General features: G+C 41.5%; 3 protein-coding genes across 4 annotated transcripts; 1 reads left to right on the top strand and 2 right to left on the bottom strand.

Annotated features, from left to right (window-relative positions):
• Nucleotides 1-4,304: 4,304 nt before the first annotated feature.
• Nucleotides 4,305-148,127, bottom strand: LOC134350241 (sperm-associated antigen 1-like). Its single transcript, XM_063055258.1, has 19 exons — nucleotides 148,056-148,127; nucleotides 134,352-134,493; nucleotides 132,503-132,662; nucleotides 119,658-119,783; nucleotides 116,057-116,127; nucleotides 113,714-113,826; nucleotides 112,258-112,363; nucleotides 107,648-107,778; nucleotides 93,959-94,065; nucleotides 92,659-92,800; nucleotides 72,439-72,891; nucleotides 68,724-68,823; nucleotides 63,186-63,338; nucleotides 44,159-44,361; nucleotides 36,808-36,949; nucleotides 35,429-35,555; nucleotides 27,250-27,423; nucleotides 23,051-23,464; nucleotides 4,305-9,060 (listed from the first exon to the last, which is right to left on the bottom strand). The coding sequence occupies exons 2-19, from the start codon at nucleotides 134,489-134,491 to the stop codon at nucleotides 8,932-8,934; spliced, it is 2,991 nt and encodes a 996-aa protein (XP_062911328.1). The 5' UTR covers nucleotides 134,492-134,493; nucleotides 148,056-148,127; the 3' UTR covers nucleotides 4,305-8,931.
• A 3,838-nt stretch (nucleotides 148,128-151,965) lies between these two features.
• Nucleotides 151,966-165,105, bottom strand: polr2k (RNA polymerase II, I and III subunit K). Of its 2 annotated transcripts, none has more exons than XM_063036223.1 (4): nucleotides 164,979-165,094; nucleotides 160,691-160,760; nucleotides 157,002-157,094; nucleotides 151,966-152,239 (listed from the first exon to the last, which is right to left on the bottom strand). In XM_063036223.1, exons 2-4 carry the CDS (start codon nucleotides 160,755-160,757, stop codon nucleotides 152,217-152,219), a joined length of 183 nt encoding a protein of 60 aa, XP_062892293.1. In that variant the 5' UTR covers nucleotides 160,758-160,760; nucleotides 164,979-165,094; the 3' UTR covers nucleotides 151,966-152,216. The 2 variants fall into 2 exon arrangements, with proteins under 2 accessions (XP_062892293.1, XP_062892218.1); XM_063036148.1 differs by having other exon boundaries at nucleotides 151,974-152,239; nucleotides 160,691-160,814; nucleotides 164,979-165,105.
• Nucleotides 165,106-165,193: 88 nt separating this feature from the next.
• fbxo43 (F-box protein 43) lies at nucleotides 165,194-185,866 on the top strand. Its single transcript, XM_063036023.1, has 5 exons — nucleotides 165,194-165,310; nucleotides 177,151-178,614; nucleotides 180,836-180,938; nucleotides 182,459-182,644; nucleotides 185,068-185,866. Exons 2-5 carry the CDS (start codon nucleotides 177,188-177,190, stop codon nucleotides 185,314-185,316), a joined length of 1,965 nt encoding a protein of 654 aa, XP_062892093.1. The 5' UTR covers nucleotides 165,194-165,310; nucleotides 177,151-177,187; the 3' UTR covers nucleotides 185,317-185,866.
• Nucleotides 185,867-202,325: the final 16,459 nt, after the last annotated feature.

Raw genomic sequence — 202,325 nt, 5'->3', positions numbered from 1 at the left:
CCATACAGACTGGGAAAATGCCAGGGTTCCTTTGTCTGAACAAAGAAAACTTTCTGGTGTCAATGACTGGGTTAGAAAGGAAAATCTATCAGGGTTACTGCCTTAGTTATTTTAGCACTCCTGGCAGGAATATAACTCTAAAAGTCTGATGAGGATAAGAACTGACTTTTCTCCTCAAATTACTCACTGTAATTTGATGAGCAAATTAGGATGATTGTACAGCTTAAACTATGTAGCGTCAAAGTCAGGAATTGCTCTAGCAGAGTTTATTTTCTATTTCGAGATACAACATGGTAACAGGCCCTTCTGGCCCAATGAACCAGCACTGACCATTCACAGCCATGTGACTAATTAACCTATGAATCCTTATGGTGACTGGGATGTGGGAGGAAGGCAGAGCACCGGAGGAAGCCCTTGTGGTCACAGGGAGAACGTACAAACTCCCTACAGACAGTGGTGTAGCCCCAGCCCTGTACCAGTGGAGGTGGGCAGTGGCAGCAGTTTGTGACGTAAGCTCACCTCTTGTTTACTTGTGATCTAAGGACGGAGGCTATCAATTCCATATCTGGTTATTGTGTTGTAGCTGCAACGTCATCACTGGAATTATGATATTGTAGCCTTTAGTGAAACTTGGTTGCAGGAGGGACAAGAGTGACAGCTCGATGTTTCTGGGTTCTGTTGTTCAAGATGCGATAAGGAGGACATAAATAATCTTCCAGAAATAGTAAGGGACAGAGGGTCCAGTGAGATGGAGGAACTGAGCGAAATACATGTTAGTAGGGAAGTGGTGTTAGGTAAATTGAAGGGATTGAAGGCAGATAAATCCCCAGGGCCAGATGGTCTGCATCCCAGAGTGCTTAAGGAAGTGGCCCAAGAAATAGTGGATGCATTAGTGATAATTTTTCAAAACTCGTTAGATTCTGGACTAGTTCCTGAGGATTGGAGGGTGGCTAATGTAACCCCACTTTTTAAAAAAGGAGGGAGAGAGAAACCGGGGAATTATAGGCCGGTTAGCCTAACGTCGGTGGTGGGGAAACTGCTGGAGTCAGTTATCAAGGATGTGATAACAGCACATTTGGAAAGCGGTGAAATGATCGGACAAAGTCAGCATGGATTTGTGAAAGGAAAATCATGTCTGACGAATCTCATAGAATTTTTTGAGGATGTAACTAGTAGAGTGGATAGGGGAGAACCAGTGGATGTGGTATATTTGGATTTTCAAAAGGCTTTTGACAAGGTCCCACATAGGAGATTAGTGTGCAAACTTAAAGCACACGGTATTGGGGGTAAGGTATTGGTGTGGGTGGAGAATTGGTTAGCAGACAGGAAGCAAAGAGTGGGAATAAACGGGACCTTTTCAGAATGGCAGGCGGTGACTAGTGGGGTACCGCAAGGCTCAGTGCTGGGACCCCAGTTGTTTACAATATATATTAATGACTTGGATGAGGGAATTAAATGCAGCATCTCCAAGTTTGCGGATGACACGAAGCTGGGTGGCAGTGTTAGCAGTGAGGAGGATGCTAAGAGGATGCAGGGTGACTTGGATAGGTTGGGTGAGTGGGCAAACTCATGGCAGATGCAATTTAATGTGGATAAATGTGAAGTTATCCACTTTGGTGGCAAAAATAGGAAAACAGATTATTATCTGAATGGTGGCCGATTAGGAAAAGGGGAGGTGCAACGAGACCTGGGTGTCATTATACACCAGTCATTGAAAGTGGGCATGCAGGTACAGCAGGCGGTGAAAAAGGCGAACGGTATGCTGGCATTTATAGCGAGAGGATTCGAGTACAGGAGCAGGGAGGTACTACTGCAGTTGTACAAGGCCTTGGTGAGACCACACCTGGAGTATTGTGTGCAGTTTTGGTCCCCTAATCTGAGGAAAGACATCTTTGCCATAGAGGGAGTACAAAGAAGGTTCACCAGATTGATTCCTGGGATGGCAGGTCTTTCATATGAAGAAAGACTGGATGAACTGGGCTTGTACTCGTTGGAATTTAGAAGATTGAGGGGGGATCTGATTGAAACGTATAAGATCCTAAAGGGATTGGACAGGCTAGATGCAGGAAGATTGTTCCCGATGTTGGGGAGGTCTAGAACGAGGGGTCACAGTTTGAGGATAGAGGGGAAGCCTTTTAGGACCGAGGTTAGGAAAAACTTCTTCACACAGAGAGTGGTGAATCTGTGGAATTCTCTGCCACAGCAAACTGTTGAGGCCAGTTCATTAGCTATGTTTAAAAGGAAGTTAGATATGGCCCTTGTGGCTACAGGGGTCAGGGGGTATGGAGGGAAGGCTGGGTTCTGAGTTGGATGATCAGCCATGATCATAATAAATGGCGGTGCAGGCTCGAAGGGCCGAATGGCCTACTCCTGCACCTATTTTCTATGTTTCTATGTTTCTATGAAACAGGAGGGACTAAAGGAGGAGGGTTGGGGTTACTAGTTAGGGAAAATATCAAGGTAATGCTCAGTCAGGACAGACTGGAGGAGTTGTCTAGTGAGGCATTATGGGTGGAACTGAGAAATAAGAAGGGTATGACTACGTTAATGGGGCTATATTACAGACCACCCAACAGTCTGAGGGATTTTGAAGAATAAATTTGTAGAGAGTTTACAGACTGTTGAAAGAAACACACAAGGTTCTTATGGTGGGTGATTTTAACTTTCCACATGCTGTAAAAAGACTAGATGGGATAGAGTTTGTTCAGGAAAGTTTCCTTAATCAGTATGTAGAAGTTCCACCAAGGGGGAGAGTGCGATACTTGATCTGATATCGGGGATGAGACAGTGCAGGTGACAGTTTATGTGGGTGAACATTTTGAAACTAATAGCATTGTGATTACTAGATGCAAACAAGGACAGGTCTTGTCAGCACAACACTCACAACACGCTGGAGGAACTCAGCAGGTTGGGCAGCACCCGTGGAAACGGTCGGTCAATGTTTCGGGCTGGAACCCTTCGTCCGGAAACGTTGACTGTTCCCACAGATGCTGCGCGACCTGCTGAGTTCCTCCAGCGTGTCGTGAGCGTTGCTTTGACCCCAGCATCTGCAGAGTATTTTGTGTTTACAGGTCTTGTCAGCGGTTTGAGATTCTAAATCGGAGAAAGGCCAATTTTGATGGTACCAGAAAGGATTTGGCAAGTATGGCTGCTTTCTGGCAAAAGTGTACTTGATAAGTGGAGGACTTCAAAGGTGAAATTCTGAAAATACAAGGAGTCCACACGTGAGGCTTCCTACCAAGTTAAGAGCCCGTGGTATTACAGGAAAGTTACTGGCATAGTTAGATCATTGGCTTATTGGTAGGAGGCAGCCAGTGGGAATAAAAGGATCCTTTTCTAGTTGGCTGCCAGTGACTAGTGGTGTTCCATAGCGGTTGGTGTTGGGGCTGCTTTTTATGCTGTGTATCAGTGTTTTAGATGGTGAATTAGATGGCTTTGTTGTCAAGTTTGCAGATGATAAAATTGTTGGAGGGGCAGGTGGTATTGAGGAAACAGGCTGCAGAAGGACAAGACAGATGAGGAGAATGGGCAAGAAAGTGGCAAATAAAATACTATGTTGGAAAATGCATGGTCATACACTTTGGTAGAATAAATAAATGTGCGCACTATCTTCTAAATGGGGAGAAAATCCAGAAATCTGTTATTCGAAGGGGACCTGGGAGTCCTTGTGCAGAACACCCTAAAGGTTAGCTTGCTGGTAGAGTCGGTTGTGAGGATGGCAAATGCAATGTTAGCATTCATTTCAAGAGGTCTAGAATACAAGAGCTGGGATGTGATGCTGAGGCTTTATAAAGCACTGGTGAGGCCTCACCTCGAGTATTGTGAACAGATCTGGGTTCCATTTAAGAAAAGATGTGCTGGCATTGGAGAGGGTTCAGAGGAGGTTCGCAAGGATGATTCTGGGAAGGAAAGGGTTAGCATATAAGAAATACCTGGGCCTGTACTTGCTGGAATTTAGAAGGGGGGGGGTGATCTTATTGAAACCTGTTAAAAGTTGAAAGGCCTAGATAGAGTGGATGTGAAAAGTATGTTTCCCATGGTGGGGGAGTCTAGGACAGGAGGGCACAGCCTCAGGATAGAGGGGCGTCCATTTAAAACAGAGTTGCAGGAAATTTCTTTAGCCAGAGGGTGGTGAATTTGGGGAATTTATTACCCCAGGCAACTATGGAGACCAGATTGTTGGGTGTATTTTAGGCAGAGTTTGATAGGTTCTTGATTGGACTTGGCATCAAAGGTTACGGGAAGAAGGCTGGGGAGTGAGGCTGAGGAAAGAAAAAAGTATCAGCCATGATTAAATGGTGGAGCAGACCTGATGGGCCAAATGGTCTAAATCTCCTCCTATGTCGTATGGTCTTGAAGCTTGTATGTGCCTGTCAGAATAAAAGGTAAATATAACAGATGTAGGGAACCTTGATTTTCAAGAGATATTGAGGCCCTGGTTGGTGGGGGGGGGGGGGGGGGGAGAAAGAGGTGCATTGCAGGTAGGAACAAATGAGGTGTTTGTGGAGTATAAGAAATGCAAATGAACACTTAAGAAATCAGGAGGGCTAAAAGAAGGCATGATGTTACCCATAAACAAGGTGAAAGAGAATCCTAAGGGATGCTACAGATATGTTAAGAGCAAAAGGATTGCAAGGGACAAAATTGGTCCTCTGGAAGATCAAGATGGTAATTCACGTGTGGAGCCAAAAGAGATGGGGGAAATCTTAAATGCATTTTTTTTTTGCATCTGTATTTACTCAGGAGACAGAGTCTATAGAAGTAAGGCAAAACAGCATCAGCTTCATGAACTCTATAGAGATTACGGAGGAGGTGTTTGCTGTCTTGAGACAAATTAGGGTTGATAAATACCCTGGGTCTGACGAGATGTTCCCTCAAGCCGCGTGGAAGGCAAGAGGATAAATTACCGGAGGCCTAGAGAGACATTTAAATCATTCTTAGCAACTGGTGAGGTGCCAGACGAATGGAGGATAGCCAATGTTGTTCTGCTGTTTAAGAAAAGTTCTAAACATAAACCAAGAAAGTATAGGTCAGTGAGCCTGAGATCAGTAGTGGGGAAGATTGGAAGGTATTCTCAGGGACTGCATATATAAGTACTTGGATAGACATAGATTGATTGGGGATAGTTAGCATGGCTTCCTGGATGGTAGGTCATGTTTAACCAATCTTTATCGACTTTTTCCCAAGGAAGTTATCAGGAAAGTTGATGAAGGCAAGTGGATGTTGTCTGCATGAACTTTAGCAAGGTATTTGACAAGGTCCGCATGGAAGGTCAAATAAGTTTCAGTCGCCCAGCATTCAAGATGAGGTAGTAAATTGGATTAGACACTGGCTTTATAGGTGAAGCCAGAGAGGGGTAGTAGATGGTTGCCTCTCTGACTGGAGGCCCATGATTGGTGCTGGGTTGTTGATTGTCATCTATATCAATGATCTGGATAACATGGTTAACTGGATCAGCTAATTTGTGGATACCACAAAGATTGGAGGTGTAGTAGACAGCGAGGAAGACTATCATGGCTTGCGGCGAGATCTGGACCAGCTGGAAAAATGGACTGAGAAATGGCAGATGGAATTTAATGCAGAGAAGCGTCAGATGTTAGACTTCGGTAGGACCAATCAGGGGTAGGTCTTGCACAGTAAATGATAGGGGATGGAGGGGTGCCGTAGAACAAAGATCTGGGAATACAGGTCCATAATTCACTGAAAGTGGCATCACCGGTAGATAGGGTTGTTAAGAAAGCTTTTGACACATTGGCTTTCGTAAATCAAAGTATTAAGTACAGGAGAATGGATCTTGAAGCTGTAGAGACGTTGGTGTGGCCTAATGTGGAGTATGGTGTGCAGTTTTGGTCACCTACCTAAAGGAAAGATGTAAGTAAGGTTGAAAATTGACAAGGTTGTTGCTGAGTTTGGAGGGCCTGAGTTATGTTGAAGGATTGAATAGGTTAGCACTCTATTCCTTGGAATGTAGGAGATTTGAAAGAGGTATACAACATTGAGTTGCATAGATAGGGTAAATGCAAGCAGGCTTTTTTCAGAGTTTGGGTGGGACTACAACTAGAGATCATGGGTTAAGGGTGAAAGGTGAAAAGTTTAAGAGGAACATGAAACTTATTTACTCAGAGGGTCATGAGAGTGTGGAACTAGTTGCCAGTGCAAGTGGTGCATGCGAGCTTGAATACAACATTTCGGGCAAGTTTGGGTAGGTATGTGGATGGTAGGGGTACAGATCTGGTGCAGGTCAATTGGAATAGACAGTTAAAATAGCTCGACAGTTTAAACAAATGAGATGGGCTGAACAGCCTGTTTCTGTGCTGTACTTTTCTATGGTTCTGTGAGGGAGATCAGTAAAGACACCAAAGAGAAAATATTTTCAAAAGCAGCCACTTGGAAATATTAGTGTGGGATGAAATGAAGACGTTATAATGCATCAGTGAGGGAGAGAATTAACTTGGACATTATTCCAGGCGCAGTTGTAGACTTCATGTTAGGTGGTAAACCGGAAATCCAAAAAGCAGTGATTCTAGTCACTGTTAACAAAGAGTATGAAAGCTTCTGATTATAGCGAAAAGTTAGAGAATTAACTATTGTATGAAGAATCATGTAATTGGATAGCTAAGGCTTCGTTCCCATTTTTGCTCAATATAGAGGGAGAGCCATGGCCATCTATAAAATGGGATAGTTCCCAGTACAGATGATCAGCTGTGTCTCTGCTGTTCACATGACTACAGAAGATTCAGTCTCATTCACTGATGGGAGTGCTGTGTATAAAAGATAATAGTAATTTTATCTTGGCATGGTCTGCTACTGCAAAACGATAACTTTTGTGTCACATAAGGCAGTGATAATAAACTTGATTCTGAAAATACAAGACACGAGAGCGTATCTGCAATTGGCAACATTTGCTCAAATTCTGAAAATTTCACATTAACCTTTTAAAATGGATTTCCAAAATCCAATTCTACACTTTTTGAAATGTATGCACTTTATTTTTCCATCATCAGGGTAGCTTTCCAATTAGTAAGCTGACAAAATATTTTACAATGGGAAATGGATGACTAAACTTTGAAGCCAATTTATTACGTCATTAAAAGACTTGCAGTGTACTCTATCACTTTGACTCTGTTCTGTTCCCATAAGGCAATGTTACTTTTATCTATCTAAAGTTACCCAGAACTATTTAATTGTATAACTAATTTGGCTGCATTCTTTTCTAACTACTCACCTTGGATGGAAGGAAACATGTCTTCACCTTCTGAATGCTTTTGGGCCATGGTTCATGTATATCAGCAGGACGGCTTAACTGTGCTTGTAAATTACGGTTGCTTCCTGATGGTAGTGTTAGCCTTTAAGATGCATGTTGTAATAATTGTACCACTTGTAATACTGGGAAATAACTAAACTTTTGATTAACATTTACTTAGAGTGTTGTGGGCAGCTTTGGGCCCCTATCCAAGCAAGAATGTGCTGAAAATGGAGAGGGTCCGAGGAGGTTCATCAGAATGATTCTGAGAATGGAAGGGTTAACGTATAAGGCGTGTGTGATGGCTCTAGGCCTGTATGTGCTTGAGTTTAGGAGGATTGAGGGAGGGGTAATCTCACTGAAACCTGTCGAATAGTGAAAGGTCTATATAGAGTGAATGTGGAGAGGTTGTTTTCTGTAGTGGAGGAGTCAAGGACCAGAGACAGAGTCTCAGAATAGAGGAACATCTCTTTAGAACAGAGATGAGGAGGGCCGCCTTTAGCCAGAGGGTGGTGAATCTGTGAAGGCCAAGTCATTGGGTATACTTAACGTAGAGATTGATAGGTTCTTGATTAGTAAGGAAGTCGGAGGTTATGGGGAGAGGGCAGAAGAATGTGATTGAGAGGGATAATTAATCAGCCATGATTTAATAGCAGGACAGACTGGATGAGCCCAACGATCTAATTCTGCACATATGTCTTAGGGTCTAACACCCAAACCAAATGTTCTTTCACTTCACATTCATTATGAAGGGTTTTGTACAGCTCTAAGGACTAGTGAAGATGACAGAATACACTCCCACAGATAAATGCTTAGAAGACAGTAATAATGAAACTGAAATCAAATCTAATGTTAAGAAATGAAGAGACTACACAAGTCAGCATCATTGTATAAGATCTTTAGCCAAGGCTCTGCAAATATCTTGCAAAGTTGTTGAGAAAAATTTTTTGGCAAGAAGAGTGATCAATACAAGTATGGTTTATTCCTACAGTGCAATAACATAACAGGCTGAAATATTTTTTACAGGTCTTTGATCTTAACTGAGAGAGTGCATCATAGTGCAGGAGGTTTTATCACAGACTGGCAATATCTTGTACTAAAGTTGTACATAACTACAGATTTACTGCATTCTATATTTAGTATTCAAGGTTTTATCGGTAGCAAATATGCTTAATTCCAATGAGTATGAATAAATTAGTAGCCTTCACCAAGCATTCCACAAGCACAAACCATTTATTCTAATAAAGGACTAAGCAAAGGAAAAATCTCTTTTAATAAAACTATTCTGAAACTTGGGCTTTGTGAAAACCTAAAACCCTGAAAGGTAGAACAGAGTTGATAAAAACAAAGTAATTGTTCTTTGTTCTTGTTTTATCAATGGGGATCTGAAACTGTTCAACAGGAGGAATAGATACATTGTACTAGTTCATTGGAGAAATGAGGCCACAACTTTGAAAATGGCTATGTTCCTCAAGTAAATAATCAGCTCATTCCTGTGGATGAATGAAACCTACTTGAATGGGGTACAGTGAGGTGCTTCACTGAAAGACATTTATGTCATTTCTTTTGGTTCAACAAAGAATTAACACAATAAAAGTGACGAGGCTGCAAGTGATAAGAGTTCCATAGTTTCTAGCCACCTGAGTTGCATTTTAATATATTAATATTGTGACTCCTAAAAAAAAGTACTATATATCATAGTTTCTTGCTAGATTTCGTACATCTTCAGAGGTAAACTCGGTGCTCTTCAACTGTAGCAAACTGCTAAAGAGTTCTTCTACTTGATCTCTTTCTTTACCAGCAATCGCTGATGCAATCTGCACAAAAATCATATAAAATTAAGATCAGCCATAAATTACATGAGCAATTTAAAAACAAGCTGTTAGCACTATCTAGCCATTGCAATCTAATTTTATAAGTGAATTTTATAAAGCATATACTGTAATTTTGCTTTAAAATATTTGAATGTTTTGTAAAATCATATTCAGTTTTGTGTACAAGTTCATCTTGTTATGATGATGTATGATGTTCCTGATCCTCTAATATTAGACTCACTATCTTCAAAACAAATGGACTAATTCAATTGATCATCCAATTTATTAATCTTTCAAGAATGATTTTCTTGGGTCAAATTGGACCATTTGGATCTGCTATTTCATGTGCAAAGAAAACATTGCATTGACTGGGGTGAAGCAGGTGTGATTTTGAAGGCACAGTGGCCTTCATAAATCAAAATACTGAGTACAGGAGTTGGGATAGTATATTGAAGTTGTATAAGATGTTGGTGAGGCCTAATTTAGAGTATTGTGTGCAGTTCTGGTCCCTTTTCGGCAGGAATAATATCAATAAGACTGGAAGAGTACAGAGAAAATTTACAAGGATGTTGAGATCCTGAGTTATAGGGAACAATTGAATATATTAGGACATTATTCCCTGGAGTGTAGGAGAATGAGGAGAGATTTGATAGAAGCATACAAAATTATGAGGGGTATAAATAGGGTAAATGCAAGCAGGCTTTTCTGACGGAGATTGGGTGAGATTAGAATCACGGGTCATGAGTTAAGGGTGAAAGGAGAACTTCTTCACTCAGAGGGTGGTGAGAGCATGGAACGAGCTGCAGCAGAAGTGGGTTTGATTTTAACATTTAAGAGGAGTTTGGTTAACTACATAGATGGAGGAGTATGGAGGGTTGTGGTCCAGGTGCAAGTCAATGGCACTCAGCAGAATAACAGTTTGGCAAGGACTAGATGGGCTGAGGACTTGTTTTTGTACTGTAGTGTTTACTTTATCTTAAGTTACACAGCACAATGTAAGCCCTTCCAGCCCAAGTCACGCCTCGTAACTTCCAACAAACCCAACTAACCTAACCTAATCAAGGGACAATTTACAATGACCAATTAACCTGATCTTTGGACTATGGAAGGAAACCGGAGCACCTGGGGAAAACTGACACATTCCACCGGGAGGACGTACAGACTCCTGACAGAATGGCGCTGGAATTGAACTCTGTACTCTGGAACACTCCCAGCTGTAATAGCATCACACTGACTGCTATGCCACTCTACTTTGTTCTATGATTTTATGTAAAGATTATTGCCCTGGATTCCCCTGCAGAAAGAACACAATAAATATAAATATATAAGATTAGCTTGTATACATAAGCTGATTGTGCATAAAGTGACGCAACGTACTGATTATCAGTACACAAGGTGAGTCTGACAAGGAACGTCAAAGTGGTGGTGCTACTTTGTTAAGTGCAGGGGTTTTGTAATAGTGGCCACAGAATTCTGTAGTGTACTTTGGAATGGATTCTAATAATTTGTCTACTAGCTAAACTAACTGGTTAGTAGTAACCCAGCTTTTGACTGACTTTGTAAACAGCCATACAGTGTTAGTATTTCTCTGACCCTCTGAGAACATTTCTGTAATAGATTTGGGAAACGGGGTATACAGTATTTTATCCAGACCTTCTGATTATCCATCTCCACAGATGCTAATCTTATTATTCCTTCTATTCTATTACAGGTTTTCCTCTGTGGCTCATGCCTTTTGTTTTGATTTATTTTACCCTCTATGTAACTCACGATCCAGGGACTCTAAATTTGCGAGTACCAGCCTTAAAAGTTGTGAATCTGGAATTTATTGTCAGATATGGCTGTGGAGGCCATGTCGTTGGGTATAATTAAAGTGGAGGTTGATAGGTTCTTTATCAGTAAGGAAGTCAAAGGTTTCAGGTAGAAGGCAGGAGAATGGGGTTGAGAGGTGGAATAGCAGAGCAGACTCGATGGACTGAATAGCCTAATTCTGCTCTTACGTTTTATGGTTTTATGACCTTTTCCTTTGTTTACCATGAACTCCATGAATCCTCATTGATAGTTGCTTATTTATCTTCAAGTAGTTACTTATTATACTTACAATCTATCTTTGCTAAAACAGTTATTGGTCTGGTAAAATTTGATTTAACACAGATGACAATCATTCCTCCGAATGTGTCCTTTTCAATAAACTACACTAACTCTACAACTACCCCAAATTTGTTCTGCCATTGATATGTCTTCCACCAGCTCAGCTTCATTCCTATCCACCTGATTGGACTCACTAACACAGCCTAGAAAAGTTCTCCTGAAATCAAGAAGGAACTCAGCAGGTCAGGCAACATCTATGCAGAGGAATAAAGAGTCAATGTTTTGGACCAAGACCCATCATCAGGACTGAAACATCAACTGTTTATTCCTCTCCATAATAGGCTGCCTGACCTGCTGAATTCCTCCAGCATTTTGTGTGTGTTGCTCCGGATTCCCTGCATCTGCAGAATCTACTGTGTTTATGCCCTTTAAACCTTTTTACACTGTACGTCACTAATTTGAAAAATTTGAATCTTCCACATTACTATTGTTTGTTTGCATTTGTTGGTGTTTGCCTTAAAATTTGCTTTCTAAGCTCCTCTAGAGATCCATGATACAATGTGGTTCAAGACACCTGTATCTCTGGATTTCCAGCATTTGCAGAATCTCTTGCTGCTCCTACTGTGAAAGTCTCTGATGTATGGCTACCCTGAAAAAGCTTAAATCTTCTCTTTGACGGGAGTTTAGTGAGACCCTCTCTAACTGGTCCCCCTCTGTGCTATCTGCTGCTCTCTGACTCTTCGACCATGTGCTCACCCAGACTTGATACCACAGCCACATGCCCTTCTTGGACATTTGTCTTTGCCCCATCTTGTTCCATATGATTTCCAGCTCTGTTTTTGGGCCTCCCAGTTTGGACCCACCAAGGATCCCTGGTACAGTACAAGTAATCGATAGACTGCTTCTCCAGCTGCTTCTCACTCTGAATGAATTCCAATCCTCATTCCCAGTCTAACATGTAGGTCCGTAGCCTCCTCTACTGCCACAAGGAGGCCGCTCCCAGTTTTGAAGAGCAACACCTCATATTCCATCTTGGTAGCCTCCAACCTGATGGCATAGACATTGATTTATCTAACTTCCAGTAATTATTCCCCCTTCCCTTCCCTTCCCTCTTCTTTCATCCCCTACTCTGGCTCCCCTCTCACCTCTCTTCTTCTGACCAGCTTATTACCACCGCTTCGTGCCCCTCCTCATCCCTTTCTCCCACGGTTTATTCTTGTCTCCTATCAGATTCTTCTCCAGCACTCTACCTTTTCAACCTATCACCTCCCAGCTTCTTACTTCATCCCCCTCCCCCACCCACCTACCTACCTCCTCATCTGACTTAATCCATCATCTTCGGGCTTGTATCTTTTCCCTCCGCCTACCCCCTCATTCTGGCTTTCTCCCCCTTACCTCGCAGTCCTTGTGAAGGATCTAGGCCTGAAACATCAGCTGCTTATTGATTTCTTGAGGTGACTGCCTACCCTGCTGAGTTTTCCTAGCATGTTCTGGGTGTTGCTCTGGATTTCCAACATCTGCAGAATTTCTTGTGTTTCTGATTTCCTTTATAGTAATCTGCCACAATAGATTCAACCCTTCCCAAGAGCACAAATAAATTGCAAGGTTGATACCCCGGCCCTGCTGAGTATCCATCCCAACTTCTCAACAACAGCTGGTCCCAATGTTGCAGAAACTTAAACCACTGCTTCCTGCACTCTCTTCCCAGTTACTCACCCATCTTCCAGTTACAGCACTTATTGTACTGATTCAAAGATCATCTTACTTTCAAAAAATAGTCCTATTTTAAAATATTAACATAGAATATACTATAGAACAGTAAAGGCCCTTTGGTCCACAATATTGTGCCGACCCTTTTACCTACTCTAAGATCATTCTAATCCTTCCCTCCTACATAGCCCATCATTTTTCTTTCAACCATCTAAGAGTCTCTTAGATGTCCCCAATTTACCTGCTTCTACCACCAGTACTGGCAGGGTGTTCCAGGCACCCACCACCCTCTGTGAAAAATGTTGTTGGATCTTATCAGCTATTCATCTTATGTTGACAGAATTTCTGCAGCTGTGACAGAATACCTATGATGCTGGCACTATCGCATCCTAGGATCACTGAGTAGTTTGCGTGCATATCTATGGAATCCCCTAAAGATATTACTTCCTACACTGGGGAGCTAAGCCAGCCATGGTGCTTTGGACTTGGCTTAAGGCTTTACACAGGGAGCCCTCTTCCCCCACAGACATTCAGACCTGGTTAGAGTAAGATGACCGCAGTGGATCAGTTACAGCAACACTTTACAGCTGCCAACTGCAAGATAGGAATTCAATTCCCACTGCTGTCTGCAAGGTGTTTGCATGTTCTCCCTGTGACCTAGTGTGCTTTCTCCAGATGCTCTGGTTGTCTCCCACAATCCAAAGTTGTATGGTGAGGGTTACTGAGCTGTGGGCATACTATGTTGGCACTGGAAGTGTGGCAACATTTGTGGGTTGCCTCCAACCCAATCCTTGCTGTTTTGATGCATATGACACACTTCACTGTATGTTTCGCTACACAGGTGACAAAAAAAGCTAATCTTTTTCAATCCCGAAATATCTACCTACCTGTATTGTTTTTTGGCTGCCTACTAGTCACCTAGTTTTTCCCTGCCTGCACTCTTCTAAGCTGCAAGGTGACAACCCAGCCAAATGCTTTGTCTTTCAGGTGGACCATAAGTGACCCTTAAAACCTAGGACTTGAGCTCCTGCAGGTGATGACCCTTTCTGCACCAATGCTTGCCCAGGATATGAGAAGTATGGAATTCCCTTATCATACAGTGTGCATGACTTTGAGCTCCTCTCCAGGCCCTCAGTCAGTATCCTGTCATGGGATTGTAGAGATTGACCCTAATACTTATTAGCCCCATCTCTGAGATCCATCTTTCAGACATAAAATGCCAAAAGAGTCATATAGAACACCACAGCACAGAAACAGGCCCTTCAGCCCATCTAGTCTGTGTCAAACTATTATTCTGCCCAGTGCCATCGACCTGCACCTGGACCAAAGCCCCCCATACCCCTCCCATCCATGTAGTTATCCGAACAGTTCTTAAATGCTGAAATCGAACGCGCATCCACCACCACTTCTGCTGGCAGCTCATTCCACACTCTCACCACCCTCAGAGTGAAGCAGTTTCCCCTCATGTTCCCCTTTCACCTTTCAGAAGTCAGGTCATTACAGTCACTGTAAATAGATTATTGTTAGCAATTTGGTTGCAGTGTGATGAGACTTGGAATGGTGTAATCACCAACCTGCAGTTCTGCCATGACAACACACACATAATGCTGGAGGAACTCAGCAGGTCAGGCTGCATCCTTGCAGGAAATAAACAGTTGACTTTTTGGGCCAAGACCCTTCATCAAGAGTAGAAAGAAAGGGGGTAGAAGCCAGAATAAACAAGTAGGGAATGGGACGGAGCAGAAGCTAGCAGGTAATAAGTGAGACCAGGTGAGAGGTGGAAGGTTGGTGGGTGGAGGAAGGGGTTGAAAGAGAATGATGTTAGAAGCTGGGAGATAGTAGGTGGATGAGATAAAGGGTTGAAGAAGAAGGGATCTGATAGGAGAGCAGAATGGATCATGGAACAAAGGGAAAGAGGTGTGTAACCAGGAGGTGATGGGCTTCTATAGGGGTGAAATAGGGGAAGAGGAAGGGGTGAGAGGGCCACCAGAATAAGGAAAAGCAAATGGGCAAGGGGACCAGAAACACAGAGGAGAGTGGCTACCTGAAGTCAGAGAAATCCGTGGTGATGGTGTCAGGTTAGAGATACCAATAAGGAATATCAGGTGTTGCTCCTTCAACTTATCTGGCCTTATCGTGGTAGTAGAGGAGGCCATGGACAGACCTGCTGGAGATGGCAAAAGTTGTGGAGAATGATGTGCTGGATACAGAGGCTCACAGGCTGGTAGGTTAGGACAAAGGGAATCCTATCCCCTATTCTGTCAGAGAGGGATGGAGTGAGGATAGATAAGTGGGAAATGGATGAGATATGGTCGAGGGCAGCATTGATAGCAATGTAGGAAAAACTCCATTTTCTGAACAAAGGAGGAAATGAGAGAAGGGAATTATACACGAGGAAATCTGCAGATGCTGGAATTTCAAGCAACACACATCAAAGTTGTTGGTGAACGCAGCAGGCCAGGCAGCATCTCCAGGAAGAGGTACAGTCGCGCTTCGGGCTGAGACCCTTCATCAGGACTAACTGAAAGAAGAGATAGTAAGAGATTTGAAAGGGGGAGGGGGAGATCCAAAATGACAGGAGAAGACAGGCGGGGGAAGGGATGGAGCTAAGAGCTGGAAAGTTGATTGGCAAAAGGGATATAAAAGGATCATGGGACGGACGGGAGGCCTAGGGAGAAAGAAAGGGGGAGGGGGGAAGCCCAGAGGATGGGCAAGGAGTATAGTAAGAGGGACAGAGGGAGAAAAAGGAGAGAGAGAAAAAATTAATAATGATAAAAGATAAATAAATAACGGACGGGGTACGAAGAGGAGGTGGGGCATTAACGGAAGTTACAGAAGTCAATGTTCATGCCATCAGGTTGGAGGTTACCCAGACGGAATATAAGGTGTTGTTTCTCCAACCTGAGTGTGGCTTCATCTTGATAGTAGAGGAGGCTGTGGATAGACATATCAGAATGGGAATGGGACGTGGAATTAAAATGTGTGGCCACTGGGAGATCCTGCTTTCTCTGGCAGACAGAGCGTAAGGTGTTCAGCGAAACAGTCTTCCAGCCTGCATCGGGTCTCACCAATATATAGAAGGCCGCATCTGGAGGACCGGAGAATAGCATTCTCACAACTGACAGGATTGGAAGTGTTTGCAGAAAGTGACTGTGCAGGTCTGTGGTCTTGTAATGTAAGCCAGCAGATAATCTGTCTCCAGAGACAGGCATCAAGAATGGGGAAAGAGGTATCAGAAATGGACTAAGAAAATTTGAGGACAGAGTGGAAATTGTTGGCAAAGTTGATAAATTTGAAGAGCTTAACATGGGAGCATGAAGCAGCACCAATGCAGTTGCCAACGTAGTGCAGAAAAAAATTGGGAGTGGTGCCAGTATAGATTTGGTACATGAACTGTTCCATAAAGCTGATGAAAAGGCAGGCATAGCTGGGGACCATGCGAATGCCCATGTGGTTTGTTTAGTTTTGTTATAATGCTTACGCTGGGTTTGGATAAAGTGCGAGGACTCAAAAGAGAAGTTGCTGAACATAAGAACCAATTTCACAAGATCAAGGAGGCCCTTTGCCTCTTCTACTTATCACTTCCCAGCTTCCCACAGCATTCCCTAGCATCACCCTTTTTCCAATCCTCACCTGGTTTCCCATACTACCTGCCAGCTTGTGCTCCTCCTCTTCTCCCACCTTTTTTATTCTAGCTTCTGCCCCATTCCTTTTTAGTCTTGATGAAGAGCCTTGGTGGAAAATGTTGCCTGTTCATTTTCCTCCATAGATACTGCCTGACTTGCTGAGTTCCTCCAGTATTTTGTTTCAGATTTCCAGCAACTGCAGAACTGCTTGTGCTGTACTTCTATTAACAAATGGGATGCAGTCCCTATCCATGATAGAACCTCTTACTTCAGAGGATGCTTTATGCATATGCTTCATATAACCACTGTACGTAGTTACTTTGCAAACTAAATGTAAAGCTCTAGTCACAAGCTTTAGTTTCACTTTTTTTAAACAGAAGTAGTTCCTTTATCCAGTAGTTTTCATCTGTTGTGGTTTAGCACAAACTTCAGGGTTTCCTTTTGAAAACCAAGATAAGGTATGTACACTATTTACTTGGTGATGCCCATCTGCCTGGTCGGACTCAACCATGCTAAAAACCTGTGGGAAAAGCAGAAGTAATTTTTTTTTTTATTGAGAAGTTGAATATCAGGTTCCTGAAGACTTGAAAGATGGAGATTTTTCAAATATTTGCTTGGTCCATTGCCTTGATTCCAGTATGAAACAATTTGGCAGTTAAAATTATATCAAAATTTTTTGTATTAAGTGGAACAAACTCACATAATTTGCCCTAAAAAGTACATGTAGTGAACTGACGCAACTACTTTTGACCAATATATATTTGGGGAGGGCGGGAAAAGCTTTTATTTTACATACACTGATTTCACCCTCACGACAAACCATAAGACCAAATGAGATAAGGCCATTCGGTCCATCAAGCCTGCTCTTCCATCATGGCTGATTTATTATCCCTCTCAACTCCATTTGCCTGCCTTCTCCCCCTAACTTATGATACCTTTACTAATCAACAACCTATCCATCTCCGCTTTAAATACACCCAATAACTTTCGGGTACATGGCAAAGTACAGCAACCCAGTAAACAACTGGTTAATTTGTTTTAGACATCATGGAGATCGTGATATTGGGAGAATGTCCAGCTTTTCTGTAAATATCCACATGGGATCTTTTATGGCCAAGAACGGGTTAATATTCATAAAAGTCATCATCCCTTTCATATTAAAGTCTTGGTCAAGATCAGGCAAACTTTGTGGGACTTTGCAGATGAAATGCTTTTACTATGTGAGGCCTAACAAATGCAGATAATTAATTTTTTGCCTACACCAAAAAAGTATAAGGCTGTTATTTCATTTTCAAACTATCATTGAGCCCCTCTCTCACCACCCTCTTGATGTATGCTTTTATCACTGTGGACCTGCGGAGATATTCATCCTCTTTGTCTTTGGGATTACAAATTCCACAAATCAGAAACCACTCGGTCTGCTTCTGCCATCATTTCTATACATTTTACCCTGATTAGGTTTCACTGTGCATCAGACAACTGATGTCAAGCTTCTTCTGTGATTGCCAATTACTGTATCTCCTTCAAACACAGCTTTAGATATAAACACTAAATACTCTGCAGCTGCTGGAAATCCACAGCAACAAGCACAAAATTCTGGAGGAGCTCAGCAGGTCAAGCAGCGTCTATGGAGGGGAATACGGTGGCTGTCCATTGTGTCCTATGATGACAGGAAATTTGTGTGAAAGAGTTTTTAAAGTGGAAAAGCCATTCCATTGGGGCAGTTCCACTGTCTCAACCTCAACGTTACAAACAGGGGTCTTGTTGCAAGCTGCCTTCCTTTTCAGTCCTGATGAAGGGTTTCGGTCTGAAATGGTGACTGTTTATTTCCCTCCATACATGCTTTGGTAACATCTTTAAATATCGCTCTTATTCAGTCAGCTACACTACTGAAGGCCGTTCCTGGGATTCCTAGCCCTGTCCTCTCCAATCAGCTCACAGCACATTTGGCATGCTTGCCCTTTCTCTTCACAAACAGCTCCTTGGGAAATTTGCTTTCATCTCCCCATGACCCCCTCACACTTGTGCTTACCCTATTGCTCAGCACCCATTCAGAATCTTCTGCCCTGTAAAAGTACTGCTGAATAAGGGGTGGCACAGTAGTGTAGCGGTTAGCATAATGCTATCACAGCACTAGCAACATGAGTTCAATTCCTGCCACTGGTTGTAAAGAGTTTATATGTTCTCCCCATAACTCGGCTTCCTCTTGGTGCTCCGGCTTCTCACCACACTCCAAAGATGTAGGAGTTCGTAGAATAATTGGTCACATGGGTGTAATTTGGTGGCACAGTCTTGCTGGGCTGGAAGAGCCTGTTACCATGCTGTATCTTTAAATAAAATGAAATCTCTTTGTAAAACCGATCTATAGAAATGTATCCACTTGATATATATATATATAATCTATAATCAGCACCATATGAATCAATTGCTATACTTAACAACACATGGGAGCAGTTCCCTGACTACGGTCTTGCTCTGTGTTTAGACAGGCAGTGACACCAGTAGGTCCCTTCCAACACTGACCACATCATGTGCAGACACTTTATTTACAAAGGGCAAAAATCACAAATGTCATGCTGGGATTATTTTATACCCATGTGCTCTATTCAGTGAAAACAACAGGATTAACTGTAATTGGGAAGGGGAGGGTCTAAAAGGGGACGGGGACATCCATCTACACTCCTCATTTAAGGGGACAAATCCATGAAAATTATTTTTAAGGGTCCATATAGAGATTGGGGGAGCCAAGTGCCTACTTTTGGTTGTCTCATCTCCCAGTATGTCAACTCCCCATGCAAGAGCAACTCCCGACTTTGGCTCAGCACAGGAACTTTATGGCATCCCCTATCATGGCTGGGCCCGTAGTTCACCATTTACCACCTTGTACAGTATAGAAAGGTGATGGTCAAAATACACAAAATGTGGGTTTAATTTCAACACTTAACAGACATTTGGATAAGTACATGAACGATTTCAACACTTAAGAGATGTCTGGAGTACATGGATGGGAGAGATATGGAGGGCTATGGTCCGGATGCGAGTCATTAAACTTGGCAGAATAATTGTTTGGCACGGACTAGATGGACTGAAGAGTCTCTTTCGGTGCTGCAATGCTCTAAGACTCTATAAACAAGGCAAACACTGCTAAAGACAACACACCTTACAGAGTCATATAATAGTTGTGTGGAAAGAGGCTATTCAGCCATTCCAACTAGCTGCCAGCCTTCTATATTAATCCCATCTCCCAGTATTCAGTGCACAGCCTTCTGTGCTCATCTAGAGCCTTCTAAAATGGTGTCAGCAATCCAGCTTCAACTCTCAGACAGCGCATTCTATGTACTTGCTGCTCACTGGGGGAGGTGCCCCTCATATCCCCTCTAGAACTCTTCCCATTTACCCTAAATCTATGTCCTCAGGTGTTATCTACCACTGTTTATATTTGGGGAAGTCTACCCTATCTATACCCTTGTAATTTTATGTACTCCTGTCATGACCCCCTTAACGTCCTGTGCCCATGAAGAGCAGACCTACATACCTTCTCCTGTCTCTCCCCATAACTGAACTGCTCCATCCCAGGCAATATGCTGGTGAGTCTCCTCTGCACTCCTTCCATCCTTAGTCTATGGTGACCGAAGTCCAAGTCAAAGTAAAGTTATTATCAAAATGTCACCATATACCACCTTCAGATACATTTTCTTGAAGGCATTTACAAGAAAATAAAAAAATACAGTAGTACTTTTGAAAAACTATGTCCAATTTAGAACTATCTTGTTAAAAACCATCTCCAAATTAATCCATCATTGACACTCCCTCCATCCGACCTAGCTACATTCTCCAAGATTTGGAAAAGCTTTTTCCTCATATGTTTGTTTACATACTGAATTCAAAAACTGCCCCCAGATAAACAACAAAAATTCTGCCCCTTTAGGCTTTTCCAAATCCCAGTTAATACTGGGGAAATTAGGGCAGATTAAGGTCAGTGTTTATCCCAGGGTGGAAATGTCTGGCCTAACCTCGAGTTTTCACACAAACAAGCCTTCCTGGCGAAGATGGCACTGATGAGACATTGACGATGCTTTGCAGGCAGCAAACAAAACTACTAACAATTCTTCTAAGTATACTTCCTTTGGACCATGATCACGGCAATCTGCGGCCTGTAATTTCCTGTTGGTAGGTGTACTTTTGAACCTTCTGTACGACCTGTCATTTCTGTGGTACCCTGAAATATTTGGTGCACTGGACTCTTGAGAACACAGGCACAGCCGTGGTGGCACTTGCTAGAGCGGCCTTGGGGCCCAGGCCTGACAGTGGATTATGATCCGAGGTCTGAACAACTTAAGAACTGAACCAGTTTAAAAAGATTAAGGAGACAAGGCTGAGGGCAGAGGACAGAACAGTGTTCAGCTCAGTCCTCTGAGGGGCTTTACTCACTTTAGTGAACTGCCTCTGAGGTGGCCTGCAGCCATTGGTACTTGCTTCAGCGCTGAACCTGGCTCCATGGCTGTGGCCTGTGGCTACCAGATTTCTGACCAGCTGCCATGCTGAACTGGCTACATGGCTATGGACTTACTTTCAGAGACTCTTCTGCTCTTGTTCTGGTTTGTTTGTTTCCTATTTTTTGTTTGCATGATTAGTTCTTTTTTTTGAAAATTGGATGTATGACTCTGTGCTGTTGGGTTTTTCATGAATTCTATTGTGTTTCTTTGTTCTGTAGCTGTCTGGAAGAAGATGAATCTCAAGGTTGTATATGGTCTACATACTTTGATAATAAATGTATTTTGAACTTGCTTTTCAGCTACATTGAAGATATTTTTAATCAGTTTCAAACTTCATTGTTGGAAGCAAGGTTTCTCTGGAACGAAGGAGGATGAGAGGTGGTGTGATACAAATGCACACAATAACAAGAGGCATAGATCTAGTGGACAGCCAGAGACTTTTTCCCAGGGCGGAAATATGAGGGGGCATATTTTTAAAGTAAATAGAGGAAAGTATAGGGGGGATGTCAGAGGTGAGATTTCTTTTTAAACACAGAAAGTGGTGGGTGTGTGAAACACTCTATCAGGGTGGTCATAGAGGCAGATGTACTTATGGGCACATGGATGATAGAAAAAAGGAGGGCCATGTAGGAGGGGAGGGGTAGATAGATCTTAGAGTATATTAAAATGCCAGCACAACATCATGGGTTGAAAGGCCTGTACTGTGCTGTAATGTTTAATATTCTAAGTTTAACTCCCAAAAGAACAGTCAACTTCGTTACCAGCTGTTTTTGCTGACACTTAAATTCAACAGTTCTCTTTTTGTGGTGTGACACACACAAAATTCTGGAGGAATTCAGCAAGTCAGGCAGTAACTAGGAAAGGTAAAAACAGTCGATGTTTTGAGCCATGACCCATCATCAGGACCTCTTTTTGTTTACTTTCTCTCCTTCTTCCTTGACTAGTACTGTCAAAAAATGTTCACTATTCCAGTGGGCACCTACTGATTTTTAAGCTTTACTTAAAGCCTCAGTCATGGTCATGTCAGACTGTTTCCCTGCCAGCAGTTAATATTTAATAATGTTAAAACAGAACAGAACACTGGTGAACTACATACCAGTCATCTTAATTAATGAAGGTGATACATTGCTCATCTCTGACCATGACCTTACACTCAGTGGCTACATTATTAGGTAAGCAGCTGCTGTACGGAGAACTGTGTCAGGGCAAGCGCTCAGTCGGGGGGCAGAAGAAACGTTACAAAGACTGCCTCAAAGCGTCCCTCAAAGGCCTGGGTGTCGACATCAAAACGTGGGAGATGCTTGCCCTCGACCGTCCAGCTTGGTGCAGCAAGATCACCACAGGAGCCTGTGCAGCTGAAGTCAGGTGCATCATCGAGGTGCAACGAAAGCGTGCTGTGTGCAAGGCCCGAGCAGCATCCACTGCCACGACAGCACCCACCCACTTGTGTCCCACATGTGGGCAAACCTTCAGGGCCCGGATTGGCCTCGTCAGTCACCTCCGGACCCACAGCCACCAATCTCCCATTTGACTTTGAAGCCATGGACATCTTCGATTGCGAAGGATGAACAACATTATTAGGTACAGGAGGTATTCCTTTCTAGATGAAAAGAATGCAGCTTAAATTTATACTGATCACTGGCGAGCCCAACTTCTGGATTACTTCATTCTATCCTAGCCTTATAATTACATGAAAATTCCAGAGAAAATATATGAAGGAATTAGGTGGCTGATTCTATAGCTAAGAGGAAATACCTACCATGGAAGATTAAATAGCATTATGATTCTTTTCCTAAAAAGTTGAAAGGTGATCAGTTAAAACATCTTAAACATTGTCAACAGATTTGACAAGGTAGATATGGAGACTATTTACTTGTGGACACACAAATAAATGCAATATTGAATTTAGGAAGAACTTTGGTATGAAAGGGGGTGTTGAAGGCGAAATGAATAGAAGAACATTATTAGGTGAACTGAGGAAACTGGTATGGAGCATTAAAAACCATTAGGTGGAATGGTTCATATATTCTATACAATTTTAAAAGTAGCAGTGTTTTAAGCAACACATACCTTAAATCTTTCTGCTTTACACAGATGAACAAGATGCTGATACACAAGGCCGGGATACTGTACTAAAAGGTGTTCCTTCATAGCCTGAATAATCATAATGAACAAGTCAGCTTCCAGTTTATTGCTCATCATGGATGGTAGATCTTCAGGTTCTACATTCCTCAGCAGTTCTGCACATCCAGCAAGATCTACCTTAGCCTGCAACGCATTCAGGGCTTGGCCAAATTCATATGCATTTGTAGGCTTGAAATGATTATTTTTTTCTGAAGGTGAACGAGAATTTCCACAAGCCACTTGTCCATTTGAAGGACATTCAGTTACCATGGGATCTACTTGTCCAATGTTGAGACTGCGTATACTTTCATGATCAGCAGTAGTTTTGCCTTCATTCTCCTCTTCATCACTGTCAGCAACCTTGAAGAGATAAAGATGGGAATAACTCGGCAGCAACACTACATATTAGCGCCAAACGAAGAGAAAAGCTGTAAACAATAATTTTGTAATTTTTTTTGAAGCTCGGGTATTGGATTTTGGGGGAGGTCAGAATCAGAATAAGGTTTGCTATCATTGTTGTGAAATTTGCAAATTTGTTAATTTGTTAATGATTCTGGTTAATTGGGCCATCGATTAATCCGGGCAGCCATTTATTTGGGACAACTCTTAAAGAACAAAAACTAAGTGAAAAAATTGCTGGGACTGCCTTCGTTTATTTGAGACACTATGCTACTTAATTGGGGCTGGAAACTGTTGCTGACAGGTTCTAACTAGTGTCAGTCACGGCCATGAGACGCCCCACCATGCTTAGAGCGAATGTTTTTTAAATAGCGTCAGTTGCACGTGTTCGTGTTCAAAAAGCAGTGCTTTTGTCACTGATAGTTGGCGAGAAAAAAGCACCAAACCATTCAGACTGTTTTGCTCACTGCGGTTTCAAGATTTCAAGCTTGAGAATGCCATAAACAGCTGAGAGTGAAAATCGAACGATTTCAACAATCAACAATCATCTTGAATGTTACAATGAAAATAAAGATTTGGAGGATGCAGTCATTGAAAGCATTGTCTGAAGCCAGTCCAATGTTGAGTGTGTGTCTTTGGGCTCCTGTACTTCCTTTCTGATGAGGCGTTGAAGAAATACAGAAAACTAAGCTTAATTTTAGCTTAAGCTAAAAATGGGCAGTCCATTAAAAATTTGGGCTCCCTATCACTCTTGACCCATGATACCATGATACCAGCACTGTTTTAAAACACAAGAGAAGCTTCTAATATTTTTGCTGGCACAGGTTTCTCAATGAAAGAACTACGATCCCATACTGATTTGAGATACATGACAACATATGATTGTTTTCTACTGTGTAAGCGCCAAAGGATTTTGGATAGGTGAATGCTTATATTGTAGTGTACAGACAAACAGTGAGATTTTAATACCGTCATAAGTGGACTTCTCCTAGATAGATGCTGGCGGATAACCTGAGCATCTTCAGCACTTTATTTTTATTTCAATTTTCCAGCATCTGAAAATTTTGTTTTGCAGGCTGCAACTTATTCAGAGCTTGTTTATGAAAGAGTTAACATACGAGGAGTGTAAAAGGCTCTGGGCCTTTTACACACTGGAGTTTAGAACAGGAGTGGATCTCATTGAAATCTACTGAATACTGAAAGACCTAGATAGAGTGGATATTCAGAGGTTGTTTCCAATAGTGGGGGAGTCTAGTACCAGGGGGCATAACCTCAAAATAGAAGTGTGTCCATGTAGAACAGAGATGAGGAAGAATTTCTTTATCCAGAGGGTGGTGAATCTGTGGAATTCATTGCCACAGATGGTCGTGGAAGCCAACTCATTGGGTATATCTAAAGTGGAGATTGATAGGTTCTTGATTAGTAAGGGTATCAAAGGTTATGGGGAGAATGCAGGAGAAAGGGATGAGAGATGTAATAAATCAGCTATGATGGAATGTCAGAGCAGACTCGATGGTCCAAATGACTTGCGGTCTAATAGTGCACATTTCTTCAAATTTAAGATGTTAATAAGGAAACAATTCGATGGTGTGTAATACACTGAACCACAAAAATGTATCAGGAAGGTCTGTGTTAAATTGGAATAATTTTAGTCAAGTTATGATAAGTTGAACATTGTTCTAACAGTTGAAATTTAGTACCCTGCCATTTCTCACAAGCCAGACTCACGCTATAAGAATGTTTATTTGGCTGAGATTCCATAGACTTCCAAAAGTAGAAATGCATTCACTTTCAGGAAAGGCAGCAAAAAAAAAAACCAGGAGTGCTCAACTTGGATTACATTAAATGAGAAAATGATTCGTCACTTTGACTGAAGTTAGATGCCTGGCAAAGTATTTTAACTTCAATTGTTTTAAAATAAGTTGAACATCTTGAAAATTGGAGTTCATTTGAGTGGGAAATATTCAGCTAAGCAAAGTGACATGCAGCAAATCGTCCAAAGAAAATTGTGAACTACTTCTTGCTTTAACTTAATTAAAACAAAGTGAAAACACTGATAAAATAGTGCACTTTAAGTTAATTTTATTTGGTAAAAGTTAGGATTTTGTCTCTTGTATAGTTTTGATCTTTAATATCTTCCTTCCTGATTGTTAAACTTCTTTATCCTAAACACTGGGCCTAGCTTTGTTTATCAGACTAACACATCACATTCATTTGCAGTTTTAAAAGACTGGTGGATGAAATTAAATTTAGTACTTCAAGTAAACAACTTTTGAGAGTGAATATTTTAAAAAAAGATTTAAGCACCGTCTTAGTGTTCACTGCTAAATAACATTGTGTTTACTTGCAGAACATTATTCAGTCCAGCTGAGAGCTATTGGAGAGGTTATGAAAAAAACATGGATGGTTAATTTTTAAATTCCCAATTATATCATTATTTTGAATCAGATATGAATAAAGGGACCACATTGGGGGTCTATATTTTAAATCAGCTCAGTCTGGACTTTGAACCTTTGTGCCAGGTACTCAATGATCACAATCAATCAATCCCTTTAATCTCGATCTGTAACAGAAGTTGCCATCCTCTCTCCTGACTCCAATCAGCTTGATTAATACTTCCATTATGCAGAGTGCTGTCAGCCTCTTTGTCTTATTTCAAATTTCTGAACTCCTTAGTACAATGTACAATGGATCTTCTTAGTTAACAACCTGGCAAGCTTATTTTTGAAGCAGTAACGCTCCTCAGCCCTTCTTCGTCCACCCAGTTCAAGGATCCAGGATCAACTTTATTCACCATACACATTTACATGGCATTAGTAATTTGCTAATGTTGAAAACAAAAAACAATGTTTAACAATTATAAGTAGTAAAGAATTATATAAAAATAAAATTAGAGTTTAAAGTATAGATAAGGAATATGGAATAAAATAGTGCTACTTTGTCAGAGGAATTCCAGCAATACAGCTACAACTATTATAAAAGGTGCATAAACTGCCTGGTTCTTCAATACTGAAAAGTACAGATCTTGTTAACTGGGATGAGGCAAATTCACCATAATTGGCAGGCTTTTTATGTTCCTATTTTAACTTTACAATTTTCTTCAATTCATTGAGATTATAAAATTGTAATTACACTACAATTTACAGACCATGCTCAATTTTTATTTACTTACAGGACATCGTTGCTAAATGCTCACCAGAAGATAATGGTCAACTGCACTTCAGAACTGTTACATCCTGCTGCCAATGCACTCATAGTGTTGAATTTGTCAGGAGTTTAATAATCAAGAACCTATCAACCCCTACTTTAAATATACTAGAAGAGGAAACTGCACACACATCTCCTGCCTTTGTCCTTCTTAGTGGTACAAATCACGGGCTTGGGAAGTGGCGTTATCATACCTGAAGTGGGTATGTTAAGGGCATTGGGTGGTAGGTGGTGTACCCCGAAGCCACTGCATGGAGGGAGGGAATAGTTAGAGTGGTAGCTTTACTTCACAGTCTGAGGCAGCCCACAAGTGTCGCCATGCTTCCGGTGCCGACATAACATGCTCACTAACCCCAACCCATACATCTTTGGAACGTGGGATGAAACCGGAGCACCTGAAGGAAACCCACGTGGTCACAGGGAGAATGTACAAACTCCTCACAGAATTGAATCCTGATCACTAGCACTGTAATTGGTGCTAACTGCTACAATACCATGCCAAAGCCAAATTATAAGGTGGTTTAGAATAAAACACATACCTCCTGTATCTGGATATTTTTTCTCTGCTTTTCTTGACTGCTGGTCTTGGAGAAGGATCCACTCCCTAATTTTTCCAGAATTTCAGACACCTCCAGCAATTCTTTCCGTGCTTCAGTAACATTTGAGTCAAGCTCCAGTAATCTATTGAGATCTTTGATACTGGCGGTGTAGTTCTGGAGAAAAGAAAATCTTTTAACAGAACAGAAATTGTAGCAAGCATAGTTGCATATTAAATAGGAACTTTGTTTTGGGCTTGCCACAGGAGTCTCAATCTCGGGCAGAAATAGCTAATACCAGGGGGTATAATTTTAAGGAGGAAAGTATTGGGGGAATGTCAGAGGTTAAGTTTTTTTACATGGAGAATGGTGGGCGCATGATGCACCCTGCCAGGGGTGGTGGTAGAGGCAGATACATTAGGGACATTTAAAATCCCTTAGATAAGACATGGATAATAGAAAATTGGAGGGAAGGGTTAGAGCAGGTTATAAGGTCACCACAACATCATGGGCGAAAGGGCCTGCACTGTACTGTAAGGCTCTGCGTTTTAATTCAGATTCCAGGAAACTGGTGTATGTTAGTTAGCTTTCTGGAAGAATTGAATTTGAAGCACAAAATTTAACTTTGACTGCTGAAAGACGTACAAGTACAAGCGAGGGGAATAACAAGGTGGGAGTTAAATGATGCCAACTGCTTATTGCCTTTAACATTGTTATGTCCCAATATTAAAAAGGAGGTCAATAAATCACCTAGAAAACAGCAGGGTTATGTTTAACTATGCAGATTATAGTTTGATCTGCAAACTTTAGCTGGAGCTGAGACAGCCTCCCTGACAGCCAAAACCATTTTGAACTAGGATGCAGGTTGGAAGATGTCCAGGAAGATAAGGCTTAATTTTTGTTTTAGGTTCCCTTCAGGACTATGAACACAGAAGTACTACTCTGAGCTTTCTAAGAAAGTCTTGTCATAAGTTTTCTTCTGCACAGCCTCTCCCTCCTGCCTCAGAATTACTAACAGCACCCATTTCTATGTATCCCTGGCTACGGTGCCCCATCTAATTTCCACCCCTTCTCAGCAGCCAGATGGTACGTTTGGTTAGATTCAGAGGAGAATGCAGGAAAACAAGCCCAGTAGATAGTTACTGTACGAATCTATAAACAACATGGAATAAGTGGAACAGTGACAACTTCCTAGTTTCAATCATAGAGTCATGATAGCACTACAGAAACAGGTTCTCCAGCCCATCTCGTCCGTGCCGAACTATTATGTACGTTTTACCTGCGACCACCCATGTTTCCCCTGGCTGCCCTGGTTTCTTCCCACATATAAAAAAACATGCAGCTCAGACTTCAATTGGTCACAATAAATCACCCCTAGTGTGTTGGTGAGTTGTAGAATCTGGAAAGGATTTACTGGCAGCATGGGAGAATGAAAAACAGAATTAGTGTAGGATGGTTGATGGCCGGCACGGACTCAATAGACTGCAGGAGCTGTTCTGTACTGTCTGTCTATGACTCTACTTACTGACCCCTGTTTATACTGAGTATCAAATTCAATCAAGGACACCCGAGTAAAGAAAGAGGAATCAATATCAAAGATTGAATGACGTGCCAGCACAGAATGTGTAAAGTTAGGTAATCACAGAGCAGAATGGGGGAAGATTATTGTTGTTTCTCAGGTGCAATATCGATTGCATTAAGTCTGCTTCAATAGTACTATCATTATTTGCAAGATACTTGCGTGCTGTCAGATTGTTAACTCATTCTGCTTTGTGACTTACCATTAAATCTAGTCTGCTTATCTCCTTGTGGTTCTAAGGCATAATGTTTCAGAAATCAATGACAAATGCACCTTAAAAACTTGTGGTTACTATGCTTGATCTATCCTGCTCCCTCATAGTATAAAAAATATCTAAAATCCCTCATTTTAACTACGCTGATTTTGCTTTCTGCCTCACTGAGAGCTCAAATTTGAACATATCCCCCCTGCATCCTGTAAAACCCTACAGAGAGCAACTAAAAGAATCATTTGGAAGGAAAAGATGAAATATGAATGCAAGCTAGCAAATAATATCAACGTGGATGTTAGAAGCTTTTTCAAGTTTGTAAAAAATAAATAAAAGATGAGAATGGATATAAGACTGCTTGAAAATGAGGGCGGAGAAATAATAATGGGGGACAAGGAGATGGCAGATGAACTAAATGAGTATTTTGCATCAGTCTTCACTGTGGAAGACGCTAGCACTGTGCCAGATGTTGAAGGGTGTGAGGGAAGAGAAATGAGTACAGTTACTATTACAAAGGAGAAGGTGCTTAGGAAACACCTTAGGGTACATAAATCACCCAGACCAGATGAACTGCACTCTAGGGTCCTAAAAGAGATAGTGGTAGAGATTGTGGAGGCATTAGTAATGATCTTTCAAAAATCATTGGACTCTGGCATGGTGCCAGAGGACTGGAACATTGCAAATGTCACTCCACTGTTTAAGAAAGGAGGAAGGCAGCAGAAAGGAAGTTATAGACCAGTTAGCCTGACCTCAGTGGTTGGGAAGATGTTGGAGTCAATTATTAAGGATGAGGTTACGAAGCACTTGGTGCCACAGGAAAAGATAGGACAAAGTCAGCATGGTCTCCTTAAGGGAAAATATTGCCTGACAAACCTATTGGAATTCTTTGAGGAGATTACAAGTAGGATAGATAAAGGGGATGGAGTGGATGTTGTGTGCTTGGACTTTCAGAAGGCCACACCTGAGGCTGCTTACCAAGTTAAGAGCCCATAGTGTTACAGGAAAGTTACTAACATGGTTAGAGCATTGGCTGATTGGTAGGAGGCAGCCAATGGTTGGCTACCAGCCTTTTCTGGTTGGCTGCCAGTGACTAGTGGTGTTCTGCAGGGGTTGGTGTTGGGACCGTTTCTTTTGATGCTGTATATCAGTAATTTAGATGATGGAATAGATGGCTTTGTTGCCAAGTTTGCAGATGATACGAAGGTTAGTGGAGGGGCAGGTAGTGTTGAGAAAACAGGTAGACTGCAGAAGGACTTAGACAGATTAGGAGATTGGGCAAGAAAAACAGCAAATGAAATACAATGTTGGAAAATGCATGGTCATGCACTTTGGTAGTAGAAATAAATGTGCAGACTATTTTCTAAATGGGGAGAAAATCCAAAAAATCTGAGAAGCAAAGGAACTTGGGAGTCCTTGTGCAGAACACCCTAAAGGTTCACTTGTAGGTAGAGTCGGTTGTGAGGAAAGCAAAAGCAATGTTAGAATTCAGTTCAAGAGGTCTAGAATACAGGAGAAAGGATGAAATGCTGAAGCTTCATAAGGCACTGGTGAGTCCTCACCTTGAGTATTGTGAACATTTTTGGGCTCCTCATTGAAGAAAAGATGTGCTGGCATTGGAGAGGGTTCAGAGGATGATTCTGGGAATGAAAGGGTTATCATACGAGAAATGTTTGATAGCTCTGGGTCTGTACGCGCTGGAATTTAGAAGGATGGGGGAGAATCTCATTGAAACCTTTTGTATGTTGAAAGGCCCAGACAGAGTACATGTGGGAAGGGTGTTTCCCATGGTGAGGGTGTCTAGGACAAGAGGACATTCCCTCAGGGTAGAGGGGCATACATATTTAAGAGAAATTTCTTTACCTAGAGGGTGGTGAATATGTGGAATTTATTACTACAGGCAGCTGCAGAGGCTAGGCCAGGCAGAGCTTGATAGGTTCTTGAATGGACATGGCATCAAAGATCACCGGGAGAAGCCTGGGGAGTGGCGCTGAGGAGGGGGAAAAAGGATTAGCGATGATTGAATGGCAGAGCAGACTTGGTGGGTCAAATGGCCTAATTCTACTCCTGTGTCTTATGGTCTTATGTCATCATTCCCGTCAGTGTGCCTATACACTACTTCAAATTAGTTGTGTATCCTTAGTTTCCATTACTTAATCACTCCCTACTGTTTTGAAAATGATTGTAATCCACGAAATTGTATGGCATTCGATTAATCTTTATGCCAGTAGCACAAATCCGAGTAACTACTGCCTCTATTGCTGGAACCACACACAAATTCATAAGATAATAAGACAAGGTTAAATCATTGCTTCATTGAGATTTATATGGCTAATCAATTATAATGAAAGAAAATGATGTTTAACAACTACAATTCATGTTTCTATAGACCTTTCCCCTTTAAAAGGTGTGCAATGTGGAGGTAAATGTCTGCAGAATAGGGAGCTGATGAAGTTTAAAAGCCAAAATAGGATGATTTGGGAAAGGGGATGTTAACATTTCTACATTTATTGTAATCTCTGAAGCACAAAATAGACTTTGAAAAATCACACCAGAATGGCAAAGAAATTTCAATAGCAGATTATGATGTAAAATAGAAAAAACAATCTTTACAACAGAATGTGAGCAAAGAAGCCCGAATGTCTCAAGCTCCTATGTGACATTGAAGTTGAGAAGGTAGGAGTGGAACTCAAAATGGACAAAGGAGTAGAAACTGAAAGGTGAGCTCAATTGTGTGTTGTTTTGCACAGAGATCAAATTTTGATAGGATTTGCATGAAAAATGTTTTTAATTTTAATTTTAAATTATTGATCCAGGAAAGCCAACAACCAATTTAAAACATGGATAGAAGCAAGTAGGTCTATTATATGGATATCAGACAGTTCATTGTGTTGATCTTAAAAATGGTGGAAAGGTTTTCTACAACATTGCTAATGAAAAGATATTCTTTTTGATGTTGCTGAAATTCCACAAATGGACATGCAATAAAAACAATAATGTGGAACTATTTTGTCAAATAAGAGGTTAATAATGTGTTGCGTGGCACTTTGTGCTCATCAAGGCAGAGTTTCGTGAGGAGAGAATGGAATCATTAGCATCGTTATATCAAATGTTTGTGGCTCTTTGGGGCAGATCAAAGGGATGGCACAGTAACATAGTGGTTAGTTCAACTGCTGTACAGCGCCAACAATCACCGATTTGGGTTCAATTCCCATCGCTGTCTATTGAGGAGTTTAAATGTTCTCCCTGTGACCATGTGGGTTTCCTCTTGGTGCTCCGGTTTCCTCTCACATTCCATACTGTTAAGGTTAGTGAATTGTTGGCATGTTATGTTGGCACTGGAAGCATAGTGACACTTGCTAGCTGCCCCAGCATAAACTTCGTTGGTTGACGACACAGAACAACACACTTTACTGTATGTTTTGATGCACATATGTCAAATAAAGGTATTAAAGATCATCTTTATATATTCCAAAGCCTGCACATCCTTTAGAGCAGATTTCTTTTCCCAGTGTACTATGGAAAAGATTCTCCATGTGGGAGAGGTTACCCAACTATTTGTTGAGGCCCTGTGCAAAACAGGACATTACTGATCATAAATGGCTGGCCTCGTCCCTGTTTTTGAATGATTCCTTTCCCCAGACTCCAGGTTGTCAAAGTCTACCCAGATACAGTGACATTTTAAAGGTGTTTCCATGCTTGGAATTACAAAAGAAACACCAGAGTTGTCATTCTCCGATCTACAAAATGCATTTGTTCATTGTTACACACACTAAATTCTGGAGGAACTCAACAGGTCAGGCAGCATCTGAGGTGAGGTGAGGCCTCCATTGGTCAGAGTTGACCATGGATATTATATTCTCGCTATCTAGATACGCAAGACTGGGCAGTACATTATGGAGAGCAAGCTGTTGCCCATGTAACAAGCTCCCCCTCTCCACGCATCTGATGAACCAAAAGGAAAGGCAGCAACCAATACAGTTTGGTACCAGCAGCATCGCAGGGGTTGACAGTCACCACTGGACTCAATGTAGGACTGCCTTAGGGACTCCAGCTCCAGGTTTTTCCCTCAGTGTTTACTCCCAAAGTCTTCCCCATGAGTAGGCATAGTTGCAAGGCAGCGGAGATTTGATTAGAGACTTCCTTCTCCTAGATGAGCTGCTAGCCACAGCTGACGAGCCCCATCTGCCAACCCCGGCAGCATCTATGGAGAGGGATAAAGAGTTGACGATTTGAAAAGAAAGGGGGAAGACGCTGGAATATGAAGGTGGGGTGGGAGGGAAAAGATTACAAGTTAGAAGAAGGTGATAGGTGAAGCTAGGTAAGAGGAAGATGGGTAGGGGAGGAAGGTGGGATGAAGTGAGAGCTAGGAGGCAGAATGGGGAATGACATGTGTGTTACTCTAGATTTCCAGCATATACAGAATCTCTTGTGTTTACAATTTGTTAAATGGAAGTATCTTAATGTAATTGATTAATGGGACCTCAACTCTTCCACCTAACTCTACCCATAAAAGTATAGTTGAATTGGTTTTCCAATTTAGTTGCAAGACTAGATACATTTTGACAATAACCTACTTTAGCGACTGTAGCTTGCATTTTCCTATCACTACATGCAGGTGAAATATTTACAGATACTGTACAGTAGCAGGCCTTTCCAGCCCAAAGACCTGCACCGCCCAGTTATACCACGTCACCAATTGACCCACTATCCGAAGGTCTCTGGGATGCAGAAGGAAACCGGAGCATCCAGTAGAAACACAACTCCATACAGACAGCGACGGGAATTGAATCCAGGTCACTAGTGATGTAATAGCATTACTGCTCTGCTACCGTGACACCCTACATCTTAAATTATCAAGTGACTCAGGTGCAAATACATTTATCTGGTATGCTTCCTTTGACCACGTTCCTCCTCCTACAAAAAGACGCCTAGAAACATATTCACAATAGCAGTGCAGAATTAAATAATTCTGGTGAAGTAACCAGAGCCACAAAATTCAGTTTACAAAAGTATCAGTAAATTCCATTGTTGCAAAGCATCTCAATAGTAGTGAGATCACTCAAGTCAGGTATGATATTTTCCTAAGAGGTTGCCTATTGGTGGGTCCTCAGGTGGCTGTAGAGGCCGATCAGGGATCCACATAACTGGGATGTTAGAGTCGATTCCCTTAATGGAGGAAGACTGTGCATGTCTTTGTTAATGTGGGAAGGCTCATTCACAGGCAGCTGATCGGGGTCAAGGTCCAGTGGCATGAAATGCAAGACGATTGTGGACCCTTCACTACTGCAGCCTTCCTCCACCTTCACTGCCATTGTGATGTGTCAACATCTTCCACCAGCTCCACCACTGTATTGCTCTTTGTCTGAAACCTTCCCCTTGACCTTAACACCATGGATGACCCTACCAGGAGTTAAGCATCAGATGGCTACACACCAGATGGCAATGCACTTGGAATCTCAAGAACTCAAGTTTCTCCACCACAAGATGATGATCCTCAGAAAAGAATGTATCTAGATATCTGAAATGGGATAGCATCAAAAGAAGTGGAACAATACTTGTCCACCTAGAACTTAGAGTGCCAAGATGAACAAACAGGTTTTTCCTGTAGAATTCATTGATTATGGGTGTGGAGTAAAACAGGCACTTTGATATCATGAGAAGCAAAAGCTAATCTAGGTGAACTAACAGCCAAGTTAGTCTCCATTTATCTTGCTGCTTTCCCTCAAATTCTGATCACAGGTTGAAGATTCTACTCTGACACTAGGTTCAGTAAAACGGCAGAGGATTTGCTCAGCTAACTGGAGCTGACTAGGAGATAAGTAAACAATAGGCAAGGTCCAAACCCAATTGTCAACCATCTGTCAAGAAAGTGAATGTCAGTGTAAGCACAAGTGTCTGTATGTATAGGAGTAACTGCTCTTGGACCACAGGTAGGCATATCTGATCAGACCCCCTGAACCTACCGGTAACTGGGACTGCTTCTTAATGTAGTTGCAGCATCTGAGTAATGTATATTGCTCAACCTGCCAAAAGGGAGTCTCAATTCAATTATAATCCCTTTGCTATATTCTTTAATTTGAAAGTCTGCTTCTTGCCCTCTCATCCCTCAAACCCATAATTTTTCACTCTTCAGACACTAGCATTACTTGTTCAAGGTTCCTAATGTCTATTTCTGTGAAAATGTCTACTTCAAGCATGATTCATGCTTGCAGAATTTTTTAAAAATCAGATTGACCTTGAATTAAGGAGCAAGACTGCTTAATTGGGCCATAAACGTCAATCGATGAGTAAAAGGGTAGTGATGATCTATTTCTGCCTCCAAGATCTCCAGATAGCAGCAAAACTATTAATGCCAGTAGTGGATAAAATTCCAGTATTTATTTGATGTGCCTTACCTTCAATCCTCTATAAGCCAGAGCCCTTCGATACAATGCTTTTATATTTGTGGGTTCCACCCGCAGAGCTATGTTACAATCGTCTTCAGCCTCCTTGCATTGACTAAGTTTCAGATAACATAATGCTCTAGGAAGAATAAAGAAGAATAGATTAGTCTTTATTTAACTTTATTACTCTTCTGTAGTATGGCTTGAAAGATTTTAAGAAATTCTTAGCTAATATTAATGTTTTAAGCATTGAGTTTGCATTTTCAAGAGGACCTTTAAAACTCATGTTTTAAACAGTGAATTTGTATTTTTACACACACCTTTATAAGAACCCCTTTGTCTTTCTTTTTGATAGACAGGCCTTTGTTATCAAGGTTGGCTTGCTTTCATTCCAGAATACAGGCATGCTACAACAGACCGTCATCCCCATCTTTCATTCTGACACACAATTACATCACATATCATTTAGCTTTGGCATTAACACCATTAAAACCAAACGGTTGCTCAAAGACTTAGTATCAATTAAAGAACAATTTTTCCTTTATAAGCTTGCCTAACTAAAGCATTTAAACATTACTAAGTAGGAGAAGGAATAGAGGCCTTTCCAAAAGCAATGGAATAGATAATCATTGAGAATAATCCTTTCAGATCAAGCTCAATTTATTCATCATTCAAACATACACATACATGTAGCTAAATGAAACATAGTTCCTCTGGGACCAAGGTACAAAATGCAGTACATATAGTTATGATCCAGCACAAGCAATCACACAAAAATATTAGCACAAGTTCCTGAGTGCCGTGGCCTGAAGATTGTGGGTTGATATAAAATATGAGGTAAGAGAGTATAATGTTACCGGCACTATTATGAGGAAGCAAGCAGTCCAATAAATATGTGAAATAGCAGCATAAAAATGAAAAGTGACCAGTGCAGGATGAGAGTGTGTCTGTGAGTTGGGAAGTGGGGGCGGCAGGGCATTTAGACAGAATGTACATGTGTGCTGAACCGCAGCAGGGTGTTAAGAAGTCTTAACAGTTAGTTAGAAGCTGTTACCCAGCCTGACATTGCTACATTCCTGATCTTGTATACACTAAATGTAACTGAATAGGAGACTCAGTACCTCCATTAAGTGCCTCAAAATTGAAATAGTCAAGGGAAAAAATGACTTGTATGAAAAGGAGTAATCACGAGAATCCCAGCTGACTAACCTTAAACTCATTTTCTAATCCACCTAAAAATCCCCCAGGGCTGGACAGATTTCAAACAGTTGGGTGTGTTAAACTAAGTTTTCATGCTATTCTTATGAGTCAGCTCCTACAGGAATGCTCTTTATAAAAAAAGAATACATGCAAGTTGTGTTTAAACAAATCCTTGTAACCGTGCTCCTTACCTGTTTGTGTAAATTGCACATTCATTGGATTTCAGTTTTAGGCATTCACTATACTTTGTGATGGCTTCCTTGTACTGTGTCTTTTTCACAAAACCGTTCCCTTGCTGCTTTAAGGACATAAAACGTTCTTCTACATCTTTACCTATAAGAAGTTTATACAAAAAAATGAACTTGTAAAGTAAGATTTTATTGACAAAGATTTGAGAAGCATGATATATATACTGGTCACTTTATTAGGTACACCTGTTTGTTAATGCAAATATCTCATCAGTCAACCAAGTGCAGCAACTCAATGCAGAAAAGCATGCAGACTTGGTCAAGAGGTTCAGTTGTTGTTCAGACCAAACGTCAGAATGGGGAAGAAATGAGATCTATGTGACTTTGACCATGGAATGATTGTTGGTGCCAGACAGAGTGTTTTCAGTATCTCAGAAATCGCTGATCTCCTCAGATTTTCAAGAACAGTCTCCAGAATTTATAGAGGATGGGGTGAAAAATAAAATACATCCAGTGAGCAGCAGTTCTGTGGGCAAAAATACCTTGTTAATGAGAGAGATCAAAGGATAATGGCCAAATACTAAACTTCAACATTATAGGAAGTGACAGTACCTTAAATAACCATGTGTTCCAAACAGTGGTGGGTAGAAGAGCATCTCTGAATGCACAACACATCAAAACTTGAAGTGATGGGCTACAGCAGCAGAACACCACAAACATATACTCAGTGGTCATTTTATTAGGTACCTCTTGTACCAAATAAACGGCCGCTGAATGTAGAGTGGTGGATTGGGTGCTGATTAAGCAGATTACTTCATCCTGAATGGTACCAAGCTCCATGAATGTTATTGAAGCTGTATTCATGCTGGCAAATCCATCCCATTTGAGTTAAAGGTGGCACGGTTGCGTAGCGTTCAGTGTACACTATTATAGCGGCAGCGATCACCGGTCGGGATTCATTTCCCGCCACCGTCTGTAAGGAATTGTATGTTCTCCCTGTGACCACTTGGGTTTCCTCCCACATTCCAAAGATGTACGGGTTTGAGTTTGTGAGTTGTGGCCCTGCTATGTTGGCGCCAGAAGTGTGGTGGGCTGCCCCCAGCACAATTTATGCTGATTTGATTTGAGGCAAACGACACTTTTCACTGTATGTTTCAATGTACACGTGACAAATATAGCTAATCGAATCTATTCTTGTCTCTTGAAGATAAAAGGCTTTTGAGTGTCATTTGAGGCACTGACCTGGTTGTGTAGCTATAGTTTTTATATGATTGTATCAGTTAAATGTTTTTTTTAAGTGACAGTACTGGTAACGGCACTGAACATGGTGTATAGGTGCTGTTATTCCTGTTGTTGGAGAAGGTCAACGCTTGGCATTTTTGTGGTGCAAATGTTACTCGTCACTTCTCAGTCTGTGCCTTTATGTTGTCTCTATCTTCTGTACAAAGGCATGGACTATTTCATTTTCTGAGATATTGACATAATTGCAATCATAGGTGAACATCCCATTTCAGATCTTATGGTAGAAGGAAGGTGAAGAAGCTAAAGATGGTTGGGCCTAAGAAACCACATTCAGCAAAAACCATGAGCATCTTCCTTTGAGCAAAGTATGTCAGACCATTGGAATACTTCTTAACATTGAACTTTAGCTTTACCAGCATTCAGTGCATGATCTGCACTGAGTTAAATGGAGTCAAATATTACGGGCAGTCCCTTCCACCTGGAAATTAACCTCTATCATTCACTTTTCAACCAGGACAGTGTTGAGGCCTAAAGTTCGATAAACCACTTTTCATAATGCTACTTACATTGTAAATACATGCCGTTATCAATGCATTTATGCACATTTTATTCCATATCTGTACTTTAACCTCTAACTTTATTTTTTAAACTCATTTTTATTCTTTATAATTGTGGATTGTTGTTTTATTGTTGTATGTTGCACCAATACACACAGCAAATTCCTAATACATGTAAATGCATATGGGACATAAAGTTGATCTTTGTTCCTTGAATCCCAAAATGGTTAGCTTGTTTTTGGTGAGTAAATGTTGCTTGATGGCACTGTTGATGACACTTTCCACTGAATGGGAGTAGAAGCAAGTAGCTGAAGAAGTGAGCGGAAGAATTTCGGGTCGAAAAAGTCATTTTTTTTTAAAGAACTGCTCGGGGAGAAGGGTCTGCACTGCGCAGGCGCGTGACGTAGCACGCCAAGGTTTAAAAAGCAGACCACCATATACAGCGGACATCGTCAGAGTGGACTGAGTCAGAGTGGGACGGCTTTGGCTCAAACAGGCTTCGCCGAGAACAGGCACAGGCCAGGGTAGGTTCCAGTAAGTATTTTGCTCAGATTGTCTAGCGTAGAGAGAATGCCAGGCAGGATGTTGGAATGCTCCTCTTGCAGGATGTGGGAAGTCAGGGAGCCCTCCGGTGTCCCTGACAACGACACCTGCAAGAAGTGCATCCAGCTGCAGCTCCTGACAAACCGCGTTAGGGAACTGGAGCAGGAGCTGGATGACCTGCGGATCATTCGGGAGAATGAGGAGATTATAGATCGTAGCTACAGGGAGGTAGTTACGCCAAAGGAGCAGAGGACAGGAAATTGGGTCACTGTCAGGCGAGGGAAGGGGAAAGGGCAGGCAGAGCAGGGTTCCCCTGTGGCCATTCCCCTCAGCAACAAGTATACCGCATTGGATACTGTTGGGGGGGATGACTTACCTGGGATTAGCTGCAGTAGCAGGCCTTTCCAGTCTGAGTCTGGCTCCGCAGTGCAGAAGGGAAGGGGAGAAAGAGGAGAGTGGTAGTGATAGGGGACTCAATAGTTAGAGGTGCAGATAGGAGGTTCTGTGGTCGTGACAGAGAATCCAGGATGGTTTGTTGCCTCCCAGGTGCCAGGGTCAAGGATGTCTCTGATCGATTGCATGACATTCTGAAGTGGGAGGGTGACCAGCCAGATGTTGTGGTGCACATAGGCACCAATGACATAGCAAGGAAGAGTGAAGAGGTCCTGGACAGTGAGTATAGAGAGCTTGGTAGGAAGTTGAAAAGCAGGACCTCCAGGGTGGTAATCTCAGGATTGCTACCTGTGCTAGGTGCCAGTGAGGGTAGGAATAGGATGCTCTGGAGGAGGAACAAGTGGCTGAGGAACTGGTGTAGGGGGCAGGGTTTCAGATTTCAGGATCATTGGGACCTCCTCTGGGGCAGGTGGGACCTGTACAAGAGAGACGGGTTACACTTGAACCACAGGGGGACCAATATCCTTTCAGGGAGGTTTGTTAGTGCTATTGGGGAGGCTTTAAACTAGATTTGCAGGGGGATGGGAACCAGAGTGCCAGAGCTGACAGTGTGGCTGGGGTGAAGATAAATGATATTGAAAGTTTAAGCAAATCCGCTGATAGAAAGGTTGTGAGTGGTGGTAAAAATCTTCTGAGGTGTATATATTTCAATGCTAGGAGTATTGCGGGGAAGGCGGATGAGTTGAGGGCGTGCATTGACACGTGGAATTATGATGTTGTAGCAATTAGTGAAACTTGGCTACAGGAGGGGCAGGACTGGCAGCTTAATATTCCAGGGTTCTGATGTTTCAGATGTGATCGAGCCAGGGGAATGCAAGGTGGGGGAGTAGCATTGCTTGTTAGGGAAAATATTACAGCAGTGCTCAGGCATGACAGATTACAGGGCTTGTCTACTGAGTCCTTATGGGTGGAGCTGAGAAACAGGAAAGGTATGGCCACATTAGTGGGATTGTATTACAGACCACCCAATAGTCAACGAGACTTGGAAGAGCAAATCTGCAGAGAGATAGCAGACAACTGCAGGAAACATAAAGTTGTGGTGGTCGGGGATTTTAATTTTCCATACATTAATTGGGACTCCCATACTGTTAGGGGTCTAGATGGTTTAGAGTTTGTAAAATGTGTTCTGGAAAGTTTTCTAAATCAGTATATAGAGGGACCAACTAGAGGGGATGCATGCAATATTGGATCTCCTGTTAGGAAACGAATTGGGCAAGTGACGGAAGTCTGTGTAGGGGAGCACTTTGGTTCCAGTGATCATAACGCCATTAGTTTCAATTTGATCATGGACAAGGATAGATCTGGTCCTAGGGTTGAGGTTCTGAATTGGAAGAAGGCCAAATTTGAAGAAATGAGAAAGGATCTAAAAAGCGTGGATTGGGACAGGTTGTTCTCTGGCAAAGATGTGATTGGTAGGTGGGATGCCTTCAAAGGGGAAATTTTGAGAGTGCAGAGTTTGTATGTTCCTGTCAGGATTAAAGGCAAATTGAATAGGAATAAGGAACCTTGGTTCTCAAGGGATATTGCAACTCTGATAAAGAAGAAGAGGGAGTTGTATGAAATGTATAGGAAACGGGAGTAAATCAGGTGCTTGAGGAGTATAAGAAGTGCAAGAAAATACTTAAGAAAGAAATCAGGAGGGCAAAAAGAAGACATGAGATTGCCTTGGCAGTCAAAGTGAAGGATAATCCAAAGAGCTTTTACAAGTATATTAAGAGCAAAAGGATTGTAAGGGATAAAATTGGTCCTCTTGAAGATCAGAGTGGTCGGCTTTGTGTGGAACCAAAGGAAATGGGGGAGATCTTAAATAGGTTTTTTGTGTCTGTATTTACTAAGGAAGCTGGCATGAAATCTATGGAATTGAGGGAATCAAGTAGTGAGACCATGGAAACTGTACAGATTGAAAAGGAGGAGGTGCTTGCTGTCTTGAGGAAAATTAAAGTGGATAAATCCCCGGGACCTTGAAGGAGACTAGTGTTGAAATTGCGGGGCCCTGGCAGAAATATTTAAAATGTTGCTGTCTACGGGTGAAGTGCCGGAGGATTGGAGAGTGGCTCATGTTGTTCCGTTGTTTAAAAAAGGATCAAAAAGTAATCCGGGAAATTATAGGCCGGTGAGTTTAACGTCAGTAGTAGGTAAGTTATTGGAGAGAGTACTAAGAGACAGAATCTACAAGCATTTGGATAGACAGGGGCTAATTAGGGAGAGTCAACATGGCTTTGTGCGTGGTAGGTCATATTTGACCAATCTGTTGGAGTTTTTCGAGGAGGTTACCAGGAAAGTGGATGAAGGGAAGGCAGTATATTGTCTACATGGACTTCAGTAAGGCCTTTGACAAGGTCCCACATGGGAGGTTAGCTAGGAAAATTCAGTCGCTAGGTATACATGGAGAGGTGGTAAATTGGATTAGACATTGGCTCAATGGAAGAAGCCAGAGAGTGGTGGTAGAAAATTGCTTCTCTGAGTGGAGGCCTGTGACTAGTGGTGTGCCACAGGGATCAGTGCTGGGTCCATTGTTATTTGTCATCTATATCAATGATCTGGATGATAATGTGGTAAATTGGATCAGCAAGTTTGCTGATGATACAAAGATTGGAGGTGTAGTAGACAGTGAGGAAGGTTTTCAGAGCCTGCAGAGGGACTTGGACCAGCTGGAAAAATGGGCTGAAAAATGGCAGATGGAGTTTAATACTGACAAGTGTGAGGTATTGCACGTTGGAAGGACAAACCAACATAGAACATACAGGGTTAATGGTAAGGCACTGAGGAGTGCAGTGGAATAGAGGGATCTGGGAATACAGATACAAAATTCCCTAAAACTGTCGACACAGGTAGATAGGGTCGTAAAGAGAGCTTTTGGTACATTGGCCTTTATTAATCGTAGTATTGAGTATAAGAGCTGGAATGTTATGATGAGGTTGTATAAGGCATTGGTGAGGCCAAATCTGGAGTATTGTGTTCAGTTTTGGTCACCAAATTACAGGAAGGATATAAATAAGCTTGGAAGAGTGCAGAGAAGGTTTACAAGGATGTTGCCGGAACTTGAGAAACTCAGTTACAGAGAAAGGTTGAATAGGTTAGGACTTTATTCCCTGGAGCGTAGAAGAATGAGGGGAGATTTGATAGAGGTATATAAAATTATGATGGGTATAGATAGAGTGAATGCAAGCAGGCTTTTTCCACTGAGGCAAGGGGAGAAAAAAACAAGAGGACATGGGTTAAGGGTGAGGGGGGAAAAGTTTAAAGGGAACATTAGAGGGGGCTTCTTCACACAGAGAGTGGTGGGAGTATGGAATGAGCTGCCAGACGAGGTGGTAAATGCGGGTTCTTTTTTAACATTTAAGAATAAATTGGACAGATACATGGATGGGAGGTGTATGGAGGGATATGGTCCGTGTGCAGGTCAGTGGGACTAGGCAGAGAGTGGTTCGGCACAGCCAAGAAGGGCCAAAGGGCCTGTTTCTGTGCTGTAGTTTCTATGGTTCTAATGCCTAATTAGAAATAAGCAGGACAGGATTTCTCCTACAGTCTTCTTAGGAAGAAGTTGAAATGAGTCATTCCTTACTCATGTCTTGTTGAACACAGTTACTACAAGAATGTTATCCTTATCTGAATGGACAGTCCAACTGAAATCAAAGTTGCCACTTCTGATACCATATTCCTTCTGCAGTAGCACACTACAGATCAAGCCATCTCTGAGGATTGCCATCTTGTTATGAGGGAGAGGCTTGTGAATGCCTGAGTTCCTGACAGTGACACCATTTGGTGCTCAGCTCCTGATCGGGTCACCAATGGGGTAAGGTCAAGGAGGAGGTTCCAGACAAAGACCAATCCAATCAAGTCCTCAGGGTGGTGCTGGCAGAAGATGATGACACATTATCGGTGTCAGTGAAGGTGGAGGAAGGATGCAGCACTGAAGGGTCCCCAGTCTTCTTGCATTCCTTGCTGCTGGACCCTGCCCTTGATCTGTCATGGACAATGTGGTGTTAGCCCATGCATCCACCTCACCGCGTTAAAGTTACACACAAAGCTTCTACATTAAGGAAATCCACCCAACCATCCTGGATTAGGTCCCGTGGCAATCAGTAGTGACGAAGGGGGACAGGACTATGAGGTCTGAATGAGCTCAGGATCCATGATGTTGGATTTACAAATAGCAACTGAAGGAGAAGGGTGGTTACTTTTGCCGGTGCTGCACTAGTATACGGCGATCCAAGATTGATTCGACGGACATCCGAAAACCCACTAATAGACATCCCCATAGGAAAGCATCACACTCCATTCAAGTGATTGCACTACTGCTACTGCTACTACAGATCAACCTGACCCATATGATTAGCTACACTGACTCAGATTCACCGCTACAAATCCAAGGTCCCTCCGGTTAACAATTTGACTAGTAGTCATTAACTGAAGGTCACCATACACAAATGCAACAGCTTTTGTCCCATCAGTAACGCTTACTGTAGCTCTGTAGGCAAGCTATGATATGGAATGTTTGAAAAATCAAAATTTTCAAAAATCAAATATTTTTGTATATTAAATAGTCATTTTCTTACCCAAGTCTGGATGTGTTGTACCATTGCTGCAGCCTGGATCTTGATCTTCACTTCCACTGGTAATTTGAGACTTGTTTCCAATTACCGTGGTTATGGAATTGTCTTCCCCTCTTTGGATCTGTGCTGAAACAGGGACCACTGGGATTGGTGACAGCTTTTCTCTCCATTTTGATCCATCTTCTTCTATTAATGCTTTAGTTATCCTAAAAGGCAATCCCACAGTCACTGGATATAGTTTTAACTAGTCAAGGGAACTATTTTAGAAAACACACACTTTAATACAAAATTATCTAAATGTGCTAACCAAATTTTCAGCATCAGCCATGAACGTCTTAAGTTAAAGAACGACAGAGATCTAGAAATTGTAAAATGTCTGAAAATGTGCTGTGCAGAGAATCAGGCCAGATTTATGGGGCAGCAATATTCTATCATGCATTCCTGATGAAGGGATCAACTGTTTATTTGTCTCCATAGACGCTGCTTGACCTGCTGAATTCCTCCAGCATTTCACGTATGTTATTCTACCATGTACCTTGCGTGGTCAAAAGGAAAGACAGAAGAAGGAATAGAGGGAGGATCATATGGAGGTCAGTAGCTACAGATGACCATAAACACATGAGCTTCTGCAGCTGCTGGAAATCCACAGCAACACATGGAACGTAGGAATGTAGGAGGAACTCATCAGATCAGGCAGCATCTATGGAGGGGAATAAACAGTTGACATTTCGGGTCAAGACCCTTCAAGGCATATTGTACTATGATATGAAAATACTTTTTGTCAGGTGTGCAGATGAGGATTCCTGCAGAAAAGTACAGATCTGGTCGTGATACTCCAAGGTGTAGAGCTAGAGATAAAATATGGAAGTGAGTTAAGATGGCCCCTTCCCCCTCACCAGGCTTCAGCTATCACCTGCCAACTTATACTCCTTTCCCTACAGCCCACTTTCTTATACTGGCTTCTTCTTCCTTCCCTTCCAGTCCCAGTGAAGGGTCTTGGCCTAAGATGTCAACTGTTTATTCCCTTCCATTGCTGCTGCCTGACCTGTTGAGTTCTTTCAGTATTTTGTGTTTGTTGCTCAAGATTGTCAACAACGGATCAAGGACAAGTGAGAAATTTGATGGGGAGCTGGGAGTTGGTGTTGGTAGAGCACAAGGAGTGTCCAGTTGTATAGAGGAAGCAGAGCTGCCTCATGCAGTATGGAGGGGAGTGGGGTTTGGTTAGGTGAGTTGAGCAGGAGAGAAGTCTCTCTTATTCTCTGACTCAGAAACAGAGCTGTACATTCAACTGCATTCAGGCTTACCTTCACCTGAGCCTTGTGTAACTTGGCCTTTATGCTTTGAAAGGCAAATTATGGTTAAGTTTGGAGCATGCAGTCTAATTAAAATATTTAAATAATGAACCAGATCTAGAGAGTTGATTATTTGTCCACATCCTAAAGTGGAAGATGAAGACTGGTTAACATCAAATTTATAATCCATCTCCCTCTTCTCTCATACATATAAAATTAACCAAAATCTTATGCCTCAAAAGAAATCAAGCTATGTTATTGTGCAATTCTTAATTCTAGTTATTGACCATTAAGTTGTGTTTCGGTGGCTGAAGCCCTGGATCTGCAAGTCTACTGGGAAAGTCTCCGCCCATCGTTTGCAAGTCCCTGAGTCATGAACAAAGAATATTATTTTGTTATCATTGTTCTGTTGTTGTTGCTTGTGTTGTTCAGTGAACATAGCGGGCATGCAATGTTGGCACTGGAATGTGTGGCGGCATTTGTGGGCTGCCCCCAGCACGTCTTTAAGTTGTGTTGGTTGTTAATGGAAATAATACATTTATATTTGACAAATAAATGAATCTGAATCTGAACATTGATATAATTCTTTCAAGAGTAACAAATGGCTCAAAATTATCGGTATTATCTGGAAATGCATTTGTTCAGTCTCTTGCAGAGGACATGCTAATTTTATATTTCTACCATCACACTTGGGCCAGTTGGTGGTGTAGTGGCATCAGCACTGAATTTTAAGGCAGATGGTCCTGAGTTCAAACCCATCCGGGTCCCAACCGGGGCAGCAGCAGTACCTGCATGGAAGAAAGGCCTGGCAATCTACTTCCGTATCTTGCTATGAAAACCCTATGATCCGTGAGGTCACGAAGTATCAGACTTGACTAAATGACTAAACAACAACAAACCATCAGTCTCATTTATTATATTAATTATATGGTTTGTTAACTTCGGGGTTGACACACACACACACACACACACACACACACACACACACACACACACACACACCCTGCATCAACTTATTTCTTTTTTAACAGAAGGTTTAACCATTGAATTTTCATTAATTGCTTGTTCTTTTGCACTTAATAACACCCTTTAAGACTTCTCTAAACCTATTCTAATGCATTGAAACCCCTAGCAACACACACAAAATGCTGGAGCAGGTCAGGTAGCATCCATGGATTAGAATTAACAGTTGACGTTTCAGGTTGAGAACATTCATCAGGACGCACGACAGCCAGAATAGTCCACCACATTAATCATCTGTACAACAAAGTATAATATTCTGAAATATGTAATCCAATGTTGTCCAGGTATAGATCAGTATTTAATTTTCTTTACTGATGATTGCCTTACACTGATTAAATGCTATCGTGGTGTAACCATAAACTTTTCAACCACTACTGGCATTGTTCCGTCAACATTGTATAATATACTTAACTTAAGAAGTTTATCATATACTTTTCAAGCACACAAAAATATAGAAGTAAGCTACTTGACCCTCAAGTCTACCTCACCATTCAATATGATCATGGTTTATCTATGCAGGCTATAACTCCTCTTACTGTGTCAGCTCCCCAAACCCATGATTTTCCTGAGAAGACAGGAGAATGGGATTGAGAGGGATAATAAATCAGTCATGATGGAATGGCAGAGCAGACTTGAAGGGCCAAATGGCCTAATTCTGCTCCTATGTCTCATGCTCCGATAGTATGGAGGGTTATGCTGATGAAGAATGGAAGCAGCCTGAGTAAAACTTAACAGCAGTATGGAGTGGTTAGATCAAATGATCTACTTGTATGTAATTAAATCCACCATCATGTTGACTTTAGAGGTGGCTTCCTGTTACAGAGGCATGCCAGAGAGGAACATAGAAAATGACGTTATTTCTCAGGAAGTCAGTGCTTCCAAACTACGAAATGAATACAGATGATGATGCTATTTCGCAGGATGCCAGCACCCTCATACTGAGCCCCATGTGAGCTTCCTATAAGCTGTTGAAAACTTATAGACTTGCAATGCCCACAAATGGCGACAGATTTATCCAGGTACAGCTGTTCCGACAAAGTGATCTTAATGCTTGCATACCAATCAACTAATTAGTTCACATGCTGCCTGTTGAGTTAAAATCTATATATAGCAGCTGGCTAATTTTAAATCATTATGCATTACAACATCACCAAAGTGGATCATTTAAGAAACAAAACCTAGATACTTGATGTTTGTTTAGTATTAACTAATTTCCACAGAATTTCAAATATGCACAGGGAATGCTCGGGTGTCATAGCATTTCTGAGTTATGTGCAAAATATAAGACATATTTGTGAAGGGCACAGGGAAGATATTAATAGGATGATGTGGCTGCATTTCCTATGAAAGAGATGCTATTTTTTGAATGGTTCGAGAACTTGAGAAGGGGCAGGCTCTTCAGTGTGTTGCTGTTCTGCTTCAGTATTCTTTTACTACAAGCAGGCATTTCTTTCATAAAAGTATAAGACCATAAGACATAGGAACAGAACTGGCCAGTTTTATAGGGAGTGCCATACTTTCTCAAGACTGAAAGTGCAAAGATACAAACATTTCTGGCAGAGTTCACATCCAACCATGCTGATGGAGAGCAACATACTTCCGAACTTTGAAAGTGAGTCTATAGGTTGGTCTACAGTTCAAAGGATGATACATGACTTGAAGGAAATTTGCACCTGGTGCACTTGACCTTTGTGGTGATAAATGTCACAGGCTTGGGAGGTACTGCGGCAGTAGCCCAAGAAAAAAACTGCACTATGTTTTGGAAATGACATATGCTATAGCTACAATGGTGGAGGAAGCTGATGTTTAGGGTGTTGGATAAAATAACAATAAAATGGGGCATCAAAGTTCGGAGTTTAATTCCAGCGTCCTCTGTAACAATTTTGTATGACCTTTCTGTGAGCACGTGGATTTCCTCCAGGTGCTCCGGTTTCCTCCCACAGTCTGTAGACAGAGTGGTTAGTAGGCTAATTGGTCATTGTAAATTGTCCTCATGTAGGCTAGAGCTAATAGGTAGGTTGCTGAACAATGCGGCTCGTTGGGCGGAAGGGCCTGTTCTGTGCTGCATCTCTAAATAAAATGATATTGAGCTGCACTGATGCAAACGGATGGAGAACATTTTATTATACTCCTAGTTTGTATATCGAGGATGCTGGAAAGGCTCTTTGATGGCTCAAATACCGTCTTTGCCAAGATCACGATTCAAGATAGGGATAACAAAATGACTGTTACTCCAGATCTGATGCAGCATAAAAGAACACACACAACAAGCATAAAGAACGGAATATAAAAAAAAGCAATCCTTTAAAACACAATGTACAAGTAACTGTTATATACACGGACTGATTGTAAAGTGATGCTAGGAGATGTACATGTATTGGTGGAGGTGGTGGTGTTGACCGGCTTGACAGCCTGTTGGAAGTAACTGTTCTTCAGTCTGGTGGCCCTGGTACGTATGTTGCGTAGCCTCGTCTCTAATGGGAGTGGGATAAACAGTCCATAAGAAGGGTGGATGGGATCCTACATCAAGTTATTGATCTATCTGTATACATGTCCTTAATGACAGGTAGGCTGGTGCCAGGGATACTTTGGGCAGTTTTAATACTCAAACAATGTACGCGTTTAGCTGCTTCAGTTGAATTTCTAATGAATGGTGATTTCCAGGATGGAGGAGTATTCAGCAATGGCGAGTCATTGAATATCAAGGTTAGGTAGCTAGACTGTCTTGTTGGAAAATATCTTGGCCTGGCACTTGTATGCATTATTTATAGAGTAAAATAACTGGAACATCACATTTACACTATGTAAATCTTCCATTTCTAAAGGTGAGAGATTTAGTACATTGGGCTTTAAGTATTGTATACAATGTATAAACTACTTCTTGTACACTTGAAATATCTGCCATGCTGTAGGACTGGTTTCCTGTTTCTCTTCAGATGTTTTACTTCAAAGCATTTTAAAATCAAATTATTGGTGCTAATTTTCAAATTTTACTGAACATTGTGGGCATGCAATGTTGGAGCTGGAATGTGTGGTGACTCTTACAGACTGCCCCCCAGCACATCATTAGGTTGTGTTGGTTGTTAACACAAACAACACATTTCACTCTTTGTTTGGATGTAAATGAATCTGATTCTGAAAAAAAATATGAATGGTACATCAGTTGCTTTTGTCCAATGGTTATAGCAAGCATCTTTTATGTATTTTCAGAAGGCCGTGAGCTGTTTAGGTATTTTGAGCAACCCGTTAATTACTGAGGGGCAGAAAAAAAATCTAATCGCTCAGGCGTGGAGACCTACCGGTGAAAGTCAGGAGTAAAAAACAGTTGGTGATTTTAGGAAAGTGTGTTGTGGTGGTGATTTTTGAGCAGATAGGAGAATTAATATTTGTTCTAAACTACAATACTAGCCTATTAATACTCAGTGATTTTATCAAATTTTGTACTATTTACACATTCCCTCCCAGTTATACTTGACAAAGTCTCTCTAAAAGATCAACAAATATTTCTTGGAGACTGTATTTTTAAACTCAGACTTAAAATATGCATTAAATTAACCACATTGAATTTTTTACATTCTTTCTCGTCATTCAATAACTCAGAATTTCTTGAAAATGGGATGGTAAGAATATGCCATATTTTTAAATAGGGTAAGATGCTAGGTTTTCTCAACATTAGTTCACTATTTTGTGTGAAAGAGAATACAGTACCAAAGTAACTGTTTATTTGCAGCAGAGTAGCGTAGTGGTAAGCGTAATGCTTTACAGCACCAGTGATGGAACTGGGGTTCAGTTCCACCACTGTTTGTATGCTCCACTTTTATCCCAGATTTCAAAGACATACGTTGTGGGCATGTTATGTTGGTGCCAGAAGCATGGTGACAGTACATCCTCACACCTTTGATTGCTGATGCAAACAACAAATTTCACTGTATGCTTTGATAGATGCGTGTCATATAAAGCTAGCCTAATGTAATCTAATCTGTATTTGGCAAAATTCGTGGAGAAAAATCATGAATAGTATGTGTTCTCATGAGCATGGAAGAGAGAAATAACAGCATATGAAAGGAAGGAATTGCAAACAAGGCAGAAATTAGCTTGCAAACACACAGTGCACATTAAGAATACACCTGAATGAGTGTCAGTGGGATTGCAACAAATCATGTGCAAACCCCAGTGGGATTAAGGTACATACAAAATGAATGTTCGCAACCCTTTTTATGCCATGGGCTAATACTATTAAGCAAGGGCTCCATGGGCCCCAGGTTGGGAACCCCTAATCTAGAGCAATTTTAAACAGAGAGATGATGAATGAATATGAAAACATATGTGGACAAAGAAAAAAAACAAAGAAAAAAAGTATTAACTCAACTATTATCTAGTCCATAATCGCATTTTTATTATGGGATCTTGCTGTACACAGACTAGCTAAGCCAGTTGTCAGCACTGAACTCACTTCATTACAGGAAAACTCTTTGCTATGTAAACATGAAAATTGATAAAAGCTCTAATACTATTATGATTAGTGCACTGGAGTGAGATAGATCAGCTAGTTGAGTGGTGACACAACAACAACCTTGCACTCAACATCTGATTGCGGACTTCACACACCAGTTGTCATCGAGAGGACAGGACTGGATAGATTTCTGAAGATCTAACCTGAGCCCAACATATTGACACAATTATGTGGAGGGCACACCAGCAGCTATGTTTCATTAGGAGTTTGAAGAGATTTAGTATGTTACCAAAGACTAGTACGTTTCTGTATCATGGAGAGCATTCTACTGTCTGGTATGAAGGGGAAGGGGCCACTGCACAGGATCAGAAAAAGCTGCAGAGGAGTGTAGACTCAACCAGTTCCATCATGAGGACTAACCTCTCCACCATCAAGGACATCTTCAAAAGGTGATGCTTCAAAATGGTGGCATCTGTCATTAAGGATCCCCCCGCCCCAACACCTAAGACATGCCCCCTTCTCATTACTACACATCAGAGAAGCGGTACAGGAGCCTGAAGACACACACTCAAAGTTTTGTGAACAGCTTGTTACCATTTTGTCATTGGATTTCTGAACAGATAATGAACTTATGAGCACTACCTCACTATTTTTGCTTTCTTTTTGCGCTATTTACTTTTATACATTTTTAAATTATAATTTATAGTATATTTTATGTACTACTGCCACAAAACAACAAATTTCATGATATATGTCAGTGATAATTAACCTGATTCTGGCATTATATTGGTAGATGTAACAACATTCAGCGTTTCTGCATGGCAGGCCAGGTTCAGCATAATCCAGCTGACAAGTAACATGACTGACTGTCTCACTACTATATGCCACATTGGGCCAGATACTGCTGGACCTTTGGATCCTGGAATAACCAAGTGTAGCAGGGTCTTAGGCCATACACTACAAAGGCTCCTTTTCCAGAATTCAATAAATGGACATAGACAGAGGGCACAGCTAGGGCCAGAGATCTGCCTGTGTCAAAAAGGTAATAGTTTTTGAAACAAACTATCATTTAGACCCAAAAATGCAACAATTTAAATTCATGGAAAAGATTAAAACTGATCTTGTTTTTCTCCAGTTCAGCAGCTGGAGCAACAGAGGGGAGAAGCCAGCAGCTTTTAAAACATTATTTGCTATTGACAGCTTGTTCTCCAATTGCAGTATCCCGTACAGCAGAGGATTTCAGACTGGCTGAGTTGCCATGTGTTTTGCCAATAAATAGATGGTACGGTCATGTGGAGTGGCTATTGTGAAAGTGGGTCAGTGCTGAGGTGGCTAGGCTTTGGCTGGGGAGTCTTGGGTGAGGAGGCACGGGTGATAGCAGGTCAGAATCAGGGTAGAGTTTTTATTTTCCTATTAATCGTGACCTTTGAATGTGTAGATGAAATGGCGGTCAGGGCAGAAGAATGCTCTTCCTGCAAGATGTGGGAAGACAGAGAACCTCATGGTGTCCCAGTTGACTATATCTGTGGGAAGTGCACACTGTAAGATGTCCAGACATTGTAAGGTTAGTAACTAGCAGATGGGGTCCAGGCAGTTATAGGTTGCAATTGATTTGGGAAACTGATTGACTAACCAACTATTTGAGATATAGACGTGGGAGCTGGAAATGACACGAACATATGGCCAGGGGAGAAAAAGGGAAGCTGGAGAAAACTGAGAAAGAAGTGTAAGAATCAGAAGGATTCCCCCAGACAGACGGTAGAGCTCCTAATCGTTAGTTGATACAAAATATGGTAAAGAAGGGTTACAATCTGAATGGAACAACCCTGAACAAATTGCTTGGTAGAAGGGACAAGAGAAGGGCAAATATGAAAAGGCTGTAGTAAAAGTAACAGCATTAATGAGCAATTACCACAGAATAGTGCTTGCAAAACGAGCTCAGATCTCCCCAGTTTCAAGGCAGATGATAGGTAGTGTAAGATGCGCACCCCCAGAACATGTTGTAGATTAGGACGATTGGGCTGATGCAGCTGATGAGTATGGGACTCGTAATAAAGATTCACAATCTCCACCCTGTAACGAGACAGCAGCGGGTACCTCAGAAGGCAGTAGGGAATAGCGCTACAGAGTCCAGGGTGGAAGAACTTTTTACACCAACAGAGAAACAGATGCTGCACATTCCAGACTGACCTCAGAACTCTGGCATGGCTGAGAGAATGAAATGCACCTTAAAAGGGAGCCTAATGAAGGCTTTAATGGAGACAGAGACAAGTTGGTCTAGGGTATTACTAACAGTGTTGATGAAACTATGAGTGATCCCTGCTCATGGGACAAGATTTACTGCTTTTGAATTAATGACAGGATGGGCTATGCAACTACCAGAGGATATGATCACAGGAGGACTGAAGAGCTGCCATAGTAAGGACCAGATTACCCAGCCTGTACAGGGGTTAGCTGTTCATCTGCATGCCAGAGGTCTGTGGGTGTCAGGGAGCAGGAGAGAATGCCATTGCTATTATAAAGGAAAAAGTGCTAGGCAAACTCAAAAGGTCTTAAGGTGGATAAGTCACCTAGACCAGACTACATCTAGAGTCCTGAAAGCGATAATGGAAGCATTAGTCATGATCTTTCAAGAATCACTGGCATGGTCCAGGAGGACTAGGAAGCTGCAAATGTCACTCCACTCTTTAAGAAGGGAGGAAGACAAAAGAGAGGAAATTATAGGCCAGTTAGCCTAACCTCAGTGGTTGAGAAAGTGTTGGAGTCCATTATTAAGGATGAGTTTTTGGGGTATTTGTAGACTAATGATAAAATAAGTCAAAGTCAGTAGGATTTTTGGAAAAAGAAATCTTGCATGACAAATCTGTTAGAATTCTTCGAGGAAGTAACAAGCAGGGTGGGCAAAGGACAGGCAACAAATATCATTTAATTAGATTTTCAGAAGGCATTTGATAAAGTGCCTCACATAAGCCTGCTTAACAAGATAAAATCCTATGATATTACAGGAAATAGACTGGCATGGATAGAGGAATATCTGACAGGCAGGAGGCAGTGAGTGGGAATAAAGGGGGCCTTTTCAGGTTGGCTGCCAGTGACTAGTGGTGTTCCTCAGGGGTCAGTATTGGGACCACTACTTTTCACATTGTTTGTCAGAGATTTAGATAATGGAATTAATGGCTTTGCGGCCAAGTTTGTGGATGATACGAAGATAGGTGGAGGCGTAGGTAGTGCTGAGGAAGCAATGCGATTGCAGCAGGACTTAGACAAATTGGAAGAATGGGAAAAAAAAGAGGCAGATGGAATACATGTTGGGAAATGCACAATAATGCATTTTGGTAAAAGGACCAATAGTGCAGACTATTATCTAAATGGGGAGAAAATTCAAACATCAGAGGTACAAAGGGACTTAGGAGTCCTCGTGCAAAACTCCCAGGAAGTTAATTCACAGGTTGAGTCTGTGGTAAAGAAGGCAGATGCAATATTGGCTCTTATTTCAAGGGGATTAGAATATAAAAACAAGGGGATAATGCTGAAGCTTTATAAGACACTAGTCAGCCTGCACTTGCAGTATTGTCAAACAGTTTTGGGCCCCTTATCTCAGAAAGGATGTATTGTCATTGGAAAGTCCAGAGGAGGTTCATGAGGGTGATTCTGGGAATGAAGGGGTTAACACACGAGGAGCATTTGGCAGCTTTGGGTCTGTATTCACTGGAATTTAGAAGAATACATGGAAACCTCATGGAAACCTACTGAATGTTGAAAGGACTAGATAAGGCGGATGTGGAGAGGATGTTCCCTGTGGTAGGGGTATCCAGAACTAGAGGACATAGCCTCAAAATTGAGGGGTGACCTTTTAGAACACATGTAAGGGGTAATTTTTTTTTGCCAAAGAGTGATGAATCTGTGGAATGCTCTGCCACAGACAGCAGTGGAGGCCAAGTCCATGGCTATATTTAAAGTGGAAGTTGATAGATTCCTGATTTGTTGGAGTATCAAGGGCTACAGTGAGAAGACAGGTGTATGGGGTTGAATGAGATCCGGGATCAGCCATGATGGAGAGCAGACTCAATGATTCTGCTCCTATGTCTTATGGTGTCATGGTCTTATCTAAATGGGTAACTCATTGATAGACAAAGAGTACAGGACTGCGAACGCAAGAATGCCCAAGTGAAGGGCAACCTGCCAGAAATAATGGTTATAGTTGTACTAGCGAAACTTGGAACTACAACCCAGATGGATGGGATTATTTATAGTATTCCTGACTGGAGAAATGTGTGCCCTAGTGAAAACTAAAGAAGGGCCAAATTGGAAACACTGGTTCCACCTGAAAAGATACCTTGGGCAGGAATGATTTAACAATGCAAACATATTTCCACAGGAACAGAAAACATGGAATTTGACAAACTACACTCAGAAGAATTTGGATAATTGAATGTGATAATCTTTTGAGACATCTCTGAAGAGCAAGTAAACTGCAGACTCTAAACTGAGTGAGTAACAAAGAACGACCAGCTGTGGGGCATATAAATGCTATGCAATTCAACAGGGACGACATGATAGCATGCAGTGATGTGAAATGGACATATGAAAACTGCACAGCACTCAGGGGAAATCTGGTGTGCGAGAGAGGGATCCCATGTTTGTATTTGTCATGCCAAGACACGGGACTAATGAACCATTCCCAATGAATCACCAGTACGGCAAAGCGACAGGGCTGCTCCATTTGGGAATCAATCACTGTAGGACCTTCTGTTCCCACAAGAGCACTACAGTGTAGTGAGGGCCAGAGACATACAGGCTATAGGGTTAGTATTGGAAAATACAGGCGAAAGGATTACTCTAGTACCAGGCTACAGCCACATGCAGATAGTCTTTAACCTGACTGCTTTATAATTCCCTAGCTTTTGCGAGGACAGTACGAATTGCCTTTTCCAATGTTTACTCTATGGATAAGATACTCATAGTGAGATTAGGACAGAAAGGTGGAGAAGGAAAAGGGGCTTGATAGAGTGTTAGGAGCAGGATATTCAGCGGGGGTCTCCACAGTCAATACTTTAGATATAGCAGAAATAAATATGCAAAACAGTTCCCTCCAGCGGAAGTTGAAGGGGATTACAAAACAAAATTACTTGGGGCAAGTTAATAGAATAGGGAAGCAAGGGACGGAAGTAGTTGGAAACTCTCCAGTTATTGTAGTCATCAAAGGATATAACTAATGAAGTTGTTGATAGAGTGAACAATGACACCCAACGCTAAAACAAAAAATGTATTCTGTACAACATACGCTGCCTGGCTTTTGTCTATAGTTGGGACAAACAGTCTGCAGTTGGAAGGCCACAGAGTCCCGGATTGGATATCAGACAACCAGCTGGAAGAATGGGTGGGTGAAGCCGCCCCAATGTGCGACATTCAGATCTCACTCTGACTAATGATGTCATGGCAGGCTCGAAAATGAGAGGGATCCACTGTACATTGCAGCAGTCCTCCACATTCCCTGACACAGTGGCAATTACACATACTCTCTTATGAGAGTGCACAATGTTGGAAAACACTATGAAGGAACTTGGATATCTCTAAGATATGTTGGTTTACACAATCGAGTTACACTAGTCTGGGGGAAGGCGGGGGAAGAGCTTGATACAACGTCATCAAATGGGGCATGTCCAGGGCAGACTGTATGAAGAAGCCTGACGGAATATGGTTTTGCTATATATAACTATGCTGGCCAGTGATATGGTATCAGCCCCAGACGCCAAGGTGAATAGTCTGGAGTTTGAATCCGGCTGGGTCCTTGAACGCTTTCCATCCATGCTGGGCTGAGCGTCGAGCTAGCAACTCAGCCTCATTAAAAAAAAAATCAAAAATGCCATCCAATGCGCTACAAGGCGCGAAAAGGAACAACGGCATATAATAACTGTTCCCTGTCCACATTGCCAGTTAATAACAAAACTTGAAGAATGCTTTGGTGAACAACATCTACTACACCGCAATATCAGCAAGACCATATTACAAGGGGCGGCTACAATGCAATCTGACTGGCTATAAAGTGGCAATCAGTGATGTCTCAACTGAATTAATGATTGTGGGACAGAATTTGCCTAAGCCAGTTGCAGAAGGGACACTGGAGCTGCAGCTTACCATTTATGGTAGTAACACAGACGAAGGATTGCACAAGCATGTAGCCACAGAACTACTGCCCATTCTACATTGCTGAATGGGAAAAGATCATCCAACAGGATAAGGAAGTCATTAAGAAATGGGATGCACTGTCGCTAAGGATAATGGATCATGAGAAGGTAGCTGTAGAGAACCCCTCATTTTGGTACAATATTTGGAATTGGGCCTTGAATGCACAAACCCACTACTGGATTCGACTCATCTCTCATATTATCGATGTTATACAGCTGATTGTTTAATGACCATTATTATTTTAGTGTTTGTACTGTGACGGCAGGTAAAGCGTTGGCGTAGGCTAAACTATGGGATCTAACCTTTAGGCCTTATTAGCCATTTTAGGCCATGGGCTAAGAATGGAGACTGTTGTAGGGGGAAGAATAGTGAGGGCTAATAACGAGTAAATGGGGATATGGATTGTGCTAATGTGGTAACAGGGAACCACAGACAAAGCCTTGAAATAGAGACATGGAATGCAGCAGTGATGACATCCAAGGTTCAGGAATTTCATTAAGTATGTTACATTGTTGTAATAGAAAACTGGATTTACTGTTAGACCCATGGATAATCATTTTACCCTGTAATCAGAACCTAGTCCATTATTTAATTAAGTCTTCCTGTAGCCACCATTCTATTATCAAAATATAGTTTTACTGGTAATCTCAACAATTGAGGATGTAAAACCTCTACCAACTTCGTGCTCAGGTAGATCAGCTTTGACTGATCTACTGGTGTGCACCAGTTTTTAATAAACTGCTCATTATTTCAAAAAACAACTCTGTGTAATTTTTCAGTTTGTTCTTACAAAGGTCATGCTCTGTTCTCACTGCTGCCATCGGAGAAGGTACAGGTGCCTCAGGACTCACACCACAGTTACTACCCTTCAACTCTTGAAACAGAGGGAATAACTTTACTCACCCCATCACTGAACTGTTCCCACAATTTATGGATTCATTTTTAAGGACCCTGCACATCATGTTCTCAATAGTTATTACTTATTTTGTTTTGTTCTTTCTTTTTGTATTTGCAGTTTGTTGTCTTTTGCACATTAATTGTTTGTCCATCCTGTTGGGTGCGGGCTTTAATTGATTCTATTGTGTTTCTTGTATTTATTTACTGTAAGTGCCCACAAGAAAATAAACCTCAGTGTTGTAAATGGTGACATACATATACTTTGAACTTTAACATTATTAGACAATAGATTTTTCCCAATACTTGCTGGACCTCCAGGAAAGACTCATGCAAATCATGCACCAGTTTTTCCAAATTCCTCTGCACTACAGAGTTCTGCAATTTATTCCCTTTTAAATAATACTTCTCTTCCCGCCACTGCCTGTAGGGAGTTTGTATATTTTTCCTGTGACCGCATGGGTTTCCTCCCACAGTTCAATGATGTACCAGTTGGTAGGTTAATTGGTCCTGTGATTAGGCTAGGATTGAATTGGGGGATTGCTGGGCAGCATGGCTCGAAGGGCTGGAAGAGCCTACTTTGTGCTGTATATCAATAAAATAAAATAAAATAAATCTCATGGATCTGGGAATCTGAAGCAACATTTGAACCACTAGAGGAAGTCAGCAGGTCAAGCAGCATCTGCGGAGGCAAAGGAATGGTGATATTCTGGGTCAAGACCCTGCATCAGGGATCTACTAGTGGCACACATCTTCCCTCTTATATAAAGTGCTGGAGAACCTCAGCAAGTCAGGCAGCATCTATGGAGAGGAATAAACAGTCTATGTTTTGGGCCAAGACCCTTCATCTCACTTGGTCTGAACCAATCAAGAACCTATCAACCAACGCTTTAAATACACCCAATGATTTGGTCTTCACAGCCATCCGAATTCAACCGATTCGCCACCCTCTGACTGACGAAATTCCTCTTCATTTTTGTTCTAAAGAGACATCCTCGTATTCTGAGGCTGTGTCATCTAGTCCCACACTCCCCCACTATAGGAGACATCCTCTCCACATCCACTATATCTAGGTCTTTCAATATTCGTTAGGCTTCAATGAGATCCCCACCCCCATTCTAAAGTCCAGCAATTACAGGCATGTTGATTTTTTCAGCTTTATTCCACAAGCATTTGTTTAAAATAGCAGTCTAGATCTGACTGTTAACTCCCCTCCTCCCACACCCCCCCCAACCATCTCTAAGTTTCCTGTAAGTGTTCTTATTTACTCCTCAGAAGAGTATATATAGCCAGATTCTTCTGCTGATAATTCATTTGATGTACAAGGAAAATGTGTCAGTAAGTTGACACTAGGCAATCTGCAAAGTTAAGTACTGGCCCCATGCTTAGTCACACAAGCCTGTGCAGAAGCAGTCAAACAATCCCAGAAAGAGCCCCAACCGCAAAACAAATGGAAAAATATCAATGTGCCAAGTCATGCTCTCTGGCTTAGCTGATTGCAAAACCGTCAAAAACTGAAAATGTAACCGAATCTCTTAAAATTGCATTTAAAGAATAATTAAAATGAATAAAAATCAAAAATAAACTCAACTTCCACAACAATTCCTCCCCATTTAAAGAGTTCCTGGGCGAGGTGCACCCGGTGCAGGTTCAGCAAGTTGTTCCTCACCACAAGTCATTCATGACCACCCACCACAATGGGCTGGGTGATTCAAGCCTATGACTATATATGAAAGTCTACAAATTACATTACCAAACTTTAATGGAATGAAAACTGCATTGTGGGCCCCTTAATGCTATTTGTAGAAGTTGCAAAAATGCTGACATCTTTATTTGTTGTAGTCATTGGGTAGTTATCAGCTTACATTGTGTAACACTATACTATGTCTGTTTTAACTTTGTTCTTATTGACTGCCATCATTTAGTCTCATAGATGTGATTTCTGCAGCCAGCTTTTACTGCAATAAAGCATTGTCCTTCTAGCTACAAACAATTTTGCTCTTAATTCACTCTATACTGCAATGACTGGAAAGAATTGTGATAATGCTCTCAGTGGTAAGAACAGGACCTATAGCTGGACCATGGAGTCCCTCAAAGGAAGGAGTGCTTAGAACATAAGGTATAGGAGCAGAAATCGGCCATTCAGCCCACTGGGTCTCCTCCGCCATTCCATCATGGCTGATTTATCATCCCTCTCATTCTATTCTCCATTCTCCTGCCTTTTCCTCATAATCTCTGATGTCCTTACTAATCAAAAACCTTTCAATCTCCACTTTAAGTATACCCTTGGCCTCCACAGTCATCTGTGTAAATGACTTCCACAGATTCACCACTCTCTAGCTAAAGAAATTCCTCCTAATATCTGTTCTGAAGGGGCATGCTTGTATTCTGGGGCAGTGCCCTATTCGAAACATCCTCCGCATGTCCATTCTATCTCTGTCTTTCAATATTCAGTAGGAGATTTCCCCCTTGTTCTTCTAAATTCAAGTGAATAAAGGCCCAGAATCATCAAGCACTCCTCATATGTTCGATCTTTCATTTCTGGGTTCATTCTCGTCAACCTCCTCCAGACCCTCTCCAGTGCCAGCAGATCCTTTCTTAGATAAGGAGCCCAAAACTACTCACAATACTCCAAATGCGGTCTGACCAATGCATTACATCTTTACTCCTATATTCTAGTCCTCTCAAAATAAATACTAACATTGGATTTGCCTTCCTTACCACCGACTCAACCTGCAAGTTAACCCTTAGGGAACTCTGCACTAGGACTCTCAAATCCCTTCGCACCTCCCATTTCTGAATTTGCTCCCCAGCTAGAAAATAGTCTATGCCTTTATTCTTTCTACCAAAGTACATGACCATACACTTCCCTATACTTGGGATGAGGTTACCAGGGAGATCTAAGACTGCAATCTCGCAAAACCTTAATTGTGGGGAATACCTGTGTCATGTGGACTGAAAAAAAGCAAATAAAGTCTGCTCTGCATGAGACTGCAGTCTAGGTGACCTGTCTAATACAGCTGTAATCAGCAAACTATAAGATATTGCATGTATCAGCAGTAGCCTACTGGAATAAAATCCTGAACTAGAAAAGAGTGCGACTGATTTTGACATCTGTGGAAGCAAGCAGTCAGGGCATGCACAAGATTATAAATGAAGTTTTGGGTGGCCAGATATCTAAGTGAGGAAAAGGATCACAAATTGAGTGTTGGCGTGCAAGTGGCGCAGTTTTAGATGAAGTGGGGTTAGTGAGACCTGGCTATTTTGTGAAGAACTTTTTTTTAAAAAAGCCAATGAGGTTAAAAATTGCAATGGAGATGTTCCATATTACATTATTGCTGATGAACATTGAGGAATTTTTACATTGGAAATGACCAGAAGACACAGGAGCAGAATTAGGCCATTTGGCCCATCGAGTCTGTTCCACCATTCTATAATCTCTGATTTATCAACTCTCTCAATTCCATTCTCCTGCCTTCTCCCCATAACCTTTGCCACCCTTACTAATCAAGAAGCTATTAACCTCAACTTTAAATATACCCAATGCATTGGCCTCAACAGACATCTGTGGCAACGAGTTTCACAGATTCACCATTGAAGCTAAAGAAATTCCTCCTCGTTACTGTTCTAAGAGCAAAATGTTTTTTTGGAAGATACAATTCCTGCAAACAAAATGTCAGGTGCTGAACTTTCCAATGTGTGTTCACAAATACAGAGAGCATTGCTATATTGCTGTACTCTAAGTTAACTGGATTTCCAATGGCACAATACTGTTTTGTATTGGAGCAACTAGAGATTTCAGATGCTGGAGTCTGCAGCATACTACTGGAAGAACTTACTAGGTCAAGCAGCATCTGTGGAAGCAAAAGGAATATGTTGATGCTTGGGGTTGAGGCCCGACATAAGGATTGGATGCGGGGAAAGGGGAAAGAGAAAAGATGGCTGGTTTATAGTCAGTGTTTACTTTATTAGGCACACCTGTACAGCTGCTCATTAATCCAAATATCTAATCAGCCAATCATGTGGCTACAACTCAATCCATAAACGGATGCAGTTATGGTCAACAGATTCAGTTGTTGTTCAGACCAAACATCAGAATGGGGAAGAAATGTGATAGAAGTGACTTTGACTGCAGAATGAGTGTTGTTCCGAATGGGTTGGTTTGAGGATCTCATAACTGTTGATCTTCTGAGATATTCATGCACAATAGTCTCTAGAGTTTACAGAGAACGGTGTGAGAAACAAAAAAAAAAAATCCAGTGAGTGGCTGTTCTGTGGTGAAAATGCCACGTTAATGAGAGAGGTCAGAGGAGAATGGCCAGACTGTTTCAAGCTGACAGGAAGGCAATGGTAACTCAATTAATCACACGTTACAGTGGTGTGCAGGAAAACACCTCTAAATGCACAACACGTGAACTTGAACCTTCAAGTGAATGGGTTACAGTAGCTGATGACCATAAACATACACTCAGTGACCACTTTATTAGGTACAAGAGGTACTTAATAAAGTAGCCACTGAGTGTATTACAGTGCAGGAGAAAGGTGGGATTGGAACTGGGAGGTGATAGTTGGAACATGATGAGGAAGGGAATGATGAGCAGATGAAGCCCGTAAAGGGAACGGACTGAACAAAAGGTGAAGAAAAGGAGAGAGAACCTGGGTGGACTGGTGGGAAATAGAAAGAGGATGTGGGTTACTAGAAACTGGAAAATTCAATACTCGTACCTTTGGACTGTAGGCTACACAAGCAGAATACAAGGTGGTGTTTTTTGTGCAAAGGAATTCCTTGGCCAAAAGGTATTACAAAGAATGGTGGGGGTTGGGGGGGGGGGGAAAGAAATCTCACTGAAACCTAACAAATATTGAAAGGCAAAGATAGAGTGGACGTTGAGGGAGGAATTTCTTTAGCCAGATGTGGAGGTTGAGTATTTGGAATATATTTAAGGCAGTGGTTGATAGATTTTTGATTAGTAAAGGTATCAAATGTTATGGGGAGAATGGGGTTGAGAAGGATAATAAATCTGCCATGATGGAATTGCAGAGCAGATTTGACAGGCTAAATGTCCCAATTCTGCTCCTATGTGTTAAGGTTTTAGGGTATTTACTTTATTGTTGTCTATAGGTCCAATAAAAATAATTGCCCAAAATATTTATATTTATTTAATGCAATAGTTCTTACCTGTTGACACTGTCATTTGCAACCTGGATCCTATTATCTATGAGAAGGACCGTTTTATAATCCACATAGGCTTGTCGATATCGCTCTATGGAATCGTAGGCCATAGCTCGTCGCAAAAGTGGCTTTATAGAAAATGGCTGCAGCTCCAATGCCCTACAGAAGTGAAAAAAAGAAAATTACATGATACTCTCAGGATAAAAATAAGGCAAGATATTCATACTGTCATCTCATACCCTTCAGTTAACATTGTAAATGTACCTGTTACTTTCTTCTTCATATATTTGTCTCGCCAAAATATGGTCTTAATTAAGATACGCTTCCCCTCTCATGTTTCTCCTCACCTTACCTTTGGTCAACATGCATTCCCTGTCCCATCACAAGCAGAATTTCCAAATGAATCTCTCTATATTCAATCATTAAGATTCTCTCTGCACATTTATTTATATTTATTACGCAGATATAAAACATAGAACATTACATCTCTTCAATCCACAAAGTTGTACCAATCTTTTAACCTACTTTATGATCAACTGACCCTTCTCTCCTACGTACTTCTCCATTTTCCTATCATCCACGTGCCTATCTAAGAGTTTCTTAAATACTTCTAATGTATCACTCTACCACCACCCTGGCAGAAGATTTCACGTACCCACCACTCTCTGTGTAATAAACTTACCTCTGAGACCCCCCTATACTTTCCTCCAATTACCTTAACATTATGCCCCCTGGTTATTAGCCATTTCTGCCTTAGGAAAAAGTCTCTGGTTGCCCAATCGATCCATGTCACTTATCATCTTGTACACCTCTAGCAAGTCACCCCTCATCCTCCTCCATTCCAGAGAGAAAAGCCTAGCTCGCTCAACTATCTTCATAAGACATGCTCTCTAATCCAGGCAGCATCCTGGTAAATCTCTTCTGTACCTTCTCTAAAGCTTCCACATCCTCCCTATAATGAGGTGACCTTTCGTCATTTTCTGCCTTAGTAAAATGTGAACTGTAACATCTTTTTAAAACCTGCAGCTTAATGGTTATTAAAATATGTCCAAAGCCAACAAAAATAAGATAGTGCCGATAAGAGGTGACTCTATCTGATGGGAATTATCAAATATTCCTGAAATGCACATTCATAGCCATGGGTACTTCGGTAAACAACATCATGTTGACACATATTAAAAATTTTATAAATATGCAAAATCAATGGATCCTGGATCGCAGGCTCAGATTGCAAGTGCAGTTCCCCTTTAAGAATATGGAAGCAGAGACGGCATGCTGGACTACAGGTAAGATCAAAATGCTGAGGCCTTAGACCACCACTCCTGACTATCCAGCTGGCGAATATACAGTTTCTGCAAAATAAAATCGAAGACCTCAGAGTAAGATTGCTTTACCAGAGGGATATCAAGGACTGCTGTGTACTTTGCTGCATGGAAACATGGCTGTCCCCACCATTTCTGATGCAGTGTTGCAGCCCGATGGCTTCACCATTCCCCATAAAGACAGGATATCTCAGTCTTTTAAAGGTAGAGGAGGTGGAGTATGCTTCGTGACTAACTCATTGTGGTGCACACATGTGGCGGTTCTGTCTCAGTCCTGTTCTCCCGACCTGGAACATCCAGTGGTCAAATGCCGTCCATTTTATCTGCTTAGGGAGTTTTGCACCATCTTCCTGGTAGCGATGTACATTCCACCTTAGGTCAGCACTGGAGGAGCTGTGCACTGTAATCAGCAGGCACAAAACAGCGCATCCTGATGCCTTCTCTATCATTTCAAGTGGTTTCAACTAGGCCAAGTTAAAGAAGTCTCTGAACAGTTACCATCAACATATCACCCGAAGAGGTATAGGTGTCAACACACTTGACCACTGTTATACCACTATCAAGACAACTTACCATGCCATCCCACGCATACACTTTGGAAGGTCCGTTCACCTGGCTGTACATCTACTCCCAGCATATAAGCAGAGACGAAAGACCACAGCACCAGTAGTGAGGATCAAGAAGGCATGGTCAAGGGAGCAGAAGAATGCTTAAAAATTTTTTTTAGTTGGTGGACTGGACAATAGCTAGAGATTCATCTTCGAATCTTGAATAAATATGCCACAGTTGTAACTGACTTCATCAAGACCTGTGTGAATGACTGTGTGTCTTTGAGCAAAAAGAAAATTACAGACCTATTAGTCTGACATCAGTAATTGGAAAGTTATTGGAGTCGATCCTCAAGGACGAGGTTATGAAATACCTCGAGGTGCATGACAAGATAGGCCCAAGCCAGCATGGTTTCAGGAAGAGAAGATTCCTCACCAACCTACTGGAATTTTTTGAGATAATCTCAAATAAGATTGACAAGGGAGAGGCTGTGGATGTTGTGTATTTGGATTTTCAAAAGGCCTTCCATAAGGTGCCAATTAAGAGGCTGCTTAATAAGATGAGAGCCCACGGAATTACAGGAAAGATATTGGAATGGGTGGAGCATTGGCTGATAGGCAGAAAGCAAAGGGTGGGAATAAAGGGATCCTATTCTGATTGGTTGCCAGTTACTAGTGGTGTTCCACAGGGGGCCGCTTCTTCTTACAATGTATATCAATGATTTAGATTATGGATTAAATGGTTTTGTGGCTAAGTTTGCGGATGACACCAAGATAGATGGAGGAGCAGAAAGTGTTGAAGAAACGGAAAGGTTGCAGAGAGACTTGGTCAGTTTAGGAGAGTGGGCAAAGAAATGGCAGATGAGATACAATGTTGAGAAATGCACGGTTGTACGTTTTGGAAGAAGAAATAATCGGGCAGATTATTATTTAGATGGGGAGAAAATTCAAAAATCGGAAGTGCAAAGGGACTTGGGGGTCCTCGTGCAGGATACCCTAAAGGTTAACCACCAGGTTGGATCGGCAGTAAGGAAAGCAAATGCTATGTTGGCATTCATTTCAAGAGGAATAGTGTATAAGAGGAAGGAGGTGTTGATGAGGCTCTATGGGGTACTGGTGGGACCTCATTTGGAATACTGTGTGCAGTTTTGGGCCCCCTATCTTAGAAGGGATGTACTGATGTTGGACAGAGTTCAGAGAAGATTTACAAGGATGATTCCTGGAATGCAGGGGCTAACATATGAGGAATGTTTGTCGGCTCTTGGACTGTATTCATTAGAGTATAGAAGAATGAGAGGGGATCTCCTAGAAACATTTCGAAATGTTGAAAGGGTTGGACAGAGTAGATGTGGAAAGGCTGCTTCCCTTGGTGGGTGAGTCCAGGACAAGATGCCACAGTCTTAGAATTAGAGGGTACCCATTTAAAACAGAGATGATAAGAATTTTTTTAGCCAGAGGGTCATGGATTTATGGAACTCGTTGCCACATACAGCTGTGGAGGCCCGATCATTGAGGGTGTTTAAGGAGGAGATTGACAGGTATCTAATTAGTCAGGATATCAAGGAATAGGGGGGAAAAAGCCGGAAATTGGAACTAGATGGGAGAATAGTTTAGCTCGTGGTGGAGTGGCGGAGCAGACTCAATAGGCCAAATGGCCTACTTCTGCTCCTTTGTCTTGTGATCTTGTGAACTATTGGACATACCCAAACCAAAAGTCATGGATGAACCAGGAGATTCATAGTCTGCTGAGAATCTATGCCAACCAGCTGGTGGGAGTGTTCAAGGATATCTTCAATCTCTCATTGCTGCAGTCGGAAGTTCCCACCTGCTTCAAAAGGGTAACAATCATAACAGTGCCCAAGAAGAGCAGATGAGCTGCCTCAATGTATCACCCAGTGGCACTCACATCTACTGTGATGAAGTGCTTCTCAGAGGTTGGACATGACTAGAATCAACTCCTGCCTAAGCAACAACCTGGACATGATGCAGTTTGCCTATTGCCTCAATAGGTCTACAGCAGATGCAATCTCATTGGCTATCCACTTGGCCTTGGATTACCTGGACAATAGTAGTACCAATGCCAGGCTGCTGTTCATTGATTACAACTGAGCATTCAACACCATCGTAACTTCAGTTCTAACTTCTGTACTGATGCTTACCAAATATATTATCGATTCATTCTAAGATTTTAATGCTTATTTGTGAATATTCTTTAACTATTAGATATACTGAATACTAGTTGCTATTGTTGGTTACCTCATAAAATGGTACATAATATTTTTTTTTAAATGTGAGTTTCAACACCATTGAAATACCAGCAACATCATGCATAGAAACCACTATGATTGATGAGATATCTTTGGAATAACCACTCCAAGCTCAACGAGAAAAGCAACTCCATTTTAAGACAACAATGAATGACTTCTGACCATCAGTGTTGTCAACTATTTTCCGCAGAATCTCAGATGGTGATGAGGAGCCGTACACGAGTGAGATAGATCAGCTGCTTGAGTGGTGTCACAACAAAAACTCTGCAATCAACATCAGTAAGACCAAGGAATTGATTGTGGACCTTTGGAAAGGGGAGTTGAGAGAACACACACCAGTCCTCATCGAGGAATCAGCAGAGAAAAGGGTGAGCAGTTTCAAATTCCTGGACGCCAACATCTCTAAAGATCTATCCTGGGCGCAATATATTGATGCAATTATGACGAAGGCACTTATGAAGATTTGATATGTCAGCACAAACTAGCAAAGTTCTACAGATGTACTATGGAGAACATTCTAACTGGTTGCATCACCTGGTACACAGACATCAATACACAGGATCGGAAAAAGCTGCAGAGGGTTGTAAATTCAGCCAGCTCCATCATGGGCACCAGCTTCCCCATCATTGAGGACATCTTCAAAAGGCAACTTCCATCATTGAAGACCCCCACCACCCAAGGACATGCTGTCTTCTCATTACTACCATCAGACAGGAGGCTCAGGAGCTTGAAGGCACACACTAAAATTATGGAAACATCTATTTCTCCTCCCTTATCACATTTCACACACACACACACACACACACACACACACACACACACATTTTGATATTTTGGATCATCACATCTCATTTTGCAGGTGATAGATCTTAGCAGTCATTGAAATCAAATTATAATGTATTGTCTTGCAAATTCAATATAGAATATTAAGCCCTACTGAAGGTGAAGAACTCAAGATTTGCATTTTTGTGAATACATGCTAAGAAAATATATTCAATGCACATTGTCTGTGATACCCACTTTCAAAATGTATGAGTGTGGCTGAAATGAAGTTTGCTGTATTTACGTTTTGTTAACAATTTTCACATGAAAGCATTAACTAATCCGTTGTTTGCCCTACTTTTAATTTAAGAAACAATCGTTATTTTTTTACTTTCCACATTTTTTGCATCATTAGCTAAAAATGTCAGAAACTGAGCTACACCCAGTTTTACACTTTGATTTGAACCAATTTAAGAGATATAGATGGTATTAATTGCCCATCATCCAATGTGATTCAAATCACAATTAATTATTTTTTTAATGTTGACAAAAATAAGTACTCAATGGTCCTAACTTTATAGCCTGTACATGGCTATCTTATAAAAATGATTTAATCTACGACAAAAAATCTGTCATCACACTTACCTTGTACAATCTTTTATGCACTCATTGCAATTTCCATCCTTCAAGTAGCACGCCGCTCGATTTGATAGCAAGATGCTTAATTCTGCTGGGCAATCCACCCCTTACAAAAAGAGCACAAAAAGCAGCATTTTTCCATATGTTTCACTTTTTGTAAAGTGGAAAGTTTACAAACAGGCTTATTAAGTTACACTTTAATATCAATGAGCTTTTTTGACAGTGGAAACAACCATAGGTTCTGATTTCACCCAATTTCTAATAGGAGCATAAGACAAGGAGCTGAAATTACCCATCACATCAGCTCTGCCATCCTATCATAGCTGAATCCTTCTCAATCCCATTTTCCTGCCTTATCCCTGCAACCTTTGATGCTCTCACTAAACAATCTCTGCTTTAAATACACCCAATGTCTTGGCCTCCACAGCCATCTGTGGCAATCAGTTCCACAGATTCACCACCCTCTGGCTAAAGCAATCCCTCCTTATCATTGTTCTAAAAAGACATGCTTGTACTCTGAGGGTGTACCCCCACATCCATTCCATCTAGGCCTTTCAATATTTGATAGGTTTCAATGAAATCACCTCTCATTCTTCTAAATGCCAGTGAGTGTGGGCCCAGCGCCATCAAGTGCTCCTCATACCTTAACCCTTTCATTCCTGGGATCATTCTTGTGAACCTCCTTCTGGACCCTCTCCAATGGCAACAAATCCTTTCTTAGATAGGAAGCTCAAAGCTGCTCACAATATTCTGTGTGGTCTGACCAATTCTTTATAAAGCTTCAGCATTACCTCCTTGTTCTTATATTCTAGCCCTCTCTAACACTGCATGTGCCTTCTTTACCACCAACTTGACCTGCAAGTTATTTTTTAAGGAATTCTGCACAAGGACTCTAAAGTCCCTTTGCATCTCTGGTTTCTGGATTTGCTCTCCACTTAGAAAATAGTCTACACTTTTATTCCTTCTACCAAAGTGCATGATTATACACTTCCCTACACTGTATTTCATTAGTCTCTTCTTTGCCCATTTTCCTAATCCATCTAAGTCCTTCTGCAGACTCCCTGTGTGCTCCTGCCCGCTACCTGCCCCTCCACCTATCTTTGTATCGTCTGCAAACTTGGCCACAAAGCCATCAATTCTGCCATCCATCATTGACATGAAAAGAAGTGGCCCCAAACTGACCCCTAGGGGGCACCACTAGTCAGTGACAGCCAACCAGAACTGGTTCCCTTTATTTCCAGTCTTTTCCTCCTGCCAATTTTCTATCCATGCTAGCATCTTTCCTGTAATATTATGGGCTCTTATCTAATTTAGCAGCCTCATGTGTAGCACCTTGTCAAAGGCCTTCTAAACAACATTCATTGCCTCTCCTGCTTGTTATTTCCCCAAATAATTCCCACAGATATGTCAGGGAAGATTTCCCCTCAAGGTAACCCTGCTGACTTCAACCTATTTTATCATGTGCCTTGAAATACCCCAAAACCTCATCCTTACTAATGGACTCCAACATCATCCAACCAGTGAAATCAGCTAACTGGCCTATAATTTCATCTTTCACCTCCCTCCCTTCTTAAAGTGTGGAATGATATTTGCAATTTTCTAATCCTTCTGAACCCTTTCAGATTCTTGAAAGATCACAATGAACGCCTCTACAATCACCTCATCTGCCTCTTTCAGAATCCTGGGGTGTAGTCCATCTGGTCCAGGTGACTTATTTACCATCAGACCTTTCAGTTTTCCAAGTACCTTTTCCTTAGTAATAGCAACTACACTCACTTCTGACCTTGTCACTCTTGAATTTTTAGCATGCTGCTGGTACCTTCCTCAGCAAAGACTGATGCAACATACTTATTGAATTCACCTGCTATTTCTCTGTACCCCATCATTACTTCTGTATGGCAATTTATACTACTGGGTATTTGGGAACTCAGGGGTAAGGAAATACAACTCATGATGGCCAACTTCAAAAGGAAGAAGAGCAAGATAAAATCATATTTGGCTCTCCTTTAGGGGCACCTTGCATCTATGAGAAAGATGACTGGCAATCCAACAGATGGATGCAAGACACTGTGCATCAAAAGTGACTGCCCTTTTAAACTTCTCTCCATTCTACTCACTTCAGACTTCAGTTGGCTTTTAAAATACATTTAAATACAATGCGTGACAAAGCAAATTAGTACGTCAATGTGCTGTACTAATGAGCCACCCAACCACACAGATATATAACTTTTTAGCACAAACAAGTAAATTGATGGTTTATGGTAATGATAATATCAGAACTTTATTCATCTCTACCCTGATTACAAATGGTAAACCTTTTCAAGTTTCAAGTTCACCATCCACCATTCTTTCTTTTCCTTGAAGCTGCTGACTTGTGGTGAGATTAGATCCCAAAGGTGCCAGCAGACTTCCAACCTATATGGTGCCAATTCATTATAATGAGTAATCATTTGTTGCCCCTCCATGGGGGTCGGTAAAATGAGCACCATCTAAATCTAACCTATCTTCGTTAAGTTTCTAAGCACAGACCAACCAGCAAGGTCACTGGTTAACAATCTGAGCAGCAAATCTTACCTAATCTTTCCACCTTAGGTCTGGAGAAGTCAAGGCCACTTTGTGTTCTACCACTACGTAGATTAGACTCAGAGGTAAACAGAATATAAAAGTAAAGATATAGTGCTGAGGCTTTATAAGGCTTTGGTCAGACCACACTTGGAATATTGCGAGCGGTTTTGGGCCCCTTATCTAAGAAAGGATGTGCTGCCATTGGAGAGGGTCCAGAAGAGGTTCACACGTATGACCCCTGGAATGAAAAGATAAATGTGCGAGGAATAATTGATGGTTTTGACCTTTACTCGTTGGAGTTTAGAAGAATGAAGTGGGATCTCATTGAAAGCTATTGAATATTGAAAGGCCTAGACAGAGTGGAGGCGGAGAAGTTGTTTCCTATATTGGTGGAGTCTAGGACCAGAGGGCACAGCCTCGGAATGGAAGGACGTCCCTTTAAAACAGATGAGGGGGAGTTTCTCTAGAGGGTGGTGAATCTATGAAATTCATTACCACAGATGGTTGTGGAGGCCAAGTCATTTATATTTAAAGCAGAGGTTCATAGGTTCTTGATTTACCAAGGCATCAAAGGTTATTGAGAGAAGGCAGGAAAACAGGGTTGAGAGAGGTAATAAATCAGCCATGATGGAATAGCAGAGCAGACTCAATGGGCTGAATGGACTAATTCTGCTCCTATGTCTTATGGTCTTATAGCATGTTATTGCTTCACTTTTATTTTTAAAATAGACGGTGTATTTCATATGGATTTTTGATAATAGATGGTTTGAGAAACAAATGTTAACAAATGTATATCTGAACACTAAAAACAAATGGCCCGACTATCTTACAGTAACTATATTTTATTATACTTCCTCTTAGCTATACATTGCTTTTACATTAGATACAAAGAACATTATGGCCATTCAGGAGATACAAAATTCTCCATAAGTAAATTAAAAGTAGCCTTATGAAAAGCAATACTGATCACATCTAACCAGTGGAAAACATTTATGTACTTAAACCATCTACGAAAAACAGTATTTCAAATCAAATTCATGTGCTAAAATCAAACATGCAAACATTTTACCTCCAAAATTGTATGCATATGATTAGGAGGAATGCATATGCGTATGCAGTGTACTTTAATCAATATATTAAAAGGCTGCTATCATACCTGATTCAGAAAGCTCAGTAATAGCTTTAGTGTATTTCATCACTGCATCTCCAAATTGCCCAGTTTTGAACAGTTCATTTCCTTCACTCTTAAGCTTTGACACAGGAGAAGGCAGAGCCCCTAGGCTATTCGCTTCTTTCTCTGTCTGTGTACTTGACCCAGGGGGAAGAACCTGGTTGGAGTCAGTTCTCGGAGATTCTTGGCCTTCTCTTAGCACTGAAACTGAAACATCCTTGACATTTTCACTTTTTGTTTCATGTTTGTGTCTACTTTGTTCTGTTTTCTTTAATCTTGTTAAATCACCATCAGTATCTTTATTGTCTTTCTGCGCTGCAGTATTGCCACTTTTCTTCTCTTTAGTCTGACTTTCTCGAGTGGGTGAACATTTTTTCTGTGCGTTCCCCATGACAGCATTTACCTTTGATGTTTCTCTGCCCACCGGTGTATTAGGATCTAGAAGGAAGTTCATATATTACAAGCTAGATTGCATCAGTGGAAAGAACTATTGCAGTCTTTAAGAAGGGGAAGGTAAAGAAACTGTATCACAAGTTTAATAGGGTAACAACATGGCACTCAGATTGAAAACGATGTCCAAGGTAAGAGACCTTCAGCAAAGTTCACAACCAGCTAATTGGAAAAAGAATGTTAAGAATGCACTTGATTTTCATGGAAAGTAAAAGCAGTACTTCCCTCTTCATCAGCATAGGCAGAGAGCTGTTTGCTTTATAACCAGTGAGTCAACTAAACTTATTGTGAAAAAATACCAATCAACCCAACCAAGAAATTAAGTGTTTTGGCAAACACTGTACAATCTTAAGCCAATGTATTATTTATTAAACTGATTTTTTAAAAAAAGCTTTATTTTCTGCAAAAAGTATTTTCAGTTTTGTTTTGAATGCAGGTTATAAAATAGGAATATAGAAACAGCACTGAATAATACTTATAAAAAGCGTGAATACAGTGGATTCCAGTTAATTAGACCATCAGTTAATCAGGGCAGACATTTATTTGGGACAAATCTTAAAGAACAAAAACTAATCCAGAAATTAGCGGGGATTCCCTTTGTTTATTTGGGAATTTGTTTATTTGGCCACTGAATTGGAGCAGGAGACTGTTCCTGTACAGCTTCTAACCAGCTTCAGCTGCGTGCATTTGTGTGGCCATTAGACACTACACTCTGCTTAGAGCGAACGGATTTTAAGTAGCTTCGGGTGCATGTGCTTGTATTCAAAGGGTAGTAATTTTGTCACTGATAGTTGGCGAGATAATTCCGAACTGTTTTGTTCACTGTGGTTTAAAGCAGTCAGGCTTGAAGATGCCAAAAATGGCTGGAAGTAAAAATGAAATGATTTCACTACTTCAGCAAGTTAAGAGCTATGAAGAATTTGGAGGTATCAACAATCATCTTGAATGCTACAATGAAGTTGAAGATTTGGAGGATGCAATCATCAATAACATTGTATGAAGGCAGTGCATTATCTACACCAGGCGTCTGCACTGATTTTGTTCAGGTACAGTCAATCAAACGAACACTGCAGCGGAGAAATTCCTCTATCAAACTAATACCAATAGTTCTTAGGAACTAATAGACAGTTCTATAGTACTCCAATAGTGTTCCAGTTTGTTCTGAATTTTATTTAAATACATAATTTATTATTCAAACAGCTGGGGCAGCTGCTTAATTGGGCCAAAATATACCAGTCCTGATATGTCTCAATTAACTGGATTTACTGTATATCTAAAGTCATATTACACAAAGAATAAGACAAACTATTGTACATTAACATTTTTGATTTTGCTTTATAATCATGTTTGCTTAGAAATGAGATCACAGAACAGTGACTTTTACAGTACAATATGATGCAAGATCAATTAAGCCTGAATTTAAATACCGTAATTGTGACCATCACCAGTTCTTTCCTCATCCCTGGCCACTCACTCCCCCAAAACATGCGAACTCCTCCACCATATCAATGCTGCATGGATAACCCCTTTCCCTACCCTCTCCCTCGTCCTGCTCCCCATTTCCCTGGACTGCAGGCTCCTTCTTCCCCTCTCATTCTCTCAAGTGCCCTTTAACCCTCTTCCCACCTCACAGGACATCTCTCCCTGCTCCTTGGGTACGTTCTCCCCTCTCCCTGGACTCCCTTTCTCTGCTGATAGGACATTCTCTCCTTGAACACCTAATCCTCAGTCACTTTGTTCCACTTATTTCTTTCCTCACTCATTTGTCCCATATTCAGCCACCATTATAGTGCAGGTTGCTGCAGTCTGCTGCAACGAGAACACAGGAAACAGGGAAAAGGAGTATGTCATTTCTGCCCTGGGAAAAGTCTAGCTATCCATTCAATCAATGCTTCTTATCATCTTGTGCAGCAAAGAAGGTTATCTCATATTACAACAAGATGTAGATCAACTCGTAAAGTGGGCCAAGGAATGGCAATTAGAATTTAACTTGGGCAAGTGCAAGTGCTCATTTTGAGAAGTTAATCCAGGGCAGGACTTAAACAGGGTCCTGGAGACTGTTACATAATAGAGACACCTGGGGCTACGAATGTACAGTCCCATGAAATAGGTGACACGAGTGGTGAAGGTGGTGCTTCATTGGTCAGGGCATTGAGGTCAAGAGCTGCGATGTCATGTTACAACTGTACAAGATGCTGGTGAGACCACATTTGGAGTATTGTATGCAGTTCCAGTCACCTAGCTATAGGAAAGTTGTAATTAAGCTGAAAAAAGCAAAGAAAATATTCACAAGGATGTTACTAGGACTTCAGGGCATGAGATACCAGGAAAGGCTGGATAGGCTGGGGCTTTTTTTCCCTCCTGGGAGGCGAGCAGATGTATATATGTAAAATTAAGAGCAGCAGAGACAAGATGAATGGTCACAGATCTTTTCCCACGGGGGAGGTCCAAAACTAGAAGACATAGATTTAATATGAGAGGGGAGAGATTTAAAAAAGACCTGAGAGCAAGACTTTCCACACAAAGTGTGGTGGTTACTTGGAACAAGCTACCAAGGCATGGATACAATTACAAAGTTTAAAAGACATTTGGACAGATACTTGGCTAGGAAAGAGACCCATTTAAGCAAATGAAACTAGCTCAGGTAAGCAACTTGATCAGCATGGACAGATGGGCTGACGAGCCTGTTTTTGAGCTGCATGATTCTATGACTCCAATTAATTCTCTGAAAGTAGCAGCATGGCTAGACAGGGTGGTGAAGGCATATGACATGATTGCCTTCAGTGGCTGAAGCAATGAATATGTCATGCTACACTTGTAAATGAACGTGGTTAGGCCACCTTTGGAGTACTACATGCAGTTCTGATTGCCACCCTGCAGAAAATGTGATTAGGCTAGAGGGTGCAGAACAATTTTACAATGATTTTGTCTGGATTAGAGGGTTTGATTATAAGGAGAAATTGGACAGGTTAGATCTGTTTCCCCCAGAGTGAAGGAGGCCAAGTGGTGACATGATAGAGGTGAACAAAATTATGTGAGATATAGATAGCAGGGGATGGCAGGGTGGAGCTACATCTCTACCAAAGGCAGTGTAATTGCAGTGTGAGGAGCTCCTTCCCTCAGCAAGCATGCAGGTCAACCTTGGGCAAGGTGTAGCACCTGCTTAGCCGCACCCCCCCCGCCCCCGATCAGAGCCACGGTAGCAGGTGGTGGATGGTGGTATGAACAACTGGCACATATCACAAGTCCTGGTTATGTAACCTCTGATGCCAGGCAGACAATCTCTATGATGGCAGGGGTTACCTGTCTTGTAAAGACACTGCCCAGAAGAAAGCAATGGCAAATCACTTCTGTAGAAAAATTTGCTTGAACAATCATGGTCATGGAAAAAAGTCACGATCGCCCATGTTATATGACACGGCACATAATGAACGGACAAAAGATAGTGAAGATGGCCCCAAGTCTGCTCCCATAGCCAGTTGTCTAAAATTAGAGGGCAGAGTTTTAAGGAGAGAAAGACCAATTTTCAAGGGATCCAAGCAGCAAATTTTTCACACAAAAAGTAGTTGGTATCTAGAATAAGTTGCTAAAGAAGATGGGATGGCAGTTGATCAGAAGTCCGGAAGTTGAAGCCTGATGGCTCAAGCCTGGGGACTGAAGGTCCGGAGGCTTATCCTGGATTTGGAGGACTGTCCGTGTGTGTGGGTGGGCGGCAGTGGGTGCTATTGTTGTTTTATTGCTTGCTGTGTCTATTTTGTTGTGTTCTGTGTTATTCTACCGAGCAACTCTGGGCACGCTATGCTGGCACTGGAATGTGTGGCAACATTTGTGGGCTGCTCCCAGCACATCCCTAGGTGTCTTGGGTGTTAATGCAAATGACGCATTTCACTGTATGTTTAGGTGTACATGTGATAAATAAATCTGTATCTGAAACAGTAGAAATACTTAAGAGACATCTGGACAGGTACCTGAATGAGCAAGACATGGACATATATAGTCATATCTAGGGCAAGTAGAATTAATATAGAGAAACACGATGGTTTGCATAGGCATGGTGGGCCAAAAGGCCCATTTCTGAGCTGTATTGCTCTCTGACTGTTGAAAAGGATTACATCTCATTCTCTCTATCAGCATTCCAGGAACCAACCCGGTGAACCTTTGTTACACTCCTATCCTTCCTTGGGTTCAGTATTATTTATTTACATGATTATGTCTTCTTTGCACATTGGTTGTTTGCTCGTCTTTGTTACCTATGGATTTTATAAGTTCCATTGTACTTCTTTAATTTCCTGTAAATGCCTGCAAGAAAATGAATCTTGAAGTACGGATATGGTGGCATACATGTACTTTGACAATACATTTACTTTGAATATTAGATATAGAAAGGGTCAAAGTATTGGAGAGAGAAAGAAGGATCAGTTCTGAGTGAGAATGGGTCAGGCGGGCAGACAGCAGAGAGGAAGGGTTGAAGGGGAGTGAGAAGGGGTTAGAGGGGCGGGAGGGTTGTTTAAGGAAGACTCTTTCCCTTCATTAGTACTCACAAATCGCTGTAGGCTAATTATTGCTGTCACAACACAGTGTTTAGTGAATAAACCAAATGAGGAAATATCCTGATTTTGATTATGCAGCTTTAGGGATGAATTCTGGCTAAATAAGCAAAACTGGCCACTGGGCCTCCATTACTTGTAACTGAAAACTTATTACAGTCTACCCCTGCATTATAGCAGACAATATTGGATTACTCACCCTTACTGAATTCACAAATCACCAGCTAAAATATTTAAGATATGAAATTAAAACTTGCTCTTATGGAATTCAATTAATACATGCATGGAGAGAACTGTATTAGGTTAGCATGGATTACGATTACAGCCTGTCGGCTCACAGCAGGAAGCTAATGGGGAGATTTGCTTTAAAAGCTGACAAGACAATCCCTTCTATTGATACTTGTGGAATGATAGTTTATCAAACAATGTAATATTCATTCACAAACAAGTGAAAATCTGCACATGCTGGAAATCCAAGCAACACACACAAAATGCTAGAGGATCTCAGCTAGCCAGGCATCATTAATGGAAAAGAGTATAGTCATTGGTAGTTAATTAAAACGATAATCATTTCCTCTTCTCCCTATGAAAAAAATCAGAATTAGATTGTCAACAGACAGCAAACCCATGGGAATTTTACTAAAGAAATATTTATCTCAAGGAAGCACCTCCACTTACAGTATTAAAAGCCTAAGGCACATAAATACAGCCAGGGCACCTAAGGCTTTTGCACAGTACCATAGGAATTTTATGAAGTACCGTGCACTGCACTACTGCCACAAATAAAACAACTTTCATGACATATGTAAGTAATATAGAAACATAGAAAATAGGTGCAGGAGTAGGCCATTCGGCCCTTCGAGCCTGCACCGCCATTTATTATGATCATGGCTGATCATCCAACTCAGAACCCTGCCCCAGCCTTCCCTCCATACCCCCTGACCCCCGTAGCCACAAGGGCCATATCTAACTCCCTCTTAAACATAGCCAATGAACTGGCCTCAACAGTGTCCTGTGGCAGAGAATTCCACAGATTCACCACTCTCTGTGTGAAGAAGTTTTTCCTAATCTTGGTCCTAAAAGGCTTCCCCTCTATCCTCAAACTGTGACCCCTCGTTCTGGACTTCCCCAACATCGGGAACAATCTTCCTGCATCTAGCCTGTCCAATCCCTTTAGGATCTTATACGTTTCAATCAGATCCCCCCTCAATCTTCTAAATTCCAACGAGTACAAGCCCAGTTCATCCAGTCTTTCTTCATATGAAAGTCCTGCCATCCCAGGAATCAATCTGGTGAACCTTCTTTGTACTCCCTCTATGGCAAAGATGTCTATGGCAATGATAAACCTGATTCTGATATGGATCTGTATTGTGGAATGAGAGTGGGAAGGGGACAGGGAGAGGGGAGGGAGCAATAAGCACCAGAGAGACATTCTGTAATGATCAAGAAACCAATTGTTTGGAATCAAATTACCTTGCCTGGTGTCTCAGGGATGGGTGTGTCTGCACTCTCACTAATTCCCACCCATGTTCCTTCTCTGTCACTTGTCCCACACCCATCCTGCGGCACTCCACCCTTGCCATTCCCAACATCCTTTGCTCCTGCCAGATTTACAAACTCACTAAGACTTTTGCACAGTACAGTATTACATGGGATTCAACGGGGAAAAGAAATCACAACACTGATGTTTTTCTGGGAATACAACACCGCCCCCCCCCCATAATGCAGGGGTACATGGTACTTCCTATGTTGCTGTTTTGAAATGTCCAGCACAGAAATGGATCCTTTTAGCCCACCACACCTTGACGCTCATCTATGGTAATCTGGTTTGCCTGCATTAGGCCTGTATCCCTCTACATCTTTCCTATCCAGTTACCCGTCCAAAGTCCCTTTAATCATTGTAATTACACTCTTGGCCACAAGGAGGTACCTTGGCTACTGATTGTATGTTCGTTGTCTTCTGCTGCTGTGGCCCATTAACTTCAAGGTTTGATGTGTTGTATGACTAGAGATGCTCTTCTGCATCCACTGATGTAACACATGGTTATTTGACTTGCTGTTGAATCAGTCTGGCCATTCTCCTCTAATCTCTCTCGTTAACAAGGCAGTTTTGCCCACAGAACTATTACTTAGATCATATTTCTTCCTAATTCTGACATCTGGACTGAACAACAACTGAACCTCTTGATCATGTCTGCATGCTTTTGTACAATGAGTTGCTGCCACATGATTGGCTGATTAGATATTTGCATTAAGGAGCAGGTATACAGATGTACAAATGGCCACTGAGTATACGTCCTGCTGGCCCAAGACAATCTTCTTTACTATCTGCATCTCCATTAATTTCTGTTGTTGTCTGTACACTCATCTACATTGTCATCCATGTCATTTATATACATATATTACAAACAACAAAGGTCCTAGCATCAATCCCAGTAGGGCACCACTTGTTACAGATGTCCAATCAGAAAACACCCATCTACCACTACCCTCTTATCACCAAGCCAATTTCAGGTCCAGTTTATCAGCATGCTTCAGATCCTTTGTACCTTAATATTCTGGACAATCCTACCATGTGCGACCTTTTAAATCTACACAAACCATATCTGTCATTCTGCCTTCATCAATTTTCCTAGTATGTACTTCTTTAAAAGAATCAGATTTGTGAGGCATGATTTCTCACATTCAAAATACAGTGGTGCTAGAAAGTTTGTGAACCCTGTAGAATTTTCTGTATTTCTGCATAAATATTACCCAAAATGAGATCAGATCTTCACACAAGTTCTAAAACTCGAAAAAGAGAAACCAATTAAATAATACAAAAGCATTATATTTGTTCATTTAGTTATTGAGAAAAATGATCCAATGTTACAAGTATTTATTGGGAAAAGTACGTGAACCTCTTGGGTAATGCCTTCTACAAATGCTATTTGGAGTCAGGTATTCCAATCAATGAGATGAGATTGGAGGTTGGGTTGTAGAGGTGACTTACCCTATAAAAAGGGACACACAAAGTCAGGTTACTGACAGATCCTGCTCTTCTCAAGGAAGATCTGTTTATCTGCACTATGCTTTGATCAAAACAGCTTTCAGAGTACCTTAGAAAGAGAATTGTAGAGATGCATGAAGCTGGAAAAGGCCAGAAAAGCACTTCTAAAGACCTGAGTGTTCATCAGTCCACAGGAGGAGAAATTGTCTACAAATGGAGAAAACCCAGTACTGTTGCTACTTTCCCTAGGAGTGGGCATCCTGCAAAGATCACACCAAGAGCACAATGTGCAATGCTGAAGGAGATGAAAAAGAAACCAAGGTGTAGTGTTCTCGTGCAGTGTGTTGAAACTCTGACTCAACACCAAGTTAAACCGGAGCCAATGAAGACAGAGTCGTAGTAAGGTTAACCATTTACTGTGCACTCTTCCACATCAACGTCGTATGGTGAAAACGGTTGATAAAAAAATACAAATATATACAGCGTCTGTTTCATTCTGGAGACCACGCATGCTCTCTTCTCTCAGCGAGTGTCTCCAGCTGCCCCGAGTAGCGGGCGAGGGGTTCGCGTCAAACTGCCATCGAGCTTGAGCCCACCCCGCGTTTGAAATTGAAAAGCCGGCACGCGTGCTGCCCCAACCGCCGCTTCCTTAACAGAAATCCCGTTAATATTTTTACTTCAAATACATTCTTATGAACTTACGGCGTTGCTTCTATAATGTTTCTTTGTGGGTAGAAACGGAGCACTTCGCCATCATGCTGCAAGCATGGCATCCACCTTCACACCTTCCCGAACTGGAGGTTACGCATAAGACGCGACAAAACCGAAGGTGACGTCATCGCATGCCGCGATATACCATAGACAATGAATTTACGTTTGTTATACTGTAACATAATTATCAACCTTAAACTTTAACTAGAAAATAGTTAGAAACAAATCATTTAAAATGTAGACCCAACAAAGTCAAATAAATGCCTTAAGGGCAACACACAAGGGTAACAGCAAAAGACCTGCAGAAATCTCTAGAATGTGCTAAAGTCTCAGTTCATGTGTCCACTACAAGAAAAACATTGAACAAGAATGGTGTTCATGGAAGGACACTGTGGATGAAACCACTGCTCTACAAAAAAAACTTGCTGCACGTCTCAAGTATGCAAAAGTCCACCTGGATATTCTACAATCCTTATGGGACAATGTTCTGTGGACAAATGAGACAAAAGTTGAACTTTTTGGCAGAAATGCACATTGCTATGTTGGGAGAAGAAAGGGCACTGCACACCGACACCAAAACCTCATCCCAAGGAGCATCATGATCTGGGGCTGCTTTGCTGCCTCAGGGCCTGGACAGCTTGCAATCATTGAGGGAACAATGAATTCAAAATTGTATTAACACATTTCACAAGAGAATGTCAGGAGCAGTCCATCACCTGAAGCTTAATAGAAGTTGGATAATGCAACGAGACAATGATCCAAAAGATAAGAGTAAATCAACAACAGAATAGTTTAAAAAGAAGAAAATTCATGTTTTGGAATGGCCAAAACAAAGTCCTGACCTTAATCCTATGGAAATATTGTGGAAGGACCTGAAGTAAGCAGTTCATACATGGAAGCCCACCAACATCCCAGAGTTGAAGCAGTTTTGTAAGGAGGAATGGCCTAAAACTCCTGCAAGCCAATGTGCAGGTCTGATCAACAGTTACTGGAAATGTGTGGTTGAAGTGATTGCAGTACAAGGGGGGTCCCACCAATAACTGAAAGCAAAGTTCATGTACTTTTTCAAACAAATACATGTAATATTGGATCACTTTTCATGATAAATAAATGAACAAGTATAAACTTTTTTTTGAGTTACTTAATTTGGTTCTCTTTATCTAGTTTTAGGATTTGCGTGAAAAACTGATCAGGTTTTAGGTCAAATTTATGCAGGAATAGACAAAATACTACAGTGTTCACAAACTTTCTAGCACCACTGTATATTAACTCTTCCTAAACCATTCCAAGTGAACATGAAATCACTCTCTCAGAATCTTCTCCAGCAACTTCTCTACCAATGCAAGGCCTATAATTTCCAGGTTTATCTCTTGAATGCCTTCTTTGAACAAGGGAACAACGTTAGTTTCCATTCAATCTTCTGGTATCTCATCTGTTCCCAATAAAGATGCAAACATTTTCGTCATAGTCCCAGCAGTCTCCTCCATTGTTTTCATTATCTGCTGGGATAGATCCCATAAGACCATACAACTATAAGACACAGGACCAGAATTAGGCTATTCAGCTCATTGAGTCTGCTCCGCCATTCTATCATGGCTGATCCCGGATCCCACTCAATCCCATGCACCTGCCTTCTCGCCATATCTTTTGATGACCTGACCGATCAGGAAACAATCAACTTCTGCCTTAAATAATCAGATGGACTTGGTCTCCACCGCAGTCTGTGGCTGAGCATTCACAGATTTACTACTCTATGGATAAAAAAAATTCCTCCTTACCTCTGTTCTCAAGGGCTGCCCCTCAGTTTTGAGGCTGTGTCCTCTAGTTCTGGATACTCCCACCACAGGAAACATCCTCTCCACATCCACCCTACCTAGTCCTTTCAACATTCAGTAGGTTTCAATGAGATTCCCACACATTCTTCTAAATTTCAGTGAGTACAGGCACAAAACTGCCAAACACACCTCATATGTTAACCCCTTCATTCCCCGAATCATCCTTGTGAACCACCTCTGGACTCTCTCCAATGACAACATAACCTTTCTGAGATATGGGGCCCAAAACTGTTGACAATACTCCAAGTGCACCCTTGAAATAAATGCCAACATTGCATTTGCCTTCTTTACCACAGGCTCAACCTGTAAATTAACCTTCTGGGAGTCTTGCACGAGGACCCTTAATTCCCTCTGCACCTCTGATGTTTGAAACTTCTCCCCATTTAGATAATAGTCCGCACTATTGTTCCTTTTTAACGAAGTGCATTATCATACATTTCCCAACTCTGCATTCCATCGGCCACATTTGTGCCCATTCTTCCAACTTGTCCAAGTCCTTCTGCAAATGCATTGCTTCCTCAGCACTATCTACCCCTCCACCTTTCATCGTATCATCCGCCAACTTTGCCACAAAGCCATCAATTCCATTATCTAAATCACTGACAAACAATGTGAAAAGTAGCAGCATACATCAAAGTTGCTGGTGAACGCAGCAGGCCAAGCAGCATCTGTAGGAAGAGGTGCAGTCGACGTTTCAGGCCGAGACCCTTCGTCAGGACTAGGTAGCAGTCCCAGCACTGACCCCTGAGGAACACCACTAGTTACTGGCATCCAACCAGAAAAGGGCCTCTTTTATTCCCACTCACTGCCTCCTGCCTGTCAGCCATTCCACTATCCATGACAGTATCGTTCCTGTAATACCACAGGATTTTATCTTGTTAAGCAGCCTCATGTGTGGCACCTTATCAAACGCCTTCTGAAAATCTAAGTAAATGACATCCACTGCCTCTCCTTTGTCCACCCTGCTCGTTACTTCCTCCAAGAACTCTAACAGATTTGTCAGGCAAGATTTTCCTTTCTAGAAACCATGCTGACTTTGACTTATTTTATCATTAGTCTCCAAGTACCACGAAACCTCATCCTTAATAATAGACTCCAACACTTTCCCACTAGTCCACTGAGATTGGACTAACTGACCTATAATTTCAAACAAGAGAAAATTTGCAGATGCTGGAAATCCAAATAACACACAAAAAATGTTGGAGGAACTGAGCAGGCCAGGCAGCATCTACGGAAAAAAAGTACAGTTGACATTTTGGGCCCAGACTCTTTGGCAGGACTGGAGAAAAAGAGACGAGGAGTACATTTAAAAGGTGGGGAAGGAGAAAAAGCCTGCAATTTCCTTTATTTTGCCTTCCTCCCTTGTTAACGAGTGGAGTGACATTTGCAATGTTCCAATACGTCGGGACCATGCCAGAATCAAGTGATTCTTGAAAGATCATGACTAATGTATCCGTTATCTCTTTAGCAACCTCCCTCAGGACACTGGGATGTAGTGCATCTGGTCCAGGTGACTTATCCACCTTGGAGTTGGCTTAGCGTTTTTTCCTTTGTAATAGCAATGGCACTCACTCCTGCTCCCTGACAGTCACAGACTTCTGGCACACCACTACTGTTTTCCAGAGTGAAGAAAGGTGCAAAGTATCCATTAAGTTCATCTGCCATTTCTTTGACACCCATTACTACCTCACCAGCATCATTTTCTAGTAGTCCAAAATCAACTCCCACCTCGCTTTTACTCATTATATAACTGAAAAAACTTATAGTATCCTGCTTTATATTATTGCCCAGTCTGCCCTCATATTTCATCTTTTCCCTTCTTATAGCTTTTTTAGTTGCCTTTTGATGGATTTTTAAAACTTCCCAATCATCCAACTTCCCACTCACTTTCCATGTGTGCCCTTTCCATTTCCATGGCTTTTAGGCAGTCCTCAACCTCCTTTGTCAGCCACGGTTGCCAAGTCCTGCCATTTGATAACTTCTTGCTCTGTGGGACATACCTATCCTGTCCCTTGTGAATGATTCCCAGAAACTTCAGCCAACTCTTTTCTGCTGTCCTCCTCACCAATCCACCTGGGCAAGCTCTTCTCTCATGCTTTTATTCCATTGCAATACCGATACACACGAGTTATGCTTCTCCTTCTCAAATTGCAGTATGACTTCAATCATAGTATGATCACTGCCTCCTCAGGGTTCCTTTACATTAAGCTCCCTAATAAGATCTGAGTTATTACACAACACCCAATCTAAGATAGCCTTTCCCAGAGTAGGCTCAAGCACAAGCTGCTCTAAAATGCCATCTCATAGGCATTCAACAAATTCCCTCTCTTGTGATCCGACACCAACCCGATTTTCCCAATCCCCTTGCATGCTGAAGTCCCCCATTACAATTGCCTCATTACCCACATTACATGCCTTTTCCAGCTCTCTTTGCAATCTTAACCCCATATCTTGGCTACCATTTGGAGGCCTGTATATGATTCCCATAATTTGTTTTACCCCTGAAATTTCTTAACTTCACTAAAGATTCAACATTCTCTAACCCTATGTTACCCTCTTTCTAAAGATGTAATCCCTTCTTTTACTGACAGAGCCACACCACAGCCTGTCCTTTCGATACAAGGTATATCCTTTAATATTAAGTTCCTAACTATGGCCTCCTTTCAGCCACGGCTCAGTGATGCCCACAACATCATACCAACCAATCTCTAATTGCACCATGAGTTCATCCACCTTATTCTGAATGCTACGCCCATTTGAATACAGCACCTTCAGTCCTGCATTCCTTGCCCTTTTGAACTTTACCTTTGTGGTACAATTTAACTCTTTGCTCTGTTTGCATTTGTGCTCCATCTTTGGCTTGTCCTTCCTTACATTCATGTTACACCCATCATCTACTTGTAAACCTGCTGGCTCATCCTCTGCTCTATCATACTGATTCCCGTCCCCTGCCATATTAGTTTAAACTCATTCGTATCTCATCAAGCCCTGGAATTTATTCACCCTAATGTACTCCAATATTTCTACCACTTCCTCCTTCCTGATACAGAAAATTAATGTACCCCTCCTTAACCCCCAGCTTCAGTATCCTTTCCCTAATGAATTCCAATGAGAAATATTCACTTAGGATCTTGCTCATATCCCCCAGTTCTAGATATAAATTACAATTCTGGTCTCTCCTTCAGTGCTACACTTAAATGGTATCCCAGATATTGAAACACTAGTGTTATGCTTGCACTCCCAACTTCTAGATGAGTATTAAATGGTTCTGCTGAGCCAAAGCTCACGATTACAGATGAAACATGCTGTAGGGTTTCACTGCTGTGTAGCATGCTGTAAGGTTTCACTGATCATAGTCATAGTCATACTTTATTGATCCCGGGGGAAATTGGTTTTCGTTACAGTTGCACCATAAATAATCAATAGTAATAAAACCATAAATAGTTAAATAGTAATATGTAAATTATGCCAGTAAATTATGAAATAAGTCCAGGACCAGCCTATTGGCTCAGGATGTCTGACCCTCCAAGGAAGGAGTTGTAAAGTTTGATGGCCACAGGCAGGAATGACTTCCTGTGACGCTCTGTGTTGCATCTCGGTGGAATGAGTCTCTAGCTGAATGTACTCCTGTGCCCAACCAGTACATTATGTAGTGGATGGGAGACATTGTCCAAGATGGCATGCAACTTGGACAGCATCCTCTTTTCAGACACAACCGTCAGAGAGACCAGTTCCATCCCCACAACATCACTGGCCTTACGAATGAGTTTGTTGATTCTGTTGGTGTCTGCTACCCTCAGCTTGCTGCCCCAGCACACAACAGCAAACATGATAGCACTGGCCACCACAGACTCGTAGAACATCCTCAGCATCGTCCGGCCAATGTTAAAGGACCTCAGTCTCCTCAGGAAATAGAGGCGGCTCTGACCCTTCTTATAGACAGCCTCAGTATTCTTTGACCAGTCCAGTTTATTGTCAATTTGTAACCCCGGGTACTTGTAATCCTCCACCATGTCCACACTGACCCCCTGGATGGAAACAGGGGTCACTGGTACCTTAGCTCTCCTCAGGTCTACCACCAGCTCCTTAGTCTTTTTCACATTAAGCTGCAGATAATTCTGCTCACACCATGTGACAAAGTTTCCTACCGTAGCCCTGTACTCAGCCTCATCTCCCTTGCTGATGCATCCAACTATGGCAGAGTCATCCGAAAACTTCTGAAGATGACAAGACTCTATGCAGTAGTTGAAGTCCGAGGTATAAATGGTGAAGAGAAAGGGAGACAAGACAGTCCCCTGTGGAGCCCCAGTGCTGCCGATCACTCTGTCGGACACACAGTGTTGCAAGCACACGTACTGTGGTCTCCCAGTCAGGTAATCAAGAATCCTTGGCACCAGGAAAGCATCCACCTGCATCGCTGTCAGCTTCTCCCCCAGCAGAGCAGGGCGAATGGTGTTGAACGCACTGGAGAAATCAAAAAACATGACCCTCACAGTGCTGGCTGGCTTGTCCAGGTGGGTGTAGACATGGTTCAGCAGGTAGATGATGGCATCCTCAACTCCTAGTCGGGGCTGGTAGGCGAACTGCAGGGGACCTAAGTGTGGCCTGACCATAGGCGGAGCAGCTCCAGAACAAGTCTCTCCAATGCCACCGGTCTGTAGTCATTGAGGCCGCTGGGGCTTGGCGTCTTCGGCACAGGGACGAGGCAGGACATCTTCCACAGTACAGGAACCCTCCGGAGCCTCAGGCTCAGGTTGAATATATGGCGAAGTACTCCACATAAATGTAAATGTAATGGTTTCTCTGCAGCAGCAATGTTTGGGTTATGACTGGAGATAACGGGGTTAGGGATGCTGTTGTTCTTTCTTGGGAGCTGAAAGAGAGGTTTTCACAGTCTTTTGGCCAGGGAGAGATGAGGAGAGAAGACGTGAAAGGAAAGAGATGGTAGACCGCTGGATGGGGTGAACTTGGAGCGAGGGTCTGAAGGGCAGCGAGGATCGGAGGAGGTCGATGGTGGACGAATGGCCGTATTTGTGAGCTTCAACATTGTGCAACAGATTGTTTAATAAGATTGGGCCCTTTTTTTTCTTTTATCATTTCTTTACTAACCGTATAGTCAAAGTAAGAACTATAAAGCTTAATCATTTAATCGCATATTGTGTACTGTTCGTTATTTTGGGGCACTGTAACATGGGACACATCACACAGCATCCACCCAAACGAGATTTCATAAGTTTGACCGGGCTGGGGGCTATCACCCCCTATATTAAGCCGCTAGCCAAAGCGAGAGTTACATAGGGAATGGATCTGAGAATGAGCAAGCTGCAATATATGTTCCCGCCATTGCCCATAAAGAGTATGTACATTCTCTCCATGACTGCATAGGTTTTCTCTGGGTGCACCAGTTTCCTCTCACATTCCAAATACTTATGGTTAGGGTCAGTGAACTGTGGGCATGCTATAGTGGCACCAGAAGCCTGGCAACATTTGCGAGCTGCTCCCAGCACATCCCTGGACATTGTTGTTTATTAACACAAACTATCCACTTCACTGTAGGTTCTGATACTTTGATGTAACGTGACAAATAAAGCTGTTTAGGATAGAGATATAATATCAAGATCATCCAAAACAAATATAACAAATTGACTTTAAGATACAATAAACTGTATTTTAAATTTAATTTTTGAAATATTTCATTGCCAATTGTTTAATTTCATTTATTGGATAAAGAAAATGGCTTTCTTGTCTAAGTTTTCCTTGAATAATCAGCTGTAAAAGGTTATGACACCAACAGAGAAACAAATAATGGTTCCTGCAATATGCTTTTAGCAGTAACAGTGCCACCCTGTGGAGACGAATTAAATAGAAGCTGATATTCAGTTGGGTCAGATACCATCTGAGGAGGAGTCAAAATGTATTACGCAAGTACGTATATAACCTTGAAATTCATCTTCTTGCAGGCATTTATAGGAAAATTTAAAAAATTAGAATTTATGAAAAACTATAAATAACTACACTGGCATACAACCAATATGCAAAAGACAAATCATGCAAATAATGAAATAAGTAAATACATATATTTACATGAGTTGTAGAGTCCTTCCAGTTTGGTCGCCGGCCACTCGCCCATGGTTTTTCGTCCAGTGCCAGACGCTCGGAGAGACTCGGCGGGGGGCGGGCACCCGGTGCTCGGCTGGGGGCCATGGTCGAGTGGTCGGCGACTTGGGCTGGTTCCCCCACTGGACTTAGTCTGGTGAGGAGGGTGTGAGGATGTCCAGCAGGACTAAAAAACAACACCTGACGAAGGGCGGATGAGCTCCTTGTGAGCCAACAGCCATCTTCCGTGGAAGAGATTAAAGCCTCACCACGTATCTACGAATCGTATGCTATCCACTTAGTTAGAAGAGACATGATGAACTTGGGCGCTGCACCGTGTGCCTGGTCCTGCCCAAGGCCTCCGCCTAAGGAAAGGCCGAGCTCGAAGAAGCGGTCGCGGCTGGAGGCTGACAAGGCCTCAGGCTCGAGTTTAGTGGGGGCAGCAGTGGGCGGTGCCAAGGCGGCCAGCGAGAACAAACTGGAGGAGAGGCTGTACTCGGTGCTGTCACAAGATCGAAGAAGATGGAGGTGCATAGCCGCCAACCCCGGATTCGGGACCGCACCCACTGACTGACTGAATGTAGAGTCTTTGAAAGAAAGTCTATAAATTGTGAAGTAATTCTTTGTCATCTGGTTACCCTTTAGGCTGGAAATGTTCCCTTTTTGACTATATTGAATTATTAATTACATATCATATATCACATACAGTGGACTCTGGTTAATCAGGGCAGCTGCTTATTTGGGACAATTCTTTAAGAACAAAAACTAATTGAGAAAATTGCCAGGATTCCCTTCACTTATTTGAGACACTATGCCACTATTACAATTAGGACAGGAGACTTTTGCCAAACAGCAGATGTGTGCACTTGATTGTCCATTAGACACTACATCGTGCTCAGAGGGTGCAATTGTCAAAAGCATTGTTTAAGTCTGTCCATTGTCTAAGTGTCTACACAGATTTTGTTCATTTAGTCAATGAAAGGAACATAACAGTCAAGACCTTTTCCCCCCACCTTTTCCCACTTTTTCTTGCTTAGTAGGGGTTTTTTTAAAATCACCAAAATTTTTTCAATCTTTAAAATAATGTTTTTTTTCTTGAGACCTTTTAAGTGTTGCTTACTTCGATGTACAGGTGCCCCCCGCTTTTCGAACATTCGCTTTACGAAACCTCACTGTTACGAAAGGCCTACATTATTTACCTGTTTTCACTAAAAGAAGGTGTTTTCACTGATACGAAAAAAGGCAGCATGTACCCCGAGCAGCCAAGCTCCTCCCCCGGAACTGCATTCTCGCCGGCATTGCTTAAATACGTGCCTGTGAGCAGCCATTAGCAAGATGAGTTCTAAGGTATCGGAAAAGCCTAAAAGAGTTCGTAAGAGTGTTACACTTAGCGTAAAACAAGACATAATTAAGCGTTTTGATCGTGGTGAACGAAGCAAGGACAAAGTGAGTTTGGCTTATGGACGTTGATGAAGATGATGTTGAAGAGGTTTTGACATCCCATGACCAAGAACTGATAGATGAAGAGCTGATGCAATTGGAAGAGGAAAGGATAACAATCGAAACCGAATGCAGTAGTGAACGGACCAAAAGTGAAGTCGTCCAAGAACTGAATGTGAAGCAACTGTGTGAGATTTTCACTGCAATGTTAAAGTATGACTTTAATTTTGAAAGGGTACATCGGTTTAGGGCATATTTGCAAGATAGTTTGAGTGCTTACAAAGAACTGTATAATAGAAAAATGCGTGAGGCTAAGCAGTCAAGCAAGCCTTCCACATCAGCCACAGCAGACGACGAACCTCGAACTTCGACGTCGAGGCAGGCAGACATAGAAGAAGATGACCTGCCTGCCCTGATGGAAACAGACGACAATGAGATGACACCTCCACAAATCGGCAATCGCCGATTGCACCGCCTCTGATCTGGGCCGACAGTTATGTGTCGGGCGGCATCGAATTAATTAGCTTGTTTATTTCTGCTTTCTTCTTAAAGATGTGCTGGGTGCGTCCTGGCTACCAATGTACCCCTGCATGCTTCACGGATCAGTATCGGTTCGTGGCCTGAAGGTTGGGGGCCACTGGACCACCCCAACCTCTGACAAGTCAGCCTAACACACCATCATCAGTGTGCTCGATGTCTTCCCAATTCCGGAAAGTGATACTACACTGTACATACATTATTTCTACTTTATATAGGCTGCATATTTTTATGCATTATTTGGTATGATTTGGCAGCTTCATAGCTTAAAGGTTACTGAGAGAGTGTTTCTGCCGAGAGCGCTTGCGTGAGATTTTCGCTACGGAGAACAGTGCGGCAATGATTGTAGGAAGGTACTTCTACTTTACATAGGCTGCGTATTTATATCATTCCTGCTTTTACTATATGTTACTGTTATTTTAGGTTTTATGTATTATTTGGCATGATTTGGTAGGTTATTTTTGGGTCTGCGAATGCTCACAAATTTTTCCCATATAAATAAATGGCAATTGTTTCTTCACATTACGACATTCTGGCTGACGAACTGTTTCATAGGAACGCTCTGCCTTCGGATGGCGGGGGAAACCTGTACTCGTGTTAATTTTGGATAATAATAATAATAAAAGATTTGAAAAAAACATGACAGTGAAGACTTTTTCACAATACTGTAAGGGAGTGGAGAGCGAGTTTGTAATCTGGCAGGAAGAAAGGATGTTGGGAATGCAAGGGTAGAGTGACATGGGAGAGGTCCGTGACAGGTGGCAGAGAAGGACTGCCAGGGCTGTGGGTGACATGGGTGCAGACACACCCAGCGCTGAGACACAAGGTAAGGTCATCTGAATCCAAACAATTGGTTTATTGATCATTACAGAATGTCTCTTAGGAGCTTCCTGCTCCCTCCCATCTCCCTTCCCCTTTTTCATACCATGATTGCCCTCTCCCTGTTCCCTTCATACTATCAGTCCACAACAGAGACCCAAATCAGAGTCAGGTTAATCAACACTCACATATGTCATGAAATCTGTGGGTTTTTTTGCATGCAAAAGTCAGAGGGATCCTCGCAATGTACATGTGCTTCAGACTTTTGCACAGTACCGTGTATATGTTTTATATGATAAAATATTTGTATAAAGTAATATTGTACATTAACTGCATTGATTGTAGAAAGGCATTTAAGAGAGCCTTCAGGTTGAAAGTGGGTACCCAGAGAGGTGACATCCAGCTATTGCTCCTTCCCTTCTACTCATCTTCTCAAACATATTAATTTTGGAGTCTATAAGGTCTTTTTGTTTTACAGCACTAATATACTACACAATGATAGTAGCAGCTATCGTTGAATTGTTTCTGCTGTGTTTACTTGAAAAAACTTGTATTACTTCAAACAATTTTCCAAGGCTGATTGTGAAGCCATGAAAGAAACAAAGAAACTAATAATTCCAAGTGTTTTTAACCATCTCAGTCTATTCTTCAATAGTTCAGATTTTGGTTAAGAGAAAGACAAAGCCATATTAAATTACCTTGTATTTGTGCAGGGGATATGTCAAGAAAATGATGAAGGAAAACTAAACTGGGTACAGATAAATCTGACAGCCATTCTCACCTTTATTTTTGTCTGCATATTCTCTTTGCTGTTCCTCGTCAGAGTCTTCTATTGTTTTAATAAACATCTTTTTCCCTTTCTTCGATATTTTCATAGGAGGTTGCAAGTCTTTCAGATTCCGCTCAAGTTCCTGAAGCAAATTCTGAAAGTGAACAAGTAGGAGACGAGTGAATCACTCTGAACTACACTGTTTTTAATTTAGTAAATGATAAAGGAATCCCACATGCTGCAAATCATTTATATTTTACTTAAACTATTAAGGATGGCATGGAAGCACAGCAGTTAATGCAATTGCTTTACAGCCCTAGCTATAAAATCGGCATTCAATGCCCACTACTCTCCGTTCAAAGTTCAAAGTAAATTTATTATCAAAATATGTCGATGTCACCATATACTTCTCTGAGATTCATCTTCTTCTGAGCATTCACAGCAGAACAAACTATAAAGGAACCAATTAAAAATTACAAGACTGATAAACAACCAATGTGCAAAAGACAAACTGTGCAAATACAAAATAAATAAACAATGCCAAGAACGTGGGTTGTAGAGTCCTTGAAAGTGAGAGAGAGAGAAAGTCCTCTGTCAGGAGTTTGTACATTTTCCCTATGACTATGTGGGTTTCCTCCCACATTCCAAAGATGTACCAGCTGGGTTAGTGAGCTGTGGGCGTGCCATGTTGGTGCCAGAGTCATGGGGACACTTGCAGGCTTCTCAGCACAATCTTCAATGATATGATGCAAACGATGCATTTCACTGCATGTTTCAATGTACACGTGACAAATAAAGCTAATCTTCCTCTTTATTAAAGAGTTTCCATTGCCCAATCAAACAGAGAAATGTATGTTTCACTAGAACATGATGTAAAAGGGGTCTTTCTCAGATTGAAGTAGCAATACTATATATTCTGTAATCCAATACCTGCTGAAGAGTTAACATTCGGATGTGTTCTCCCTTGATCAATTTTCCCCCAATTAAAATCTTGTCCAGCATTAAAAAGTAGAAAGTCAACAAAATCTGTTGTCAAAAAATGGAATGAAAGACTTCTTGCACCTTCCTAAATTTCAGGATGTCATACGTAAAGAACAAATTTTTAAACAACTGATGGTACCAAGTATAATATAGTAAAGAAAAATTTAGTTTAACAAAATGAAAGGTATTCTTCTACCTAATTTAAACCTCATAATTTCCATCTATTTTATATTAAATTCCTTCAAGTATGCTGGCTCACATATCTCTAATTAGTTAACAAGGATGGTTAAGTTCCGATCTTGTTTCATACTAAAGATTCCCTTGTTCTTACCTTGGCTATGGAATTGTCTGGTTCTGCTTGCAACACTTTCTTTAAATCATCTATTGCTTCTTGATGGTTCCCCAAATGTTTATAAACGGTGGCACGGCGCAGATATGCTGTAAATAATGCAAGAGAAAAGTAAACAGCACAATATCCACTGTTAAAACCCCAATAAAATTATTCAGATTATAATTTAGTCAACATCACGCTTGCATTACATTAAGAAGGATATCTCACCAACAATTAGTCCTTCATTGTCAATGGGTGTAAATACTGGAACACTTTATCCAATAGCATAGTGGAAGAACGTTCATCGACAGGACAGTAGCTGTTAAAGAAGGGAGCTCCCCACCACCTTCTCAAGGGCAATAAATGCTGCTACGTTGATTTTTCCAGCAATTACCAGATCCCAGAAAATTAATATATTTTTTAAAGTAAACATCACTAAATTTATCAACACTTGCTAAATAAATTCATCATGCTTAATCTATTGAACTGTTTCAGATTCAGATTTATTTATCACATGTATACCGAACCATAGAGTGAAATGATTCATTTATGTTAACAACACACCCAAGGACGCGTTGGGGGTAGCCTAGAAATGTCACCATACATTCTAGCGCCAACATAGCATACACACAAAGTTCAGAAGAATAGCTTATACAAATGATAATCACAACACAACAATAGCAAATAACAACAGTACAACAAGCTCCTTTCCCACTCTCTTCTTCTTACATACACATACGCTTCCAACGCTCCTCTCCATACATATGTCTCCAACCCCAGGAGAAGGTGCGAGGTAATAAGTGGAAAAGTAAAGGGTTGATATGACAGGAGAGTGTACAATGGGAGAAAGGGAAGGAGGGATACCAAAGGGAGATGATAGGGAGGTGAGGAGAAGAGAAGGGTGAAGAGGAGAACCAGAATGGGAAATGGAAAAAGAGAGAAGAGGGAGGAAGAAGAAATTATCTGAGCTTAGATCAATCAGTATGTCAGGCCTGTACACGCAGGCCTGTTCCAGCCTCCAGTTAGCTAACAGAAGTCACCTGCTGCTCGTTTTCAACTCATCACCTGCAGCCTATTTAAACACAGCTTTCATCCACAATCCTTGTTCACCAGTTGACGCAGCCAGCCTCATCCAGATGCTCCTAGCCTTCAGTTATCTGTTGCCCTGTTAAGTTCAATGTCTGTTCTCTTATTTGTGGCCCCATGTGGCTTGTTATTTTGCAGTTTATCATTAAAGTTATTGCTCACCGCTAAATCATCTCTGTTGCTCTGCATTTGTATCAAGCCTCCTCTTCACTTCTTAACAGACTGTGTGAATCCATGATTGACTAAGCAGTCTGCTTGCCTAAAGGAAGCTGCCCACCAATGCGTGTACATGATCCAGAAGCAGCAGGAAACCATTGACCATCTGCTCACCATTCTCAACCAGCTCTCTGTCTTGATAAAGCAACCCTACACCAGTCAGCCTCCTCCCTCAGAGCCCTGGAAACTGGTGCTCGACTGCTTTGACAGTCCCCCAACATGATGCTACAACTTCCTATCCCAATATGTCTTGCACTTTGAGCTCCAGCCATCTCTTTTAATATTACGGACTGAGTCAAAATTGCCTTCATTATTTCTCTCTGACCTGGGCTGCCGCTAACTGGGTCAATAAAATCCACATTTGCAATCAATACGAGGAATTCGCTGCTGGGATGCACCGAGCTTTTTACCATCTGGAAGTGAAAGGGTGACAGCAGATTGGATACCTCACCTGTATCAAGGCTCATGCTCAGTGCTGGATTACACTGTGGAATTCCAGACCCTCGCAGTGGAGTGCAACTGGAATGCAGTCTGGCCCTCTGAATTGACAAAGCAATTGACGGATGTCCCTTGGGGTCTGGAATGGTCAGAGTGCACATGCAGCCTGTGCATATGAACATCAGAGAGCACCGAGAGGTCCATCCAATTCCTCCTGGTCAACTCATCCAACACTCCTCTCATCTTGGGTTACCCCTGGCTCTCTACTCTCGATCCTCACATCGCCTGGTCAACCAGTTCATTGCTGAGTTGGGGACCCACCTGCTGGACCACTTGCCTGCACCCTCAGCTGACCTCACCCCATAAATCTGTGGAGACAGAAAAGCCTTAACCTCACCGAACTCCCACAGGAATACCACAATTTAACCACCTCCTTCAGTAAAAAGGGAAGCCAGTACCCTTCTGTCTCACAGACCACATCACTGCGCAATCGACTTCTTCCGGGCGCCACCCCTCCCCGAGGTCACCTGTTCTCCTTCTCCCCTCCTGAGACCCAAGTCATAAATGACTGCATCACCAAAGCGCTACAGCACAGCCTCATTTGACCATTCCCGTCCCCAGCCAATTCAGGATTCTTCTTTGTCAAGAAGAAAGATGGAGCACTTCAACCCTGCATTAACTATATGGACTCAACAAAATCACCATTAAGAACCGCTAGCTGCTTCCCTTCAAAACACACCATGGAGCCCAGATCTACAGCAAACTGGATCTACAGACTGCATACAGTCTGATCTGCATCCAGCAGGAGGATGAGCAGAAGTCTGTATTCGTAGCACTCACTGGTTACTACAAGTACATGGTGACGCCTTTCAGACATTCTAACAGTCCAATCGTATTCTAAGCCTTCATCAACGAGATCCTCTGAGACATGCCACACAGGTCTGTTTTTGTCTACATTGATGACATCCTCATCATCAAGTCCACATCTGACTCTTCGAAAACCAACTGTACTGCAAGTTAGAGAAATAGTAATTCCGTGCCCCAGTCATTTCCTTCCTTGGTTACATTCCTTCACCCCAAGGCGTAACCATAGTCCTACAGAAAGTGGGCGCCATCGTTGAATAGCTCCAACTGTGCTCCCTCAAACAGCTACAGCACCTCTTGGGCTTCTCCAACTTCTTTTGCCATTTCATCAGAAACTACAGCCAATTCACCACTCCTCTCACCCTCCTCACCAAGTCGCCTATCTCACAAATAAGCAGAGACCACAGTTTCGAGGAGCTCAAGATATACTTCACTACCACTCCCATTCTCCACCATCCCTCCAGACTTTTTGTGATAGAGGTGGATGCATCTGTCACTGTGGGAGTAGTCTGAGGCAGAGTAGTAAGGCTTTGGCACAACAAAGCTTCAGCCAGAACAGGCGGACGCAAGTTCATTCCTTATTTCATACTTAAATCTTGAGAGAATAAGGGTATGTCAGTGTCCTGTTCTAGATGTCAGATCAGGGATTTCCAGGAGACTCCCAGCATCCCCAATGGCCACATCTGCCTCAGGTGGATCGAGATGCAGCTCCTTAGAGACTGTGTTAGGGAACTGCAGCTCGCGGCTCAATGCTTGTTGGGGAAAATGAAGCGGTAATAGGCAGGAGCTACAGGGAGGTAAGGCTACAGGAGACAGATAAATGGGTGACTGTCAGGAGAGGGAAGGGAGAACGTCAGATAGTGGAGAGCAGCCCTGTGGCCATCCCCCGCCCCCCGCCAACAATAAGTACTCCATTTTGAGTACTGTTGGGGGGTGGGGGGGACAACCTACTTGGGGGAAGCAATAGCTCTGGCACTGAGTTTGTCCCTGTGGCTTAGAAGAGTAGGAAACTGAAGAGGATGGCAGCAGTAATAGCTGACTTTATAGTCAGGGGGACAGGCAGATGATTCTGTGGATGCAAAAAGGAAACCTGGATGGTAGTTTGCCTCCCAGGTGCCAGGGTCCAAGATGTTTCTGGATGTGTCCATGATATCCTGAAAAGAGAGGGTAAGCAGCCAGAAGTCGCGGTACATATTGGGACCAATGACATAGGAAGAAAAAGGGAGGAGGTCCTGAAAAAAGGATATAGGGAATTAGGAAGGAAGCTGAGAAGCAAGACCTCAAGGGTAGTAATCTCAGGATTACTGCCTTTGCCACACGACAGTGAGGATATGAGTAGAATGAGGTGACAGATAAATGTGCGGCTGAAGAATTGGAGCAGGGGGCAGGAATTCAGATTTCCAGATAATTGGGACATCTTCTGGGGCAGATGGAACCTGTACAAAAGGGACAGATTACACTTGAATCCAAGGAGGACAAATATTCTTGCAGACAGATTTACTAGAGCTGTTGGGAGTGGTGTAAACTAATATGGCAGGGGGATGGAAATCAGTATGATGGAGCTGAGGATGAGCCAGCAGGTTTACAAGTAGATGATGGGTGTAGCATAAATGTAAGGAAAGACAAGCCAATGATTGGGTACAAATGCAGACGGAGCAAAGAGTAAAATTGTACCACAGAGGCAAAATTCAAAAGGGCAAGGAACGCAGGACTGAATATGCTGTATTTAAATACACAAAGCATTCAGAATACGGTGGACGAACTTGTGGTGCAATTAGAGATTGGTTGGTATGAAATTGTGGGCATCACTGAGTCGTGGCTGAAAGAAGGCCATATTTGGGAGCTTAACATCAAAGGATATACTTTGTATTGAAAGGACAGGCAAGAAAGCATAGGCAGTGGTGTGGGTCTGTTGGAGTTAAATCTTTAGAAAGAGTTGACATGGGGTCAGAGAACATTGAATTTTTGTGGGAAGAGTTAAAAAAATTGCAAAGGTTAAAAAAAAAATTATGGGAATCATATATAGACACCTAAATGGTAGCCAAGATGAAGGGTTAAGATTGCAAAGGGAGCTGGAAAAGGCATGTAATAGTGGTAATGACACAATTGTAATGGGGGACTTCAATGCGCAAGGGAACTGGGAAAATCAGGCTGGTGTCAGATTGCAAGGCAGGGAATTTATTGAATGCCTACGAGATAGCTTTTAGAGCAGCTTGTGCCTGAGCCTCCTTGGGGAAAGGCTATCTTAGATTGGGTGTTGTGTAATAACCCAGATCTTATTAGGGATCTTAACTTAAAGGAACCCTGAGGAGGCAGAGATCATGTGTTTGAATTCGTACTGCATGGGTCATGGACTTTCTCACAGACCGACCACAGCAAATCAGAATTGGTAAGCACACCTCCACCACCCTCATCTCAGCAGGGCTGTGTGCTGAGCCCTAGGCTCTACACACTCTTCACACATGACTGCACCCCCATCTACACCTCCAACTCCATCAATAATTTGCGGATGATACCACAGTGGTTGGCCTGATCTCGGACGAGGATGAAACAGCCTACAGGCTTGAGGTGGATCGTCTGACGCAGTGGTGTAAGGACAACGACCTGGTCCTTAACACTTCTAAAACAAAAGAGATGATCACTGACTTCAGGAGATCAAAGGACAGAGTACACACCCCCCTCCATATACATGGAGAGGTAGTGGAAAGTGTGGAAAACATAAGTTCCTTGGAGTTATGTTGTCAAAACAGCTGACATGGACCACCAACACCTCACTGCTTGTAAAAAAGGCACAACAAAGATTCTTCTTCCTCAGAAAGCTGAAACAGGCCAAACTCCCACAAAAGCTGTTGCTTAACTTCTACAGAAGCACAATTGAAACCATCCTGACCAACAGCGCCACAGTGTGGTACGCCAGCTGCACAGCTGCTGAGCGACAAGACCTGCATCGCGTGGTGAAGGCGGCCCAGTGAATTGTCAGGATGGAGCTCCCAGGACTGGACACCATCTACTCCAGCAGACTCAGGAGGAACACTCACAATGCGCTGGAGGAACTCAGCAGGTCAGTCAGCGTCATGCTGACTGACCTGCTGAGTTCCTCCAGCGCATTGTGAGTGTTCCTTTGACAACAGCATCTGCAGATTATTTTGTGTTTAAGACTCAGGAGGAAAGCAATCAGCATAACCAGAGATACCACACACCCTGGCCACTCCCTGTTTGACCCGCTGCCGTCCAGCAAAAGGGTTCAGGACACTAAAAGCCAGAACAAATAGACTGAGGAACAGCTTCTATCCCAGAGCTGTGGCCTCCATCACACCACTCCCACAGAACAATGACTGAAACTGTCAGCACACACAAGCACTCAAATACTTGCACTAACAGCACTTTGTGCATTACTGTGATATTCTGGTGCTGCTGCAACTTATTTTCTGTTACTTATCTATTTAATACTGTTTTTCTATTACTGTCTTGTTTTTATCTACCGCTTTATTTAATTGCCTGAGAGGAAGCCAAACAGAGTTATATTGTACCTATGTATAATGACAATAAAGGTCTTTCAATTCAATTCAATTTGAGAAGGAGAAGCATAACTCGCATGTATCAGTATCATGGAATAAAGGGAGTTAAGAGGCTCGAGAGAGGAGCTTGCCCAGGTGAATTGGAGGAGGATACTGGCGGGGATGACAGCAGAGCAGAGATGGCTGAAGTTTCTGGTAATAGTTCACAAGGGACAGGATAAATATGTCCCACAGAGGAAGAAGTTCTCAAGTGGCAGGGGTAGCCAACTGTGGCTGACAAAGGAAGTTAAGGACTGCATAAAAGCCATGTAAATGGAAAGGGCACACAAGGTAAGTCATGATCTTCCAAGAATCACTTGATTGCAGCATGGTCCCGGAGAACTGGAAGATTCCAAATGTCACTCCACTCTTGAAGAAAGGAGGAAGGCAAAAGAAAGGAAATTATAGGCCAGTTAGCCTAACCTCAGTGGCAGGGAAAATGTTGGAATCTATTATTAAAGATGAGGTTTTGAGGTACTTGGATACTAATGATAAAATGAGTCAGTCAGCATTGTTTCTGGAAAGGGAAATCTTGCCTGACAAATCTGTTAAGGGTTCGTAACAAGCAGGGTGGACAAAGGAGAGGCAGTGGATGTCACTTACTTGGATTTTCAGAAGGAGCTTGATAAGGTGCCACACATGAGACTGCTTAACAAGATAAAATCCTATGACACGGTATGGAAAGAGAAACAGCTGACAGGTAGGAGGCGGAAAGTGGGAATAAAGGGGTCCTTTTCGGGTTGGCTGCCAGTGACAAGCGGTGTTCCTCAGGGGTTCAGTATTGGGACTGCTGCTTTTGACACTGTCAATGATTTAGATACTGGAATTGATGGCTTTGTGGCAAAGTTGGCAGATGATACGATGAAAGGTGGAGGAGTAGGTAGTGCTGAGGAAGCAATGCAATTGCAGAAGGACTTGGACAAGTTGGAAGAATGGGCACAAATGTGGCAGATGGAATGCAGAGTTGGGAAATGTATGATAATACATTTTGGTGAAAGGAACAATAGTGCAGACTATTATCTAAATAGGGAGAGGGCTCAAATATCAGAGGTGCAGAAAAACTTGGAAGTCCTCGTGCAATACTCTTAGAAGGTTAATTCACAGGTTGAGTCTATGGTAAAGAACATAAATGCAATGTTGGCATTTATTTCAGGGGAACGGCTTGATAAGACACTGGTCAGGCCGCACTTGCGGTATTGTCAACAGTTTTGGGCCCCTTATCTCACAAAGGATGTATTGTCATTGGAGAGAGTCCAGAGAAGATTCGTGAGGGTGATTCCAGGAATGAAGGGGTTAGCATATGAGGACGGTTTCGCAGCTTTGGGCCTGTACTCTCTGGAATTTAGAAGAATGCGTGGGGATCTCATTGAAACCTACCGAATGTTGAAAGGACTAGGTAGGGTGGATGTGGAGAGGATGTTTTCTATGGTGGGGGTATCCAGAACCAGAGGGCACAGTCTCAAAATTGAGGGGCAACTCTTTAGAACAGAGGTAAGGAGGAAGCTTTCAGCCAGAGGGAAGTAAATCTGTGAATGCTCTGCCACAGACTGTGATGGAGGCCAAGTCCGTGTGTATATTTAAGGCAGAAATTGATCATTTCCTGATCAATCAGGCCATTAAAGGATATAGCGAGAAGGCAGGTGTATAGGGTTGAGTGGGATCCGGGATCAGCCATGACGGAATGGCAAAGCAGACTCGATGGGCTGAATGGCCTAATTCTGTTCCTATGTCTTATGGACATGGGTCCCAGAGCCATCGTGTTCCCAATGAGGATTACGCAGGAAGAGACACCCTTATGCCAGTTTCTCACTCAAGTCCAACTCTACACAGCACTGCCATGGAGTAGGGGACAGGGAGCTACTCGTCATCAAATAGGCCTTGGAGAAATGGAGACATTGGCTGATGGGAAACACTGAACCCTTCCAGATCTGGACTGACCACCAGAACCGCATATCCATTCAACAGACCTGCCAACTCAGTCCATGCCAGGCTTGCTGGGCCCTTTCGAACAATTCAACTTCACCTTTTCCTTCCGATCAGGCTCCAAAAACACTAAAGGCGGACACCATGTCACAACACTTTGACCCAGCTAAAAGCGAGATGGATCCTCGCCCTGAACATCTCGAGAACCAGATCTACCAGGCCCTATAGCACAAGCCTGATCTGGTTGACATACCAACATGTATGTGCTGGCAGCCATGTGCCCTGAGGCACACCAGTGGGGCCCATTCCTCACCACTCTCCAGCCATCCAGACGCATGAGACTCTGGTTTCTGCAATGCTGGTTCCAGTGGCCCACTATGATCGTAGATGTACATCAGTTCATCGGCTCTTGCCCTCAATGTGCTCAGTTCAATTCCTCCAACCAGAGGTCCACTAATCTTCTGCAGCCCCTGCTAGTTCCTCAATGCTGGTGGTTTCACATCACCATGAACTTCCTCACAGGTTTCTCACCTTCCAATGGGGCTATAGCAATCACAATAGTGGTGGCCCACCTCATTGCTCTCTCAAAACTTCAGTCAGGCACTGAGACAGTGGACCTGGTTCTTCAACGTGTAATTCGCCTCCACGGTTTCCCCTAGGAGAATGTGTCAGACAGGGGCCCATAATTCATCTCCCACTTCTAGCCAGCCTTCTGCTTCCTCCGCTGCACCTTAGTGAGTTTGTCGTTTCTCTATCATATGCAGACCAACGACCAGTCAGCAAAAAAGTTTCTGAAATGCTTCGCAGCCTCTAACCCTTTGAATAGAATAAGTTTCTGCTCTATGCTGAGCTGTGCCACAACCTGCACACCTCCTCTGCCATGGGTATGTCGTGCTTTGGCATGTTTCAAGGCTACCAACCCCAGTCAATCTCAAAGGTGGAGCCAACGGTGGAGGTCCTGTCCACCTTGGCCCTGGTTTGCTGCTGTTGGAATGCTTGGAAGAGGGCACAAAGGGACATCCTAGCTGCCAACTGTGCCTATTGCTGCCAGGCTAACCACCATCGGTATCCAGCCAAACTACACCGGCCTGGGAACTATGTCTGGCTGTCCACCTAAGACCTGCCCTTGTGTACTGACTCCCGGAAGCTCTTGCCCCTGTTCATTGGTCCCTTCAAGATTGCCCACTGAATCAGTCCAGTCACTTATCATCTCCAGCTCCCACCATCCCTCAGGATCAAACCTACCTTCAACATGTACTGCCTCAAGACAACTGTCCATAGAAACATAGAAAATCTATAGCACAATACAGGCCCTTCGGACCACAAAGCTGTGCCGAACATGTCCTTACCTTAAAACTACCTAGACCTACCCATAGCCCAAACAACAGGAATTCTGCAGATGCTGGAAATTCAAGCAACACACATCAAAGTTGCTGGTGAACGCAGCAGGCCAGGCAGCATCCCTAGGAAGAGGTAGTCGACGTTTCAGGCCGAGACCCTTCGTCAGGACTAACTGAAGGAAGAGTTGGTAAGAGATTTGAAAGTGGGAGGTGTAAGAGATTTAAAAGTGGGAAACTTTCAAATCTCTTACTAACCCTTCCTTCAGTCAGTCCTGACGAAGGGTTTCAGCCTGAAACATCGACTGTACCACTTCCTAGAGATGCTGCCTGGCCTGCTGCATTCACCAGCAACTTTGATGTTTGTTGCTTACCCATAGCCCTCTATTTTTCTAAGCTCCATGTATCCATCCAGGAGTCTCTTAAAAGACCCTGTCGTTACCGCCAACATCACCGCCGCCGGCAGCCCATTCCACATACTCACCACTCTCTGCGTAAAAAACTTACCCCTGACATCCCCTCTGTACCTACTTCCAAGCACCTTAAAAATATGCCGTCTCATGCTAGCCATTTCACCCCTGGGGAAAAGCTTCTGACTATCCACCCCATTAAGGCACCATTAGCCGCCTTAACCACAGAGTCAACCTACGTAGCAGCTTTGAGTGTCCTATGGATTTGGACCCCAAGATCCCTCTGATCCTCCGCACTGCCAAGAGCCTTGCCTGCTATAGTCTGCCATCATATTTGACCTACCAAAATCAACCACCTCACACTTATCCAGGTTGAACTCCATCTGCCACTTCTCAGCCCAGTTTTGCATCCTATCAATGTCCCGTTGTAACCTCCGACAGCCCTCCACGCTATCCACAACACCCCTAACCTTTATGTCATCAGCAAATTTACGAACCAATCCCTCCACTTCCTCATCCAGGTCATTTATAAAAATCACGAAGAGTAGGGGTCCCAGAACAGATCCCTGAGGCACACCACCGATCACCAACATCCATACAGAATATGACCCGTATACAACCACTTTTTGCCTTCTGTGGGCAAGCCAGTTCTGGATCCACAAAGCAATGTCCTCCTGAATCCCATGCTTCCTTATTTTCTCAATAAGCCTTGCATGGGGTACCTTATCAAATGCCTATTACTCCCATTACCACACTTTAAACCACCTTTTATAATGCTGCCTACTTTGAAACTGTATGATGATATTTATGCACACTTTATTGCATATCTGTACTGTAACCAGTAATTTAATTTTTATGTCAGAATTGTTGAAAGCTGTTGTTTGTTACCTGTTGCACTCTGACCAACACACCACAGCAAATTCCTAATACAGATTGACAACCACAAATCTGGAATGACTGGGGCCTGTGCAGTGCCAGATTAGTGATTTTGCCAAATCACAGGTGGTTAATTTATGAACTTGATACCTCTAACCCACTTGATGACTACCTCACCTTCAGATAATAAAAAAAACACCAAATGACAAGCAATTCTTTCACAAATTCCTATATTGGTCTGACAGAGACAACTGCCGCTTCATTAACAGGGAGCGATATTTAGCGTTCAAAGTGCATAATATGCAATGGTCCGGGGTTGAATTAATGGTATACAGTTAGGTGGCAGGTTGATACCATAAACATTATTCTTTACAAGAGTTCTGCTTTTGGATGTGCACAGCAGCATAATTGGTGGATACATACATAATTCACAACCACCAACGTTGAGTTGGGGTTCATTTTAAGAGGCAGGTCTGACATGATTACATAATTATGTAAAGGATTTTTAACGCACTTTGTGTTCAGGTTTAGGAGTTCAATAAAATGTATTTCGGTTTGTTTTTAAATGTAAAACGCCTCACTTCATTTTATTTGTGAAAACTTACACAGTTATCTAAAATCAGCATTATTTTACAAGTTTTGTCCAGACCAAGAGTCACAGTGAGCTCTTGCTTCTGGAACAAAGACCATTCCAATGTAATGTCAGTTGTAATCCATCCTTTTCTGTTGGCATAATTAATTGACTGGAAACTGCTTCATACCTTTGAAAGCTCTGGGAAGTAAACTTTTACCGGTGACTAACAACTTACATCCATGAGTTCCTACGGCATTAGAGTAGCCCAACACAGTGACACGATCTTTTGATGCTTTATAACCTGTTGGTAACTCTACATCCTCGAGTCAGTATTTGTCTTGGAGTACAATGCGGTTTAGTCCGCATTGTAGACCTGCTTGGGACTTAAATTTTCATCAGGAACTAACTTGGCAAACTCATCAACAAACTCAGCAGCTGTTTCCTTGTTTGCTGAGCGTTTTGCACAACACACTGCATGAAATTTTATACAATGTCACTGCTTGAAACACTGAAGTCACCCTTCACCATAATCACACTTATAATTCAGTCCTAGTTCTTCAGGAAATAATTTCACTTGTTCCAAAGAACTGGAGCAGCTTTTCTTTTGGTTCTTTATATCAAACTGTGGAAGTGTCAATGTTATACAAGTCGCATATGCTTTTCACAGACACACCACTGTCGACTTTTTTCAGAACTTCCACCTTATCTTGTATAGATAACCCGTGGTGTTCGCACTTTACACCACAAGAAGCACTCCTTTTATTCATGAAGAGATGAATGGAGCTAGACAAGCGCAGGTTATAAAAATAAAGGCAAAATAGCACAGAGGAATGACTTGCTTCTTTTAAAGCGTTATAAACAGCTGATTTTGCTGATGGCACCACCAAAACAATGACGACAGGTTGGTGCAACAACATGGGAAATTTGAAATTAGGCTGGCAAAAGTTACGTCTGAACCAGCAGTGGAACCGGATTACTGACTGCCGGATTCGAGGTGGTTGACTTGTACATGTAAACGTACAATAATAAAGTTGACCCCTGAAAAACTGGTGGAGCAGAAATGTTTTTGGTCACAGAGCACTGGCAATATATTGGGCAAAGCAGGAGTTATACCAGTGGGATGGTTTACAGCTGAACCTCGCTGGGACCAGTGTTCTAGTGAAACAAATGATAGAGATGTAGAGAGGACTATAAAATAATTACAAGGCAAAGAATCAAAATTTTAATGATAGGCTAGAGAAACATTGGAATAATGGCTTTGTTAATTAATGAGCATCTTAGTAGTACAGACAGAGATGATGTAAGTTCAGGAAACTACAATGTAAAAACAGTTTGAGTAAAGAAAAGAAATAATAAAGGCAAAAAATTATTTGAGGGAACAGTGTACAGGCCCTCAAAATTAATCATCTTGGAGGGAGAAGTATCAAGGAAGAAAGGTTAAAGAAACAGTATAGGGTGGGAAAAGACAACCTAGATACATAAACACAAGAGATTCTGTAGATGCTGGAAATCTTGAGTAACACACACAAATTGTTGAAGGAACTCAGCAGATCAGGCAGTATCTATGGAGGGAGATAAACAGTTAACGTTTCGGGTTGAGGCCTTTCATCCTGCAAGCCCTCTTCATGAAGGCACCCACAGAACAGCAACCACAATATGACTATATTTTACATTCAGTTTGAGGAAAAATGAATGAGTCCAAGGTTAATAAGGTAAACTATGATGACATTGAAACAGAGCTAGGTAAAGCAAATTGCCAGTTGGGCTTAAGAATCAGTCAAGATTCAATGACAGACATTTAAGGGGATCTCTCAGAATATATTCTAATGAGAATGAAATCATCCAAGGGAAAGATGAATCACACATCATCAAGTAAGACAAGAGCTTAAAGATTGTATTAAGCTTAAAGAACAAAGCAAGTAATTGGGCAAAGCAGGTAGCAGGTCTGAAAAATGGATAGTGTATAAGAAAAAACAATAAATAATTAAGTGATTCATCAGGAAGCAAAAAATACAGTATAAGATTAAGCTAGCCAGAAATATTTTTAAAAAGTCAAGATTTTTATAAGAAATTGAAAAAGGACACAAATAACATTCTAGAAAGCCAGAAGGCCTTCAAACAGAAACTGGAAGGGATGAAAATGGAAATCACCAGAGAAGATACTGAACAAATTATTGGAACTGAGGGCTGATAAGTTTTTGCGTGGTAATAGGTGTCATTCTGGGTTCTTATGGGTGCCTAATATTGTTCTAATTTTCAAAATTCTATTTGATTGTAAAAGAGCAAATGTAACTCATGTACTAAATAAAAGTAGAAAACCAAAGAACAAGAAACCACCAGTTAGCTAAACATTTGTTAGCAGCTATTATTAAAGACATTGTAGCAGGCATTGGGGTTGTGCTACTCACCTTTTAAATTGCCAGGATCTAATTCTAATACTTTTTCAACATCACTAAGAGCCTTCTTCCATTCCTGAAGCTTAATTTCAGTTTGAGCTCGGTTGTTAAATGCAGTTACATTTGGCATCACTGATATGCTTCTGGTTTGAGGCAAGGGAGAAAGAGAAATAAAATAATGAATGAGTACGGATACTGTTTATAGGGAAGGGAAAATGACTCTCTAATTTAGAATTAGAAATACTACAATGGGTCAGTAACTTGGTGCCAAAATAGTAACAAAGCTAATGACACCCTTATTTACTTACAAATACTACTGTAACTCCTTTCCTCATTACTTAAGCCCTCAAATTCAGGCGACATCCTTGCAAATACCTTCTGTGCTGTCACCAGCATAATTACACCTCCTTAGAGGCTGGTGAATCTCTGCAACTCCATCTCTGAGGGTGGTGGATATGGGATCATCCGATATATTTAAGGTGGAGATAGACAACCATTTGAAAAATCAAGGAATTAAGGGGTATTGGGAACAGGCACATATTTGACAAATGTTTTTAAGCCTTTATTGAAGTGAGTCAATAAAGAGATTGTACTTATAAATGGGATGCAGTAGATTTTTTTTGTATTTGTTCATATCACATCTATCTATGCCAGTGGTGCCAATATGGATCTCGATCATTGACTGGTCACCCTCTCCACTCAATATTTCCTACAGCTCTTCAATTATATCCTTCATCCTACAACACACCATCCATGACCCACATCTACCGTACTTCTGCAAAAAGACCTCTCTGACCTACTAAATCCCATATCATGAAAGGTTTTGTGCTCCTTATCTGTTCAATTGAGCAGGTACAATAGCCTACTGCTGCACTTAAATTCCAAAGCACCATAGTATAATCAACCATAACAAAATGCAAGTATGTCACATTTTTCACATACTGTATGCCTAAGCTATTTCAGGCCATTGTTTAAATAAATTAGATGGTTCTACATCAACTTCCACATTTTAATATTATTTAATAATAATTTCATGGAGATAATTAGACATAGAACGCAAGATAATTTCATTAAAATAATACGGTTATGGTTAAATAATTTAATTTAAACAAATAAAGGAATCAGATGAGATTCTCGAATGTAATCATTTTGTCTACATCTTTTATTATAAAATCTGACGGATTTTTATTTCCAGTTTGATGCATATACAAGGCCATAGCTACAGAAATTTCACTTCTTTTTAAAAAATTTTTAACCATAAGATAGAGATATCAGCATGCAGGCTACATCCCAAAACAGTTTACCTAAATTGCATCAAAGCAAAGAGTTTTCAGTTTTAGCGTGACCAGTTGTTGTCATCTGTCTGAGAATGCACTATATCTGAATGCAGAAGAAAGATGACTGAGCTGCATGGTTCTAAATTAAGTTATCGGTAGCAAGCCTCTATGTGTCTTGAACTGGACTGTGATGGAAGGACAAATGGTGATTCTTGGATCACGGCAAGATAAAAAACAGAAGCCTACTTTGCCATTCAACATGATCACAGATGCTGTTTACTTCAGTGCCATTTCCTAAACTAACCCCATATCTCTCAATTCAATAGTCAGCCTCTCAGAAGTAGCCACAGCTCTTTACTTACATTCATCATGAAACCATAAGACAATAAGACACAGGAGCAAAATAAAGGCCATTTGGCCCACTGAGTCTTCTCCACCATCAATCATGGTTGATTTATTATTTCTCTCAACTCCATTCTCCTGTCTTCTCTCCGTAACCTTTGATGCCCTGACGAATCAAGTACCAATCAACCTCTGTTTTAAATATACCAAATCATACATCACCAAGGAGCCATTATGCCATCCTTGACCCACATCTACATCTGCAAAGTACACAAACTCCCAAGATTTGTGAAGGGTAGGCAATGCTTTACAAACTTGATCGAGTTTTTTCAGGAGGTAACAAAGGAGAACAGTATGCCCACTGAGGTACTGTTCTATGTTCTATGCATCCCTGGTACTGGTGCCTCACAAGACCGTGTCCTCAGCTGCCAACTTTAACCCCTATACACTCATGACCGTGATGCTAGATCTTGCTCTAACTCCATCTACAGGTTTTCAGATGACATCACCATAGTAGGCCTGGTCTCAAATGTCAATGAGTCTGAGTACAGAAAGGAGATAAAGATCCTAGTGATATGGTGTTCTAACAACAACCTATCCTCAATATCAGCAAAAAGAATGTTTGTTGAATCAGGAAAATGGGCAATGCACATGTTCCTGTTTACATCAATGATGCTGAGATCAAAAGCGTTGAGAGTGCCTCAGAGTTAATATCACCAATTGCCTGTCCTGCTTCAACCACGGAAACACCATGTCCAAGAAAGTGCCTCAACACCTCTATTTCCGCAGGAGGCTAAAGAAATTTGGCACGTCCCTGTTGATTCCACCATTTTTTACAGATGCACCACAGAAAGCATCCTATCCAGATAAATCATGGCCTGGTATGGCTACTGCCCTGCCAGTAACAGCATGAAACTCCTGACAGAAGTGTACACAGCTCACTATATCATAAACACCAGTCTACCTTCCATTGCATCTGTCACACTTCTCACTGCCTTAATATTTAACATAATCAAGGACCTCTCCCATTCCAAACATTCTCTCTTCTCCCCCCTCCCACTGGGAAGAAGGGCCAGAAGCCTGAAAGGAGAGCTTCTATCCTGTAAGATTGAATGGGCCTCTTGTATGATAAGATGGACTTTTGACGTCAGAATCTTCCTCATCGTGGCCTTGACTGTCTGCCTGCACTGCACTGCACCTTTTCTGTAACTGGAGCAATTTATTTTGTTATTGCTTTTCCCTTGCATTACCTCAATATACTGATGTAATGAAATGATCTGGATGAATGGCATGCAAAGCAAAGTTTTTCTTAAGAACATAAAAACTTAAGAAATAGGAGCAGGAGTAGGCCATCCGGCCTATCAAGCCTGCCCTGCCATTCAATAAGATCATGGCTGATTTGTCTGTAAACTCAGCTCCATCTACCTGCCTTTTCCCCATAATCCTTAATTCCCCTACTATGTAAAAATCTATCTAACTGTATCTTAAGTATATTTAGTGAAGAAGCCTCAACTGCTTCCCTGGGCAGAGAATTCCACAGATTTCTTGTACCTCAGTAAACTTGACTATAAAAACCTAATATACCAATTCCCTTAATATTCACAAATTTATTAATCTCCATCTTGAATGGACTGAGCCACTGAGCCTTGTACAGTCATCTTCAGTCGTGAAATTCAATGATTCACTAAGCAAGGACATTTCTTACTTCAGTCCAGAGTGGTGTTCCAGACACTCCAGTGTCAGGGGTATATCATTCCTGCATTAGCCTCTCAACCCAAAGGAACTCTGTATGTTGTAATGAGATCATCTCACATTCTTCTAAACGGCAAAGAGTATACTATACACCCAGCATACTTAATCCCTCCTTATAGGCTAAACCCTTCATTTTGGAAATCAATTCTGTGATCTTCTGTTGTACTCTTCTTTACATAGGGAACCAGATGACTACACAATATAGCTGTAGTCTTATTAGAACATATTGTATTAAAATGCCTTTAAAAGTGGACTGCACTTACACATTAACTTTTAATGATTTATGTACAACAGCACCCCGGGCTCTCTGGTTAGCAGCACTTCCCAGACTCTCACAATATTAAAACATAGTCACACAGTAGAGCATGGAAACAGCCCTTCAGCCTAACTTGTCGATGCAGATCAATGTGCTGACCTGAGCTGGTCCCATTTGTGCATTTAATCCCCTTAAACATTTCCAAACACGTACTTATCCAAATATCTTTTAAACATTGCAATTGTAAACAAGTTAAAAGATGACAATTAGCTTTGAAATGTGTCATTTAAATGAGTGAGGATTGTGCTGGGCAGCTCACAGGTGTTGCCATGCTGTTGAATTCTGTTCACTTGGACTATGTAAGTAGTTAGCAGGCACACATACTTGCCCTGTTACGCGTGTGCGCGTCAGGGGAAAAGGGGGAATTGGGGGATGAAAAGGTGACAGTCCTTATGCATTGAACTGAGACGTTGAAAGTAAAGTTGCTTAAACAAAAGAAAAATGTGCTTTTGTTGTTTGGGCATTAACAATGCTTCCGGCACCAAAAAAGCATGCCTACAATTTACTAATCCTAACCCACCTCTTTGGAATGGGGGAGGAAACCAGATTACCTGGAGGAAAACCACACAGTCACAGGGAGAACCTGCAAACTCACTCCAGATAGCAATGGGGATCAGTTGTGCTAACCATTACATTGCCATGCTGCCTGGCAGCTTAGTCCAAGTACACACTATATTCTGTATAGAAAAACTTGCCCCTCATGTTCCCTGTTAAATTAAATATATTTGTTTATCCAGTTGTCAAGGGAGCACTCCAGTTGTGCTTCCGATCCTTCTCTGTACCAAAGTGATTCTGCAATTCCTTGTGCAAAGACACTAAATTCATTTCAAAGTAGGTTATTGTACACAAACTTGTTAGAAACATTCTTGAGAGATTCAGGATATAGATATGAGTTTTATTTTCAATTTTCACAGATCAAGCATATGTGAAGGTACCTAGTGTAGTAAAGCAAAGCTTCTTTGTAGTCCCCAGCTCGGTAAGCTTCATTCCCCTTGTCTTTTTCCCGATCAGCTAATACCATTTTTTCTTGGTCAGTCATGCCTGAGGAAAGAAATCATACCCAAACATGTAAAAGTTCAAAGTTCAAAAGTTCAAAGTAAATTTATTATCAAAGTACATATATATCACCATATACAACCCTGACATGTGGGCACGTGGCCAAGTGGTTAAGGTATTCGACTAGCAACCTGAAGGTCATGAGTTCAAGCCCCAGCTGAGGCAGCCTGTTGTGTCCTTGAACAAGGCACTTAACCACACAGTGCTCTGTGATGACACTGGTACCAAACTGTATCAGCTCTTGCCCTTCCCTTGGACAACATCGGTGTCATGGAGAGGGGAGACTTGCAGCATGGGCAACTGCCAGTCTTCCATACAACCTTGCCCAGGCCTGCGCCCAGGAGAGTGAAGACTTTCCAGGTGTAGATCCATGGTCTCGCAAGACTAACGGATGCCTTAATAATAATACAACCCTGAGATTAATTTTTTGCAAGCACACACAATAAATCTAATAACCAAAATAGAATCAATGAAAGACTACACCAACAGAGTGGACAGCCAATGTGCAAATTACAACAATGTGCAAATACAAAGAAAAGAAAATAATAATAAATAAGCAATAAATATTGAGAACATGAGACGAAGTTGTCTAAGTAGTTATCTAGTTTGAGGGTATCATGTGAACGAAAGCACGCAATAAAGTAATATTAATATTACACTTATTAAGCAGCCCTTTATGCCTTTTGAAAGACCATACATACTACAACCAGTCTTTAATACATGAATTTGAGTCATGCTTTCACAGCACTTATTTTGCAAGATGCTTATGGCCATATTTGTAATAAGGAAACTATGATAACGTAAAGTGGTTCTGATGCTCCTTCAGTCCTAAGGTGTAGATAGAAATCCTTGTAACTGAGCTTGTAATACTGCACTGTTTTTCATACTATCTTCAAGTTCAAAGTAAATTTATCAAAGTACTGTACAGAGATGTCACCATACCCAACCCTGAGATTTGTTTTCTTGCAGGCACACTCAGTAAATTCAAGAACCATAATAGAATCAATGAAAGACAAACCCAACAGGGTGGACAAATAATCAACATGCAAAAGACAACAAACTCTGCAAATACAAAAGAGAAAAAAATAATAAATAAATAAGCGATAAATATCAAGAACATGAGATGAAGAACCCTTGAAAGTGAGTCCATAGGTTGTGGGAACATTTCAATGATGGGGAAATGAAGTGGTCCCCACTGGTTTAAGAGCCCGATGGCTGAGCAGTAGTCACTATTCCTGAACCGCTTGAAGATAAGAGCAAAAAATGAGACGTAAAATGTTTATCTAAGTTGTATGTACATAAGTACACGATTTTCTCTAATTCAACAATAATTACCTGTTGTATCAATACTCTTCCCTATTCCAGAAATTGAATCATTGAAGATAGTTTTAGATTTAATTTCTTCCTTGCCTTCATCAATTTTGGCACATTCTTTCTCCACATCAAATCTGGGATCAAAATTTAGAACAATCATATGAACTTGAGAATAGTCATATTAATCCTCCATAAAGCAAATATATATATACATACATAAGATTAAGTTTGAATCAATAACACTTTTGGTATACTTAAGAATGAAATCAAGTACACAAGAAGGACATCAGTAGGGCAAAAAAAATGACATGAGATAGCTTCGGTAAATAAGGTAAAATAAAGAATACTGAGAGATCCTATTAGTACTTATAATAAAGGATAAGTAGAGAGAGAATGGAGTACCTCAAGGATCAGTGTGGCCATCAAGTGTGGAGCCAGAGGTTATAGACTTAAAAGAATACATCACATCTGTACTTAGAGTCGGAAAGCACTACAGCACAGAAGCAGGCCCTTTGACCCATCTAGTCCAAACTTTGGCACAAATAGTACCAAGCTATTATCCTCCCTAGTCCCATCTACCTGCACCAGGAACAGTGCCCTCTTTGAAGGATGTTTTTTGAAAGAAGTAATATTTGCAATGGATAAAGGAAACCAATATGCAGTAAAGTTTTGATCATCTGTTTTCCTATTGTTCAGAAGTCCCAGTGTATAGGGGTCCACGCTATCCTTCCCATGCTCTTTTAATCACAGCTGGACCCCATTTCAGTGCTCCCTTTAAACTCATTGGGCCTCTATTCCTATGCTGGTTTACTGTTAAATTCATTACAATGTTGTATAACATCTGAAAAAAGGCAAATTTAAAGTATGTTAGTGTATTAATAGGAGTAGTATCAATATATCAATAGTCAGGTCTTGTTAGTCTTAAACCCCAAATTGTTGAGGAAACAGGACCATTAGAGTTTTATTATACTTATATTTCCAGAAAGCACCTAATAAAGTGCCACACCAAATGTTATTGCAGAAAATAAAAGCTCATGGCAGAGGAGATATTAATTACATAGACATAGATAGATAAAAGGAGATAGAAGTCATAGTGACCTTCCTATGCTTTACAAGAAATATCAGGTAGTATGTCACAGAAAGTATAAATTACTTGATTACTTGAATAAATTATTTGATAAATTATATAAATTACTTGAATAATGGCTGCAAAGGTAATGTTGGTTAAATTTGAAAGTAAGTTGTGAAAAGTACATAAGGAAGCTACCAAAGATCTAGACAAAGTCATTGAGTTAGACAAAATGGAAACAGGCCTTTTGAGTTAACTCAATGTCTATGTGAGCTAGTCCCATTGCCTGCGTTTGACCCATAGCCTTCAAAAACTTTCCTATCTATGTACCCATCTAAATGTCTTTTTAATGTTATAATTTTATCTGCTGCTACCACTTTCTCTGTCAGCTTATTCCATACACCCACCATCCTCCTTCCGAAAATGTTGTCCTTCACACCCCTTGATATGGAAAATAAATGTGCTTGATTAACAAAAGGCCATTACGCAAGTCCTGCAATCATTTAGAGTGTTAGTGTTTACTGCTAGGACAGTGAGGTCATATCTCGGTAATACAGGGCACTGGTGAGCCCACGTCTGGTGTACTGTATACAGTGCTGGTCTTCTCATTTAAGGATAGATTTAAATGCTAGGAAGAGTTCTGAGATTTACCAGTCTGATACTTGTAATAGTGGGTCATTTGTGAGGAAATACTGCACAGGCTAAGCTTTTATCCAGTGGAATCTAGAAGAGTAAAAGGCAACCCAATTGAAGCCCATATACAAGATTCTGCAGGATGGATATGCAGGGAATTTTTCATTGTAGAAGAATCTAGAACTATAAATCACCATTTAAAAATAAGGCAACTTCTATTTAAAACAGATTAAGTGAAACTTCTTTCATAGAATAGGCAGTCTTTGGAATTCTTCCTCATAGAACCTCTGAATACGTACTTTTAAAACAATGTTGGCTTTATTCTTGGTAAGGAAGGGAGTGAAAGGTTACGAGAGATAGGTGGGAATAAGGATTTGAGGTTACTATCAGATCAGCCATGATCTTCACACAAAATGCCATAGATGTTGCCTGATCTGCTGAGTTCCTCCAGCATTTTGTGTGTACTGCTCTGGATTTCCAGCCTCTGCAGAATCTCTTGTGTCTATGTTTTCCTGCAACTAGTTTGTGTGTATATAATGACAAGCTGACAATTAATTTTAACTGCTGACTTGTTGAGTATCTTTAAAGTTACTGTTATCCTCCAAATTATTATCCTTTGCTCAACTGTACTAGCTGTCCGATTTATACAATAAGTAACATACTTGTCCCATTCACTGTAATCTCTGGGAGCCATCCTTTTCTTTACAGTTGATTTCTTTCCCCCAAAGCCATTCTGTAAAATAAACAATACAATTATCAAACACATGACCAAAAGTATCAGTTTCACTCATGTCAAACTGCATCACACAGAGACATATTTGGGGAACTATGACCAAAGGAATCAATGCTGGGCTACATGCACTTTCTCATGGCATCAAAAGTCGGAGTTATACAGCATGAATACATGCCCTTCGGCACAAAAAGTACATGTCCACCACATGCCCACCCAGCCAGTGCCAATTTCATGCATTCAACTCAAATCTCTGAGGCCACACCCTCTGCGTGTATCTTTCCAGATGCTTCTTAATTGATAGCATTGAACCTGCTTCAACACTTCCTCTGGCAGCTCACTCCATACACTTACCACCCTCTGTGTGAAAAAGTTGCCCCTCGGGTCTATTTTAAAACTTTCCTCACTCACTCTATATATATGCCCCCTTGTTTTGGATCCTCCTTGCCCACAGAAACCTAATCTATGCCCCTCATTCAGGAAATAAAGACCTAGCCTGACCTTCTAGCCCTTTCTGCACTCTTTCCAGATAAATCATGACATTCCTATTCAAGATGAGCAAAATTAAGCACAGTACTCCAAATGCAACCTCACCAAAGACTTATACAACTGCAACATAATATCTCAATTCCTGCACTCATTGCCCTGACTGATGAAGGCCAGCGTGCTAAATGCCTATTTCACCAGTGTCTTCCTGTAACACCACTTTCAACAACAATACTCTTGTACTCCACTCCATTACACTCCCTAGTGTCCTACCTTTAACAATGAAAATCCTATACTGGTTTGACTTTCCAAAGTACATCACCTCACATTTACCTGTACTGAAATCCATTTATCACTTCATGGACCACTTTCCCAACAGATCAATATCCCCTTGTAATCTACAATAACCTTCTTTGCTATAACACCACATCATAATTTCATGTCATTTGCAAACTTGCTCATCAAGTCCTGAGCATTCATGTCCAAATCATTTATATAAATGGCAGAAAAAAAACAGAAGTCCCTACACCTACCCCTGAGATGCATCCCATCACCCCATTCTGAGGAACCTCTTGCATGGAATATAATGAAGAGATGGGATTCGAAGTCATGAGAGGTGTCTAGGATACTGAAGCTAACTACAGTCTCATGGTTCTAATCAAAATCAACTGAAGATGTTGTCGGGGGACTGAATCTGGAACATTCTCTACACTTCTATAACATCTGCGTACTTGTATGTCTCTGTGCAATTTTGCATGGTGCGTTCACTCAAGTGAACCATCAGAGAAGCTTTGTGTAATTTTCAAGCTTTTCATAAGAACATTTCAAGTTCTAAATTATATTTCTAATTGAGGACATTTTTCTCTATTTGCCACCTATTAATCTTCAAATGTAGAATAATCCTTCTGTTTAAATCTGACCTTTTTTTCATATGCTGAATATAATTCCCCTGTGATACCTCTTCACCTTTCCCACAACCCAAGACTACCCCCAACCCATGATACCAGAACTTTATCTACCCAGCCCTATCAAACCTACATAAAAAAGCTCATAGAACCTTATTATCCTCTCAAGCATACTGATAATATCTTGTCAATTTAAGAATTTCAACTTCTTTTAGTTACATATGCCTGGAATATAGTTTTGCTTTATATTTTTTCCCAAATAGTATAATTAGTATAAAACATGAATTTAGTTTGACCATAAATTTTACAAAATATTTTAATTGATTAAATCAAAACCATACTGCATTTCGATATATGGAGTAGACTCCAGCATTATATCAAACTATCTTACTACCTCTGAAATATCCAATCAAATTCTTACCTTGCCCAAATTTTGGCAGAATACAATTTTATCCTAATATCAAATGTTGCTTAATAATAGTTCCTTTTTAAGTGCTATGGGATGTTTAACTTTATTGAATTAGTGAATTTAATGAATTAATGAAAATAGGTAGTTGGTGTAACAAAAGTGAATTCCAAAAGCTGTCCTACTTCCACTCCTGTTCTGTAGTCGTTAAAGTGACTGACAAGGCCAATGTGGAAACATACTGAGCGGGTGGCACGGTAGTGGTGCATCATTTCACAGCACCAGCAATCACCGATCGGGGGTCAATTCCCACCATTGCCCATAAAGTGTTTGTACATTGTTCCTGTGACCACATGGATTTCCTCTGGTTACTCCAGTTTCTGCCCACATTCCAAAGACATAGGGTTAGGGTTAGGGTTAGTGAGCTAGGGGCATGCTACATTGGCGCCAGAAGTGTGGCAACGCTTGCGGGCTGTCCAGCATAATCCTTCCTCCCTCTCTCCCACGATCAACTCTCCACTCCTATCAGATACCTACTTGTTCAGCCCTTTACCTTTCCCACTCACCTGGCTTAACCTATCACCTTCTAGACAAACAACAGGAATTCTGCAGATGCTGGAAATTCAAGCAATACACATCAAAGTTGCTGGTGAACGCAGCAGGCCAGGCAGCATCAGACCGTCCTGACAAAGGGTCTCGGCCTGAAACGTCGACTGTACCTCTTCCCAGAGATGCTGCCTGGCCTGCTGCGTTCAACAGCAACTTTGATGTCTCTCACTCTCTAGCTTGTCTTTCTTCCCTTCTCTCCACCTTTTTATTCTGATGCCTTCCCCTTTCCTTTCCAGTCTCGATGAAGGGTCTCCACCCGAAACATTGACTGTTTATTTATTTTCATAGATGCTGCCAGCCCTGCTGAGTTCATTCAGCATTTTGTGTGTGTTACTCTGGATTTATAGCATCTGCAGAATCTGTGTTTTCAATGCTCGCTGATTTGATTCGACACAAATGACACACTTCACTGTATGTTTCAACATTTTGATGCACATATGACAACTAAAGCTAACCTACACAATCTAGTACGGGGCCAGATGATGCCTGGTGGGGCAGAGTGTGGCATTGTCTTCCTCTTGTGTTATCCCAAATGCTCCTTCTCCATCTTGAACAGTTGTGGGCCAGGGATTCCCAAGAGTCAATGGAGATGTTATAGTTTCTCAAAGGGGAGACTTTGAGCATATCCTTGAATTGATAATTACTTCCTGAGACAGAACTACTTCAGGAGTCCGATATCAGGCAAACAAATTGCCTACTCATGAGTGTAACCAGGGCCTCAAAGCTGAGGATGCTGGCACAAGAGAGCACACCTACTTTGATTAACATCCTATCACTGAACTTGGAGGATACTGTTTATCACTTTAAGGTTATATTTAAGTATTCTGTGTAACAAGTTATTTACTTATCAATGAGGCAAGATGTACGAGTTGCTTTCAAGGATTCCATCAACATACACCTCACCAAAACGGACAAAACTGTTCTGTTGTCACTTTTGAAGACTCTCATACCCAATACTTCAATTATATTTAAAAAAAAATCAAAGAAATCAAATCTTGACATGGTTGTTCTTTACAATAGCTCTCCATTGACTGGAACAAAAAATCCTAGAGAACAACCTTTCAAGCAGAAAATGTGAATAAAAATCACAATAAGAGAAGTGAATGTATAAAAACTCCCATTTCTACCTGGTGGGAAAGAAGTGAAGCATTGATCCCACGAACAGGAACACAGTTTTCTGAAATAAAACCTCCTGCTGCTGTTTTTTGGTATTTCTCTTCATTTTCATTTTGCTTCATTTTGTCTGTCCAATTCTAGCAAAATATAAGGGATACATAAACAATATTGGTTCTTGATCAGTCTTGGGGGAAGAGGTTAGAATAAAACTTGGCTGGTATAATCTTGCAATGGTAAAATGCCTGAAGACACACTGTGATTAAGTGCTTTGCTGTTATTGTTCCATAGTCCATTCATATTAAATACAAACTTCAAACAAACAGAACTGTAACATAACAAAAAAATGGAAATATTACAATCACAGGAAGGTTATCACGGCAAGGAGATCATTTGGCCTATTGAGTCTGTGACAGTTCAATATAAGAATAATCCAATTAGTTCCACTCTGGCACAGACACAAATGGCCAAATAGCCTTCTTCCCTGTCTATTATTCTCTGATTTCCATCTTAAAATATTCACTCCCAAGATCCTGCAAACCTTTTCAGTTCAAATACTTATCTAGATGCCAGTCAAATGTCACAACTATCTCCTTTTGTTACATATGCTGGTACTCTACCAGCACTACATCTTAGATCCTACACACATTTCATGGTACAGCTGAAGATCTCACCAATGTAAACTGGAACCAAAGATTGTCAAATATACTTGAATAGCAGGTGTTAAGTAAAGGATGGCTCAATTATAGTGTTGGAGCATTTCGACAATGGTGAAAGGCAGCGCCAAAACTCCTTGGATGTCCAAAGGTATAGAGGAAAATATAATGAAAGAAAAGCATACAATGGATGTCAAATGATAGTGAGAATCAGGCTGATTATAGAAGATTCTGGAGGAATGAATTAGAGAAGCAAGTAGTAAGATGAGAAAAGGTAGAAGGAACACATTAAATGAGACCAGAAATGATCTAAATGCATTGAAATAGTAAAAGAATAGGAGGAGCAGAAGGTGGTTGCAAATCATAGATCACAAAGGAGATTATCTGGATGCAGAGGTACTAATTTGTACTTACCATCAGTCTTTAACAAGATAATGTTTTTGGGTTCTCAGCAAAGGAGGACACAATTGAAATAATGGATGTGTTAAAAAAGTGACAAAGAAAGACTAACTCTGCATTAAATGGATGGATCATCCATTTGAAATGGGATGCCTTCCAGGCTGTTGAGCGAAGACATTGCAAAGGAATTGACCATCATCTTTCAAACCTCTGCAGACGAGGGATGGTGCCTCAGAACTAGACTTTTATTTTGTTTGAAGAAAGGGAATAAGCAAAATCCAGCAGCTATACCGCAATCAGTTCGGCCTTAGTAATAAGAAGATTTCGGAATGAAAATCAGGGGCAAATGTAGCATTCATTTAGAAAAATCTGGATTGTTTAGTGAAAGCCAGCGTGAATTTACTAAAGACAAAACATGTTCACTAACTTCATAAACATTTTGTTGAGGTAATCAAAAAAGACTAAAGACAGAAATGTGGTTATTATGTGTACGATCTATCAAATTTGAGGAAGGACATTCTTGCTATTGAGGGAGTGCAGCGTAGGTTCACGAGGTTAATTCCCGGAATGGCAGGACTGTCATATGTTGAAAGATTGGAGTGACTGGGCTTGTATACACTGGAATTTAGAAGGCTGAGAGGGGATCTGATTGAAACACATAAGATTATTAAGGGATTGGACACGCTAGAGGCAGAAGACATGTTCCCGATGATGGGGGAGTCCAGAACCAGAGGTCACAATTTGAGAATAAGGGGTAGGCCATTTAGAACGGAGTTGAGGAAAAACTTTTTCACTCCGAGTCGTGGATCTGTGGAATGCTCTGCCTCAGAAGGCAGTGGAGGCCAATTCTCTGGATGCTTTCAAGAAAGAGCTAGATAGAGCTCTTAATGATAGCGGAGTCAAGGGATATGGGGAGAAGGCAGGAACGGGGTACTGATTGTGGATGATCAGCCATGATCACAGTGAGTGGCAGTGCTGGCTCGAAGGGCCGAATGGCCTACTCCAGCACCTATTGTCTATTATCAAAAGGCATATAAGGCATTTTAATAGGTGTAAGACTGAATCTAAAAGCATAAAAGGGGAGGTAGCAGACTAGATAAAAAAACAGCCAAAAGACAGAATAAAAAGTGTTTTAGTGAACATTTTTTCCTAACCAAAAGGATTTGTTCAGGATCTTTTTTCTTTTTTTAAAAAATATAACTAATTTAGATTTAAAGATGATATGAAATCTGGAAGTGAGGTGAATTATGAGGAGGTCCCAATAAGATTCAAGAGAATATAGGCATGCACTACGTTTAGATAGGAAAAATGAAGAGAGGCTGTATCAATTAATAGAGACACTTCTGAAAACAAGAGTTAAAGAGAGTTATGGAGTCATACAGCATGGAAGCAGGCTGAGAAGTGGGTGCTAGCTGTATTAGTCCATTCCTCCAGCACTTGGCTTATGCTTAGGTGATTAAGTACTTCTTATGAGCTGTCAACATCTCACTTCCATCACTCTACCGTGCAATGCATTCCAGGTAATCACCGTTCTCTGGGTGAAGAAAGTCCCCTTCAGATCCCTTCTAAATCTCCAACCCCTTCCTCTAAATCTATAGCCTTCAGCATTTTATATACCTCAATCATGTGCACTCCTACCCTCTTCTGTTAAAGGCAAAACAGAACTAGGCTCTCCAGTCTGTCCTCATACTAAAATGCTCCATCCCAGGCAGTCTTTTAGTGAATCTCCTCTGCACCTTCACATCTTTCCTAGAGAACGGTGATGAAAACAACAGAGTACTTCAGATGAGATCTGGCCAATATTTCACAAAGTTGAAGCATAACCTCCCTGCTCTTGTATTCAGTGCTCCAGATCTGGGAAGATATATGCAGAGGTTATTGAGAGTGGGAGGATAAATTCAGAGGAGTTTCTACATTCTCCCCGTGACCATGTGGGCTTCCTCCAGGTGCTCCGGTTACCTCCCACAGTCCAAAGACGTACCAGATGGTAGGTTAATTGGTCATTATAAACTGTCCCGTGATTAAGCCGGGGGATTGCTGGGTGGTGTGGCTCAAAGGGCCAGAAAGGCCTATTCCGTGCTGCATCTCAATAAATAAATAAATAAATAGATAGATAGACGTAGAATCCTGTTCTTGCTTTCATTTCAGAAACATGGTACTTGTTTTCTTTTTTGTATAGCAAGACAAGATGAGCTTTTATAACAATCTGGTTCATCTAAGACTGGAACTTGGGTGTAGTTTTGGGCACCACACTTTAAGACAGGATGTTTTAGGAAAGAGATTTACTAGAATGATTCCAGGGTGAGAGATTTTTGTTACATAAGTGGATCAGAGAAGTAACAATTATTCCTGGAACAGAGGATGTAGCATAAGGGTCTGATGGAGGTATTTAAATCATAAACTCTATAGAGTCAATAGACAGAAACCATTCCCATACTAGAATATGTGCCATGAAATTAATCAACAAAAGAACCAAAGGTGACACAAACAATATGTTTACATATTTTTTTTAATCCCAGTTTTCCGTATCTTTTTCCACAACAATTCTAATAATTATAATAATCACTAACCCTAAACGTTTCCCACTGACATTTTCTCAGCCCATTTCACCCTGCAGATAGAACTGAAGCAATATCTCTTTCCTTGACAGGTCAGGGAAGTAATGTTCAAAAAGATTCAAAATTCTTACTGAATTGTGTCCCTTATATTGTTACTATTCTGGTCCTTAAACGGATCGTTAAAACCCCCAGTAATTCCTTTATGACTTTTAATTTCTGTTAATTTCCTCGAAAGTTTGCTGTCCCCCAGACCTACAATAGTTTCAATCAATATTGTCCACGAACTTTTCCTTTCCCTAATCTTTCCCAAACTCTTTATAGCAAGTTATTTCATATCCCGTACTGTCTCTTTTGTTAGCCAAGCCACCATTATTGTCAAAACATCATAATCCTGCAAATGCAGTTCTCCAATGTTCTTTGAAGTGCTTTATGTTGCAACCTAAATTTCCTATTGCATTCTCTCTTGGTCTGGTCTTAAGTAAACTGTATATTGTCCTCTAGTGCTATTTTTTGCAATCATTAATATACCATTTTTCTCCTTTTCATTGCACCTGCCAAAGTGATTTAAATACCTTCATCCATAGCAATAGCAAACACCCTATGAGGATTTTGGTCCCAGCGTCACTGAGGTGCAGCTACTACAGTCGTATTATCAACATCCTGTAAAAGATGTTTCTCAGAGATATAATAAATGTTCTATGAATTCAGTAAGTTTAATAGGAGGGTGGGAACCAGTACCCTGTTATGTTAAAGGGAGAGAGATGTGGAACCATCAGGATTTAACAGATAGCAGATTATCAGAGCTTTACTATATTGTTTTAATTTAGTAATTAAATTTTAGCAATTTCCTCCCAAAGAATTCTATTATTTTTCCATTTTCTAGATTGGTTATCCCTCTAGCAGTCACAGCTGTGCATTGGAACTTTCTTCCAAGCCTTCTGGCAATTCTGCTTTACAGCTAGCCAGGAAATAAAAAGTAGCTTGATATGAAAACTCCGCAATTTCCCTTTCTTCCTTTGGGGGACCTTGCTTGTGAATACATGATGGATAGTATGATATAATCCCATTTTATTTATGTGTGATAATGATTAAATTTTCTGAAATACTAGAGTTTCCACAGTTCAACTTTATATTTTTAGAATGCCAACATGAAATACCTTTGCAACATGTATTTAGAATATCACTAGTAACTGCACAAACAGGTTGCTGTTACTCTCGTGAAGCTTTTATTATAGTTCTACCAATACACTCTCAAATACTTATTGAAGTAAGAGGTAAGTTACATTCAAGACAATTTAGATGTTTTATGTATTATGAAGAGAAGCAGACCTATAAATACAATAATACAACAGAAAATGCTGGAAATACTCAGAAGGTCAGGTAGTATCTGCAGAAAGAGAAACAGAGTTAACCTTTCAGACTCATAAAGTGAGACTACATGAACTATAGATATTTGTGCAACATACATCAAAGTTGCTGGTGAACGCAGCAGGCCAGGCAGCATCTATAGGAAGAGGCGCAGTCGACGTTTCAGGCCGAGACCCTTCGTCCTGACGAAGGGTCTCGGCCTGAAACGTCGACTGCGCCTCTTCCTATAGATGCTGCCTGGCCTGCTGCGTTCACCAGCAACTTTGATGTATGTTGCTTGAATTTCCAGCATCTGCAGAATTCCTGTTGTTTGCGTTTATAGATATTTGTGGTTTACTTATAAGATATAAGAGCAGATATAGGCCTTTTGGCCCATTGAATTTGCTCCAATCTTTCATCATAGCAGATTTATTATCCCTCTCGACCCCATTCTTCTGCCTTCTCCCCTTAATCGTTCAATCCCTGACTAATTAAGAACCTATCAAACTCCGCTTTCAATATACCTAATGACTTGGCCTCTGCAGCTGTCCGTGGCAATGAATTTCACAGATTCATCACCCTCTGGCTAAAGAAATCCTCCCTTATACGAGGAAATCTGCAGATGCTGGAAATTCAAGCAACATACATCAAAGTTGCTGGTGAACGCAGCAGGCCAGGCAGCATCTCTAGGAAGAGGTACAGTTGACGTTTCGGGCCGAAACCCCTCGTCAGGACTAACTGAAAGAAGAGCTAGTAAGAGATCTGAAAGTGGGAGGGGGAGGGTGAGATCCAAAATGATAGGAGAAGACAGGAGGGGGAGGGATGGAGCCAAGAGCTGGACAGTTGATTGGAGGAACAACACCTTATATTCTGTCTAGGTAGCCTCCAACCTGATTGCATGAACATTGACTTCTCAAACTTCTGCTAATGCCCCACCTCCCCCTCATACCCCATCCATTATTTATTTATATTTTATTTTCTCTCTCTCCTTTTTCTCCCTCTGTCCCTCTCACTATACCCCTTGCCCATCCTCTGGGTTTTTCCCCCCTCCCCCTTTTCTTTCTCCCTAGGCCTCCTGTCCCATGATCCGCTCATATCCCTTTTGCCAATCAACTGTCCAGCTCTTGGCTCCATCCCTCCTCCTCCTGTCTTCTCCTATCATTTTGGATCTCCCCCTCCCACTTTCAAATCTCTTACTAGCTCTTCTTTCAGTTAGTCCTGATGAAGGGTCTCAGCCCGAAATGTCGACTGTACCTCTTCCTAGAGATGCTGCCTGGCCTGCTGTGTTCACCAGCAACTTTGATGTGAAATCCCCCCTTAACTCTGTTCTACATAAATACTCCCTCTATTGAGGCTGTGACTGCTGGTCCTAGACTCACCCACTATAGGAAACTTCTATGCTCTCTAGGTCTTTCAATATTCAATAAGCTTCAATGTGATTCCCACTCATGTCCTTGATCTTAAATTCTAGTCCTCTCAAAATGAATACTAGTATCACATCTGCCTTTCTTACCACTAAGGGAATCCTGCCCAAGTCTTTTTGCACCACTGATTTTTGAAATTTCTCCCCGTTTAAAAAATAGCCTACGCCTTTATTCTTTCTACTAAAGTGCAGAAGTTCCTTCTAGTAGTCTTCAGAAGTACTTAGATTAGGAAAAGGGTAAAGAAGTGAGAGATGGAATATATTGTGCACTCTACACAGTGTTCTCTACACTATATTCCATCTTCCACTTCTTTGCCCATTTTCCCAATCTAAGTACTTCTGCAGACTCTCTGCCTCCTTAACACTACATGCTACTCTACCTAAACAACAGGAATTCTGCAGACGCTGGAAATTCAAGCAACACACATCAAAGTTGCTGGTGAATGCAGCAGGCCCGGCAGCATCTCTAGGAAGAGGTACAGTCGACGTTTCAGGCTGAGACCCTTCGTCAGGACTAACTGAAGGAAGAGTTAGTAAGAGATTTGAAAGTGGGAGGGGGAGGGGGAGATCCAAAATGATAGGAGAAGACAGGAGGGGGAGGGATGGAGCCAAGAGCTGGACAGGTGATTGGCAAAGGGTATATGAGAGGATCATGGGATAGGAGGTCCGGAGAGAAAGACGGGGGGGTGGGAACCCAGAGGATGGGCAAGGGGTATAGTCAGAGGGACAGAGGGAGAAAAAGGAGAGAGAGAGAAAGAATGTGTGTATATAAATTAGCGGAAGTTAGAGAAGTCAATGTTCATGTCGTCAGGTTGGAGGCTACCCAGATGGAATATAAGGTGTTGTTCCTCCAACCTGAGTGTGGCTTCATCTTTACAGTAGAGGAGGCCGTGGATAGGTCCAACATATTCTACCACCCCACCAGCCTCCGGGTCCAACATATTATTCTCCATATCTTCCGCCACCTCCAACGGGATCCCACCACTAAACACATCTTTCCCTCCTCCCCTCTCTCTGCTTTCCGCAGGGATCGCTCACTACGCGACTCCCTTGTCCATTCGTCCCCCCCATCCCTCCTCACTGATCTCCCTCCTGGCACTTATTCTTGTAAGCGGAACAAGTGCTACACATGCCCTTACACTTCCTCCCTTACCACCATTCAGGGCCCCAGACAGTCCTTCCAGGTGAGGCAACACTTCACCTATGAGTCGGCTGGGGTGATATACTGCGTCGGGTGCTCCCGAAGTGGCCTTTTATATATTGGCGAGACCCGAAGCAGACTGGGAGACCGCTTTGCTGAACACCTACGCTCTGTCCACCAGAGAAAGCAGGATCTCCCAGTGGCCACATATTTTAATTCCACATCCCATTCCCATTCTGACATGTCTATCCACGGCCTCCTCTACTGTAAAGATGAAGCCACACTCAGGTTGGAGGAACAACACCTTATATTCCGTCTGGGTAGCCTCCAACCTGATGGCATGAACATTGACTTCTCTAACTTCCGCTAATGCCCCACCTCCCCCTCGTACCCCATCTGTTATTTATTTATATACACACATTCTTTCTCTCTCTCTCCTTTTTCTCCCTCTGTCCCTCTGACTATACCCCTTGCCCATCCTCTGGGTTCCCCCCCCCCGTCTTTCTCTCCGGACCTCCTATCCCATGATCCTCTCATATCCCCTTTGCCAATCACCTGTCCAGCTCTTGGCTCCATCCCTCCCCCTCCTGTCTTCTCCTATCATTTTGGATCTCCCTCTCTCCCTCCCACTTTCAAATCTCTTACGAGCTCTTCCTTCAGTTAATCCTGATGAAGGGTCTCGGCCTGAAACGTCAACTGTACCTCTTCCTAGAGATGCTGCCTGGCCTGCTGCATTCACCAGCAACTTTGATGTGTGATGCTACTCTACCTATTGTTGTATCATCTGCAAACCTGGCCACAAAGCCATCAATTCCATAATCCAAATTGCTGACACACAGTATAGTGTGAAAAGAAGCGGTCCCAATACCAACCCCTGTAGAACATCACTAGTCATTAGCAGCCAACCAGAAAAGGCCCCATTTACTCCCACTTTTTATCTTGGCTCTTACCTTGGTAAGCAGACCCATGTGCAGCACCTTATCAAAATCCTTCTGAAAATCGAAGTAAACAACATCCACTGACTCTTTGTCTATCCTGCCAGTTACTTCATCAAAGAATTCCAAAAGATTCATCAGGCAAGATTTCCCCTTAAGGAAACCATGTTGAGTTGATAAGGAAGGCAAATGTAATATTAGCATTTATTTCGAGAGGACTAGAATATATGAGCAAGGATGTGATGCTGAAGCTTTACAAAGAATGGGTCAGAATGCACTTGGCGTATTGTAAGCAGTTTTGGGCCTATCGAAGAAAGGATGGAGAGGGTCCAGAGAAGGGATTCAAGAATGATCCTGGGAATGAAAAGGTTATGAGGAGTGTCACAGAGACATGGCTCCAGGGTGACCAGGGATGGGAGCTCAACGTTCAGGGATATTCAATATTCAGGAGGGATAGACATGAAGGAAGGGGAGGTGGGGTGGCGTTGCTGGTTAAAAAAGAGATTAACGCAATAGAAAGGAAGGACATAAGCCGGGAAGATGTGGAATCGATATGGGTAGAGCTGCGTAACACTAAGGGGCAGAAGACGCTGGTGGGAGTTGTGTACAGGCCACCTAACAGTAGTAGAGAGGTCGGAGATGGTATTAAACAGGAAATTAGAAATGTGTGCAATAAAGGAACAGCAGTTATAATGGGTGACTTCAATCTACATGTAGACTGGGTGAACCAAATTGGTAAAGGTGCTGAGGAAGAGGATTTCTTGGAATGTATGCGGGATGGTTTTTTGAACCAACATGTCGAGGAACCGACTAGCGTGCAGGCTATTCTGGACTGGGTTTTGAGCAATGAGGAAGGGTTAATTAGCGATCTTGTCGTGAGAGGCCCCTTGGGTAAGAGTGACCATAATATGGTGGAATTCTTCATTAACATGGAGAGTGACGTAGTTAATTCAGAAACAAAGGTTCTGAACTTAAAGAGGGGTAACTTTGAAGGTATGAGACGTGAATTAGCTAAGATAGACTGGCAAATGACACTTCAAGGATTGACGGTGGATATGCAATGGCAGGCATTTAAAGGTTGCATGGATGAACTACAACAATTGTTCATCCCAGTTTGGCAAAAGAATAAATCAAGGAAGGTAGTGCACCCGTGGCTGACAAGAGAAATTAGGGATAGTATCAATTCCAAAGAAGAAGCATACAAATTAGCCAGAGAAAGTGGCTCACCTGAGGACTGGGAGAAATTCAGAGTTCAGCAGAGGAGGACAAAGGGCTTAATTAGGAAGGGGAAAAAAGATTATGAGAGAAAACTGGCAGAGAACATAAAAACGGACTGTAAAAGCTTTTATAGATATGTAAAAAGGAAAAGACTGATAAAGACAAATGTAGGTCCCCTGCAAACAGAAACAGGTGAATTGATTATGGGGAGCAAGGACATGGCAGACCAATTGAATAATTACTTTGGTTCTGTCTTCACTAAGGAGGACATAAATAATCTTCCAGAAATAGTAAGGGACAGAGGGTCCAGTGAGATGGAGGAACTGAGCGAAATACATGTTAGTAGGGAAGTGGTGTTAGGTAAATTGAAGGGATTGAAGGCAGATAAATCCCCAGGGCCAGATGGTCTGCATCCCAGAGTGCTTAAGGAAGTGGCCCAAGAAATAGTGGATGCATTAGTGATAATTTTTCAAAACTCGTTAGATTCTGGACTAGTTCCTGAGGATTGGAGGGTGGCTAATGTAACCCCACTTTTTAAAAAAGGAGGGAGAGAGAAACCGGGGAATTATAGGCCGGTTAGCCTAACGTCGGTGGTGGGGAAACTGCTGGAGTCAGTTATCAAGGATGTGATAACAGCACATTTGGAAAGCGGTGAAATGATCGGACAAAGTCAGCATGGATTTGTGAAAGGAAAATCATGTCTGACGAATCTCATAGAATTTTTTGAGGATGTAACTAGTAGAGTGGATAGGGGAGAACCAGTGGATGTGGTATATTTGGATTTTCAAAAGGCTTTTGACAAGGTCCCACACAGGAGATTAGTGTGCAAACTTAAAGCACACGGTATTGGGGGTAAGGTATTGGTGTGGGTGGAGAATTGGTTAGCAGACAGGAAGCAAGGAGTGGGAATAAACGGGACCTTTTCAGAATGGCAGGCGGTGACTAGTGGGGTACCGCAAGGCTCAGTGCTGGGACCCCAGTTGTTTACAATATATATTAATGACTTGGATGAGGGAATTAAATGCAGCATCTCCAAGTTTGCGGATGACACGAAGCTGGGTGGCAGTGTTAGCAGTGAGGAGGATGCTAAGAGGATGCAGGGTGACTTGGATAGGTTGGGTGAGTGGGCAAACTCATGGCAGATGCAATTTAATGTGGATAAATGTGAAGTTATCCACTTTGGTGGCAAAAATAGGAAAACAGATTATTATCTGAATGGTGGCCGATTAGGAAAAGGGGAGGTGCAACGAGACCTGGGTGTCATTATACACCAGTCATTGAAAGTGGGCATGCAGGTACAGCAGGCGGTGAAAAAGGCGAACGGTATGCTGGCATTTATAGCGAGAGGATTCGAGTACAGGAGCAGGGAGGTACTACTGCAGTTGTACAAGGCCTTGGTGAGACCACACCTGGAGTATTGTGTGCAGTTTTGGTCCCCTAATCTGAGGAAAGACATCTTTGCCATAGAGGGAGTACAAAGAAGGTTCACCAGATTGATTCCTGGGATGGCAGGTCTTTCATATGAAGAAAGACTGGATGAACTGGGCTTGTACTCGTTGGAATTTAGAAGATTGAGGGGGGATCTGATTGAAACGTATAAGATCCTAAAGGGATTGGACAGGCTAGATGCGGGAAGATTGTTCCCGATGTTGGGGAGGTCTAGAACGAGGGGTCACAGTTTGAGGATAGAGGGGAAGCCTTTTAGGACCGAGGTTAGGAAAAACTTCTTCACACAGAGAGTGGTGAATCTGTGGAATTCTCTGCCACAGCAAACTGTTGAGGCCAGTTCATTAGCTATGTTTAAAAGGAAGTTAGATATGGCCCTTGTGGCTACAGGGGTCAGGGGGTATGGAGGGAAGGCTGGGTTCTGAGTTGGATGATCAGCCATGATCATAATAAATGGTGGTGCAGGCTCGAAGGGCCGAATGGCCTACTCCTGCACCTATTTTCTATGTTTCTATGTTTCTATGTTTGATGGCTCTGGGCTTGTACTCGCTGGAATTTAGAAAAATGACGGCATCTCATTAAAACCTATCGAGTATTAAAAGGTCTAGATAGAGTGCATGTGGAGGAATTGTTTCTACTGGTGGGGGAGTCTAGGACCAGAGGGCACAGACTGTGAATAGATGGGTGTCCACTTGAAACAGAGATAAAGAGGAATTTCTTCAGCTAGAGCATTGTGAATTGGTGGAATTTATTGCCACAGATGGTTATGGAGGCCAAGTCACTGAGCACAATTAAAGTGGAGGTGATAGGTTCTTGATTAGTTAGGGCATCAAAAGTTATGGGGAGAAGGCAGGAGAATGGGGTTGAGTGGGATAATAAATAATCGGTGATGGAATGGCGAAGCAGACCTAATGGGCTAAATGGCCCAATTCTATGCTGGAGTGTTCTATGACTCTATACCAAGTCAAAATGTATAAATATTATTAAATTTCTAGTGAAGCCCCTGTCCTTAATCAGCTCTTTGTCAACAACATTGGCACTTCAATCTCATAATCCGTCGTTAATAAAATCTCAATCAAAGTGATAATTAAGACTGTCTTTTTTTCTGTTGATCTCTTATATCTCACACTATTCACCACAATTGTCTCTGAATCCTTTGTTATCCTCTTGGCTGGAAGGACATTCGGTTTCCAGCTATCATCCATGATCATGACTAGTGTGATTTCCTGCATTAGTTCTGTATGACTTCTCTCAACCATTTGAAGTGAACCCTGAAAAGGCTTGTAATTCCCACAACAGCTTAGTCAACACCCAAACTAAAGGTTAGCTACTTATCTCAAGGGATCCAACAACCAAATATATGGTAAATATTTTACTCAACTTTTAATAAATAATTACATAAGAATATAAAATGATTGTTATTTAAAATTGTTAGAATCTTGTTTCTTCAGGTATCAGAAGTACCAGAATATAAATAATTACATTGTACTCTAACAATAATAACTAATTTGCAAACTAAACAGAATTCAGTCTGAAAACAGAGCACATCTCAAATAGTTGCTCTAACTGTATTTTAAAATCTCATTTACAAAATTAGCAAGATATTTCTCTAAAGCAATCACACTAATCAATTGATTTTGCTAGGCAAGTAATTACAGTAAACTCTACTTAAATTTATTAAGTTTTTCAATCTCAGTTAAATGCCTATTTGTTACTCATTTAAAGAAAGTTTATACCTTAAAATCTGTGGTAATTTCCTGCCACTCTTCTTTATTGAAGTCTGCAGCAGTTGCCGGTAAATTGTTTTTACGAAGGGCTCGACTTCTGGGATCCATCTCTTGAACTCTTTTTTCACAAAATGCTGTCAGATCAGGATAATACCCCTCGTCACCCGACCTTGAACAGAGGGAGCAAGAATTTGAGGTCCTGAATGAAAAACTAGCTGCTGCAAAAATTGCTTTAACACTTAAGAATAGAAGACAGGAAAATGGGAACAAAAAGCCAACAAGTACTGAATACAGCCCAATCCGTCACAGGAAAAACTCTCTCCACAACTAAACACACCTATAAGGAGTGCTACCACAGGAAAGAAGCATTCATTGTCAAGGACCCCACCATCCAGGTCATGCTCACTACTCGCTGCTGCCTTTGGGCAAGAGGTACAGGAGTCTTAAGTCCCACATCACAAGGCTTAGGAGCATATATTATTCTGAACTAGCATGGAAAATGTCACTCAGTTCAGCTGTGAACTGATTCCACAACTTATGGACTTACTTTAAGGGCCTCTACAACTCATGTTCTCAGCATTATTTATTTCCTATTTATTATTATTTGTTTCTTTTTGTATTTGCACAATTTGTCTTCTTTTGCACATCAGTTGCTTGTCAGTCTTTAGGTGTAGTTTTTCATTGATCTATTGTATTTCTTTGTTCTACAGTGAATGCCCACAAGAAAATGGAACTCATGGTAGTGTATTGTGCCGTGTACGTACTTTGGCGATAAATTTACTTTGAACTTTGAAATATCTATTGGTAAACAGCTGACATTATATTAAGGCTGAAAACTCATTCATCACAATTTTCCAACAAGTTCTACAAAACCAAGCATCGCAATTGTTCTTAGGCACTACTCAGTAAATTTCTACAGATGCACCATTGCAAGCATTCTTACTAGCTGCATCACCATCTGGTATGGAAGTGCCAATGCACAGGAATGTAAGAGATTTCAGAGGGTTATACACTCAGACAACTTCATCACAGGCACAAGCATCCCTACTCATCCAAAGGTGGTGCCTCAAGAAGGTGGCATCCATCATTAAGGACCCTCACCTTTCGGGGCATGCCCTCTTCTCATTACTACCAACAGAGTGGAGGTACAGGAAGGAGCGTGAAGACCCACATTTAGTACTTAGAAACCACTTCTCTCCCTCTGCCATCAGATTTCTGAACAGTCTATGAACACAACCTCTATTCCACTTTTGCACTACAGTATTTGTTTTTGTTGTTAACTTATAGTAATTTGTTATGCCTGCATTGTACTGCTGCCACAAAAAAAAAATTTCATGGCTAATGTCAGTGATGATAAACCAGATTCTGATCTATAGGATTTTTTTTTTTAAAAAACAGAAATTTCTGGAAACACTCAATAGCTCACAAGCATCTGTGGAAAGAGAAACAGTTAATATTTCTAATTGAAGAACTTTATGGTTCTGAAAGGTATTCAACCTGAAACTTTCACTCTGTTCCTCTTTCCACAGATGATGCCTGAGTGTTTCTATGATACTGTGTTTTCATTTCAGATTTCTAACACTTCCAGTTTTTTTTTTGGCTTTAACAACGTAGTAACCTTGATTAAATTATTGAGCATTACAATTACCTTTCTGCAATACAACATATAATATAAATGAACAATTATGTTTAGAGTTCAGGAAATTTAATAATATCCATATTTATAAATCTACAGAAATACTTGTAGATATTCAAAAGAATCAACATTGATCTTCATTTCTGAGAGTGTTTATTAATATGCATATCTGGCAACATTGTGCAAATATTTCAAAATAGGAAAGCTGTCATGAGTGTGTACCTCAACACTACCAAAATCTTTTCCAGATACTTCACATCGGTGCATTTTTCTATATAGTTGTAATCCAGGTGTTCAACCGGTAAGTTATATCTCTTGGTGGTTCCTTGGTACATTAGGGAGCTAGCTGATTCGGAGCTCATGGCTGGAAAGAATACAAAAAAATGTTTGAATACTAGAAAATTAAGAAAGTTCTTTGTGCACATAAGTGGCAGTTCACACTAGGAAAATAAGTACAAGGAACAAAAAAATGAACAAACTATTTCTTCAAACCAATAAAAAGGAAACATATTTAAGGTACCTTTGCTTAACACTTTTGCAGATTTATTGTTAAAAATTAAAACAAATGAATAGGGCATTCAGCTTTTAGGTTCCATAATACAGTTATATGATAATAATACTGAGAAACTTCTAAGGATTTCCTGTTTTAAATCTTTTTACACCAAAATTTATGCCTTCTTTTAATTTCATCTAGCCACTCTTGTTTCTCTCCAATTTTGCTTTGCTTCAGTGTTCACCAGCGAGAGAGGTAATGACAAATGCAAGGACAGTGTAGAATAAGCTAATGTGCTGGAATATACTGTATTGATGTTAAGAAAAGAAGATGTACTGGAACTTTTGAAAAATATCGGGACAGATAAGCCTTTGAGGCCCGACAGGATATACCCCATGTTACTACAGGAAGTGAGGGAAGAGATTGCGGTGCCTTTGGTGATGATCTTTGCATCTTCATTGACCACAGGAGTAGTATCAGAAGAATGAAGAATGACAAACATTATTCTTTTGTTCAAAACAAGTAACTGGGATAATCCTGTGAATTGTATAGAGCAGAGAGTCTTATACTGGCGGTGGGCAAACTGTTGGAGAGGATTCTTAGAGTCATGACTTACAAGCATCTGGAGAAGCATAGACTGATTAGGGATAGTCAGAATGGCTTTGCAAGAGTCCAGTCTTCAGGAACTTTAGCAGTGACTAACGAAAAGCAAGGAACTAAGTATACACTTTAGAAGAGGGAAACCAGAGGCCCATGAGCCAATCCTCATCGAAGGATCAGAGGTGGACAGGATTCGCAACTTTAAATTCCTGGGTGTTACTATTTCAGAGTAACACCCAGGAATAGTAACTTATTCTTCATCTTTTAATAGTCATCAAATAAAGCTAATCTATGGTTCCCAACCTCCTAAACCAAACGTATGCTTCCTTTGTTTTCTTCACCATAGATTAGCTTTATTTGTTACAAACATCAATAACTCTCATCAATCAGTTTCTTAAACTTGCCAGGTCTACCCTTTACTCTAACAGGAGCATGCTGCACTGGACTCTTGATATCACACTCTTGAAAGCCTCCCAGGTACCATTCATTCCTTTCACTTCAAACAGGCTCACCCAATCAACCTCTGCTGGATTCCTCCAAACGTCCCTAAAATTAGACTTACTCCAATTTAGGAAACTAACCTATGGACCTGGCCTCACACACAAAATGCTGGAGGAACTCAGCAAGCCAGGCAGCATCTATGGAAAAGAGTACAGTCGAAGTTTGGGGCCGAGATCCTTGAACAGGGCTGGAGAAAAAGAAGATGAGGAATCAGAGCTAGAAGGTGGGGGAGGGAAGGGAGAAACACAACCTGCTAGGTAAAACTGGGAGGGATGAAGTAAAGAGCTAGGGAGTTGATTTCCACATAGATCAGTCTCTACGTGACTCCCTTGTCCATTCATCCCTCCCCACTGATCCCCCTCCTGGCACTTACCCTTGTAAGCAGAACAAATGCAACACCTGCCTCAACACTTCCTCCCGCACTACCATTCAGGGTCCCAAACAGTTGTTTCAGACGAGGCAACACTTCACCTGTGAGTCTGTTAGGGTCTTCTGTTGCATCCAGTGCTCCTGGTGTGGCCTCTTGTCTATCGGTGAGACCCAACATAGATTGGGGTACCGCTTCACTGAGCAGCTACGCTTCATCCGCCAGAAAAATTGGGACCTCCCAGTGGCCCCCCATTTTAATTCCACTTCCCGTTCCTATTCCGACATGTCCATCCATGGCCTCCTCTACTGTTGTGATGAGACCACACTCAGGTTGGAGGAGCAACACCTTATGTTCCATCCGGGTAGCCTCCAACCTGATGGCATGAACACTGATTTCTCAAACTTCCGGTAATGTCCCCCCCCTCACCTTATCTCCTTGCCTGCCCATCGCCCCACTCTTTTCCATGGCCTTCTGCCCTTTCCTATTAGATTCTCCCTTCTCCAGCCTTGTATCTCTTTCACCAATCAACTTCCCAGCTTTTTACTTCACCCCCCCCTCAGTTTCATCTATCACCTTGTGTTCCTTCCTCCCCTCCCCCCCCCCACCTTCTAGCTATTTTTTTTCTCCAGTCCTGATGAAGGGTCTCGGCCCCAAACATCGACTCTACTCTTTTCCATTGATGCTGCCTGGCCTGCTTAGTTCCTCCAGCATTTTGTGTGTGTCACTTGGATTTCCAGCATCTGCAGATTTTCTCTTGTTTGTGTGTGGACCTGGCCTATTCTTTTCCATCACCATCTTAAAATAATAGAATTATGGTCACTAAGCCAAAGTACTCCTCCTATTCTTGTTTCTGATTTCTATCCACATGGCCTCACTAGACAATCCTCCAACAATGTTGTCTCTAAGCACTGTTGCTCCTCCTTTATTTATCAAAGGGGAAAGAAGACTGCATGGCCTGGATAGTGGAGATCATCTATATCCAGCCCCAGTTCCTTGATCCAACTTGTCAAAAGCTGCAGCTGGGTCCACAGATGTAGTTATTATTGATATTGTGAGGTTCCTCGACTTCCCATATCTTGCAGGAGTGTTCCACTGCCCTAACTTCCACCCTGTCTACATGTTCAGTTTGTCAAGCTCTCTGGAACCACGGTTTCAGCTGGAGACAAAACCATGTTCCCAACTCCTGCTGTTCTCAATCCTAACTCTAAATCTGGCTGCATACTGCTTATTCATATTTCACTACATGCTCACAGGAAATCAGATGTAACCTTCTCAAAGCAAATCGGATTCACCCAACACCACAGGAGAAAGCTTGAGCTACACACTATATTTGACAAAACTCAGCCAGCAGAGAGCAATAGCAAGGGGGCCTTTGCAAATCAGATATATTAAATTACAGAGCTTATACATAGAGCTTGTCAATTATTTTGATCAGTCCAAAAGAACAGTCTTAATTCAAACAAGGGAAACTATATCAGTACAAGAGATGAGTTGGCTAAGAAAAGTACTTGAAATCTTTGGCAATAAGCTATGGGAGCAGAATTTCCCCATTCAGCCCATCAGCTCTATTTTACCAATTATAGCTGATTTTTTTCAACCTCATTCTCTCTCTTCTCCACATAATCCGTAACCCTTCCTTATCAATCAAGAACCCATCAATCTCTGCTTTAAACACACATGATGACTTGGTCTCCAATGCTCTTTGATACAACGAATTCCACAGATTTATCACCATCTGGCTGAAGAAATTCCTCCTCATCTCAGTTGTGAAGGGGTATTCCTTTATTCTGGGGCTGTGCCCTAGGATCCCAGACTTCCCAACTGATAGAGACCATGTCTTCTCCAGGTCTTTCAATTGCCTTTGCATGCTTAGCCTGTCGAAGTTTTCTTCAGACACTTTGGAGGTGAAGTTGGAGCAGGATAGATATAAATAAAGTCTTCTTAAATATTCCCTTGGGAATCATGGATAATTTGTTTCTACTCAATGTCTGTGTACTCTAAAGGAGCTCATAAGGCCAATTTGAAATATTCAGTCCCTACCACCAGTGGAGCAGGTGCTCAACAGGGTGTATCAGTGAGAAAACATGCATTTCCAGCATTAAAGCTGTTTTGTGTGTCCTCCCAATACATGAAGATAAGATTAATAATGCCATCCCAAAAAATTCTTTATAATTTTGAATACTCTTGGACTAGGAATTTTCACGAGTCTTTGGGGATATTACACGTTTTTCAAAGAGGCTTAGAAAACTGTTAATTGGCAAGACAGAGTCTGAAATAAATCTACAGAATCTGGTGTTAGGTAAATGACTGACCAAGTCTGCCTACAGGAGTAGTTCAGTTGTAATTAGGGCCACAGTGAAAGTTCACTGCCTGCAAGAAGAAATAAATATTCATTCAATCTACCTGCCAGTGAATTTGGAAGATTTTGCACAACTAGAATTCAAATTTAAAGTCAAAGTAAATATAAATTTACTGACTACTTTATTAGGTACACCTTTACACTTGCTTGTTAATGCAAATATGTAATCAGCCGGTCATGCGCCAGCAACTCAGTGGATAAAAGCGTGCAGACATGGTCAAGATATTCACTTGTTGTTCAGACCAAGCATCAGCACGGGGAGGAAATGTGATCTCAATGACTTTGACTGTGAAATGGTTGTTGGTGCCAGTCAGGGAGGTTTGAGTATCTCAGAAACTGCTGATCTCCTAGGATTTCCATACACGACAGTCTCTAGATTTTACAGAGAATGGTGCAAAAAAACAAAATTTATCCAGCAAGTGGTGGCTCTGTGAGTGAAAACGTCTTATTAATGAGAGAGATCAGAGGAGAACGACCAGACTGATTCAAGCTAACAGTAAGAAAATGGTAACTCAGATAACCATGTGTTACAGCAGTGGTGTACAGAGAGCATCTCTGAATGCACAAAATGTCAAGTCTTGAAGAAGATGGGCTAGGATGTACCTAATAAAAAGTGACCACTGAATATATATGTTACCATATACTACCTTAAGATTCTTGTACGCATCTAGAGGAAAATAACGGAATACAATAGAATTTATGAAAAATATACACAAAGACTGACAAACAACCTGCATACAAAATAAGACAAATTATGCAAAGAAAAAATAAATACTGAGAACATGAGTTGTAGAGTCATTGAAACTGAGCCTGTAGATTGTAGCATCTCTGCAGTACCTTGAGGTGTTGAGATAGTGGTCTATGTGTCAGAAGCATACAAAAAGATAAGGATTACCACTGCCCAGAAGATCATGGCATATCTTGATCTTCAAATATCTTTTTTTCTTCAGAAGACCAAAGATTATGCTGGGACACAGAAAGCAAAGATGAAATTCACCATAGGACAGTAAATAAGAATTACTAACTTTGATAAATGTATAAATCATCTAGAAATATACATTTTGAAGAAATAAAAATGCCAAGGAAGAAGCATTCCATGTGCAATAAACAAAAGAAGTTAAAAATAATAAGCAGAAAAGCCTGGAAATACCCATGAGGTCAGACAGCAACAATCCAACGTCCTTACATTGAAACAGTTAGCAATTAAAGATCATTGAGACTCAGAACATTGGCAATTCTCCTCTCTCTCAATCCCACAGATACTGCTCAACCCTCTGAGTTCCTCCAGCATTTTGTTCTTCTTTTTTTGCTCCAGATTCTAGCATCTGAAACCTCTTGTGTCTTCTAGTTATCTCAAGGATTGAGAGGATTTTATTATTCAGGAAATGATAACCAAGAAATTAATCATGGAAAATAAAATACAGTAAAAGATTCCAACAATATGAAAAGCATTTGCGAGTTATTTCATCTTCCATTCTTCCATGATCTCTTCTTCCTTTGTATAAAATTCTTGTCCAATATTCTCAGTTGCCCTTTGTCCCTGTCATCTCATATATCCTTTCTCCTGCTAACAGTAATCACAGATAAAGAACTCCTGATCACGTCCACGTATTGTTCTCCATCTAAAATCTCAGAATAGTTATAGCAAACGCAGGTGTCCATGCAGCCTGTTTAGTCTGTATTAGCTCTACAGCAGAATAATTGAGCTGGTCCCTCTCTCCGTAGCATTGCAAATTATTTCTCAAAAGATATTCATTTATTCAACTCCCTACAGAATACTAAAATTAAATCTTCCTCCACTTATGTTGGTTGAGGTCAACCATAGATGTTACGTCCCAGCTATCTAGTTATTGGTGCAGCGCCGTCAGTAGCTGACGAGATGAATGTGAGAGTAGCAGTCTCTGTTGCAAAGGTCACATCCATAAGCAGTTCCTTTCTATGAGCTTGTTTGTCTTCTGCTGCTTTCATGAATTTGTCCAGCCTGACTTAAGGTGTTGTTTCAGGGAGCTTCTACATCTAGTGCAGTTAGCTTCCAGTTCTTCCCAGGATTCAATGTTGATATCCAGCCCCTCATGTTCCCCTTGCAGACATCCTTATAGCACAGTTGCTCGTGGCCAGTGGTTATGCTGCCTGAAGTCTGCTCACCATAGCGGATATCTTTTGGGATGGGGCCATCCTGCATTCAGCAGACATGACCCAGCCAGTGCAGCCTACACTGTGTGAGCAGAATGCACATGCCAGGGAGGCCAGCATGAGAGAACCTCAGCATTGGGTACTTCTTTCCCTCCAGTTGCCCAAGATACGATGATGTCCCCTTAAATAAAAAGTGCCAAGCCTTCTCTCCCACTTAGCATATGATGTCCAAGTCTCCTGGTGAGGCAGGCAAGTGTTCATGCAGCCTTTCCAATATGCTTGCCAAATTCTGCATTGAAGGAGAGGTTATCACTGATTATGGACCCCAAGTATGTCAACTAATGAACAACACCGTCTTTGAATTTACGACTGGTAATGACTGATGTCCTGTCCCAAACTGTTTGTCTTTTTCAGGATGATAGTCAGCCCAAATCCCTTGCCGGCCTGGGAGAAGCAATCCATCAAGCTCAGGGATGTTGTGGAGAGTGGGTTGCGACTGCAAACATCATCAGCAAACAGCATGTCTCTAATCATACCCTCGAGCACTTTGGTTTGGATCCTAGGCAAGCAAGGTTAAAAAGCCAGCCATCTAATCTAGTGCGGAGGTAAGTCCCCTCTTTTGCAGTGTAAAATACGTGCCTCAGAAGGGCAAAGAAGACCCTGAAGAGCATGGGGCAAGAACACAGCCTTGCTTAACACTAGTAATTATGTCAAAGGGCTCCAAAGGGTTGCCACTGTACTGCACAGTCCCTTTCACATTGTTGTGGAAGGATTTGATCATGGTCTGTAGTCTTAGTGGGCAGCTTAACTTAGAGAGGATCTGAAAGAGCCCATCTCTGCTGATCTAGTCAAATGCCTTGATCAATAAACGCAATGTAGAGCGCCGCTTTTGTTCTCCGCAATTCCGGAGCTAGCGGGGAGAAAATCTATAGTTGACTTTCCAACACAGAAGCCACTCTGTGACTCCGGGTAGACGGGTTCAGCCAACTTCTTTACCAACAACATTCAAGAGAGAGATGCCCTTGTAGTTGTTACAGTCAATTCTCCTACCTTTGTTTTTGTAGAAGGTAATGACCTTGGCATCTTTCTTATCCTGTGTTACAGCTCCCCCCTGCCAGCAGTGACAGAGGACTACATGCAGTAGGGTAATCCATACGATATAGCAGCAGAATTAGGCCATTTGGGCCCTCAAGTCTGTCCCGTCATTTCACCATGGCTGATCCACTTACCTCCTGTCTTCTCCCTGTATTCTTTCGTGCCCTGACTAATCAAAAATCTATCAACCTCTGCCTTAAATGTACCTAAAGAATTGACCTCCACAGCTGCCTGTGGCAATGAATTCCACAGACTCACTGCTCTCTGGCTGAAGAGATTCCTTCTCATTTGTATTCTAAAGGGACGTGCCTCTATTCTGAGCCTGTGTCCTCTGGTCCTAGACTCTCTGGTTCTCTTGAAATGAATGCCAACATTGCATTTGCCTTCCTCACCACTGACTGAATCTGCAAACTAACCTTGAGAGAATCCTACACAAGGACTCCCAAATCACTTTGCATCTGATTTTTGAATTTTCTCTCCATTTAGAAAATAGCGTACCCTTTTATTTCTTCTATCGAAGTGCATGACTATACACTTCCCGACACTATCCCATCTACCACTTTCTTGACCATTCTCCTAATCTGCCTAAATTCTTCTGTAGCATCTCTACTTCCTCAAAACTACCTGCCCTTCCACTTATCTTCGTATAATCCGCAAGCTTTGCAACAAAACCATCAATTCCATCATCCAAGTCATTGACATACAACATAAAAAGAACTGGTCCCAACACAGACCCCTATGGAACACCACTAGTTACTGGCAGCCAACCAGAAAAGGTTCCCTTTATTCCCATTCTTTGCCTCCTGCCAATCATCCAATCTTCTATCCATGTTAGTATCTTTCCTGTACTACCATGGGCTCGTAACTTGTTAAGCAGCCTCATGCGTGGCACCTTGTCAAAAGCCTTCTGAAAATCCAAGTACACAACATCCACCGATTCTCCTGTCTATCCTGCTTGTTATTTCTTCAAAGAATTCCAAAAGATTAGTTAGGCAAGACTTTTCCTTGACGAAACCGTGCTGATTACAACCTATTTTATCATGTGCTTCCAAATAGCCTAAAACCACATCCTTAACAATCAACTCCAATATCTTCCCAACTACTGAGGTCAGACCAACTGGCCTATAATTTCCTTTTTTCTGCCTATCTCACTTCTTGAAGAGTGGAGTGACATTCGTAACTTTCCAGTCTTCCGGAACCATTCCAGAATCTAGTGATTCTTGAAGGATCATTATTAATGTATCCAGTCTTTTCAGCCACCTCTTTCAGAACCCCAGATGCATACCATCTGGCCCAAGTGACTTATCTACTTTCAGACCTTTCAGTTTCAAGAACCTTCTTCCTAATAACGGCAACTTCACACACTTCTGCCCTTTACACTCTGGAACTTCCACCATACTGCTAGTGTCTTCCACAGTGAAGACTCTTGCAAAATACTTATTCAGTTTGTTCGCCATTTCCTTGTACCCAATCACTAACTCTCCAGCAACATTTTCCAGTAGTCCAATATCCACTCTCACCTCTCTTTCACACTTTATGTCTCTGAAGAAGATATTGGTATTCTCTTTAATAATATTGGTTAGCTTACTTTCGTATTCCATCTTTTCTTCTTAATGACTTTTTAGTTGACTTCCATTGGTTTTAAAAACTTCCCAATCCTCTAACTTTTGCTCTGTTATAGCTCTCTCTTTGGCTTTTATGCTGACTTTGACTTCTCTTGTTAGTCACGGTTGAGGCATCTTGCCTTTACTCTTTGGGATGTATAAATCCTGTGCCTTCCAAATTGCTTCCAAAAATTCCAGTCATTGCTACTCTGCTGTCATCTCTGCCCGTGTCCTTTTCCAATCAAGCCAGCTCCTCTCTCCTGCCTCTATAATTCCCTTTACTCCACTGTAATACTGATACATCTGACTTTAGCTTCTCCTTTTCAAATTTCAAGGTGAAATCAATCATAATATGATAACTTTCCCCTAAGGGTTCCTTTACCTTAATCCCTCTAATCAATTCTGGCTCATTGCACAACATTCAATCCAGAATAGCTGATCTCCTAGTGGGCTCAACCATGAGCTATTCTAAAAAGCCACCTCGTAGGCATTCTAGAAAATCCCCCTCTTGGGATCCAGCACCAACCTGATTTTCCTAATCTACCTGCATATTGAAATCCCCCATGACTATTGTAACATTGCCCTTTTTGGCATGCATTTTCTACCTCCCATTGTAATTTGTAGACCACATCCTTACTACTTTTTGGGAGTCTGTAAACAACACCCATCAGGGTCTTTTTACCCTTGCAGTTCCTTAGCTCTACCCACAATAATTCAACACCTTCCAACCCTATCTCACCTCTTTCTAATGACTTGATTTCATTTTTTGCCAACAGAACCATGCCACTCCCTCTGTCTACTTGCCTGTCCTTTCGATACAATGTGTATCCTTGGATGTTAAGCTCTCAGCTATAATCTTCTTTCAGCCACGTATCAGTGATGCTCACAACATCAGACATATCACACAGTGTTTGATCTGGCCTGGGGAAATCCCATCATTACTTGCTGCCTTACCTAAGGCCAAGCTGACGATGGCCTCGCTGAGCTCCTCTGGGGTTGGCGCTGTCCAGTTCTTCCATTGTCAGCAGGCACTCAGGAGTCCGGGGCTGAGATGGTGACAGTGTTCACTCTGGAGCTGAGGTCAGAGTAATGTTCTATCCATCTCTCCACCTGTTTGCCCCGACTGTAATTACTTCCCCATTGATGAATTTGAGGGGACCCATCCTGCTCTGAGATGGGCCGAAGGATTTCTTAGTGCCATCATACATACCCCCGATATTGCTGGCCGGTGTTGCAGTCTGGATGTCTTCACTGAACTGCATCCAGTACTTGGTGCAGTGCCTGGCAGTCTGCCGAACTTTTAGCATCCTTCCTTTCAGTTGGTGAATGCTTATACTCAGCTGGGGCAGCACGATTGGCTTCAGTGATAGGGGATATCTTGTTGGACTTGGCTTTGGACCAGTCACTTCTTTCGGAGGTCTTCCTTCCACATGTAGCCAAGGCTGTGCTGCAGATGGCGTTTCATTTCTCTGTGAAAGAGTTTTCAGGCTGCTGGGCACTCAACTCTTTCTTGAAGGCCTTAGCAAACTACTCCAGACATCTTGCTGACATCAATGCAAGGGTTTCCTTCTTGTTTAGTATGGTGGAATTTCTTTGACTGCGGTCTGATCTTGAAACACGCCAGCATGTGGTCTGTGCTGCAGTCTGTTCGACGGTAGGAACTTGTTTAAAGCAGGCAGCTGAAGGAGGAGCACCTGACTAGGATCAAGTCTAGCTGGTGCCAGTGTCTGGAGCGAGGGTGTCTCCAGGAAACCTTGTGTTGAAACTTGGTCTGGAAGTATGAGCTGGTGATACATAGATCATGATAGGTGCAGAACTCCAGCAATCGGTGTCTGCTCTCACTCATCTTGCCTACATTGTGACCTAGGCAGGAGGTCCATAAGTCATGATCTGCACCACCTCTGGCACTGAACACACCCAGGAGAACAAAATGTTCTTAGCTGGGGGTACTCCTTACGGTGGCTGCAAGGTTCTCATAAAACACACTCTTTGCCTCACATGTGGGGCACAGCGTGGGAACGTACACACTGGTGAGAGTAACTGGATGTTTGGTGATGTTGAGGTGAAGAGTAAGAGTTACTCAGATGCAATGCTGCTTGGTTTCACCATCTTCAACAATGTGTTCCTCAGCACAAAGCCTACTCCATGCTCTCTGGGATCATCAGGGCCCTTGCCTTGCCAGAAAAAGGAGTAGTCTTTCTCCTTTAATGTGCCTGAGTCAGCCAGATGCATCTCCTGCAGGTTGGCTATGTCTACGTGAAGTCTTTCGAGCTCCTTGTTTATTACAGCTGTCTTCCTGACATTACAAATATACTGGAGGGTATCAGAGAGGCCAGTTATGATTATCCAAACAATCCAACATTCCAATTTTAGAGCTGGTCTCTTTCATTGTGTTGTCTTGCCCGGTGCAGTACATTCAGTCTGCAGTGAATGGAGAAACTAATCCCCATTCACCCAATGAGGAAAGCAGGCCATGGTGGCACAGCACCTTTTTGACTGGGGGCTGCCCAGCTTAAGGCAGGCGGTAGCTGTCCAGTGAGATCCAAGCATCTCCTCCACTGTCGGAAGCAACCCCTGGCACCACCCACACGCTACGTCAATCGAACATTGTGGGCCATAACTGGTAATTGCTGCTTCCCATGTTGTGTTAACCCCCCAAGGCGAAGCAGGGGTGTTCTCTCCTGAATATTGTTGACGTCGCAAGGTGAAGTTGATATTCAAGCCAGTACACAAGCTAAGCTAGTACAATATGGAGAGCAAGCTGTTGATCATGCAGCAGACTCCACCTTTCCACGCAGTCGATGAATCTAAAGGAACGGCAGAGACTGACACTGTTTGGCACCAGTGGCATTGCACAAGTTGCCAGTCAGCATTGATCTCAATGTAGGCCTGCCTTAGTGACTCCAGCTCCAGATTTTAACCCCGGGTTTACTCCTGAAGCCTTCCCTATGAGTGGGTATAGCCACAAGGCAGCACCGATTTATCAGGGTTCTCCTTCTCCTAGATCAGCTTTCAACCACGGCTGACAAGCCCCATCTACCCAAAGCAACTAGTTTTAAGGTGCCAGTAACCCGCTTTGGCCTTCTCCTGTCAGTAGGAACGGTCCTACCAGGCTTAGTAGCTAAGCCACACATGAAGCATGAAGGGGAGCTGGACTTAATTGTCAGAGGCTATTTGAGACACACAGCATTTGGGAGCATTTAATAGATAGTGGGAGTTTATCCCCACTTACCACCATCCCCCTCACCCCCACCAGCTATGACAACCTTAAGGAACTTCCACCACTACAACATATTCCATATGATATTAACTCACTGCTTTTTTTTGCATGTCACTTTTAGCTCTTTTGTCAATCCGTTTCATTCTATGTACCAAAGAGCAGCTGTCAGTGCTGAAGAGATTAAAGTCAAGACACAAGCAGTAAGATCCAGAAGAGCACAGGTACTTTTGTTCAATTGCTTTTCGACAAATGGAGTCTGTCAATTTTCTACTTGAGTTTGCTAATGGTGAACGACCAACTGAGGTAACCACAAAATTACATCCAAAAAAAGGGGCACACAGAAATCCTAAGCAAAAACCAAAAAAAAAAGTGCTGGAGAAATTCAGCATGTCAGACTGCTTCTATGGAGAGAGAAAATGGTTCAAGTCAATGGTTCTAATCAGTAACCGTTCAGCAAAACAGAAAAACACTCAAAAAATGTTCTTAAAGTGGTGAGCAGGGGATGCGATGGAAAGAGAACATTTGTGATAGAGCACTGACAAAGAAACACATACAAAATGCTGGAGGAATTCAGCAGGTCAGGTATTGACCAAGGTTGCCCTGGTAGAGATGTGACCGAGAGAGTAACAAATTGGACATCATGAAGTGTTTGAATACAGTAAATAATGGCAGAAAGACCAAGAGCTGAAGGACACAAATTTAAGGTGATTAGCAAAAAAACAAAGGACACGAGGAGATGTACACCAATGATCTTAGATTCAGTTTGAACTGAAAACAGACTCAGTTTTGGCTTTCAAAAGGGAATGAGATAAATTCCAAAGTAATAGTGCTTACAACATATATCAAAGATTGGCAGAATAAATAGGTTTTATTTGACAGATCAATAAACGTTTACATATTAGGTAAAGGGAATGAAATAAATACCTAAATAATAAGTAACTGACGGTGTTTAGAACATATATCAAAGACTGACAGAATATTTAAGACAAGGACCAATAGATTTTTACATATTAGGTGAATGAAGCGCTATGGGTTTAATACAGATGTGGTGATATAACTGTACAGTCCCGACCTTACTGCATCGAAAACACGAGATACCGAATGGTTTTTCCAATTTTAACCGGTCTACTTTTTCAAAGAAAACAGCGCAAACTCAATGTGCGGACCGGGAACACCTATGCTGGAATTATTCTATATTGTAAATACAGGTACGATAAACCATGCGTGTATAAGGCACAGGAGGTTTTTTTCATAGCTGCCATCTTGTAAACATTGTAATTTGCGACTTTTTGAAAGCCATCCCCATACTTTAAAGTTTGTAGTTTAATATCGGACGCTCTTTCATGTACTGTCTTCCATTAATCAAAAACAAGCCGAAAGTTTTAAAAGAGAAAATAAAAGCGTTGCCCCGCGTGGCGCGTTTCCATAGAAACCCAAAGCCCAACGCCGATGGAAATGAACAAGTTATTAATTTTAATTTAAAATACGCGTCTTTCTTCAGGATATAGCTACAATACGTAAGTTAATGGACAGTTATCTAAAAGTTTGTACCTGCACATTCACACAACGAGACCTCCCAAAGGAAAATCCAAAAAGTCTCTTAATTCCTTTCTACCCAGAAACCTACGCGGCGGAAACGGAGAGAACCTCAGTACGTCATCGGCGCGAAATTTGAAACTCAGAAATGTAGCACTTCCCCTACGGGAAAGTACGTCCAGTACCCCAAACATTGATTATGTTTCATCGATGTATTTTATTCTCTCTCCGGCAGCGATGTAATCCAATATCACCTACCACCCTCTCTTACCTCTGGCTGAACCCTGATCCAGACATCGTGCCAGCACCAAGATTGTAACTTTCCGCAGTATCAGCTGACTCTAAAATGATCAATATACTGTACATCCAAAATCGTCACGCAAATCATTCTTGCACTTCACTTTTTCAATACTCAGCCTCATTTTCTCCAACGGAGATAAAATTGTGGTCAACCAAAATTTATGTCGATGTTGTCCCTCCTAAAACAATAGTCTCAAAATTGGTATTCTTCCTTTCAAATCCCTCCGCAGCATCACCCTTTACTACAGCTTTCCAATCTTTCAAATCTTGTCTCATTTGTTCTCCATCACTGGCAGACCTACTTTCAGCTACCTAGGTTCTAAACTCAGTCTTTCTTCTTCCATTTAAGACTGTTCCAGAGGTAGTTTGGCTATAACAAAGTATATGATGCTGTAAGATTACGATCTCATTGTTGGTGTTTGATATTTAAGTAATATTGTAAATCTATTGCTTGATTGAGTATTCTTTGGTTAAATAATTAATTACAAGGTATCTGTAAAAGTATGTGAATGGCAAATGTATAAGTGTGCTTATACTTATGGTATAAGTGTGCGCCTCACTGAAGTTAAAAAAAACGTACATGAGTTATGCCCAGCCCCGTGTTTTTCTTTCAATTAGTTTTATGTTTTGGAGTTACAAAACATAACACTCTTAAATACTGTATCAGCCGCTTACTCTTTTGAATGCAAGACTCTTTGTGATAGCTTTCAAAGTTAGATTGGATACATCAGTTGAATATATGTAGCTGTTGCAGTTCCTGCAGTTTCTGGTTAGTTTGCACATTTCACATGAAAAATAATTGAATCTACATACTACACAGGCAATGAGGTTCAGAGTATAGGTGAGATTGCGTGAACCACACAAAAAAAGTGTGCTGTCCAGAGAGTGATACTTCGAGCTTAAGAGAATGGGAAATTCTGGTGGACCTTGTGAAAAATGACCCTGGCTAGATATCAAAGATAAATTTTATTCACTATCTACATTCACATGTATTAGGAATTTGTTGTGGTGTGTTATTCAGGTGCAACATGTATGATAAAATGGCATTCAACAATTATAAAGAATAATAATGGGCAACCTCACACCCAAACATCAGATAATATGGCGAGTATCCAGTAGCTTCATTCCGTGTAGTTGTAACAACGAACCAGATGCCCAATATGTTGACTCCACCTGCTTTTCTTGCTGATCTCCAGGGTCCCAAGCATGTCTAGCAAGGACCCATTAAACCTCTCAGGCTGGGATCGCCCTGTGGGTGATTGGGCGTGGACCTCAACTTCTCAACTCCAGGCATTCCCAGGAACTCATAGATGAGTCTGCTCTCGAAGTCCCGTCCCTGGTCACTATGTATCCGCCTGGGTAGGCCATAATAAATGAAATGCTTCTCCCATAATTTCCAATTAATTGGGACATATCGGGACTGGTATGATTTGGGACGATTAAGTGGCTGCCCCAATTAGCTGAAGATTCATGGAAACAGTTAAAAAGGTATTTAAAAAAATTAACTGAGCAACAAATTATGTATTTAAATGAAATACAGAATGAAATAGAACACTACGACTACTATAAAACTGTGTAATAGTTCTTAATAGTTATTGATGGAGGAATTCAGTGTTCACTGAGATATTCTTTTGATTGAATGTAAATGAACAAAATTGATGCAGAGACTTGGGACAAATAGTGGACTGCCTTCAAACAAGGCTTTCAATGATTGCATTCTCCAAATCTTCATTTTAATTGTAGCAGTCAAGATGATTGTCAACACCTCCAAATTCTTCATAGTTCCTAACTTGTTAAAGCAGTGAAATCATTTTGTTTTCATTCCTGGCCATTTCTGACATCTCTGAACCTGAATGCTTGAAACTGCAGCGGGCAAAACAGTGCTGAATTGTCTTTGTTTATTAATCGCCAACTATCAGTGACAAAAATCACTGATTTTTGAACACACACACACGTGATGCTATTTGAAAACTCTTTGCTCTAAGCAGTGTAGTGTCAAATGGCCACACAACATGCATATGACTGACGCTTGTCAGAACGGGTTCAGCAACTGTCGCCTGCCCCAATTAAACTGCAGTGTCCCAAATAAATGAAGGGAACCCTGGCTGTTTTCTCGATTTGTTTGTGTCTACTGTTTTTGTTAGAATGTTGTTCTAAGAATGGTCACAAATGAGCAGCTGCCCTATTAACCGTTGGCCACATTAATTTGAATCCATTGTATATAAACAAAATAAAGTTAGAAGTTAAAGTACAGATATGGAATAAAAAATGCAGAAATAGATAAATAACAGCATGCATTTTGGAAGAATCAAAGCTTATGGAAGTTTTTAGTATGGATGGAGATGTTTTCTAATCTTCATGGTCAAAAGAGGATTGAATGACTGCATTACTCTGATTTATTTGCCTTCGTCTGTGGCTGATCCAGCATTAGACAAGTGGATTTGCCTTTGTTCGCAGCTGACCCAGCAGGAGATGAGGAATTGCTGTGCAGTTTTTCTTGAAGTAACATGTCTCCAGGACAACATCCCATGTACCATCAGTCTCCAGTCCATGGCACTCAGGGACTTGTGATGATGTTATTTTGTGACTGTATGTGCTGAATCATACTATGTCCTTTGGCCCCTGGAGGAACGATGTTTCATTTAGCTCTATAAATGTGAATGGTTGAATGACAATTAAACTTGAAGACCTGGGTACAGTGGATCTGGAGAAGTTTTGCTTCACTCCACCAACTTTATTTCCTGTCATTTATCTTATGTACAAACACTCCTGTGCCTAACATCACTTTATGGACATACATATATTGATTGTAGAAAGCTATCTTATATGTTTATTGTATTTTTTATTATTGTGTTCTTTATTAGTTTTTTCCTGCTGCATCAGATCTAGAGTAACAATTAGTCATTCTCCTTTACACTTATGAACTGGAAATGACATTAAATAAACTTGAAGCTATTAGGAGAGCCTAGGATCTAAGGACGCAGCCTCAGAATAAAGGGATGTCCCTTTAAAAGTGATCGGAGGATGGTGATTCAACCAAAGGGGAGTGAATCTGTGGGCAGATATCAATGTGGTTTTTGGTTGGTAAGGGAGTAAAGGACGATGGGGAGAAGGCAAAAGAATAGTGTCGAAAGAAAAATAAGACCAATGCTGATTCAGGAGCCTGATGGTTGTAGGGCAATTACTGTTCCTGAACCTGCTGGTGAGGGACTGAAGGTTCTTCTAACTCCTAGCTGATGATAGTAGCGAGAAGAGTGCAATGCCTGGATGGTGGGCTTGAACTTATCCCGGTAATGCGTAGTAAGGTTATACATCTTTCCATCAGCACATTGTTGAGACTAAACACAAGGGCAATATTTTTATGTTGAAATACTTAAAAGTGGCATGGAAGCACAGCGGTCAGCACAATGATTTACAGCAGCAGCTGTAAAGATCAGTGTCTATTTCTCATCATGGCTATGCATGGGTTTCCTCCACATCCCAAAGATATATAGGTTAGGGTTAGTAAGTTGTGGGTATGCTATCTATGTTGGCGCCTTAAGTGTGGCAATACTTGCAGAATGTCCCCAGCAACTCTATGGACTATGTTGGTTGTTAAAGCAATCCACACATTTCACTGTCTGTTTCTATGTACATGTGACAAATAAAGCTAATCTTTAATCTTGAATGGAAAAGTACAGAGTAGTTGATTATTCAGTGATTGTTCCAATATCACATTTATTTTATCAAATAAAACACTGTACAATTTGAAACATTCAAGAAATACAATAAATGTTTAATTCTAATGTAGTAAATTTAAAAGGCTTCTCTCCTGAAATTTAGAAGTTAGATTTTGAAAGAAACAAGAACTAGGAGTAAATGCTTTAGAGAAAAAGTTCATCGGGCATCAAAAACAACCACTGTGAATATTCAGGTTAAGGAAAAAAAAGTATAAATAATGAAGCTATTATTTTAAAAAAGTAACGAGTTTCTTTTCTAACACTCATGATCTATAAGTATCCCTACAGTGTTCCACAAGTGAAGAATCTAATTCCAATCTGGTAAAACTAACTTTCATTTGGGAAAACTTACAACATAATAGGAAAAGAGAGAGCATATAATACAAAAAATGTGGGTAGTTAGAGGATTGTGAAGCTCTTAAAAACCAACAGAAGGTAACTAAACAAAGCCACAAGGAAAAAAAAAGGGATACAAAAAGTAAGCTCGATATAACATAAAAGAGGATACCCGGAAATTCTTTCAGATATAAAGAGTAAAAGAGGAGAGTGGTTATTGGTCCACTGAAAAATGATGTTGGATAGTAGTCGGAGATGAAGTAATGGCAGATGAACTTAATAAGTACTGTGCATCAATCTTCACTGTGGAAGACATTAGCAGTACGCTAGAAATTTGAGAAAGTTGGGCAGAAGAGAGTGCATTTGACCTCTAAGGAGAAGGTGCTTGGGAAGCCGAAAGATCAGAAGGTAAACAAGTCACCTGGACCAGATGGACTACAACCCAAAGTTCTAAAAGTGATAGTTGAAGAGATTATGGAGCCAAGAGTAATGACCTTTCAAGAATCACTAGATTCTGGCATGGTTCCAGAGGACTAAATAAGTGCAAATGTCACTCCACTCTTTAAGAAAGGAGAGAGGCAGAAGGAAGGAAATTATAGGCCACTTAGCCTGACTTCAGCGGTTGGGAAGATGCTGGATTCCATTATTGAGGTTCAGGTTTCGGGTACTTGGAGGCACATGATAAAATGGACCACAGTCAGCATGGTTTCCTTAAGGGGAAATCTTGCCTGACAAATCTTTTGAAAATAACAGGTAGTATGGACAAAAGTCTGAGTCAGTCGATGTTGTTTACTTGGATTTTCAGACTAGCATTGATATGCCAGAGTATTTAGAGGTAAAGGAGGAGGTAGTACTAGGTCCCTTAAAGAGTATTAAGGTGGATAAGACCCCGGGACCTGATGAGATATACCTCAGGTTACAGAGGCAAGAGAAGAAATTGCTGGGGCCTTCATCAGTATCTTTGTGTGCTCTATAGCCACAGGTGAGGTCCCAAAGATCTGGTGCATAATTAATATTATTTCATTATTCAAGAAGGGAACAAGGGATAATCTTGGAAACTATAGGCCAGTGAGTCTCACATCAGTGATAGGGAAGTTACTGGTGAGAATTCTTAGGGATACAATTTATGAGCATTTGAAAATCCATGGCCTAATTAGGGAGAACCGGTATAATTGTGCAAAGCAAGTTGTGTTTTACCTACTAGATTGAGATTTTGACGAAGTGGCAAGGGTGACTGATGAAGGTACAGCTGTGGATGTTGTCTACGTGGATTTTAATAAGGCGTTTAGTAAAGTCCCTCATTGTAAACTCATCCAGAAGATTACAATGCAAAGGATCCAAGGTAAATTAACTTTTTGGATTGAGAAATGGCTTACCCGTAGAAAACCGAGGGTAGTGGTCGAAAGGACTTATTCTAGCTGTCATTAGTGATGTTCTGCAGGGATCTGTACTGGGACCTCTGCTGTTTGTGATGTATATAAATGGCCTGGATGAAAATGTAGATGGGTGAGTTAGTAAGTTTGCAGATGATATGAAGATTAGCGGTGTTGTGGATAGTGTTAATGACTGGCAAAGAATACAAAGGGGATATAGATTAGTTGCAGATATGGACGGAAAAATGGCAGATGGAGTTTAAGCCGACCAAATGTAAGTGTTGCAACTTGGTAGGTCAAATGCAAACACAGAGTACACTGTTCAGGGCAAGATACTGAACTGTGTTGAGCAAAGGGACTTTGGAGAGGGTGCAGAAGAAGTTTACCAGGATGTTGCCTGGATTAGAGGGCAGGGGCTACAAGTAAAGGTAAAGTGAAATTAAATTAAATTATCAAAGTACACATATGTCACCATATACAACCCTGAGCTTCATTTTCAAGAGGTTAGACAAAATTTGGTTATTTTCTCCAGAGCAGCAGAGGCTGAAGGGAAATCTGAAAGGATTACAAGATTGTGGGGCATAGATATAGTACACAGCCAATATCTTTTTCCACCCAAGCATTGAAATGTCTAATACCCAAGGACATGCACTTAAGGCAAGAGGGGGTAATTTCCAGGGAGATGTGAGGGGCAAGTTATTTTACACAGATTGGTGAGCGTCTGGAATGCAGTGCCTGGGGTGGTGATAGTGGCAGAAACATTAGAGACTTTTAAAAGATGTCTAGATAGGCACATGAATGTGAGAAAATAGAAAGTTATGGGCATTCGTGTAGGTGGAAGTGATTAATAATTTAGTTAGCCATTTGATCACTAATTTAATTGGTTTAGAATAACAGTGTGGGCCAAAGAGCCTGTTCCTGTGATGTACTGTGATATGTTCTATTACTCTGGGAATGAAAAGGCATGGATTAGAAGGGCCGAGATGGCCTGTTTCCATGCTGTAATTGTTATGTTATATGGTTAGCATACAAGGAGTGTTTCATGGCTCTGGGTCTGTACTTGCTGTTTAGAGGAATGACAGGGCATCTCATTGAAACCTATTGAATGTTGAAAGGCCTAGATCAGGGTCTAGGACCAGAGGGCACAGCTTCAGAACAGAGGGATGTCTATTTAGACAAGGGGAGCAATTTATTTAGCCAGAGGGTGGTGAATCTGTGGAATTCATTGCCACAGACGGCTGTAGAGGCCAAGTCATTGAGCCTACTTAAAGCAGAAATTGGTAGGTTCTTGATTAGCCAGAGTGTCTAAGATTACAGGAAGAAGGCAGGAGAATTGGGTTGAGAGGGTTAATGAGTCAGCCATGATGGAAAGGTGGACCAAAAACCGCTGGGCGAAATGGCCTAATTCTGCTCCTATATCATATGGTCTTATACGCCGCACCAGAGCAACACATAAAATTCTGGTGAAACTCAGCCAGTCAGGCATCATCAATGGAGGGAAATGATCAACTCTGGTCAGAAGAGCAGAAAGCAAGAGAGACACAAGAGGTACTGCAATCTGCTGGAGGAACTCAGCAGGTCGAGCAGCATCTGTACAAGGCAAGGGATTGTCAATGTTTTGAATTAGGATTGATTGGAGATGTGAGGTGGCCAGTACAAAGAGAAGGGGAGTAGTGAGACAGATCATCAAACTGATGGATTGACAGAGGAGGGTGTAAAAAAACAGGCAGGTTGCATCAGGTAGGGAAGGGGAGTGATGATGAATGTGACAAATAAGTGGTATATTTAAAGCATCAGATTTAAAAAGCAACTAGGATCTGTCAGGACTTTCTGTGAGAATTGAGATTATTCGGATTAATAGGCACCTGGCAAGAGCTAATAAAAAGTTAGGTTTAAGAGGAGCGGCTATTGTGGGAGTGGGCCAGTGTTAGAGCAAGAAGGCTTCAGCAAGGACAGGCTTGGTTGCGTTTCTGTCCCTTTCCTTATTAGTGCTGATCCAGAAGAGTAAGATTAGATTCCAGGTCAGTGGTGTGCTTCTTATGCAAGTTGTGGGAGATCTGGAAGAACTCCAATCTCCTTGATTACTACATCTGCAAGAAGTGCATCTAGGTGTAGCTCCTTACAGACTGTGCTGGAGAACCGGAGCTGAATGAACTTCGGCTCATTCAGGAGAATGAAGAGTTGATAGGAGCTACAGAGTGTTAGTGACCCCTAAGTAGGCAGAGGCAGTTAGCTGGGTGAACATCAGGAGGGAAAGGTTATAGGCAGTTAGTGAAGAATATCCCTGTGCCTATTCCCCTCAATAATAAGTATACCGCTTTGTATACCGTTGGGGTGGATAACCTACCTGGGGAAAGTCACAGCATCTAGTTCCGGGACTCAGTCTAGCTCTGTGGCTCAGAAGAAAAGGGGGAAGAATAGGAGAACAATGGTGATAGGGGTTTCAATCATTCAGGGATCAGACAGGAGATTCTTTAGATGTAAAAACATGGTATTTGCCTCCTAGGTTCCAGGGCCAGAGGCATCTCAGATGAGGTCGGCAGCATTTTTTAGGGGGAAGGCAGTCAGAAGTTGTGGCACATATTAATACCAATAACATAGGTAGCAAAAGGGATGAGGCCCTGAAGGGAGAATATAGTGAGCCGAGTAGGAAGCTGCAAAGCAGAACATCAGGGTTGGTCACCTCTGGATTGCCATGTTCCAGTGAAGTAATAGTATGTTTTGACAGATGATTGCGTGGATGAACAATTGGTGCAAGGGATGTAGGGGGCAGGGCTTCAGATTTGTGGATCACTAGGATCTCTTCTGAGGAAGGTCTGTCTAGATGGGAACCAGAGTGACAAGTCAGAAGATGAGGCAGTTGGTGTAATGTGTAAGGAGACTGTGAGAAAGGATCACAGTCGATACAGCAAAATAGCAGTCAGTGAGATGAGTTGAAATATGTCTATTTTAATGTGAAAAGCACCAGGAACACGGATGATGAATTTAGAGCATGGGTCAGTATGTGGAACTACAACATTGTGGTCATTACTGAGACTTGGCAGTCACAAGGGCAGGAATGGCTGCTGGATATTCCTAGGTTTAGATGTTAGTACAATCATCTGCAGGACAAAAGTGACTCTAACAATAAAAGTCCAGCTTGCATCATCATAAATAATACACTAACTTTGTAAATTGAGCAGAACACTTAAGCATTATTAAAATTATATTGTATACCACACGCTAAAGGATACATCTCTTTGTTCTCTTCTTGTACATTATTCTGTAACCACATTCTCGGCATCGGATCGGATCTCTTGCTTTAATTTCATTTTCAGTGTGACACTCTGAAATAAGTAAACAACATCTCATTGTTTAACACCACTAAATTACATTTGTGTCAACATTATCTAATTAACTACTTGTGTATATTTATCTGCTAAAGGGAGAAACATGGACTTTTTGATAAAGGTTATGTAGCTGGAGGAATGGCGTGGAAATTTGCTGGAGAATTACTGCCAGTCTACACTGGCACATTTTTCGTCATTGATATTGGTGTCCATTTTAAACTCTGGTATTAAGGAGAAATATTTGCTATAAACAAAGTACTCTAAAGCTGCTTTACAGTTTGCAAAAATATAATAAAAAATTCTAAAAAGTTTGTTTTATAAACCCTCACGACAAAGCATTAAACAGACCAGCATTGCTAAGAACTTCAGAATTGATTGGCTTTATGAAATAAATATTATTGTGGGCATTATAGTCAAGACAAAACAGATTGATATTAGTACAAAAGTATTAGAATTTATTAAACTCCAGTCACAAATGTCTAAATAAGTTAGTTTTAAATCACTTGCATAATAATTATTGCTACAAGAAGATTAGTGGAGGAAGTAAAAATTTATGTGCAGGATAACCTATTCAGGTTTCTTTTACTGGATGTATAGTGGGAATAATGACCAGAATTTTAAGCTTGGATTTCACAAGTTATCTGGGAAAAGTTGTTTGGAAAACTTATCAGTGGTATCATCAGACACAGAGTGTTTGGTTTTTCAGGACAGGATTATGCAGCTTTGAAAACATTCTATGGTTCTAATTGTTAGATCCAGTAGATCTATAAAAGTCAGTGACCAAGTAGGAGCTTGTTGAAGTAGATCCCAGTGGAACACGGGAATGCAAGAACTACTTCGTACTTTAACTAAAGGACATCACGGCTGATCCAACTCTATTTCCCGTAACAGCTTTGCTTCTGTTAACACTGAACCTAAAATTATAGCAAAAGTATTAATTCCCCTTGGCAGGCAAAGAGTGTTCCAAATTAACCTCAACTTTTGTCAAATACCTTCCAGTGATCCTTACAATGTCCACCTGTCCACAACTTTAGTACCCACTGGGAAACAAAAAGATTTTTCAACCATTCCTTCCCTTTTTTGTGATTCTTAATCAACTGAATATTTTCTAAGTATTTGATTTCTATGTCCCAAACTATCACCAGATCCAGCAATTTTTCAACATGTTTGGTTAAATGGCCTATAATTTCACTCCTTCATATGTCATTTTCCAAATATGAAGGAGCAGTTTCTGAATCAACATAGTCTAGGAGATTCAGTCACTCATTTCCTTTTGAAGCCTGGAAATCATCTGATCATTTAGCGCCTTTATTTGATTGGATTTTTTGCATCACTATTTTTATAGAAACATCGATTCAGTCTTAATTTTCTGATATTAATGGGAATTGGCTTTCACCAGTACACCTAAACTCCTCTTTCTTTACTATAAATATCAAAGTAAAATTCACCACTTAATTTACTTTTCTCTACAATATCATTATCATTTAATGGAGCACTTTGGTCCTGATCACTATTGTTTTTATAATGTAATTAGAAAGGATATGTGATATTCTTGATATCCCTTTGATGTTTCCTTTACGTTTCACCCAATTGTAGCTCTGTCAATGTTCCCCCCCCATTTACTGTTGTCAGGACTTGCACCAGTCTTTACATTTTCTTTTAATTTTACACTCTCCTCATCTTTTTGGTAGTCTTTAGAACATGGAACAGTTCTGCACAGGAAGAAGCCCTTCATCCCATGATTTTGTACCTAATTAAGCTAGAGATCAAACGCCTAATAAACTAATCCCTTCTGCCTACACAATGTCCGTATCCCTCCATACTCTACGCAAGAGAGTGTCTGTATCTAACAACCTGTTAAGTGCCTTCATCATAGTTGCATGCACCACCACCTCAGGCAGCACATTCCAGGCACCCACCATTGTCTGGTAAAAGAAACTTGTCTACACATCAGCTTTGAACTCCCCCCACCCCTCCCCAACCAGGTTAAATGCACGTCCTCTATTAGACATTTTGACCCCAAGAAACAGAATCTGACTTTATTCTCTCAATCTTATAAACCCCTAACAGGTCTCCCCGATCTCTCACTGCTCCAGATAAAACAATCCCAAGTATATCCGAGCTCTCCCTATAGCACATATCCTCTAATCTAGGCGACATCCTGGTAATTCCAGGTGCAAAAAAGGACTTGTCCACAAGATAAGGATGCATGGATTGGGAGTAATATATTAGCATGGATAGAGGATTTATTCTAACCCAATAGTTAGGATAAATGGACGCTTTGGTGGTTGGCAGTTAGTGGGAAGCCCACAGTGGGTCGATGCTGGGCCTGCAACTGTACCTGATATATAGTAACAATCTGGAAGGAGGATGCATGTACAGAATGTGATAGGATTCTCTTCAACCATTCTCCTTTTCATCCTCCCCGGCTCTCCTAATGTTCGAGTTATTTTCTAGCTTCTTTATAATCCTCATGGGCTCCCATTTTTTTTCCATAAGTAGTATCTGTAGCACCTATCAACCGCAGCAGTACCACCTCATTTTATTAACAACCCTGCCACATTTCAAGACTTGTCATCAACAGCAATACTGAGTAGAAAACACAGCATTAACAGGAAAAGTGTAAACTCTTGTCTTTGGTTTCAGTGGGGCATTTCCACTGAAACCAAAGACAAGAGTTTACACTTTTCCTGTTAATGCTATGATTTTGGAAACCTAAATTAAAATGAAATAGCCATTCATGATATATATAAGATCATGAATTGTCTCTGCCACTTTGCATCCCTACTTTTCACTGCACTACAGTACATCCCTAGTTACCTTCTATATCATTAAGCCAGTCATTTAACTTAATCATATGTCACTTCTTTGCAAACACACCATTCCTATATCCCTTTACTGCTCAGTATTAGTCCAAAACCTTTAGTTAAGACAGGCAACTTAAAGCTGCAAGTTCCTGTCTTCTACTCCAGAATAGTGATATCCCCATTTTGGCATGCTAGACCAAAGATAGGAAAACTAATGGATAAGAATGCAGAATGTACAACTTTAAAAAAACACAAAGCAAGCTGAACTTGGCAAGATTGTAGGTAATGCCAAGTGATGAGGTGCATCTTTGCGGGTACTCTGGACATTGGTGCTGAATACTAGCAGGGATTCCCAACCTTTTTCATGCCATGGACTCCGACCATTAACATAGGGGTCCGTGGTCCCCATATTACATTATGCCCGTATTCTCACGAAGTAGTTCAAAACAAAAACTAACCGAACGACTTAAAAACATTTCAGAACACGCTTACTCCATGTGAAGAAAGAGGAAAAGAAAGTTGTACCAGTAAAAGGTATTACATATTAAGAGTGAGATCTAGGTATCCAAATCCTGTCATTTTGAATCAGGTGCATTTAATGTGACAGATACAGCATCTTTCATTTATCCTTTAAACCACTTGAAGCTTCTTGATTTAGTATGAGTTTCAGAGGTGAATTAAGTACATAAAAACACCAGCTTCATCTCACTATAATCTTTACTGTAGTAAAATAAAAATGTTGATATTAAGTTCATCAATTGTGATCATGGAAATCAAAACGATTACCTCCACAAATGTAGACCATAGGTTGTTGCTTTGGAGGCTGCAAGTCCTTCTGGGTATCCATTTTCATACACTGTTTGGTTTAAGCCAGAAGTCAAGCACCCAAATTAAGCAGTATTAAAAATCTCTGAGGTGGCAAAACACAGGTAGAATTGTCACTCTTAGGAAAGGGATCATTGTGAAATTAATCAATACAAATGCAAGAAAAGTGTTCCCTTACTCACAGGGTCACACAGTTTAACTGGAGCAATCATCACAAAGATAAATACAACAACAAGATATAAACATAGATAAGAATTTGAAAACAATGGCTCCAAATGATATCAGTAGAAAAAGAAATTCCACTGGTATCGGCATTATATAACTAATAGAAAAGTATAAAAAGATTAATGACAGGAGAAAGATAAAACTCTATATCTTCCAAAGCTGCTTCTAAGAACTAAGACTCCCGATGAAGGGTCTCAGCCTGAAATGTCGACTATTTATTCCCCTCCATAGACACAGCCTGACTTGCTGAGTTCCTCCAGCATTTTGTACATCTTGCTCAAGGTCTCTAGTAACTGTACAATTTATTGCATCTACAAAAAACCCAGTAATTCTCTTGGTTTAAGGTAGAATGTTGATTGGTACATGATAAATACATTAGAACAAAACCAGTAATATACTATGTTGGGGTTGTTAACTTATCCAGTTTATTGGAATCAACAATAAAAATATTCAAATTCTATTCAAAACTAAAGATTTGAAAATTCTGTGAGATTTATATGAGGTATTAAAATTGTTCCTGTACCTAAAAAGACCAAGGTAACATGTCTGAATGACTGGTGTCCTGTCGCACTCAGCTCAATAAGTAAATGCTTTGAGAGTCTGGTCAAGGACTACATCTGCAGCTTGCTACCACCCACACTGGACCCGCTACAATTCACCTACTGACACAACCGATCAACAGATGATACAATAGACACAGCTCTACACACTGTCCTTACACATCTGAAGAGGGATGCTTACGTGAGAATGTTGTTCTTGGACTACAGTTCAGCATTCAACACCGTAATTCCCTCCAGGCTCGACAAGAAGCTCAGCGACCTCGGCCTTCACCCTGCCTTGTGCAGCTGAATCCTGGGATCGCAGGCATGTGGTAAGAGTGGGCTTCCTCACTTCTGCCCCTCAACACAGAAGCCCCTCAGAGCTGTATCCTAAGCCCCTCCTTTATTCTCTGTATACCAATGACTGTGTCGCCACCCACAGCTCCAATGTGCTAATTAAATTTGCTGACGGTACCACATTCATTGGCCTTATTTCAAATAATAATGAGGCAGCCTACAGACAGGAAGTCATCACCCTGAAACAATGATGTCAAGAGAACAACCTCTCCTCAATGTCGCAAAAACACAGCAGCTGGTCGTGGACTACAGGAGGAATGGAGACAGGCTAACCCCCATTGACATCAATGGATCTGGGGTTGAGAGGGTAAACAGTTTTAAGTTCCTTGGCATACACATTACCGAGGATCTCACATGGTCTGTATGGTGTGTGGTGAAAAAAGCACAAAAGCATCTCTATCACCTCAGATAGATGAAGAAATTTGGCACAAGTCCCCAAATCTTAAGGACTTTCTACAGGGGCACAATTGAGAGCATCCTGACTGGCTGCATCACTGCAGGAGGCCACAGAGAGTGGTGCGGACAGCCCAGCGCATCCGTAGATGTGAACTTCCCACTGTTCAGGACATTTACAGAGACAGATGTGTAAAAAGGGCACGAAGAATCATTGGGGACCCGAGTCACCCAACCACAAACTGTTCCAGCTGCTACCATCTGGGAAACGGTACCACAGCATTAAAGCCAGGACCAACAGGCTCCAGGACAGCTTCTTCCACCAGGCCATCAGACTGATTAATTCACACTGATATAATTGTATTTCTATGCTATATCGACTGTCCTGTTGTACATGCTACTTATTACAAGTTACTATAAATTGCACATTTAGACAGATTTTTACTCATGTATGTGAAGGATGTAAGAAATAAAGTCAATTCAATACTTAAGAGCTGTTGATGCAACCTGTTAAAAATTCCTAACTGAAAACAAATATTAGTTGCAAGCATCTAATTAAAAAAAACAATTGAACCATATTCATTAAGCCACTGAGAAATTGGAATGAAAGTCCCTAATCCTAAGATTGATACCCCAAAGCAACGTATATTCTATTATATTTATATTTAATTTTTTTTAAAGTATTAAAGTGTTGGAAGAATTGCAGCCAAATTTTACCAAAAAATCTCCTGTAAACATCAACGGGTTAAATAACTAAATGATCCATTTAATAGTTTCAGAACTAAATTTGGCCAGAATACTAGGAGAAACTTCACTTGTCTTCTTTCAAATTCAAAATCTGAAACTAGCAGTCTTTCAAAATATAACATACATTTGGAATTAAAGTCAGATTACATCAGTTTAATTTATAATTAACTTAGCTTAATATTAGAGAGTAGTGTAACATTTACTAATGTCCAATTGGTACCCAATATCACCAAGGTCAGGCTCAGTAATAGCAGCCTAGCTCCATCTGCCCTTGTCTACATTGGAAAACTAAAACTGGCTAATATAACCAAGGCCAAATGGGGCAGCAGTCCTGGAACAATTTGTAAAAATTGGCTTGGTGTTGGGAGCATAATGGTTGAGAGTTGTTTTTTTTTTGTGACTGGTAACCTGTGATCAATTGTGCAGTGGCAGCACAGTAGCACAATGGTTATTAGCACAATCGCTTTACAGCGCTGTCGATCACTGATTGGGCTTCGAATCCCACCGCTGTCTATAAGGAGTGCGCACGTTCTTTCTGTGATGTGAGGGTTCACACCAGGTGCTCCGGTTTCCTTCCACATTCCAAAGACGCACAGCAAGGGTCAGTGAGTTGTCAGCATGCAATGTTGGTGCCGGTAGCATGGCAACACTTGTGGGCTGCCCCCAGCGCAATCATTCAAATGTGCTGGTTGCTGACGCAAAACAACGCATTTCACTGTACGTGTGACAAATAAAGCTAATGCAGTATATATTTAACATAGAGATCAATAGTGGAACCCCCACAGTTTGTTATATGGGAGGCGTAACAGTTAGCATAATGCTATCACAGTACCAGTGACCCGGGTTCAATTCCTGCCGCTGTTCTTTATACATACTCCCCATGACTGCATTGGTTTCCTCTCACATTCCAAGTTAGTAGGCTAATTGGTCACATGGGTAATTGGGCAGCATGGGCTAGCTGGGCCAGAAGGTCCGGTTATCTTGCTGTATCTCCAAATTAATTACTTAACTAGTTGGATGTAAATGCAGGAGGTGTGACCACTAAATTTCAGAAATTACTAAATATTATATTTACTAAGTTTACCACCAAATGCAGATTTTTTGATTGACAGGGTAGTTATGATTATAATAATTTAGCAAATGGACAGAGAAATAACAGATGGAATTTAGTCCCAAAAAACTGCAAGGCAATGCTGTTTCAGAGGACCAATAAAGTCAGGATACATACAATGAATGTTGGGACCCTAAAATGTAACAAGGAACAAAGGGATTTTGATGTACAAATCCAAGAATCCACAAAGTTAGCAGCAGGCAGATATGGTGTACATCTTCTTGTCCTCATTATCTGAGACACAGAATGTAAGCAGAGAGGGATGATGGTAAAAAAATCTTTATAAAATATTAGCTAACCCACAGCTGAATACACGTGCAATTCTCATCACCACACTTTGGGAAAAATGCAATTGCACCAGATCACCAGAATGTTGTTATGGGCTATGAGGAGACATCGGATAAGCTAGGCTCGTTTTCTTTGAACAGCAACGCCTGAAGGAGATCCAAATTGAACTATGCAAAACTATGAGAAGCATAAATTGGGTATATTATGGAAAATGTTTCCCTTTGGCAGAGATACCAATCACAGAAAAGGATATATTTAAGAAAGGAGTTACAAGATTTGGAGGAGAATCAAGGTGGGATATTTTTCAATCACTAATGGTTATAATTTGTACACAAGAGATTCTGCAGATACTGGAGACCTGGAGCAACACACACAAAATGCTAGGGATTAGGAACAGGCATCATGAGTCGAAGTACAGTACATATTTCAGTACGGTATTACTCTATAGCTCACATCATTATCACAGCCTCATGCCACTAAGGCATCCCGGTGAAGAGTCCGCAACTCCCAGCCCCGCAGAAGCTTCTGAACCGACACAAACCGCAGAACCATCTCAGCCCACCGCTACTTTAAGAAATGTTTTCCTCACCAAGCTACTGCCAGGGATTATTTCCACACCAAAACGATCTAATCCTCAAAACCTCACACATGAGGCCGACGACCAGTCTCCGAATAGGCTCCCGGGGACAGGCGCGTAACTTCCGGGCGGTCGTCAGCAAGGCGGCCGGTGATTGGCCCCCCGCGCCGACAAATGAAGAACTTGGACACGAAATTCGAACGCGGAATCTGCGGGCGGTGGCGGGACGTCAATGGGTGGCCGGAGGTTTGCAGCCAAAGCCGCCTCAGTTTAGCGAGTGGTCGTTCCGGGGGAGCGTCGTCTGTCGAAGTTCGACGGGGTCATTTCACTTCGCTATTTATTGTGTGTGAGTATCTTTGGCTTTTAATGACTTGGTGAACCCGAGCACCGGGTCCTTTTTTGCGGTCGGCGACTTCTACCTATGGAATTTGTTACCACAGACGGCAGTGGAGACCGAGTCACTCAGCGCATTTAAAGAGGTTCTTGATCAGAAGGACGTCAAACGTTGTGGGAAGAAGGCAGGACAATGGGTTTGAGAGGGATAATAAATCAGCCGTGACTGAATAGTTGAACAGACTCGATGGGCCGAATGGCCTGATTCTGCTCCATTGTATTAAGTAGGATGAAAGAGCTGTCTATTGGTTTCTTTTTTCACGTATGTACGACTTGATTCGCAGTTTTGGTGAAACCCGACTGTCTTGTGGTTGAATCACGAACACGAGAAAATCCGCAGATACTGGAAATCAAAGTACTAATACAAGGTTTCGGTCCGAAACGTCGACTGTTTACCCTTTTCCATAGATGCTGCCTGGCTCGCTGAGGTCCTCCAGCATTTTGTGTGTTACATTGTGTTGTTTGAATTTTTGTGTCTGTGGCAAAGGAATAGTGATAATTGGGAGCACTAGTTCTGTTCTACAATATAGGCATCCATTAGTCTCATGAGACCATGGATTTGCACCTTGGAAGGTTTCCAGGGCACAGGCCTGGGCAAGGTTGTATGGAAGACTAGCAGTTGCCCATGCTGCAAGTCTCCCCTCTCCATGCCACTGATGTTGTCCTAAGGGCATTAGGATCCATACAGCTTGGTGTCGTCGCAGAGCAATGTGTAGTAAAGTGCCTTGCTCAAGGACACAACACGCTGCCTCAGCCAAGGCTCGAACTAGCGACCTTCAAATCCTTAACCACTTGGCCACGTGCCAACACTCTGAATGTACAATGCAACTCTGATATTTGCCTTCTCCAGATAGCCATGAACTACAGAAAGAATATACATCAATTTCCTCTGCACAAAAAAGAAAAACAAATAAAACTCTCAGACCTCAAAAGCTCCCTCACATAGAAAAACAGTGACAATAACAATTCCTGACTCCCTCACTCTCAAAATAAAAACAGCAACAGTAGCATCAAAAATTTGCAAACCACACCCCCCCCCAAAATCACCCAGCTGTCAATCGGCCACAAGAAAGAAAACACCAAAAAACTGAAGGAGACCAATATAAAGTACAGTCCACATAAATCTCATAACATTGAACAGTCCTTCTGTGACTCAGAGCTTGCACCTGGTCCTAACCTGTGGCACTGAAGCAAAATCCTTGCCTAATCACCTGGTCTTGATCAGATTAACCATCTGGGAGTGGAGAGTGGAGAAGTTATGTCTCTTTTCCTTGGAATAGAGGAGATTAGGATGGGAAATGTTTGAAGCATAAACGTGAGATTGGATATACTAAAGGAAGACTCCTCTCTTTCCCCCCCCCCCCAAATCCCAGATGGATAAAACAAGAGGGCATGTCTTAATGTAAGGGGAATTCATTTTTGGAGGAGATAGGGGGAGCTTCATGTAGATGGTGATTAGCATTGGAATGCCTGAGAGAATGGTTGCAGCTGGTTTGACCACAGCTCTTAAGTAGGACGTAGATGATCTCTTCAAACACTTGGGCATAGAGTATAATGAACCAAGTGCTAGGTGATGGGTGTCTGTAAGTTGACATGATAATTTGTGCCAAATGACATGTTTCTATGCTGTATTATTGAGTAGGGAAAATAGATCAAGGCATGTGAAAGAAGATGGGTTAAATTCCAATCCTTTGATTTAAGGAGCATCACCCGTAGAAATATGATATTATTCTAATCATGAATGTTCCAGCTACTTTGGAAACTCCAAAAATCCAAGGTAGCCTTGTGTTGGGCATGATTTGTGGATGCTGGAGAGGTAAGAAGAGGGGACATTGCAGTATTGATTAGAGAACATGTCTGACCAGGTTCCTCTAATAAGACCATATTGGTAGAAGATAGAAGTAAGGAAGGGGCAATCACTTGGAGTCTTGTAGTATAACCCCAATAACAGTCAGTGGGAGACAAACTGCAGGAAGGCACAAGAACAATTGAGTTATAATCCAGTTTATTCTGTGCACAAGTACAGTGAGGTACAGGTACAATGAAAAACTTGTAGCAGCATCCCTAGTGCAAAGATTTTCTGACAACACACAAAACATTGTTACAAGACAGTGAAGGAGGAGGATTGGTTACTGCAAATTACAGCACATAGCTGTGGGGAATTTTAACTTCTCCAGTATTGACTGGTGGTTTCTTATTGTGAGGGGCCTAGATGGTTCTAAATTTGTACAGTATTTTGAAGCCAATGCCAAAGTGATCATTCCAGAGAAAGAACTGCCCTACACCTAATCTTGAAAAGTGAAACTGGGCAAGTGTCAGTGGAGAAGCGTTTTTGGGAATAACTATGTAAATTTCAAAGTAGTTCAGGTGAAAGGTGAGGATGGTCTTCAAGTAGGGGTCCTAAACAAGTTTAGGAAGAGCCAGTTGATTAAGGACAGCAATTTGTGGGTAAAGCAACATCCAGCACCCTTTTCAAAAGGGAGATGGTGAGAGTTCAGGGCCAACATGTTCCCATGATATTGAAAGATAAGGATGGCATGATTGGGAACCTTGGATAATGAGCAAATTGAAGGGGTGGGGTGGAATAGAAGTATATGAAAGGTATGGATTAAAGTTCAGAGTTACCATATACTATTTTGAGATTTGTTTTCTTGCAATATTTAGCATTTACAGGAAAAAAGAATTGCAATAACATTTTATGAAAGTCTATACATAACAGATAAAGATTGACAAACAACCAATGTGCGAAAGACAAACATAATAAAATTAATACTGTGAAGGTAAGTTGTAGAATGTTCTTGAAAGTGAGTCTGTAGGTTGTGGAATCAGTTCACAGTAATGGTGAAGAAAGTTATCCACACTTGTTCAGGAGCCTGATGGTTGTAGGGTAACAACTTTTCCTGAATCTGGTGGTGTGGGACCTAAGGCTCCTTTTCTTCCTTCCTGAAAGCAGCAATGAGAAAAGAGCATGGCCGTGATGCATTCCTGTGACAGGGCTCCATGCCAATGTGCTCAATGGTGGGGACTGTTTTTCCTGTGATGGACAGTGCTGTGACCACCACTTCCAGTAGACTATTCCATCTCTTGGCATTGGTATTCCCATACCAGGCATGATGCAGCCAGTCAGGATGCTCTCTACAGTGCATCTATGTGTCAGTGTTTGGTGACGCAAGGCATAGGCGACTGAAAGAAGTGTACCTTTTGGATTATGGAGTGTAGAACATGGAACAGCAAGGGCCCTGCAGCCTCCAATATTGTGATGACCAATAAACTACATGATTGGTCTAATCTTTCCCTCCTACACAGTCCACTTCTCTTAAATCCATGAGCTTATCCAGCAGTCTTCAAAATATCACTGCTGCCTCAGCCTCTGCCACCACCACTGGCCGTGTTCCAGGCTGCACCTGAGAACCTGTTTCCAATTTATGCTCCCCATTTCCTGCCTAATACCATTATAATTAACCCTCCCCCAATCAAATCTCACCAACTTTCTAATTTATCTGCTGCTATCCTTGACCATAGCTATCCAAAAGATCATGGAGTTATGATCATTATCCCCAAAATGCTCGCCCACAGAGGTCTGTCGCCTGACTAGGTTCATTGCCTCATGTTAGATGCAGTATGGCCTCTTCACTAGTCAGCCTGTCTACATACTGTGTCAGGAATCTTTCCTGTATGCATTAAATGAACTCTGTTCTATCTAAACCAGGGGTTCCTAACCTGGGGTCCACTGACTCCTCAGTTAATGGTAGGGGTCCACAGTATAAAAATGGTTAGGAACCCCTTAATCTAAACCTTCAGTACCAAGGAGATGCCAATCAATATTGGGGAAGTTGAAGTGACCTGTGACAATACTTAATTTTACACTTTTCCAAAACAAAAGCTGCCTACTAATCTGCTCCTCAGTGTTTCTGTTGCTATTGTGGGTGGGGGTGGGTCTATCAATTACTCCCAATCAAGTTATTGCTCCCTTCCTGTTTCTGACTTCCACCCACACTGACTCAGTAGAAAATCCTTCCACAATATCCTCCCTTTCTGCATCTGTGATACTATCACTGAATAACAATGTCACCCCTCCCCATCCTTTACCTTCCCTGTCTCTTTTGAAACACCTAACTCCAGAATATCATGCAGCAAATCCTGCCCTTGTGACACTCTGTAGGAGAGTGTTTAATAAGGAAATTGGGAGGATTAAAAAGGCCCCACGAAGCAGTCTTGTGTGCCAGTGATTCAGATTTATTTCACACATGTACATGGAAACATAGATGAAATACATCATTCGTGTTAACAACCAACACCCAAAAATGTGCTGGGCCAGCCCACAAATGTTGCCTCACATGCTGCTGCTAACATAGCATGCCCACAAGCAACAAAACAAGCCCCTTCCCTCCCTCCCCACCCACACATGGACTGGCTTTTAGCCCTCCAGTCTCTGGCCATCTGGCTTCAACTTCCGGGTTTCTGATCAACCTTTGGGCTTCAATCTTTGGCCTTTGACAGAACCCGAACTCTGGGCTTATGGACTCACTGGTCCTCATGCCTCGGATCCCAGTACCCACAGACCTGGGATGCCCCAGGAGCCACAGACATCCTTTGATGCATGTCCACATTGCTGGCCTTTGAGTGTGGAGCATAGACCTAAACTGTGGATGTCTTTTCCCATGTCCACATCACTGATAAATCCAAGTACATTAGGAGAAAGGGGAACCAAGAAATGAACAAGTACCTCTTAATCCCCCAAAGGGGAATCAGTGATGGTGGGGTATGTATTTATGTGACCTTCTGATCTATATTTATTGAGGAAAACAACATGGTAGAGTAAGGGTGGCTGAGTAGAGATGTGATAGAATTATACTAAATTGATTAACATTGACAGGAGGAAATGTTTCCCCTATGACTATCAAAAACCAGCAAACGTGGATGGAGGATAAACTTTTTTCCATAATGTTTGGAATCTGGAATGTTATGGCCTGATGGCTGGTGGAAATGTCTACCTGTTCATTTAATAATGATCACTTGAATTGCCAAGGCATAGAAACCTACAATTTAAGAACTGGTAAATGGGACTTGTGCAGATGGGTACTTGGTGATCAGAATTCTAAAAGCCAACTTGCCGTTTGCCTTCCTAATTGCTCACTATTCCTACACATTAGCTTTCAGTAACTTGTGTACAACAGTCAGCTCTCTTCATGCATCCACATTTCTTGTTCTTTCACCATTTACAAAAACAGACAAAGCAGTAGTACCTCATTTCTTAATTTTGTTCTCCATTTATAAGGCATAGGTGCAGTTTTAGGCCACTTGGCTCATTGAGTCTGCCTTCTCCCCACAATTTTTGATGCCTTTACTATTCAAGAACCTTTTATCCTCTGCTTTAAATATACCCAATGACTTCAGCTCCACAGTTGAGCATGGCAATGAATTCCACAATTCACCAGCCAACGGCTAAAGAAATTTCTCCTCATCTCTGCTCTAAAGGGACATGCTTGTATTCTGAGTCTGTGCCCTCTGATCTTGGACTCTTCCCCTGTAGGAAACCTCTTTTCCACGTCCACTCTATCTAGGCCTTTGAATACTTGATCTGTTTTAATAAGATTCCTTCTCTCCTCCCGCCCCCCAACCAAACTCCAGTGAGTACAGGCCCCCAAGCCTTCAAACAGTCCTTGTTCCCAGGGTCATTCATGTGACCTCCTCTGCACTTCCTCTAATGTCAACACATTCTTTGTTAGACAAGGGACCCAAAATTGCTCACTATACTCCAAATATGGTCTGACCAATGCCTTATAAAGTCTCTGCATTAAATCCTTTTATACTGTGTACTTGCGGCCCATTATGCCACTGGTGTTGAGGGCAGCAATGAAGGTCCTTCGTCTCTGGCAATATTCAGGGCTTGCTTCATCATGTCAGTAGCTTTCTCTCGGTTTTCACTACTGGCAGTCATGCATGTCCCGGGTGGAGACTCAGGAATACCATTGCACTCAGATGGAAAAGGATTCTTCATTGCTGTTTCCATACCAATTTTATTTTACCAATCAGAGTTGTTAGCCTTGAGCTGAACCCTTAAACCTGGAGGACCTGTGGGCCACTCTTAGTCTGGCCTCTACTCTGACCTGTTTGGCATGAGTGACCCTACCAAGAGCCAAAGCACAAAGCCCTAACTCCAGCAAAGTCTCTAAACCCAATGACAGGGTTAAGGTCCTCTTGAAATGAATGCTAGCATTGTATTTACCTTCCTTATACAGACTCAACCTGCAAGTTAACCTTTAGGGAATCCTGCACTAGGACTCCCAAGTCCCTTTGGACTTCTGATTTCTGAATTTGTTCCCTCTTTAAAAACACTTTTTTTCTGACAAAGTGCATGACATGTATGACTATACATGTCCCTACACTGTAATCCAACTGCCACTTTGTTTATTTTCCTAATCTGTCCAAGCCTTTCCTCAACACTCCCTGGGTGCCCACCTATCTTTGTATTGTTTCCAAATTCACCCCCCCCCCACGCCATCAATTCCATCATCCAGATCATTACATATAATGTGAAAAGAAGTGGATCCAACACCAAAACCACTAGTTACCAGCAGCCAGCTAAGAAAGGCCCCCTTTGGTCCCACGCTGCCTCCTGCCAGTCAGCCAAATATCCATGCTAGTATCTTTCCTGTCATATCATGGGCTGTTGGCTTATCTTATTTAGCAGTCTCATGTCATTGCCCACCCCCTCTGCTCGTCCTCTTTATTTCCTTGTCACTACCCGGATTCTCGACTACTTTGTCATCGGAAATGTTATATATGATCCCTGCTGCCAAATTATCCACACATTGAATAGTTGGCTCCGGGTACTGAACCCTGCGGTACTCCGTCAGTAGAAGTACCCGTTTGTCTTTCTGCCGGCATTTGTAGTTCTCATTTTTTTAAAAAAGGAGCGTTGTTTCAGAGTACAGTACCTACTTGAGGTAAAGGACGGAGTTTGGAAGCGATTACTTGGGTTTTTGTATGCTACAAACGGGCAGTTTTTAATCGTTTTGTACGGAGTAATTGTTCACGTGACGAAATGGGCATTTTTTTTTAATGAACTACTAATCTCTATGCTATGGTTTAAAGAGCAGGGTGTTTGTTGACAGTTGCTTTTTTGTTTGGCGGTCATTTAAACCTCGTTTAGCGGGCAAATGCAAACAGCTGGCTTCATTGGAGTGGCGCAAAATTCAAATCCAAACGAGGGAACCTGCGGAAAAAAGCTTCGCGTGGAGGCAGCATCTGGTTCCCAAGACGATGGGCGGGGAGTGGAGCGGCCGAGCGCGTTCTCGGCTCGTTACCATCACAAGTTGCTCATTTCCAGCACCAGTTGCCCCTCTAGCCTTGCTCGAGGCTCCCGGTGTTACAAATCAACGCAGTGTTCGTCACCGGTTACAATTAACCGTGTCACTCCACACCAGAGCTAGCTGCGCAAAGCGGTGATCGGAGCGATTCGTTCTGAAAGGTGACTTTCCTTTGGAATTTGTCATTTAAAAAAAATCAGTTACACTTGGGTTCAATTTGTGCCAGCGTGTTTTCGGTTTTATTTTCCCTACTGTAGTGCCCACTTCAATGTCTTCATCCTATCTTAAAAGGGTATTGTACTCCAATCGGGAAAACGGTGGTAATATTCTATACTGGCGAACTTTCGCAAAAGTAATCGTTTAAATTTTCTAGAAATCAACCTACTGCTGCATTCCAGGATGCTGGAATACGTGTTATGGGACGCACTGAAGCTCTGTTTAGCCACCTCAAGGGCTCGTTAAGAGTCGAACCCTCCACTGTGCTCCTTCCGCTACTGCAGAGGCAGAGGCCGGGTGGGGTGAGGCACCCCTCAATTATTGTAGAAATGTACCCACCCCAGGGGGCCACATGAGTAGCAACAGTCCTATTCGTTTCAAGGAATGTAATATAACACGACTTGGAGCAGTGACTGTGAATGTAAGAATGGAAAGGAAATGGACAGTATTATTGTAAATATTTTTAATTATGAATTTTTTAAAGCCCATTAGTATCCCCTTTACCCCCGCTCAGTTTCAATGTTTCCGTGTTGGGATAAATTCAAAGTTTGCCGCATTTGACATACTCCTGCGCAATTTTACATGTTATTATTTAATTATTTATGGTTCTATATTGCTATATTTATACTCTATTCTTGGTTGGGGCAACTGTAACGAAAATCAAGTTCCCTCGGGATCAATAAAGTATGACTATGAATTAAGTTTAATGTTAGCAGATTATTCCTCTGCCCTCCAGTTGTCAATATAGACTAGGAAAAGCTGTTCTCCCCATCTGCCCTGCATAGCTGATCGTGAACTATCTTTACAGTACTATCAGGAGTTAGTAACTAAAAGTCTCTTAGGCAATTTGTGCAAATAATACAGCATGTTTTGGAGATGGGCCTATGATTATTCTGCATGTTTCAGAGAGAAGGCTAAAGAGAAGGTTCAAGAGTAACTTTCCAATGAGGAAAGAAATTGAAGAGTAGGTGCATGTTGTAAGATCAGTGGATGTAGGATGGACAAAAGCTGGATTGCTATTTGCTTGTGTTTTGAAAATTAAAGCCATGTCTCAAATATAACATCAGCATGCGGTTGAAATTGGGCAACGAGTGTTAACTTGATGTAAGTGGTGGACTCTTCCCCTTGATTAACACGAGTGATATAATTTACACAAACTAGCATCAGTTCACTGGGAACTTTTTATTCCATTATGCTCATTCAATTCTTGCTTTCCAATCAAGGAGTCATCATACTTTTAATCATCAATGAAAACTTGTACTATATCTCAGTAGCTTGAAACTAGATCCTGATATTAGTAAATGTATAGCATCTACTGTTGATTCAAGGTGGATTTTATTTTCCCTCACTAGGCTTTATTTCCTATCTGGTACCCTAATGAGCATAAATTTAGAAGATTTTGTCTTTTGTGGTAACCAGAAGAAAGGAGAGGGCAGTTTTAACTTGTAGCTTGGTATATTTGATTAGTTTCAAAAGTAGTCTTGCACATGATTGCATCAGGGCAAGCAAGAATTGACCACTTGTTATGTTTGTGACCATCTCAATTACCTTTGTACTTTAGCACTTCATGCCTGTATATGGACACGTTTGCAACGTTCCCATTCCAGATGGCTAAAGACACCTTTTTTAAGAAGTAAATCTTAATGGTTCAAACTATTTAATCTTCATCCTCTTGTCACTGTCAATAATGTAGTTCATGTTCTCTGGAGCCCCTCACCCCATGCAGAAGGATTGAGCCTACAAACGTTGTTGTGTGAACCAATAATCTTAAATCAAAGGGCAGTTGAAGCATTTTGCACACAGCAAGTTTTGTAAAGCAATGTCTGAAAGCAGAAACGGTTACAGTGCATATAAAAGTATTCACCCCACTTAGAAGTTTTCGTGTTCTGTTTTACAATATTGAATCACCGTGGATTTAATATGGCTTTTTGACACTGATCAACAGAGAAGACTCTTGTGTCAAAGTGAAAACTAATTTCTACAAATTGATCTAAATTTATTACAATTGTTAAACAATAATTGCATGATTTCTCACTCCCTTCAAGTCAGTATTTATTAGATGTACCCTTGGCAGTAATGACTGCCTTGAGTCTGTGGATTGGTCTCGATCAGCTTGGCACATCTGGACACTGCAATTTTTGCCCATTCTTCTTTACAAAATTGTTCAAGCTCTCTCAGATTGTGTGGGGATTGTATGTGAACAGCCCTCTTCAAGTCCAGCCACCAATTCTCAATTGCATTGAGGTCTGGACTCCAACTTGGCCACTCTAGGACATGAGTTTAGTTGTTTTTAAGCCACTTGTATGTAGATTTGGTTTTATACTTGGGGTCATTGTCTTGCTGGAAAACAAATCTTCTCCCAAGTTGCAATTCTCTTGCAGACTGCATCAGGTTTTTGTCCAGGATTTTCCTGTATTTTGCTGCATTCAGTTTACCCTCTACCTTCACAAGCCTTCCAGAGTCTGCTGCAGTGAAGCATCCCCATAGCATAATGCAACCACCACCATGCTTCATGGTAGGAGTAGTATGTTTTTGATGTGCAGTGTTTGGCTTACCCCAAACATAGCATTTAGACTAATGACAAAAAGCTCAATTTTGTTTTCATTAGACCATAGAACCTTATTCCAGCTGACTTCAGGGGTGACTCCCACATGCCTTCTGGCGAAATGTAGCCAAGATTTCATGTGTGTATTTTTCAACAGTGGCTTTCTCTTTGCCACTCTTCCATAAGGCTGTGACTGGTTAAGTACCCTGGCAGCAATCTGTCCCCATCTCAGCCACTGAAGCTTGTAACTCCCCCAGAGTTGTGTCCCCTTCATGCACGGTCATTCAGTTTGAGGACGGCTTGATCGAGACAGATTTACAGCTGTGCCATATTCTTTTAATTTCTTGATGATTGACTTGGCTGTACTCAAGGGATATTCAGTGACTTAGAAATTTTCTTGTACCTCTCCTGATTTGGGCTTTTCAATAACCTATTCACAGCATTGCTTGGAGTGTTCTTTTGTCTTCATGGTGTAGTTTGTGCCAGGATCCTGACTCGTCTGCACCGTCTAGATACAGATGTGCTTTAACTACAATCAATTGAAACACCTTGACTGCACACAGATCTCAATTTTACTAATTATGTGACTTCTAAAACCAGTTGGCTGCACCAGTGATGATCTGTCATATTAAAAGGGGTAAATACTTATGCAAAATACTTTGTACTTGTAGTTTAGATCACTTTGTAGAGATCTGTTTTCACTTCGACATGAAAGTCTTTTTCTGATGATCAGTGTCAAAAAAAGCCAAATTAAATAGCCTGTGATTCAATGTTGTAAAACAATAAAACATGAAAACTTCCAAGGGGGTGAATACTTTTTATAGGCACGGTATGTAATTGCTTGGGAAAGGAACTAAATGGCAATAATTCTTTGAGTTCCTTTCAATGTTGTGGTTCAAGGGGGATATGAGGACAAACTTTTTTACTCAGTGGTGGATGCCTGGAATATGCTGCCTGATATGGTGGTAGAGGCTAATCTATCAGTGGCTTTTGGGACATTTAGATAGGCCCATGAATATGAGAAAGATGGAGGAATGTGGACATTGTGTAGGTAGGAGGAATTGGTTTTTGGGGATTTCTTGATTTACTTTTTAGCTGTTTCAGTACAACATTGTTGGCCGAAGGGCCTGTTCCTGTGCTGTACTCTTCTATGAAACAGCAAAAATATTTGGACTTTTTAAAATTTCTTTATTTTGAGGAACAATTGGTAGAATAAAACCATACAATTTAATAAGGAAATTTATTAAGAGCAAAAAAATTGATATCTACCCAATGTGACCACAGTTATTAACAAAAATTTACATTTTGGATAAAGATAGAAAGATTAGCTTTTTTTTCCACACGTACGTCAAAGCATACAGTGAAATGCATTGTTTGAGTCAAATCAGTGAGGATTGTGCTGCAGCTGCCCGCAAGTAACACTGCTTCTGATGCCAACTTAGAATGCCCACAACTTAATAATCCGAACATTGGTCATTTCTTTGGAACGTATGAGGAAACCGGAGGAAGGCCACGCGGTCATGGAATACGTAGAAACGCCTTACAGACGATGGCAGGAATCAAACCCTGATCGGTGATCACTTGCGCCGCAAAGCAATTGCGATAATCTCTACACTGCTGTGCTGTCAGATTATTGCTGTTCTAATAATGCAAATTCACAAAACTGTAACTTATGGCATGAAGCAAACTTTTTTAAAATATGTTTGTTTGTTTCTAGGGGCTGCTGGTGACATCATATAGTCTGTTGTGTCAAGATGTTGAAGTTACTGAACTACTCGTACGACCTGCTGACCATCTCTGACCTCCAGGGAGCTAATCCTGAAAAGTTTAAATCCTCTGACGAAGAACCATTCAGGGAGAGTGGCTATAATGAAGGAGAAAGTGAAGTACACTCATTTAAATATTTCAATGGAGCCATACAAGAGCTTGGTTCCCATACTGTTGCTATATCTCCAGTAGTGGGAAAGGAAAGACAGTCCTTTAGTGCAAGGGCCTTCTCTACTGAAAGAAGGCTCGATGGGAAAAGAACCAACTCTCTTTCACCAATTTCATTGGAAACACCTAGGAGAACTGGCAAGACAATCACGTTGCGGCGGAGACTTCTTGAATCCCACCTCTCAAGTGAGAAAGTGCGGTTGCACAAAACTGTTCAATCCTCTGCAGCTGGTACAGAAGAATGGCCTTGCACCAGAATATGTGATAAATTATCCTTTTCAGATAGCTCATTAAATTCTCCTGGAGACTTGAATTTTGAAGTTTTATCAACCAGTGCCCTAAGTGATGAAAGTGGTGCTTCATGTAGAACTAAAAGGTATTTGTTTGCACAACAGCGAACCTCCACAATAGATGATTTAAAGTGTAAAAATCGGTTAACATATGAAAATGCATCTTCTGATCCATGCACTTCATTCAGTAAACTTGACCTCAGCAGTTTCTCTTGCTCTGAAGATTGTGGTGAATGCACCCTGTCTGAACCCTTTGTAACACCATCTAGACAGGGAAAATTCAACACATCTGGAGCTGACCAGTTTGTTACTCCAGTAAATTTCAATGTAAACCTGTCTGCAGGAAGAATGTTGCAAAGAACCCAGTCACAGGACAAATTGGATACCTCAACAGAAGACAGTGGGTATAATTCGGTTGGTTTGGAAAAATCACCTGATTCCTTCTCAAATGAGAATTCCTTTCAAGAATTGGTGAAAAATCAAAAAAAACCCAAGATGCAAGACTCTAAGAGGTCTGTTAGACAATTGGAAAGAACTAAGCGTCTGTCCACTCTCAGTGAGCGCAGCTCCCAATCTGAGACTGAAGATGAACATAAAGGAATTCTTCCACAGGGGTCAAATTACAAATTCAAATCTCCCGGTAAAGATGATGAGTTGGTCTTTGAAGAAAATAATTGGGAGGACTCTCTAAAACTTGGGAATTTGTCTCATACCCCTGCGTTGCAGTTAATACAGGAATTATGCATGAGGAAAAAAGGGTCGGAAAATATCACCAGTAAGGATGAGAATGGGTTTGAGGAAAAGGCACTAAGTGAATCTGTGCCTTCACTAAGTGGACTAATTGGCCGAAAAATGGGTTTAGAAAAAGTGGATATTCTGAAAGAACTATTGAACAGGAACTTGACGCATGTTCTCACTATAATTTTGTATTGCTTCACTATAGAAGATATCTGCAGGTAAGATTGGAGGAATGCAAATAGGTTTTTCCAAGTCTTTAGTCTATTTCCTCTTTGCTTCTCTGCACCTGCACCCCTTCGAAAGAAGTCCTTCAAAGCATTTAAATACTTTGACTAGGATGTAAACTTACTATCATAAAACCATAAGACATAGGAGCAGAATTGGGCCATTTGGCCCATTGAGTCTGTTCCACCATTTAATCACGGCTGATTTTTCCTTTCCTCAACCCCATTTTCCAGCCTTCTCCTCGTAAATTACAAATATTCAGATTCTTGAAGTGACGAAAGGAATGTATATGATCTTTCATACCTTAACTTTTAATCTCACTATCTATACTAGGTACCTATTTATAAGAACTTTTTGTGCTTGGGGCTGCTTCCTATCTTCCCAATTCCCCATCTACTACCCTCTCTAGCTTCCAACTTCCAACATTTAATTAACTGCATTTGTCATTAAACTGCTACAACATTTTGGAGACATGGAATAGAACTTTTTTTTTAAAAGGAAGATATAACTACTGACTAGAAAAGATTTTACAAGTTGCATACATCAGCGTGCACCTTAAGCCTTTGACAGCTTAAATGGAGGTGATTATCATAGCCTATTCTAAATATTGTTTTTCCTAAGTAGACCGAACTGGTAAGAAAACTCACTCAGTGGCCACTTAATAGGTACAGGAGTGGAAACCAGTGTGATCTTCTGCTGCTGTAGCCCATCCACTTAAAGGTTTGACATGTGCGTTCAGCAGTGCTCTTCTGCACACCACTGTTGTAATGCATTATTGAGTTGCTGTTTTCTTCATGTCATCTTGAACCAGTCTGACCATACCCCAACCTCTCTCATTAATAAGGCATTTTCACACATAGAACTGCTGTTCACTGGATTTTTCTTTTGTTTTTCACACCATTCTCCGTAAACTCTAGACTGCTGTGTGAAAATCTCAGGAAATCAGCCGTTTCTGAAATACTGAAACCACCCCATCTAGCACCAACAATCATTCTACAGTCAAAGTCACTTACAAAATTTCCCCCCCCTTATGTTTGGTTTGAATGGTAACGGGACTTCTTGACCATGTCTGCATGGTTTAATGCATCAAGTTGTTGCTGCATGATTGGCTGATTAGATTATTGCAGTAACAAGCTGGTGTGAAACTGCACCTAGTAAAGTGGTAACTGAGTATGTAGGTCGTCTCTGGGTTAATACACTCGCATTATTTTAAATTGCAAAGCTGAACTTGGATACATTCATCTCTGGCAGGGAAAGAGAAAACCAGCTCTGCCATTTCCAAAGGGTCTCGGCCCGGAACATCGACTGTAATCTTTTCCACAGATGTTGCCTGGCCTGCTGAGTTCCTCCAGCATTTTGTGTGTGGCTTCCTCTCCCTCCTGTTTTAGTCATTGTTCAGTCTTGTGTGCTTGATACCTTTTCATACCAATACTGTGAAGGTATGGTTACTACAATTTTGTGTACTTTCTGAGTTGCATATAAAATCATCTTGTTGAGTGTCTATAAAGTTGGAACCAGGGACAGTCTTTTAACAACAATAATGCACACTTTTTTAAAAATGCTTAAAAACAAATGAATGTTACACACTTGTTTAAATCGGATCCAGCAAGCTGGCTGTTGTTCATTTTGTTCTGGACTAAAACAATGTGTCCTGATGAAGGGTCTCTGCCTGAAATGTTGACTGTTTTTTCATCTCCATAGAGGTGGCTTGACCTGGTGTGTGTCTGGCAGAATCTATTGTATTTGTTTCGATATCTTTTTGTTAATCTTGAGCACTCTTGCAATACTCCATTCTTCAGTGCTTCAAGCCTCACTGATCTCTCACACCAGGTTGATGTAATAAACTAAATGTAGGCTTAATATTTTATTTCATCAAGCCCTCAAACAAAAGTGAGGACTGTAATTGCTGTCCATGTTCAGATGAACAAGTGTACTTCATATTTCATCAATGGTCAGAGCGACTCCTGCCAACTCAATAAGTCATAAAAAAACCTGCTCTGCCCATCAGCAGTTATTGTTGACTGACGTGGTTCAATAAGCATTACATCAGGTCCAAAATCATCAATACTTTGCATGACTTGTGTACAGAAACTTGTTTTGTCACTAACTGTAGACCCTTAACTTTAAATATCATCTGGCAGTGCTGCAGGTTACCCACTAAATGCACAAGTTTTTGTCTTTATTTTGCAAATTAAATTCTTGCCTTCAAATAAGAGTATGGAAAGTGAGCAAAGTCTGGAAGAAAATCATCAAGCAAGACCAAACACTGTGTCTCAAAAGAAAGCAGTATCTGAATGAAGTTCAAAATCACAGAATGGTATGTTTCTTTATATAATGTTTTGATAAATCATCTATTTTAGTTTAGAAAATCAATGAGCTATTTGCTGTAAGTTTGTCACTTTTGTCCTTGATGTGAAGCAGTGAGTGGTGAACTTGTATTCTTCCCAGTAGGAAGAGTATTTCCATAGAAATATCAGGAATCCAAAATGAAAACTGAAATATGCTCAGCTAGTCAGGCAACATGTAGAAAGAGATTTTGGCTGGAAGCAGTCTTTGGCATGAAACGTTAACAGAGTCTCTTTCCACAGTTGTTGGCTGCATGTTCCTGTCACATTCTTGATATATGGTTCATTCAGGGTGGAAGGGAAGTATAACAGCAACAATTATGACAAATGAAGTAAGGCTGCCACTATTCAAGAATCCGATTAACCATCTGCAGAAATCTGATATATCAAGTTGTAAAATTGGCTACTTTTTTCCACAGGAAGTTGAAGTGCATCTGAACATATAAGTTAATTTCAATCAATTGGATTAAATAGAGATAGATAGTTGAAATTCACAGGTCTCTGAACAGTGCTGTGGGGCAATCCTTGGAACTGATTCGATGCGAGGGGCATATAAGCTGTGTTTAAAATATAATGCAACAATCTGATAAGCAAGCTTTGAGCCCATAATGTTTCAAGGTGATGTGAATTTTTGAATGTGTTTTGCACAAGAGGTTTTTCTAATGGACTTTTGATCATGGGCAAAGGGAACGGCAGAGGTTTATTGCAATGACCAGCTAAATGCTTGTTCCGGACATAGCTAGTCTTGGACTGAATAGCTGAAGATTTTGAATTTGTAAACGGATACCAAGTGCTTCAGTCACTTAGATAGATAGGTAGAAATACTTTATTGATCCTGAGGGAAATTGGGTCTGGTTACAGTCGCACCAACCAAGAATAGAGTATAAATATCGCAATATAAAACCATTAAATAATTAAATAATAATATGTAAATTATGCCAGATGAAAATAAGTCCAGGATCAGCCTATTGGCTCAAGGTGTCTGACCCTCCAAGGGAGGAGTTGTAAAGTTTGGCCACGACTTCCTATGACACTCAGTGTTGCATCTCGGTTGAATGAGTCTCTGGCTGAATGTGCTCCTGTGCCCAACCAGTACATTATGTAGTGGATGGGAGACATTGTCCAAGATGGCATGCAACTTGGACAGCATCCTCTTTTCAACACCACCATCAGAGAGTCCAGTTCCATCCCCACATCACTGGCCTTACGAATGAGTTTGTTGATTCTGTTGGTGTCTGTTACCCTCAGCCTGCTGCCCCAGCACATTTGGCAAGCTTGTCTGTATTCAATGTGGGAAAATATCAAGAAATGAGTTCTTTCCATTACTGCATCAATTTGTTTAATTTGTGATGATTCTACAGGAGAAAGTTATCTAAGCATTTTGAAATGTCTGATTTTTAGATTTGTTAACTGATAAGTTGCTTGTTCAAATTTTTAATATCTCCAATTGGGGTATATAAGATCTGAAAATAATATCTTTTTTTTCCAACAGCATAACCAATTTTGGGCCACAGATGTTGAAAGCAGACGTAATCTCCTAGATCGTCCTGCTTTGAAATCTGTTCAGGCACAGGCAAGGGTTGTCTTCACACCAACTCACTCTACTCGACAGGAGCTAACCACTACTGGATACAGTAGTGCTTCCAAGTCAATTAGTAAACGAGAAGAATTCTTACAGGTAAGTGTAAGAATATCTATTGGAGTTTCCCATAGACAACACTGAAATTTGCTGAGTTAGCTGGTTTGATAGAAACTGTGTATTTTCATTTAGATTTGTCTCTTTGAGAGACAATTTTGGTAGTGTTCGTATAGCTGGTATGGAATTACCAAAACATGCCATCAGTTCACACATCAGTATTTCCTGCTGGCCTACAAATATTAGTACAGAAACAAAAAGTCTGCAGATGCTGGATGTCCAAGCAGCACGCGCACACACACACGCGCACACGCACACGCACACACACACACACACACACACACACACACACACACACAATCAATGCTGGAGGAACTCGCCAGGCTAGACAGCATCTATGGATAAAAGTATAGTCGATATTTTGGGCCGAAACCCTTCGGCAGGATTGGAGGAAAAAATGCTGAAGGAGTAGATTTGAAAGGTGGGTGCGAGGGGAGAGAAAAACACCAGACAATAGCTGAAACTTAAAGGGGGAAGGATGAAACAGAGCTTGGAAATTCATTGGTGAAAGAGACAGAAGGCCATGGAAAAAGTGGGGAGAGTGCACCAGAAGGAGGCAATGGGCGGGCAAGGAGATAATATGAAAGGGGGACAAGGGGAAATGGTGATTTTGGGGTGGGGGGGGCGGAGGCATTACTGGAAATTTGATAAATCTATGTTCATGCCACCAGTTTGGAGGCTATCCAAACAGAATACAAGGTATTGTTCCTCCACCCTAAGTGTGGCCTTATCCCGGCATGGAGGAGACCATGGATGGGAAGTGGAAATAAAATGGGTGGCCACTGGGAAATCCTGCTTGTTCTGGCGGATGGAGAGTAGATGCTTGGTGAAGCACTCTCCCAATCTTCTGGCAGACAGAGTGTAGATTGGGAGACCGCTTCATCGAGCATCTACACTCTATCTGCCAGAACAAGCAGGATCTCCCCGTGGCCACCCATTTTAATTCCACTTCCCATTCCCATTCCAATATGACCATCCATGGCCTCCTCCACTGCCAGGATAAGGCCACACTTGGGTTTGGGGAGCAACACCTTGTATTCCGTCTGGGTAGCCTCCAACCTGATGGCATGAACATTGATTTCTCAAACTTCCCGTAATGCCTCCACCCACCCCACCCCCACCATCACCATTTCCCATCCCCTTGTCCCTCCCTCCATGTTGTCTCCTTGCCTACCCCACCCATTGCCTCCCTCTGGTGCTCCCCACCCCCTTCTTCCATGGCCTTCTGTCTCTTTCACTAATCATCTTCCTAGTTCTTTGCTTCATCCCTCCCCCTCCAAGTTTCACCTATCACCTGGCATTTCTCTCTCTCCCCTGGCCCCCCCAACCTTTCAAATCTACTCCTCAACTTTTTTTCTCTAGTCTTGCCAAAGGGCTTCGGCTCAACATGGACTGTACTTTTTTCCATTGATGCTGCCTGGCCTGCTGAGTTCCTCCAGTAAGTGCTATAGTTATAGAGCGCAGTGCAGAGAGACAAAAGGTGTAAGGTAAGTTATGAAGTCGAGTGAATCTTGTCATGCTAGGGAACTGTTCAGTAGTTTTATAACAACAGTACAAAAACTATCATTGACCCTTGGGTTGTGTGCTTTCAGGATTTTTTTTGATGTTCTGCCCCATATCTTCTCCCGCATGACTATGTCCACAGTGGTTTGGGTCTGTTACAGTGTTAGTTGCTTTACCGAAGCAGTGAGAAATGTGGACGGAGTTCATGGAGTGCAGACTGGCTTCAGTGATGTGCTGAACTGTGTCCACAACACTCTGCATCTGCTCTTCGTCATGGAGGGAGCAGTTGCCATACTAGGCTGTAGTATACCACAATAGGATGTTTCCTATGGTGCATGAATTAAAGGGTAAAAGGCTGTGTGCCGAAAAGTAGTGTTTACTGTGTAAATTGAATATAAACTGAGTCTAATTCTTTCCAAATAAGGTTCTTGATCAATTCCTAGAACTTGGTGTTCAGTTAAATTTGCAATCACTTGTTTGTTCCTAATTGCAATGCAAATGCTGGAGGAACTCAGCAGGTCAGGCCGCATTGGTGAAGAGGAATAAACAGTCAATATTTTGGGCTGAGAACCTTCAAGACTTGGCCTAAAACTTTGACTATTTATTCTCCTCAATAGATGCTGCCTAACCTGCTGAGTTCCCCCAGTATTTTAGGTGTTAATCTGGATTTCCAGCATCTACAGAATCCTTTGTGTTTACATTCCTAATTGCTTAATTTGTTGGCCTTTAGCTAGAAATTAGTTTTGTCCTTGGCTCTGGCTTTGACCACACTATTTTGCAATGCTTATTCATGGATAGAATTGTTCTTTTTTCTCCCCTCCCCCTCCCCAACAAAATATATTTTATTTGGTAACATTAAAGGGTGAAAATTTGGAACCTAAACTATGAATTGTTGCTACCAGGTTGCCAAGACATTGTTTAATGATGAGGCTTTAAAACCATGCCCACGGTGCCAGTCACCTGCCAGGTACAATCCAATGAAGAAAAGAGGCCTCTGCAGTCGAGAAGATTGCGCCTTTGACTTCTGTACACAATGCTTCTGTGTTTTCCATGGATCCAGGGAATGCAGCAGTAAGTTTGTCAAACACTTTGGCAGCAAAGGTGGAACACCGGGAAGTGCTCAAAGCAAGAGGAACTTGCGAAGATTATAAACTTTAAAGAAAATGTAAACTTGTATATGTAAATAGAACCATGCAGACTCCCTAATCCCTTCTAACACTGTATACTTGATTTCCTTAGTTGTGTGCATATGTATAAACATTTTGAAGACTTTTTAAACTACTTTCAATTTGTACAAATCATTTTTCAGTTAGTGGGGGAGAACGTGTATCCAAGATTAGTTTTCAGATTTTATTTGCTCTAACTTGCACATCTGATTTCAGCAAACAATTTTGGGGGGAGGGAGCAGGGGGGTTGAATCTTCAGAATAATCAGTAATGCTGTCATGTCAGCAAGCCTGCTTCAAAATCATTGCAGTTTTTCATGTTTCTCAAGGGCACAGTTAAAACAAACTGCATAGCAGTAATCAGAAATGGATGAATTAGAAACTCGGTGTACAAAATTTGCAAACCGTACCTATACTCTTATTCTGAGCTCCCTTAATGTTTTCAAAGGCATTGGCTCCATGAATTTCTCCACTGTACTTTAAGTTCATCTATCCTTAATTTCTGAAACATTGTGCAAAATCAAGGTAGCAGGAATGTGTCAAGGTTATTTAAGACATTTTGTATATAGTTTTATACATGTTAAGCCAGTGGATATTTTTAAGTGAATTTTAATGTTACATGCTTAATAAAAAATTTTTCATGAAATGGAGTGAATGCATTTTCTTAATTAATTGTTTGGCTTTAAAAGAAATTTCTGCCAACTTTCAAATGCATGCACAGGCATTTTGCATCATCACATATGTGACTTTAATTCTTTGGCAAAACTAAATTTTCTTAAATATGACTCATAAATTTGAAGTTGAAGTGTGGCCTAACCAACAACATGTTCAACTATAACATGATGCCCCAGCTCATTCTCAATACTTCTGCTTGTGAAGGTAAGCAATCTAAATCCTATCATCTATCTCCATAGTATTTTTTAAGCCGGCTAATCTGTATCCTTGGGCAGCCATCCTCACTACATGCTACTCCTCCAAGTTTGCTGATACTTCCATTCTCAAAAGTCGTATCTGTCTGCAGCTTGGGGCCTCGGCCTCAATACCTCCCTTGTGCAATTGGATCCTTGATTTCTGCACTTGCTGACCCCAGTCAGTAACACATTTAGCCATATAGCCAGCAGCTATATTGTATATTAGGGGTTTCGGGAGATTTGGTATTTCTCCAAAGACTCTACCAAATTTCTACAGTTGTACTATGGAGAACATTCTTACTTGTTGCATCACCCTCTAGTATGGAGGAGCCATACACAGGATCAGAAAAAGCTGCAGAGGATTGTAAACTCAGCCAGCTGCAATCATGGGCATAGAGGTGATCTTCAAAAGACAATGCCTCAAAAAGGTGGCATCCATCACTAAGGCCCCCACCACCCAGAATATGCCCTCTTCTCATTAATACCAGCAAGAAGGAGGTACAGGAGCCTGAAGGCACACTCAACATTTTAGGAAAAGCTTTTCTTCTGCCATCAGATTTCATAAATACTACCTCAATATTTTTGCTCTTATTGCTCTACTTGTATACTGTAGTATAGTTATTGTAATGTCTTGTCTATTGTGCTGTACTGCTGCTTCAAAAGAAATTGCATGATATGTGTAAGTGATAATAAACCTCACTCCAATTCTGATTAAGCTTTTTTCCCCTAAAGAAAACTGTCTTCTTTGACCTTAGTTAAGATATCACTATAACATGGTAAAAGCCCTTTGAAACTCCAATATGTCCAATGAAGTACCCTATTAACATTTTATTATTTTTCCTGTGATTTCATCCAGGTTTCTTTTTTGAAATCTTTGATTACTCTCTTAAATTTCTGGACTGAGATTGCATGGTGTATTTTGGCATTTGTTTAGAGAACTATTATGCGCTTGTCAAATGGTTTAAAAATAAGTACTTTATTGATTCTGAGTGGGGAAATTATTTTGTTACAGCAGCAATATTTAAAAACATAATCTAATGTATAGAATAATAGCAATGTGCAATACTGTACAATAATGTATGACATAATGAAACAAACTATTGTACTATGATGAATGTTCTCCTATCGCACAGAAATGAACTGTTGTATATTAGGGAGAAAGCTTTGAAAATTCAGCCTGGGGCTGAGGCTGCACACTAAGCCAAATACATTTAGGATATACACGTGCAATAAACTTGAAATGTCACCACAGTACCAATACAATATGGGATGCAATTTTCTTTAGTCCTGTGGCTTTTCCCCATTGCTGTCTTTTTCCTGGCATCATTTGTTCTCGGAGCTTGATTCAGATTTATTTATCACGTGTCCATCAAAACATACAATGACATGCATTATGTGCATTAACAACCAACACACCTACAGTGTGAAACTAAAACTAATTTACAGCATATTTCTCAATCTTTTCATAATTAATGTTTAGAAGAATAAGGGGTGATGTCAACATGTTTGGATGCAGTGGCCACTCTAGGTCCAAGCAAAGGTGTAATTGATCAGCTTCATGTCCTTTTTATGATCACACGATGCTGCTGGACATTAAGAACATCAAGTACTGCAGGACTATCCCATCAGCAATTTGCTCGATAGCAATGGGGCTGGACCTATTGTATACCACCGTTGTGTTGTTGCCTGGACTTGTTGCATACTGTTGCTGTGCCAATACAGTGTGATGTTTTTATTGTGCTCACAACACACTGAATATTAGTAATGTGTACTGCAAGACGGGTTCATTGTGTTGCCTCAGTTGTGTGGGTCGCATCTTTCTGCTGCCCTGGGAGGAGATGCCACAACAGGTGTGTGAGACAGGCCTCAGTGGGTATGCTGGAATCTGTACTGAGTTGCAAACTGGCAGGGCTGCGCGCCCCCCACCCCCAATCGGTGCTCCCTCTGGTGTCCGCTTGCTGGAAAAACAAGCTGGACCCGAACAACTTGCCATCAATCTTGTATAGGCCATGCCACTCAGGGACTTCAGCAATATTTGTTTTTCTTTGTGACTATGTTTTTCTGCTAGTGTAACCATTTGTGCTATGTCCAGTGTGCTGTTGGTAATGTGTTTTGCAGCTTGGCCCCAGAGGAACACTGTTACATCTGGCTGTATTCATGTATGGTGGAATGATAATTAAACTGGAACTTGGTTCAATATCGACTATTGAAAGGCCCAGCTAAGGTGGACATGGAGAGGATTTTGTTTCCTATAGTGGGACAGTCTAGAACCAAGGACACACTTAAGAATATAAGGAAGTCCTTTTAGAACAGAGATGAGGAATAATTTTAGCCAGAGGGTGGTGCATCTATGAATTCATTGCTGCAGATGGCTGTGGAGGCCAAGTCATTGGGTACATTTAAAGCAGAGATTAATAGGTTCTTGTTCATAAAAATGTAAAGGGAAAAAGGCATAGGATTGAAAGGAATAATAAATCAGCCATGATGGGATTGTAAAATTCTGCTCCTGTGTCTTATGGGCACTGAGCTGGGGGAAGGGATTCAGGGTCCTGGATCACTGGGATCTCTTTTGGGGTAGAGCTGACCTATGTCCTATGAGTGATGGGTTGCATTTGTATCCTAGCAGAGAAATTTGTTATTTTCATCATGTGTTTTGTAATTGAAATAAAACAAAGTCTGGAATAACGTATCAAACTTTGCATTTACTTTAAATGAGGCCTGCACTTATCATGTGGTAGCATCATGATGTATGTAATTCATTTATCTTTACATATAACCTGCAGTGAATTATTTAAATAAACAAGAATGCTTAATCAAACGCATTTATAATATTACTCAAATATTACTGACATACTAAATGTACAGCATTCCGCCCTGCTTAGCTATAAGCTCCAACTCTATAGAAAGCATTTCAACTATATACGCAGTGTACTATATAATACAACTACTAGATACAGACATCCACAGCATAGTAATTTTTCAAGTTGTCACATTCATGCCTAAAAGATTTACTCGCTATGGAGGCTTTCTTACTCTTGTGGGATAACTTTTCCTGGCCAGGGGGATCACTGCTTGGCAGGTGAGACTTGTGGCTGTGGAAGAATCTCATGTACTGGGGCCTCAGGTAGTTGTAGGAGCTGACTCTGGCACTGTGGGAAGTAGTTCTGACAGCTCTGGACACCTGTCCTTTTTTTTTCTCTTCTTTCTAGTTTGTGCATCTTAATCTTGGGAAGGTGCATTTGGTTCACTGGAGTATTCTCTTATTAATCCTTCTGTTACTCCCTTTACAATCTGATCTCTACTCTTGGTTTCCTCATCCACAACATCACCTGATGAATCCTCTGCTTTTCTATCTCCACATGGAGTTCATACAATAACCTTAATGCATGAGGAGTAGATTCTGATTCTTCATACTCACAAAAAACGAATGCTTGCAATATTCCTGAAGCTCATTGAACTGTCCAGCTTAAAACCAAGCTACATTTTTAAAACTAACTGCCTGATTAACATATCAGAAGCTTTCTCAGATATGTTGCTTACAAAAACCATTGTAGTCAAATACCTGCTTTCATCACGTTCATGCTTTCTCTGAGCAGCATAGCCCTCCCTTGGTTCAAAATGCTTTCCAACCAGAGGTACAGAGGTTGGCACCAACAGCTGTTTGCCCTCTTGGGCAATGGCTCATGGTGTTCAGCATGGAGAGAGTTGTGGCATCATACAGTACCGTCCTTAATTCACTTTTAGTTGACTCTATTACAGGGGACATGGCATGCAAATGATGAATGGATCTCAGCTGCTCATGATTCCACAATGCTGGTCCTCCTGTTTTTACCATATTCAAGTTCAATGTGGTTTTTGTTCGTTGTTAGGAATGTCATTCCCACAGGAGTTAAGATTTCTCCAGTATAAGTTCTTACTTGGATATCTGCAAGCTTCAGTTCAGTATCTTTGAAATGCCGTTCAAACTTATTTTGTGAAATGGCTAAAAAAGTCGAGGCAGTGTGCAATTTCATTTTAATGAATTTGCTGTTCACTTCTGGTGAAAGCCATATTGTCTCCTGTTAATTTTCACTTTATATATCTCAAGGCTATCCAACCCTGTGTCATTCTCATCATTATCAGATTTTGCACCAACAGCACTGCAGATTAGTGTTCTTTTTGGAACTGAAACTTGACTTTTTCTCTTTTCCTCTTCCCTGTGCAGTCCAATTACTTTTGTCATGCTCTTTGTATGTGTCCTAATTGATGGCATTTTCAGCAGTTTTGCCTTTAAGTCTGCATTGGTCTGGTGAATGTGAGGCCCTGCCACAGTGTTAATACAATTTGTTCAACTAAGCCATTTTCTGTTTAGACATTGCAATTTTGTTTATGCTTACTTTCATTCCTGACTGCAACTCAATTGCATCTCTGTCTGCTATTTCCATTGATACCGCTATTGCAACTGCTCTTTTAAATGAAATTTGTACTTCAGTTAGGAGCTATTTTTCAATGCTTTCTTGTAAGATTCCCCAAATGAAATAATCTCCCAGTGCATCACTGAACTGACAATACTCAGACACCTTCAATTCAGCCACATATGCTGAATTGGATTTCCCTTTTGGTTCCACTTATGGAATCTAAAGTCCTCTGCAATCAACAATGGTTTTGGTTTTAAAATTTTCAGCGTTACTTTCACAATATCAGCAAAGCTCATTTCAGCTGGTTTGGTTGCAGCAGTCAAATATCTAATCAAACTGTATGCTTTTAAATCCAATGCACTCAGCAAAATTGGCATTCAATTCTCATTAGCTATTTCATTTGCTTCAAAAATACTGCTCTATACACTCAGAATACATGAACCAGTTATCTGTTGTGCAATGGAATGTGCCAATCTTTCCGATATAGCTGGTCATTTCTGTTTGTTTTTGTTTATTATTATTATCATCTGGTACTCACTGTTTAGGAACCTGTCAATTCTACCGTTTTCTGCCTTTTTAAGAACTCGATTGTCTTTCCTTTTGCAAAGAAAACATGCTGCTCTGAAGAAAAAAAAATGCGCTGTGCTTTTTAAAACCCCTACCATTTCTCACTGAACTTTTCTTTAACTCAAATGTTTCACTGACAAGGGAGTCAGGAATAATATATCTAACTTCAAATATACTTTAAGCAAGTTGTACACATATCACGTGTTAGCATCATGACATATGCAATTCACTTATTTTTGCAAAAAACTTGGAATGAATTATTCAAACAAACAAGAATGCTTAATCAAACAATACATTTACAATGCTATTCAAATACTGCTGGAGTATTGACAACACTAAGGAAGGTTTAGATTAGATTGGCAGAGCAGTGTCACTCAAATGAAGTCACTGAGAAGACAGGAACCAAAGTGTGTAGAGCTAGCAATCAGGATAGCCATGTTTACAATGAAGGGTCAGACAGGACCTTAAATTACATCTATTTCAATACACATAGCTTGACTGGTAAAGCAGATGAAATGAGATTGTAGATTGCCTTTAGGGATTGGCTTATGGGGAGAAGGAAAAAGAATGGGGTTGAGAGGGATAATAAATCAACTATGATGGGATGGTGGAGAACACTTGATGGGCTGGATGGCCTAATTCTGCTTTTATGTCAAAGTTTTATTAATGTTTCAGAATTAATAAAGTTACTGCTAAAACAGTATGTATCAAGTCCAAATCTGATTCAGTGAGGATTAATTAAGGAAATGGATGATAGCATTACTGCTAAAACAAGATGTATCAGGTCTAAATCTGATTCAGTGATGATTATGTAAATGATACTGTATAAAATTTCTTTCCCTTTCCCCTCACTCTTTAAACTGCAACGGCCTTCCTTAGCTCACGAATTGGGGTTGTGATTTGCTGCTTTGTGACGTTTGATTACTTGCTGGTGTTCTCAAACAAAGCGAAAGCAGTGTTGGAAAGATCAGCGGTGAGGGCCAAGGGAGCAACATATGTTTAGCAGGTCTGGACTACAGTTTAGGTTACGGGGCAGACACAGATCTCGCTGGCGGTCGCAGACATTGAAATTTGCCTGGTCATATAGATGTTAAAATTGTCAACTGAGCAGACAGGTTAGAGAATTTTGGTATCCCAGTTGAAGGACGAAGATTGCGAGAGCATTTGTTTGTTTAGGTCGCGATTAAAGTTTCTCCGTCTACCTCCATAGCAACACAATTCGACACAAAACTGCTGCTCTCATTGGGCGGGCTCAACATCCCCATGTGCCCATTTCCTGCTGAAAATTACAAAAGAAATTAATTGCAACGCGCGATATTCCACAAGCAGAACTGAAAGCTGAAATTCTTCCTTTTCTAATTGCGCTTCCCCCCCCCCCCCGGGAACATTTACAATCGGTGCCGAAATTGCGGTAATCGAGTTTGCACGGAACCCAGACGTTGCCGATGGAGCAAGAAAACGTGTCAGGCAAATTGAGCACAGGTAAGGTGATGGCAGGGAACAACACTCTTTGGGAATTAGACTTCTCAGTCCCACCGTTTGTTCACCCGTCCCTTTTCACTTGAACTTCAGCGAAGAGTCTGATGTGCCAAATGAATGTTCAGCAAGTTTCCACTCAGTGGCCTCTGGTACCTAATAAAGTTGCCATTGAGCGTATGTCCGTGATCTTCTGCTGCTGTAGTCCATCCACGCCAAGGTTCGACATGTTGTGCATTCAGAGATGCTGTTCTCCACACCACTACTGTAATGCCTGGTTATTTGAGTTACTGTCCTCTTCCAGCCAGCTTGAACCAATCGGGCCATTCTCCTCTGACCTCTCATTAACCAGGTGTTTTCGCCCACAGAACTGCCAGTCACTGGATTTTTGTTTTGTTTTTCTCACCATTCTCTAAACTCTAGAGACTATTGTGCCTGAAAATCCCAGGAGATAGTAGCTTCTACCAAACTCAAACCTCCTGTCAGGCACCAACAAGTTTAAAGTCACTTTCATCCCCATTCTGATGTTTGGTCTGAAAAAACATCTGAACTTCTTGACTATGTCTACATGGGCTTTTATGCACTGAGTTGCTGCCACATGATTGGCTGGTTAGATATTTGCATTTACAAGCTGGTGTACAGGTGTACCTAGTAAAGTGGCCACTGAGTGTAATTACTGGTGTGTAACTTTAAAATGGGAAATATCATTAATTTCAATGGCGTGTTTTTAATGCTGTTTGAGATTTATCACAAGCTCTTTTATTCATTTGTACAGGTTAGATACATTTTAGAAAGTCAAAGATTTGACGATATATTTAGAATCGCTGTAATTTAATTATTTCCAATTACTGATTCCCCAATCCCACCCTCTAAGTGACGAGCAATGAATTTAGCTACTCTCTCCCTTTCAATGGAACTTTAGAAACTTTTACTATAAATCATTTTGTATTATTTGCTACTTTTTATTCTTTGCTAGTTCATAGCCATATTCTGTTTTCTTCATCATTCTTTGCGTGTTTCTAAAAAATATTCCAAATCTTCTTGCCTGCCATTAATCCTTGCAACATTGTATTGTACGTCTAAAAACAGTGGTGGATATGCCCCAGTCCATCACAAGAAAAGCCCTCCCCATCATTGAGCACATGTACAAGGAATGCTGCTACAAGAAAGCAGTATCCATCATCAAGGGCCCCCATAATCCAGGCCATGCTCTCTTCTCTCATCTACCACTAGGCAAGGGGTACAGGCACTAGGTCCCACACCACCAGGTTCAGGAAGCCTACAACCCTATGACCATCAGGCTGCTGAACCAGAGTGGATAACTTCAGTCAACTGAATATTCAATTAAATTCCACAACCTATGGATTCACTTTCAAGTTCTCATTACTACTTACTTAATAAATTTTTTTGTATTTGCACTCTTTGTCTTCTTTTGCACATTGGTTGTTTGTCAGTCTTTAGTTTTCCATTGATTCTATTGTACTTTCTTGTTTTACTGTGAATGTCCACAAGAAAATGAATCTCAGGGTAGTATTTGGTGACGTATATATACTTTGATGATAACCTTGCTCTGAACTTTGAACTCCTCCTTTCTATAGAACTGTAGAAACAACTTTTACCATGTATTACTTGCTACTATTTATTAATTACCAGTTTAAAGCCATATTCTATTTTCTTGTTTAGTTTGCATTCTTTGCCTGGGCAGAGTCATAGAACACGACAGCACAGAAACAGGCCCTATGGTCCATCTAGTCTGCGCCAAACCATTAATCTGCCTAGTCCTATCGACCTGCACCTGGACCATAGCGGCCACATACCCTTTCGTCCATGAACATATCTAAATTTCTCTTACATTTTGAAATCGACTCCGCATCTACTGTTTCCACTGGCAGCTTGTTTTACACTCGTAACTCCCTGAGTGAAAAAAATCCCCCTCATGTTCCCCTCAAATATTTCACTTTTCACCCTTAACCCATGACCTCCATTTGTAGTAGAGCAACAGTAGAAAAAGCCTGCTTGTATTTACCCTATCTATACCCCTCATAATTTGTTTACCTCTATCAAATCTCCCCTCAATCTTCTACGCTCCAGGGAATAAAGTCCAAACTTGTTCAACCTTTCCCTATAACTCAGGTCCTAAAGTCCTGGCAACATCCTTGTAGATATTCTCTGCACTCTTTCAATCTTATTTACATCTTTCCTCTATGTAGGTGACCAAAACGGCACACTATGCTTAGACGTCATCAATGTCCTGTAAAATTTCAACTTAACATTCCAACTCCTGTACTCAATACATTGATTTATGAAGGTCAATCTGCCAAAAGCTTCCCTTATGACCCTATCTACCTGTGACACCATTTTCTAGGAGTTATGGATCTCTATTTCCAGATCCCTCTGTTCTATTGCACTCCTGAGTGTCGTACTGGTCACGTATTGAGTGACCTACCCAGGTCAGTCTTCCCAAAGTGCAACACCTCATGTTTGTCTGAATTAAATTCCATCTGCCATTTTTCAGCCCATTTTTCCAACTAGTCTAGTTCCCACTGCAGGCTTTGCTAATCTTCTTCGCTGTCAACTACATCCTCAATCTTGGTGTCATCCGCAAATTAGCTGATCCAGTTTACTACATTATCATCCAGATTGTTGATAGAGATGATAAACAACAACAGACCCAGCACCGATTCCTGCGACTCTGCACTAGTCACAGGCCTCCAGTCAGGGAGGCAGCCATCTACAACCACTCTCTGACTTCTTCCTCGAAGCCAATGTCTAATCCAATTTTCTACCTCATCGTGAATGCCAAGACCAAACTCCCATGTGGGGCCTTGTTGAAGGCCTTGTGAAAGTCTTTGTATATGACTTCTACTGCCTTACCTTCATTAACTTTCTTGATAACTTCCTCGAAAAACAGTATAAGATAGGCTGGACATGAGTTACCACACAGAAAGCCATGACTGTCCCTAACCAGTCTCTGTCTGTTCAAACACTTATATACTGTATCTGGTTCCTTAGAATACTTTCCAATAACTTTCCCACTACTCACATCAGGCTCACTGGTCTTTAATTTCCTTTCTTAAACAATGGAACACCATTATCTTTTCTCTTATCCTCCAGCACTTCACCTGTAGCTAAGGATGCTTTAAATATTTCTGCTAGGGCCCCTGCAATTTCTGCCTCCCTCAGGGTTCAAGCGAACACTTTGTCAGGCCCTGGGAATTATCCACCTTAATTTGCTTCAAGACAGCAAACACCTCCTTCTCTGTAATCTGTATAAGATCATGACCTCACATCTTTCGATTCTGTGCCCGTCTCCTGAGTAAATACAGATGCAAACATTTCATTTAAAATCTCCCCCATCTCTTCGGCTCTCAGCATAAGTTACCAGTCTGATCTTCCAGAGAACCAGTTTTGTCCCTTGCTATCCTTTTGCTCTTAATATATCTGCAGAAGCCCTTAGAATTCTCCTTCACCTTACCTGCTACAGCAATCTCATTATTATCTTTTAGCTCTCCTGATTTCTTTCTTAAGTGTTCTCTTGCATTTCTTATACTTCTCATGTACTTCATTTGTTCCTGCCTGCCTATACCAGCTAGGTACCTCCCTTCTTTTTCTCAACCAGAGCCTCAATATTTCTCAAAAGCAAAGGTTCCATGTTATCCTTGCTTTTTATCCTGTACATACAAAATCTGTACTCTCAAAATGTCACTTTTAAAGGCCTCCCCCTTACCAAGTACACCTTTGCCAGAAAACAACCTGTCCTAATCCACAATTGCCAGATCCTCTCTGATACCATCAAAGTTGGCCTTTCTCTAATTTAGAATCTCAATCTGAGGACCAGGCCTATCCTTTTCCATAATTACCTTGAAACTAATGGCATTATGTCATTAGATGCAAAATGTTCCCCTGCACAAGCTTCTGTCACCTGCCCTGTCTCATTCCCTAATAAAAGATCTTGTATCAACTCTCTAGTTGGGAAACTTTCTTGAACACATTTGACAACTGCTTTCCCATCCAGACCTTTTACATATGGGAGTCCCAGTCAATATATGGAAAGTTAAATTTGCCTATTATCACAGCCTTATGTTTCTTTCAACCGTCACTGATCTCTCTACAAATTTACTGCTCTAAATCCCGCTGACTGATGGGTGGTCTATGATATAATCCCATTAATATGGTCATACCTTTCTTATTCCTTAGTTCTACCCATAAAGCCTCACTAGACGAGCTCTCCAGTCTGTCCTAACTGTGCACTGACATGGCATTTTGCCTGACAAGTAATGCCACCCCTCCCCCTTTAATCCCTCCCACTCTATCATGTCTGGAACAATGTGTCCTGCCCCAGTTCTAAATAAAATCTAAATGTACGTGACTGCCATTAATCCTTGCAACATTGTATGTCTTCTTTCAGTCTTCAGTGGGGCCTTTCTCACTGGAATATACCTCTGGTGAGACGAATGAAGTATCTTCTTAAACGAGTATCCCTGCTGACCCATAGTCTTTAATCTTAAGTATATTCCCAGTCCATTTTGTCAACTCTGTCTGCATTCTTCCACTAATGCCTATGCCTCCCATTTACAAGTGTCATTAGCTGTGTGACTAAAACTCTGCTGTGTACTGCAGTTAGAATCTTTTCTCCCCTTGACTTGAGTCATAGATTTTCTTTTCCTTTTTGCTCACTTCTATGAGCTTCATTCAGTCAAATTATAATCATGTTCAGAGCCTTCTGCTTCTTCAAAGCCAACTGTGGAACGTAGCTATGTTCGGTAATTTAACACAATGCCTTTTTCCCCCAACCCTCTACCTTCCCCATCACATGGTTTCACTTATCACCTGCCAGCTTGTACCCTGTCCCTTCCCTCCACCTTCTTCCCTCTTCCTTTCCAGCCCTAATGAAGGGCCTCGGCGCAAAACACCGTGTTTATTCTCCTCCATAGTTGCTGCCGGACCTGTTAAGTTCCTCTGACATTTTGTGTGTGTTACTCGACATTTCCAGCATTTGCAGGATCTCTTGTGTTTATGATTTGATTTCTTTGTGTTAGTCTTGAACACTTTCGCAATATTCCTTTCGTCAGTGCATTGACAAGTCTCACTGATCTCTGTGATAAACTAAATGTGTGCTTAGTATTGTATTTCATAAAGCCCTCAACACACAAGTGAGAACTGTTATTGCCATCCACGTACAGATGAACAAATGCATTTCATAGATAAAGTCTTATCAGTGTTGACTCCTGCCAACTCCAAATAAATCAACTCTGCCCATCAGTAGCTGTAATGGTTGACTGTCATAGCTCACAACACATTTCATCAAATCCAAAGTCACCAATACTTTGCATGCCTATGATTTCAAGTTCAAATATCAACTTCAAGTGATTTTAAATTTATGCTTTTAAGTTTGGCTCTTTGGGGTGGATGCAGTTACAATGATCCAGTGCTCCCGGTGCGGCCTCCTCTACATCGGTGAAACCCGACGCAGATTGGGGGACCACCTCATCGAGCACCTCCGCTCCGTCCGCCACAACAGACAGGATCTCTCGGTTGCCACCCACTTCAACCCTGCTTCCCATTCCCATTCGGATATGTCCATACGTGGCATCCTCTACTACCATGATGAGGATAAACTCAGGTTGGAGGAGCAACACCTCATATACCATCTAGGTAGTCTCCAGCCCCTTGGTTTGAACATAGAATTCTCCAACTTGCGGTAATTCCCTCCCCTCCCTTCCCCTATCCCTATTTCACTCTACCCCTATCGCCAGATGCCTATCACCTCCCTCATGGTTCTGCCTCCTTCTACTACCCATTGTGTTTTCCCCTATTCCTTCTTCACCTTTCCTGCCTATCCCCTCCCTGCTTTCCCTCCCCCACCCGTTTATCTTTCCCCTTACTGGTTTTTCACCTGGAACCTACCAGCCTTCTCCTTCCCATCCTCCCCCCACCTTCTTTATAGGGCCTCTGCCCCTTCCCTCTTCAGTCCTGACGAAGGTTTCCGGCCCGAAACGTTCACTGATCATTTCCACGGATGCTGCCCAACCTGCTGATTTCCTCCAGCGTGTTGTGAGTGTTGCTTTGACCCCAGCATCTGCAGAGTATTTTGTGTGTAGAATGATGCTATTACAGCTCAGGGTGTTGGAATTTGTTGTACAATCCCGACATCCTCTGTTACGAGGCCATATGTCCTCCCCTGTGTGTATTTTATCCAGGTGCTCTGGTTTCCTCCCACAGTCCAAAGACACAACAGCTAATGGGTTAATTGGTCATTATAAATTGTTCTGTGACTAGGCTAAGTTTAAATCTGGAGTTGCTGGTGGTGTGGTGGAACAGAGGGATCTGAGAATACAGATGCATAATTCCTTGAAAGTGGCATCACAGGTAGATGGGGTCATAAAGGAAGCTTTTGGCACATTGGCCTTCATAAATCGAAGTACTGAGTACAGGAATTGGGATGTTACAGTGGTGATGCCAATTTCAGTGTATTATGTGTAATTCTGGTCATCTATCTACGGGAAAGGGATCAATAAGATTGAAAGAATACAGAGAAAATGTACAAGATGTTGGTAGGACTTGATGAACCGAGTTACACGGAAAGGTTGAATAAGACCAACAGACATAAGAGCAGAATTCGGCCACTTGGCCCAATGTATCTGCTCTGCCATTCCACCATGGCTGATTTATTATCCCTCTCAATCCCTTTGACACCCTAACTAATCAAAATCATAGAGAGTGACATAGTTAATTCAGAAACAAAGGTTCTGAACTTAAAGAGGGGTAACTTTGAAGGTATGAGACGTGAATTAGCTAAGATAGACTGGCAAATGACACTTAAAGGATTGACGGTGGATATGCAATGGCAAGCATTTAAAGGTTGCATGGATGAACTACAACAATTGTTCATCCCAGTTTGGCAAAAGAATAAATCAAGGAAGGTAGTGCACCCGTGGCTGACAAGAGAAATTAGGGATAGTATCAATTCCAAAGAAGAAGCATACAAATTAGCCAGAGAAAGTGGCTCACCTGAGGACTGGGAGAAATTCAGAGTTCAGCAGAGGAGGACAAAGGGCTTAATTAGGAAGGGGAAAAAAGATTATGAGAGAAAACTGGCAGGGAACATAAAAACTGACTGTAAAAGCTTTTATAGATATGTAAAAAGGAAAAGACTGGTAAAGACAAATGAGGTCCCCTACAGACAGAAACAGGTGGATTGATTATGGGGAGCAAGGACATGGCAGACCAACTGAATAATTACTTTGGTTCTGTCTTCACTAAGGAGGACATAAATAATCCTCCAGAAATAGTAGGGGACAGAGGGTCCAGTGAGATGGAGGAACTGAGTGAAATACATGTTAGTAGGGAAGTGGTGTTAGGTAAATTGAAGGGATTGAAGGCAGATAAATCCCCAGGGCCAGATGGTCTGCATCCTAGAGTGCTTAAGGAAGTAGCCCAAGAAATAGTGGATGCATTAGTGATAATTTTTCAAAACTCGTTAGATTCTGGACTGGTTCCTGAGGATTGGAGGGTGGCTACTGTAACCCCACTTTTTAAAAAAGGAGGGGGAGAGAAACCGGGGAATTATAGACCGGTTAGCCTAACGTTGGTGGTGGGGAAACTGCTGGAGTCAGTTATCAAGGATGTGATAACAGCACATTTGGAAAGCGGTGAAATCATCGGAAAAAGTCAGCATGGATTTGTGAAAGGAAAATCATGTCTGACGAATCTCATAGAATTTTTTGAGGATGTAACTAGTAGAGTGGATAGGGGAGAACCAGTGGATGTGGTATATTTGGATTTTCAAAAGGCTTTGACAAGGTCCCACACATGAGATTAGTGTGCAAACTTAAAGCACACGGTATTGGGGGTAAGGTATTGATGTCGATGGAGAATTGGTTAGCAGACAGGAAGCAAAGAGTGGGAATAGACGGGACCTTTTCAGAATGGCAGGCGGTGACTAGTGGGGTACCGCAAGGCTCAGTGCTGGGACCCCAGTTGTTTACAATATATATTAATGACTTGGATGAGGGAATTAAATGCAGCATCTCCAAGTTTGCGGATGACACAAAGCTGGGTGGCAGTGTTAGCTGTGAGGAGGATGCTAAGAGGATGCAGGGTGACTTGGATAGGTTGGGTGAGTGGGCAAATTCATGGCAGATGCAATTTAATGTGGATAAATGTGAAGTTATCCACTTTGGTGGCAAAAATAGGAAAACAGATTATTATCTGAATGGTGGCCAATTGGGAAAAGGGGAGGTGCAACGAGACCTGGGTGTCATTATACACCAGTCATTGAAAGTGGGCATGCAGGTACAGCAGGCGGTGAAAAAGGCAAATGGTATGCTGGCATTTATAGCGAGAGGATTCGAGTACAGGAGCAGGGAGGTACTACTGCAGTTGTACAAGGCCTTGGTAAGACCACACCTGGAGTATTGTGTGCAGTTTTGGTCCCCTAATTTGAGGAAAGACATCCTTGCCATAGAGGGAGTACAAAGAAGGTTCACCAGATTGATTCCTGGGATGGCAGGACTTTCATATGAAGAAAGACTGGATGAACTGGGCTTGTACTTGTTGGAATTTAGAAGATTGAGGGGGGATCTGATTGAAACGTATAAAATCCTAAAGGGATTGGACAGGCTAGATGCAGGAAGATTGTTCCCGATGTTGGGGAAGTCCAGAACGAGGGGTCACAGTTTGAGGATAGAGGGGAAGCCTTTTAGGACTGAGATTGGGAAAAACTTCTTCACACAGAGAGTGGTGAATCTGTGGAATTCTCTGCCAACAGGAAACAGTTGAGGCCGGTTCATTGGCTATATTTAAGAGGGAGTTAGATATGGCCCTTGTGGCTACAGGGGTCATTGGGTATGGAGGGAAGGCTGGGGCGGGGTTCTGAGTTGGATGATCAGCCATGATCATAATAAATGGCGGTGCAGGCTCGAAGGCCGAATGGCCTACTCCTGCACCTATTTTCTATGTTTCTATGTTTCTATATCAACCTCTGCTTTAAATATACTCAATGACATGGCCTCCACTGCTGTCCGTGGCAATGAATTCCAAAGATTCACCACCGTCTGGCTAAAGAAATTCCTTCTCATCTCTGATCTAAATGTATGTCCCTCTATTCTGAGGCTGTGCCCTCTGGTCCTAGACTCACCCACTACAGGAAACATCCTCTCCACATCCACTCTGTATATTCAAGAGGTTTCAATGAGATCCCCCCATTCTTCCAAACTCCAATGAGTGCAGGCCCAGAGCCATCAAACACTCCTCATATGTTAACCCAATCACAAACAAGAGAAAATCTGCAGATGCTGGAAATCCAAGCAACACACACAAACTGCTGGAGAAACTCAGCAGGCCAGGCAGCATCTATGGAAAAGAGTACTGTCAACGTTTCAGGCCGAGACCTTTCTGCCGAAGGGCCTTGGCCTGAAAAATCAACAGTACTCTTTTCCATAGTTGCTGCCTGGCCTGCTGAGTTCCTCCAGCATTTTGTGTGTCTTTCTTATACATTAACCCATTTATTCTGGGAGTCAATCTCGTGAAGCTGCTCAGGACCCTCTCTAACATCAGCAATTCTTTTCTTAGTTAAGGGGCCTAAAACTGCTCACAATAATTTAGTGCAGTCTGACCAATGCCTTATAAAGCCTCAGCATCAC

The sequence above is a fragment of the Mobula hypostoma genome, chromosome 1, assembly GCF_963921235.1.
Source record: "Mobula hypostoma chromosome 1, sMobHyp1.1, whole genome shotgun sequence".
NCBI classification, from domain to species: Eukaryota; Metazoa; Chordata; class Chondrichthyes; order Myliobatiformes; family Myliobatidae; genus Mobula; species Mobula hypostoma.
The sequence above is the reverse complement of the archived record's forward strand: the minus strand, read 5'-3'. Positions and strand labels throughout refer to the sequence as shown.

Coding starts and splice junctions, on each gene's coding strand:
- LOC134350241 (XM_063055258.1), bottom strand. CDS start 134,491: ATGAGCTCCGAATCAGCTAGCTCCCTAATGTACCAAGGAACCACCAAG. Junction 36,950..44,158: donor TACAACACATCCAGACTTGG/GTAAGAAAATGA, acceptor AACTTCTTATAG/GTAAAGATGTAGAAGAACGT. Junction 9,061..23,050: donor GTAAAGCAGAAAGATTTAAG/GTATGTGTTGCT, acceptor ATTTTTGTGCAG/ATTGCATCAGCGATTGCTGG.
- polr2k (XM_063036148.1), bottom strand. CDS start 160,757: ATGAAAATGGATACCCAGAAGGACTTGCAGCCTCCAAAGCAACAACCT. Junction 157,095..160,690: donor TATGGTCTACATTTGTGGAG/GTAATCGTTTTG, acceptor TACTTATTTCAG/AGTGTCACACTGAAAATGAA. Junction 152,240..157,001: donor CAAGAAGAGAACAAAGAGAT/GTATCCTTTAGC, acceptor GAATATTCACAG/TGGTTGTTTTTGATGCCCGA.
- fbxo43 (XM_063036023.1), top strand. CDS start 177,188: ATGTTGAAGTTACTGAACTACTCGTACGACCTGCTGACCATCTCTGAC. Junction 178,615..180,835: donor ACTATAGAAGATATCTGCAG/GTAAGATTGGAG, acceptor CCTTCAAATAAG/AGTATGGAAAGTGAGCAAAG. Junction 180,939..182,458: donor AAGTTCAAAATCACAGAATG/GTATGTTTCTTT, acceptor TTTTTCCAACAG/CATAACCAATTTTGGGCCAC.